This window comes from Balaenoptera acutorostrata, chromosome 13 (genome assembly GCF_949987535.1).
Source record: "Balaenoptera acutorostrata chromosome 13, mBalAcu1.1, whole genome shotgun sequence".
NCBI classification, from domain to species: Eukaryota; Metazoa; Chordata; class Mammalia; order Artiodactyla; family Balaenopteridae; genus Balaenoptera; species Balaenoptera acutorostrata.
The window spans coordinates 74,489,466-74,746,543 of NC_080076.1; the positions used below are offsets into that span (position 1 = coordinate 74,489,466).

At 46.3% G+C, this 257,078-nt stretch overlaps 4 protein-coding genes and 1 long non-coding RNA gene across 11 annotated transcripts; 2 read left to right on the forward strand and 3 right to left on the reverse strand.

The window, feature by feature from the left end:
- Positions 1-3,804: 3,804 nt before the first annotated feature.
- Positions 3,805-29,910, forward strand: USP30 (ubiquitin specific peptidase 30). Of its 6 annotated transcripts, none has more exons than XM_057526732.1 (13): positions 3,805-3,990; positions 7,081-7,190; positions 8,338-8,520; positions 14,115-14,218; positions 18,955-19,053; positions 19,798-19,843; positions 20,948-21,042; positions 25,547-25,606; positions 26,097-26,183; positions 26,970-27,050; positions 27,146-27,365; positions 28,552-28,672; positions 29,563-29,755. In XM_057526732.1, exons 1-13 carry the CDS (start codon positions 3,908-3,910, stop codon positions 29,612-29,614), a joined length of 1,341 nt encoding a protein of 446 aa, XP_057382715.1. In that variant the 5' UTR covers positions 3,805-3,907; the 3' UTR covers positions 29,615-29,755. The 6 variants fall into 6 exon arrangements, with proteins under 6 accessions (XP_057382715.1, XP_057382714.1, XP_057382712.1 ...); XM_057526729.1 differs by having other exon boundaries at positions 3,806-3,990; positions 19,801-19,843; positions 29,541-29,910; XM_057526728.1 differs by having other exon boundaries at positions 3,807-3,990; positions 29,541-29,909.
- Positions 29,911-31,148: 1,238 nt separating this feature from the next.
- ALKBH2 (alkB homolog 2, alpha-ketoglutarate dependent dioxygenase) lies at positions 31,149-36,598 on the reverse strand. Of its 2 annotated transcripts, XM_007180084.3 has the most exons (3): positions 35,616-36,598; positions 34,605-34,803; positions 31,149-32,592 (listed from the first exon to the last, which is right to left on the reverse strand). In XM_007180084.3, exons 1-3 carry the CDS (start codon positions 35,890-35,892, stop codon positions 32,286-32,288), a joined length of 783 nt encoding a protein of 260 aa, XP_007180146.2. In that variant the 5' UTR covers positions 35,893-36,598; the 3' UTR covers positions 31,149-32,285. The 2 variants fall into 2 exon arrangements, with proteins under 2 accessions (XP_007180146.2, XP_057382717.1); XM_057526734.1 differs by lacking the exon at positions 34,605-34,803.
- Positions 36,599-39,909: 3,311 nt separating this feature from the next.
- ACACB (acetyl-CoA carboxylase beta) lies at positions 39,910-185,506 on the forward strand. Its single transcript, XM_007180091.2, is given in 58 exon segments — positions 39,910-40,114; positions 40,774-40,980; positions 41,492-41,587; positions 46,299-46,477; positions 86,929-87,510; positions 106,958-107,022; positions 107,025-107,089; positions 109,101-109,239; positions 111,710-111,819; positions 112,034-112,115; positions 113,632-113,730; positions 115,042-115,151; positions 115,246-115,356; positions 118,296-118,505; positions 118,794-118,964; positions 121,509-121,670; positions 123,509-123,672; positions 126,351-126,501; positions 126,600-126,703; positions 127,758-127,839; positions 130,316-130,461; positions 131,615-131,765; positions 133,057-133,191; positions 135,308-135,454; positions 136,896-137,084; positions 138,613-138,713; positions 139,979-140,005; positions 140,302-140,390; positions 140,483-140,607; positions 144,623-144,736; positions 144,901-145,014; positions 145,594-145,683; positions 148,698-148,816; positions 150,924-151,061; positions 151,872-151,971; positions 152,060-152,167; positions 155,376-155,432; positions 155,669-155,710; positions 157,431-157,646; positions 159,093-159,248; positions 160,121-160,324; positions 161,681-161,836; positions 166,532-166,654; positions 166,973-167,242; positions 168,157-168,254; positions 169,310-169,430; positions 171,110-171,220; positions 172,087-172,230; positions 173,886-174,006; positions 175,829-175,925; positions 177,751-177,847; positions 179,231-179,366; positions 180,372-180,549; positions 182,160-182,272; positions 183,211-183,365; positions 184,074-184,244; positions 184,342-184,478; positions 185,201-185,506. Coding segments are annotated over 58 exon segments (7,941 nt in total). The 5' UTR covers positions 39,910-39,985; the 3' UTR covers positions 185,328-185,506.
- Positions 94,630-95,284, reverse strand: LOC130704577 (uncharacterized). Its single transcript, XR_009004966.1, has 3 exons — positions 95,114-95,284; positions 94,884-95,009; positions 94,630-94,784 (listed from the first exon to the last, which is right to left on the reverse strand). It is a non-coding gene; the product is annotated as an uncharacterized LOC130704577 (long non-coding RNA).
- Positions 185,507-192,108: 6,602 nt separating the features above from the next.
- FOXN4 (forkhead box N4) lies at positions 192,109-215,528 on the reverse strand. Its single transcript, XM_007180095.2, has 9 exons — positions 215,443-215,528; positions 201,839-201,984; positions 198,448-198,572; positions 198,240-198,353; positions 197,805-197,932; positions 197,082-197,178; positions 195,965-196,172; positions 193,406-193,798; positions 192,109-192,368 (listed from the first exon to the last, which is right to left on the reverse strand). Exons 1-9 carry the CDS (start codon positions 215,526-215,528, stop codon positions 192,109-192,111), a joined length of 1,557 nt encoding a protein of 518 aa, XP_007180157.2.
- Positions 215,529-257,078: the final 41,550 nt, after the last annotated feature.

The following is a 257,078-nucleotide window of genomic DNA, read 5'->3' on the forward strand; positions in this document are numbered from 1 at the left end:
GGTCAGTGGCTTCTCCCAAAGTAAGTTGTCCAAGAGAAAGCAAAGTTGACGTGAGAATGTCTTTTATGACCTGCCCTTGAAATTCACATACTGTCCTTACCACAATAATCTTTTGGTTACACATGTCAGCCTTATTTGATGTGAGATATGAATCCAGGATATAAGGGGGTCTTTGGGGCATATCTTGGAGGCTGGCTACTACACTCAGCTTCCCTTCCGTATTGTTCCCCATGTTTGAAACTCTCAGAAAAGACCGTAGAGAAAAAACACAAGAGTCTCTGCCAGGAAATGGGGTGACTAGTTTAATTGATGGCAGAAGTTAATTCTGTTATCAGTTAACTCTTCTGGGCCTCAGTTTCCTCACCAGTCAGATGAGCTGGCCTCCCATGGCCTCTTCAGTTAAGGCCCTTCCTGATTAGAAAAAGAAATAACTGTGAGTTTTAAGATGTTATGATCAGATGTTCTGGGAAGCAATGGGCTAAAGTCTTACAGGGCTCCTGTCTTAACAGGAGGAAGTGACTTTTAAGCTAATGCCATTCTTACTGGAAAATAAAAAAGGAATCCAGTCACTGTTTGGCAACATATAAAGTAACATCAAATAGGAGGAGACATGCAAAAAACCATACCCAAGTTCTTGGAAACTTGCATGGGCTTGCTGATTTAAGAAAATGAATATATGTGAAATATGAACTGATCAACCATATAAATTAGGTAATAATTCCCACAATTACTTATTGCAAATCAATTATTTTTATAAAGGATTTATATTGAAGAGCTCCCAAGAAGGCTTAAATGTGGGTTTATTGTGAGGATCTGAGAGGTAAAGCAAGCTTAAAAGCTGATTTTAGGATCTCTCTGGAGATTGGAGATCAACCAGAAAAGGAGGGTTTGAGTTACAAAGGCTGCAACAATTCAGAACTACTGCATAAAGAAAGATAGACTTATATAGTCATCTCTTAAAAATGTTTCTAATTATGAAAGAAATAAATGATCATGGTAGAAACTCAGATAATAAAGAAAAGCATTCAGAAGAAAACTTGCTACTAATCTACCACAAAGAGATAACCAGAGTTAACCATTTTGGGGGTATAGCTTTCCAGCCATTTTTTGATGCAGGGACACATACATAGACGTCTTCTTACAAATTTGGAATCATATTTATCCTATTAGGTGGCCTGCTTTTTCACTCTTCATGAGCTTCTAATGAGCATTTTTTACCAGAAGGAATATCAATTTTGATGCTGTATTTCCCCTGTGTTTTGATAATGCTTTTCAAGTTTAACATTTTAAATTATTTTTTGAATAATAATGCATGCACATGGCACAAAATTCTCGAAGGACAAAAGGTGGCCTCAGTCACACAGTTCCCTTACCAGAGGCCAGCAGTGTCCCCAGTTTCTTAATTATCTCTATATTTATAAACACTTAATCTTATTCTCACGCAAATAATAGCATTCTCTTCCATTGCCCTGCACCTTACTGTTTTCCCTTAACAACACATCTTAGAATCTCCCTTATTAGTACACAAGAGCTGGTGCATTATTTTCATAGCACACAGTACTCCATTATACGGGATTACTATAATTTTTCTAGGTATTTAGACGCTTCTAGTCTTTTATTATTAGCAACAATGCTGCAATAAATATCTTTATTCTTATGTGTGTGTGATAAATATGTAGGTCACAGACTATGCAGATTTGTCATTTTTGTAAATAGTCCAAATTGCCCAGGGTGAAGATGGCACCCATTTACTCTCCCACAGGGATGCCCAAGAGTGTCTGTTTCCCCATATACTTACCATCACTGTGTATTGTGTTTTTCATGCTTTGTCAATCTGATGGGTGGAAAAAAATGTTTTCTGATTGGAGTTTTAATTTGCATTTCTTTCATTTCCAAGTAAGGTGGAGCATCTTTTCAAAGGTGTAAGAACCAGTTATGCTTCCTTCCTAACTACCCCAGCTGGAATCAAGGCCATGTGCCCAAGTGGGTACTTGAAACCAACACAATGTGGGGTGTTGATCACAGTGTGGGGTAGTAATGGTCCCATCTTGATGGACTCAAGTCTGAGGCAGAAGTGTCCAGCCTAAGACACAGACCTTAGATCCACACAGATCTGCCTGACATCCTGTCTGGTCACAAACCAGTTGTGTGACCTTGGCCAAGTCATTTTACTTCTCTGGGCTTTCCTCTTCTGTGAAGTGGAGATTTTTCTTTAATACATTATGCTTTATGCACATGTAACACAACTTTCTAGCAAGTCATCTTTTTTTTAAAATTAATTGTTTTTATTTTTGGCTGTGTTGGGTCTTCGTTGCTGTGTGTGGGCTTTCTCTAGTTGTGGCGAGCGGGGGCTACTCTTTGTTGCAGTGCACAGGCCTCTCATTGCAGTGGCTTCTCTTGTTGCGGAGCACAGGGTCTAGGCGTGCAGGCTTCAGTAGTTGTGGCTCACGGGCCTAGTTGCTCCGCGGCATGTGGGATCTTCCCGGACCAGGGCTCGAACCTGTGTTCCCTGCATTGGCAGGCAGATTCTCAACCACTGCGCCACCAGGGAAGCCCCCCTGAAGTGGAGATTTTAATAGAACCTACTTGGTGGGGTTGTTGGGAGGATGAAATAGGACAGTGCACGTAGGTACTTAGCACAGGGATCTAGCCGCTAGCAAGTGTTTGGCAAGCGGTTTCAATTATTACGTTTACAGCAAGGAAAGTGTTAAACCCAGTGTATGAGTCAGGATTCTCCATATTTCTCAATTTTAATTTTTAATAGTATAAGTATAGTTAGGTATAATCCACTTAAACAAAACTCTCTATAATTTGTAAGTGTATAAAGGGGTCCTGAGACCAAAAACTCTGAGAACCACTGAGCTAGAACTTTGATTTCTTTACTAAAGCAGTTGCAACTACTTGCTCTGGAGTTGGGGGAAGTGATTAAAAGGGAGGGCAAATTCTCTCTGGCTCCAGTGCTGTAGCTGCTGGCCACTTGTGGCTATAGAGTACATGAAAAACGGCTGGTTCAAATTGAGAGGTACTTAGTACAAAAGAAGAATGTAAATTATCTCATTAATAATTTTTCTATATAAATGACAATATTTTGGACACATTGGGTCAAGTAAAAGATATTGATAAAATTAATTTTATTTGCTGTTTTTCACTTTAACGTGGCTACTAGAAAATTTAAAATGTTTACTTCCATATATTTCTATTGGACACTGCTATTCTGGAGACACACAGACTTGCCTGCCAATCTTGTTTCCACCACTTACAAGCTGTGTCAAAAGACTTTTTCTCTAAATTTCTTGTATTTCCTGGGATGTAAAAACTGTGAAGATTGAATATGAATAATGCATGTGACGTACTTAGCGATGCATTTAAGTGAACAATAAGTTTGGTGGCTGTTATTATTAAAGGTCTCGGTTTCTCTATAGGTGTCGTCAGAGAAGGGCCACATGCTCATTAAAGGCCCTTCCTCTGCGATCCATTTCCACTCCGACGACAATTATAACTAACGGTGGCCAAGTCGTGATCCCGTTTTCAGGCGGGGGTCGCCCTCTTCACACCGAAAAATAAAAATGACCCAGGGTCCCTTCTGCAAATGGGATATGTGTAACTATGAACAGGGCCCGAGCAAAACTTGAAAACCAAGCGGCCCCGGGCCGCACGGCCTCCCTTAGTAACCGACGCCGACGCCAGTGACTAAGGGGGAAAAGGAAAAACAACGCGGTGGTCCGTCGACTCCAGTCCTCCGGCGAGAACCACTTCCGTTTCTTCCGGGAGCCCGTCCTTCGGTCTACCCTCCCCGGAGGAGCTGGGACTTTGGCCGCGGGTTCCGCCGTCTCGGGAGCCCCGGGAGCCCTGGGTCCGGCCGCGGAGATCGCGGCGGGGGCGGCGGCAGGCCTCCCGCGCAGCCGCGATGCTGAGCTCCCGGGCTGAGGCGGCGATGACCGCGGCCGACAGGGCCCTCCAGCGCTTCCTGCGGACCGGGGCGGCCGTCAGGTGAGCTTTGGGGGGCGGGACGGCCGGGGAGGCCGTGACCAGAGGGACCAGGGTACCCAGGCTGGCCTATGGCGGCCCTTTCACGCCCTAGTAATGGTCCCCAGGGGCCGGAGTGAGCATTCCGGAGGTTTCTGCGTCCCGAAGTGTTGGAGGCCCAGGCCTTGGGGCGGGAAGGGCAACGGGCCTCCAGGGCCTCCAGGCAACGGCGATACTGTCGGCACTCCCCAGTTCTGCTGGCGCTCCCAGTTTCATCAGTGCCCCCTCCATCCCCTCCTCCGCCTGCCAGTGCCTCCTCTAATTCTGTCATTGTCCCCAGAACTTCCGTGGAGCCTCAGCCTTGTCAGTGGCCCCCTCGGAGCTCTCAGCGCCTCGCAGGCCTTACCGGACCCCTTCTTCCTTTCAAGATACCCCCAATCCTTCTGGGCTCCCTAGTCATGTCAGTTCCTGGCCTGCTAGGGTTCCCCAACCTGTCAAGCTCCCCAGTCCTGCCATGGTTCTCACAACCCTGTAAAGTGCCCCGGGCTTGCTAGCGCCCCCCACCCGCACTTTGTCAGTACCTCTCTTCCTGTCACACCCCCCCCCACTTTTGCCAGGGATCCCTTAGTCTGTATGGGTCCCTAATCTAATTAGTGGCTCTTTATCTTGCAAGGGCACCTAAACCAATCAGGACCCCTTAACCTGTTAAGGCTCCCAGTCCTGTTAAGATCCCACATTCCTGCTAGGACCCCCAATAGTATGGGTTCTCAACCCTGTCAGGGTCCCTATGTCCCTTCTCTTATCCACCCTCCCTCGGGCTCCGGGCTTCAGAGCTGAGCACTGTGACTCCGTCCCTCCCCACAAGCCCCCTTCCTGACCCCAAATGACTGAGACCCATTGCTCAGGTCAGCTTCCTCCCTCTGGAACTGGAGCAGTCTAAAGAGCTTATTATCCCAGGGTTGGAAGTCCTCAGTGGCGATCCTGCCCAGTGCCCCCACTCTGTAGTTGGGACACGGGCCTTGCAGTGGCCATGCCTGTGGTCCTACAGCTGAGCTGACAGCAGAGCTGCGGGGAGAAGCCAGATCTTTTCACTCCCAGGCCCCACTACTCTCCTCATGTTGTGGGGTTTCCAGAGTTACACTTGGCCCTGGGTTTTGTTTGTTTGTTTGTTTGTTTTAGAAATTCACGTTCTTTTATTTATTTATTTATTTATTTATGACTGTATTGAGTCTTCGTTTCTGTGCGAGGGCTTTCTCTAGTTGCGGCAAGTGGGGACCACTCTTCATCGCGGTGCGCGGGCCTCTCACCATCGCGGCCTCTTCCTTTGTGGAGCACAGGCTCCAGACGCGCAGGTTCAGTAACTGTGGCTCACGGGCCCAGTTGCTCCGTGGCATGTGGGATCTTCCCAGACCAGGGCTCGAACCCGTGTCCCCTGCATTGGCAGGCAGATTCTCAACCACTGCGCCACCAGGGAAGCCCCGGCCCTGGGTTTTTTATCCATGCCCTACTTAGGACCTAGGCAGGCCTTCTCTCCCATCCTTTTGACATTCTGTCCTTCAATTTCCCCATGAGCTTCCTGGTTTGAAGCACAGACTTGGCAGCCCAACAGACGTGAGTTCAGATCCACGTGGCCTCACGTGAATATACCTATTGTGTAAAAGTCAGCACAGTGTTGCATTAGGAAACTTCAAGAATAACTTTCATGAATGAAGCTGAGATTATAATTCTTGATAATTGCAGCAGCTAACATTTATTAAGCTCTTACTATGCACCCCATGCATTAGCACTTATTCAGTCTTTACAATAATTCTGTAAGGTAGGTCTCACAATTGTCCCCATTGTACAGATGAGGAAGCTGAGGCTTAGAAGGTACAATGACGCCGTAGGGAATAGCAGAACCAGAACTGAACCAGATTACGGAATTCCACTTTCTTAACCAAATTCTGTGCACATTCTACCAACACTGTCTTAGGAGAACAAAGATTTATTTGAAATTCAGTCATCAGTTGTGTATCACATCAGCCATGACATTGGAAAAATGTTGGTTGTTGTAGACAGAGTTACTGGTATCACCAGTGGCTCTTCCCTGAGTTAATGTTGACTGAGTTGAGATCAAAACAATACTCACATGATGCATATATTGGGATAAGAATATTTTAAACACACACACACACATATATGTAGCTAACACATATATACAGGTATATATTGCACAGATATATGTAGGTACATATATTGGTTGCCTTATTTAGTGGAAATACATAACTGTGTATGAAGACAGTGTTTTAAGTTACTGGTGAAATTTCTTTATTTGTAGTAAAAGAATAACTTCAGTATTCGAGTCAAGCCTCAAGTGAAGAAATCTGTAATTTAATAAATATTCAGAAGATCTTTTACACTATTGTATGCCTCTCCCCCACTCTGTTTAATAACCTAAAAGATAAATCCATTTCTATATTTCTCCAGGTCCCAATCATTCAATAAATATTATCAAGAACCTACTATGTGATCTAAATACTTGGAAACACTTGGGATATGTTAGTGTGTAAAACAAAGATCTCTGCCTGTGGGGACTTTGCATTTCAGTTGCGGGAGACCGAAAATAAACGTGGTGAATAAGTGAAAGTTAGGTTGGAAGGTGGTGAGCTCTGTGATAAAAAGAAAAAGTAGAACTGGGTAAAAGGGCCACGAGTGCAGGTTCTAGCAGTTTGTTAGAAGTGAAGGGATGGGGAGCGAGTGAGCCAAGCGGTGCGACCTGGGGGAATAGCATCTGAGGCAGAGAGAGCAGCAGTGCAGAGGCCCTGGGGTGGGAGCTTGGCTGTGGCCAGGGTGGCGGCCAGTATGGCAGCAGAATGAGAGGCAGAGCAGGAGGAAAGCCCTGGCCGGTGGGGCTCTGGGGAGGTTGTGCTCCAACTTAGGTTTTAAATCCTAGTGTCTAAATGTGCTGATTTTCAAGACATAATCCTATACTGTATATTAGTTTAATCTGAAAGCTAGGTATTTGGCAGGTCAGTGGGTTATTTTGATGAAATGTTATTTCTGTGTACCTGTACCTGTATATACACGTATTGCATTTGTGATGAGGAAAGACAGTAAACTTATTTTCTTTTTTAGATATAAAGTCATGAAGAACTGGGGTGTTATAGGTGGAATTGCCGCTGCGCTAGCAGCAGGAATATATGTTATTTGGGGTCCCATTACAGAAAGAAAGAAACGTAGAAAAGGTAAGAATGAAGGCTTTGGATCATGGTCTATAGACTGGACCCAAATTCTTATTGTTTAAAAACAGTACAAAAAGGGGAGGACATTTTTGGTTCTCTTGTATCTTCAATTTTGTCAATAGTACTTTCTTTTAAACAGAAGTTAATTTTAATGACTCATTATTTTATACCCCATAGTAAAAAGATTTATATTTCACCCCCACTAAGGTCATGAGTTTGAGACATGCTTCGTAATGAAAAATTTCAAGTGGCTTAATTGTCTAAGTGTTCTCATTGCTATGGCCATTGTGTTTTTCAGTTGTACAGCTGCCTAATTGTGTGACGCCTTTGTGCTTTCACTGAATAGCTGCTAGTCACTAGTAAATGTTTCAAGTTCGTTTCTTCACTAACACAAAAGTCTATTTCCTTATTTTTAAAAATGCCCCCCTTTGTCAATGTTGCTCTACTTATATTGATTAAAATTCAGCCAAAATAAATAAATACATAAAAGGGACAGGTGTAGCAGAATGTTGATCACTGTTAAATCTGGGGATGGTTGTAACTGGGGTTCATTAGATACCTGCTCTTCTTTTGTGCATGTTTGAGAACTCTCATAATAAAAAGTGTTTTTTTGTTTGTTTTTGTTTTTTAATTTCAGCGGAAGAGGGAAGTATGTCAGATTTTGTTGATCTCTTTGCAGAAGGACTGATCAGAATGGCAGTAGTGGTGTCTTTCCCACTGATTATAAGAACAAAATCATTGTCCTGGGGAACAAGAACAGAACAATTGTTTTCTTCTGTTGTGAGAAACATTGCTTTCTTAACAAAGAAGAGAGAGAGAGTGAGGGAGAGAAAGAGAGAGAGAGGTTACTCAGTGTTTCTGAACATTCAATGGAAGCCAGGCTGTGCCAGACACTCTGGTGCATTTCAGTAGTCACACGCGGCCCGGACTTGTCCTTCTGCGGCTTGCGGTCTCCTGAAGGAGCGGTAGTAGGACTGGGCCTCGGCTAGGACAGGATGCCTGGCCCCCTGCTCTCTGTGGATGAGGACTTTCTGAGGTAGGGGTTTTCAGTCCAAGGCCACGGTGCAGGAATTCTGGGTCCCAGATGGGAGAAGAAAAAGGAGATGGTCCAATGTGATGCTCTGTTCTCTTGTTCCCCCCACTTTTTTAGGGCTTGTGCCTGGCCTTGTCAACTTGGGGAACACCTGCTTCATGAACTCCCTGCTGCAAGGCCTGTCTGCCTGCCCCACCTTCATCAAGTGGCTGGAAGAGTTCACCACCCAGTACACCAGGGATCAGAAGGAGTGCCCCCAACACCAGTACTTGTCCTTGACACTGTTGCGCCTCTTGAAAGGTACCTACCTGGAAATGTAAAGAGCGTGCTGTGCACTTTCAAAGCAGCAGCCCAGATGGCAGGCAGAAGGTTAATAGCCTTTGTGTAGAAAAAGATCATAAGGGCCCAATAGATAGAGAGAGGTATTTTTTTTTTAAATCAAACCTGTAATCGTTTATTTTAAAAATTGTCAGTTTAGTAACAGCTTTTTAGGGAAGGAGAAAAATCCACTTCCATTTAAGCATTTTGACTGTAAGAAGTACTCTGGTTTCACAAACATCAAAATTTAAAAACAAGAAGGGTCTTAGCCTAGGAAATAAGGTAATTAACAAAAGAAATAATACAAATTGTATTTAGATAGATACAGAATGCATCTAACAAACAAAATAAACAATTTGGCCATCATCAAAGAAATGGAAATAACATAATAGTGAGGTACCATTTTTTGGCCTGTCAGCAAAGACTGGAAAATCCACAATCCTGACCAGCTGTTGGGTGACACCTTCATACATGCTGGTGGTGGTGTAACTTGGGGCAGCCTTTCTGGAAAACAGTGGAACCACACAGTAATAGCTTGCAAAATGTTCAGTACAATTTGACCAAGTAATTGGTGGACCGTGATTTACACTAGCCTGCAGTGGAGTTCTCAGGGCAAACAAGTGTGGGAATGGCCCAATACTGGCCCCGAGCTTGGAGAGTCACAGTGTACACGGGCTTGGTAAAGGTTTTAAGAAGCCACCAATCTAACTTCATTTTGAAACCACTTTTTTTGACTGTGGAACTGGGTTTCCTCCTATAGCATCTGGACAACCCCACACGCAGATACCAAAATCTGCAGATGCTCAAGTCCCTTATATGAAATGGTGTAGTGTTTGTGTATAACCTACCTACATCCTCCCATAAACTTTAAATCATCTCTATGTTACTTATAATACCTGATACAATGTAAATACTATGTAAATAGTTGCCGGTGCCTGGAATGCTATATAAATAGTTGCCGGTGCCTGGCAAATTCAAGTTTTGCTTTGGGGAACTTTCTGGTATTTGTTTTCCTGAATATTTTCTTTTATTTGGGCTGCACTGTGCAGCGGGATCTTAGTTCCCCTACTAGGGATTGAACCTGGGCCCCTGGTAGTGGAAGCGTGGAGTCTTAACCACTGGACTGCCAAGGAATTCCCTTCCTGAGTATTTTCAATCCTTGGTTGAATCTGAGGATGCGGAACCAGTGGGTATGGACGGCTGACTATATGTGCAAAGATCTCCAACACCTAGTGGTAATGGGGGGGAAAAGGAAAGAATATGGTTATCCAGCAGTAGAATGATTAAGCAATCAATGGAATGTTGCATAGCCATTAAGAATCATCTTTATGAATGTTTTTGTTTTGCTTTTAATTTGGGAGAGGGCATAGGCTATTCTATTAAGTTTGGAAGAGTGAGGTACTAAATATGGTATAATTTTACTTCAGCCAAAGCAAAAATTTCCACAGAAAAAAGCTGGACAGAAAAAGCCAAAATGTTAGCCATGGCTATTTTGGCATGGTGCAGGTGACAGTTTAAAAACATGAAAAAAAAAAAAAAAACTACTAAAACTTTCAATAATCGTGTATTACTCACATAGTCAGAAAAAAAAATTGGATTTTAAAAACACTCAGCTAAATATTGCTTCACTGAGGTATGACCTCAGCTTGACACAGAAACCTTTATGAAAAGTAAGTTCTGCTCTTCTGTATAAGAGGCAACTTGAAAATAATTTCTTTTACTGCCCTGTTTAAAAAAAAAAAAAAAACCATCCCAAAGACTGTGTGAAGAACTGACACGTCCACATAGGTGTCATAATGTAGGGTTAGGTGTTGTCCTCCCATTATATCCTTCCTTCTCTGCTTCTGATTCTCAGTGTCTTTTATTTTGGTTTTTAGAAATAGTTTTTAATTATATAAGTAATGCATGAGTAAATTCTTCTTGTTAAAAAATTAAAGCATTACAGATAAGGCTAAAATTCTCTTTATCACTACCCCGGTCCCGCTGCCCTCCTTCCTTCCCAAAAGTAAAAGATAAGTGTAACCTTCCAGACCGTTTTCTGTGCATTTAACTATGTTTCTAAGTACCCACAGAAATGATATATTGTTTTGTTTGTTTTTTCATGACCAAGTAACGTGATATGTATTAGAAAAATGGCCATTTCAGTACTTGTAGCTCTACCTCATTCACCGTTTTTTTTTTTTTCTTTTTGTGAGTTTACTGGTCTCATGTATTTTGTCTTCTGTGAACTGCCAACTCATATCCTTTGCCCATTTTTAAAAATTGAGGTAAAATATTCATAGTGTAAAATTTACCACCATAACCATTTTCAAGTAAACAGTTCTGTAGTATTAAGTATATTCACATTGTTGCGCAACCATGACCACTATTCATCTCCAGAAAGTTTGCATCTTCCTGTATTGCAACTCTGTATCCATTAAACAATAACTTCCATTTTCCACTACCCCCAGACCCTGGTAACTACTATTCTATTTTCTGTCTCTATGAGTTTGACTATGTACCATATTTAAGTGGAATCATACAATATTTGTCCTTTTATGTCTGGTTTGTTTCACTTAGCATAATGTCCTTGAGGTTCATCCACATTGTAGCATGTGTCAGAATTTCATTCCTTTTTAAGGCTGAATATGAGTAATATTCCACTGTGTGTGTATATGTATGTATATACACACTACATTTTGTTTATCCATTTATAGGTCAGTGGATGTTTGGGTTGTTTCCACCTTTTGGCCATTGTGAATAATGCTGCTATGGACACTGGTGTACAGATATCTGTTCAAGCCCGTGCTTTTAATTTTGGGGGGTATAGACCCAGAAGTGGAATTGCTGGATCAAATGGTAATTCTGTTTACTATTTTGAGGAATCACCATACGCTTTCCATAGCAGCTTTGGCATTTTACATTCCCACCAGCAGTGCCCAAATGTTCCAGTTCTCCACATCCTCACCAGCACTTGTTATTGTCTGTCTTTTTTTTTGTTGTTGTTGTTAAATGGTCTTATATTTGCGTTTTTATTTTTTTAATTTATTTATTTATTTTAAATGGAAGCTTTATTTATTTATTTATTTACTTACTTATTTATGGCTGTGTTGGGTCTTCGTTTCTGTGCGAGGGCTTTCTCTAGTTGCAGCAAGCGGGGGCCACTCTTCATCGCAGTGCGCAGGCCTCTCACTATCGTGGCCTCTCTTGTTGCGGAGCACAGGCTCCAGACGCGCAGGCTCAGCAATTGTGGCTCACGGGCCTAGTCGCTCCGTGGCATGTGGGATCTTCCCAGACCAGGGCTCGAACCCGTGTCCCCTGCATTGGCAGGCAGATTTTCAACCACTGCGCCACCAGGGAAGCCCTGTCTGTCTTTTTGATGGGTGTGAAAGTGATATCTCATTGTGGTCTTGATTTGCATTTCCCTAATCATAGGTTATGTTGAGCATCTTTTCATGTGTTTATTGGCCATTTCTAGGGTTTTTTTGGGTTTTTGTAATGAAATGTCTATTCAGATCTTTTGTCCATTTTTTAATTTGGTTTTCTGTATTTTTGTTGTTGTTGAGTTTTAGGAGTTCCTTATATATTTTGGCTCTCAAGCCCTTATCAAACATGTGATTTACAAACGTCACGCACCCTTACAGCTGCCTAGCATCCATAATCGCAAGATATCCCGGTTTACTTAGCCATTTGCTTCCGGTGCCTTGTCTACATAAACAGGCTGCAGTGAACGTCCTTGTACATGCCCATCGTGCACATAGGCACCTCTTTCCCTGGGGTAGATCCTGAGAAAGTCATACTGCTGGATTGTAGGGTATGAAAATTAGTAGACATTGCCACATTGCCACACAGCATTGTAGGCAAAATTGGGCTGAAGGGGACATTCAGATTTTCCTTGGGAGGGTAAAAGCTAACAGAAGGGCTGCCTGGGAATGTAGGAGGAAGAGGGAAGGAACAGTACCTCTCCTGATGGGTCTCCTTCATACTGGAGGGTAAAGGTCTGACCTCAGGGTTTATTTGCACTGATAACTGGCTACTGGCCGCCAACGCTGCTGCTTCTCCACCACAGGTCACCACCCACGGCACCAGCCATGTTCCGAGAGGGGTGGCGTTGGCAATGTTCAGACCCTCCAGAGTCAGAGCCTGAAGTATTCAGAGCCGTCTCTCAAGTTCACTGACTGCAAATCAAGGAGGAGAAACAGGCTGGCTTAGTTTATCTGGAGAATCGCTGAACTCCCAGAAACTGTGCTGAGAGGGCAGGCTCCTGTATTTTTATCTCCTCTGCACCAGCAGTACTGGCCCAGTGTGATATACTGGTCCATAATAATATGCTATGGGACGGGGGATGGTCAAGATCAGGAATCAACAAACTATGGCCCTTGGGCCAAATTTGGCCTACCGCCTGTTTTTTTTTTGTTTCTTTTTTTAAATGACTTTATTTATTTATTTATTTTTGGCTGCATTGGGTCTTTGTTGCTGCGTGTGGGCTTTCTATAGTTGCGGCGAGCGGGGGCTACTCTTCGTTGCGGTGCGCGGGCTTCTCATTGCGGTGGCTTCTCTTGTTGTGGAGCACAGGCTCTAGGCGCATGGACTTCGGTAGTTGTGGCACGTGGGCTCAGTAGTTGTGGCTCACGGGCTCTAGAGTGCAGGCACAGTAGTTGTGGCACACGGGCTTAGTTGCTCCGTGGCATGTGGGATCTTCCCGGACCAGGGCTCGAACCCGTGTCCCCTGCATTGGCAGGCGGATTCTTAACCACTGCACCACCAGGGAAGTCCCACCGCCTGTTTTTGTGAATAAAGTTTTATTGAAACACAGCCATGGCCATTTGTTTACCTATTATCTATGTAATATGTAATATTACATATTATTTATCTGTCATCTATGGCTGCTTTTTGTGCTACATTGGCAGAGATGAGTAGTTGCTACAGACACCTGCAAAGTCTAAAATGTTTACTAGATGACCCCTTACAGAAAAAGTTTGCCAACCCTGATCTAGATGTAATTGTAATATAAATTCATAAGCCCATCAGATTTTATTTTTGTCTATTAGGCTTGATTCTACCTTGATTGAAAAGTAAACCACTCAGAAGACCTTTTCAGGCTGCCTCATAGAGCTTGATGCTTTGTGGTGATAATCAGAAACTCAAATGCAAACAAATCCAAGAGAAGGCCTTATGGCCACAGGAGAGAGTCTTGTGAAGGGGGTTAGGGCAGTGAGTGTAGGGTTGGACCAGATGGTTGTTTAAAGGCCCTCCTGTCCCTCAGAGTTGTGAGTTAAGATCATTTTATTCACTACAAATCTTGCAACAGTAAATTTATATTGATGATAGTAATTCAGATATCTGAAAGTCAATTACTTCATTTAAATGCTGCAGCCTCATGAAAAATTACATTCATTCGACAAACACGAAGTGTCTACTAGTGTACTAAGCATTGGGTAAGGCTACAAGGAAGAATAATGAAAGAGATATAATTCCAAGGTGAATTTTACAATCCTTACATTTTTAATTAGCTCTGACACGTTGTGCTGTGCAGGTTTTCTGGTTAGTTGTTGTGCTGGTTCACTTAATAACTGTGCTTCCTTTTTTGTTCCCAGCTTTATCCTGCCAAGAAGTCACTGATGAAGAGGTCTTGGATGCAAGCTGCTTGTTGGACGTCTTAAGAATGTACAGATGGCAGATCTCTTCGTTTGAAGAGCAGGTGAACACAACATTCAAAGCAGGTTTCCTTGGAGAATCTTTCCCACTAATGAGGTGGGGCCTGAGCTCCAGAAACAGCTGCATTGCTGCAGCAGGAAGAATAAACGCCAGCATTGACCTTGCAGTTGTCTGCCCTGCGTGGACATTTCTGTGACATTTTAGACAGCCTTAGTGTCCCGAGACCAGATTGTGAACTTTATTCCTGCTCTCGCGATCAGGGGAGAGGGAAGGTTCACAGGATAGGGCATGAGCACACAGCTGCCAAAGAGGGAAAATCTTTTTAGTTCTTGAGTGACTTTGCATTTCAGTGGATGGTGGGGACATCTGGGGCCTATTAGAGAGGAGCAGGTGGCTTTACCTTAGAGGCTCAGAGGTTCAGGTGAGACTCTTTTTTAGACTATACCTTCATTAAAAAAAAAAAAAAAATCAGTCTTCGGAGGCTGGCTTAAAGTGGCTGCAAACCTTGAGCAGCTGTCGTATGCAGTCCCAGGGCCTTCCTCCAGCCACTCCTGCCCCCCTTTTCCACGACTACAGCTTCCTTGTCTTCTTTGGTACTGGCCACCCTCCTCCTCTTCCCCAGAGGACGAGGCTGAGGCTGAGAGAGTGAAGTTCTAGGGACCGAAAATTTCGCTTCCATTGTTGTACACTTCCGGCGGTCCATCCCCGCCGCCACATTTCCAGGCTGGCCCTGGCCAGCGCTGGGTTGGCTGCTTCTGCCTCCACTAGGTAGCCCCTGGACCAGAGCCCCTGGGCTCCCAGAACTGTGGGGCTGAAGCAGGAGGCATGTAAAAACGGAGAAGTGAGGCGGGAAGGCTTCCTCTCTCCCCTCTTCTTTAGAGATGATCTCTGTTTCCACTTTGATCTGAAGCCATGTCTGTGTTACTTCTTAAACACGACGTTGAGAGTATCCTATACTTCCTTACAGCGCTTCTCGATTAATCCATTCTATGTTGAAATAGTTTTCCATTTAGGGAATACTTTTGAAATCCTCCTCTGGTAACTGGAATTATTTAGCTACATCTTACATTTCTCTAAACTGAGAGAGTGACTGAGATTTAGTCCTTAAGAACATCAGATACCTGTCGGCTGAAAAAAAAATGCACAACCTAAAAGTTGAGAGTTAGGTTTTATTTGACTGACGTCCTGAGGACTTAAGCCCGGGAGGCAGCCTCTCAGATAGCTCTGAGGGACTGCTCCCAAGAGGTAAGGGAGGAGCAGGATATATCAAGTGTTTGCAAAAACAACAAAAACAAAACCAGGTAGTCAGAACATCAAAAGATTACTGTTAATTAAAGAAAAAACAGACATCTCAAGTTAATGAATTTAGCATTTTTCTGTGTAAGGGAAGATGCAAGGGTCTGAGTTCATTGAAATCATTCCTTCGAGATGCCCCTTAGCTGTCTAGGGCTGGTATCCTGCTTTTCTCCACCTTGAATCCCCTCAGAGGACACAGTAGGGGGCGGCTGCAGGAGCTGATGGCTTGGTGGCCAGCAACGTCCTTTGTCTACTGATATGACAGGTGACATTCTTTGCCCACATCCCTTTTCTAAGTCCTGCTCTTCTGTCAAGGACCCACTTAAGTCCCAGTTGCTCCTGGGGAGTATTTCCAGTGTCTGACACTGAGCCGCAGATTGCCGTAGTGTGCGTGGGAAGGAGAAAGCATGTCTCTCTCTGGTTCTGTTCCTCTTTGAAGGTATCCAGAGCGTCTAGCGTGGGGCCTTGTCCACACCTTCACTATTAATGATCTGGTCATCCAACCACTTTTCAGTGTCTAAAGCTAGAGCTGTCGGGCACTTTGGACCAGGTATGTGAATTATCTGATTGGATCCTCACCACAGCCCTGTAAGGAGTTACTGTTACTACCCCCATTTTACAGATGAGAACACTGAGGTTCAGAGCAGTCAGGTGACTTGCCCAAAGTCACACAGCTATTTGAGTGACAGAGCCAGGATTCAAGCCAGTCTGGCACTAAAGTGGCTGCTCTTCAGCTCTTCTCCGATACTGTTCCTTTTCTCAAGGCCAAGTAGTCACGTGGCTGACGGTGACAGAATAGGTTTTGGATCCGACTCCGTCTTGTCTTGGGACTTCTCTCTGTGGTGGACCCTTGCTCATGCTTCACGGGCTGGCCCAGATGGCTGGTCTGTCAGGGCTCCCCGAGCCTTGCAGGAAGAGATGATCCTCCCTCAGCTCCACGTCCAGGGCTCATTGGTCATAACAGGGCCAGAGCATTGCACTGCTAGATAGTAGCAAGGCTGCCGTGTCTGCCCCTGGGTTGTGAGTCCCTGAGGGCAAGAGCCTTGCTTTCCTTACCTTTGACTTTCCATCACTCCATCGCCAACTGCTGGTCATAGCCTCAGAGGGGATTCATTCATACGTGCAACAAATACTTACTGAATGCCGGCCTCGGGAAGGGCCTGCTGAGGGCGCCGGGTGGTAGCAGCAAGCGTGACTTGGAGGGGCCCTGTGCTCAAGGAGCTCGCGGTGTAGTGAGGGTGGGTCTGCTGACTGTTCACAGGTAACCTTAACGTGTGCTAAGAAGGTGATGTGAGAAAGTGTGGGACGACGGGCAGTGAGAGGAAAGCGGCAGGGGGACTCCTTTAGAGGGGGCGGCTTCTCTAGAGACCTGAGGTTTCAGCTGAGACCTGGAGTCTAAAGAGGAGCGAGGCCCGGGTGCTGTGGGCGCAGTGTGCCAGCCGGAGGAGCAAAGCCGGGGCGAAAGCCTCGAGCAGCTGCAAGGACACTGCGTTTGGAGAAGGGCAGGAAGGGCAGGGCAAGCAGTGGAGGAGAGGGGGCTGTGAGGAGTGCAGGGCCTGGGAGGCCGAGGGCCGGAGCTGGGCTTCTGCTCTGCGTGCAGGGGGAGCCACTCGGAGCTTTGACAGGGGACTGCTTAGGCCCGACCTAACATGTGAACAGGACCACGCCGGCCTCTGTGTACAGGAGGCGTGCAGCGGGGCAGGACGGGAGCAGAGAGGAAAGGTGGGAGGCCGTGCAGACACCCAGGCCGGAGAGGGTCCGGCTCAGACTGGGGCTGAGGCAGGGCAGATGGAGAGACCTCAGGGATTCAGCAGGTGTTCTGGAGGGAGAGCCTGCAGGGCCGCTGCTGAATGGCCTGGGGTGAGGTTAGGTCAGGGAGGGCTGGTGAGGGAGGGTTCCCTGAGGAGCCCTGAAGGATGAGAGAGAGGCGGCCGCGTGAAGACCCGGGCCTGAGGTCAGAGCCGGCTTGGCGCATTCAGGGAGCAAGAGGAGGCCAGGGGCTGGGGCACAGCGAGTGGGGGAGAGGGTTCTAGGGGCCGGGGCGTGTCAGGGCTGGTCAGCTAGCTAAGAAGGGAACCATTTACTGCAGCAGTGGAGGCCATCAGGAGGCTGAAAGCAGAAAAGTCATTTGCCTTTAAAAACAGATCGCTCTGGTGACTGTGGACGGAGCCAAAAGTTGCAGCCCAGTGAGGATCAGCCGCGTCAGAGTTCAGGGCGCACGGGCTGCCCATCCCAGGGGAGTCGGGGTGGCTTTGGCTTTGGGGAGAGGGGCGTTTGAGTTGATCCTTAAAAAGTAGTCCCCTGTGGGCTTCCCTGGTGGCACAGTGGTTGGGAGTCCGCCTGCCAATGCAGGGGACATGGGTTCGAGCCCTGGTCCGGGAAGATCCCACATGCCGCGGAGCAGCTGGGCCCGTGAGCCACAACTACTGAGCCTGCGCGTCTGGAGCCTGTGCTCCGCAACAAGAGAGCCCGCGACAGTGAGAGACCCGCGCACCGCGATGAAGAGTGGCCCCCGCTCGCTGCAACTAGAGAAAGCCCTTGCACAGAGGCGAGGACCCAACACAGCCAAAAATAAATAAATGGATAAATGAATTTATAAGAAAAAAAAAAAAAAAGTAGTCCCCTGCCACATGAGGCAGCAACTCTGCCTCTGGGTGTTCGCCCGGGAGAGCTGACAACAGGGACTCAGATATTCGTGTAGCCCTGTTCGCAGCAGCATCGTTCACGACAGCTGCAAGGCGGAAGCAGCTCACCCGCCCATCCATGGCTGATGGATAAACAAGATGTGATAGGTGTACATAGTGGAGTTATTACTCAGCCTTTGAAAGGAAGGAAATTCTGTGCTGCATCATAGATGAATCGGCATATTGTGCTAAGTGAAACAAGTCAGTCACAAAAGGACAGATACTGTATGATTCCACTTATCTGAGGATAAGTGGAATTCATAGACAACAGAGTAGAACAGTGGGTGCCGAGGGGTGGGGGCGGATTGGAGAGTTAGTGTTTAGTGGGCGTGGAGTTTCCATATGGGAAGATGAAAAAAGTTCTGAAGGTGGACGGTGGTGATGGTAACACAAGAACAATGTGAATGTGCTTAATGCCAATGAGCTGTACACGTAAAAAGCTTACATTGGATGAGTGCTTTACCACAATGAAAAAAAAACAGTAGTCAGGTAGAGCAGAGGTCAGAGCCATCTCAGTAAAGCTAAAACAGGCTCAGAGATGGCTAGGATCAGCGTGAAGCCTGCCCACCCAGCATTCTTTCCTTCTCTCTCCCCTTGGGCCTCTCAGTTGAGGGCCTTTACTCGTGAAAATGTCTAGGATGTAACCATTTCCATTTAACGCACTGGGCCTTGAGAAGGTGGAAAGCAAATTCTGCCCACCTTAGCCATAGGGGGTCTTCCTGGTGGTCCACACAGGGGTGGTTCGGACGTTGCCGCGGCCTCTTCGGGCCACTCTGAAGAATGCTTTGCCCTTTGACAGGACGCTCATGAGTTATTCCATGTCATTACCTCGTCTTTGGAGGATGAGCGGGACCACCAGCCCCGGGTCACACATCTGTTTGATGTGCATTCCCTAGAGGTAAACCATTAACACTCTCAATACAGTGAATGCGGTCTGTGCATATTGAACAGGTACAGGGAATGCAAATGTAATTTTCGTGTAACTTTAAACTCAAAAGTAAGATTTGATAAAAACCCAATAGTGGGAGTGAGGCTGGGGGAGGGTCTTAAACGTCACACTTGGCAGTTGGTGACTTTGGTTAGGGATGTCAAGCTCTTAAAAACGATTCCTTGCTGCAATTTGTGTTGGGCTTGAGATGAAAGAATGTATTTTTCCCCCTATTTAATACAGGAGAACGAGGAGCCACAGGAATGCTAAATGAATCTTATTTCTCTGGCACATTATAAATGTTAGGGAGTTGATAAAAGTTAATTAGTAAAAGGGGGGGAATATTCCGGAGAGGCAGTATGTTCAGTTGCATTTGGCGAAGGAACAGGTACAGTAACCAACCAGAGAGCATAATTAAGGCCCCTTTTAGGAAGCTTGGTTTAAAGTTGATTTTGAGGGACTTCCCTGGTGGTCCAGTGGTTAAGCCTCTGTGCTTCTAAGGCAGAGGGCTCGGGTTCGATCCCTGGTCGGGGAGCTAAGATCCCACGTGCCGAGCGGCGTGGCCAAAAAGTAAAAAAATATATAAATAAATAGAGTTGATTTTGAACTGTGCAGTCAGCACAGAAACTTGTGAGATTTAGGAGTGGGGTGAGGGTGGGTGATCAGAGAGATTGCAGTAGGGTTTTCAGCCTCTTCCTTTTTCTTGCCCTACAGCAGCAGTCAGAAGTGACTCCCAGACAGATCACCTGCCGCACCAGAGGTAGTCATTTTCCGTTGAACTATAACACGTGAGATGTGTACTTTTTAGATGTGACAATAATTTGCTTTATGTTTTCTAAAAATAATGTTTTTTCTGGTGACACGCATTCTGCCTTGGAGTGTGTGTACTTGAAAGGAACTTGTGTTGTGGAAACAGTTTTAAACTGTCCCCCTGGTGAACATCTTGAATTGTTCCATCACACCTGAGCCCTGCTCAGTTTCCTCTGAACGGACTTATTTCTCCCTCAAACTAGGGTTTTTCTTTACCTTCTTGAATTGGTCCTCCGGTGAACTTAATAAGCTGAAACTGCCGTGTCCTCAGCATTTACACTTTGGCCAACTATTCCTGCAAATGATCCCTTCCTCCTTAGAAGGAAATTATTGTTTTCTTAACACTTAAAAAAAAAAAATGACGTGTCAATTCCTTTGCACACTGGTAGTAATGAGAACAATTCTCTTTTGGGTCCATACCGTGTGCCAGGCACCGTAATATCTCATTTAAGCCTCCCAACAGCTCTATGAAGTTGGCAGTATGGAGGATAGTGGGGTCATATTATCCCCATTTCCGGCAAACTGAGGCTTACAGGGATGAAGTCTCTGGCTCTGGGTCACATGGCTAATAAGCAAAGCCAGGACCCGGCCCAGGCTGGCCTGACTTGGAGCCCGTGGTTCCAACTAGCACACCACGCTGCTGTGTTTATTCCGCTAGCCCCCGTCCTGTCCCCCCCAAAACTCGTGTTTTTCAGAACCTGCTTATTCTGATGATTTCAGAAGTTTATCTCACTTTATGGAATGTTCACCAGTGGTATCATTCTTGTGACATCTCAAACATTTGAAGCAAATGTTTGTAAAAAGACGTTATCAAACACAAATTTCTTTTTTAAATGTGGCTGTACCTAAGGACCTGTGTAAATTCTCCTGTGAAGGGAACTGGTTGTCTTTTTGATGGATTTCAATAAGGGAAGCTCTTTCAGTTTCCTTTTCAGGAACTTTTTTTTTTTTTCCTAAAGAAGGTGTGTCTACCACGTACTAAGAAGGGGGGTGAATTTTGAGGTTGGTGCCAGTGGGCTAGAAGTGGCCTTTCAAAAGGTGTTCTGTATTCCAGGGTCACCTCATCCCACATCTAACCACTGGAAGTCCCAGCATCCTTTTCATGGAAGACTTACTAGTAACATGGTCTGCAAACACTGTGAGCACCAGGTAAATACAGTACCAATACTTGATATTTTCTGGCAAGGTTTTATTTAAGTTAAGATTCATGAAGGATCCAGAGCATGGGGACTGACATTGGTGTCTGGCTTTTGTGATTTTTCTGGGGTCTGTAGGCTTGGTGGACCGACTGCCCACCCTTGGTCAGTGCTGACATATCAGTTGATTCTCAGATGGCATCTTCTGTACCAAGAGCAGCAGACCCATTGTGATTGGCAGGGTTTTGAGTCCTAAGGTTGGGTCTATACCCATGGTGAACACAACAGATTCTAGGGCTGGTTTTTTGGTGAGTGTGTGTGTGTGTTTTGCTTTTGAGATTTTAAATTTTTATTATGCAGAATTTTGAGCATGATGCAAAAATAGAGAATTGTACAACTGTCACCTCAGTCAATTTTAGAATATTTTTCATCACCCACCCCTCGCTCCCGCACACACAAAAAAAACCACCCCTGTACCCATTAGCAGTCATTTCTCATTTCTCCCCACACTCTGTCAGCCCTAGGAAACCACTAATCTACTTTCTGTCTCTATATAATTTGTCTATTCTGGATGTTTCATATAAATGGAATCATATAATATATGGTGCTTTGAGACTAGCTTCTTTCACTCAGCATAATGTTTTCAGGGTTCTTCCACATGTTGTAGCATGTATCAGTACTTCATTCCTGTTTATTACCAAATAATATTCTATTGTATGGATAGACCACATTTTGTTTATCCATTCGTCAGCTGATGGACATTTGGGTTGTTTTCACTTTTGCCTCATCTCAAATCTTAAGAAACAAATATTTGGTGTTTCATAATTAGGTATGATGTTTTCTTTGAGTTTTCATATTCTCCTTTTATCACACTGACAAAGTTCTTTTCTATTCCTAGTTTGCTGAGAGTTTTTATCATGACTAATAATTGGATTTTGTCTTGCTTTTTCTACATATATTGAGATGATCTTTTTTTTTTCTTTTATTCTGTTAATATGGTGAATTACAGTGATTGATTTTTCTAATGTTAAACTACCTTTGTGTTTCTGGGATAAATTTCATTTTATTGTGATGTCATTCTTTTTATATATTACTAGATTTGATTTGCTAACATTTTCTGAAGGCTATTCGTGTTTTATGTTTATGATTTTCTTGTAATGTCTTTCTCAGGTTATATTATAATGGTTATGCTAGCCTCATAAAATAAGCTGGGAAGTATTCCTGCCTCTGTTTCCTCAAGGTCTTTGGGTAATATTGGTATTGCTTTTTCCTTAAGTGTTTGCTGGAATTTGTTTCTTTTTCTTTCTTTAGTTCTATTTTTGCTGAATTTCTTTTGAGACTTTGCTATTAGGCACATACACATGAATTAATTATGATGAGTTGACTCTTATTGTCGTGATGAAATGTCCCTCTTTATCTCTAGTAAGACTCCTTGTCTGGAAGTCTATTTTGTCTGTTTCTATTGTATGTCTCTTTCTGTGCTCTTATTTTTGACCTATCTTTTGTCTTTGTATTTAAAGTGTGGCTTTTGTAGACAGCATATAATCGGGTCTTGCCTTTTTATCCAGCTTCCTATCTGCCTTTTAATCAGTGTGTTTAGTCCATTTACATTTAATGTAGGTATTTATAGGGTGGATTTAGGTCTGCTGTTTTACCGTTTGTTTTCTACTTGTCTCACATAGTTTTTGTTTCTCTGTTCCTCCATTCCTCCCTTCTTTTGGGTTAATTGAATACTTTTTAGTATTCCATTGTAATTCCTCTGTTAGCTTTGTAGCTACACTTTTTTTACATTTGTGTGTGTGTGATTACATCATGCAGCGTTAACTTATCACAGTTTATTTAGAGTTAATATCATATTCCTTTGTGTAAAATGTAGGAACATTATGAAAGTATAGTTCTCTTACCCCATCTTTTGTGCTTTGTCATATATATTCTTTACATCTACATACATTATAAACCCCACAACACTGTCATAAAAATTTTTGCTCTAAACAGTTATATGTGTTTAAAAGAAATTAAAAGAAAAAAATTTCACATTTACCATTTTCAGTATTCCTCAGTGCTTTCTGTAGATCCAGGTCCATTTGATGTTTTTTTCCCTTCAGTCTAAAAATATTCCTTTAACATTTCTTGCAGGTCTGTTGACAAATTCACTTAGATTTCATTCATATAAAAATGTTCTTGTTTTGCCCTTCTTCTTTTTGAAGACTGGTTTGGCTGCGTATAGAATTTTGGGTTGACAGTGTTGCTGTTGTTTTGGTTTGGTTACATTTATGTACATTTATGCTTTTCACCAACTTTGAACATTTTTTTGGCCATTATTTTTTTCAAAAAAATGTATGCCCCATTCTCGACTTGTTAGTCCATTTGATATTGTCCCTCAGGGTCACTCAGGGTCACTTAGGCTTGGTTCTTTTTTCTTCAGTCTTTCTCCTCCGTGTCCTTCAATTTAGATAATTTCTATTGACCTATCTTCAAATTTACTGACTGTCTTTTCCATCTTCAATCTCTGTTTGCTTGCCCAGTGAATTTTTCATTTGAGTTATTGTTCCTTTTAATTATATATTTCTTTTGGTTCTCTATAATTTCCATTTCTCTGCTGAGATTCTCTATTTGTCCTCTGCTAGATCTAAATAACTCTCTCTTCCTTTTTGTCCTTGAGCATATTTTTTTTTTAATTTATTTACTTATTTATTTATTTTTGGCTGTGTTGGGTCTTCGTTGCTGTGCGTGGGCTTTCTCTAGCTACAGTGAGTGGGGACTACTCTTCATTGCGGTGTGCAGGCTTCTCATTACAGTGGCTTCTCTTGTTGCAGAGCACGGGCTCTAGGCACGCGGGCTTCAGTAGTTGTGGCACATGGTCTCAGTAGCTCCGTGGCATGTGGGATCTTCCCGGACCAGGGCTCAAACCTGTGTCCCCTGCATTGGCAGGCAGATTCTTAACCACTGTGCCACCAGGGAAGTCCCCTTGAGCATATTTATACTTCTTTAGGGTCCTTGTGCTAATTTCACCATCCAGGTCATCACCTCCTCTTCCCTACACACCATGGGTCACACTTTCTTCTTTCTTTGTTCTGTATGTCTAGTAATTTTTAAATATTGACACTGTAGTAGAGACTCTGGATTCTGGTATGTCTCTCTGAGAAATAATGAATTCTGTTCTAGCAGGCGGTTGCCTTGGCTGAGCTCAAACTCCAAACCCCATCTCTCCCAACAATGGGCGGCAGAACCTCTGCTCAGTTTTCTCAGCCTCCAGCCGCAGCTTCTTGCTGAGTCCCTGGAGTCTCTTCCGTGTCTGTGTGCTTTAGGGATCAGCCATGGAATCAGGCAGGGTTTATACACAGATTTTAGGGCTTATCCTCTCTTGACTCTTCTCTTTCTGGGATTTCCTCCAGCCTCTGTACCAGCCCTGAACTCTGTCTTCTGATACCTTAATCCTGTAAGACTGCTGCTTTTTCCCACCCAACACTGAACTGCATGGATTAGGGGGTACCCTCAGGCAAAGAAGCCACACAATACAAATCTCACCCACGGAGGTCCTGTTTCTCCAAGAATTGACTTCTCCATTTCTTCCTGCTTTTGGTAGCCCTCCAGTTGTTCAAATTGTTTTGTTTTGGTCCAGATTTTACAACTGTTACGTCAAGGAGAGTTAGTCTAGCCAACCTACCATGCCATCATCGAAAGCAGGAACTCTTTTTTTTTTTTTTTTTTTAATATATTTATTTATTTATTTATGGCTGTGTTGGGTCCTCATTGCTGCATGCAGGCTTTCTCTAGTTGTGGCAAGTGGGGCTACTCTTCGTTGCGGTGCATGGGCTTCTCATTGCGGTGACTTCTCTTGTTGTGGAGCACGGGGTCTAGAGCACAGGCTTAGTAGATGTGGCGCATGGGCTTAGTCACTCCATGGCATGTGTGATCTTCCCGGACCAGGGCTCGAACCTGTGTCCCCTGCATTGGCAGGCAGATTCTTAACCACTGCGCCACCAGGGAAGTCCGAAAGTAGGAACTCTTAACCCTGTTTTATCATTTGTTGTTTTGGGGCTTTTTTTGCAGCTAATAATATAACATGCACATCTTTCCATATAATCATGTATAGTTCTACTACACTATTTTTAATATAGTATTCCATTCTATAATATATGGACATGATATAATTTATTTAATCATTCCCTAGAATTTTCACCAATTCACATTTTACTGTCATAAATGATGCTGTGATAACCACATCCTTGTACTTATGTTATCCATGGTTATTTCCTAAGGATAAAAATCCCCAAATTGCTGGGTCAGGTATGCTATTGTATAGTTTTTCCAAGATATCCTTTGGTATTATTGTAGTTCTTATGTTTACAAGGTTGTTCTTAATAGAATTTGCTTCTAGGTAAGTACATTATGTTTGACTATGTTACTGTTGGGCATGTAAATATTAAACTGTTTTATAGGCATATATCTTCCCATCTATAAAACTTTGAATTGAACCTAAGTCCTTTCTGGATTTTCTGCAATATGTGTTTCAGAGTCCCGTTCGATTTGATACCTTCGATAGCCTTTCACTAAGTATTCCAGCTGCCACATGGGTATGTACTGATCTGTGGTTTACTTGGGGTCTGTTTTGGAGACATTTACATCTGAAAGGGCTCTGAGACATTTCATGTAGCTCAGCTACTACACATGACTCAGACACATGGTTGGTTGAACCCGTCTTAGTTTTAATCTGTGGTACCATGGCCTGTCTTGGGGGGAGAAGGTGGGCATGTTCTCTCTGGCTGCAGAAATTTTGGCTTTTTTGAACACACACACACACACATTAATCTCAAATTCAAAGCTATCTACAAGAACATGGAAGCCCATAACTTTCTGCAGTGTTATGTCCTCATACCCTTGAATCCGTCCATAAGAGCAAATCCAGGATGCTCTGGGTGCCCCATTTGTTCAGGAAACACCCAGTTGTGTCTGTGAAGCTTCACTGCCCGCCTAAGCAGGATAAAGCTCTGGGCGTCACACTGTTAACAGTTTCAGTCTAGCTCTCCTTGCATTGTAATCATGAATGTTCTTCTTGTGCCGTAGGGTCATCCACTGACCCTGGACCACTGCCTTCACCACTTCATCTCGTCGGAATCCGTGCGGGATGTCGTATGTGACAACTGTACGAAGGTATGGCTTTAACCCCAAGTGCCATTTCCCAAGCCGGCTCACGTGTCCTGATACGGCGCTTCCCACGCCGTCGGCCCTGAGCTCTGCCGGCTACCCCCAGAGGCTCTCTGCAGCCACAGCCACGCCCATCGAAGTTGCTGAGGAAATTGGCAGCCCACGGACCAAATCTTTTTCCCAGATGAGTTTGGTTTCGTCCACAAAATGTTTAAAGAAAAAAATTTGAATGCCATGCTTTGAGGTGGCACAGGCCTGCTCCAATTCACTGCAGTTGCCTCCGTACCCTCCTGTTTCACATCTGCTTCAGCTGAGCGACCTGCCCGACTCCCCCGAGCAATTAAACATCACCCTCTGAATTAAGAGGAACTGTGGGGGCCAGAAATTTTGAAGACACAGAACGAAACAGATGACATGCTAGTGTCAGTTTCAGTGCGGCCTCTTTACTTCTTTTGCCTCCACGGTCACCATTAGTTAATGACTAAAAGAGTGAAGACAACTCACAGATAATTGGGCAGCTGAGTTCCTTCAGCAGGTGGACGTCAAGTGCCCAGTGAATGCACTTGTAACGCCAGCCTGATCCGCAGCTCTCCCTAGGGGTCCTGTTTCAAGAATTTCTGCAGAGGGCCTTCCCTGGCAGTCCAGTGGTTAGGACTCTGCGCTTTCATTGCCGAGGGCATGGGTTTGATCCCTGGTCGGGGAACTAAGATCCTGCAAGCTGCGCAACGCTGCCAAAAAAAAAAAAAAACCAAAAAAAAGAATTTCTGCAGAGAGATGTTTCCTTTATTTCAGATTGAAGCCAAAGGGACGCTGAATGGGGAGAAGGTGGAACACCAGAGGACCACGTTTGTCAAACAGTTAAAACTAGGGAAGGTGAGCCCATGCCGCATGCCTGGCCGGCTCTGCTCCCGAGGGCCCCCCGGGTCCCGCTCCCGACCCGCGGCTCTTTCCGTCTCTCCCACCCGCAGCTCCCCCAGTGTCTGTGCATCCACCTCCAGCGGCTGAGCTGGTCCAGCCACGGCACACCCCTGAAGCGGCACGAGCACGTGCAGTTCAACGAGTTCCTGATGATGGACATCTACAAGTATCGCCTCCTCGGACACAAGCCCGGTCACCGCAGCCCCGAGCTGCACGAGAAGGCGGGGCCTGCGCTGGAGCTGCAGGACGGGCCGGCAGCCCCCAAGCCAGGTGCCTGCCCGAGGGGCCAGCGCAGCTGGAATTTGCGGCACAGAGAGGGATCTTCTCGGTTCCTTGTGCCACAAGGGCCAGGCTTGCCCGACGACTGCTTAAATTCTTGAGAACAGCAGGATTGGGGGTGGGAGAGGGAAGGTTTTGTAAAAGAGGTTTAAATGATATAGTCATGAGATGTCTAGTTTTTAAAAACTCTCTGACAAATGAAAAACTACAGGCAGGAAAGCAAAAGGTTGCTTTCTGGTCTTCTGACTAAACAATAATTGGCTCACCTCATTCCAGTGATTTTCTTCCCCCCAATACAGTCACCTCGTTTAGACAGGAATTGTGGGGAGGCAGTGTCCTGGCTGAAGATCCCCGAACATCTTATTTGGGTTGATCCTTCTTTACTGAATTGCTTGTTGTCTGATCCCATTGCCATCCTCCCTTGAAGCTAATTATTGAATCAGGTCCCAGTGAAGCCAGGTAGCTATTATCACTCTGTCTCACTGAAGAGAAAACCGAGGCTCCCAGAGGCTGATTGGTCCAGGGGCAAACAGCAGATGGGGGATCTGGTACTGGAATGAAGTGTCGGGACAGTTTTGTAAAGGTGTTGTATGTAATATGTTCAGTTCTTTGTAAATGAGGAAAACTCACTGACTTTCAAGGCTCCAAGCCTGAACTCGCCAACCGTGTGCCAGGACTGTCTTCCCTGCACCCCACCTTTCCCCACCTAACACCCCTTACTACCATAATTCTTTCTTACATCCATTTGTGTGGCCTGGCAGGACATCATTCACAGGGAGACCGAGCTTTGTCCTTTCTCAGCAGATCAATAGTTTAACATTGGGAGCAGCTGGGGCGGGAAGAGGGCCCAGTTTTAAATCAAGGACCTCTTTGCCCTGGCTTCCTCTTCTCCCTGGCAGGGGTGCAGGTCTTTAGCAAACAGGGCTGGGAATCTCAAAGCTTCACAAAGCTGTCAAAGTGAGCAGGAGGCTAGGAGCTGGGTACGTTGTTTCCTATTTGGGGTTAAAGCAGGCGGAGACAAAAAGGAAGTTTTATGCATCAGCACAGTACGAAATCAAGTATCTGTTTTTCTTTTGTAGCCTTATTGCTGAGTTAAATTTCAAGCTAATCCAAACCATGTTTTGTTTACCCAAAGCTGCTGCTCACTTTCATTGCCTTTGGCCTTTTTCTCTTGCAGTTCGGAATCCCCCGGGGGGCACCAAAACACAGATTCTCATGAACGGCGCCTGCTCCCCGTCTTTCTTGCCCACGCTGCCAAGCCCGATGCCCTTCCCCCTCCCAGCTGTTCCTGACTACAGGTGAGCCACTTTTTAGACGCATACGCCTCATCCACTGATGGCTTTAAAGATAAGAATTATAATAAAGTCCATAAAATGTAAATGTTATGTGTGTGTATACATGTACATACGTATGAAAGTATGTACATAGAATATCAAGAAAGAAATTAAAAAAGTTTTTGGGACACCACCTAAAGATAGATTGCCAGTTAAATCTTTTTTTTTTAAATAAATTTACTTATTTTATTTATTTATTTTAGGCTGCATTGGGTCTTCATTGCTGGGCGCGGGTTTTCTCTAGTTGCAGACAGTGGGGGCTACTCTTCGTTGCGGTACGCGGGCTTCATCAGTCCGGTGGCTTCTCTTGTTGCAGAGCACGGGCTCTAGGTGTGGGCTTCAGTAGTTGTGGCTCACAGGCTCAGTAGTTGTGGCTCGCGGGATCTAGAGCGCAGGCTCAGTAGTTGTGGCGCACGGGATTAGTTGCTCCGCGGCATGTGGGATCTTCCTGGACCAGGGCTCGAACCCGTGTCCCCTGCATTGGCAGGCGGATTCTTAACCACTGTGCCACCAGGGAAGCCCTCACCAGTTAAATCTTTGTCTTCCACTCTGTAAAGTTATGTGTGTGTGTATGTGTATGTGTGTGTGTGTGTATTTGTGTGTGTGTGCATATACTACACAACATACATACACTCACAGAATGGACAGTTGACCAGGCCAGACCTGTATTTACAGGTCTCTATTTCAGTGGTTGCATAGTCTTCAGTTGTCTAGCTGTACCATTGTGTCAGTCCCCTATTGTTGAACATCTAGGGTTTTTTACTCTTCGCTTTTGCCTCTAAAGCTTCCGTGTTGTACTTGTAACCCACTGGCGTTTGTTCCTACCGTTCAGCGCCTCCGCGTACCTCTTCCAGCTGGTGGCAGTTGTCGTCCACCACGGAGACATGCACTCGGGACACTTCGTGACCTACCGACGGTCCCCGCCTTCGGCCAAGAACCCTCTCTCCACCAGCAACCAGTGGCTGTGGATTTCTGACGACACCGTCCGCAAGGCCAGCCTGCAGGAGGTGCTGTCCTCCAGCGCCTACCTGCTGTTTTACGAGCGTGTTCTTTCCAAGATGCAGCACCAGAGTCAGGAGCGCAAGTCTGAAGAATGACTCTGCCCCGGCCCCGAAGCTAGAGCTGATGGCTCCGTCCAAGGTGTGTGTGTGTGTGTGTGTGTGTGTGTGTGTGTGTGTGTGTGTGTGTGTGTGTGTGTGTGTGTGTGTGTGTGTGTGTGTGTGTGTGTGTGTGTGTGTGTGTGTGCGCGTGCGCGCGCGCGCGCACGTGCTGTGGTGTGTACGTGCAAGCAGCCCCACTAGAGTCCTGCAGCCTTCTGGCGTGTTCTAAGAGCAGGCTCCACACAGGAGCAGGTGGCCCCGATTCAAACGAGGTCAGGCTCCCCGCACAGCTCTGCCCGTGCGCACCAGGGCGGCGGTGTCAGGCTAGGAAAACAGTCATTGTGTCTAGAGCGTGTCTTGTCACTCACCTGATCCAGGTAATTAAAAGAAACCAGACTCCAGAAGCCACCTTTTTTAGATTCTGATACATAAGGTGTTCTCAGAGGGGAGTTAACTTTGTCTGATCCTCCAACGTGTCAGCATAGCTCTTTTATTTTTAATAAGCAGTCCCATAAAAATGGTTGAATTAGTGAAATTATTAAAGGCAACAACTTCGAAGAAAAAGTGCCTTTCACTCTCAATTGCTTTCGTAGCATGTCCCTTATGGAAAATACACCTCATCTGGGAATCATATAAACAATTTTTCCAAAGCTCTGTACCTTCTAAAGTTACCGAATGGAGAGCAACAGAACAGTTTAAAGACGCCTGATGCATACCTGCCTTCCCTTTTTATATGGCTTTTTCTAACCTTTCGATTCTTTATATGTGGTAAAAGCTCATCTGCCAAATCTGCCCCTCGGGGAAATTCTTTCTCTACTTTGTCAGTTACAAGTGACCAGCTTTCTCTTTGCTGTTATCTTTTGTATCCTGGACTCCGAGGTGTGATTATCGCATATTATAGAACTGTGTGAACAGCCAGAACTCGGTGGCCTGTGTGCCACACCTACGACTCCTCCGCTCTGTAGAAAACCCTTTCTCACACAAGGACCCCACGGTGGACAGCTATTCTCATCTATTTATTTATTGCCCATAAAGAGCTCCTGAGGTTTACGGGTGGAGCCGGGGGCTGTGTCGGAAAGACAATCCTGGCCTCCATTTGAGAGCTGGATTCTGAAAGAAGGGCACTGACCTTGGGGCTGCTGCCTCTCTGGACCTCAGTTTCCTCATCTGTAAAGTGAAGAGTTAGATTCCATGACCATCCACGTCCAGCCCTTCCCACAAAAAAGTTAAAAAAAACTTTTTGAACATACAATTATGGCTGATATCTAGTACCGTCATTCTGTTCTAGGTCCATATTCTAAATGTATTCGTTTCCAGTAGCCTCATACAAAAGGTCTCTCTTGGGCATCCTCCCCTCTCTTCAGGTAAGTCTAATGAAGGCAGCCCAGGGCCGAAGGAATTTCAATGACACAGGGGTATCTATGTTTTAGCTAGGCTCTTTTATTTAAAAAAAACAACAACAAATGCAGACTGACTCTTCAGAGGTAAGATTTGTAATCAGACGCGTCCAAAAGGTCACCTGAGGTCGGGCTGAGGACTGTGCTTCCCCTGGTGGGGACCAGCTGGCAGACGCTCCCAGACAAGGCCTTGGCGTCAGCTGAAAGCGCTAGAGGCCCAGGCGATCCCCATTCCCCCAGGCCCAGCGTGCATCCCGAGGACTTGGAACTCTCGTTATTGACAGAACGGACTGTGAAGTTCTCCAGGCCACACACCTCAGGGAGAAAGGAGCCGCACAAAGCTTCTGGTCTGTTCACAGCAGACGTCCCTTCCTGACTCCTTACAGACCCCGGCTTTGACGGTGAAAGGCACGTCCCCGTGGTACCCGCGTCTGGGGGAAACAAATGCTCAATCACGTGACCTTAACCTTTCTGGCAAAGTTGTAGCTTTGAGCAACCGCTGCTCTGCCACTGCTTACGCTTTGCAATCTGCCATTAAAGAGAGATGCCGGGCATGAACGGGGCTCATCCTTTTAGGGTTCAGTTGTAAGCAGATCTTTGGTCGGAGGGATTGAGCCGCGGTTGTAAATGTGAATGATCTCCGTGCAAAGCCTCTTCCCCTGACTTAAAGGCGACTTTCTCATTTTCTGTAAATCATTAGGTATTAAGTAGCAGCCAAATACTCTTATTTCTAGCTTTAAGTTATTTACAAAGTCGCTTCTTTCTGCAAAAACCTAAGTTAAACTCGTAGTTTATGCCATAATAACTGCTGATTTATGTTTTTGCTAAAAGTACCTTTTGTATCTGCTGTGTATTATAGCAATAAAAGAATCATTTTGTTAGGAAAAGAATCAACTGGTATTCTTTCGTAATCCACCGATTCGATACAAACATCCTGTTTCTGAGTTCAGCATTGTATGTAAGAAGCCCTGCGCTTGGGTTAAACCTTTTCCATGTTCCCTGTTGGTAAAGGAAATGCCAGCTCCCTCTTGGAGTAGAGAAGGAAAGAGCTAACAGAAGTACTAGCCGTTAAAAACGTTTTTACTTTGCAATAGGCAGGATTTTCCGAAATGTCAGGTTGACCCGGGGAGCCAGAATCTTCTTTCGGACGGGGAGACTGTGGTACCAGTGAGTGTTGGTGGGGTGGTTCATCATAAGTAAGCTTCCGTGGGCCAGCTGGAGCCTGACCACCCCCAGCCTCCGGGAGGGGTGCTTCCCCCGGGAATCCTTATGCCGGAAGAAGAAGTCTCTGCAAGCCCCAAAGGAGACAGAGGCGATGGGGCTCCCAGGAGCCAGTTCTCTCTCATCATCTCTGTGCTCACCAATGTGGTCATGGCCGTCTTTGTACCTGCAGTGAGAAAACAAGCAGAGTTCACAGAACAGCCCTCTGTGGAAACATGCCCACACCCAGAGCCCTCGTTTGCCTGCAGGGAAACAGTGCCACAAGCACAGGTTTCTGCAGGGGCTGGAGGGCTGTATCTAGTCCACAGATGAGGCAAGCCTTTCAGTTTGTTATCAGCCGTCTTTGATCACACGCTTTAAAACCAATAGGGAGGGGCTTCCCTGGTGGCGCAGTGGTTAAGAATCCGCCTGCCAATGCAGGGGACACGGGTTTGAGCCCTGGTCCGGGAAGATCCCACATGCCACGGAGCAACTAAGCCCATGCGCCACAACTATTGAGCCTGCGCTCTAGAGCCCGCGAGCCACAACTACTGAGCCCGCACGCCACAACAATTGAAGCCCACATGCCTAGAGCCCGTGCTCCACAACAAGAGAAGCCACTGCAATGAGAAGTCCGCGCACTACAACCAAGAGTAACCCCTGCTCCCCGCAACTAGAGAAAGCCCGTGCGCAGCAACAGATACAACACAGCCAAAAATAAAAACAAATTAAAAAACAAAACAAAACAAAACCAATAGGGAATTCCCTGGCGGTCCAATGGTTAGGACTCTGCGCTTCCACTGCAGGGGGCCCAGGTTTGATCCCTGGTCAGGAAACTAAGATCCCACAAGCCATGTGGCATGGCCAGGAAAAAACAAACAAAAAAACCTCACCAATAGAGGCCAAACACGAGTCTTAGAGTTCTCCTGTAGGGTTTGTATGTGTAAACCTTCATCGCGTAAGACGGTTTCTTCCTACACTTAGAAGAAAAGCCGTATTCCTCGCCCAGTCTGGCCCCTGCCGGCCTCTGAGCTCATCCCATACCCCTCTTTCCCTCATTCACTGCCTTCCAGCACCTCCAGCGGGATCTCCACTCGAGATACCCCAAGCTCCCTCTGCTCTCCCTCCAGGTGCCTGTGTGGCTCACGCTCTCTCTCGGTTTAGTCACCAGCGCAAACGTCACCCCTCCGTGAACCCTCCTCTAACCATCTCCCCTTAAACCCAGAGCTCTCAACCAGGGTGACTCTGCCCCCCAGCGGGCACTAGGCCATGTCTGCAGACATTCTGGTTGCTCTGACCAAAGGGACCCCTGAAAAAAATGCACAGTCTAAAAGCTGAGAATTATGTTTCATTCCGTGGACAAAACTGAGGACTTAAGCCCAGGAGGCAGCCTCTCAGCTAGCTCTGGGGGACTACTCCGAAGAGGTAAGGGAGGAACCGACAAAACACGGTCGTTAGAACATCAAAAGATTACTGATAATCAAAAGAAAACCAGACATCTCGAGCTAATGAATTTAGTGCTTTTCTGTGTATGGGACAGTCTGGGCTCACTGAAATCATTCCTTTGATACGCACCTCAGCTCTCTGGGGCCAGTATCCTGTTCTTTCCCATCCTGAGTCCCCTCAGGGGGCACCACTGGGGGTGGCTGCAGGGGCTGAGGGCTTGGCGATGGCTATGTCTCCATCCTGAGTTCCCTCAGGGCTACAGTGGCTTGATGGCCCAGCGTCCTTTGTTGGATGATCTGGCAGGCAACATTTTTCATTCACAGGGTGGCACTGGCATCTGGTGGGTGGGCTAGGGATGCCGCCCAACGTCCTGCAGTGCACAGGTCGGCCCCAGAAAGAGGATTATCTGGCCCAAAGCATCGAGTGCTGCTGCTGAGAAACCCAGTCTCCTTCCTCCCAGCCGTTCTTAGATCAGCCTGTTTAATGTTCTACGAGACACTTATCAACATCTGAAGTTACCCTGTTCACCCGTTCATCAGTTTGCAGCCTCTCACTCCCGCCATGGTGAGAGCTCCATAAAGACTAATTGCTTGTGTTCCACTACTACTCCCCTAACTACACTGAAGAATTATTTGTTGTACAAATGAGTAAAGTACGGTGGAATCCTAAACTCTTCTTTTTGGAAGAGACAGGAGATTTATAAAATTCAGTCCACTGTCCTCAAAAGCAAAAGGTAAAAAGTTAGGGTGTCACCTGTTGACAAGCACGAAGTTGAAGGTCTGTCCAGTCACTAAAGAAACGCGATCCCGGATGCGCTCTAGGACAGGGACCCAGGGCTTTGGAGACAGAGTAAGGCCTGAAAAGGTGTAGGTCAGCCCAGCGTCACCGTATGTCGCCTGCTTCCTTGGGACATTGTGCCACTTCCCAAACACCTGGATCCTGGCCAGCGCACCTGTGCAGGGGAAGCATGGCAGAGCCTCAGACCATCCACACTCACTCCCTGAGAATTCAGAAAAGGAAGTAAAACAGGAATAACATCTAAAGCCCCGACCGGGGACCCCCTCCTCAAAAATCATTGTGGCTCACCCAAAACGTTCATGTGAGGACAGTGATCCTTGTCCGACACTTGGAGAAACACAGCCCTAGTCCAAGTTTTTTATAAAAACACCCTAACTTAATTGCTCAGTAGAACCGTAATACAGAGGCTGAAATTGGAGCAAAATGAAGTTAGGTTACACGCTAGCACGGTGATTTTGCCAACTGTGGGGACAAAGGGCGTGGGCCTCGATGGAAGATGGTGCTAATGCAGCTCAGGATGGAGGCTGGGTCTCCCATGGGCATTTCCACGTCTCCCCGTCCCCGTGCTCTGCCACCTTGCAGCGGTTCTCAGTGTGTGGTCCCCGGGTCAGCAGCATCAGTAGCACCCGGAAACTCTAGACGCTAGACTGCAGGGTCAGGGCTAGCAATGGTGTTCTCACAAGCAATAAAGTCCTTCAGGTGATGCTGAGAACCTCGTGCGTAGGAATTACCTGGTAATTTACCATCTCTCCGCTCTCAGCGGACAGGAGATCCCTGTTACTAATTAAGTCTGTATCCCAAGCACCCAGCAAGTTGCTTGGCCCAGAGGTGCCCGGAATATGTGTTGAGTCAATTAACAAACTCATCCGTAATTAATGGCTCCTGGGTTCAGATTTCCCTGAACACGGACCACTAGTTTTATTATCCAACAAGCCTTCCACACACACCCCACCGTCCCCTGCTTACCTGTAAAATATTCCACTTCTTTCTCCAACTCTTGGAAAATCTCATCTGCTTCGGCTTTGCCAAACAGGACTGTGTAATCGCAGTCCAGGCCCTCGGCTCCAATGTGCCTCCAGCTGAGGCCTGCCGAGTGGACTCCACTCCCCGGGGCTGCTCTCCTGGGCTTTTTCCCGCTGGTCCCCTCCTCTTCGGCCAGCCCTGCTGGGCCTCCTCCGGTCTGCTCTTGCTCCCTCTTTCCCATAAGGCCCCTGACAGCCCCCTTCACCAGGAATCTGTCCATCTAGTCTCCACAAAGCAAACACCTGGTAGCCAGTGGCCAGGCCAAGAGAGAGAGAGATTGCCTAGGCTCTGTCCCAAATGCCAAAATCCACTCTGCAAAGTGGTCTCACAGTGGCATTCCTCCAGGTTTTAAGTTTCCATTTTAAAGTTTAATACTATGTCCTATAAAGGAAGTAAGAGGTTAAAGCTGGAAGGATCCCTCCCACACCTGAGTAGGTATTAGAATCAGCTGCCTAGCTTGCAAAACCCACGTGTGCCTGCCCTCCACCCGCAAACATCCGAATTTTTAAAGAAACACCCACCCCCCCCGGAATTCGCATGCCAATGGCAAACTTGGAAACTGCAACCCAAACCCTCACTTTACATATGGGGAAACTGACACACTGAGAGGGGGAGAGGTTTGCTCAAAGTCACCAAGAAAAGTATGTCTCTCTCTCCCTTCCACCCTGCAAAGGACAGGCTGGGGGGTGGGGGGTAGATAACTGGCCGGCCTCCCACGCAAGTATTAAAACAGGCAAGTATTGCGATCCTTACAAGGGCATGATTCTGACTCTAAATGTAACAACGGTTAAACGTGGTCATACACCAGCACGCCTAATTCTGATAGAAAATAAGAATTGTAACACGTGCGGGGGCTGGGCGGTGCCGAGGGTTCTCTTTAAATTCTCAGCTCCCGCGAAGCTCCGCTTCTCCCAGACACTCTAGAAAGGTCCTACGGGAAGGAGGAAACACTTACCCCTCCACAGAACTGCTTCCGGGTAGATTTCAGCCGCGAACTGGAGAAAATCCAGGCAAATCTGCAAAACAAAGCGGTGGGCGGCCTCCGGGCGCCACCTGTTGGCCCTCCGGGCGCGTTGCAAGCACCGCTGTATTTCTGGATAACGTTATTTGTTCCGCAGCGGTGCAGGGTCCCCGGTGGTTTGGGAGCTGTTGTTCGGTATCATCTCTCCCTGGGGATTAATTTCGTTTCCTGACAGGGAGTTGGGCCAACCAGCATATTGTCGCAGATAGGAGCACGAATTCTGCAATCAGACCCTGTAACTTCCATTTCTGTCTCCTCAACTGTAGCTGTGTGGCTCCTACAGGTCACTTAACCCCTCTGGGCTTGAACTGCCGTCTCTAAACAGTGGGGACTACAAAACCTATGCCATGAGAACACCATGAGGAGTAAATGAGAGGATGTGTGAGAGGGGCTTCTGTGCTTCAAACAAATGTCAGCTGTTATTATCACCAATTTTTATTTACTCTCTCTCGGCCAATGGAAGGAAAAGAGGTTGGGGGCTTTGTTTTGAATCTTCTTAGCATCCAGCTCTGCAAATTTTGACAAAGGTAAACAGTTGTGTGACCACACCACGATCAAGATCTAGAATTCCATCATCACGTAAAATTCCCCCAAGTCTCCTAGTTATCAACTCGCCCCTTACCCCGCCCCTGGCAACCACTGATGTGTTTTCTGTCCCTAGAGTTTTACCTTTCCCAGAATTTCTTGTAAATGAAATGATACAATATATAGGCTTTGTGTCTGGCTTCTTTCACTTAGCCTAACGCTTTTAAGATGTATCCATATTGTTCGTATCAGTTTATTCCTTTTTATTGCTGAGTAAGCTGCCCTTGTACTCATGCCCTACAATTTGTCCACCTACTTGCCACTTGAGGGGCATTTGGGTTGTTTCCAGTTTGGGGAAAATACAAATAAGGTCACTATATCTATTCATGTACAAGCTCTCATGTGAATATAGATTCCAATTTCACTTGGGTAAATACGTAGGAGTGGGATCGCAGGGGCACATGGTTAAGAGTATGTGTCACTTCATACAAAGCTGCCAAACTGTTTTTCAAAGTGGCTTTTATTTTCTTATTTTAAAAATAATTTTAAATTATGAGCATCTCTTCTTACACATCAAGCTCCTTGTCCTAGGCGCTGGAACACAGCAGTAACAAGGATCAAGTCCCTGCCCTCACCTAGGTTACATGTTGGAGATGGAGACAGAAATAAACAAGGAGAGAATAAATAAGATTATTTTATTTTATTTTGGCCACACCACAAGGCATGCGGGATCTTAGTTCCCCGACCAGGGATCAAACCCGCGTGCCCTGCAGTGGTAGCGCAGAGTCTTAACCACTGGACCTCCAGGGAAGTCCCAATAAGATCATCTTAGATAGTACAGAAGCTATAAATAGAGTGACCTGCTAGAAAGTGGGGCAGGAGGAGAAGGCCCTTCAGAGGAAGGGTCTCGAGCTGAGACCTGAGGTTTTCCAGGCAGGGGGACAGTGCGTGCAAGGTGTAAAGACCACACAAGGGACAGCCGGGTATGCCTGGTGACTGTGCTGAGAACCAGGTTCATCATGTCACAGCAGCTGGGCTTCCGTGAGAGGGCGAAGCAGCCTTCCCAACTGGTAAGAAGCAGGGATTTTTTTTTAAACCATTTTTAAAAGTTGAAGTATAGTTAATTTACAATGTTGTGTTAGTTTCAGGTGTACTGCAAAGTGATTCAGTTATACATATATACATATATTCTTTTTTCAGATTATTTTCCATCATAGGTTCCATTGAATATAGTTCCCTGTGCTATACAGTAGATCCTTGCTGTTTATCTATTTCATATATAGTACTGTGTATATGTTAATCCCAAACTCCTAATTTATCTCTGCCCCATCCTCTCTGGTAACCATAAATTTGTTTTCTATGTCTGTGAGTCTATTTCTGTTTTGTAACTACGTTTATTAGTATCATGTTTTTAGATTCCACATATAAGTGATATCATGATATTTGTCTTTCTCTGACTTACTTCACTCAGTATGATAATCTCTAGGTCCATCCATGTTGCTGCAAATGGCATTATTTTGTTCTTTGTTACGGCTAATATTCCATTGTGTGTATATACCACATCTTCTTTATCCATTTATCTGTCAATGGACGTTTAGGTTGCTTCCATGTCTTGGCTATTGTAAATAGCGCTGCTGTGAACATTGGGGTGCATATACCTTTACGAATTAGAGTTTTTTCCCTATATATGCCCAGGAGTGGGATTGTTGGATCATATGATAACTCTATTTTTAGTTTGTTTAGGGAACCTCCATACTGGTCTCCATAGTGGCTGCACCAATTTACATTCCCACCAACAGTGTAGGAGGGGTCCTTTTTCTCCACACCATCTCCAGCATTGACTACTTGTAGACACTTTAATGATGGCCATTCTGACTGGTGTGAGGTGATACCTCATTGTAGTTTTAATTTGCATTTCTCTAATAATTAGAGATGTTGAGCATCTTTTCATGTGCCTGTTGACCATCTGTATGTATGTAGAAGCAAGGATTTTATTCCAAACATATTTGGAAACTATAGGATTTTAACCTGGGGATTATTATGGTGTAATTTACATTTCAAAAAGATGATTAGGTAGGAAAAGAGAAGACCTGCTGGGATTGTAGTTAGTAGACAAGAGACTGAGAACAGCATTTGAATTTGGGCTTTATTATGGAGATTGACCCAAGAGGACCAGTCCAAGGTTTGGATGTCGGGAGGGAGGGAGAGGAGAAGAATCCACGTGTATGGGGATGTCTTTCAGAGGATGACTAGTTTGGAGTTTAACCTTTATGACCTCTGTTAAAGTCTCCCCCAAACCTTACAGGTTAGGCCTCTAGGCCTTAGTTTGTCGTCAGTAAAACAGCTTGTGAAAATTGGACAACTAAAAGCAAAACAATTACTATTTTAAAGCTAATTTCACTCCCACAAAAAACCCTACGGGGCGGGTACTTTTAAGTTCTTTCACCGGCTGAGAGGTGGAGGGACTTGCCCAAGGCAGAGGTATGATGGGTGAGAATAATGAATGAAAGAGTAAACATCTGAGTGAACCGACCTAAGGAACCCTGCTCTCTCTCAAGACCTTTCTGAGCCCCACTTCGCCCCAGGGACCTTGCCCAGCGGCCCCTCCCACACATGCGCACTAGGCCCTCCGCTGCCCCCTCGCCCACACCCCCCCCCCCGGTCGGAGCATGCGCGGGTTGCTTGGCGCCAATTACTGACCGCCGCAGCTGGCGCCAAAGTCGCGGGTCCCCGGGCAGCGCGCGTTCGCTCCCTCCTCGGCTCCAGGATGATTGGCCAGAAGACCCTCTACTCCTTCTTCACCCCGAGCCCCGCCAGGAAGCGACGTGCCTGCAGCTCCGAGCCGGCCGAGCAGTGGAACGGCGTGGCGGCGGTAGCTGAGAGCGGGGATGCAGCGGTAAGGCACGGCGGGGACCGCTCATGGGGCCGGGGGTCAGGGGGAAGGGAGGGTGAGGAGGGCGAAGAGGGCGAGGAGGGCGGCGGACCCCGCGCGACCGAGGGGTTGCAGGAACATGCGGCTGACTGGGTAAACTGGGGCCTCCACGTGTTCAAAACACCCGCCGTGGCGCCCCATCGGCGGCCATGCTGAGGGGTCAGCCAATGGAGGCGAACCTCGGGGCCCACGGCGCCAATCAGAGGCGAGGGGGCCAGCCCACCCTCCAATCAGAGGAGGGAGGGGTGGGTCCTGGAGGGGAGGGTTTTTGCCGCGAAAAGACCACGTGGGGACGCTAGTGGCGGGACCCGCGGGGCGGGGCCCTGGGTGCTGGGCCCCTTCTCCGCGAACCCCTAGCGAGACGCTGCGGGCCTTGCTCACAGACCTTTTGCCTGACCTGTTTTGGTACCAAACTCGAAATTTGGGGCAGCGGCCTGTTAGTGCCGGACTGGGATCAGCCCTGGGTTTCCAGAGTCCGGTTTTGTACGGACCTGCCGAGCGGGGCTGAAACCCCAAGAATGGGTGTCCTTTACCCTGGGCTGTTGGGTTGGGGACGGAAGCTGCGGGCTCCCGGGAGAGGCCCGCTGCAGCTCGTGACCCGTTTCTGCGGGGACCACTTGCAGGCCAGCTCCGCCAAGAAGATCCGGGCCGGGCAGGAGGAGCCCGGCACGCCGCCCTCGTCGCCACTGAGCCCCGAGCAGTTGGTCCGTATCGAGAGGAACAAGGCCGCCGCGCTGCTCAGACTCGCAGCGCGCAATGTGCCTGTAGGTTTTGGTGAGAGTTGGAAGAAGCACCTCAGCGGGGAGTTCGGGAAACCATATTTTATTAAGGTAAAGTTGGAGACTGCGGGCACTTGTAAATATAGCAGGCCAAGCCCACGTTTATAGGATATTGCTTTCGTGAGCTCCTACTTTTCCCTCCTTCAACATACAGCCATGATGTTTTGAATCTGCCCAGTTTAAGGTTTTTAAAAGACTATGAGGTGATATCATAGCTTCTTTTAACCCGTTTGTTTAGTCTGCTCTCTAGGAAAGAGTGGCCTGGTAAAACCACAAACCCGACTGAATGAAACCTGCCCTTTAAAAAAAAGAGGGAGGGGTTGGCACCCGCAGGAAGTCAAGGCTGCCAGGCCAATCAACTTTGACCCAGCCCAAAGAAAGGGGAAGGGAATTAAAATGTCGGGAGGGGAACTGTTTTGATTTTTACGCAGAATTTGGATATAAAACTTGGCAAAGAGCTAGCTAAGAGCTCTTCCAGTAGCTTGCATTAGAAGCTTTCTCATTGAATTCGTATGCTTTCCAGTGAGAATCTGATTGTAAATCTAGTTTATCTTTCCATCAGCTTATGGGATTTGTTGCAGAAGAAAGAAAACATTACACTGTTTACCCACCCCCGCAGCAAGTCTTCACATGGACCCAAATGTGTGACGTAAGAGATGTAAGTACAAGCTGTGGATGAATTTTACTAAAAGGGGAGTAGGACTCAAATGGTATTTTTAAATTAGGGACACTGGAGTTAAGCCACTGTCCATAATTCAGTAATAAATAAAATACTGAAACTGTGAGGTTTGGCGGGCTGTATTTTAGCCTATATGTACCCTGTTTAACTTTTACTGTGTGCCGTTCATATAGCAAAAGAAAAAAAGTATGTACGTAAACCGTGGGTCTGTATGCTCTCACTTGTATTTTATTTTATCCTTAAACCGACCCTATGCCCCTGAGAGGTAAAGTGTGGTGGTGAGGAAACTGAGGCACGAAGCAGTTAAGTCTTTTTCAAGTGGTTGTCGGTGGTCCCACCTTGACTTGCAGCTCAGTGTTCTTTCTGTCTGACCACACCATCTTTTACGGTTGATGCTTTCAAACTCTTGACTTCTGGCCTGAACACATCTCCTGTTAACACATTCCTTTGCTTTGGTTCAGTGTATACAATGGCTGCTCGCTGTCAGAAGCTTGTTTGTGGCTTCCCACGGTGCAAACTATGGAAGCTGAGGGTGAATACGGCCACCTCCTGCTTCCCAGCCTCACCTCCACCTTCCATTCTCCTCCTTTGGAGCTGGACAGGGCGGTGACCCTCTCCTCACTTCTGTCTTTTGAAAACCAACTAGGTGCATCTCTGGCACCTCCCGGAAGGAGGCCTGTCCCCCACTATATTTGTGATGTGGGTTTCCTTTGTGATGTGGGTTTTTAGTATCTGCTTGCATTGGAGGTGTTCCATTTTTTTGTTCTCCTTTTGCCTTACTGATTTTGTAAGCTGAGCGCAGGAATCCCGTGATTTAGTAAGTACCTGTTAAATCAAAGAGAAGTGAAATTGTTGAAGAAGGCATCGTGATAAGGCTGACACTCCTAATACTTAGCAGACTTCACAATTTTCATTTTAGAGCAAGCACTTCGAACGTACCTCCTTGTTTATAAAGTTAAAAAAAAACAAGTCCTATTAAATTCAGTACTAGTTTGCCCCCTGTTTGAAGTATGTCCTGTTTTGAGTACCAATGAGCAATATTGTAAAGAAAGACTAAGAAAAGTGCATGAAACTTCTGAAGATCAGTTGGCCTGGTGGGGCTTCTTTGCCGATGAGCATGTGGAGGGTCGGGGATGTTACCTGGCTCCTCTGAGGTCCTTATCCAGGACCAGAACCGGAAAGCTTCCCCTCTCGGACAGGTTGCTTCATGATGGGGAATATGCCAGGGGCAGTGTGAATACCAACTGGAGGAATGGAGTGGCCCATGAAAGCTGCCTGATTTTGGGAACGTCTGAAGCTGGATTTTGAAAAAGTGTATGTTGGCTACGGAAGGAGAGTCTTAAGAAGGAACACGGCAGAAGTGTGGGAATGAAGAGAGGTGGGTGGGCGGGCACCCGATCAAAAGGCCTAGTAGTATTTTAACACCACTGTGACAGTGACTTCATTCTCCTCTGGTTCCATCCCTTAAGAGGACACAGGCAGACCTTGTTTTACTGCGCTTTGCAGATCCTGCAATTTTTTCAAATTGAAGTTTTGTGGCAACCTTTCATTGTCAAATGATGGTTAGCATTTTTTAGCAATAAAGTACTTTCTAATTAAGATAATGTACTTTTTTTTGACATGCAATTGCACACTTAATAGATTACCATATCGTGTATGCACTAGGAAACCAAAAAATTGACGTCACTTTGTTTTATTGCGATGTTCGCTTAATGAGACAGTCTGGAGCTAAACCCACAGTATCTCCGCAGTGTACCGGTCCAGGGGAACAGGCTCCTTCATATGCTGCTGGTGGGACACTGGAGTTTCTTCAACTCGTGGAAAAGCAATTTGGCATATGTCGATGAAAATTTTAAATACACTTACACTGTGACCAACAACTCCACTCTTCTGAATCTATTCCATAGAAATGAAAGCAGCAGTATGTAAAGATACACGTAGTAGGATGTTTACTGCGTTATTTTTTTAAGGGAAAAAACTGGGAAACCATCTGACTGCCCATCAACAACTGAGCTCTGTTGACCTAAAGGAGGCCCACAGTGTATGATGTGAGAAACACAAAAATGTAGGGTGATGAGTACAATGACCCCAATTATATATCCATAGGTGATTATAAGTGGTTGAATCAGGACGGGGTAGGGATGACCCAGAGATCTTGATATGTTTGTGGATGGTCGTACTTGTGACAAGGGCGTATTTCCTTTTGTAATTTGAAAAATGAAGGGGATGAAAGCAAAGTTGACCCCCACCTTGTTTCAAACACGTGGGTCAGAGAAGGGAGGGGGCACTGCGGCAGGTGACTGAGGGAAGGATAACTCGGTAATGCAAAGTGATGGTGCCAAGTCACCTGCTCCCTTCTGGGGGCTCTTAGTTGGGCCGGGAGGGGGGCCTGCCCTTGTCCTCGTAGTGCCCCTTTGTATAAGTTATCAGCCAGCCAGGTGTCCGTTCAGACTGCCTGTACTATAGTGTTTGATCCTCGCCATCTGGTGTTCACAGGTGAAGGTTGTCATCCTGGGACAGGATCCATATCACGGACCCAATCAAGCTCATGGGCTCTGCTTTAGTGTTCAGAGGCCCGTGCCACCCCCACCCAGGTACGCAGGCTTTACAGGTGGCTCAGCTCCAATCGTGATTACTTTCAAATTACAGGTGCACCTGTTTGTGGGACCGTCACTAGCCTTTGGAGCAGGATTTCTCAGTTTCTGCACTACTGACATGTGGGGCTGGGTCTTCGTGGTCGGGGGGCTGCCGTGTGCGTGGTAGCATGTTTAGCAGCACCCCTGGCCTCGAGATGCCAGCAGCACGCCCCATCCCCATTTGTGACAATGAAAAATGTCTTCAGACATTTCCAGCAGTCCCTTGTGGGGCCCCATCACCCCTGGTTAAGAACCCCTGCTTTGGAGGATTTTACATATCATTTACAAATATAATGAACATTAAAGGTATAAACTAAATCCATCACTTGGGAGTGGGGTGGTAACTCCTGGGCTAATTTGCTTAGGTTTTCCAAAGTTCTCTTCCTTAAACCCAAGCACTGACCGAAGTAAAGGCGTTTGGCAGGTGTGCCTGTCTAAAGGAAGGGCAGTGTTTCCCATGAATCAGTGCAGTGCATCCTGTTGTCCGCCCTGAGGGCTGGCTTTGCAGACTGTAACTTGCGTGTGTGCTGGAGGGTCCTGAACTTTCCGAATTGTGCTTAAGATTCTGTTTTTTTTGTTTGTTTTTCTTCTGGCTTGCTTTCAGTTTGGAAAACATTTATAAAGAACTGTCTACAGACATAGATGGTTTTGTTCATCCTGGTCATGGAGATTTATCCGGATGGGCCAGGCAAGGTAAACCAGCCACTGCTAGATGTGTTTTGGATGGATTTCAACTGTCTTTTCTGTCTGGCTTGCTTATATTTTTAAAAGATACCCGTGAAGAACCAGAGAGCTCTAATAAAATGGCTAAGTTTATGTAAGTCAAAGAATGTATCTCACCACCCCCTGATATCCAGGGAGAGGAGATGGGCTGGAAGTTGAATCCATTGCCAATGGCCAGTGATTTAATCAATCATGCTTATGTAATGAAGCCTCCATAAAACCCCCAAAGGATGACATTTGGAGAGCTTCTGGGTGGGTGCACGCATGGAGATTGGAGAGAGAGGCAAGCTGAGAGAGGGCATGGAAGCCACGTGCCCTTTCCCTCTATCTTGCCCTTTGCAACTCTTCATCTGACTTGACTGCATCCTTTAATATCCTTTGTAATAAACCAGTAATCTAGTGAAAAAAAAAATGTATCTCGCCTTTATCCTGCAGCCAGTGTTTTTCATGTTTTAATCATAGCATGAAAGGGAAAAGTTGGTTCCTCGTCATTCATATTTTACGTTGAGCCACTCAACTTCGACCATTCAGAAGGTGGCCTCAAGTTTTGTCATTTCGACACACGGGTTATGTTGTGTGTGTTTAATACCTATCTGTGTGACTTCTTTCTCCTTTTTTAACAAACTACAATCAGGATAAGGAAAGAATATTTACTCTTTTCTTGCAGTGAGATTTTTGTTTCAGTGAAACATCTTGGCCTCCTTGTGTTACTTTCCAGGGTTATTTCATATCAGTTAGGGTATATTTTTTTAAACAATTCTTTCTGATGATGGATATAATGCACGGTCACTGTTGCAAACTCAGAAGTTCGGTCTTGAAAGTGCAGAGGTGAAAATGAATCTCGCACAGAGGCGCCAGCTGGTCATGTCCTAATGCTTTCTCCACCACCTGATTTCAGGTGGCTGCACCAGCTTCCATCTTGGGGTGTTTTCGTCATGCTTTGAGCCCATTATTGGGTGTTTAGGCCAACTCGTTTCAGCCTCCCCCTTATTTTTTTTTTTTTAATTTTATTGAAGTATAGTTGATTTACAATGTTAATTTCTGCTGTGCAGCAAAGTGATTCCGTTATACGTATACATATTCGTTTTCATTATGGTTTATCACAGGATATTGAAGGGTTCCCTGTGCTGTACATCCTGTATGTAATAGCCTGCATCTGTTAACCCCAAACTTCCAGTCCATCCCTCCCTCATCCCCCCCGTGACAAGCACAAGTCCGTTCTCTGTTATCTGTGAGTCTATTTCTGTTTCGTAGATACGTTCACTTGTGTTGAATTTTAGATTCCACGTTTCAGCCTCCCTTGAACCTGCTTCTTCGCTGTGTGCTCGCAGGTGTTCTCCTGCTCAACGCCGTCCTCACCGTCCGGGCGCATCAGGCCAATTCTCATAAAGAGAGAGGTTGGGAGCAGTTCACCGATGCTGTCGTGTCCTGGCTCAATCAGAACTCGAATGGCCTTGTCTTCCTGCTCTGGGGCTCTTATGCTCAGAAGAAAGGCAGTGCCATTGATAGGGTATGTTTTGGGGTTGGTTTTTTGTTTTTTGTTTTTTTTTTTTTTTAAAGGAAGGATTTATTTATTTATTTATTTATTTATGGCTGTGTTGGGTCTTCGTTTCTGCGCGAGGGCTTTCTCTAGTTGCGGCGAGCGGGGGCCACTCTTCATCGCGGTGCGCGGGCCTCTCACTGTCGCGGCCTCTCCTGTTGTGGAGCACGGGCTCCAGACGCGCAGGCTCAGTAGTTGTGGCTCACGGGCCCATTTGCTCCGCGGCATGTGGGATCTTCCCAGACCAGGGCTCGAACCCATGTCCGCTGCATTGGCAGGCAGATTCTCAACCACTGCGCCACCAGGGAAGCCCTGTTTTTTTTTTTTTAAACAGTTTTTTTTTAAACAGGTTAGAGAATTCTAGGAATCCCTTTATGTGGTCCTAGAAAATCCATGTCATAAAATGAAGCTTATTTTCCCTTAAAACTGTGATAATTAGGATTAGGTTTCCCATCGAAAATTGAACAGAATTCAGGGACTTCCCTGGCGGTCCAGGGGTTAAGACTCCGTGCTCCCAACACAGGGGCACAGGTTCCATCCCTGGTCAGGGAACTAAGATCCTGCATGCCACACAGCACAGCCAAAAAAAAAGGAAACAAAGAAAATTGAACAGAACTCAGACGAAATGATTAGTTGTGTATGAGGAGAACAGCTGGCCAGCTTCTGCTTAGATGCAGTTGGTAACACTGGCATAAACTTGCTGCATACACAGAAAGATACACAGGTCCCCAGGTTCCATTCATGTAACAACCGATGCAGTAAATGATGAGCGAGGTAAGTCTCTTGCTTTCAACAAGTTCGAGGGTATATGGAAAACATGAAGAGTTCCACTCAATCGCAAATTTAACCTCCCCCCATGAAAACACCATCAGCGATGATTATTAAACCTGGGCCCTGGTTGCTGGTCCCCGACACCAACCCAGCTCTTCAGTTTCTGCCCGCCCCACTGCATCCTTCCCCGACCCATCTATGTATACTTGGTTGCGGAGATTAAAAACCAGAAGTCATCCTTGAATGCCCTCCCTCATCCCCTTAAACCCAGTCCTAAAATCATCCTAATTCTGCCTCCCCTCTGTGCTGAGCACTGGCATTTCCCTTTGGGGTGCCTGGGACTGCACTGGAGGTGATGCTGGTATGAAGGAGACTGGCAAGGGGAGGAGGGGGCGTGGGGCTGGGAGGGAGGGAGGGGGACGGCAAGGAGGAGTACTTAGCTTGGGCCACTGGGAGGCACTGAATTGGGCGGTGAGGGTGGGGGGAGAAATCATAGCATACACACGTCATAAGTGAGGTAAAGGGATGAACCGAGGCGACATGGCAGTAGTTTATGGTGTATCAGAGATGTGTAAACAGGTGTCAGGAGCAAGTCCAGCACTTTTCCCACAGCATCTCTCCTGACCTCTGCAAAGGCTGTTGGGGGTGGGAGGGATATGCTGACCCCGCTTTGTACTGGGGCTCAGGGAGGCGAGGTCACTTGTCCACTTGCGGTGAATGGAGCTTCGGCGTCTGATCCGAGCAGCCCGCTCACCTGGGCGGGCCCGTGGGGAGGCCTGCCCAGCCCACGGGCGAGGGTGGCAGGGTTCCAAGCCGGCCATCAGCTCTAGAGACTTGACTCACATGTCAGTTATCTCCTCCATTTTCTCTCTAGTGGAGTTCTACCTTTATTTCGTAATTTAGGCCTTTTTTCCTTTTTTAAGGTAGTAGATTCATATGGTTAGAAAATAAAGGATATTAAGGTCTCCCCTCCTAGTCCCCATCCGTTCGATTCTTCTTGGCCTGGGGTAAGCACTGGGTTTTACCGTCTGACGTCTCCTTCCAGTGTCTTTATACACATGGCTGCAAACAGCAAGGGGGCGTGTAGGTCAGATGGAAGAGCTGCTTTCTCTATAAAGGTTCTGTGTGAATGAACAGGATGTTTTCAGGTGTTTTTCTTTTTGGGAAGGGAATAGTAGGAATAAAACCTGGCATGAATGAACTAACTGCTAAGATCTGATTATCTCGGTAGTGAAGTGTGTATGGGAGTGATTTCCAGTCTGTGTCTTAGGGCGGTTTGTGGTCAGAAGTGCCCTTACTCAGTATATCTGTAATCTTAATAATGGTTCAGTTTGAAAGTAAACAGTTGTTAAAGTAGCTTGACCATTAAAAACCAGACTTCCCTGGCGGTCCAGCGGTTGGGACTCCGCGCTTCCACTGCAGAGGGCCTGGGTTCGATCCCTGGTTGGGGAACTAGGATCCTGCATGCTGCGTGGCGCAGCCAAAAAAAAAAAAACTAGTAGATTGACCATTAAAAACCAACTTGCACATCTCTAACCCGGGGTGTCTCCTAAGCACTAGATCTATATATTCAGCTGCTTCCTTACTAGGGACCTGGAAGCACATCAAATGCAACATTTTCCAATTCTCCTTTCCTCGTCCATCCCTCACTAAACTTGGGCCTCTGGATGCCCAAGGATAAAAAGGACCGCTGTCTACCCAGTTGCCCAACAAGAAATCACATATCATTCTTGACCCCTCCCTTTCTTTCCCTCCTCCACCCTTTGTATCTATCCCCACCTCCTGCAACCAGTCATACACAGCCTTTCTTCTCTCAGCACCCACCCCCACCTGCCCAACTTAGCCTCAGGTCAGCCCCATCTCATCTTGCCCAGAGCAGAGGGTTCAGATGCCTTCTCCTTGGAAGGCCTTGACCTGGGCTTATGAGCTGGGGTCTGGGCACGGCCCCGGCCTGCCTCTCACCCTCTGTGAACTCCAGGCCTCCTGAACCACCTGGACTTCTCCCCGCCCCCACTCCCCTGCCTGCCTTTGAACATCCTGCTTCCTCCATCCAGCATGTAGAGGTCTTTCCTTCCCTGGAGGCTGGCTGACTGGTCCTTTATAATGCACACAGCTCACGTGTTCAGGGGCCTGCCCCACATGCTGCACCCTGTGCTGAGCACCCGGCCTGCATCCCTTCCCAGGATGCTCTGTGCGCACGACCCATCTTTTGTTCTTCACGGGATCTTCCTGAGCAGGCGCTGCTGTTAACTTCCAGTCCGCAGGTGAAAAGTGACCTGCGGCCTAGGGAGGGTCAGCGACTTTCCTGGGGCTGCGCCACTGCTGAGTGGCAGGGCCAGGACCTGAAGGAACCCAGGTTCCATGCCCTGACCCATACTGTGCTGCCCGGCTTCACTGATGGCCCCTCCTCAGCCCAGCTCCTTGAAGGCAGGGGTATCTTGGAAGATAATTATTTGTTGGGTGATTTTTTTTTTTTTAATTTTTATTTATTTTTGGCTGCATTGGGTCTTCATTGCTGCGCGCAGGTTTTCTCTAGTTGTGGCTTGCGGGCTCTAGAGCACAGGCTCAATAGTTGTGGCGCTCGGGCTTAGCTGCTCCATGGCATGTGGGATCTTCCCGGACCAGGGCTCGAACCTGTGTCCTTTGCATTGGCAGGTAGATTCTTAACCACTGCGCCACCAGGGAAGCCCTGTTGGGTGATTTTTATTTAAATACAGGAAAGAATGAAGAAAACAAAAATGGTCCAGAATCTTCCTGCTAAGTTAACTACAGTTGACATTTTAAAAAATTTTAAGTATTCTATTTTGGTGGTGAGATAATGCAAACAGCATAGAAAGGTACAATCTTTCACCTAAAGGAACTACTATAAATAATGTCTTGGGTCTTATCCCCCCACCAAAGAATTTTTTTTTTATTTAATGCATTTATCACTTTTTCTTGCTTTTTTTTTTCCACTTGACATATTTTAGAGGTCTCCCTGTGTCAGCATATGTAGCTTGATCTTGTTCTTCTAGTAGCTATGTGGTGTTGCGTTGCCAGAACTTTAGAAAAATATTTGTAATCTGTTGCATAACACTGGATTTATGGTAGGTTTTACCTGATAGGAGCCGTGCACCTCCTCATGCCTGCATCTTTATGGAGATGTGTGCATCGTGGCGTCCTTTACCAAATACAGTCTCAGCAGTGGGAGACCTAGCAGTCCCACTCAGCAGTGGGACTGCTGGGTCATAGGACAAGGGCACCTACGAGTCCTATCGAGAGTGCCCAGTGGAGGGCAGAGACGGGTGCTCTGCATCCTTAGAGCCTAGCCCAGGTAGTGGCTCTACCAACCAGTGGAGGATGAACGCATGGACCTGTGTGGACGCTGCAAGTAAACCAACACCATGAGGAAAGCAGGCGAATTTAGAGCGGTCACAGGGGAGCGCCAGAGCTGACAGAAAGCGCCACAGCCAGAGTGGTTCTTTTTAGAAGTCCTGAGAGTGTCCCCACAATCTCACTCCCCGTCTCCTCCTCTTTCAGAAGCGGCACCACGTGCTGCAGACCGCTCATCCCTCGCCGTTTTCGGTGTACAGGGGGTTCTTCGGATGCAGGCATTTCTCTAAAACCAACGAGCTGCTGCAGAAGTCTGGTAAAGAGCCCATCAACTGGAAGGATCTGTGACCTTGACCCTTGGGGGTCGGGGGTCTTTGAGTGGTTTTCTGGAAGCTGTGATTGAAGTATCTGTCATTTACGAAGTCAAAGTCAAAAAACAATTTCCCTCCTAATTCAGCACCCTGCACGAGGGCGCACATTTTCCGCGGAGCAGCAGTGAGCCAGGCAGCCTGGCAGCAGCTTTCCCTGGCCAGAAACCCCAAAATCACCCTGGGACCTCTGGCCTGGAATATGCTGTCTGTGGGTCAAGGTTCTTGGAAGGGAGATGAGGTCAAATAGTCTGGACTGTGTTCCCCTTTGTTATTTTTTTTTTTTTTTTCCACACACACACACTGTATTTTATTTTTACAAGAGATAAATAGACTGACACCAAGCATTGTACATGGATGACCACAACAAAAGCAACAATGATTGCAATTACTAAACATGAAACACACTCATACTATGTCATAATATTGACATTCAGTCCAGTAATCCTCCACTGACACAGCTCCTTTACTTTGCAGTGAAAATTGATTTGTATATTCTTTGCCTCTGAGTCCTTGTGGGTCCCCTTTGTTATTACTTTCATGGTCAAAGCAGGGAGATAAGCACCTTTTTGGTACAGCCAGCTGCTACTTGTTTTTACCTGGTAGGTTAGACTTTAGGTTTTGTGGTGTTGGGTGTTTTTATTTGGAAAGGCCCTCTTTCTTTACCCAGCCTGGCATTCCAGTCTTGGTCAGGTACACTGGCCCGTGATCTTTCATGGAGCCCTCAGGAAGCCTGAGGACGTTTTGCAAGTTCCCAGAAATTAGGGATCGAGTTCCTGACTGCAGTACTGGCGAAAATTGCTAAGGAACCATCCTTGGTGTGAACTTTCACGTCTGGAGGCTGGGGAAAGTGAACTGGGTATACTCTAATGCAATTAGTTATGTAATTCTTTGGGTGTTTCTAGGAATAAGCTGTGGAGGTTGAACAGGAAGGAGGAGAAAGGTTTTTGTTTTTTTTTTAAGAGGAAAGAAATGCTTTTTTCCTAGCTGCACCCCGCGTTGGGTTTGAGCCAGCATATACTGCCAATGTTGTTTTTTCGTGTGTGGGGGGGTAGGGGGTGGGGTTAGATTGAAATCACTTTGGGATTTTTTTTTTTACAACACTGGTGAATTTTGCTTTTTTTAAAAAGATACTTAACGCAGATGTGTATATATACATTTTTTAAAATTCTTTTTTTAAGAGGCAATCTTTATTAGGTGTGCACCTCCATTCCAGATCCCGTTAGAGCGCTGTTTTGCTGTTAGCTGGGTTAAAGGGTTAACCCTGCGAGAGTTTGGTAATAAAAGATTGTTGAAGTTTCGCTTGGTGCCTGGTCCTTCTGGGCCCTGGGCGGACGCCCTTTAGGCTACTCTTGGCTTGGGGCGGCCCGCGGTCGCCATGACAACCATTGTGGGCCGGAAGGGCCGCCTCCGTGCCGCCCTTCCTCCTTTCCCCCTCCCCCCCGCCGCTCCGATGGAGCCGCCCACCCCTGCGCCCGGCCTCGTAAGCCCTGGGCCGGGTTCACGGGAGGGGCGCGGGCAGGAGTCGGCGAGGGTGGGGCTGCGAGCTCGGCCCCAGCCGAGCCAGGCGCAGCACCCCGGGCGCTGTGGAGGGGGGATGGGGGCTGAACGGGGTCGGGGTCTGCTGGGACCCTAAAGGAGCCACTTCGGACTGGAAAAAGCATTTCTCCACGGATCTTGGCATGCTCACCATGGCTGCGTGTCCTGCCAAGCCCTGCGACAGTGCGAGGGCAGCTTCCCCTACCCCTCCCTCAGCTAGTTTTCCAGACTCTTCTCTGGGCTTGAGGTGTGAGGCCAAGGCACTGGGAAGACCCCCTGATGGTGGCCCACTGACCTGGCAGCACTTGGCTCCAGTAGCTGGGGCGGAACATCCAGAGAAAAGGTCGGCGTCCCCTGCTGTCTGATGAAGGGAGCAAAAAGGATAAAGAAGTCTTGGGAACGCGGGTGCTTGTGTTTAAGTGGGCGAGAAGGACTGCATCCAGTGAGAACATCCAGTCTAACGCGTTTCTTAGGAGGGCAGGGATTTGGAAACTTGCTTGAGAAGATTGCTTCCCCTCTGGGCCTGAGTTTTCTCACGTCTGAAAAGAAGGGTTTATGATCCCACATTGTGCAAAATCAGCACGAAGATGCATTTGCAGTTTTCCCTCTGGTAACTTTGGGGTCTTCCCCTAAGCGTTCCAACGGATTCCCTTTATCCAAAGAAGAAGTGAGAGCATAATGTTTATCAGTGAGGTTTTAACACCGATCTCCTAATGCAGTGCTGTGAGTAGGGAGGAAGCAGAAAGCTCTGAGGTACCACAAATAATTAAAAAGCAAACTAATTTTTTAAGAAATTATATTGAACCTTGGAAGTGTAGTGACACTTTAAACAGAACACAGAGCAGCATCTTAAATGGTCTATGACCACCCCTGCCCCCGAAAAAAATACAAATTCGGTCACTGATTTTTTAGAAACAAGGTTAATTTTGAGGAACTTTTAGCTGTGTAGTTGTAACTTTTTTTCACATGTTTTCAGATTTGCTATGATTATAGCACTGGGTCACTGGGTATGCAAAGATGTAAAAGGTGTTAAGTTCAGCTGAGTAAATGAAGATCTAATTGGCATCGTTACAAGATTCATGAGTCAAGCAGCATCTCATCTAGCAGAGGCATACTCTGAGGGGTTGTACAAAATGGAAGGCATTTGTAGAAAGGAGGGTGGGACAAGGAAATCATCGAAAAAAATGAAAGTTCATTGGAGGAAAGTCAGTTCAAGTGACAGTGGCTTCTCATTGGGGTTTGTGATTGACTCTTTGGGGTAATTGACCAGAGTCAGTTACCAGAGGGCATAAGAGCTCCCTCTCCAGGCCCTCCCAACTCCAGTTTTAGTTGAGGTTTCCTTTTACTAATTTTCAGTTACTGCCTTTTGATCAAGATCTTTCTCCAAAAGCATCGCTGATCCAGAGACAGGCTTTCCAAATTCAGCCTTCCCTCCTCGGTGCCAGGAAAGACCTTTTCTGGGTGTCATGTCCCACACTGGAGGGAAAGTGCACGGACCAGAAACTGCCTGAGGCCACATTTGAGTAACAAGAGACAGTAGTAGGGAGAACTCGCAGGCATTTCTTATCCCAAGTCTGTATTTTGTCAAGGTTGTAAGCATTGGAAATCATCTCAAAGCGCTGAGCTAGCATCACCTCATTAAGCACATCATTTTCACTAAGGTCCAACAAACAGGAGGTAGAAAACTTAACAAGTATGCAGAGCAGAATTTAAAACAACATAACAAAACCATCTTTACACAGAACCATAAAGATGGTTCTAAACCAAAACTTTCACATACAAAGATGTAGCCAGGAGGTGTGCATAAGGCTCCTGCATAAGTGACAGTATCTGTGGACCCGTTCATTGTTACAGAGGCATTAGCATCGTTCAACCAAGGCTCATATACTGTATTATTGTATATTGAAAGGCTGTCTAAATACATGGGTATGCCAGTAAGCTTACAAATGGCCTGATTACATTGGCTGCCCCACAGAGTTTCTTATATAGATACTCGAGAGACCTCATTTTCCCATCCCAGGGTTGGGTTAGATTGAAGCAAAGAACAAGGTTAGGTGGGCTTAGTACCCTCACTTTATAAAACAGGCCCTTGGAACACTTTAAACACACAGTGGCATTTGGGATTTCATTGAAATTACTTCTAGGGTGGAGCCAGGCCAAGTGGCAGTTGAATGAAGTCCAGCTGCAGGTGTTCAAGGGTCTCAGGGCTCCAGGAGCAAGAATAGTTTTTCCAGGATTATGGACCTGGCAGATTAGAATTGTTGGTAGTCTGTTTTTGCAGTTTTGTAGACGTCTCCCCACCAATGGTGATTCATAATTTGAGTCATCTTAAATGTACTATGGTGGATGAAGGAATGTAAACACAAAAAACAAAGGGATTTGCCAGGGTTCCAGGAAGAACCAGGCAGCCGTCTTGGGTTTCCAAGAGCCCTGACCATTCATTTAGTTTACAGCCATTGTTTACCCACCTTAATTTCTCTGATTCAGGAGCAGACTGTTGCCATGTTACAAGGACATCAGGATGGCAGAAGTCTGGCAGTGAGGGATGATTTTTTGCGGAAGCAGAACGGATTGCATCCACATGTGTTACGATCTTTATAGATTCCATCGCTGTTGCCTTCGCACAAGAGTCATCCAGGACATTTCCCTGATGCTCAGGTTCAGTCCTTTTAGTGTGAGTCAATTTTGATGACAGCAGTTTCAGAAAGTAAGAGAATAGCAGTAAGAAGATCGTTTACTTGTTGCCCATTTTCTTTTGGGGTCCCAGAGGATGTCATACAACATTTTAAGATAATAACTAGAATTACAAGTGATAATCACTGTACCAGGTCCTATCAGATTTCTAGGAATTTCACACAATTTCTGGAACACTTACATACCTGTACAAACACAACATAAAAAAAGCTTAGCGGGGACTTCCCTGGTGGTCCAGCAGGTAAGACTCTGCAGTCCCAATGCAGGGGGCACGGGTTTGATCCCTGGTCAGGGAACTAGATCCCGCATGCTGCACCTAAGAGCCTGCATGCCACAACTAAGAGCCTGCACGCCGCAACTAAAGATCCCGCACGCCACGACGAAGATCCCACACACGGCAATGAAGATCCCGAATGCCGCAACTAAGAACTGGCACAGCCAAATAAATAAATATTTTTTTAAAAAAAGGTTTAGTACTATTTCTTGTTTGACAATGCTTCTCATGTAATTTAACATATCAAATAAGCCTAATTAGTTTAACAAATATTTTGGTAAGTTCCAGGGGCCCTGTGGGAAAATCCCGAAGTTTCTTCCAGGTCAAAAAGACTTAATTTAGAATTTGATTTGGGGAAGCTTTTTAAAAATATGAAAAAAAAAAAAAAAGGTTTAAAAACACTGCCTAGATAGGATCACAGGTCACTGTGAAACATTACTTAGTTATCTATTTAACCAAAGTGACAAAAATAATTTTAACAGGCAAATATAGAAGGTTATACAGCTGTTAGCAAAACTTTAGCTCTTTTAATATGAAGAAGACTCAGTTTTCCTAAGTAACCAAGGACCTGATGACAAAGAGCACAGGAGATGACTGTGATAAAACACAAAATCTTTGCTTTCTAGTCTAGGCAGATTACTTTTAAAGAAATAGCTTTTACAATCTTTTATCAGGAGCAGATCAACAATCCCAGAAAACTTGTTGTCAGCAGATGAAAGAAAATTAAGCTTTAATTTTACATAATAAGCCTATTTCCAGAACCCTTCTGGTAGCAATCCAAATTTTAACCCACTTGACTACAGAAGGTAAATTTGTCCTTCATAAGCAGTTCTAGTTTAGACAAAATTACTCTCATTTCCCTTAACAAAAATGCATCTTCATTCTTCATGCCTTTTCTTACCCAAAACACATCCTTCTTTCCTTGCATACAGAGTTGTTTCCCTTATTATTTCTAATAGTTTCAATAACATGTTAGAATTTTTAGCCCTGAGAAATCTTTAATTTCTAGTGAAAACTAAGAAGCAAGTTATCATGAACTGTCTTTAATATTAGCATTCTGTGGCTTGGCAAATTTATAAATACTTTTAATAGTTTATAGAAACATGCTTTTTGGTGTGGCTTAAAACATGTTTACTAATAGATCAACTTCGTTTCTCTGCAGTGGGAATTCAAAAGCAGATAGACCTATGATCAGTAATTAATATTCAATATTTTATCTTACTAGGGAATGATCCATATATTCAATAAGTTTCTATCATTTAACTTAGCAAAATTCTAAAGTTTCAGGTTGCTGGAAAGATCTGGGAAACTTATTTGAAAAGTTCACCTAAAAAACCTTTTATCTTACATTTATTTAATTTACTTGCCCTTAGCAGTTATGTTTAGATTACTTATGAAAATTTCATCATACTGAGTTATTTTTCTTGTTGACAAATTTGTAAGCCTAAGTAGAATAAAAGTATTATATTTAATGCTGAAAACTCTAAAGACATGCCTGTTTTATTTAAGCCAACAAATTTAAACTAGCTTTTATTTACTGAAGATTATCCCAGATCACATGAGGCATTTGGGTTAGTTTCTATTTTTCTGAAAATTTAGAATGCCCAATGTTTAAAAGTGCCTGACCTTCAAACCAACTAAATAGAGCTCTTTTACAAAATAATTTTAGCAATACCATCCAGAAGTAGAAAAATATCTCACATTTAATATCTATATCTATCTACCTATTTATCTCTCTATATATCTATCTAGATACCTTTATATACATGTACACAAATATATAAACATGCAAACAGATTTTATAAGTTTTCCTTCTTTTGTGCAGGACAGTTCTATATCTAATGTCCTGATCTATTACAATAGGGGAGGTTTGGGGATTGGCAAAAAGGATTGACAGACCCCTCCACTTATTGTTGGACTGTTTCTTTCTCTCTGGGTACACAGTTCATTTTAACTTAGGGGAGGAGCCTAAAAAAATTACATCAAGCTCTGAATATCAGCTTCCAATTTTCTGATCATAAAGTTATTGAATCCTTTCAAACATCTTGTCAAATTTTAGCCAGGGCAAACAGTAAATACTACTGGCAGTGTGAACAACCCCATGAATTGTATTTGTAGTTTCCCCTTGGCTGTTAAAGGGAATAACACAGCAGTTTACCAGAAAATCCCTCAGCGTCCCGTCAACTTTGGGAGGGGCCCATATGGGGGCATTTAAGTTGATGTTGAAGAATTTGCATAAAGTTTTTTTTTTTAATTTTTACTTATTTTTTATTTATTTATTTTTGGCTGTGTTGGGTTTTCATTTCTGTGCGAGGGCTTTCTCTAGTTGTGGCAAGTGGGTGTCACTCTTCATTGCGGTGCGCAGGCCTCTCACTATTGCGGCCTCTCTTGTTGCGGAGCACAGGCTCCAGACGCGCAGGCTCAGTAGTTGTGGCTCATGGGCCCAGTTGCTCTGCGGCATGTGGGATCCTCCCAGACTAGGGCTCGAACCCGTGTCCCCTGCATTAGCAGGCAGGTTCTCAACCACTGCGCCACCAGGGAAGCCCTTGCATAAAGTTTTAAGGACAACCACTTTCCCACTGTCCCAGGTGATTACAATTGAGACATCAAGTTCTCTGCCAGTGTTTTTTTCTTTTTAATATTTATTTATTTATATATTTATTTATCTGGCTGCCTCGGATCTTAGTTGGGGTACTCGGGATCTTTGTTGCGGCATGTGGGATCTAGTTCCTGACCAGGGAAGTGAACCTGGGCCCCCTGCATTGGGAGCTCGGAGTCTTAACCACTGGACCACCAGGGAAGTCCCTGGGCCAGTGTTTTGATAATGAACTGCTAATAGGGTGAAAAGGGGGAGGCCTAGGTGTTGTTTTAGATACCTTTTGCATCTTTAATTTTTAAAATTATCCTTTTGCAATGAATCTTCCAATGAAACTATTTTGGAATCCTGAAGCATTTTGGTAGCTTACGCATACCATTTAAAATAGGTATCCCATCTGTTTGTTCAACTTGGGATCCCTTTCTCTCTAGCATATTTCTTTTCTTTTTTTTTTTTTTTCTTTATCTAGCGTATTTCTTAAATGAACAATCTTGTCTGACTGGAACATTCCCCAGGATGGCCATTGTAATTCTATGTAGTCTTTATTAAGACTTTGCCATTTTTGTAGATACCTACCGTGTCTGGGACCACAGTTCTTAGACAAAATAAGCAGGTGTGTGGGAAGGTGGTGAGCTCACCTCTTTGGATATAAAGGATCTGTTTCTTTTAGCTAAGTTTTTGGGTTTCTTGGAGCCTCACTAATAATCTGGGGAGTGGGGAAAGGGTTTAACCTCCAGGCCCCAAAGAATGAGGACTGTGGGTTGATTCCAAACAAATGAGCTGCAGCTGCTACCAGTAGTTCCCAAGGTGGAATCTGGGGGAGGATTCCAAATAAATGGGGAATTGTAGACTAAGCTGTTAGCAGTTCCCAAAGTGGAATCCAGAACGGAGTTTAAGGGCTGGGATTTTTCCATCTGGGAAATTGTAGTCTTAAAGGCTAGGGACTTAGCTTCAGGTAGAACTATCTGCCAGCTCAAGCTGACCTGCCCTGTAAAGGAAAGCCAGTTGGGTTGGGAGCTTGAACGCAAAGAGGGTGGAGCCCAAACAGAGGGGAACTTACCAATGGCCCTCGCAAACGGCAAGAAAGACTGAACTCAAACCATTTCTCATTGTCCCCGAATGTCATCAGGAGTTTGCTTTGGATCCCCTCACTGCCACCAATCTGTTAAAAAACAAATTTCAACTGAGTAAATTTGAAGATCTAATTGGCTTTATTAAATGATTCACAAATCGGGCAGCATCTCATCTAGCAAGCAGAGAGATACTTCAGTTGTACACAACGGCAGGTTTTTATAGAAAGGAGGGTGGGACAAGGAAATCAACAAGAGAAAAATGAAAGTTCATTGGAGGAAAGTAAGAGTTCAGGTGATAACAGCTTCTCATTGGCTGAGCTGTGGCCATTTCCATTGGCTGGGCTTGTTACTGGGCGGGAAGAAAATCTTCCTCCTGCTGGAGTAGTAAAGTAGTTGTATTTGGGAGTGCTAGGTGTGTCTCTTCTGGTTGGGATCTGTAATTGATGTCTTCCTGTTTGGATGATGAGGAATGGGAGGGTGTGAGAGCTCCCTTTACAGGCCTTCCAATTTCAGTTGAGGTTTCCTCTTACTAATTTTCACAAAGGCAGTCTTGGCTTTGTAGAGCAGGGATCAGCATACTTTTTCTATAAAGGGTCAGATAGTAAATATTTTAGGCTTTGCAGTCATCCCGTCTCTAGGAAATACTCAACTCTTCATTTACACGTACAAAATGTAAATGAACGGTGTGGCTGTGTTCCAATAAAACTTTATGGACACTGAAATTGGCATTTAATATGATTTGTGAGTGTCACAATCTTTTGATTTTTTTTAGAAAGCATTTAACAAATGTAAAAACCACTCTTAGCCCGGGAGCCATAGGAAAACAGGCAACACGGGCCCAGATTTTGGCTCCCTGTTCTCCTGCTTCCACTCAGATGGCAGCAGTGATGGGGCCCATCTGTTGCGTCCTCCCACTGCCTGGCCAGTTCCGCGTGGCTTGCTGTGGGAGCCCGTGAGAGCCCAGCCAACAAATGATTCCCTTCTCAGGCAAGGAGAGCAGTGTCTATCTGCTGAGGGCTTTTGGAAACACGAGACACTCAGTTATGCAAAATGTTGTTCCGGGAACCCCAAGTTATAAATTAATCATGTGAAAGCTACTATCTTGTTTGTGACTTAAGTCCAGTGGGGCAAGGTCAGAGAGTGTGAATTTTTTTTTTAAACTTTAGCATGTTGTGGGTATGCTTTCATTATTAGACAATACATTCTCTCCCTCTTAAAATTCCTCTTCGGCTTCAGTTTGCTCCTGGTATAAAAAGTCTTAAGAGTTTTGGATTGGAGAAACAAACTTTTTGGTGTCTGTGTGTGTGACAGTGGCTTTTCATCCTTGTCAAAGCTTCAAGGCATACAAGAAAGAACTGGTGGGGGCTCTGGGCTACTTGAAGGAGGGTCCTGGTAAATGACCTTGTTTGATCTCAGTGGGAACCAGTTTTTAAGTTTCTGAAGTATGTTTGGAAATGCAAATATTCGTGAGAGGGGCATCCCGAGAGATCAATACATTGCTCCTCAATTGTGTACTTCCTGTGTCCTTGTGTCCTGCTCAGTTAGTGGTATTTGGGGTGATGAAGGGGGGATCTGGCTTCTGGAAAATGCTATGCCATAAACAGAGTGTCCAGGGAGAACTGAGCCACAGAAAGAGTTCTTTATCTGTGTGTGTGGAGCAGGAGGGGGAAGTGTTTCTAGTCTTTTGAGAAAAAGAAATTTCATTAAAAAAAAATATTAAGTGCCTGTTATGAGCAAGCCACCATGCTAGAGGTTCAGTGCACACCATTTCATTTAATTTTCTCAACCATATGGTGAAGTAATTAGATGAAGAAACAGGCTTGGCCATTTGCCCAAAGCCACAGGTAACAGAGCAAGGATTCAAACTCAAGTCAACCTGATTTCAAAGCCCAATAGCCTTACCACTCCTGACACTCTGCCCAGATCACAATTATTTGGAGTCATCGAGGAGGGATTTTCAATGGAGTGTTACAAAATTTCCCTGAGTCACAGATGGCTCTCCCCGGAGACATAGGAGACCATGTTTATATTTTGAGAGATGCTTCTTCCAAAGGATTGTATGAGCTACTCTAGAGTGAAGTAGGCTTGATAAATAATCTAAGCACCGTCATCGGCTGAGTCCTCGAGCTGCATTATTTCATCCCCAGCTCCTATAAAACACATGAGCTACTCTCCCAGCCTCCTGCTGTGATACCCAGGCTCCAAGAGGACACGGCAGCAGGTGAGAAATATGCTTCCTGCTTACAAGTCCAATGAAGAAAATTCCAAGAAGTCCACTATTTGATAACTCTTCCGTCTTGGAAAACAAGCCCAGAAATGAACTTGCTCTGGCATGGTGAAGGCTGCGCCTGCACAGTCACCATTGAAATCATTTTTGCATCAGTTCAGGGCCCTTACGGATTTTTCCACTTGCGAAGCAACTGAACTGCGGTCCCCTTAGCTTTTCTTGGAGCACAATGCAATGCCACCCCCCCTTTTAAAAAAGTTTTTATTGGAGTATGGTTGCTTTACAATGTTGTAAAGCACAACCACTGCACAACAAAATGAATCAGCCATACACGTACAGATATCCCCTCCTTTTTGGGCTTCCCTCCCATTTAGGTTACCACAGTGCATTAGGTAGAGTTCCCTGTGCTATACAGTATGTTCCCATCGGTTGTTGCAATGCCCTTTTGTGTGGCCTCTGCGTTCCCCGCTCTGGCTTGGACCTGGACGTGACCTTTATCCTACATGCTTCTGGCTCTCCCCAAGCTGTAGAACACTCTGTCACTGTGGCATAGGCTGGATTTCTGTCTTCCCCGCCAGCCCAAGCGAGAGCCAGCTGACCCTGGCTGGGAACGGAGCTGTTTTGTTTCTGTCTTTTTCCCCCACAAGTCCGGAAAAATAGGAAGCATTTCATCGAGTGGCGTCTTCCTTGAGAGGGTTTTACAAAATCTCTTCCGGGGAGAGAAGCCAGAAGAGTTTTTGATAATGATCATCTTAACCCATTCGAGCCTTCTCTGTGGGCTTGTTCCAGAAGCCATTTCTCAAACACTCAACAACCTGCACGGGGTTAATTTTCAGCATGTCACAGGAGGGCCAGAATGACTTTGTATTGCTGACGACAGCTTGGACTTTAGCTGCGCCGTGGCTTAGGTATCTAGGGATTTTGAAATAAAGCAAGTGATGGGATTAAAAGGAGGGAGGCAGAACTGCTCCCACTTCACCTGGGTTATGCCTCCTCTTCAGAGTCTTGAAAGTTAAGCGCTCTGGGGATATTTTTAAATGGCAGGGGCCAGTTAATCTAAAAGTGACATTTACAGTCACGGCAGTGAGCAGCTAGCTGGCTGAGATTCAGGTCCTCGGCTAACAGGGAACCCGGAAAACCTCAGCCTGAACGCACAATTGAGAGGACATGGGGAAAGAAAAGGTGGAGAGATAGTGGTAAGTGAGTTCCCCCCGCCTCCCTGGGGTCACTGACCATACAGCCAGCATCCATGTGAATAGGAATTTAACACATAGTGAGGGCAGCCCCTGGACAGAGGCTTGCATGCGGGCACAGAGGCGCGGCTGTTTGCGGGAAGCTGATGTAAAGGGCTCGAAATGTAATGTAGATGAAGGACCTTTTCTTTGCTTCTATAAATGGTTATGTTGCTGGGGATCCCAGTGCAAACTTTCATCAGCTCCACACACCAAAATAGTTTAGGCTTTAGTTTTACCTACAAGGCAATTCTGGGAGATTTTGGCCCCCAAAGCTTCTGTCTTCAAGAAGAGAATTCTGTTTCTTATAGATGTCCAATCTCTCAGACTGTTGCTCATTTTTTTTAAAAAAAGCAGACTCTGAGAGTAAAGCATTTCTGGTGGTCCTCTGTTGCTAGAAAGACACAATTTTCTTCCATTTTTAAAAAGCGTAGTACGAAGTAAAAGTCTTGAAACAGCACAAAGTAAAATGAGGCGTCTTCTTGAACCGTCCTCTGTCTGTCCCTCCTCCTCCGGGGAGGCACTATCCCCTTACCTTTTACAAGGCACAGTTTGGTATAAAGCTTCCCAGAACTTGTTTCCTTCAGACCTTTTGTTCTGGGCATTCACTGTGTGCGTAATCATATCTCTCACGTCAATCATTACTGTTATTTTAACATAAACAGGCAGGACTGAGGGGGAGTTCCCAGGAAGCAGGTCTTTCAATTTAAAAGCTGAAAGGTATAGACATTGTTTTAAATAATTTTTCCTTCTAACAGTGTCTTGGGGGATCTTTACAAGATGTGATTTCTTTACTGACTTCTCCAGATTTTAAATGGAAAGAACCAGCCAATCCTAAGTCAGGTGATCAGAGGTGCAAACATCCCCAAATCGTGACGTTATTTGAAGAGCTCTTTTGAAGGCATTTTATATTAATGCAAAAGAGTTTTATTTGCTCCTGCTCTGGTGTCATGTAAACTCTCTCAGACTCTAATCACCTTCAGATCTGAGACAGAATTTAGAGTATGATGTTATATGAGATACTTGATCATTTTTTAAAAAATAAATAAATTTATTTATTTATTTATGGCTGTGTTGGGTCTTTGTTGCTACGCACAGGCCTTCTCTAGTTGCAGCAAGCGGGGGCTACTCTTCGTTGCGGTGCGCGGGCTTCTCATTGTGGTGGCTTCTCTTGTTGTGGAGCACGGGCTCTAGGCACACAGGCTTCAGTAGTTGTGGCACGTGGGCTCAGTAGTTGTGGCTCGCAGGGTCTAGAGCGCAGGCTCAGTAATTGTGGCACATGAGCTTCGTTGCTCCGCGGCATGTGGGATCTTCCCGGACCAGGGCTCGAACCCGTGTCCCCTGCATTGGCAGGCGGATCCTTAACCACTGCACCACCAAGGACTTCTGAGATACTTGATCTTTATGGGGAAATAAACATTTTAATCTTTTGAAATGGAGTTTCCTCAAAGTCTTATCCCCATAAAAACATTGGGATACCTTATTCTAAAGCTTCCTCCGCATTTTGACTCAGGGATCTTACTTCGGAGGAGTGTATCTGTTCCTTGGGGAAGCCTGGAAGCATGGTCAGAAATCTTGCATTTTATCTGAAAACTTCATGTACAGTTCACATTCTGTTCTAATAGATCTCTTTGTTATTATAACAGTAAGCTTATTACCATAGAGTAAGATCGTTCTCCAGGAAGATAGTCTATGTTCCATTATTCTAGGGATCCAGGGCTGCTGGGTACAGCAAGGAAACTGAGGTATGGATTACTGAGTGGTTGGCATGTGCCAGGAGTTTACCCACAAGGACACTCCTGGTAAGGAGATATTATTTACTCCTTTTCACAGAGCAGGAAACCAAGGTTTGGAGAATTTGGGTGACAGGCTCAGGTCAGTCAGATGACAAATGTCAGAGCCTCCACCCAGGTCACTCCCACATCAGAAGTCCCGCTGTTTGCCCCTCTGGGGCACCCAGCACACATTAGCCACCCCGACCTGTGCTGGGGCCCCAGGAAAACAAGCACACTCTTCGGGGGTTTTGTGCCAGTCCTGTTGGACTCACTAAAGCGCCACCTCTTCAAATCAAATTAAATCATGAGTGACAGTGATATTAGAGGGAAACCTTGAACACACCCTCCTTTCTATTTACAAGTAAATCAGTCACAGGCTCCAGTACTAACTAGAATAATCGGCTGTTGGAAACGCCTCTCTTAGCAGGCTTCCTCCACTCTGTTATAAGGAAAGCTGTGCTCTCTTATTTCCACACTCCCAATAAAGTGGGGCTTTCGGAGCCCTCCTGCTGTGGAATAACCGGTGCAACGTGGAAAAACTCCTCTGGTTCCAAGCAGTTCAGGAAACATTGAGATGCCTGTGGGGAATCCAGACCCTTTCCAGCAGGACTTGTCAGAGCCTTTCCTGTGCTCACCTGCAGTGGGACTCTCCAGGATGTGACTTTGGGATTTGGCAAGGATGGGGACTGTCTTTTGTACCGCACAGCCACCTCTTGAGAAGCATGGAACAATTTAATGCCTTCCTCCCTTCCTTTCAAGAATCCTGGGAGGCAGGATCGTGGAAGGATAAGATTCCAGGCTTGAACTCCTGAGCAGGGTTCAAAGGCTGTGTGTGTGTATGTGTGTGTGTGTGTGTGTGTGAGTATACGGAGCTCAGGCTCCCAGGGCTCTGGATGGATTGGAACAGGGAGATCTGCTAACAGACGATTGCACTAACTCAGCTTTGGGTGGAGCTGGGTATAGGAGAAGGGATGGAGAAAACACACGTGCGCGTGCACACACACACAGACACGCACACACAGCAGCTGGACAGCCCAACTCAGGTCCCCGACCTGCCACTTGACGATGTGACCTTGGGCAACAGACTGCCCCCCTGCACCTCATCTCCATTTGCGAGGCAGGAGTACATCCTTCATAGAGTTTTTGCAGACCTTTAAAGGGATGATAAATGTAAACTATGCAGCATAATGCCTGGTAGGTAGTAAGTGTGCAACAAATATTAGCCTTTATTATTATTCAGCAATTTCATTGGTTTCTTGAGGAACTGCTATGTTCTTCCCCCTGTGTCTACACCGGATCTACCGAAGAGCCCTATTTCCAGAGTCATTTTTTCACATGCCTGCTTGCTAGGAAAGGGGTGGGGAAAGATTAAATCTGGGTAGACTTGGGTTTCAGGCCCCGGCTACCCTCCCAGAATTGACTTTCAAGGCGGGGAGACAGGTATGCACGTTACAGTGACCTCACACACGACTACACGCTGTGATGAGTGCCAGGAGGGCGAGGACAGGGAGCCGTGAGGGCGCAGAGCAGATGCTGGGCATTCTGGGTGCTCTGTCTCCTGCAGTCCCTTATGTCACAGGGAGGGGGAGCAGGGTGCCCGTCCGGGTGGTTGCCCCGCGCCTCAACTTGACACTCACACCCTTGGGGCAGGAGGACTGTCCCGGGAGGCAGGAGGGCTGGGCCATCAGACACACTTGAGCCAGGTGCGGGCATCCATGCATCCAAGAGGTACTTACCGACCCTTCCGTGTGTGAGGCACTGCACTGGGGAGTGGAGAGCAAGACGAAGCCGGTCCTAGTCCTCAGGAAGCTTACATGCCACTGGGGCAGATGGATGAGAGTATGAGTGAAAGGATGGTGTAATTTCAGCAGGTGATAATTGACATAAGGGAAGGGATGTGTCATAGAGAATAAGACAGACCCATAGGGGGTCAGGGCAAGTCTAGGGGGGGACACTGGAGCCAAAGACAAAAAAAAGGAGCAAGAGATAGCCATGCCAGGAGGCGGAAGGAGGCAGGGAAGGGAAGAGCATTCCAGAACATGGGCCAATGCCTGCGGGACTGAAGGGGACCAGTGTGGCCAGATCACCAGGGCCACGTGGACCATGGGAAGCAGTGCAAATTCAGTTCAGCTGCTCACTGCCAGCATGACCTTGGGCGAGTTGTTTTTCTTTTTTGGCTTGGGTCTTCGTTGCTGTGCACAAGCTTTCTCTAGTTGCAGTGAGCGGGGGCTACTCTTCGTTGTGGTGTGCGGGCTTCTCATTGTGGTGGCTCCTCTTGTTGCAGAGCATGGGCTTCAGTAGTTGTGGTACACGGGCTCAGAAGTTGTGGCATGCAGGCTCAGTAGTTGTGGCGCACGGGCTTAGTTGCTCCACGGCATGTGGGATCTTCCTGGACCAGGGCTCGAACCTGTGGCTCCTGCATTGGCAGGCGGATTCTTAACCGCTGCGCTACTGAGGATGTCCCCTTGGGCGAGTTTAACTTCTCAAACCCTGGGTTTCTTCCTCAATAAAATCTGGCTTCTGGTGACACTGATCTCACAAGGCAGAGTGAGGTCATGATTAGAAAATGCTCAATACAAGGCATATATCCAGAAAAGATGAAAACTCTAATTCGAAAAGATCCGTGCACCCCAATGTTCAAAGCATCACTATTTACAATAGCTAAGACATGGAAGCAACCTAAATGTTCACTGACAAAGGAATGGATAAAGAAGATGTGGTACATTTAGGTTGGTTCCATGTCCTGGCTATTGTAAATAGTTAGCTAGTGGGAAGCAGCAGCATAGCACAGGGAGATCAGCTCCGTGCTTTGCGATGACCTAGAGGGATGGGATAGGGAGGATGGGAGGGAGACGCAAGAGGGAGGAGATATGGGGACATGTGTATGCATATGGCTGATTCACTTTGGTGTACAACAGAAACTAACACAGTATCGTGAAGCAGTTATACTCCAATAAAGATCTATTAAAAAAAGATGTGGTACATATAATAAAAAGAATGAAATAATGCCATTTGCAGCAACACGGATGGACCTAGAGATTTTAAAACTAAGTGAAGTAAGTCAGACAAAGACAAATATCATATGATATCACTTATATGTGGAATCTAAAAGAATGATACAAATGAACTTATTTACAAAACAAATAGGTTCACAGACACAGAAAACATGGTTACCAAAGGGGAAGGGTGGGGGAGGGATAAATTAAGAGTTTGGGATATGTACTATATAGAGAATAAATAAAGAACAAGGACCTACTGTATAGCACAGGGAAATATATTCAATATCTTGTAATAACCTTTAATAGAAAAGAATCTGAAAAAGAAAAAGAATATATATATAACTGATTATATAATTGACATCCTTATATAATTATATAATATATAATTGACATCCCTTCCCTTATGTCTGTATATATATATATAAACTGATTCACTTTGCTGTACACCGGAAACTAACACAACATTGTAAATCAACTACACTTCAATTAAAAAAAAGAAAAGAAAAAAAAAAAGAAAGAAAATGCTCCGTACAGAGTCTGACACATAGTTAGTATTAGTAAGTATTAACTACTGGTATTCAGGTTCTAACCAGCAGGCTGGGTGCCTTACATCTTGCTTTATGTGTTTTTAAACTTTTTAGTATAGAAAATTAACTTTTTTGAAAAACACATTCAGAGGTAGCGTGAATAGCACAACAAGCTGCTACATATTCACCACCCACCTTCAATAACTATCGACTTTCTGCTCTTCTAGTTTCTCCTACTCACACATTCACATTTTCCCCTGTTTTCCTCCCAACGTTTTATTATGAACATTTTCAGACATACAACAACGTTGAAAGAATTTTACAGCAAGCACCCATAAACCCACCACTTAGATTCTGCCATTAACAATTTACTCAGGACTTCCCTGGTGGCGCAGTGGCTAAGAATCCGCCTGCCAGTGCAGGGGACACGGGTTCGAGCCCTGGTCTGGGAAGATCCCACATGACGTGGAGCAACTAAGCCCGTGCGCCACAACTACTGAGCCTGCACTCTAGAGCCTGCGAGCCACAACTACTGAGCCCGCGAGCCACAACTACTGAAGCCCACGTGCCTAGAGCCCGTGCTCCGCAACAAGAGAAGCCACTGCAATGAGAAGCCCGAGCACTGCAATGAAGAGTAACCCCTGCTTGCGGCAACTAGAGAAAGCCCACGCACAGCAACGGAGATCCAACACAGCCAAAAATAAAATAAATTAATTTTAAAATAATTTTTAAAAAACCCAATTTACCCTATTTGCTTGGTCACATGTCTTTTTCCCTACATACACTTTTTACACATTTCTTTTTTTTTTCTTTTTGGCCGCACCACGCAGCCTGCGGGATCTTAGTTCCCCGACCAGGGATCGAACCTGTGCCCCCTGCAGTGGAAGTGTGGAGTCTTAACCACTGGACCACCAGGGGAGTCCCTTACACATTTCTTATAAATTGCAAACATCAGTACCTTTCCCCCTGAATACTCATATCAGTAGCTCGAGTTCTGATTTCTGGAGTATTTTCAAGCAAATCTCAGAGCCAGATAAATACTTTATTACATATCTCTAAAAGAGATGAGGAGTTTTAAAATTTATTTATTTATTTTTGGCTGCGTTGGGTCTTCGTTGCTGTGCGCGGGCTTTCTGTAGTTTCGGCGAGCGGGGACTACTCTTCGTTGTGGTGCGTGGGCTTCTCATTGCGGTGGCTTCTCTTGTTGCGGAGCTTGGGCTCTAGGCGTGCAGGCCTCAGTAGTTGTGGCACATGGGCTCCGTAGTCGTGGCTCATGGGCTCTAGAGCACAGGCTCAGTAGCTGTGGCGCACAGGCTTAGTTGCTCCATGGCGTGTGGGATCTTCCCGGACCAGGACTTGAACTCGTGTCCCCTGCATTGGCAGGCGGATTCTTAACCACCGTGCCACCAGGGAAGCCCTATGAGGACTTTTTTTAAAAAGCCATTGCCATGATTATCTACCTCCAGCACAATTATTTATTTATTTATTTAGGCTGCACTGGGTCTTAGCTGCAGCACACAGGATCTTTTTAGTTGTGGCATGAGGGATCTTTCAGTTGCAGCATGCGGACTTCTTAGTTAGGGCATATGGACTCTTAGTTGCAGCATGCAAGTGGGATCTAGTTCCCTGACCAGGGATCAAACCCAGGCCCCCTGCATTGGGAGCGCGGAGTCTTACCCACTGGACCAACAGGGAAGGCCCATACCTCCAGCACAGTTAATGCTATTTCCTTAACCTAGTACCCAGCTCATGCTCAGCATCCTCCAGTTGTCTCAAAGGTGTCTTTGAGGTTGTTCTGCTCAAATCGGGACCCACAAAACGTCCTGTTGTCTCTTTTAATCTATAATAATCACCACCATTATTAAATGCCAGTTACTTATTGAAGAAATGGAGTCATTTGTCCTGTAGAATTCTCCCCATCCTGGATTTGGCTGATTAAGCATCCTCCAAGTGTCTTTCAGCACGTTCCTCTGTGCCTCCTTTTTTTTTTTTTTGGCCGCACTGTGCGGCTTGCAGGATTTCAGTTCCCCGACCAGGGACTGAGCCCAGGCCATGGTAGTGAAAGCCCAGAATCCAACCACTAGGCCACCAGGGAACTCATCCTCTGTCCCTCTTAATAAGTATTAAGTCTAGAGGTTTGAATCAACTCAGGTCCAAATCCAGTGCATTGTGTCATCTCACATGACTAGAACAGAATGTCTAGTCATCCCACTTTTTTTTTTAATTTTTTATTTTATTTATATTTTTTATACAGCAGGTTCTTATTAGTTATCTATTTTATACATATTAGTGTATATATGTCAGTCTCAGTCTCCCAATTCATCCCCCCCCCCAGCTTTCCCCCCTTGGTGTCCATACGTTTGTTCTCTACATCTGCGTCTCTATTTCTGCCTTGCAAACCAGTTCATCTGTACCATTTTTCTAGATTCCACATATATGTGTTAATATACGATATTTGTTTTTCTCTTTCTGACTTACTTCACTGTATATGATAGTCCCTAGGTCCATCCATGTCTCTACAAATGACCCAATTTCGTTCCTTTTTATGACTGAGTAATATTCCATTGTATATATATACCACATCTTCTTTATCCATTCGTCTGTCAATGGGTTGCTTCCATGACCTGGCAATTGTAAATAGTGCTGCAATGAACATTGGGGTGCATGTGTCTTTTTGAATTATGGTTTTCTCTGGGTATATGCCCAGTAGTGGGATTGCTGGGTCATATGGTAATTCTATTTTTAGTTTTTTTTTTTAATTAATTAATTAATTTATTTATTAATTTATTTATTTATGGCTGTGTTGGGTCTTCGTTTCTGTGCGAGGGCTTTCTCTAGTTGCGGCGAGCGGGGGCCACTCTTCATTGCGGTGCGCGGGCCTCTCACTGTCGTGGCCTCTCGTTGCGGAGCACAGGCTCCAGACGCACAGGCTCAGTCGTTGTGGCTCACGGGCCTAGTTGCTCCGTGGCTTGTGGGATCTTCCCAGACCGGGGCTTGAACCCGTGTGCCCTGCATTGGCAGGCAGATTCTCAACCACTGCGCCACCAGGGAAGCCCCTATTTTTAGTTTTTAAGGAACCTCCATACTGTTCTCCATAGTAGCTGTATCAGTTTACATTCCCACCAACAGTGCAAGAGGGTTCCCTTTTCTCCACAGCCTCTCCATAGTCATCCCACTTTTAGTGATGTTGACTCATCAGAGAGTTTGGGGATGGCATCCTGAGCTCCATTGTGAAATTCCCCATCAACCTTTCACCAGATGGTTTTACAAGCCACTGATGGTCAGAGCCTAAAACATTTTATTTCATTGCTGATTGTGGATGGTGGTTTTCTACCTCTACCAATCCTTCTGCATTTATTAGCTATAACTTACAACTTTCACCCACCGTTTGGTAACCTTGAAATATACAGGGTCTTTTCCTATAGGAAAGGCAGGATAAATGCTTGATTACACCCCTTCTTTTGTAAGTCAATTTCCAAAGTAATAAGTGTGCTATGGCAACCTTCCAATGTGTCAATGAGGTGGTTTTTGTGTTTGTTTTGAGTAACATTATGACCTCATGATTCTCGAAAATATATTTGATGTATTTCAATCCACTGCAGTTGTCATCTTTTTTTGGCCCCAAATATCTTTTCTTTGGCAGGGAAGCCCATTCAGGTGGTGCCTTCTGTGTTTACATTTCTGCCCCAGCCCTGGAGTCAGCCATTTCTCCAAGGGGTCCTGGTTCCTTTTAGTAGGAAATATACTTAGAAATCATGATCTGGACACTGGGGAAGCCTGTGAACGTTTTACACGCTCCCTGTGGTTTCTCTGTGCACAGTGGACTGGAGGGGCAGCTGGACGGGTTAGGAGGCTGGTGCAATGGTCCACGTGAGAGGTAGCAGTGGCTTGAACTTGATCTTAGGTAAAGCACTTAGCACAAGGCTTGATACGTCATGGAAAGTGCAACCGATGTTAAATGCATAAATGAAACGTTCTTTCATGATTTGCCTTGTTTATGTATTAGTGAATTGAAACCTCACCAAAACTCTATGAGGAAGGCATTCTTACCATCCCCACTGAATCCGCAAGAAAACCAAGGCTCGGAGAGGTGAGGAAAGTTGCTCAAGGTCACACAGGAAGTAAAGAATCTAGCACCTCCAGATCCTGTACTCCAACCAATACACTGTGCTGCCCATAGGGGTCTTAGTTTCAAACTCAGAAATGACCTAGATTAATTGTTGGCACAAAACCTGATCCATCAGTGAGGCCGACCTGCTTACACTTCATGAGATTGTAAACAGATTCCGGGGTGGGGGGGGCGTCGCAAGGGCTGGGCCGTCCCTCAGACCCTCTCCCTGCCCCTTGACATTTCTGTGTCGCTGTACCTTAGCAGGAAGTGGCCCTCGAGACTGCTACTGCTACTACTCTCCACACACCCTACAAGCTCTTCCAAGCGTTCTCATTATTCAGTCTTTGCAGGAGCCCTGTGAGGTTGGCATGTTTCAAAACTGGGACGTTGAGGTCCCGAGAGTCAAATACAAACCATTAAAGATTTTCCTGGTGATGGCACCAGGGCTTGAACCCCCAGATTCTCTGATTCTCTATCTACAGCCATTTTTGCTTTTTGGTCTGGACAGAGGAGAGGTTGCTTCTTTTTAGGGAGCAAATCATCCTTGGGACTCAGTCGATTCTGCTCCAACATTTGCAACCAGATTTCCAAAGCTGGCAGGAAGCTCTGGGGCAGCCTTGGAGGGGAGCCGCTATCCCCAGGGTGGTGTATGGCTCAAATGGGGAGGAGGAGGTCTCCTCCTGAGTTACACCACTGCCTTTCAGGCTGGATGCTGCAATGGCCCTGCCCTGGACTAGCCCGGGTGGAGACCCTCAGCCAACAGAGCCAGGGCAACAGGTGGAAGAGGTGCCCATCACATAACAGCTCGACATCAGGGGAAAGTGTTGCATAAGATCCCTGGTCTCCAAGGCAGGGACCATCAGCACTGCTGCTACAGCAATCGCGGCAGCTCCTCCTGGTTGCCTGCTTCATTTATGCCAGCCTAAACAATCTACCTGTGTGAGTGCATTTAATCGCCCCGATGGGCTGCTTAGGCTGGGGAAACTAAGGCTCAGGTTAACCGCTCTGCTTGTAGGTGGCAGAGCCAAGATCCCACCCCAGGCGGCCAGACTGTAGCATGTGCTCTCAGCTCCCACGCTGTAGCTATCCCTCCATAGCTCCAAGAAGGAGCTTTGACTCCCTTAAGCATCTCATGGCCCTGCCTCAGTCTCCATCCCCGTCTGCTGCCCCACACCCACCTCACTGTTCTCTCAGCGCCAGGCCGACTGTGGGGTTCTTGGAGAGGTTCTGTCTCCTCCCGATTCCAGGCTTCTGTATCTCCTGCTCCATCTGTCTCCAACACTATTCCTCCTCCCTCCTGCCCTGGCACCTTCGCCTGGTGAAATCACACTCCCTCCTTCTCAGCAGAGATATTCCTGAGAAAGCTTTCCCTTGCAGACCCAGGCCAGGGCCTCTGTTACTGGCTCTTCAAGCGCTTCTCCTTTGTGGCGATTCTCCTGGTTGTGCCTTACATTCCTCCGTGATCTTACTTGCTTCCCCGTGAGACTGTAAACCCTGCATGGGCAGGACCATTTCTGCGCTGTTTGGCCCGTATCTATGGCAGCCAGCACCATGCCTGGCAGGTACCCAGGAATTACCCGCCGGTGAACGAGTGATGGTTGAAGAACGCAAATTCCCGGCACAGAAAGAATAGAGGGGAAGGAGGGTAGAATTCCATCTGCAAAGGTGGCAGGGGACCAGGACCTCAGGCGTGTGGGACAGTTGACTTCGGCAGTTTCTACAGGGATGACTCAAGTGAGACAGGCTCGGAACATATGAGCCCTATAGGCCTTTGAGACAGCAGAGTAAGTTTTCCATTGGAGGTGGGGGACCCACTCCTCTTACATTTCTTCAAGGCAGGGGCCAATCTGGAACCATTTGGGCTGGGTTTGACTGGGACCCCGCACAGGTCAACCCCATCAAAAGCTTGGCTTGGCTCGGCAGGTGCTAATCAAGCACCTGCAATGCGACAGGCACCGAGGAAATGCCCCTTTCTAGGTCAACAGTCCTAGAGCACCCTGGGACTTGTGGTATCTGAGCCTTTTCCGAACTGGGGGAGAACTGAAATTCACAGACTTTTCTCAAATGTGTTTTCCTACTGGAAGCTGTTCTCAAATCGGTGGCCCCTGAGGCTGCATGCCTGCTCGATTCTAGGATCAAGTGGTTGTAGATATTTTAGGCTTACTCTAAAGGCTTCTATTTTAGGCTTACTTTAGGCTTTTCAGTATTTGCTGAAATTTTCCAGAGACCTAGATGTTCTGACAGGTGATAAGTCTCAGAACTGCTGACCCTCCCTGGGTCTCTTCCAGGCTTCTGATTCCCCCCATCCAAGAGGGTAGCCAGTTAATCAATTGAATCAATAGTCTGCTCACCTCCACCTCTTAGGAATCTAGGCTTTGGAGTCAGGCAGAGCAGGGCTGGATTCTATCTACCTCCAAAGCTGTGTGACTTTGGGAAATTCACTTCCCCTCTCTGGGCATTGGATTCTCACGCCTGGTTGGATTCTCATGCCTGGTCTGTGAAACAGAATAAGAATAGTACTTCCCTTGTAGGGATGCTGTGAGGAGTAAATGAGATCCTGAATGCAAGGTGCTTGTTATGATGGGAGGTGTAGTTGTTGTTATTTATTAGTTAATGTTTGTAGTTAAAGAACAACAGAGAACAGAATCTATTCTTAGAGGTGAGGGTTGCAGTTCTCTTGCTGTCTCTGAGCATTGATTGGTTCCTCTGGGGTAAGGAAACATGACCTTGTACCAATGCCCTCAGCCATAATTGCAGGGGAAGGTGATGTTTTTAGATTACACAGGGTGTGTGACTTCTCAAGTCTCTCAGTTTGTACGGAGCTACACCTCCCTCTCCTGTCACCCGAAATGTTGTCACATTTCTTCTTCAGATGCCAAAATACTAAAGAAAACAAATGACTATCCTTCACAATAGAACCAATTTGCTAATCGCTGCTCCTGGTTTAGTAACTTTGGCCGAATCCCTATCTTTATTTTATTTATTTATTTATGGCTGTGTTGAGTCTTTGTTGCTGCGCGTGGGATTTCTCTAGTTGCGGCGAGCGTGGACCACTCTTCGTCGCAGTGTGCGGGCTTCCCACTGCAGTGGCTTCTCTTGTTGCGGAGCATGGGCTCTAGGCGCGCGGGCTTCAGTAGTTGCAGCACGTGGGCTCAGTAATTGCGGCTCGCGGGCTCTAGTAGCAGGCTCAGCAGTTGTGCCTCATGGGCTTAGTTGCTCTGCAGCATGTGGGATTTTCCCAGTCCATGGCTCGAACCTGTGTCCCCTGAATTGGCAGGCGGATTCTTTTTTTTTTTTTTTTTTTTTTATTATTTTTTAGAATTTATTTATTTATTTATTTATTTATTTTTTTCCACACACACACACTGTATTTTATTTTTACAAGAGATAGATAGACTGACACCAAGCATTGTACATGGATGACCACAACAAAAGCAACAATGATTGCAATTACCAAACATGAAACACACTTATACTATGTCATAATATTGACATTCAGTCCAGTAATCCTCCACTGTAACAGCTCCTTTACTTTGCAGTGAAAATTGATTTGTATATTCTTTTCCTCTGAGTCCTTGTGGGATTTTTTTTTTTTTTAATTCAGACAGAAAGTCACAAAAATTATACTCATCCTCATCAGTTCACTCAGTCCCATGTAATTAATTTCTTTTTTTTCATCTTGATCTTTTGTTAGCACTTTTATGAGTTCATCAGTTTTTCATTAGAGTTCTGAAAATGCTTATTCATTCAGTTCAGCAGTACAGTCAGTTACCAGAAACCTGTACTTGTCAGAGTCTTTTCCATGAATTTCTTGAAGATGAAACTCTTTTATAGGAACATATTTGCAAAATCATCAGAGTACACCCAGAACTGTCTGTAAATGACAAAAGACTTAAAAATGACCATGGTTAAAGATTTGATGAAAGTTCATAATAATGCAGTTGACAAGAAAATTAGTTATTTCTGAGATATACATTTTAAAGTAATAACTAGGATTATTACTTATAACATTATACCAGAACATATAAGATTTTTAGACGTTTCCTGTAATGTCTGAAACATTTATATTAACATATTTCCATACATATTTCCATACAAATACAAATATAAGATTTTTAGAAATTTCATGTAATGTCTGAAACATTTATATTAACATATTTCCATACATATTTCCATACAAATACAAATATAAGATTTTTAGAAATTTCATGTAATGTCTGAAACATTTATATTAACATATTTCCATACATATTTCCATACAAATACAAATATAAGATTTTTAGAAATTTCATGTAATGTCTGAAACATTTATATTAACATATTTCCATACAAATAACCCAATGAAAGTTTAGTATTAGTTGTTTTGTTTGTTTTTTTATACTGCAGGTTCTTATTAGGCATCAGTTTTATACACATCAGTGTATACATGTCAATCCCAATCGCCCAATTCAGCACATCACCATCCCCACCTCATCGCAGTTTTCCCCCCTTGGTGTCCATATGTCCATTCTCTACATCTGTGTCTCAACTTCTGCCCTGCAAACTGGCTCATCTGTACCATTTTTCTACGTTCCACATACATGCATTAACATACGATATTTGTTTTTCTCTTTCTGACTTACTTCACTCTGTATGACAGTCTCTAGATCCATCCACTTCTCAACAAATGACTCAATTTCGTTCCTTTTTATGGCTGAATAATATTCCATCGTATATATGTACCACAACTTCTTTATCCATTCGTCTGTTGATGGGCATTTAGGTTGCTTCCATGACCTGGCTATTGTAAATAGTGGGCAGGCGGATTCTTAACCACTGCGTGGTGGCTAACTCTTGATTTGAAAAGCTTTTTTTTTTTTTTCCTTTGGGTTGAACTCTCCTGTCTCCCCCAAAGCCTTTCCCAGGAGAAAAACCCCAAGGCTAGAGAAGTAGTTTTGTTACTTATTTCTTGGTTGCATTTTAGTTCCTTAGGGGAGTGGACTCAGAGATTTAAAAACAAACCCGTGGCTCTAAGAAACCAAGCAGTACCCCCTGACACACACTTCTCAGGTCCGCTGATTTAGGACCTTTCTCAGGGTTTATAGAAGGAAATTCTGCACAGAGAGCAGAGGGCATGAAGATCAGGAGCGTGGGCTATGAAGGGAGGCGACCTGGGTCCTAAAAGTGTGAACTTGGGGAGTGATGGAGGGGAGGAAGCAGCGGGACCTCTTGCAGGGGCTGCGGGGACTTGATGAGATCATGTGTGTGAAGCTCTTAGCAGCAGAAAATGCTGGTGGCAGAAAAACACTCCCTCTGATTTATTAGGGATAACCTACTTCCCCTACCACTCTCCTCTCCTTAACTTATCCTTTCTTCCCTTTTTTTTTTTTTTGCTAAACTCATTTATTAGTTTTATTTTTTCTTATAGATTCTATTCCTTTCTTCCTTTTTAAAAATTTTTTTAAATTTATTTATTTATTTGGCTGCATTGAGTCTTCGTTGCTGCATGTGGGCTTTCTCTAGTTGTGGTGCACAGGGGCTACTCTTTGATGCGGTGCGCGGGCTTCTCATTGCGGTGGCTTCTCTTGTCACGGAGCACGGGCTCTAGGCACGCGGGCTTCAGTAGTTGTGGCTTGCGGGCTCTAGAGCGCAGCCTTGGTAGTTGTGGTGCACGGGCTTAGTTGCTCCGCGGCATGCGGGATCTTCCCGGACCAGGGCTCGAACCCGTGTCCCCTGCGTTGGTAGGCGGATTCTTAACCACTGCACCACCAGGGAAGTCCCCTTTCTTCCATTTTTTAACCCCTGTATTGGCATTTAAGAATATCCTCTCTCTGAATAACATAAAAAGTCACACACACACACACACACACACACACACACACACACACACAGTTCTCGGGACCATCTCCACTGATCAGGGAACAGACAAAATTTAATTTACAGAATTTAATTCAGCCTGATGCAGGCTGCTGAAGCCCCAGAGATGCCTCCCCTTTGGGAAAGCACCTGCCCTGCAGGGCTGAAAAGCTGAAGGGAGTCCAGGGACTGTTTCTGATGTGAGTATCTGCCTGTCCCATCCAGGCACCTGACCAGTGTCGGACGGGTGCCCCCACCCACGTGAGTCCATTTCTGTCCCTTGGTGGAAGAGGATCCTTACTCACCATCACCAGCCGTGTTCTTTCCGTTTTAGCTCACCAAGAAGGGGAAGGCGGTGTTTAGCGACCAAACAGATCTTGGTTGATCCTGCCAATAATCCTATGAGGTGGGTGAGGCTGGGGATTTTCCCTCCTTTTCTAACATCTTACGGAAAAACCTGAACGCACTTTTTGGCCAACCCAGTAGATGGGGAAACTGAGGTTCAGAGAGGGGACATGATTTAGCCGAGGCAACACTGTGGGTAGCAGAGTGTCACCGTGCAGTGACTTATCCTGCCCGAGGCTCTCAGCTCAGATCGCTAACGATGATCGCTAAGATGAACTGCGCCTGGCCCTGCGCTCAGCGCCCTGCGTGGGTGACCACTTTGGACTGTCGAGAACTCCGTCTTGGAGCTGCGTCCTTATGCTGCTTTGCAGTTGAGCAAACTGAGGCTCCCTTGCCCAAGGCTCACCCCACATACAGGCAGCAGAGCCGAGATGAGAACCCAGATCAGTGTCCAGGGCACCCAACAAGGTACCCAAGGGCAGCGGCTCTTTACTGTGAATATCACCCCACACAGGCCTGGAGCGGGGGACCTTGCTGCTAGTCATGGCTGTGTCGTTAACTTCACATGTGACCTCTGGCCTCTGCTCACCTACAAAGCAAGAACAGTGGACATACCAAGTGTCCCCCTCTTAGGCTGCAGGTTGGAGGCTAAGTGGCTTTTTGGGAAACGCAGGGTGACCTGTGATGCCCCCCGCCCTGTGGGCTGGAGTGCAGGTTGAAGTATCCACCTGGCAGCTTTGACCACACTGGCGGCCCGGGATAGCTTCCTCTATCACTTTAATGATCTCTAAATTTGCAAAACGTTGCTGCACCATCGCCTGCCAGCCAGAGGGTCCTGGAACTTCGTCCTGATGCTTTTGCTTCTCTTTCCATCAGTATCACCTTAGCCAAACCCAGGTTCTGCTGGGACTCATGCTCCCCTTCTAGCAGGTGTCTTACAGATGAACACGTGGGAACAGGAGGCTGGCGTGATTATGGGAGTGTTTACAACTCTATGCATGGCACAGGGAGATCAGCTCAGTGCCTTGTGACCACGTAGAGGGGTGGGATAGGGAGGGTGGGAGGGAGACGCAAGAGGGAAGGGATATGGGGACATATGTATGCATATGGCTGATTCACTTTGTTATACAGTAGAGACTAACACAACACTGTAAAGCAATTACACTCCAATAAAGATGTTTAGAAACAAACAAACTCTAGAGGCTCAGAGTTGGGCAAGGGGATGGCTGACCACATGAGCAGCTAAGTAGGCTCTAAGTCCAGGAGTGTGGCAAGCCAGAGGGAGGTGGCCCTGTGGGCCAGAGAGTGTGCACAGCCTCTTAAGTACTTGAGCTTGAAGCTGGGGGAGGGGGAAGGGCAAGGACCTTGGCAAATGGCTTATATTTGTGGATGACAGATAAGGGCGCCTGACTTGGGGGAAAACTCACTCGTGTCCAGCATGAGCTGGTCCAAACTCCTCCCCATGAACTGATGCATGACACCAGCCTCCTGCTGAAAGGTGACACTCCACGGCCCCAGTTCCCTCAGGCACCCTGTGGGAGCCTGTCAGACCCACATGAGAATGGAGCCGGTGGCCGTGGCCACGGTGGCGGTAAGTGGCAGCGAGCGATCGGGAGTTCATCTTGGTGGGAGGAAACATCCGAGTGGGGAACAGGGTGGCTGGTTTAATGCTGACATTCTGCCCTCCTCTGTCCCTCAAAGGCCAGGCCAGGTATGGGTGGGCGTGTTGGAGGCGGGTGGCTGGAGAACAAACTCCCGTCCCCCTCCCTCTCCAGCCCTTGCTTGGCTGCCAGCCAGCACCTGTTGGAAGCGAGCAGTTTCCTGCATTCGTTATGGTCAGGGCCACGATTGCTCTGGTACCAGGCAGCTGTTGCTTGAGTTTGGTTTGCAACAAATAAAAATAGCTTCGGCCCTCGCTGGGTTTTCTGGTCGGCAAAGGGCAGCAGCTCGGCATGGCCTGTCCACGAGGGTTCACTGGAAGGACTTCTCTGGCCTTGACTGCCCGTGGATTTGAACCACAGGCACAGTGCTCCTTCTAGACCGCTGTGCACATCTGGCTCCACCCTCCAGGTACACAGCCAGGTATCTGATTTTAGGGTCATATCCAGGTGCTTGTGGGAACACCCTCCACTTGATGGAATTTATTTATATCCAGTTTCAATGGTGGAGCAGTGGGAAAGGTATGAGCATTGGGCCTGGATGTGAGCAAAGTCAAGGAACCGAACTTCTCTGAGCCACAGTTTACCGAACTGTAAAATGGGACTGTAATAAAGACCATAGCAATCGTTAAGATCCACCAAGTTGTTCTGAGGATTGGAAGCTTGAAGGCACTGTACATGCTTGGTGGCTTTTTGATGCTTCCGATAGCATTGACACAAATGCTATATAGGTTATTCGAAGAGCAACTGTGAGACAGGTAAAGGGGGCAAGACTCAGCATCCCCATTTTACAGACGAGGAAACTGAGGCTCAGAGGGTTTCTTTGGGAGCTTTCTCCCAAATGGGAGAGTTCCCCATTTGTCTCTATGTACTTACTTGGGAAAAGTTCTCATGTGGTGGCCTGTGGGTCCCCCATCATCACACTGCCAAGAAAAGGGACAGACCCTGAGGTTTTTTGTGCGGGTAACCTCTGCAAGGTAGGTTTGGGATGTTTGACCCACTGGCTCCTATCAGAATAACAGCAGATCATAAAGGATTTGCTGAGTGAGGGAGGGGGCTGAACTGGGGAGAATTGCTGGTCCCTCCATTCATTAGAACTTCCAATTTAGAGCTTGGCAACTTCACCCACCAACCCTCAATTGCTTACCATGCATGTGTCTCGCCATCTTGCCCATCTGGCCATCCACTCAGCCCCTCTCCACGCACCACCTATCCTTCCTTCCACCACAGTCCCCACCAGCCATCCAGTCATCCAGCCAGCAAGTTCCCAAAGTGCTTGTGTTATGCAAAACCGCATAGTGTGATTGGTTTTCCAATGGAAATCAATGTAAAGTATTCATTCTCAGGGTTCCTAAACTCCGAATCATTGTAGCATATTTTTGCTCTTTTATTTCCTCAGCAATAACTCAAGTATTTTTCTATTTGGGGTAGGGGGAAGCTCAGCATTTCAATGTAGTGCACTTACTATTTCTTATTTCTCAGAATTTCCAATGTGTACATTTAAAGTGTACCTAAAATTGGCCACATTTGTATGAGGTCTTCTGCTTGGCACTCTACTTCAGAACTGCCATGGAGACACCTAGCTTGTTCCCCTGGTGTTCTTGAATGCAGCTTCAAAAATGAGATGCTGAAACCAAAATTCCTGCCTGCCTCAAGCCATCTGTTGGTGTTCAGTGGGTGTGCATGGATTTATCATTCATTCGGTACATACTTTTTGAGCACCTACTATGCACCAAGCACTAGCCTGGGCACAAGGATCCAGAAGTGAGTGACAGTTGGTCTGTGTTTCCAAAGGTCTCTGAGTTGGCCAGGGAAGACCAGTGAACAGGCTGTTTCCATGGTGGAGATCTGTACCCACTGGCTGACTTGGAGGGGGTGGGCAGTGGAGCTGTGAAAACACTTGGCCCATGTGGCCAGCAGAGGGTGTGAGGGGGGAGTGGCCAGTTGGCACAGTCTTGAATGACCTTTATGCACTGCCATAACCCCCTGCTTGGGGAGGATGTAGGGCTTTAAGCTGTCGAGCCTCCAATAAAGCCAAGATAGCCTTTGCACCATTTTTGGCAATGCCATCTGCCAATTACCAGAGAACACGTGTGAGTCAGTAATTTCAGGACTCTGACCTTTCTTGCTGGTGCTTTTTAAACTTTTCTTGAGAACTTACTGTGTGCAAGAGATGAGTAAGAAATACACCTTTTCCCCAGAAGCTCCCGTCTCACAATCCAGAAGCAGGGTGGAAGGAGTGCATAGGTGTAGGAGTTAAGAACAGTGGTTCTCACGTGAGGGCAATTTTACCCCCCAGGGACATTTGTCAATGTCTGGAGATAGTTTTGGTTGTCACAACTGAGAGGGAGGAGGGTGCTACTGGCATCAAGTGGGTAGAGGCCAGGGATGCTGCTCGATATCCAACAGTGCACAGGACAGTCCCCACCACAAAGAGGTATCCAGCCCCAAATGTCAGTAGTGCACGGACTCAGAAACCCAGGAGTAGGAGCAAGGCTTGAGCCTCAGAAAGTTGGGGTGCTGCTGTGAACATGTGCGTTTATGTATTTGTTTGTCCTTGTTTTCAATTCTTTTGGGATATGCCTAGGAGTAAAATCCCCGGGTTGTATAGTAATTCTATGTTCAACTTTTTGAGGAACCACCAAACCATTTTCCATAGCAGTTGAATTATTTTACATTCCCACTAGTAACTTAAATTTCTCCACATCCTCACCAACACTTGATATTGTCTTTCCTCCTTTCTTTATCCCTTCTTCCCTCCTTCCCTCTTTCTTTTTCTTCCTTCCTTCCTTCCTTCCTTCCTTCCTCCCTCCCTCACTCCCTCCCTCCCTTCCTTCCTTCTTTCATCCTAGTGGGTGTGAAGTGGTACATTGTAGTTTTGATTTGCATTTCCATAATTACTAAGGATGCATGTTTTCATGAGCTCTTTGTATATCTTCTTTGGATAAATTTCGATTAAAGTTCTTTGCTCGTTTTAAAATCAGGTTGTCTGTCTTTTGTTTGCTGAATTGTAAGAGTTCTTTATGTGTTCTGGATACTAGGCCCTTACCAGATATATGGTTTGTAAAAATCTTCTCCCATTCTGTACATTGTTTTTTCATTTTCTTGATAATGCCCTTTGGTGCACAGAAGTTTTTAATTTTGATGAGTCTGATTTATCTATTTTTAAAAGCTCATGCTTTTGGTGTCATATCTAAGAATCCATTGCCAACTCCAAGGTCATGAAGATTTACCCCTATTTACCCTTAGTTTTCTTCTAAGAGTTTATGGTTTTAGCTCTTGTATTTAGGTCGTTGATCCATTTTGAGTTAATTTTGGTGTATGGTATGAGTTAGGAGTCCATCTTCATTTTTTTGTATGTGGAAATCAGTTGTCCCAGACCCATATGTTGAAGAGACTATTCTTTCTCCATTGAATGGTCTTAATACCTTTGTCAAAAATCAATTGGTCATAGATGTATGGGTTTACTTTTGGACTCTCAATTCTATTCCATTTGTCTATATGTCTGTCTTCATTCTAATACCACACTGACTATAGTTTTGTAGTAAATTTTGAAATTGGAAAGTGTGAGTCCTCTAATTTGTTTTGCTTTTTTAACATTGCTTTGGCTATTTGGGGCCCCTTGCAGTTCCATATGAATCTGTAGATTGCTTTGGGTAGCGTGGCCATCTTAACAATAGTAAGTCTTCCAATCCATGAGGATGGGATGTCTTGCCATTTATTTAGGTCTTCTTTAATTTCTTTCAGCAATGTTTCATAGTTTTCAGTCTATAGGTCTTTCACCTTCTTGATTAAATTTATTCCTAGAATTTTATTCTTCTGGATGTGATTGTAAATGGAGTTATTTTCTTAATTTCCTTTTCAGATTATTCATTGTTGGTGTATAGAAACACAACTGATTTTTGCATATTGATCTTGTAGCCACCAACTGCTTAATTTATTACCTCTATTAGTGTTTTGTGGTGGTCCGTTAGGATTTTCTATATATAGGATCATGTCACCTGTGAATAGAAATGATTTTATGTCTTCCTTTTCAATTTGGATGCGTTTTATTTCTTTTTCTTGTTTAATTGCTCTGGCTAGGACTTGCAGTATGATGTTGAATAGCAGTGGTGAAAGTGGGCATCCTTGTCTTGTTCCAGATCTTAGGGGAAAGCTTCCCATCTTTCAACATTGAGTATATATTTTCTGTGTTTTTTTTTCATTAATGTGCCTTATTCTGTTGAAGTTCTTTCCTATTCCTACTTTTCTGAATGTTGTTATTAATGGGTGTTGGATTTTTTTTTTTTTTTTGGCTGTGCCGTGCGGCTTGTGGGATCTTAGTTCCCCAACCAGGGATTGAACCCGGGACCTTGGCTGTGAAACTGCAGAGTCCTAACCACTGGTCCACCAGGGAATTCCCAAGGGTGTTGGATATTTGTCAAATGCTTTTTCTGTGTTCATTGAGATGATCATGTGTTTTTTCCCTTTGTCCTATTAATGTGGCTTGTTCATTGATATTGAACAACCCCTTGACTGACTTTTTTTTTAAAAGGAAACTTGATGATCTTAAAAGAAAAAAATCTCCTGACCCTTTGTTCTATTAATGTGGTTTGTTCATTGATATTGAACAACCCCTTGACTGACTTTTTTTTTAAAGGAAACTTGATGATCTTAAAAGAAAAAAATCTCCTGACCCTGTGTATTACCTAGAAAATACCCCTGACAACATTTCAGCAAATTCTGTTGCCCAAACTGTGCAAGAAGTACTTGGATCATTTAGTTCTGGGAAATCTTGAGAACTTTTCCACTTCCCTTAAGAGTGTTGTGTTGAAATTTAAAAAGAAAATGCAGGACTTCCCTGGTGGCACAGTGGTTAAGACTCTGTGTTCCCAATACAGGGGGCCTGCGTTCGATCCCTGGTCAGGGAACTAGATCCCACGTGCATGCCTCAACTAAGGGTTCACATGCTGGAACTAAGAGTTTGCATGCCACAACTAAGGAGCCCGCCTGCCGTAACTAAGACCCAGTGCAACTAAATAAATAAATAAAAAGAAAATGCCTTTTAGATACTAAAGTGATAAGCTTGAGTTTTGTGGTCCTCCTTTTTTTTTAATTTATTTAATTTATTTATTTTTGGCTGCATTGGGTCTTTGTTGCTGCACGCGGGCTTTCTCTAGTTGTGGTGAGTGGGGGCTACTCTTCGTTGCAGTGTGCAGGCTTCTCATTGCGGTGGCTTCTCTTGTTGTGGAGCATGGGCTCTGGAGCACACGGGCTTCAGTAGTTGTGGCACGTGGGCTCAGTAGTTGTGGCTCGTGGGCTCAGTAGTTGTGGCACATGGGCTTCAGTAGTTGTGGCACGCGGGCTCAGTAGTTGTGGCTTGTGGGCTCTAGAGCGCAGGCTCAGTAGTTGTGGCGCATGGGCTTAGTTGCTCCACGGCATGTGGGATCTTCCCGGACCAGGGCTCAAACCCGTGTCCCCTGCATTAGCAGGTGGATTCTTAACCACTGCGCCACCAGGGAAGCCCTGGTCCCGCTTTTTTCATGCTTCTGCTGGATAATTATGGCAAAATTGGGTCAGAAATCTCAATATGTTCAGGTTGCGTTTTTGTTTGTTTGCTTTTTAAACTATTTCCTGCAAATTATAATTATCTATTCATTAATAGGGTAGAGTTAGTGTGGTGGTCAGAGGCATGGGTTAGAAATCGGAATATCTGAATTCATGTATTCAACAAAATGAATTTTTGTCCATTGTTAAGCTCTCACTCTGTACCAGGCGCTGTTCTAGACCCTGGAACAGAACAGACCCTCCTTGGTCTTGCTGAACTTTCAATCTAGCTATGAGCATGCCTGCATCAGGTGTACTAGCGCTACAAAGAAAATACGACAAGATGCCCATTCCTCTTTCCAAGACCATGATGATGATTGTGATAGTAATACAGTGATGCTGATGATCCTGGTAGTGAGGAAGGTGATGATCATAGAAGCCAACAATCCTTTTCATCTACAAACTGGAATATAATGAAGTCTTTTTTTAAGATAAGCTTTATTGAGATATAACTCATATACTGTTTGACTCACGTAAAGCGCAAAATTCAATGGTTTTTATTCTATTCAGAGAGTTGTACAACCATCACCACCATCAGTTTTGGAACATTTTCATCACTCCAAACAGAAACCTTGTACCCTTTAGCCTTCACCCCCATCCCATTAGCCCCAGGCAACCACTGATCTTTCTATCTCGATGAATTTGCCTAATCTGGGCATATTATCTAAATACATGGAATCATACAATATGTGGTCTTTGGGGACTGGCTTCTTTCACTTAGCATGGTGTTTTCAAATTCATCCATGTTGTAGCCTGTACCAACGGTTCACTCCTTTTTGTGGCTGAGCAATATTCCACTGTACGGATAGACCCCATCTTGTCTATCCATTCATCAGTTATTGGGCATTTAGATTGTTTCTGCTCTGGGGATATTACGATTAATGATGCTGTAACAGAGTCTTTTAATGTACCTGATCTCATTTAGTTCTCTCTCACATGCATGTTTATGATTTGTGGTGAGTGTGTGTTAGTTTATCTAAATTAGAGGTGGGAAACTGAGATCCAGAGAGGTTAAGAAACATGTCCCAGGGACTTCCCTGGCAGTCCAGTGGTTAAGACTTTGCCTTCCAATGAAGGGGGCGCAGGTTTGATCCCTGGTCGGGGAGCTGAGGTCCCACATGCCTCGTGGCCATAAAACCAAAACATGAAACAGAAGCAATATAGTAACAAATTCAATAAAGACTTTGAAAATGGTCCACATCAAAAAAAAAAAAAAAATCTTAAGAAAAAAAAGAAACATGCCCCAGACCACAGAGCATGTAAGCCGGGAGGAGCTCCCCTTCTCTGCTCCCTGTCTAGCGCTTTTCCCCTCCAGCTCTCTCAGCCGAATACACAGAACCTTAACTGGCTCTCACCAGCACCTCCTTTAAGAGCTAGATAACACGATTACATAAATCCTAAAACGTCTCTCTTGTTCCCTTACAGATTTTCTGAATGATCCTTCTTCTTTTTCTATCTTTTCTGATTTTCTCCTGCCTGACCTTTCCCTGGCTAAAAAGCTGGGGGAAAATGACGGACTGCAAGCAAGTCGTCAAGAGTAGATTGCAGGTGAGCTTCACCACAAGTCAGGAGCCTCTTCCAGCCTCAGACAGCTCCAGGGAGCCACTGCAGGAAAATTGCAGCAGCAGCTCCCTGCCAGAGACCCCTGACCAGGCTGAGCCAGCCTCCCACAAAGGTCCCAAAGACACCTGCCAGCAAAGAACCTCCCAGCCACCCCTGCAGCAGAATCCCCAAGGAAACCCCCTTTCCTCCGATGACGCCTTCCCAGCACGCCGAGCCAACGGGACAGGGACCGAAGGCCTGGAGACCCCAAATACCAGTGGCCTGTCCGTGCTAGCCAGACCCCAGGGCCAGCGAGCCAGAACCCTCTCCAAAGAAGACAGGAAGCAGGCGCACATCAAGAGGCAACTGATGACCAACTTTATCCTGGGCTCTTTTGACGACAACTCTTCCGATGAGGACTCTGGCACTGGCTTGTTCAGAGAATCTTCCCGGAAGGGCAGCCGAGCCAGCCTGGGGACCCTGTCCCTGGAGGCTGCTCAGACCGCAGGCGAGACTGAGACCCCCGTCCCCACTATAAGGTAACGTACCCTCTGTCCTCGTAACCAGGAGGCGCAGAATTAGGGTGGGGTCCACACCCTTCCCTGCTCAGCCAAGCTACCCACTGATGCCAATGCTTTGAGGGTAGCTATGTGACAAGCAGAAGACATGAGCCTCCCTGCTTCCTTCCTTCCCTCCTATCAAAATCATTTATTGAGCATCTACTGCGTGTACAGGGCCCCAGGCCAGGAAACTGGCTTTCTAGAAGATCGCGGTCTGGTTGGGGAGGATGACCTTGTATGCAACAACTAGTTGTAATTTAAGCAGGATGAGCTCAGGTTGGCAAGAGCCAAAGCAATGATGGGAACCCAAAGGGAGGGATGGTTTCCCTGACTCCTGATGAGACATTCATTTACTTGTTCGTTCATTTGTTCATTCATCCAATAGGTAATTAACAACTGTAAAACATGCCTTCCCCCAGTGATGCCTTAAAAGCAGAAATTCAAGGGAATTCCCTGGCTATCCAGTGGTTAAGACTCTGCACTCTCACTGCCGAGGGCCTGGGTTCAATCCCTGGTCAAGGAACTAAGATCCCACAAGCCATGCGGCATGGCCAAAAAAAAAAAAAAAAAAGGGCAGAAATTCAAATACTATAACACATCCATCAAACTGATTGTTGGAAACAAATACCTACAGGTCCATCACAGGTGGGACTGTCCCGGGAGTGTCGTCAGTGGCTTCATTTCTGTTATTCTTGTTATCAGACTTTGCCACCCCCCACTCCCAAATTACAAATGGAATACGGTAATTCCAGGTAGAAAACGTGGAAAATATGGGAGAGCAGAGAGTACAAAAGAGCCACCAACCATGACTTTGCCAGCCCGAAAGAACCTCTGCTGTGTTCTAGTGTTTCTTCCCGCTTCCAGTCTGTTCTTCTGCCCTGGGAGTGGAATCTTGTTGGCTCTTCTTTTAAGCAGCTCTTGCACGCTCTCTGCTAAAATGAGGAAAACCTGGACGAGGAGATGGGCTCTTACGTAGGCACCATGTTCCCGGTGAGCATGGTTACTGGAACATTTGTTAACCCTGGTTACTGGCAATTGGAGATAGAGAAAAGACAAAAATGCAAATATTCCCTATACGGATGCTCTTTAGGGGAAGACTGTCTTGAGTTTCTGGAAGGGTTAAAGGGACAGTCAGACTTCAGAGGTGAGTTCCACCCTGGCTCTGCCGCCCCGCACTGTGTGACCTTGGGCGTGGCACTTTGCCTCTCCCGGCCCCGGTCCCTCATCTGTAACATTTTGAAGGATTAAATCGGATAATGTTTATAAAGTATGCACAGAGTTTGGTGTACAGTAGGTGCTCAATAAGCAGTAAATTCCTCCCCAGCTCCTTTCCCACCAGCACCCACTTCACCCAGCACTCGAATTCACCCAGAGCTTCCCCACTTCTACCTACCCCTCTTCTACCTACAGTTTATATAAATTACCCATTTATCCTTTATAACAATGGTACAAGGCTGGTGGTGGATCCCTATTTTACAGATGAGAAAACGGAGGCTCCGAGAGGTGAAATAAATACTACTCAGCTTTAAAAAATAATGAGATAATGCCATTTGCAGCAACATGGATGGACCTAGAGATTATCATATTAAGTGAAGTAAGTCAGACAGAAAAAGACAAATATCATATGATATCACTTACGTGTGGAATCTAAAAAAATGATACAAATGAACTTATTTACAAAAGAGGAACAGACTCACAGACATAGAAAACAAACTTATGGCTGCCAAAGGGGATAGCGGGGGGCGGGGGGGATATAAATTAGGAGTTTGAGATTAACATACACACACTACTATATATAAAACAGATAGACAGCAAGGACCTACTGTATAGCACAGGGAATGATACTCGGTATATTGTAATAACCTATAATGGAAAAGAATCTGAAAAATAATATATATATATGTGTGTGTATGTGTGTATATATATATACATATATATATGTATATATATATGTATATATATCTATATAACTGAATCACTTTGCTGTACACCTGAAACTAACACAATACTGTAAATCTACTGTACTTCAATTTTAAAAAATGGTTTAACAAAAAGAGGCAAAGTACCTCTTCCAAGATCATGCAGCTAGGAAGTGGCAGAGCCAAGTTTCAAGGCCAGATCTGTTGGACAGCAGGATTCATTTCACTGTGTCACAGTGTTGTTCTCCAGTAATCTCCAACATTCTCTCCCTTCCAGACCCCATTCTTTCCCTCATTATGACGGTTTCAGCAGGGATTAGGGAAAAACAGTGTATTAAACCAATTCACCCAAATGAAAAAGCATCAGAGATTATGTTAGACGTGGATGTCCAATGAGGCATCTAAGTGGCATCTAAGGAGGACGAATGGTGAGATACATTTACCACACTGGCTCCAGCAGGAAACAAGATGGAGAGTCCTAGCAGGGAGATAGGAAATGTACAAATAAACAGGTAAACTGATCAGATGATAGTTTCCAAGTATGTTCAATGCCAGGAAGGAAACAGGCTACAGAAGAAATACCTGTGGGGATCTGTTTTAGAAAGATGTGGTCAGGTCAAGGAAGAGCTCTTGGAAGAGGCAACTTTCAAGCCAGAACAGAGCAGTCCAACAGAACTTTCTGCCACATTGGGATGTTCCACAATGGAATGTTCTAGAACTCTGCTGTTCAATATGGCAGCCACTCGTCATATGCAACTATTGAGCACTTGAAATGTGACTAATGTGACTAAAGAGCTGAATTTTATTTATTTATTTATTTGTTTGTTTTTGGCTGCACTGCATAGCTTGTGGGATCTTAGTTCCCTGACCAGGGATCGAACCCGTGTCCTCAGCAATGAAAGTGCAGAGTCCTAACCACTGGACTGCCAGGGAATTCCCAGAACTGAATTTTAAATTTGTTTCAATTAATTTAAATTTAAATAGCCTCATGTGGCTGGTGGCTGTTGTCTTGGATGGCACAGACCCAGCCCTAATGGATAAAAAGGGAACAACTGTGTGAATTCTTCCTACTGGTGCTAATTAAGAACTTAGCAAGCAAATAGGCTTGCCAAAATAATAAATGATTATATTATTATTTTCTCCTGAGTCTTGGATTCCGAGAAAGTTCTGAAGATTAAATCAACTCATATTTCTAAGGTGCTTAGCAAGAGAATAAAGCACTTAATAAATGGTAGATTAAAATGGTAGGGCAGGGGGAAGACTCCCAAGTTTCTACTCCCTGTCTTCCACTACTATTTTGAGGGATCTTTGCTGGTTTGTTCTTAAAAAAACAGCTTTTCTGGACTGGCAAATTTATAAAGGTAAACGATACTTAACCGAGGGCTTATCTTTGCATGGCTGTGGGCCAAAACAGGAAGTGAATTTTCTGCCCTTATATCTTCATTGCATAAAACTTAGCATTGTAGGTGAATCATTTTTCCTGCCTTGTCCCAGCAAAGGACTGGGGGAGGGGTAGAAGGATCTTGGTTTTTATAAACCAGAGGCACCAAAACATAGAAATGAAGGTGCATTGTGGGGTGATGGGGCACAGGGAGGACCAATGTGCTGTGTGACCTTGGGTAGGCCTCTTCCCCTCTCTGAGCCTCCAATGCCTCATCTGCAGCATGAGAAGGCTGGACCAGACTCCTGAAAGCTCACAGGGCACACAGTTCTTTTGCCCCCAATACATGTGCTTTTCAAAGTTGAGAATTTTGAATTTTAGTACCAGGGGCAACTCAGGTAGTTCTGCTGGTGCTTCCCAAGATCCTGGTATTTCTGTTAGAACATTTCCAGCCCCAGCCAAGTCCCCGAATCAGGGGCCTCTGATGGAGGAGACCCGCACATGTTAATTGTTTCTAATGACCTGGCATGAGAATCCCATGTGGAAGTATCTTCAGGGAGTCAAGGCCCACCTTTACAGTATTCCCCACGTGCCCCTAGTTTCTTGATCGATCACCCTGATGTGTCGTGAAAACTTAATCACTCCTTGAGATCATGTCTTTAGTTTCTTTATTTGTTTACTTCGTTGTTACCTGTCTCCTGCATTGGACCACAAGCTCCATGAAAACAGGGCCATATTTTTGGGGTCTCCGCTTTTCCCCACTGCCTAGCCTAGTGTGGGTTCGTGGTAGACTTTGAAGAATTACTCACCAAATGCATGTATGAAACAAGCAACCCAAACCTGCCAAAGACAGAATTCTGAATTTCTGGGGCAAGCAAGACACTTTGTGAATGAGTCTGGGGATGAATGAATGAATGAATGAATAAATGGATGGATGGGTGGCTGGACGGATGGGTTGGTGGATGGATGGATGGATGAACAGACGACTAGGCGTTTTGTTGTCCCTCTTTAGCAGCAGTAGAATTTCTGTTTTCATAAAATCCTTTTTGCATAAATCTTGTGGTTTGTAGACTAGTTCTGAGGTTAAACTCCAATTTCAAATGTTTCTTCTGCCTTTAATACAGTTATGCAGCCTCACACTTCCCTTCCATTTTCCGACTGGACAAGGACTGGCTACGATTATAGATTGATTACAGATCCAGTGACTGTGCTATCTGCTCAGGGCTTCCCTCCTGTCTCTTTCCTTTTGGGTTCATCTCAAGCCAGGAGTTGGAACTTGGTCTTTTCTTGGACTTGGAAACAGTCCCCCAGGGTTGGAATTTCCATTCAACCCTTCAAAACAGAGCTGATGAGAACATTACATGATGTATAATAGCAAAATAGTTGCTCACATATTGTGAAATGAAGGTTACATGTGTTATCCCACATGTTTAACAGGCAGCAAAGTGGTTAGTACACGATGGACCTGGGCTAAGACACCAGGTTCAAAGCCGCCTCTTACTATCGTATAACCCTAATAATCCTACCCTATGGGGTGCATATGTGGATTGAGTGGGATGGGATACATTCAGGATCACGCAATTGCAGTCCTGAAATTTAAAGTTCTGAAACTTAAGTTTATAAGTTGGCAGTGAACTCACCAGCAAAACCTGCCTTGATGCAAAGTTATTTATAGTTTTGTCCCATTTTGTGTGAATATTTATGCCTTCTGCTGGTGAAATATTAACACCATAATGTGTCACATAAGGCTTTACCTTCCTAGAAAAATTTCCAAATTCTAAAATACATTGGGCCCTGGGAATTTCTGGTAAGGGATTGTGGGCACGTGTATGTAATGTGCTGAGAATATTCCCTGGTGCATAATAAGCACGAAAATATCCTTAATAAATGTGTGTGTGTGTGTGTGTGTGGCTGGAGAGACTGTAAGGAATGTCTCCAAATAGTTAGTAATCATTGTCTAACTATAGTAATAATTGTCTAATTATGTGGTATACTTATGAGTCATCTAAATTTTCTTCTGCATTTTCTAACTTTCTGCTGTAAATATCATTGTTATAAGAAGTTTTAACAATGTTTAATAATAAAACAATATAAAAATTACGGGGAGGAAAAAGTGAATCAGTCATCTCACTTCCTAGATAAGAAGCTGAAACCCAGAGAGGTGCAGGAGTCTGTCTGAGGCCTCCCAGCAAGATATCATAGGCCCTGAAGCCATTCAAACCCAGACCCTCAGCAGATACAGATCAGAAAGTGGTCTTCGAACTCCCAGTGTTGATGCTGCCGCCTAACCTGGGCCCCAGAAAAAGTACCTCCACCCTTCTCCTAACTTGTTCTTTCTATAAATGGGAAGGAAGCGTGAGGAGATGAGGCAATTTATCAGGCAGCCTTCAGCTGTGCATCCTTGGGGATGTCACCTACCCTCTCCATGGCTGGACTGGATGCTCTAAGTCCTTTGTGGCTCTCATAGTCTTTGCTTTTGTGTGGAGGGTTAGACAGGTCTGCGTTCGGATCTCAGACCAGTCCCATGCCCTCTCCGCTGCAATTTCCTCCTCTGTTGAAGGGGGATAACATCAGTGTCTACCTCAGAAGGGTGCAGAGATCATGAGAGCGGAAGTGCTGGGAGTGGACAGCCCAGAGGCTGCCTCGGTTGCCATCATTTGCTCTTTTTTTTAAATTGAAGTATACTTGATTTACAATGTTGTGTTAATTTCTGCTGTACAGCAAAGTGACTCATACATATATTTATACATTCTTTTTCATTACTGTTTATCTCAGGATATTGAACATAGTTTCCTGCGCTATACAGTAGGACCTAGTTGTTTATCCATTCAATGTATAATAGTTTGCATCTACTAATCCCGAACTCCCAGTCCATCCCTCAGTTGCCATCATTTGAATGGGCATCTCCCAAAGTTCTTATCTGTGGCCACGGCTATTTCCAAGTCCCACCGGGCATACACCTTTAAGGTATAGCAACCTGTGTCCACAGAGGAAGACGGACTGAAGAGGCAGGTGAAGCTCTCTGATAAAAGGATACAATGCAAAGCAGAGAAGTTGAAATATCCACACAGTGTCAGTGAGTATTGGGGTTTGTCAGTAGAGAATAAATATCTAGAAAAACGTGAGTAAACTGGAGATCCTAACTGACTTTGGGTAGGGTAGGGTGTTTTGAAATACCTTCATTTCCTGATTTTAATTGTTTTTCCTATTTTGAGGTGGTTACATGGAAGTGTGGGCCATTTGGGTCATGAGTACTTTTGGGTTTTTATTTGAAACTTAAAAAAAAAAAATCAGCCTACGGCAGGTTTCTTTTTTGGAAGGACTAAAGATAAAGCCATGAAGAAGCTTCCGGAAACTCTGAAGAACTGAGAATTTTGTTCACCTGTTTTATTTATGGAAAAAATTTTTTGTTGTTGTTGAAGTATAGTTGATTTACAATATTGTGTTAGTTTCAGGTGTACAGCAAAGTGATTCAGTTATACATATACATATATATATTCTTTTCCATATTTTTTCCATTATAGATTATTACAAGATATTGAATATATATATATTTTAAAATTATTGTTGAAATGTTGTTGAATGTATAGTTAGAGGACTAACCAGCTAACCAGTGCCCTCAGGCAAGGCTGCTTACACAACTCCAGGGAAAGGTCACTGTTCACTTTGCGGCCGCCTGGATGGCGCCCCCTGGAGGTGTGGCCCTAGCTGTACCTTTAGAAGAGAATTCCTTTGCATTTATTTTATTTCTAATTTTTTGGTTTGCTATCCACATAAGCTACATTTACTACTGTTGCAATGCTTGCTAGGCAGTGTGTCGGATCCTTTTTATTTATTATAACTACTTGGAGAAGCATTCATTCATTCATTCTAACTGGAATCAGATTGCCTGGGTTCAAGTCGCCAGCTCTGGCACCTTGGGCGATAGACATCTCTGCGTCTTCTTTCCTTATCTGTATTACAGAAATAAAACAGTAAGATTGCTGCGACGATTAAATGAGACAGAGGCACCAAAGAACACTCTGTAAATACCTTATCAGAAGGAAACTTACTTAGGGTCACAGGGCAGCTGCGTCTTTCCTGTCTTGGAGGCCCTCATTTTAGCTGGGGACCCAGGTGGTTCCAAGTGTGTGCTAGAAGCTCACTGGGGGGAGGGGAGGCATGGAGCAGACACGTCCCTGGAAGTATAGGTGAAAGAATAAGCAAAAACCGGAACTTGGAAGCCAAAAGTTGATTTGACTGCGGGGGCTTTTACCAGGCACCGTGGTGACATCTGACTCACATTTTAAATAACCCATATTTTCCACCACTTCCCTATTGTGTGCGTATTCCAGCACATGAATTGCTTGCAAGTTTTTCCCAGCTGCCAGTTCGTAGGGGGGGGATGCCATCCTGGAATTGTTCTACTCCAGTCCGGGGAGCTGGGGAGCCAAGAGGCTTTTTAAAGTCTCGGGCCACACTCTCCCGGCGCCCAAGGTCAGCGGTGGCTGCGCTACTGGCTGGTCCCGGGCGGGGTCGGGGGGAGGCGGGACCCGGTGTGGGAGATGGCAGGGTCTGTATCCTGTCCCGGGACAGGAGGCGGGGCCCGGTCAGGGGGCGGGACCTCCCGGGAGGCGGGGTCCGCTTGGTCGGGGCGGGCGCGTGTGCCCCGGACACAGGAGTGCAGGACGCATTTCGGGATGGAGGAAGTCCTGCGCCGAGTTGGGCTGCTGCAGGGTGGTGCGCCGCCTGGCCCGAGGCGCTCTAGGACCGCGCCTCCGCCTCCCTGTCGCTACCTGGCTGGTCCCCGGGACAGGGGTCTGCTTCACGGGGGTAGGGGGTGCATGCTGTGCATCCCAGCAGGAGCCTGGTGGGCGGCGGGAGGGTCAACATGAGTCCCGCCAAGTGCAAGGTCTGTTTCCCTGATCGCAAAGTAAAGTAAGTAAGGCTTCGACTTTAATGACCGTTATCTTTTTTTAAAAAAATTTATTGGGGTATAATTGACTTACAATGTTGTGTTAGTTTCAGGTCTACAGCAAGTTATCATTTTATAATCTCGTGCAGAGTCCCTCCCACCCCCCACTCCCCGCCCCCATCCCCTAGTAAAGACAGGCTGCGCCACCCCCTCCTTCCCTGCCCCAGCCGAAGAAAGGCCGGCTTCAGTTTGGCAGCTGGGGAGATGGAGCCTGCCTCGCGAACTCTAGCTGGTCTTGGCGGTTCAGGTGGATGCCAGATTTGGCAGTGATGTTGATTGAAGAAGGGCTCTCGGGAGCGCACAGGTGCCTCAAGGTTGGCTGGTTGGCGGGGCCCGCGCTTTCCCCCTCCTCCTCCCCTTAGCCTTGATAAAGGTGATGGTTGCCCGATGGCAGGTCGTTTTGAAGCCTGGTGATCGTGAAGCCCGGGGCGAACCCACGTACCCTTGGGCAGGCATCCCACTTAAGGTTATTTTCTGAGCAGGTTAACCTACACAGAAATGTAGGCATTTCTGTGCCTGAGCCCTTCTTAGCACCACCTGCTTCATTTCATTTCTTTTTTTTTATTTTTGTCTTCATTTTATTGCATTTTTTTAAGGTTACCAAAGTGATGCCGTGTTCGTTGTTGAAAATTCAAAAAATTATAGATAAGCAAAAAGGAAGAACAAACTCACCCATACTCCTCTCCATTTGACCTTTATTAACAGCTGCTGTATAGTCTTTCAGCCTTTTTAAATTTTTGGTGCAGGTATGCTTTAATTTATGAACTCGAATCATACAGAACATACTATATTGTAACTTGCTTTTTCACTGGGCATTAAGTAGTCTACCACGGGGCTCAGCACACTGTGGCCCACAGCCTGTTTTTGTGTGGCCTGCGAGCAAAGAATAGTTTTTAACTTATTTATTTATATGTTTTTTGGCTGCGCTGGGTCTTTGTTGCTTCGCGCAGGCTTTTCTCTCTAGTTGCAGCGAGCGGGGCTACTCTTCATTGTGGTGCGCAGGCTTCGCATTGTGGCGGCTTCTCTTTGTTCCGGAGCAAGGGCTCTAGGTGCGCAGGCTCAGTAGTTGTGGCTCGCGGGCTCTAGAACGCAGGCTAGGTAATTGGGCGCAGGGGTTTAGCTGCTCCACGGCATGGGGGATCTTCCCGGACTAGGGATTAAACCCGTGTCCGCTGCATTGGCAAGTGGATTCTTAACCACTGCGCCACCAGGGAAGTCCCAGTTTTTAACTTCTAAATGGTTGAAAAAAAATCAGGGAATTCCCTGGCAGTCCAGCTTTTAGGACTCTTGCACTGTGGCGGCCTGGGTTCAGTTCCTGGTCAGGGAACTAAGATCCTGCAAGCAGCGTGGCACGGCCAAAAAAAAAAGCAGTTGAAAAAAATCAAGAGGGCTACTATTTAGTGAGATGTGAAAATTACATGAAGTTCAGATTTCAATGTCTACAAATAAGGTTTTATTGAAACATAGCCACGTTATGTATCATCTATGGCTGCTTTTGTGCTTCAAGGGCCGTATTTAGTAGAGGAGTAGAGACTGAATGGACTCTAAAACCTAAATTATTTACTGTCCGGTCCTTTACAGAAAGCATTTGCCAACGCTTGTTCCGCATGGTGCATTCTAGGGGTCCATAGTGTTCCTTTAAATGGATACACTTTAAAATTTATAAACAATCTCCTACAGAGAGTGGTTATTTGGGCTCTTTCTCCCTTTTTGTTATTATAACTAACACAGTGAAGAACAGCTTTGAAGCTAAGTCTCTCTCTATCCTTTGTTCTTTTCCCAGGAGGTATCCATCTGGTCCATAAACATTACCTGACTATCTCCTGAGTGTAAGGCCTGCATCTGGAAGCAGGAAGGGACACAAAAATGTTTGGGAAACATGACCTCTGCCTTCTAGGAACTCTTTTTTTTTTTTTTTTTTTAATTTATTTATTTTGGCTGCGCTGGGTCTTTGTTGCAGCTCGTGAGCTCTTTTTTTGTGGCTTGTGGGCTCGTTTTGGCAGCGCACGGGCCTCTCTAGTTGTGGCATGTGGGATCTTAGTTCCCCAATCAGGGATCAAACCCGGGCCCCCTGCATTGGGAGCATGGAGTCTTAACCACTGGACCACCAGGAAAGTCCCTAGGAACTCTTGATCTAATGGGGGAAGCAGGTGTTTTCTTAGTAATTCAAATTCAAGGCCCACGGGAGCAACAGTAATTAACTGCTACCCTTTGTGGGGTGCTTTCAGGATGCCAGGCTGAACACTTTGTACGTGTGATCTCATGCCAGGTTTACAACAGCACCATGGGACACTCAGTGGGTGCTGTCATCTCCGTTTTACAGATGAGGAACCTGAGGCTGTCAGTGCTGGTGATAGCGTAACGGGGATTCCGCTCAGGCTGTTGCCCAAAGGGCTCTTCATGGGCAGCCAGGTTTTAATGCATAATGTGCTTGAATAGACTCTTTCAAAATATAAGCCCTTCCTGATGTTGGACTAATCAGAAGACTAAAGGACTCGACTGGTAACTAGTTACTGTGGCTGGTGAGCGTGCCAGGGAAGTGAAGACTCTTAGAGCCAGAAGGGCCTCAGTGGTTGTTTAGTTTCTCGGATGCAGGGTTCAGAGAGGGCAAGAGACCCAGATGTGTGGCCAGCCCACCAGGAGGGAGGCTGACTCTCCAGTTTTTTGGTCTTTCCGCAGAGGAAACTGACAGAGCCTTCAGGGGCACCCTCGTTGGAGTGCTCAGAGCATGTCTGAGCAAAGGGCCTGCAGAAGCATAGGGGCCCCAGATTTGAATCACAGTCATTCTTGTGCACTAGGTTTTTTGTGGGGCATGGTAGTCACATTCCTCCCACATTTGGAGCCCTGATCTAACCCATCTGGCTAAAACCCTCAAGTCTTACAGGAACGAAAACAGGCCACGTGGTCTACAAAGGATACATTTTTTTTCTGATCTATAAAACTATTAACACAAAAAGTTTAACCTATAACTCTTGAATCACATTTAATTGTACACTTTAATCCAAAAGAATAGCTTTCACAAACCACTTTATTTTTTATTTTTTTAAATTTATTTTTATTTATTTATTTTTGGCTGCATTGGGTCTTTGTTGTCACATGCGGGCATTTCTCTAGTTGCGGTGAGCGGGGGCTACTCTTAGTTGTGGTGCGCGGGCTTCTCATTGCGGTGGCTTCTCTTGTTGCAGAGCACAGTCTCTAGGTGCATGGGCTTCAGTAGTTGTGGAGCATGGGCTCAGTAGTTGTGGCACGCAGGCTCTAGAGCGCAGGCTCAGTAGTTGTGGCTCACGGGCTTAGTTGCTCTGCGGCATGTGGGGTCTTCCCGGGCCGGGCTTGAACTCATGTCCCCTGCATGGGTAGGCGGATTCTTAACTGCTGCGCCACCAGGGAAGCCCCAGCACAAACCACTGTAATCCAAAAGAATGAACTTGCACGAAATTGGAATTGTCCTGGCAAGTTCAGACCATGTGATCACTGTATATATAATAATATGAAGGGCTTCCCTGGTGGCACAGTGGTTGAGAATCTGCCTGCCAATGCAGGGGATGCGGGTTCGAGCCCTGGTCTGGGAGGATCCCACATGCCGCGGAGCAACTGGGCCCGTGAGCCACAACTACTGAGCCTGCACGTCTGGAGCCTGTGCTCCCAACAAGAGAGGCCGCGATAGTGAGAGGCCCGCGCACCACGATGAAGAGTGGCCCCCGCTTGCCGCAACTAGAGAAAGCCCTCGCACAGAAACGAAGACCCAACACAGCCAAAAATAAATTAATTAATTAATTAATTAAAAAAAAATATGAAGATGCTTTATTGGGTCACTGTATGGTTCCTCTCTTAGCTTAAAGTCGCTAAAAAGATGGAGATAGACAGCCACACTCTGCCGCTGAGCTCTGTAGCCTTGAAAGGTGCCATCAACCCTTTGAACCCCGGTTTCCTCATCTGTCAATGGGGCTGATCCTAACTGGCCTTTCTGGGTTCTTATGCCCAGCACTCAGGGCCGTGGGTGCTGTCCTGAGTCAGCACAAACATTTGCACAGCTCATAACAGTGATGACAGAATTCTGTTGCAAAAGAGGCCTATGCAGTCAAGAGGCATTTGGGATCCTGTCCTGAAGTCCTGGACCATCTACTAAGGAGCCAGAAATAATAGGAAGGCAAGGTCCCAAATGCCGGCCAGCATTCCTTGGTGTGCAAACAGGGCCAGAGTTCAGAGAACAGAGAAGTGAATGTAGGTCGGAGTGGTTGGAGGACATCTCAAGAAGAGATTTGAGTCTCTGTTGGGATGAAATAAAGTTGAGGACCGGAAGGCAGAAGAGTCTGGTCTTCAGTGAGCCCCACAGTATCCCGTTATGATGTCACTGCCGAGGGAATTCTGCTCAGGACCAAGGCCCGCTGCCCATGTTGAAATGTTGGTTGTTGATCTGTGGGTGGTCTCACTCCTATGTTGTGCACATTAGAATTTCCTGAGGGGCTTTTGAAAAACCAAAGTCTGCAAACTTTTCATAAAGGGCCAGATAATAAATATTTTCGTCATTGTGACAGTATGGTCTCTGTCACAGCTACTCAGCCCTGCCTTTTACTGCTCCAGCTCCCACAGACAATATGTAGTTGAATGGGCCTGAGTGTATTCCAGTCATGATTTACAGACACTGAAATTTGAATTTCATATAATTTGCACGTGTCACAAGGTACAATTCTTTTTCAACCATTCAAAAATGTAAAAACCTTTATTAGTTTGTGGGAGGTACAGAAACAGGTGGCAGACTGGATTTGGCCCTTGGGCCCTAGTTTGCTGACCCCTGGCCCAGCCAAAGTGGCCATCTCTTGGAGGCACTGAGGGGGCAGTTGGCCTGAGAAATTTCCAAGTGTCCACTTATCTGGGGGTCCAAAGATGAATTCAAAGCTATCGACCTTTCCTGGGCTATGCAATGTCCTTTCTTGCTTACTTGCTGGGTGATAATAGTAAGGCCTTTACTTCCATCAGGGCATCAGCTCAGAGCAGTGACCATCCCTGTTTTACGAAAGAAATGGTAGGGTAAGGGATTTAAGAGCTGGTTAATGCCAGGGCCCTAGCCTGATGGCCTCACACTGGAGCTTTTATACTGGCTCCCGTGCAGAGAGGCACCTCAGCTAAAGCACTTTCCTGCAGGCCAGGCCCAGTGGTGAACCCTGGACACATGCTCTAGGCGGCAGATCCTATTAATATTATAAATATTCACATCCTATCAGGGAGGCAAGGCACAGAATATTGAAGCAACTTTCCCAAGATTACACAGGTCATAAGTAGTAGATTTTGGATTCAAAGCCTGGGAGGATGGTTCTAGTCTACTGGGCTTTCTCACTTGTGGCACTGTTCACATTTGGGGCCCTGTAATTCTTTGTTGAGGGCTGTCCTGGGCTTTGCAGGATGTTGAGTGGCATCCAGGCTTTTTATCCACTAGATGCCAGGAGTACACTCCACGCTGTGATGACCAAAAATGTCTGCACAGTGCCGTGCGTCCCCAAGGGAGCAAAGTTGCACCCAGTTGAGGACCCCGGATTACCATATTGTCTCTCAAATGTAAGTGCTTGTTTTTGAAAGTCCAGACCATAGAGTTACTTCCATTTATCTCAGATAGCTTTGTGCCTCGAAATTCGATCCCGGGGGTCAGATAGAATTGGATTGGAAGCCCAGCTCTGCCACTTGCCAGCTGTGTGACTTGAGGTCAGTGGGCCTCTCTGAGCCTCGGTTTCTTCATCATGAGCAGGAGATGATGGTCTCCCCTGCATAAGGCTGTGGGGATTCAGGGAGGAGCCCCCTGTGCCCAATCTATGGTGACATTTGAGGATGTTTATTCCTTCCTTCCCAGTGCAGTCCTGCCTGGTCTCGTGCCTGGGCAGCTGATGGTGTTTGGTGTTTGGCTGACAGCTCTGTTGTGTAGTTGACTGCACCTGAAGCCACTTCCAAAGTCACCGTGGAATATTTCAGCCTCCACACTTACCTTGGAACGAATGACAGCCAAAGGTCAGTCCCCCAGAGCCAATGTTGATTGGCCTCCAACTTCATCAAAAACAGATAAAAATAGCCACTAGCCTCAGGCTGGCCCCACTGAAGCAAAGCCACACCAGCAGCATTGTGTGTTCACCCGTGTACTTTGCTGTGATGGGTTTGGGACCCTTCTGGTGGAGGGGCTGTGTCACCAGTTTTGAAGTCAAAATGGCTCCGTGAATGGTTTTTCCCAGGCCACAGAATGGTGTTTGTCTAATGGTTGAGTCTTTCTTTGTTGCTCTTTAGGTCAAATTGCTGAGTTTTAATGTTGTGTGTATAAAAATGGGATGTCTCAGACTTTCTGAAGCCACAGGATCAAGCCAGCCAGTTGGGGAAGACCATGGACAGAATGGGGAGGGTGGATGGTTGGGAAGGAGGCCATGGGCAGAGGAGTGGCCTGATGCCTTTCTTGGTTAGATTGGGAGATCAGTAGCCCCTGATCCTCTTGGCATCACTGCATTGAAATAATATAGAGTTTACCGTGTGCCAGATGCCATCTCTTTTAATTTTTTTAAAAATTTATTTATTTATTTATTTTTGGCTGTGTTGGGTCTTCGTTTCTGTGCGAGGGCTTTCTCTAGTTGTGGCGAGCGGGGGCCACTCTTCATCGCGGTGCGTGGGCCTCTCACTATCGCGGCCTCTCTTGTTGCGGAGCACAGGCTCCAGGCGCGCAGGCTCAGTAATTGTGGCTCACGGGCCTAGTTGCTCCGCGGCATGCGGGATCTTCCCAGACCAGGGCTCGAACCCGTGTCCCCTGCCTTGGCAGGCAGATTCTCAACCACTGCGCCACCAGGGAAGCCCTGCCAGATGCCATCTTTTACTTTCTGTGTATTGATATGAGCTTATTTAATCCTCACAATCCAATGAGGTACATGTTATTATCCTCATTTTACAGTGGAGTATACTGAGTGCCTTACCCAATGGATACCAAAATGACCATGGCTTTCAGCATCCCTATTACAAAGTTAATAGCTTTTTCTTCTTACTGAAAATAATATATCATGGCAGAAGATTTAACAAATATAGGCAAAGAGGAGAAAATAGAAACCACCCATAATTCAACCACTTTGAGAAAGCTGCTCTTAACATTTTGGTATGTATTTCCCTAGATCAGGGGTCCGCAAACGATGGCCCTCAGGCCGAATCTGCCTGTTTTCTAAAGAAATAAAGTTCTTAAAAACAAACTGAACTGCTTGTTGGTTAATGGAATGTAATTATGATGAAAGCACCGTTCATATTTGTAAGATGATATTGACCTTCAGAGTCCTTTTCTAAGTCCTGTTTCGTTTCAGCAGTTCAGTCCTAGGAGGTTTTAGAAGAAAAGCTGCTTGCAGTTTGTGGGAGGCAGGAAGGCCAGTTCAGGGGCTGGAAATCATTTGTTCATATGTTTGTTCTCTCGGACAACATGCATAAGCCTTGTTGAACGGAGATCGTCTTAACTGAAAATACAAGTCCTGTGGTGGCATAGCATCATTATGGGTTTCTGTCATTCATTTCTGGTTTTGTTTCCTGGCCAAGAAGTCCATTTTTTCATTTCTGATACAGAGCTTGGGTTGGGGCGGGGGTGAGGGGGACAGACTGCAGGTTTGTAGAAGGCTTTTCCCACGGGGAACTGTCCTGGATGCAGAGACTTTATACAACATAAAATGCCCACACCCAACATTTCCTGGTGTGATGGAAAGAGCCCCAGTCCCGCTGACTTGCTGGGTGATTCCCTCTACCTGACGGGACCTCAGTTTGCCCATCTGTAAACTGGGCTTTCTCTCCCCACAGTGGCTTATTGGCCTCCAGCTTTGCTCTCCCCAGTGACGTGCTGGCAGTGTTCCTTAAGGTCTATCAGTTCTTTTTTTTTTTTTTCAAATATTTATTTATTTATTTGGCTGCGCCGGGTCTTAGTTGCGGCACGTGGGATCTCCGTTGCCGCGTGTGGGATCTTTTGTTGCAGCATGAGAACTCCTAGTTGCAGCATGTGGGATCTAGTTCCCTGACCAGGGATCGAACCCGGGCCCCCTGCATTGGGAGCACGGAGTCTTAACCACTGGACCACCAGGGAAGTCCCGGGTATATCAGTTCTTCACCAAAACTTTTGGCCTCCCGAACCCACTCAGCCCCAGCCTCCCAAAATGCCTGGTGACGCAGTTGCTGGATGCACCTCTGGGTGGCGAACCTCTAACTTAATGCCTGGCAGGTGGCTATCTCCCTGCTTGAATAGCCCATTTCCAGGTTGAGAGTGGGCTGGATGCCTGATTCTGCACCTGTCAAAACCCCACCAAATGATAGCAGAGAGAGATTTTTCTTAAAGAGCTGGAAACCCATCAGGCCCTGGAAGAACAGGAGGGGAAGTTAGCAGCAACATTTTGGAAGCCAGAAAGCAGAAGAACAAGCAGTCACTGGCTGAGCAGAACCAAGAGGGCTGAGCCGTAAGGCAGCAGTGAGGGAAGCTGAGAACCTGTACCCCAAAAGGCGCAGGGATTAGCAACATTGGGTGCCTCTGCGTCTGGGAGCATCTACATGAGAAGGATTGGGTGAAAGAATCCCAGATCCCCTCATCTGCTCCAGGTGGCTGGGGGCTGCCCACTTCCACCCCAGTAGCAGGCAGGCGGTTTGATCTCTGGAGAGGGAAAAGCAGAGGGTCTTTGGACTGGAGACCGATGGGCACTGTGGAGCATGTGGAGCCTGTGTCCTGAACCGGAGGATGGGTGCTGTGTACGTGCTGAGTCCTGAAAGCTGCCCTGTCCCCCAGACCTGTCCCAACAGTTCTCCCACTTCCCCCTGGTCCCTAGGCTCCTGGCCAACCTTTATCCTACAGGCAGAAGACCCCAAAACTTGTCCTCACTGGGGGAATTGGACCAGCCAGGGAGGATGACTCTAAAAATACTTGGGGTTCCCCAATACACAGTCCTCCCGGATCACCCTGCATTGAGGTGAGGGTCCAGTGACCCCAGCACATGCTCAGTACTTCTCATCAGCCCTCTAGTTCCTGCTCTTGGTCATGAGGAAGCAACCATAGCTTATCAAACATTTGGGTGCAGTTTCTAAGATGGAAGGCAGGCCCCAAACATACAAACAAAGGGGACACAGGAAACGTGGGAGAAACAGAAACCAAATCAGGAGAAGAGAACTTGGAGAAGCTATCATAAATACCCTCATCGGGGGCAGGGAGGATATTATACACATAGGAACAGGATGTATAGAAAAGGGGATATTGACAGACCAAAACCAAGCTCTTAGATGTTAAAAACACGATATTAGAAGTCAAAAACTCCACTGAACAGTTAGGAGATAAGGCTGAGGGAATCGCCCAGAAGGTAGAAGAAAAGAGAGAGAATATAGGAGAGGGGAAAAATACATAAACTAGTGGGCAGTCCAGGAATTTCAACATCCAGGTAATAGGAGAGAATGGAGAAAAAAGAGGCAGGGAAGTCACCAAGGAAATATTTGAAGATAAATTCCCAGACCTCAGTTTCCAGATTGAAGGAGCCTGACAGCTTCCCAGCCTTACTGATGGAAGTAGGCACATACCTCAGCACATCACTAAAATCATTCCCTAAAATTGTAGAATACTGGGGCAAAGAGAAGATCCTATAAGCTTCTGGATATGAAAAAACAGGTCACCTACAAAAGGATCAAGGATCATCATAGCTCTGGTTCTAGCATTCTTGGAAGCCACAACAACAGTGACATAAGCCATAAGGAGAAGGTTTTCCCTCTTAGAATTCCATGCACAGCCAAATGATCGGGTCCAATGTGAGGGCAGAAGGAAGACAGTTTTAGAACATGCAAGGCCACAAAACGTTTACTCCCCTGAACACCTTTTCTTACAAAGCTACTGAAGGATGTCTTCCATTGAAACAAGAGAGTAAACCAAAGAGGAGCAAGACATGGAGGACAGAAAAAAGGGATCCGAGAGAACCAAAAGGAGTCTCCGAGGTGATAGTGGCAAGGGAACCCTATGCAGCCAGGATCAAGACAAGCATGTTGGGGCATTATTGTCATGTGTCCTGCCATTGTACCATCTTTTTAACTGGATGAAACTACAGGCGGATATGCCCCAGTAAAACACGGGAGTCCATCAAGAAAGAGGGAGCCATGTGGTCCCTCAAATTCAGGATCAAACCCCAAGGAAAGGCAAAGGGAATCCTAAGGATGCCAGTGAAGGGAAGTCCCAGTTGACGGTTGCATAGGGGTTTAGAGAACAGCGTCTGGATGAAAGGAGAGTCGAGGCCTTCAGGAATGATGTGGCCAATGGAAAATAATGGAACCGATCAATTATCTTACGTGTACTAAGAGGCTGAGGAGTGAGGTGAATTAGTGACAGATGCAAGGAAAACCAAGTCAATGAAAAAAAATCACTAACTCCAGGGGAAAAAAAAAAAGGAACATCTGGTATACCACAACCCCTCACCTGTGAATAATGATCCCAGACTCATAAAACACTGAATACTGAAGTTACCAAATTGCAGTATACCTGTATTGAGAGGTTGGGGAAAGGGGAGCAGATGGGATGGCTGCTTAAGAGCACTAATTCCACATCTGTCAAGAGAAGAAGTTCATAGATGGATGGTGTCTTAAATGGATGACTCACGAGATAATGTACACATGTTGTTCAGAACCATGGAGATGTGTAAATGCCAAAAAGAGTCAAACGTGATTTCCTCTGGGGTGGGGTTCTAGAGGGGGGATGGGGCAAGGACCCTCTATTTGTTATACATTTTTTTGTTTTCAGTTTTTTCAAAAAATTTGATATACACGTACAGAAAAGCACATGAAAGGTACGAACTGTTTAACAAGTGTAAAGTATTAGAATGTGGGAACTTCCCTGATCATAAACTTGCACCCCTGTTCTAAGCTTTTTTGTATTATTTGAGCTCCTAAATTATGGGCATATAAAGTAAGAATGACTCTAAGATGAAAAATCTGATCATACAGCTTGGGGCAGATCAGGGGGTTGCTGCTACTTCCTTTGTGATCTGACCTCTTGAGTCTCCTCGTATAGTGTTTCAAGTTCCCCAGAGAGGGACTGCAAAGCAGCAGGGGTCTGATGGGCTTTGGCTTCTCTGTGGATGTGCATTTCATAGCTGCCGGGTGGCCGACCCCCTCCCCGAGCGTCCCAGACCTGCTTGCTCACGGGTCTGTCCTGTTCCCTGGCAGGCCCAGCATGTCCGGGCTCCACCTGGCGAGAAGAGGCCGAGAACAGAAGAAGCTGGACCTGCACAGAGATTTACTGTGGCTTCCCCTGCCGAGTTCGTCGTGCGCTTTGGGGGGGATCGGGTCATCGAGAAGGTACAGATGGGGTCCCGGCACTCGGTGTGGGGTGAGGTGGGCCAACCAGCCTCAGGCTGCAGAGAAAAAGTCCTGCCCCTTTGTGAGCGCTTGCGAAGGGCTGGGCGCTGGGGTTCATCAGCTTTTCACCCTCACGACAGCCTAAGTGACAGGTGCGTGACCCCATGTCACAGAGGAGGAAACTGGGGCCTCTGAGAAGGGTGGGGAGGCAAAGACCCTTCGTGCAGGGGGCTGCTTTCTGGGTTTCTAGGAGGGGAAAACCCAGCCTAAAACCCAGCCTAAAACCCAGCCCTGCCCTCTCGAGGGGTATAGCTCCTTACAGGAGAGCAGACCCAGATACTAGAATGACAGTGACGGAAGGAAACAGCTAAAATTGGTGGTTTGTGAAGGCTTTTCACATTGTTTCCTGTTCCAGCCGGTAAAGGCCCTGACCTCGTGCCGTTTGATCATTCCCGTCGTATTCACGGAGAAGCTAGAACTCAGGGATTTGACATTGGTTGTCCAAAGTCACGTAGGTAGTAAGTGCTGAAGTCAGGATTTGAACCCAGGTCAGTTTGACTGAAAGGCCTTTTTCTTTTCCATTTTATTTGAGGGTGGTAATAATAATAATAACAGCAACAACAACAACAATGGCGGCAGCTACCATTTATTGAGGGTCTCCTCTGGGCCAGGCATCCTGTTAACTGCTTTACATTGTTGTGTCTCATTTAACCATCCCCACAGCATTGTCAGTGGGTATTATTTTACAGATGAGGAAACTGAGGCCCAGACAGGGGAAGTGGCTTGCCCGGGTCTCACAGCTAATCAGCGGCGGAGCTGGAATTTGAAACCAGAGCCCATGCCCTCACCCCAGCATCCTAAGTACAGCACTGAGCCACAGAGACTCATATAGGTTCCCCAACCCGGCTGCCACCAGTCTCCCTGGCTGAAAATGCACACGCCCACGCGCCCCCCCAAGCCTTGCTCTGATAATTAGGTTGAGGAAGCCATAGCCCAGCCGTTCTATCATCACTCATGGGAGGCATTTTTGAAAGGGGAGAAGGAACGCAGAAACTACGGTGGCCACTCGCGGGATGTGATATCTGGGCTCGCATTCCCTTCTGTAAAATAGAGGCGATCATGTCCCAAATCTCCAATGAGAGTTGTCCTTCAGGGCCATCATGAAGATTAGTCAGCGATGGAAGGACCTTAAAATTATGGACTTGGTACAGAAGTTGGAGCTTTGAACCTATACACCTAATTTTTTTTTTTTTTTAACAAGAAAACTAGAGCTTGGTTTTATAGAGACCAAACCAGGAGGTTTACCAATCTGAGCTCCTCATATGAAGATGAAGCACAGAGTGGGAAGGGACCTGCCTAATGCCACACAGCAAGTTCACAACACAGTGAGAACTGAAACTAGGACCCCTCTGTTGCTGGGGACAGCCAGCCTCGCTGCCTTTCTTCCTTCCCGAATCTGGGACCTTTAACCTTCTGGATACAGAAGCAGCCACCGGGGACAGTTCAGAGCATAGGTCATACTGTGGAGGGCTCACGAGTCCCAGCTCTGCCACTTACTAGCTGTTTGATCTTGGGCAAGTACCTTAACTCCTCTGGGTTTTAATGTCTTTAACCCCAAATAGTGATAAAAATACAACCTCTTTCAAAGGGCTGTTGTGAGGTTGAAATGAAATGGTGCTGGTAAAATACACTGTACTGTAGCTTGGTACATACTAAATGCTCAAAAAATGTTACATGATCATGATGACGCCAAACAGAGGAATCAGAAATCATTCATCCATCCATCTGATCATCCATCCTCCCATCATCCATTCAACCATCCATCCATTGGATCATCCATTCATGCATCCAGCAGACTTTAAGTACCTGCTCTGCGCTGGGCTGAGTGCCGTAGAGCTACAAAGAGGTGCCACGGGAGGCTCACAGAGGTGAGATGAGCCCTGGGGTAGCACTCAGCCTCCAGCACAGGTAGATGTGCAGCTCTGGCCCCTTCCTCATTTCCCCCGTCCAGGTGCTCATCGCCAACAATGGTATCGCCGCCGTGAAATGTATGCGCTCCATCCGCAGGTGGGCCTATGAGATGTTCCGAAATGAGCGGGCCATCCGGTTTGTAGTCTTGGTAACCCCCGAGGACCTCAAAGCCAACGCAGGTATTGACGCTTGGGCCCTGACTTTCTTCCCCTCTGCCACGTCCCCCCGTCCTTACCTGCCCTCACCTCCTTCACCCCACCTGGGCCAAGTCCATCCTGGACCCCAAACAGCATCGCAGGGTACCTCTCCTGAGCTTGTATTTATTTCCCCTTTCTTTATTTAATTAAAATTTCTGCTGACGACAAGAGTGACCCATATGTCTTATAAAAATGCAAATGGTTAACATGCAAAGCGGAAATCTCACCTTTGAGAAACGTTACAGTAGATTGGTGTTTCTTCCTCCGTATGTTTTCTTCTTGCACTTGTATGTACTGTTTTTCAATCATTCCTTCATTTTTCTATTTCTTTACCTTTCCATGTCTATTACCATTGATCATTCTGTTAATAACTATTGGACAATTTGCTTTTTTCCCTGAACAATTGTATCCCTTTACAGACCCTGCACACAGCAGCCAAACAGATCTTTTAAAAATACAGCTCAGGTCCCATCAGCCCCCTCCTGTGTCCAGCACCAGCTACCTCACCCCGCCGAGCCTCCCCAGAGTTCAGGCCCTCGGCTCTGCTCTGCACAGACGTGGCCTCCTTTTTGCTCACTACAGTGAGGACAGGTTTCCGTGTTAGCCCCATTTTACAGATGAGATAATCGAGGCATGAGGGTGTAACTCCCTTGCCCGGGGTCATGCAACCAGTATGTGATGCAGGCGGGATTGAAACCCGGGGCTGAGTCCACAGCCTTAGGCTGTCGAGTCTCCCATCGTGCTCAGGCTAAAATTCCAGAACCTCACTCAGGCCAATTAAGGCCTCACATGACTTGGCCCCTGCTGGCCTCCTGAACCCCCATCTCCCACCTCTAGACATCCATCCCTGGGCCCCAGTCACACTGGCCTCATCAGTTTTGGCCTCGCTCTTTCCTGTTGCAGAGGCTTGGAATGTTCTGGATGTTCTGCTGACAGTGTACAAGCAGGTCTCCACCCGTCCACGCACGACTTGGGTCTCATAGTCCTCCCGGGCATCCCTCTCAGAGAGCCCTGGCGCTGCTCACCATCTGTAGTTATCATGTTTGTCTCTTGTTTATCTTCTCCAACGTGATAGTAAAACTCAGCGAGGAGAGGGTCATGGTCTGACTTCTCGCTTTATAATCTCTGGGACCTCTCCAGTCACCAACACGTGTTGGGTAAACTATCAGAGGCAGGCGGGCCGGAAGGAAGCATGGCTCTCGAGTTTCTTTCCAAGTGTGCACATAAAGTTCGACATCATTCCTTTTCAGGGTCTTCGAGAATTTCATAGTACAGATGTACCAACTCCTGACTTTTGATTGAGTCTAGCTTTTCACAGTTCACAACACTGCCCCGTGAACACCCTCTTACATCAGTCTTTGGCCTCGTCGATGAGTGTTTTCTTAGAACATATTTCTGGAAGTGGGATTCTGGTTTTAAAGAACATGAATATTTTTAAATCAAAACATTGTATTGTATTCAGCTTTGAAAAGGAAGGGAATCCTGTCTCATGTTACAGCAGGGATGAACCTTGAGGACGTTATGCTCAGTGAAGTAAGCCAGTCAAATACTCTATGATTCCACTTATATGGGGCACCTAGAGTAGTCAAATTCATAGAGACGGAAAGTAGAATGATGGTTGCCAGGGACTTCGGGGAGGGGGATGGGGAGTTGTCATTTTATGGGTATGGAGTTTGAGATGCGTGAGATTAAAAAGTTCTGGAGATCTGTTTTGCAACAATGTGAATACTTGACAGTACTGAGCTGTACACTTCAAAAGTGATTAAGATGGTAAATTTTGTTATGCTTTTTTTTTTTAACCATGATTAAAAACAAACATTGTATTGTTTAATGGCTAAACAATATTAAGATAAACCTTAAATAAGAATTTTTAGGGAGTTCCCTGGTGGTCTAGTGGTTAGAATTCCAGGCTTTCACTGCCGTGGCCTGGGTTCAGTCCCTGGTCGGGGACCTGAGATCCTGCAAGCCGCGTGGCAAGGCCAAAAATTTAAAAAAAAAAAAAAAAAAGAATTTTTAAAACCCACCTCTAATCCGACTATCTTGATAGCTTGTTTCCTTCTTTTTCGTTGCCTGTCCAGACACCCATGTGTTTTCTTTTTTTTCTGATGTGGACCACTTTTGAAGTCTTTATTGTTTATGTTTTGGTTTTTTTGGCCATGAGGCATATGGGATCTTAGCTCCCTGACCAGGGATCGAACCCACACCCCCTGCATTGGAAGCACAGAGTCTTAACCACTGGACCACCAGGGAAGTCCCCAGATACACATATATTTTCACATGATTAAAGTCATACTCAGTTTTCATTGAACTATCATATACATTTGTCCATCGTTGCCCTAGAATCTTCATGGTTATCCTTTCAGTGGCGGTGCGTGATTGCATCCTGCAGATGTCCTGTCCTCGACTTCAGTCTCTCAGCCCTTCTTTTCTTTTCTCTCTTGTTTAATACCAGAGTATATCAAGATGGCAGATCAGTACGTCCCCGTCCCAGGAGGGCCCAACAACAACAATTATGCCAACGTGGAGCTGATTGTGGACATTGCCAAGAGGATCCCCGTGCAGGTAAGTCAGACAGGACACCCCAGTCTATCCACGGCGTGGGTGACACCCTGAGCGCTGGAGCAACCTGATTCCGCAGTTTGGAAGGGATGGAGGAGCTGGGTCCTAGGAGACTCTGAAATCCAGGGCTGATGTAACCCAGCAAAGAGCTTCTGGGGTGTGATGGGAGGCGGGTTCTTGAAGAAAGACCTTTGTTCATGCCTCTCTGTGTTTGCAGGCGGTGTGGGCTGGCTGGGGCCATGCTTCTGAAAACCCCAAACTTCCGGAGCTCCTGCACAAGCACGAGATTGCTTTCTTAGGTAGAGTGCGCCTCCATCGGATGTGTGGGAATTGGGGTGTTGATGGGATGCTTGGTGGGTCAGATTCTCTTTAATACAGCCCTGTAAGGAGGCGACCAGTTTGATATTCCCACATCACACTTTCATGGTCAGGAGCAAATGAATCCAGGGGTGGGAGGTCATGTGGATAGGTCCGCCAGCCCAGGGAAATAGGAGCCATTACCATGGTTACCACAGCAGAATAATGCCGGGCAAGCAGAACCCTCTGCTGGTGTTCCTGTTGGTACTGAGATACCAGTCATGTTCAGATTTCTAACTAGGATTGGAAACCTTTCTGATAAGGCCACACCTTTTCTTGGGCTGTTCTCAGACCTTTGGAATGCCCTCAGCCCCTGGGACCAGAGCCCCTCATCTCTACTATTTATTAGGTAAAATGATACTTATTGTCTATGGCATCTGTTTGTTTCAGGATTTGGATTTGAAATTTGTAAACTTTGCTCAGTTACACTCTCTGTTATGTGTGATGGGAATCATTTACCATCCCCAATAAATCCCTATTGCTGCTCCTTATCTCTGGGCCCACAACCCAGACTCGCATATAAAGCAGCTTGGTGCTAAGTCAATACCTGATATTCACCTAAGGGTCTGCCTGGTGACCTGTGCTCGCTGATGTGTTCTTTGTCCATGACCTCTGATTGGCTGTCACATGGGACTCTCATTATCTCTCATGTTTAATTCTGGAGATTGATGGTCCAGCCCCAGAGCCAGCCAACTGCAGCCCAGGCCAAATCTGGCCTGCTGCCTGCTTTTGTAAATAAAGTTTTGTTTTTTGTTTTTTTTAAATAAATTTATTTTATTTTATTTATCTATTTTTGGCTGCGTTGGGTCTTTGTTGCTGCACGCGGGCTTTCTATAGTTACGGCAAGAGGGGGCTACTCTTCGTTGCGGTGCACAGGCTTCTCATTGCGGTAGCTTCTCTTGTTGCGGAGCACGGGCTCTAGGTGCGTGGGCTTCAGTAGTTGTGGCTCGTGGGCTCCAGAGCGCACCTCAGTAGTTGTGGCACACGGGCTTAGTTGCTCCGTGGCATGTGGGATCTTCCCGGCCCAGGGCTCGAACCCGTGTCCCCTGCATTGGCAGGCGGATTCTTAACCACTGCACCACCAGGGAAATCCCGTAAATAAAGTTTTATTGAAACACGGCCCTGCCCATTCATTTATGTATTGCTTATGGCTCGTTATAGAAAAAGTTTGCATGGTCTAGTGTTTTGAGGTGCTGGCTTGCCCCCTTGGTCTAGCTTTTTGCTAGTGAACTTTGTATAGGCCACCGAGCTTTGGCTGTAAATCACGTTTACAATCCACATGTATTGAAAGTTGACTGGTAAAGTAGCAGACTAATAGATTTTTTTCTTCCCCAACTTGATGTTAAATCCTTGGAAGCTGGGACTTGGGGACTTTTCTTTGGGTACCTGGTTGGCACCCGGCTTCCAGGGCCTTGTGGCTGACTTGAGTCTGCCTTCCCCTTTGCCCCAATCCCTCAGGCCCTCCCAGCGAGGCCATGTGGGCACTGGGAGACAAGATCGCCTCCACCATCGTGGCCCAGACGCTGCAGATCCCAACGCTGCCCTGGAGCGGAAGCGGTAAGCGACCCTGAACCTCACTTCGGGGGAACTCCTGGGCCCAATCTTGCTAGTGTGAGCAGAGGGGGTGACAGGAGTATACTTTTTTAATTCTTTCATTAAAAATTTTTTCAATGGGCTTCCCTGGTGGCGCAGTGGTTGAGAATCCGCCTGCCAATGCAGGGGACACGGGTTCGAGCCCCGGTCTGGGAAGATCCCACATGCCGCGGAGCAACTGGGCCCGTGAGCCACAACTACTGAGCCTGCGTGTCTGGAGCCTGTGCTCCGCAACAAGAGAGGCCGCGATCGTGAGAGGCCCGCGCACCGCGATGAAGAGTGGCCCCCGCTTGCCACAATTGGAGAAAGCCCTCGCACAGAAACGAAGACCCAACACAGCCATAAATAAATAAATAAATAAAAATTAAAAAAAAAAAAAATTTTTTTCAATGATCATGAAAGTGGTCCTATTTCATTGTAGACAACTTAGAAAATAGGAGAAGTACAGAAAAAGAAATAGAAATCCTTTATAATCGACTGACCCGGTTTTTATCATTTGTTATGTTGTTCCAGCCTTTTTTCTAGGCACATCCTTTAAAAAACCAGAGCTCTAACATTTAATAGTTTGTGACTTGTTTTTTCTCACTAATCTTTCTATGTCAGTAAATACACTTTACAGCATTTAAAATGCCTGCAAAGGACTATGTTATACAGACATACCGTAATTGACTTAACAATCCTCTATAGTTATACATTTAGGTTGTTTCCGATGAATTTTTTTCTAAGTCTGAAAATATTGAAAGCTTTGATAGTCCTGTACCTAACTTTCTATGTCCATTTTAATCACTTCCTTAGGATAAATTCCTGAAAGTGGAATTTCTAGGATAAATTAAAAAAATAAACAGGAAAAACGTCTCAAGAGTTTCTTATTCAGTTTGAGTTTTTTCCTCCAAAGATTGAATTTTAAATTTAGAATGAAAAGTTTGTTTCTGTTTTTGTTTTTTTTTTTAAATCTTCACAGGGTTTTGGAAAGTAATGAGTCACATACGAATGACTCCATAAGGTAGAGTTGGAGTTGGGAATTTTTTGGATTCAGGTTAATATGGCTGTTCTTGGTAGACTCAAGTCTGAATTTTCTTAAGCTTGGTTTCCCATTCAGGGTTGAGTCAGTCCTTAAGGAAATTAAAATCCACTGCAGGAAGCTGAAGGGCTGTGTCTGAATTCTGCTGGTCCAGAGGCCAGGTCTAGAGTGGCTTTGGTGGGAAGAGGCCCTGTGTTTCTGTGTCATGTCTATGCTCTTTTGGGGAAGATTCAGTTTTCTTTGTGACCCTCCAGGTCTGACGGTGGAGTGGGCAGAAGATAGTCTGCAGCCGGGGCAAAGGATCAGTGTCCCAGAGTACATTTATAACGATGGTTGCGTGAAAGATGTCGATGAGGGCTTGGAGGTAAACGCTCCTGGGGGGTCAGGTGCCAGAACCTTCTCAACATCCTGGTAGCAGCGGAAACCTCTAAAGTGGTCTGTTTGTCCTTTGCCCCCAGGCAGCAGAAAAAATTGGTTTTCCCTTGATGATCAAAGCTTCTGAAGGCGGTGGAGGGAAAGGCATCCGGAAGGCAGAGACTGCTGAGGACTTCCCAATACTTTTCAGACAAGTGAGCAGTTCGCGCTGCATATTTTTCCATGTGTCTTTGGGAATTGTGTTTATTCAGTTGGTGGCCACCAGATTCTTTCCACTAACATTATTGTGTCACAATCAAGAGGACACTTGCAGGAGCTGCAATATTGCTGTGTTGTGTTGCAAAACAAATGCATACATTTTTACTCGCAGAAGTCCAAGGTTTTTGTTGATCTGTACACTATTTCCTTAAGATGTTTGATTCTATGAATCAGTGTGTCTCTAAAGGATTTCAGAGGTATCTGCTTGTGTCTATATTTGTCTATTGAGAGATGGGATATTTTGTACATTTTAGCAGTTTCAATATTTTTAACATTTCTAGACAATTGATTTTTATTGTCCGAACGAATTGTATATTTACTTATTTGTAGCTGGTTTTCCACTTTTAAAACATTATGCCCAGGGGGTAGGGGAAGGGATAAATTAGGAGCCTGTGATTAACATATACACACTACTACGTATAAAATAGATAACGAACAAGGGCCTACTGTATAGCATGGGAACTATACTTAATATTATGTAATAACCTATAAGGGAAAAGAATCTGAAAAAGAAAAAAATGTATATATAAAACTGAATTGGGCTTCTCTGGTGGCACAGTGGTTAAGAATCCACCTGCCAATGCAGGGGACACGGGTTCAAGCCCTGGTCCGGGAAGATCCCACATGCCACGGAGCAACTAAGCCTGTGCGCCACAACTACTGAACCTGCGCTCTAGAGCCCGTGCTCCGCAACAAGAGAAGCCACCACAATGAGAAGCCCACGCACCGCAACAACGAGTAACCCCCGCTCACCGCAGCTAGAGAAAGCCCGTATGCAGCAACGAAGACCCAACGCAGCCAAAAATAAAATAAAAAAAACAAAAAACACTGAATTGCTGTGCTGTACAGTTGAAACGTACATGATATAGTAAATCAACTATACTTCAATTAAAAAATTTTTTAAAACGTCACCCAGCTATAGATTAAAGAAAAACCCGTTATGCCCATTGTTGGCAATGTTTATAAAAATTCATACCGGTAATCTTCCTGTTCTTAACCCAACTATTTTAATATTTCTAGTTTTTCTTGTAGACCTTGCTCACATGTATATTTAATTTATTTTATTTTTTAAATTTTTATTTTTTTATTGAAGTATAGTGATTTACGATGTTTCAGGTGTACAGCGAAGTGATTCAGTTATACATATATACCTCTTCTTTTTCACATTCTTTCCTATTATAGGTTATTACAAAATATTTACATGTATATTTTAAGGAGTTGTATTTGGCCTACACAACATTTTGTTCTACGTTTAAAAAATTTCAAATTGTGGATCATAAACAGTTTTACCCTGTCCAGTCCTTACGGTTATTTTGATGATTGCACAGTATTCCCTATGTGGCCATTGTCTTATTTATCAAACCTTTGCTTTTTTGTGAAATGTTAAGCTTGCTTCCATTTTCATTATTATACACAGTGCCACTATAGTATAATATGGTATTTAATACTATAAATAATATTTAGCTTTTTTTTCCTCTTCTGAATTATTTTCTTGGGTAAAGACCGTGGGGGAAGAGGGATTTAGTTAAATAGCATGTACTTTACACGCACTGACAAATACATACCAGTAAATTGCGTTCTCAAAAGGTTTACCGATTATGCAGCTGTGGGCCATGTGTGAGTATTATATAAAGTAGTGGTTTCACTACCACATGCCCCTATTGGGATGTACTGGTTTGGGAGTATTTTGGGGGGAAGAATTTATATTTTTGGGAAAGTTGCAACAGCAGTACAGAGTCCCCATCTACCTTTCACCTCCTTTCCCCTATTGTTAACATCTTTTGTAACAATACCATGACTGTCACAACTAAGAGATTAATTTCATTAATCCATGTCTATTAAGTGAACTCCAGACTTGATCTGGATCACCCCACTTCTCCCCACTAATATCCCCTTTCTGTTTCAGGATCCAGTCCTGGATCCTACCTTGCATTTAGGGGTTGTACAGATTTTAAAGCTTTTTTCTTTCTTTTTTAAAAAACAGGCTTTACTCTTTAGGGTAGTTTTTAATTCACAGCAAAATTAAGTGGAAAGGACAGAGTTCCCATACACCCCCTGTTCCCCAACCACATGCAGAGCCTCCCCCAAGCTTGCTTTTTTTAGTTACACGAGTGCAATATGAAAATGTTCTCAGTGTCAACACTCAGGCAATTCAGTCATACGTTACGAATAAAAAAGGAAAGGTCCCTTTCGCAACAACACCTCTCAACCCCTCGCCCCTTCTCAGGTGTAACCCCTGTTAGCCACTGGGTTTCTTTCCAGTACTTTTACTGTAGTATAGACTTTTACATAGACCTTCATATAATTCTGTTTTATTATTTTTCACATAGGTGGGATCATCCCATGTGTTATTGCAACTTGCTTTTACAAAGAATTTGTCTTAGAAATAATTCCATGTGAACACTTATTTTTACTTCATTTTTAAGGGTCTCTGGACAACATGCCTGTGAGACAATGCCTTTTAGACATTAAAAGTATGGAGTAAGTCGGTCTGTAGGTTCCACTGAGGAGAGCTGGCTGAGAGAGTGAATTAAGTGGGAGGAAGAGAAGCCTACAGAGTAGTGTGTTTTGGTTCTATTTTTGTTTCAAGAAACATTTTCTCTGTACGCATAGAAGAAAACCAATTTGTACCCAACTCTTAACAGCATATTATCCTTAGGAGATGGTGTTGCAGGAGAATTTCAGTTTCTGCATTATGTATTTTCATCATATTTGACTTAAAAACCACGAGAATGTAATGTCTTTGAGAGAGGTAAAACTAAAAGATCGGCAAAACCAAGGGCATCCCTGCCATTGTTTCGCGCCCTCTTTGGAGAACTTCCTGCCCCAGCCCTGCTTCCCCAGGGAAGAGCCAGCCACCCTGCCGTCCCCCCAGGTGCAGAGCGAGATCCCCGGCTCCCCAGTCTTTCTCATGAAGCTGGCCCAGCACGCCCATCACCTGGAGGTCCAGCTCCTCGCTGACCAGTATGGGAACGCCGTGTCCCTGTTTGGGCGTGACTGTTCCATCCAGCGGAGGCATCAGAAGATCATAGAGGAGGCGCCGGCCACCATTGCCGCGCCGGCCGTGTTCGAGATCATGGAGCAGGTGGGCTCTGGGGAGTTCGGGGGGAGGTATCTCAGCTCAGAACCATCAAGAGCTCTCAATAGTCCAAGTTGCCAAAGTGGGGTGGGTGTCCAAGAAGAGACCAAGTGGCGGTGGGGGACCCATCGTGGAGACGATATCAGCCTCACGTGGGGTTACTGGAGTACAGTCTCGGAGGTCCCAAGGTAGCTTACACACAGCAGGTCCTCAGCCTGCCTTTGGTGAGGGAGCTAGTACGTTTTCCCCGAGACAACCACTGGAAGCCCCTCGCCCACCTCCGTCTCTCTGCAGTGTGCCGTGCGCCTGGCCAAGACCGTGGGCTACGTGAGCGCGGGGACCGTTGAATACCTCTACAGCCAGGATGGCAGCTTCCACTTCTTGGAGCTGAATCCCCGCCTGCAGGTGGAACATCCCTGCACGGAAATGATCGCCGATGTCAACCTGCCGGCCGCCCAGCTACAGGCAAGGAAACGGGCTCCGAGCCCTGGGGCTTCTTCTGCCCAGAGTGGGGGTCCCCTGTCCTGCTCAGATTAGACCTCCCTGCTCGTCTCTTGGCTGGTGTCCTGGGGAGTGACTGTTTTAATGTGTGGGTAGCACGGAGAGCCATGCAGTGGTTTGTCACCTTCGTCTGGCCATATAGCCCTTGGAGAAACTGGCAAAAGCCATGGACCTTCACCCTGGAAAAATCTATTTTATACAATTTGGGGGCATTTGTAGACCTCCCCAGTACCCGTTCATAGACCTTTTTTTCATTACAGCCTCCTCATGGAGCCCTTTTAGATATTTCCGCCCCTAATTTCTCCCCTATGAAATGTTAATATCACAGATATACTGTATATCGGTTTGGATACTGTAGTATAGCTGTGCGTTATATAGGCATACCTTGTTTTATTGCACTTTGCTTTATTGCATTTTTTGTTTGTTTTTTTGTTTTTTACAAATGGAAGGTTTGTGGCAACCCTGTGTCGAGCAAGTTTCAATGGTGCCATTTTTCCAACAGCATTTGCTTGTTTCGTGTCTGTGTCACACTTTGCTAATTCTTGCAATATTTCAAACCCTCCACCAGCAAAAAGATTAAGACTCTCTGAAGGCTCAGGTGATGATTAGCATTTTTTAGCAATAAAGTATTTTTTATTTAAGGTACGCACATTGTTCTTTCAGACATACTGCTATTGCACACTTAATAGACTACAGTATAGTGTAAATGGAACTTTTATATGTGCTGGGAATCCAAAAAATTTGTGTGACTTGCTTTATTGCAATATTCGCTTTATTGTGGTGGTCGGAATTGAACCCCCAATATCGCCAGGGTCTGCCTGTACATAGAAAGAGTAAGATTATTTTCACCCCCAAGAACAAATGTTTGCCCTCTTGGGCTCACCCCTGCTAAGAACATGTCACCCAGAGTTAGGAACTCTTGCATTAATAGAAACTCTTTAATTTTTTTATTAATATCTCCTTCCTTCCTCCCTTTCTTTCTTTCTTGAAAATTTCTTCTAAATTTTTAAAAATTTAAATTTTGATTAAATTTAATTAACTGAAAATTTAATTTAATTAGTTTTTTTTTTTTTTAAGAAATTCACGTTCTTTTATTTATTTATTTATTTATTTATGACTGTGTTGAGTCTTCGTTTCTGTGCGAGGGCTTTCTCTAGTTGCGGCAAGTGGGGACCACTCTTCATCGCGGTGCGCGGGCCTCTCACCATCGCGGCCTCTCTTGTTGCGGAGCACAGGCTCCAGACGCGCAGGCTCAGTAATTGTGGCTCACGGGCCCAGTTGCTCCGTGGCATGTGGGATCTTCCCAGACCAGGGCTCGAACCCGTGTCCCCTGCATTGGCAGGCAGATTCTCAACCACTGCGCCACCAGGGAAGCCCATTTAATTAGTTTTTACTTTGATTTAATTAGAACTTAACTTTAATGTCTTAAAAATCCTCCCAGAGTTTTTATTCCATTTTTTATTTTGCTTATTTTTTTCAGTTTGAAAAATTTCAGAAAAGTTGCAAAAATAATACAATTAACACCCCTACCCTGCACCTCGGTCCACCACTTGTTAGCATCTGACCACATTTGCTTCCTCTCTCTCTATTTGTGTTTTTGTATAATTTTTTGTTTTTTCTTGGCTCAACCTTTTGAGAGATGTTTTGGCTTGAACTTCATGCCACTTTGCTTCTAAATCTTTCGGATAAGAACCTCCCAGGAATAATACCGCGGTAGAATCGCCCCACTCCAGAAACAGAGCTTTGACACCCTCCACTTACCTATCTGTTACTTACTGTCCACAGGAAAGTTTTCCCTGTTGTCCCAATAATTTGTTGCTGTCCTTTGTTTTTCAAGTCCAGGATCCAGTCCAGGACCCATACATCCCTTTCCATTTTCGTGTCTCCTAATCTCTTTAATCTGGAACCGTTCCCCAGTCTTATTTTTTTGTCCTTGATGTTGACATTTGTGAAGTGTTCTGGCACAATGTCCCTCCATTTGGATTTGCCTGGTCATTTCTTCCTGCTGGAAGTCACTTAAACCCTTTGGCAGGATATTACACAGGTACCACTGGGTCCCTTTTAGTGTGTCACATCCAAAGACCCAGCAGATTCACTTTGATCTTTTGGTTCACCTGGTGTCCGTCACTGTCTGTTTTTCACTCGGTCCTCCAGCCCAGCTTTCCCTGTGTCCTTCACAAAACCTTCTTTGACTCTGCAGCTGGACACCATTCCCCCACCCCTTCCACAGCACTAAGGATCTGTAACTTTTATTTGATGCTCACGATGTTGTTCTGTGACTGTCGCTTCTTTTCCCAGCAACACAGTTCACTCCTTGGGGGCAGGGTCAAGCCATCTGTCTTTCTCTCTCCGTGCCTCTCCTGCCACTGTGTCGCCCGGTCTGGTGGGCACAGGAGGAGCTCAGTATATCCGAAATCATTCACCACCACCCTCAACCTCCATCGCCTCTAGCACTGGCCTCCGCGTTTGGGCACTGACCCTCTTTTGGGATGGATTTCTTGATTTCAGATCGCCATGGGCGTGCCTCTGCACCGGCTGAAGGATATCCGGCTTCTGTATGGAGAGTCCCCATGGGGGGTGACGCCCATTTCTTTTGAGGCCCCTTCCAACCCTCCCATCGCCCGAGGCCACGTCATTGCGGCCAGAATCACCAGTGAAAACCCAGACGAGGCAAGTCTGAGGGCCCTGAGTTTCCACCATCTCCGACCTCCCAGCGTGTGGCAGACCCCGAACCTTAGCCTGTTGAGACACCCAGGTTCACTGTTTACAGGCGAGGACGCTGGGATGCGGGAAAGGACATGTCACGGTTTATCCACATGTGATGTGTCCCAGGTACCGGGCAGATGCCTTCATATGTCAGTTACATGACAGCCCTGCCACTGGGCATTGTGACCCCACATTACAGCTCGAGAGGTTGGGGTGACCACCTTCATGCCCGGGACTTGCTGAGGCCATGGCCAAGCCCCACTGGTGGACTATACAGACCACGTCCATCTTTGGGACAGCCAGGTTTAGAGCACAGGTCCTTGGATTTGTGGCCCCATGAACTTTTTGCTGCAACATACAATCTGGTTCATTCTAAGGAGTCCCTATGTGACTTGTTCTTACTTGTGCCTTAAGATACCAACCAGCTGGCATCTATCAAGTTCACATGCTTACTGACAGTTGATTGTCACATAATCTCCATAATCTACCACAATTTTGTTTAATAACTACATTTAAGAAATTTGGGAGAAGAGAGGTTTGGGGTTTTTTTTACCTCTCACCTTTTTTTTTTTTTTAAATGAATTTATTTATTTATTTATTTATTTTTGGCTGCATTGGGTCTTCGTTGCTGTGCCCGGGCTTCCTCTAGTTGTGGAGAGCAGGGGCTACTCTTCATTGCGGTGCGCGGGCTTCTCATTGCGGTGGCTTCTCTTGTTGCAGAGCACGGGCTCTAGGCTCGCGGGCTTCAGTAGTTGTGGCACGTGGGCTCTAGAGCGCAGGCTCAGTAGTTGTGGTGCATGGGCTTAGTTGCTCTGCGGCATGTGGGATCTTCCCGGACTAGGGCTCGAACCCGTGTTCCCTGCATTGGCAGGCGGATTCTTAACCACTGCGCCACCAGGGAAGTCCTCCCACCCCACCCCCACCTTTTTAATGGAAGAATTTTAAACTATGGTGACTGTATTAGTTTGGGATCTTTGGCTACAGGCGAACAGTCAGTTCTGATGGTGGACAAGCAAAACGGGAAGTTTTCAGAGGGTTGATGCCTTGTTCACAGGTGCCTGGGAGGATGGAGGATCACGTGTAGAAATAGCCCAGGCACCTGGAACTTTCCATCTCTTGCCTCCAGGCATGTCTGCCAAAACGAATGCCTCCATCACAAGCTTCAAGAGTTCTAATCCCAGCAAGAGGATCCAACCCACCCCCCTTTACCACAATTATACTCAGAAGGGGTTGTGTCATCCCCGCAAAGGGAATTATGTGTGTGTTAGCATCAGCAAGGGCTAACACTGGATTTCCTTACCTGCTGAAATTTTCATAATCTGGAATTGGAAATCCAACTCCTCTTTTTTTTTTTTTGGCTGTGCTGCACAGCATGTGGGATCTTAGTTCCCTGACCAGGGATTGAACCCGTGGCCCCTGCAGTGGAAGCATGGAGTCTTAACCACTGGCCCACCAGGGAAATCCCGCCAACTCCTCTTTTATTTACACTTTTTATTGTCAACAATGGCAAACATTTAAAATCAATATGTACCTTCACTCAGCTCCATCAGTGATCACCGGTCCCAAACTTGGTGGTGGTTTTTTGACTTTTTTTTTTTTTTTTAAGTAAAAATGACACACATTGACGTGCTCACCTGGAAACACCTGCACCCCTAGTGAGAAGTATCAGTGTTTTATTCATCACGCTAAGCTCTTGGGTGTGTGGGGGTGGGGGCTCTTGGGTTTTCCTAGGATTTAATTCTGATGAACATATATCTGGAGTAACGATTTCTTCCATTTTGCTTTTTCTGTCTGGGCTCCAGGGGTTTAAGCCGAGCTCTGGAACGGTCCAGGAGTTGAATTTCCGCAGCAGCAAGAACGTGTGGGGTTATTTCAGCGTGGCTGCCACTGGAGGCTTACATGAATTTGCCGATTCCCAGTTTGGGCACTGCTTCTCCTGGGGAGAGAACCGGGAAGAGGCCATTTCGTCAGTATCTCCCTCCCTCCCTTCCTTCCCTCCCTCCCTTTGAGAAACTAAAAATTAGCCTGCTGCTTCAGATGCAGCAGCACTTTAGGAGACGAAGAGCAGACCCTATTTTAAATACCCTATGCTGAAGTCCGAGAACCCAGTCCGTCCTCTTCCCGTACTTGAGATCCATGACATACATGAAATCAGTTCACCAAGGTCATTGGTCTTGAGCTTATTACAGGTCGATCTTGAAGGAGATCCAAAGAATGTTCAAGGTGATTCTAAAAGTTTAAAAGGTGCTGAGTACTATAGCCTTTTTTAAAAAGGTGGTGCTGGTTGGGATGGGGCTGGGGATTCTTTTAAATTTAAACCTCATAAGTGGTCCCTGGAGGAACCTACATTGACAAAGAAGCTTACAAATTCCAAAACCTCCACATCTGTTTTTTAATTGTTGAAGTATAGTTGATTTATAATGTCGTGTTAATTACTGCGGTATAGCAAAGTGATTCAGTTATACCTATACATACATTCTTTTTTTTAACATTCTTTTCCATTATGGTTTATCATAGGACATTGAATATAGTTCTCTGTGCTATACACTAGGACCTCGGTGTGTATCCATTCTATATTTAAAAGCTTACATCTGCTAATCCCAACCTCCCACTCCATCCTCCCCCAACTCCCTCCCCCTTGGGAACCACCAGTTTGTTCTCTATGTCTGTGATCCTGTTTCTGTTTCATAGATAGGTTCATTTGTGTCATATTTTAGATTCCACATATAACTGATACCATATGGTATTTGTCTTTCTCTTTCTGATTTACTTCACTTAGTATGATAATCTCTAGTTACATGCATGTTGCTGCAGATGGCATTGTTTCATTCTTTTTTATGGCTGAGTACTGTTCCATTGTGTATATTTACCTCATCTTCTTTATCCATTCATCCGTCAATGGACATTTAGGTTGCTTTCATGTCTTGGCTACTGTGAATAGTGCTGCTATGAACATAGTGGTGCATGTATCTTTTTAAATTAGAGTTTTGTCCAGATATATGCCCGGGAGTGGGATTGCTAGATCATATGGTAATTTTATTTTTAGTTTTCTGAGGAACCTCCATACTGTTTTCCACAGTAGCTGCACCAACTTACATTCCCACCAACAGTGTAGGAGGGTTTCCCTTTTTTCCACACCCTCTCTAGCATTTGTTATTTGTAGACTTTTTAATGATGGCCATTCTGACCAGTGTGAGGTGGTACCTCACTGTAGTTTTGATTTGCATTTCCCTAAAAATTAGCAGTCAAAACCCCCGCATCTTAACATTTCTCCTGCCTTGACCTGGGAACAAAAAGGTAAACACCAGTTCAGTTTGTAAAATTAAACATTCTTGTGGAGGTGTCTTTTAGAGTGAAAAATCCCTAAGACATTTCATTTGAAAAGCATTTAAATCTGTCTGGCCTGGGGCGCTTAGCCATGAATTAAATGGAGTTTGGTGCTTTTGAGGGAGAGAGTTTCTTTGCCAGCTTTGAGTAATTCATCTTAATCAGTGAAAAATTGAGACGCTTGGAGCAAATAAGGATTAATAAAAGGTGGGATGGTGGTCAGCCAGCCCAGCTGTCTCCGAGTGAAGTGACCTGTGGCTTGTCCCACACTGTGAGTGGCCAGTAATCACTTCAGCAGAATAGGAAGGAAAAATTCCAGCTCTTATTGCTGTCAGTGTGCAAGAGGGGGATCAACTGTCCCTGTCTTCCCAGGACTGAGTGTTTCCTGGGATGTGGGATTTCTCAGTGCTAAAACTGAGAAAGTCCTGAGCCACACGGGACAAGTTGGTCACCTTTGAATCCAGTGGCTCAGCCTGTAGATGCAGGTTCAGGTCCCACACCCAACTTGCAGTAGCCTATTTGACACCCTCATTTAACCTCACTGCGTCTTCATTTTCTCACCCTCCCGCTGGGGTCTCGTGGCCCCTTTGTCACACCTGCTGACAGAACGCGGGAGCATCGTAACTGGTGTGAAAGCTCTCCTCTCCCACGAAGTGTTCTTATGCCCCTTCTTCCTCTGGTGCCTTTCCCCAAAACACTCTCCCTATGATTTCATGGAGAGTGGAGGTTTCTGCCCTTTGGACTGGACACCCTGTTTGGGGGGAGGCAGCCCCTCTGGGAAACGGGAGGTGGTTACAGCCAAGCACGTGTGGGCTGGTGACCGCCATGCCCAGAGGGGGGCACTGGTGTTGGCCACCTACTCGTGCACCCCAGGCACACCGGACAGCTGTGTGCACAGGTAAAGAGCGGCTCATTCTTGGGACACTGGGGGATTTTGATAGGTCCAGCGGGGGAGGGAGTCAGAGCAACTGGCATGGTTAATAACAATTATAATCACTGTAATAAATCATAGCAGCTAAGGTTTATTTTTCAGTGACCATGTGCTTTATACAGACTGTCTCATTTTAATCCCCAAGCATCTGTGTGAAGGCAAGGTTATTCCCCCATCTTCCAGATGAGGAAACTGAGGCCCAGGCAGTTAAGTCACTGGCCCAAGATTTGCTGTACCAGTCAATGCTGGAGCTGACATTGCCCCAAGCCGTCTGACTCAGGGCCCTCCCTAAACTTCTGTGCGGTTCTGACTCACTGGAAACCACTCCAGAACTTTGATGACGCATACGTTAATTGGGAAAACAATCCGTGTGCCTTCCCCTCAAGGAACATGGTGGTGGCTTTGAAGGAACTGTCCATCCGGGGCGACTTCAGGACCACTGTGGAATATCTCACCAACCTCCTGGAGACCGAGAGCTTCCAGAACAACGACATTGACACCAGCTGGTTGGATAATCTCATCGCCGAGAAAGTGCAGGTGGGGAGCTGCACGTGTCTCCCCTGGGGGTCCTGGAGCCCTCCTGGCTCCCCGTGGCTTTGGTCACTGTGGATACTGACATGCAGAGTCTCTCCCAGGCCGAGAAGCCGGATATCATGCTCGGGGTGGTGTGCGGAGCCTTGAACGTGGCCGACTCGATGTTCAGGACCTGCATGACGGATTTCTTACACTCGCTGGAAAGGTGGGGCCCACGCGTACTTCCTTTCCCCTCTTGGGATACGTGTTGGTGGCAAGTAAGGCAGAAACATGCTTTATTTGGGTGTAAATCCATCACCAAGCAATTAGTGAACCTCTCCTACGTGCTTGCCTCTGTAGAATTCCTTGGATAAACCTGGACTGCCCTAGAAGAGGCTGGGGTAGGGGGCGGGAGGGGAGGGATACTCAAGGCCAAGGCAGCCATCATCCTATAGACAGCAGTGCGCTTATTCGTGCTGACCTGTGCAAGGTACGTCGTAACACTCAGGAGTTCAGAGAGGAGGAGGTGGACTTGAGAAGCAAAGCGGGTTATAGGTCACCTCTACAAATGGTTCTTTCCCATACCCTCACCTGAATCAGGTGACCAGTGAAATGGACCCTGTGGAAGTGGCCAGGAGCTCCCTCTTAGGATAGACCAGGGTTTCCCAACCTCAGCACCGCTGACATTTTGGGCTGGGTCATCTTTTGTGGTGAGCGCTGTCCTGTGGGACAGGGTAGGAAGTTAGCGTCCCTGGTCCCATCCATTGCATCCCCTCTCCCCCTGGAAGTCAGGACCATCAAGTATGTCTCCAGATATCGCCAGATGTCCTCGGGGTAGAGGCAAACCCTACCCTCCCACCCCACATTGAAAACCACTGTGGTAGGCAAAGGAAACTACTGAAAGGGAACTAGAAGGGCGAAAGTTCTTAGTGCTTGGATAATACGCTTTTGAATGGTAATAGAATCACAATCCGTGCATTCGTTTCCTTCATAAGCAGGCGGCAGAATTCCCACGTAAGGAATTTTTTCAAGAAGAAGCAATATGGTTATTGCTTCTTAGAGAGCCTTTTTGAAATGTCACATCCCGTAGCAAGAGCAGTTTCCTTAAGTTCTAAGGGATGTCAGGTTCCTTGGGACTCTCCATTCCTTGCCTTTTATCAGTCAGGTGTGTTGATAGTTAGAAGAGGCAAAGAGTGGATGGGTTTTCATATCCAGGGGATGGATGGCTGCGGAGTTCTTGGTCACTCCCAAACTGACCACAGGTCTGTCTTCTCTCTCAGGGGCCAGGTCCTCCCCGCAGACTCTCTGCTGAACATTGTGGATGTAGAATTAATCTACGGAGGCATTAAGTACATCCTCAAGGTAAAGGTCTCTGTTAGATGTCTCCCACACTCTGGTGGCTCAAGGGAGTTTTATTTCTGCGATGGGCCATCCCTGCAGTGGATTTTCTCATGCTTGGTCCCAGGACTCCCCGTGCAGTCCCGTGACCTTGAAATCTAAGGTCTTTGGATTCCGGAACCCATAGGCTTGAGCCATGCACACAAGGCACGATAGAGCGTGTATTGGTTTCCCGTGTCTGCCGTAAGGAAGTCCCATAAACTGGTGTCACTTCAAACAACAGAAATTTATAGTCTCTCAGTTCTGGAGGCCAGAAGTTCAAAATCAAGGTGTTGGCTGGGCCATGGTCTCTTTGAAGGCTCCCAGGGAGCATGCATTCCTAGCTTCTGGTAGCTGTGGGCAGTCCGTGGTGTTCCTTAGCTTGTAGGTTGTCACTCCAGTCTCTACCAGTCTCTGGCTTTATACGGCCACCTTCTCTGAGTGTGTCTGTGTCTGTCTGTCTTCACATCCTCATCCTTCTGTGCCTGTCTCTCTGGGTCTCTTCTCTTACAAGAACACCAGTCAGACTGGGTTTAGGGTTCAGCCTAATCCAGCACAACCCCTCCTTAACTAACTACATCCACAAAGACCCTATTTCCATTAAGGTCACAAGCTGAGGTTCCAGGGAGGACATGAATTTGGGGGGACATAATTCAACTCCTTACAAAGTGTGAGCCGGACCATTGCTCAAGAGCAGAGCGTGTGGGTGCATTTCCCAGGGCTGTGAGACTGGCTTTGTCCAGCGTCTCTGCACCGAGAATGAATGTGTGGATTTCCGACTGCTTCCAGGTCTATCACCAGCATCCCTAGAGCTTGTCAGGGTTGCTTTCCTCTGTTGGAAGTATCTAGTTACCTGTCCTGAGCCATCCCAGGCCAATTCAGCAGAGTATCAAAGAATATTTGAGATGTGCGAGCACAGGATGAGCCCCCTGGGTCCAAGTCGGGGTGACCTTTGGGAGCGATGTGTCCCTGGGAAGCCAGGGCCTCCCCAGCACTTCCCAGCCTCACATTCCATGGAAAAGGCAACAGAATTTTTATTTTCTCTTACCTGATTTTTAACATTGCTGAGCACACATTGAACTTTCAACTTTGGAGATTTTCAGGCTTCGTTCAGCCAAACGGGTGTGTTATCCACGTAACGTGTGTAAAATCGCTTCCCTTTTGGCCCTGATGCTTCCTGGCTACCTTTGGGGGCCTGGGGTCCCCTTGGGGGCTAAGGGGTCACCTTGATTTTAAATATGACACATGCTCGTTGTAGAAAATTTCAAAACAGCAAACAAGCATGAAGCGTCAGAAAAACGGTCCACCATGGGGGAGTTCCCTGGTGGTCTAGTGGTTAGGATTCTGCGCTTTCACTGCTGTGGCCCGGGTTCAGACGTTTTAGCAGACCTCTTTTCAGTTATTTTTTTCCTTATGCATTGATTTTATAAAGTTAAGATCATAGTGCAAATGTTTTTACTGCTTTGATATTATCATGGCCTATAGTTTCCCCCTGTTATTAGCAAGTTTTCCTTAACATCAGTTTAGAGTCTGCAGCACGGTCCAACAGAACTTTCCGCAGGTATGGAAATGTTCTAAATCTGCTCTGTCCAGTATGGGCCACCTGGGGCTATGGAGCACTTGAAATGTGGCGAGTGTAACTGAGGAGCTGAATTTTACCTTTCATTTAATTTTAATTAACTTACATTTGAACGTCTGGCTAGGGGCTACCATATTTGACAGTGCAGGTCTAGAACATTCCATGGCAGCACCCACTGTTGGAGAGCTCGTTTGAGTCTAGGTTTTCCCGTTACCATAAATAATGTGGCAATAAATATTCCTCTATTTCTTGCCATCTTTTGTCATTATATATATATTTCAGAGGTTGAGGGCTCTTTAGGGTGTTAGTTTTCTGAGAGAGAGCACATACTTTGAACTGAGGGCCAGGTGGGGCTGGTATTTCAGATTGAAATGCAGAGCCAAGGCCAGGGCCTGGCCGTATATGTCTCCTTCCAGCGTCCCAGATCCACTGTGTGCCCCTGGGCAGGGCCAGGTCTAGCGGGCAGAGCCCTAGTCCATGTCCAGGCCACTGATGGAGGCCCCAGGTCTGCCTCACCCAGAGCAAGGCCCCCATCTCCCTGGCTCCCAGGGCAGCCCTGCTTGGAGACAGGACCGGAAGAAAGCCCCCAGCCCTCCAGGGCACACAGTGGACAGTGATGCCCGGCCTGGGTCTACACCTGCGGCCGGCAGCCTCTAGCCCACCCACGGGGCAGGTGTGGCTCGCTGACCCCGGGCTCCCTCCCCGTCGCTGCTCCCTTGGGGTGAGTGAGGGCTGGCCCTCGAGAGGTGAGGTGTCCACCCCAGCACTCCCGCCGTGGACACTAGCCTTTGCTTGTGGTCAGGGGGGCCAGGCGGTGCTCTGGGGGCACAGGGCCAAGCAGGCATCCTCATTTCAGGTGGGGACATTGAACTGTCCCCACAGGTGGCCCGGCAGTCTCCAACCACGTTCGTCCTCATCATGAACGGCAGTCACATCGAGATCGACGCCCACCGGCTGAACGACGGGGGGCTGCTGCTGTCCTACAGTGGCAGCAGCTACACCACGTACCTGAAGGAGGAGGTCGACAGGTGTGTGGTCGTGGAGGGCACACAGAGCCAGCTCTCCCCTGCGGGTCTGAGGGTCTTCGCTAAGGCACCTTCTCTGGAACATTCTGGGGCTCCTGGAGAGGTTAATCTCTCGGCTGGAATTCCATGCAGCTGGCAGGCATAGATGGGAGGCTCCCAGGAGGCCCCTTTCTAGTGTTGGGAGGATTCAGAGCCGAATGGGACGTGACTCCCAGCTCCACGGCCTGCGAGGTGTGTGCTGAGTGCCAGCGGCTCCGGGTCTGAGCTGCAGTGTCCACACCCATCAGATCAAGGCTTGGAGAAGATGAGGCCGTCCGATTAGGGAAGGGGCTATTTATTGAGCATCTGCTTACACCAGATGCCGGGCTAGGTGTTAGGATACAGCTGTGGTCATGACTCATGGAGTCTGTCGGGGAAGAGACACGTGGAACAAGCAGGTGGCGGCGGGAAAGCTTGCTCTGTGTCTGGCTGGGTGGAGGACGGGATGATCCGGAAGCACTTTGCACAGGCGCATCGCGTGTCCTCCTGCTCCAGCGCGTCTGACCACCCTGAGCTCACACGATGAAACACAGACCCGCCCACCCCCACGGACAGGCAGCAAAGACCCCCCCCCCCGACCAAGAGAATAAGATGGGGAGGAGTGGGGTTCCAGAGGCCCCGTGCCTGAAAAAGCTCCAGTTAGGTTCCCTTCCGAGTCCTCGATGGAAGAAGGTGGACTAGATTCATCCCACATCGGTGGTTTTTAACCTCTTTGTAACCCGTGTTCCATCTGCCAAGAATATTCAAGATGATTATAAGCTCCATCCATGGGGCATGCTCTTCCCAGTTCTAAGGCGAAGCCTTTCAGTGGGTCAGTATTTACTGAATAATAGTGATTGACTGCTTTCTGTATGCCAGGGCCTGTTGGAATTATGTCAGGAAAAGGAACTAGTTTTCAGCCAGTAAAGGGTCCCACCCAGCTCACTCCCAAAGTCTCTGCGGTAACTGTCAAATGCTACCATTTGGGAAAAATGGAGTCAGTCCCTCAAACCACACGCAGGGTGATGCTCACGGCTGCCTTTAGGAAGGGAAGATGCCGTCGAAACCCTGACGCGGGCACCTGGGTCGATGGTCCTCCCCAGTCTCCCCGCCACCTCCCCGCTCCTTCTCTCTCCAGTTACCGAATCACCATCGGCAACAAGACGTGTGTGTTTGAGAAGGAGAATGATCCCACGGTCCTGAGAGCCCCTTCGGCGGGGAAGCTGATACAGTACATGGTGGAGGACGGGGCCCACATCAAGGCTGGGGGCAGCTATGCTGAGATAGAGGTGACCGCAGAGCTGGCCCCCTGGGAGGGGGGTAGGGCTGCAGCCAGGTCTCCGTTACACCCCCTCCCCCAGGGAGGGCCATCTGCCAATGCTGCTTCATCTAAGCCAACAGACCTACCCTCTCACCTGGGCTGTCATCTGCAGATTCCTAAGAGAGCCATGTGTGTGGGGTTCAGCCCCAACTCCCTGCAATATCCAAAGGGAAAAAAAATCTCAAAAATGTATACCCCCCCAAGGAGTGAGTAAGGACGGATGAATCATGATGCGGACAATTAAAAAGTGGTAAGCCAACAGAAGCAAAGCACTTCCCACGTGGCAAGCACTATTCTAAGCATTTTATCTGTCTTTAATTACCTTCTTTAATCTTCCCAGCAATCATATAAGTTGGACACAAATGGGACCCCCACTTTGTACATGAAGACACGGGGCCCAGGCAGGCTAAGGAACTCACTCAAGGTCACACCAAGCCAGGATTCAAACCCGGCCTCCATTCTCTGCTGCCCAGGAAAATAGTGATTTTTGTAATGAAAATATAGCAACGGTAGTAGCTGACGCTTGTCGGCCTCCTACTATGTGCCATCCTGCTTCATCCTTATCAGCGCCCTGTGAGGCAAGACTGTCATTTCCTCCCATTTTACTGTTGGGGAAACTGAGGCTCAGAGAGGGGAAGACACGTGCTGGAGATCACAGAGTGATGGGTGGGAGCAGGGGTTCCATCCCAGGCCTGGCTGACTTGGGTGCCCAAGCTGTGAACTTCTGAGCAAAGGGTGGGACAGTCCTGTCGGTCTGCAGCCCACACGTGATAACAAAACTCATCACGTCCACACGGCCAGACTCTCAGACCAGTTCAAGGGGCTGATGACTGTACTGCAGTCATGTTCTTCATTCCCCAGAGGGTTTTCTCGCTGCCTTTAAAAAATGGAGCTGGTGACAAAATGCACCGCATTTTAGGAATGTGTGTGTCAGTCACCCTACATCATATGATTCATCTGTATTTCTAAGAGAGAGGCCTTCCTTTGGAAATAAAGATCAGTTTCCACGTCTGTAAAATGGGCACGATGAACACCTGCCTCCCTGGCTGGCTTTGCAGATGGAAAAAATTTATGCCCGGCGCTGTGCCTGGTACACAATAGATTGTGTAAATGCTGGTTCCCTCTCTACCCTCCGCTTGAACTCTGCCCACGGAGTCATTCAATGTAAATGACACGGTCCCTGCTCCAGAGGTACTAGTTTGGGGTGACACAGGCCAGTCCTAGTGGGCTCCATCTAATTTCTTCTTTCTGCAAAACAGGTGATGAAGATGATCACGACCCTGAATGTGCAGGAAAGTGGCCGGGTGAAGTATGTCAAGCGCCCAGGGGCTGTGTTGGAAGCAGGCTGTGTGGTGGCCAGGCTGGAGCTCGACGACCCTTCTAAAGTGCACCCGGTATGTGGCACCCGGCACGGCTACCCCGTGAGCCAGACAGGCTTGTGGCCCTGGCTCTCCTGCCACCACCCGCCCCCAGCAGCCAGCACGACGGGCGTAGGAGTGTGCCTGCCTGTGCCCACATCCTTCCCAGCAGCTTCCCATCCCACTTAGAATAAAAGCCATGTGTTTCCGATGATCTCCAAGTCCCCCCATGAGCTGTGCCCCGCTTTCTTCCCTGGCTTCATCTTCTCTCCCACTACCCCTCCCTTAATCGAATGCTCCAGACCCATCCCCCTGGGGCCAGCTCCCTCTGCCTGGAAGAACCTTCTCCCAGACGCCCACAGGGGAAGGGTTCCTTCTGTGAACTTTGACGCAGACGTCATCCCCCCAGTGCGTTATATAGAGCTGTCGTGTCTCCGTGACATGACATGACTCACCCTCCTAGAGTAAGCCAGGCCTGCGGGGAGGTGGCTTGCCGTTTATGCATGTAATTTTGTTTTCTCTACAATAATTAGTGTATATGCCCAGGAAAAAAGAAAAGCTAGAAAAGCATTTTTAAAAAAAATCAAATCGACTCTTTTCTTCGTACTATTCTATTAGTTTCATTTGTTTTCTTCTTCTTTTCATTATTCTTTTTAGAGGGTTCCCAAAGCTAGAAATAGACTGAGCTTTGTTAGATCACCAGGAAGGTCTGTGCCTGCGTTGTGATTCCTTTTAGCAAACGTTTCCCGGGCTAGGTTCTTGAGACAGCACCCAGCCACAGGTCAGGAGGCTCACAGATGCCCGTGAGAAAGACGGGCAGATAAGCCTTTGTAATTCAGCTCGCTGAGTGCAGTCAGAGGGACTGCCCTTGGCCACTGGCTGTGAGGGCCCAGGTGGAGAAGCCAGCAGCAGATTGTGGAGAAAGGAAACCCTCCGTTTAATCTTCAAGGGTGAGAGGAGCCTGCGGGGTAGGGAGCGGAGTTGAGGGCCGGGAAGCTGAGGGTTCTGGGCCAGCAGAATAGCATGCCCCAGCTCCTGGGTCCCAGTGCCTCACACAGTTGGTGTTGAGTGGATATTTGTAGAATAAATTAACAGACGAATAGATACATTAAGTCAGTGTTGCCCCTGTGGGGAGCTTTTTATTTGGGGATCCTTTAAGGCTAAATGTTTATGATTTACAAAAAGCACGTACACTTGCATGAGAGTTTCCTAAATTTTCACCCTTCTAGGCATTCGTCTTTAGGGTTTGAGTGAGACTGAAATAAATAGAAAAAAACAGGAAGATGATCTTGGTTAAAAAGCAAAGCAAAACAAAAACATCTGTTGACAAAAATAATAAACAGTCTTTAATAGGAATAGAGAAGAGTTTTATTTGAACCAAACTGAGGAGCATAGCCCAAAAGACAACCTTTCAGATAACTCTGAGGAACTGCTCCCAAGGAGCATTTTTTTCAGCACAGTTTTATGTCTTGTCAAAACAAAGAACATGAAACAAGTCAGGGATACATTCCTTCAAGGTTTCAAAACATACACACACATACACACACACACACACACACACAAATACAAACAGAACAGATCGGCACGTACACGGCGAGTCCATGTGGCCTTGGCAGCTGGGAAGGGAATCTTATCATCAAAGGAGAACCAGCATTGGCTTCCGAGGAAGGGAGGCATTTCATCTTTATTTTTAACATGGACATTCTTTACTTCTGGTCAGTGCGCCCTTTTCTTTAATAATTAAAGCAGATGTACAATGTATGTTTGATTGGCTACAAACTGGCTGCTCTAGTTAGCATGAAATTCAAGTTAACTCATGTAGAAGCCAGAATGACTTCCCCAGATCTCAACATGTGAACATTTTTTTTTTATCACATCTAACACCCTCCAAAATTATTTGGGGTACATAATTGACTCTGACATTTGTAAAGGGGAAGATTTGGAAACCTCACACAGGGGTGTAAATGTAGCAATTTTAACTTTCCAATACAACGTTTTCTTCTGTTCCCCCCTCCCCCACAGGCTTCATGATAACTACATTATGTGTATTGTGTATATTGTGTGTTGGTAGCTCTGCCTTGGCCCTTGGCTTGTATGTCTCATTCAGAGGCCCCAGTGGCCTTGACCTCTGACTCCTGTTGTGTCTCATCAGGCTGAGCCATTCACGGGAGAGCTCCCCTCCCAACCAACGCTGCCCATCCTCGGAGAGAAACTGCACCAGGTTTTTCACAGTGTCCTGGAAAATCTGACGAACATCATGAAGGGCTACTGTCTGCCAGAGCCTATTTTTAGCATCAAGGTGGGTCACGTGTGCAGGGTAGGTGTGTATCACACACACGTGCATAGGTCTGTATGAAGAGCCAGAAGATCCCAGAGATCTTTATTGAGGTAAGAAATGAGAAAATGATTCATCTTCTGTTGTTTCTATCAAGGACCCATTCTCAGGAAATTCCTCAGTTTCATTGTAAACATCAGTGTATGTTTCTGTCTGATTATAAACTGTTGTAAAGGTGACATTGCTTTTTGGGGTTGGGTTCAGCTCAACACTGAGAATGTTCACATAGTAAGTTAAGAAAGGAGTCGATGTGGGTCACCCTCTTAAAGAGACAGCGAGGAAGGGACTTTGTCCAGAAACACAACCCTGTTCATCATCCCAGGGTCCCGTTGTCTGTAGAGAAACAAGTCCTCAAATTTGCAGACCGCCATGAAAGACCCATGCTGCTAAGCTCAACGTCAGTAACTATAAAATTGTGCTACATCACATTCCATCCCAGAAAAGCCAGTCACGGTGACGGTGGTCATGGTGATAACTCAGCGCTTGTCCTCTACATGCTATGTGCCGTCTACTACTCTAAGTACTTAAACCTTATTAAGTCATTTCACCATCCCAACAACCTAGGAGGTAAGAACTGTTATTATTTCCATTTTACAGGTGAGGAAACTGAGGCGCAGAGAGGCTACAAAATTTGCCTGGTTTCACCCATGAAGAGGCAAAGAGGGGACTTGAACCCTGGCCCTCTAGCTTCAGAGTCCATGCACTTAGCCCCTAGGTTATGCTGCCTAATTGCTAGAATTACAACATTTTTTTTAGTCTTTACACTTGCCTGTGTGTGCATGGTTTCATTTTTAAACCTTACAACCACGTTATGGGGTTGACGCCATTATCCTCCCCATTGAAAGACCATCGACAGTTCTGCTTCCAGGTGAGCCGGAAGCAGTGCAATGCAGCTGTTAAGAGTCTCTGAGTCTGCCTGAGTTTGCATCCTGGCTTTGCTTCCTATTAGCTGGGTGACTTTGGGTAACTTAACTAACCTCTCTGTGTTTCAGTTTCCTCAACTGGAAAATGCGAGTAATGATTATTCCTACTTCGTAGGGTTGTCTCTGAGGATCAAATGAGAACATGCAAATCCAGGTCCTAGAACAGTGTCTGGCACAAAGCCAGTGTCCCACAAATGTTCACCTTTCCCAGGGCCTGGTGTTCTGTCCCCACACCAGGCTGGCTGTTTGGATGCATGGAGAGGGGAGTGGGGCCTTCCTGGGTCGGGAAACAGGGTGTTCATTCCCCCTGTGGTCAGGGGGCCATTCTACTCTGGACTGTTCCACAGGCCACTGGGTCTAGATCTTTGGCCACTCAAGTGCACGGGGCCTGGATGGGCTGAGTGTGTCAGCCGCCCCGTGGTGGGTGGCCATGCCCATGCCCCCAGCACAGCCTTGGGCCGACTCTGTGCTCCCCGCTGCAGCTGAAGGAATGGGTGCAGAAGCTCCTGATGACCCTCCGGCACCCAACGCTGCCACTGCTGGATCTGCAGGAGATCATGACCAGCGTGTCGGGCCGCATCCCCGCCCCCGTGGAGAAGGCTGTCCGCAGGGTGATGGCCCAGTACGCCAGCAACATCACCTCGGTGCTGTGCCAGTTCCCCAGCCAGCAGGTGGGTGCCCCCCACCCCCACTCCAGCCCCGCTGGGAACTCGTCTCCCCATCAGTGCGGACGTCCGGTCTCTGATCAAATCGGGCCTCACGAGACCCACTTACAGCCGAGATGCTGGGGACTGAGAGTTTTCTTTCACGCCTTCTCTGCAGAATTGCAGCATTTCCCCCAAAGCAACAGTTGTTTAGAGGAACATAAACAGTTATTAGGCCTCACTCTGTATAACTTGGCTTTGGAACAGGAGTAAGTAGTTGGTGCAAACAGAGTGAGCGTTTTCCAAATATACGCTGGCTGACACAGTAGAGGATATTGTGAGTTCTTCTTGCCAGGGTGTAGCACTGATTCTCCCCCTCTGCTTTGTGTAAGGTGATAATCTTGGGGCTATACGTGTATGTAATATTTTTTAAGAATGGAAACCATTCCCGGGTAGTATCAGAAATCTCTAATAATTCTACAATGGCCTCGTTTTGTTCTTTTTTGGGGGTGCTTTTATCAGGCATTTTAAAGGAAATCTGCATTTGGAAGAGGCACCTCTTTTTTACCTTCGTTCTCTCTGCCTGGTTATAAGGGCTGCCTCCCACCATCACCCCACCCACATGTCAGCAATTTGGGGTGCTCGAGGTCAGTGTAAGTCAGTTTATTCCCAGAGGTCAACCTCTAGGTTGGAGTATCATTCGGCCATAAAGAGGAATGAAATACTGATTCATGCTACCCCAGGGATGAACCTTGAAAACATGATTCTCAGTGAAAGAAGCCAATCGTTAAAGACCACATGTTGCCTGATTCCATTTATATGAAACATCCAGAACTGGCAAATCCATGGAGAAGAGGAAGTAGATTAGTGGTTGCCAGGGGCTGGGGGCAGGGGGGTTGGCGAGTAGCTGCTAAGGGTTATAGGATTTCTTTTGGGGGAGAAGAAAATGCTCTGAAATTAGATAGCGGTGATGGTTGCCCAATTCTGTGAATATACTACAAAGCACTGAATTAATTGTACACTTTAAAAGAAGGGGGGCGGAATATGATGGTATATGAATTCTATCTCAACTAAAAAATAATGAAAACAAACCTCTCAAGGACCCCAGTTGAGAAAAATACACGTTGGAACGTTCTAGGAATTTGTTATTGATGCAGGTTTTTTATTACATGTTTTTTTGTCGCCACAAACAATATGCCGATCGCATTAAATCTAACTGTAAAAATAGGACCCGCATACCCAACACCCTCATGCTCCCTGGGGTTGGAAATTCCTTTCTCCTCTTTCCCCAGAGCATTTGTATTTGTGGAGAGGGATGATACAGTGGTGCGTGTCTTTATGTGATTGTTGTCATTCTGAGCTCTTGAGTCCTCAAGCCACATGTTGAGTGGGGTGTGCAGAGCTGTTTCTGGGTGGCCAGAGGGCTTTGGGGCTGGAATTTTAATTTTTGAATGGGATCTCAATGGGAGCCTGTGGTGGGTCCTTCTGGTGACTTCTGCGTGGCAACCAGATTGTGTGGTTTGAGTGGCCAGACCTGTCCTGTTTTCCCATGCAGATAGCCACCATCCTGGACTGCCATGCGGCCACCCTGCAGCGGAAGGCCGATCGGGAGGTCTTCTTCATGAATACCCAGAGCATTGTGCAGCTGGTCCAGAAGTGAGTCCTGGGCCCTCCTTGGGGTGTGGTTATCACACTCAGTTATCCATGTATTGCCCCAGGGTGGTGCTATCTTAAGGGCAGGCTCAAATTGAGAGACAGTGCCTGGGGTCTGATACCCCAGTTACAGCCCCAGCACAGCCCTTCCTAACAGCAGAACAAAGCAACACCCTTTACTTCCGTGAATCTCAGTTTGCCAGTCTGTAAAATGGGGATAAAAACACTTCACACACCGTAAGTCATTTTGAGCTTTGAGCAGATTGATTTTTATAAAGTGCTGACACATAGTGAGTCCTTGTGGTAGCTTTGATTATGAGACAGTGGGATGAGATGGCTTTATAGGCTGTAAAGGATTATACAGATTATCCTTGCGGTTTTGGGGGATCCTTGCAAAGGAGGAGTTGGCGAAGAATTTGTATCTTATCTTAAGTAGTTCTTGAGCAGGGAGAACTATTCTGACGATAAAAAGAACTGCCCTTTTGCATGAAAACTCTACCCAGCAAGAAAGCTTTGCCTATAAGGACAGAATCCAAACATTCTCAGACTTCAGCGAATTAATTCAGCACATATTCGCCATGTGCCAGAAACTATCAGAGGTACAGAGGATATAGGACTATAGGAAAATGCCCTCCTTTTCAGGGTGCTCCCTGGCTCATGAGGACTCATACTAACAATATAGGATTGCAGCTGAGGAAGGAGATTTGAGTTCGGATTCCCCACAAAGTGAGAGTCACAGCTGAGGGCTAGGAGGGGAATCCCTTCCCCGGAACACTTTGACCGCTAACGCTAACCCATCCTTCAGCAATGGAAATGCCTAGAAGAAATGAACAAATGATAAACGAATCAAATTCCATAGCAGGTTTTTTGTGTGTTAAATATAAATCTCAAAGCTCTGTCTTGTGTTGTGTTCGTGTGTGTTTTTAAAATCACATCTGAATAAAAGAGTACTTTAGGTTCTTACGCTCTTTTGTTGCCATTTGGTGATGCTGGGGTGAAGCTGCTTTCAGCTTCCCTAAAACTCAGCATCACATTCTCTTAAAAACTCTATTCCCTGTGTTCTGAAATAGTTTAGAAGAGGAAATGGTTTAAGGAACATCCAGGTTACCATTTGGTTTTAAAAGGGAAGTGAAATTTACACAGGGATCTTTTGGTAAATGTCCTTCAGATTTGGTTTTGTTTTGTTTTCCAGTTGTTTTGTTTTCCAATCTGTCTTTATACATTGAGTGGTTAATTGAAAATTTTTGCTTTTCAACCATGCATGCAAGGCTGACCCCTTTCAGCATTCCAACTCTGTAAGTGTTTTTCCTTCTCTCTGGGGATGGGCAGGCATCATCCAAAGGCTCAGGCTTGGCCTCTCAGTTGGATGTGTGACCTTGGGCAAGTCATTGCTCTCTCTGGCCTGCGGAGTTATTAGCACAAATGAACTAACTCACACATCCCTCCCAGGCCTAAAGATTAGAGGGAGCAGCCTCCAGTTTCTTTATTAGTGTTTTCTCCTTTTTCAAATCATAAAAGTCCTGGCTGTGGATAACTCCGGCACCCCAGGAAGTAGAGTTGATCACTAAGGCAGCCTTCCCTTCCTCCCCAGATACCGCAGTGGGACCCGGGGCTACATGAAGGCGGTGGTGTTGGATCTCCTGCGAAGATATTTACTGGTTGAGCACCATTTCCAACAAGGCAAGAGTCGCCACCGCAGGCATTGGTGACAAGCCCACGGGGGCAGGAGGGGCCCCGAGCCTTACCCCACGTGGCCTTTTGTCTCCCTGCAGCCCACTACGACAAGTGTGTGATAAACCTCAGGGAGCAGCTGAAACCAGACATGTCCCAGGTGTTGGACTGCATCTTCTCCCATGCGCAGGTGGCCAAGAAGAACCAGCTGGTGATCATGTTGATCGTAAGCAAGAAAAGTCGCCCTTTACCCGGAGTGGGGGTAGCTCAGGGCTCCACCGACTTTTTCTGGAAAGGGCCAGAGAGTAAATATATTAGATTTAGCCCAGCATATGGTCTCTGTCCTGACCTCTCAATGCTACTGTGACACAGTGTAAGCAAATGGGCATGGCTGTGTCCCAATAAAACTTTGCTTATAAAACTAGGCAGTAGGTAGGATTTGTTGACCCCTGGGGAAGATCATGACTAACCCACAAAGCACCTACTGTGTGCCAGGCACTCCTGACATGCTTTACAAATACTAACTTGTTTAATTCCCACAGCAGCCCTAGGAGGTTGGTACCGTTCTCATCCTCCTTTGACAGAGCACAGAGAGGTGAAATCACTTTCCCAAGGGTACCCAGCTTATAAGTGCAGAGCTGGGATCTGAACCCACAGCATGGCTCCGGAGTCATGAACTATGATTAGTCAAGGGATATTGGATTCCGAGTCTTCTGGTAGGGCTTTCATTTTACCTTCTTGGTGAAGCATGGAATGTTTTTGTTCTTATTTCTCCTCCTACCGGGTAATAATTAGCAATCCTTTATAGCTAAAGATTTTTTTTCCTTGACGTGACTTGGAAAATGCAGGATCAGCAGATAGTAGCAGAGACTTGGGCTTGGCTTATAGCAGGAAGGGGTCGGCAGATTTTTTTTCTGTAAGGGGCCAGAGAGTAAATATTTCAGGCTTTGGCCATGCAGCCTATGTTGAAACTACTCAGCCCTGCCATTGTAGCGTGAAAGTGGCCATAGACAATATGTGAATAAATGAGTGTGGCTGTGTGCCAATAAAACTTTATTTACAAAACTGGGCAGTGGGCCAGATTTGGGCCTGGGCTTATAGGGCAGTTAACACCCTAACAAGATGGATTCATAAATATTGATATTTTTGTAAAGAATCATTTAAAAATCTCCTAGTGAAGCATGAGATTCTCTTAATCCTGGCTGTACTTGAGAACCACCTGGGGTGGGGGTGGGGGAGCTTTTAAAAAATACAGATGCCCAGGCCCCACCCTTGGTCCATTAACTCAGGGTTTCTGTGGGTGGGGCCCAGGCATTAGTACTTTCTGAAAGCTTCTCCAATGGGAAGTTTAAACGGGGACTGTATATTAGATAATAATATTGGTTTAGTGTTCAATTTTGGGGGTGTTTTAACACTTCTACAGTTAGCTGGGGAAAGATCTTTTTTCTCAAGGAGGTACATTCTGAAGTAGTAGGAAGGAGCATGGTGTCTGCAACTGAAAGACAGAAAGAGAAAAGAGTGAGAGAGTGTGTTTGTGGATACAGACATGCATGTATGCTTACTAGAAAAGCAGATGTGAAAGTTTAGCGATTGCTGAATCTGGATAATTTGCGATGTACTGATCTCCTGTAGTTTTGAAGTTCTTCAAAATTAAATTTGGGGGACTTCCCTGGTGGCGCAGGGTTTAAGAATCCTCCTGCCAATGCAGGGGACACAGGTTCATTCCCTGGTCCAGGAAGATCCCAACATGCCACGGAGCAACTAAGCCCATGCGCCACAACTACTGAAGCCTGCACGCCACGACTACTGAGTCTGCATGCCATAACTACTGAAGCCTGCGCGCCTAGAGCCCGTGCTCCACGACAAGAGAAGCCACCGCAGTGAGAAGCCCACGCACCGCAACAAAGAGTAGCCCCCACTCGCTGCAACTAGAGAAAGCCCGCGCGCAGCAATGAAGACCCAATGCAGCCAAAAATAAATAAAATTTTAAAAAAAAATTAAATTTGGGAGGAAGGCTCCCCAAGTGATTGCAACATGCAGCCAGGCTTGGGAACTTATGACCGAGGACATATGTAGTCTTGGGGGGAATTTCATTGCTAAAATAATATAACCCTTTTCTCAAAGTACCTCCTTTGGATGGAGTCTTTTTAAGTGTGAGCGTCTGTAAAACAAAGGATGCCTATAATTTATTACAGTCCACTCACCATTTGTTCATAGGCCAGGGCTTGGGTCTGTGGGTTATTCTGCTGTTTGCTCTTCTTTGTGTACATAATAACTCTCTTTTGGGCACGAAGTTCTTAAAAATAATGTTCACCAGAGGATGGCCTGGGGAAGAGGATGGCCTGGTGGAATGGCCCCCAGATCAGAGAACTAGGGCACTGCCAGGGGCTTCTTGGTGAAGGAGGCTAAAAATGTTGTAGCAGGTGTGGTTTGGGGGTTATATGTGAGATTCATTATTCTTCCGGCTCTCTTGTTTCCATTTGCTAGAAAATGGTGAGTTCTTTGCATTTGACGGTATTTGATGCTTTGGAGATTTTGAGCAAAGACTTGTTAATTGAGTGATTACTTGGAAATGAAATTTTTTGGAGTCTTTACAGGGAACCTCATTTCTGAATGTCAATTCAGTGGTCATAGGACTTTGCTAGTGACAAAACAAAAAAAACAAAACATGATGCTGTGAACTAAAATATACGCCATGGGACCCCTTCACAAAAGTTAACAAGAAAGAGAGAGAGTATTTTAGACTTTTGTGTGTAGAGTGTGGTGGCCAGATTTAAAAATTTTTCACATAGAACTTGTCTTGAGTCTTTCCTCTCTTATTTATTTTTTATTTCTACCTTTGGCCATGCCACACGGCTTGCAGGATCTTTCCCAACCAGGGATTGAACCCAGGCCATGGCAGTGAAAGCCCGGAATCCTAACCACTAGGCCACAGGGAACTGCTGAGCCTTTCCTCTCTTAGAAAACCACTAGCCTGGTTGTTGGACGGCGCCTGTGTTCTGTGCTGTCCTTGGAGCCACAGGCTGGTGGAATGATGGAGACTAATGCCACCGCCACTTGATAAAGCAAATCAGAATTTGGGAGGGAGAGAAAGTTTAGAATAATTTCCCACGAGATTTCTTCACCACTGACATGCTATGTGTCTGTGTACAAGTGTGAAATATTAATATGTTAAAAAAAATTTTTTTCTGATTGTGAAAACAGTGTGGGCTCATTCTAATTAGGAAAATGCAGAAGCAGATGCGGAAAAGAATGACCCCTGGCCCCACCATCTGGTGGCCACTTGGAGAACGGCCTGGTGCAAGGAAGGGGGGTGTGATGCCCAGGCATTCAGATTCCCAGCATTCATTGTTCTGTCTTTGTGGGTATTGAGGGAGTATAAGCTCTGAGCCGTTACCAAGCCCTTCTTGCATTTAGGGCGTAAGAGGAGTTGCAGAGACCAGTCGCATGCGGCCCTGGTCTCCAGCAGAAAGGTCCCTTGTTCAGAAGCAGAGAGGAGGGATGCACATAGGAACCCTCATCCCTCCCTCTTCTGCAAGTTCCACCTCTAGATCTTCTCTCTTGCAGGAAGCCTCCCTTGACCTCTCCAGGCCCTAGATGCTCCCCTCACACCAGGGCTCCTGGAGGGTAGCTTACACACCCTCACCAAAGCCTCCCATGTGGCCCTTACTCTTTGTTCATACCTGCCTCTATTTCCCCTCATCCCTCTTCTCTGAAACTGAGCTCCATAAGTCAGGCAACAATGTTTAGAGGAAAGAGGGAGAGGCCATAGGGACAGGAGAGCCCTGGGTTCAAATCTGGCTCTGCCTTGCATGTGCTTGGTAGCTTTGGGGCAAGGCACGTTGCCTCTCTGAGCCTCAGTTTCCTCATCTGTTAAATGGGAATCATATAGTAACTTGTCAGTGGGTTGGGGGCATTTGAGGAAATGAGTGGAAAGGGTCTAGCTGCTTGTCTGGCCATAGTAAGTACCTGATAAGTGCTGGCCATTAATAGTGATGCAGGCAGAGACTTTGTTGTCTTTTTCTTCATGCCAGGAATTTAGGGCATGTTTTGGGGTGGATGAATGGGAGAGTGAATGAATAGGGAGGTACTTGGTGGAGAGTGGCTAAGGGTATGTGTATCATGCTGTGCAGGTTTGCGGGGGCAGCCACACCCCTACCCCCCTGGCCAAGGGTGAGTGCTGGCCTGTTTCCTTCTGGTAGAACAGAGAGCCATTTGGATTTTGTTTCTCTCCCCCAAAGGATGAGCTCTGTGGCCCAGACCCTTCCCTGTCAGATGAGCTGACCTCCATCCTCAGCGAGCTCACTCAGCTGAGCAAAAGCAAGCACTGCAAGGTGGCCCTCAGAGCCAGGCAGGTAGGGTCGCCAGCCGTGGTCCCCACTGTGCATGAGGTCGTAGGGTGCCGTCCTTCCCCACACGCGGCCCCCACCGTGCATGTCCCCTCTGCTGCAGGACCCGCCCCTTGGCTCCTCCCCATGAGGATGGCTCACCCCAGCCCCTCTGTCCCCTCCCCCTGCAGGTCCTGATTGCCTCCCACCTCCCTTCCTATGAGCTGAGGCACAACCAGGTGGAGTCCATTTTCCTGTCTGCCATTGACATGTATGGCCACCAGTTCTGCCCGGAAAACCTCAAGGTGAGGCCATCTCCATCCATCCACTTGGCACAGAGCACACGCCGTGACCCAGGTGGGGCCTGGGGGTGGGCAAGTGGGCTCCCCCTTCCCTCGATGGGCTGGCACTCGGGTGCAGGGCACAGTTGCCAACTCCAGTGGTTTAGTCCAGTGTGGCCAGGGCTGCCCAGGGGAGGCTTGGGAGAGGTTGAGTCCTGCAGGATGGACAGAGCCTCAGGCAGCAAGGCTCTCCCAGGAGGTGTGATGTTAAAAATTCATGTGTGATGGAACTTATTGGAAGCTGGGAGCACTCACATGGTTGGGTCATGGCTTCATCTTCCCAGGGCTCCCCCACCCCCTAAACCTGCCTCATTCACAGGCTTCCAGGCACCCCCTCCACATCTGGAGCTGGGAGCCCTGGGAGCAGTCACCCCAGAGCTGCCTCCATGTTCGGATCTCGTGGGCCTGGGAAATGGGCAACGTTTCGTGATAACAACACGACCAGCCTCCTTCCCTGCCCCCATCCCTCCTGCTTACCTGACTGCTGGTTAGAACTTGTTAACATTCCCGTTTCCTTCTTTTTCCCCTTTCCATTTCCTGTAGAAATTAATACTCTCAGAAACGACCATATTTGACGTCCTGCCCACTTTCTTCTATCATGCTAACAAAGTCGTCTGCATGGCATCCTTGGAGGTAAGTAGGAGAGAGGCCCCCGTAACAGCACCAGTACTAACCATGCTGGTCCTAACATCCACTGCCCACCTGCCACACGCCTGACCCTGGGCCACGTGCCTGGCAAACGTGATCTTATCATTCTCTCTACAAGGTAGGTCCTGTTACTTACACCTGTCTCACGGAGAAGGGAACGGAGGCTCAGAGAGGTGAAGCAACCTGCTCAACGTCACACAGCTAGGAAGTAGCAAAACCAGGATTCACATTAGGTCTGTCTTAGTCCAGAGTCCTTGCTGGTAACCCCTGCTATCTTGTGTGCCATTCCAGCCTCCTCCGGACCAGGTACAGTTAAACATGAACCCCCAAGGGCCAAGTCTGAGGCACTTCATCCAAACTTTCCGACTCACCTGCCTTAGATGCCTTTGAAAGACTTTTCCACTTGGAACTGTGAGAGCCGGAAGGAGCCTAGGTGACAGCTTAAGGTGACCTCCCTGTGTGTCAGGCAGAGATGAACATGAGCAGTGGCGAAACCTGGATTAGAGCCAGGTTGTCTGTTCCCGCTCTGGTCGTCCTGAATTCAGGGGCTGAGAGGTGTTCGGTTAATTTCAGGACATCACGACGTTTCATCTGCTCTTTCAGAATCCTTTCAAGGAGTTATGAGATGATGGGTGTTTTCAACTTGACTGTCTTCCCCTGGTGATTTCTCCTCATTTCTTTACCCTCTGAACTTGAAGTCTCAGTCCCCTGTGGTCCCCACTCTTCTGCCATCTTTTAGACCCCATGGGTCACCCATCCTGATACCAGAAGGTTGACTGGGTCTCCATGGAGACCATTTTGGGCTTGTAAGCATGTTACAGCCACTGTCTCTGGGCCTGCAGTTTTTACCCCTCCCCTGGTTTCAACTCCAAGAACCCCTCCAGGCCCCACTCTTTGTTCGCAGCAGTGAGACCTAATACAACTCTTAAGTAGCTACCAAGTGTTTTCCCCCTGTCTTCAATTTTCACCAGTAATTATTGAGACCTACTGTATTCCAGTTGCTGGGGATACATTGGAGAATAACCATAGCCTCTGCCTTAGTGGAGCTTCTCTGGCTGGGGAGAGACACACACTCAGTATTTCTTTAATTATACATGTGATAGGGCCACAAAGTGAAAATGCAGGCCGTGATGAGAATTGCACAGCAGTACTTAACCTTACCAGGAGGTTTGACTCAGACTTTGATGAGAAAGTGACATGAAAGCGTCTGAAGAGCAAGTAGGAATTGGCGGGAGGGAGAAGCAGAGAGATTCCAGTCAGCGGCATATGCAGAGGTCCAAGCTGTGTGACCTCTGGCAAGTTGCTTTCCTTCTCTGGACTCTTAGATTCTTGCACTTTAGATAGGGATAATAATGCTGACCTCACAGGATGAGTAAGCATCAGATGTGAGTATTGATCACCATCGTCACCCATCATCCAAACACCTGTCCTATTTAGGGGGTCCTAAGTCTAGGGATCCTAAGTCAGATAGAAAGCAGCAGCCCACCTTCCCCACTTAATAAAGTGCTGAATCCCATTTATTTCTGTTAGTGATTTTTCTAGGATGCTTTCTTTACACGTTCCATCACTTTGTTGGGCAGTTTTATTGAATAGAATCCAACCTTTTCTTCGTGACTTGAGATGAGCATTGTAAACATAAGGTTTTCACTTGGCCTCTTGAGTTGTGTAGAGTTTTGTCCCTGCTTAAAATGTGTCTGGTGCTCCCAGACCACGCCCAGGGTCACTGATTCTCTAGGAAGACTCCCAGGACTCAGCATATAGATGTGCTCACATTTGTGATTTATTACAGCAAAAGGATACAAAGCACAGTCAGCAGAGGGCAAGGGCTCATGGGGTGAAGGCCAGAGGATACCACACGCAAGCTTCCAGTGGTCCTCCAGGGACTTTTAATTCCTTGACAAATTATGGCAACACATGTAAAAGTTGTCTACCACAGAAGCTCATTAGAGACTTAGCACCCACAGTTTTATTGGGGGCTGGTCACATAGGCACTCTCTGCCTGACACATACCAAAATTCTAAACTCCCAGGAAGAAAACACATGTTCAACATAAATCATACTGTTTGCATAGTTTAGGCAACATCAACCGTTCTTATCTGGGAATGGTGGGAATCCTCCCTAAATCTGAGTTCTTAGGTGCTAGCAAAAGGCCAGCCTTGCAAGCAGGCCTTTCAAAGGACAGCAATTAGGCCTGCTGTGTTAACTTTTGCTGCACAGTCCCTGGCTTCCCTATTCAATTAAAAAAATTCCCAATGCTTAGACTCTAGAACTGTGTGGTCCTATATGGCAGCCACTGGCCACGCATGGCTTTTGAGCACTTGCAGTGTGGCCAGTCTGATTGAGCTGTGCTTGAAGTGTAAGATACACACTGGCTTCCAGAGACTCAGTATGGAGAAAGAATTTAAAATATCTTAATTTTTTTAAATTGATTACATGTTGAAATGATAATGTTTTAGGTATTGGGGATGACATGAAATATATTATTAAAATTATATTTAACCTGTTGCCTTTTTTTAAGTATCAACTGGAAAATCTGAAATTGATTTAAAATTGCCTACGTGGCCTGTGTTATATTTCTGTTGGACAGTGTTACTCTAGAGCAGGAGTCAGCAAACTATAGTCCGTGGGCCACATCTGGCCCACTGCCTGGTTTTGTAAATAAAGTTTTATTGGAACACAGCCACGCCCACTCATTTACGTATTGTCAGTGGCACGAACGTGTGCCCCCTGTAGTGGAAGCATGGAGTCTTGACCACTGGACCACCAGGGACGTCCCTACAACAGCAGAATTGAGTAGCTGTGATAAAGATATATTCCACAAAAGCTTGAAATATTTACTATCTGGTCCTTTGCAGAGAAAGTAGCATCCTGAAGAGTGAGCAAATATGCTGTTAGCTACCACTTTAGGGATCATATTTCAAGATCGTTTCTGGGACCCTTCAGCCTGAGTTTTCTCAGGTGTTGAGGGCACTCCGTCAGCTGTGCTTCTGTTTCATTAGGTTTATGTGCGGAGGGGCTACATCGCCTATGAGTTAACCAGCCTGCAGCACCGGCAGCTCCCGGACAGCACCTGCGTGGTGGAATTCCAGTTCATGCTGCCCTCCTCGCACCCAAACCGGTACAGAGTGGTACCCACCTGGGGGGCCAGCTTATGCCTCTTTTCTCCCTGACCACTGTAGCCGTGTTTCTGGAGGGACCCAGCAAGGATGTCTGGGAACTGCTGGGAAGACGTCAGGCTCACCACTTCCCCACCCTGGCGTCTCCCCCCATCTTTGTTCTCTCGTCTGTAAAATGGAGATAGCCCAGTGCTAACCTCCGGTAGCCACTGCCCACCTGTGGGATATCGAAGTTAAAATGCATTAAAATTAAATTAAAAATTCAGTTCCTCGGTCATACCAGCTGCATTTAAAGTGTGCACTAGCCACAAGCTCACATGTGGCTTGTGGCTGCCATGTTGGACGTTGTGATGTTCTAGAACATTCTGTCACTGCAGAATGTTCTAGAACATTCCGGTACTGCAGAAAGTTCTGTTGGACAGAGTTGTCCAAGACCATGATGAAAAGTAAATGAAATAAGGCAAAGACAGCATTTAGGACTGTGCCTGGCATGCAGAAAGTTGATGAATATTAAGGGTCCCTTTGAAGATCATGACCGATACTGTTATTACTGTCCGATGGCATGACGTGTGTCAGGCCCTATGCTGAGTGCTTCCACACTCTATTTCATTCAGACTTATTCCCCCGCCACCAAAAAAAAAAAAATTGTGACATTTGCCTAATTGAGAGAAAAGGAGACTGACTCTTCGGGGGCCTGGAATCATTTTGGGGGTCTGTGGGAGGGGTGGTGTAAGAACTTTTGAACTTGTCTGCGCCTGAGGAGGAATTCTTTCCCTTTGGATTTCATTGTCACAGCAGTTCAACCCCGTTAGGAAAGGGGGGCCGCCCTCTGAAGGCCGGGGGTCACTCACGCCTTGTTTCTTGGAAGAACCTACACGGGTGTCCAGGTTATTGGTTGTGACCCTCAGTATAGACACAGGGTGTTATTATCAGCCAGGGAGACGTTGAGGACCCTAGAGGGCTTCCCTGACTGTCTCAGGCCCTTGCCATTGCTGTCGGCTGGGAGGGCCAGGAGCTTACTTGGGACCTGTGGCCTCAACTGCCAACACAGCTCTGCTCTTGCAGGCCTCTGGGAAGGTCATGAGGGGTGAGGTCTCACCGCCCAGCAAGGCCTGGCTGGACCCTCCACACCTGTGTCTGTAGAGCCAGGCACATTGTGAATTGGGTCGTGAGGCCAGAGGGGAGGTCAGGCGAGACGCCAGCAGGACTTAGGTCCAGGCCCAAGGGGCGCAGAGCATGGCCAGAGCGGGGGAACTCAAGAACACAGCCATGCCTGAGGGGCTGTTGTCCTAGTTCCAGAAAAGTAGCTGGTGTCCAGAAGGAAAACAGCATAAACCACACTGTACAAACAACGTGGGCACAGTGAGCTTCCCGCATCATTTAGGGAATGGGGGCAACCCCGAGTTCCTGGATGCCAGCCAAGGGCCAGCCTTGCAAGTAGGTCTCTTTTTCAGGAGAGCAACCTCAGGCCTGCTCTGTTGACTCTTTTCTGCCCCCATCTGATGAGCAGCCCCTCCTTTGCTTGATTCCAGGGCCCCATCCTAACTACCCGGGGGCCCATTTGGATTTGCTCCTGGTGTGCAGACAGTCCTGGGGGCAGTGGCCACCTAAACTCCAATGGGCTGCTGGCTTGGGGGTCAGTTTTGGTTTCTGGCCCTGTCCGTAGGGCGGGTTTGATGGAGGGGAGGGGTTAGGGGAGCAGAGGCCTGGAATGTCTTTCAGAACCAAGGCTGGCCCTTCACCAGCCGCCGGGGGCTGGGGCTCTCCAGGAGAAATCGGCGCTGAGTGCATTCTTACTCTGTGGCTGAGTTCACTACTATGGATTTATCAGGCGACCATGTTGGAACTGGACTTGCATGCATGCACGTACCATTCAGTCATTTATTCATTCACATGTGGAGCTCTTGCTCTATACCAGGTCCTGAGGAATCAGATGAGACTCCCCAACCCCTGTCGCTCTACCCCATCCCTTCCACCCCGATTCTAAGCCCCCCTCTTTCAGAAGGCTCTAATGTGGCGCTGGCTCACCGAAGCTTCCAGGGCAGGAACAGCTCTTGGGGCTAGATCCACGGGTGGCTGCCTCACCCCCTACTTCCCACCCCTCTGCAGGATGGCCGTGCCCATCAGCATCACCAACCCGGAACTGCTGAGGCACAGCAAGGAGCTCTTCATGGACAGTGGCTTCTCCCCCAAGTCCCAGCGGATGGGGGCCATGGTTGCCTTCCAGAGATTCGAGGATTTCACCAGGTACCCAGTGTGGCTCAGTATCCCCAGAACACCCCATGCACAGGGGTTGAGTGAGCTTCCCCTGACCCCCACCCATTCATTGCACACACAGGTGGGGGTGGCCCAGACACATGGCACAAGGAGCTAATAATAACAGAATAATAATATCATCAAAAGTGTGGGCTTTTGTGTCAGCACCTCCTGCTTTTGAATTCTGGCTCTGCACTGCTTTCTGACTATAAGACTCTGAACAAATGATTTCTCTCTGTACCTTCGTTTTCTCATCTGTATAATGGGCATAAGAGAAGGACTTACTTCGTAGGGTCACAAGGAAAATTAAATGAGATAATACATATAAAATATTGTATTTAAACTATAGTTAATATGTAAATAACATGCTCAAAAATGTCAGCATCGTTGCCCTTTTTTCAACTTGGTCCTGTATATTATGCATCATGCTTGGATTATCTTATATGTTCACAACAGCCTTGGGAGGTGTAGTGGTTACTTTTGTTATCCTCAGTTGACTCAGAGGGGTGAGATGAGGTTGCAAGGGTCTACCAGCCAGTGAAAGGGGGACCCCAGCCATGGCCCCCAAAAGTGTTGGGAATCATTTCTTTTATTCACCATCTCAAATCACATAGGTTCATTCTTCCCTTTTGGGAAAGACCCCATCGATGGTGCCTTGGACCTATCAGGAACCACAGGAATTCTGCACAGATTCGGATGTGCTTGCAGAGTGGTGGTTGGGAAAGAGTGAGGGTCGGCCCTGACCTATCACCTTGTGGGGCAGCGGCCCCTCAGCCCTCCCTCTCTGCCCCGTGCCCCCAGGAACTTTGATGAGGTCATTTCCTGCTTTGCCAACGTGCCCAAGGACATCCCTCTCTTCAGCAAGGCCCGTACTTCCCTGTACTCCGAGGATGACAGCAAGGTGAGTGTCTGAGCAGGGAGCAAGCCGAGGAGGGGGCGGGCTGGGGCCCTGGGCCCTTCTACTGCCTACCCTTGGTTTTCTCTCCCAGAGCCTCCGAGAAGAGCCGATCCACATCCTGAACGTGGCCATCCAGTGTGCAGACTACCCGGAGGATGAGCAGCTGGTGCCCATTTTCCGGACATTCGTTCAGTCCAAGGTACGCTGGGCAGCCTCTGCTTCTGGGTCCCTGGAGAAGGAGGGGGGGCTGTCTTGGTGAGGCGTCCATGTGCCCAAGTCACTTACATAAACAACCATGTATGCATATCACTGTGGGTTGGTTTTATAAACATGTGGTGGCCATTGCTGGCATGGATTCTTACCCAGCAGTAGGGACAGCTGTTACATATGCTTAATGACCCCAGCTGCAAACAGATGTGGAGCAGCTTGGCAAGTGTAGGTAGTAGAACTATGGGGCAGGTGCTGTGTGACCTCCAGCAGGTTACTTTATCTCTCTGATCCTTAAGTTTTCCCATCTGTAAGATGGGATACTTAAGCTCATAAATTAATCAAATCTGCCAGGCACACTATAGCTGTTAGCTCTTTACCCTCCTGACTTGGTCTCAACTTTAAGAACACTTGGAAATTTTTGGCTGTTGCTTTTTAGTGTATTTATCTGTATGTGTGTTGTATCCCCCATGTTATTCTGGTGGGAGGGACACCTCTTACCTCCTCTGACTTGGCGTCCCTCAGAGGACCTGGCCTGGTGCTTCCTAGGCAGGAGGTGTTGGGTGAATAACGCACGGATGATGCCATGAAAGCTTAGGGACATTATTGTTAGTGATGTACTTAGCCTTATGTGATTGATTAATCAACAGAGTAATGATGTACATTGTAGAAAATTTTTAAGGGGCAGACAGATCTGAAAAGCTTGCCCCACCATCCAGGGCAGTGACTGTGAGAATCCTGGTATATTTCCCTCTAGCCTGTTTCTTAACATAGCTGATGTCCTTACTGGACTTTGAGCTTGGCATCCATGGCTTAGATAAGGCAACGTTTGAGCTGTTGGCAGTTTGCCTGCCCCCTAACCAAATCAGACGATGCTCAAGATACTTGGTGGTTCTTCCCCCGAGGGGGCAGTGAAGGGGTGTCAGAATCACCTGGGAACAGCCGCGCTATGGGGGGCAACGTGGCTGTGTGTGGGAAGGAGACAGTTCTCTACATATCGACCCAGGAGGATATGCATGAGCTAGAAAAGATTAAACGTATGTGTCTCTGTACAAATAAGTGTTTATATATAGCATACCAAAGAGAGGAAAGTTAGCAGAATATACACCTACCAGGGGAGTGGGAGACATTTTAATGTTAGGTATTTCTATATTATTTAAAAATTTTTGCACTAAGCAGATAGATACGTGCACATTCGCAGACACATACACACACCTGTACGTTCAAGCACACCTTTAATTGAGAACAGTAATCAGGCTCCCAGTAGAATCCTCTTCATTTTCCAATTTATCCTTTTTTCTTTGCAACCTGCATTCTGTTAAGTGTTTTTTTGATTATGTCTCCTTGCCTCTTTCTGAAATGGGCTAAGACTATTCATTTCTCCTAATAATTTTCCTTATCACATGGAGAAATTTTAAAATATCCTTATTTTCTGGTCTTCTGGGTTTTTTTCCTTTCCCCAGAGAACTATACATAATAGTATTTATTTCGTTTAGGGAACAACTAAAAACAGTTTAGTACTTTTCTTGGGTAATTTTTGACTGAAGTCGAATGTACACAGAAGTGTACAAATCATTAATGTACAGCCTGATGAATTTTCACAGGGAATTCCCAAGTGTGACCAACATTCAGATCAAGAAATGAATGTTCTGGCCCCTTCTTGAGCCTCTTCCCATCACTACATCTCCCCCACCAGAGATAACCAACCAGTATCCTGACTTCTAATAGTAGAGATTAGTTTTGTCTATTTTAGAGTTTTGTATAAACTAAAGCATATGGTTTGTACTTTTTTGTGTCAGGCTTTTTTATTCAGCTTGTCGTCTTTTTTAAAAAAAAAATACAGCAGTGCCCCATCCCACCAATTTCATTAAAGAGTTCATGAAATGTTAAGATATATATATATGTAATATATATGTGTATATATATATATATATATATATATATATATAAATAGCTTTACTGAATATAATTCACTTAGCACACCATTCCCCCATTTAAAGTGTACAATTCAGTGCTTATTAGTACAGTAATCCCCTTTTCTGCAGTTTTGTTTTCTGCAATCTCAGTTTCCCACAGTCCACCGCAGTCTGAAAATATTAAATGGAAAATTCCAGAAATTTTTAAGTTTAAGCAATTTGTAAGTTTTAAGTTGTGTGCCATTCTGCGTAGTGTGATGAAATTTCATGCCATCCTGCTCTGTCCTGCCCGGATGTGAATCATCCCTCTGTCCAAGCGTAGCCGCCCGTTAGTCACTTAGTAGTCAGCTCGGTTATCCCATCAACTGTCATGGTATTGCAGTACTCATGTTAAGTCACCCTTATTTTACTTAATTATGCCCCCAAAGCACAAGTGATGCTGGCAACTCGGACAGGCCGAAGAGAAGCTGTCAAGTGCTCCCTTTAAGTGAAAAGGTGAAAATTCTTGACTTAATAAGGAAGGAAAAAAAACCGTATGCTGAGTTGCTAAGATCTATGGTGAAACCAAGTCTTCTATCCATGAAACTGTGAAGGAGGAAAAAAGAAATGCGTGCTAGTTTTGCTGTCACACCCTAAATTGCAGACATTACGGCCACAGTGAGTGATAAGTGCCTAGTTAAGATGGAAAAGGCATTAAATTTGTACAGGAAAATATCTTGAGAGCCCACAGTCACATAACTTTTATTACAGTATATGGCTATAATTGTTCTGTTTTGTTATAATTATTGTTAATCTCTTACTGTGCCTAATCTATAAATTAAACTTTATCATAAGTATGTATATATAGGAAAAAACATAGTATGTATAGGGTTTGGTACTATCCGTGGTTCCAGGCATCCACTGGGGATTTCGGAACGTATCACTCATGGATAAGGAGGGACTACTATGTATTCATAGAGTTGTGTAGCCATCATTATGATCATTATGTTTTAGAACATTTTCACCACTCCCACCAAAATACTCATTAGCAGTCACCCCATTTTCCCTCAACCCAAAACCCTTTCCCCTGCCCTAGGCAACCACTAATCTACTTTCTGTCTCTATGGATTGGCCTATTCTGGGTATTTCCTATAAATGGGATAAATGGAATTTCATACACTATGAGGTCTTTGGGGACTGGCCTCTTTGACTCGGCATGCTTTCAAGGTTGATCCGGGTGGTAACATATATCATTCCTTTTTGCGGCCAAATATGATCCCACTGTGTTTTTGGTTTTTAATACAGAAAAACATCCTTGTGGAGTATGGACTCCGAAGAATTACATTCCTGATTGCCCAAGAGGTCAGTCCGATTCTCAACACATCTGAGGTTTTCGCATTCTGCAAGACTTGGTGGCATTTATTTGATGCTTACTCTGTAGATTGGGGTGGAAAAAATCAGTCCCTAGAGAAGAGATGGCTTTCCAAATGATTCATTCTCGAAGTGGACTGGGTTAGGGTTAAAAATCACAAAACAGGTCTATAAATATTTAAATGAGTCTTGCTTGATTTGTCTTTCATATGGATTTCTTTTTGCAGAAAGAATTTCCCAAGTTTTTCACATTCAGAGCAAGAGACGAGGTATGGTGAAGAGCAATGAACTGGTTCTCGCTTCCCTGGGATATTTGATATTCAGCAAGAATATAGTCCTTAGTCCTTGTGGTATCCCCATGTTCTAGAACATGCAACTTTTGTGTAGATTCCAGCCTTCCTCTGGGCTGGTATTTCCAGTGAGAGCCCCGTGTTGCTGTGTGGAGCTCAGACCTCACGTTTCCCGCCCTTTCAGCCTTCATTACAGGTTTCTGTCTCACCTGGGCACTTTTTGTACTTACTGGTGTAGCTCTGTAAGACGGTTCTCCCAACCTCTTTTTCTTTTTTTTTTTTAAATATCTTTATTGGAGTATAATTGTTTACAATGTTGTGTTAGTTTCTGCTGTACAACAAAGTGAATCAGCCATATGTATACATATATCCCCATATGCCCTCCCTCTTGAGCCTCCCTCCCACCCTCCCTATCCCACCCCTCTAGGTGGTCACAAAGCACCGAGCTGATCTCCCTGTGCTATGCGGCTGCTTCCCACTAGCTATCTATTTTACATTTGGTAGTGTATATACGTCAGTGCTACTCTCTCACTTCGTCCCAGCTTACCCTTCCCCCTCCCCATGTCCTCAAGTCCATTCTCTATGTCTGCATCTTTATTCCTGCCCTGCCACTATGTTCACCAGTACCGTTTTTTTAGATTCCATATATATGCGTTAGCATATGGTATTTGTTTTTCTCTTTCTGACTTACTTCACTCTGTATGACAGACTCTAGGTCCATCCACCTCACTACAGATAACTCACTTTCGTTCCTTTTTATGGCTGAGTAATATTCCATTGTATATATGTGCCACACCTTCTTTATCCATTCATCTGTTGATGAACATTTGGCCAACCTCTTTTTCTTATGTTCTTCCAGAACAGTGGTTGGCAAACTATGGCTTGCAGGCCAGCCCCCTGTTTTTATAACCGAAGTTTGATTGGGACAGAGGCCACACCCGTTAATCACTTACTGTCTCCTGTGGCTTTCTCGCTCCAGCAGCTGAATCGAGTACAGTTGGCCCTCCGTGTTCACGGATTCCACATTCGTGGATTCACCCAACCATGGATGGAATCTCCGCAGTTGGTTGTGTCCGCGGATGCGGAACCTGCGGATTCGGAAGGTGGACTGTGGTTGGGACCGACCGTATACTCCGTCAGTCCTCTGGCCTTTTAAGAAAAAGTTTGCTCATCCTTATTCTAGAACAGGTGGGCTTGTTCCCAGCACAGATGCAGTCTCCACTAAACAGTATTTTAATTTATCCAAAGCCTTACTTTCCTAGTTAAGACGCATCCTTTCTTTAGCTTCTTCATTTTCTCTTCAGTGTCCAGCACCATCAGTCGCTTCCTTGTGGGAACCAATTTCCACAAGGAAACTAGGGCTTAGTGACTTCTTGAGAAATACTCTGTGTGGTGGCAGATAGAGAACAGCCTGGTGGTGCCAGCAGGTGCTGGGGACTAGCTAGGCTCCCCTGGGGCCAAGAGGCTTATGCCAGCACAAGAGTCCATGCTCGTGGCTCTCCTCTGGACCATCGCAAAATCCCAAATCTCTTGAGCTCACAGTTAGAGAATATCATGAATGCTTCATTCCTGAGTGCTAAACCCGCAAACACCAGGGATCTGCAGGACAGGGCGTGGATCAAGCAGGCACGCAGCCCCAGTGTCCAACTCCACCTGTGTCTGTGTGTCCATCTGTTTTCTCTCTCTGGTCGGCCCACAGTTTGCAGAAGATCGCATTTACCGTCACTTGGAGCCGGCCCTGGCCTTCCAGCTGGAGCTCAGCCGGTTGCGTAACTTTGACATAACTGCCATGCCCTGCGCCAACCACAAGATGCATCTGTACCTGGGCGCTGCCAAAGTGAAAGAGGGCACAGAGGTCACGGACCACAGGTTCTTCATCCGCGCCATCATCAGGCATTCGGACCTGATCACCAAGGTAGGATGTCACGGGGTGTTTCTTTCTCCCCCTGAACTTGTCACTCACGTGCTGGCCTTGCCTTCTTTGAGTTCCTGCTCTGGGTCAGGCCCTGGGCTGCCCTCTGGGGATGTCAGGGTGCACAGGGCACACACAGCCCTGCCCTTGTGACTGACACTCCAGTCTGGGGACAGAGTAGGAGGTGGATAATGAAGTGGTCTGTTTTCATGGGCTGGCATGTGGATTCTTTCTTCTGTCGCGGAGATCTCTCTGCATGAGGAGAGAAGTGGGAGGATAGAAAAGAAAGATCCTGGTTTGTTAAGGGGATTTTTTTTGTACTTGCTCTGTGCGTGAGTGATCATGTCCCATTGTTTCTTGCCTTCAGAAAAGTAATTCATGATTATATTGTGAAGATTGCAAAAAATACTGAAAATATTTTTAAAAATCAAGGAAAAGTACCAGAATCCTGCCACTCAGGGCTCAGCCCTGTTGGTGACCCTTTCTAGGCCTAATTCCATATATGTATTGGGATTGGGTTGTAGGTGTAATGTTACAGATAGGAGCTCAGGCTGGACAAGTCATTTAAAGACTTTTTTTTTTTTTTTTTTTTTTTTTTACTGTAGACCTCTTTCCATGTTAATGAAGATGATTTCCTTCATGCAATTCCCTTGCATGGATGTACATCTTGTGTGTGTAATGTTTTTTAACAAATCCCCTAGTGATGGATGTTAAGCTAATCTCAGTATTTTGCTGCCTCTGTCACCTAGATATTTTAATAACTTTCATGATTATCCAGGTATGGTAAGGCCAACAGATCAGGAGACAGTTGTGATCGAAAAGATGGTTTATTTGTTATCACAGATTCCCAGAGGAGGGGACATGCTGAGCTATGGGGGCCACATGGGGAAGCACCAGGGCTGCTCAGGAGGCAGAGGGAGGGGGGATACATGGACAGGAGCCTTTATTGTGGATTCCGCAGGAAGGAATGGGTGAGGCAGGGTGAGCAGGCTTGGGATTGGCTGGCTTGAGTAATTTCAGCAGGCTGTGAGCATAGGGACTGTCTCTACTTGTCTGATACCTGGCCCTGGGGTGATTAGGGCCAGTGGATCGTGGCCTGGAGGGTGAGAGCCTGACAAGGAAGTAGTTGGGGTGTGGGGTCTGGATTGGTTGGTTTGCCTGAAAAGCATGCTCATGGGTGAGTTGTTTACAGGCTCTAGGAATTGGCTAACCCTGGGAGGGGCAGTCCCTCCAGGGTCAGCAAGGCCCAGCTGTCAAAGCATCAGAATACAGAAAATTAAAGAGGTGCTGAGTACACGAGACAGCCTTGGACATCCCTTTACCTCTGGAGGCAGGGCTCTGCTGTCTGACCTGGCATGCCTTTTGGAGGAGAGGGATGTTCTCCTTTCCCTTCGACTCTCTGGGCCCTGCACCCCTGGCCTAGCGGCTGCCCCTCCCCCCCTTCGACAGGAAGCCTCCTTCGAGTACCTGCAGAACGAAGGCGAGCGGCTGCTCTTGGAGGCCATGGACGAGCTGGAGGTGGCGTTCAACAACACCAGCGTGCGCACCGACTGCAACCACATCTTCCTCAACTTCGTGCCCACCGTCATCATGGACCCCTTTAAGGTCTCACCTCTGGGGGCGGGGCTCTCACCAGGCTCTAGGTTCACCTTCACTGGGACCTTCCTGCTCCAGGGTGTTGTCTCCTGGTGCTCGAGACCTGAGTTCCAGGGTGCATATGTGCATGTCTGAGTCTCACTTGCTGCAGGTGGAGAACAAACCTTCCATCGATTAATTCTAGAGCCGTTTCTCAGCCACCACCCCTAGGACCGTCCCTAAGGATGTTCCCCGTCCGTGGGCACGCTTCACATTTCGGAAGACACAGATGCCCAAAACGTCTTTTGCAAAACAAAATTTTGTCCTCTCCCTAGTTCCAGGCTCTGTTGAGGGCTGCATGTGGGTGGGGGAAGGGAGGTGAGAACCTGAGGTCTGTGGCTCAGCCATTCTCCATTGGCTGGTTCTTCACGAGCAGGCAGAGTTTGTGGTGGTGATTCTGGATGAAAGACGTTCTAGTCCATCAGCTTGGCATGTGTGGGGTGCAGAGGCCCATGCTGATTGCCCAACTCCACCAGTTCACATGGTTCCTAGAAGAGAAAATGCATAGGCTTGGGATGCATGATGGAGAGAAAGACAGGGTAACATAGGGGTGCTAGCTCTTACCAGCCTCAGTTTCCTCATCTGTCAGTGGGGGACAAAAATGCCAGCCTCTCTGAGTAATTATGGGGACAGAGTGAGATAATGAGCTTAAATGCTTAGCAGGATACCTTTGATTATTATCAGCTTATAGTTAATGGATACATGCCACGTATTGCTCTGCTATATATGTGCAGTGCATTTTGCATTCAGTATATCTCATCTTTCTGTTATAATCAGAGCTAGAACTATTATGAGTGTGCGCGGAATGGGTCCTGAAATTGAATTGCTGTGGTTTGCGGCAGATTGAGGAGTCAGTGCGGTCCATGGTGATGCGCTACGGCAGCCGGTTGTGGAAACTCCGCGTGCTCCAGGCTGAGGTCAAGATCAACATCCGCCAGACCACCACCGACCACGCCGTTCCCATCCGCCTGTTCATCACCAACGAGTCAGGCTATTACCTGGACATCAGCCTCTACAAAGAAGTGACCGACCCCAGATCTGGAAACGTAAGGCCGGGCTGGGTCACAGAAGTCAAGTCGAAGTGGAGGCAGGCTGCCCGGAGAGCAAGACATAGATTAAAATGGCACTTGGAAACTTTGCTGTGTCAGATTGGGGCTGCTCCTCTGAGTTTTATGATAAACATGTTAGCTTCTGAATCCCAGTTGTTCATTCCTCTGGGAAGGAGAATGAATCCAAAGTTTAATCCAGTCTAGAACCATGTTTGGGATAAGATGTGGAGTATTATGGATGATTATAACACAATTCCCAAGTTAGTTCAGTTAGGGAAATGGTATTTTCCCCAACTGTGTTTTGGAATAGACTTTTGTAAAATGAATCAAGTTTCCTATTGACTACTATATATACAGGTAGTAGATTACATGTATATATATAATCGTTTTATTTTGAAACACTTAAAGACTCTCAAAAAGTTGCAAAAATAGCACAGAGGAGAAAATTTAGTACAGAGAATACTCATGTACCCTTCACCCAACTTTCCCCAATGATAGCATCTTTTTTAACCAGAGACCTTGTCAAGACAGGAAGTTGACACTGGTCCAGTCTATTAACTCAAATGCAGACCTTATTTGGCTTTCACCAATTTTTACATACACTCTGCTTTGTTTGCAGTGTGTGTGTGTGTGTGTGTGTGTGTGTGTGTGTTAGTAGTATGATAATTATGGTTTTGGAGCTGTGTCTCCACATCTGTTTCCCACAGTGGCAGAGAAGAGAAGATTATTCTCCCAGGCACTCACTTTGTTATGTGATACATGCTATGCTTCCCCTCATTGCATTTTTTATTGAAATATAGTTGATTTACAATGTTGTGTTAATTTCTGCTATACAGCAGAGTGATTCAGTTATACATATATATATACACATTATTTTTTTAATATTCTATTTCATTATGGTTTATCACAGAATACTGAATATAGTTCCCCGTGCTATACACTAGGACCTTGTTGTTTATCCATTCTATATATAATAGCTTGCATCTACTAACCCCAAACTCCCAGTCCATCCCTCTCCCACACACCCTCCCCCTTCACAACCACCAGTCTATTCTCTATGTCTGTGGGTCTGTTTCTGTTTCATAAAAGTTCCTTTGTGTCATATGTTAGATTCCACATATAAGTGATATCATATGGTATTTGTCTTTCTCTTTCTGACTTCCTTCGCTTAGCATGATAATCTCTGGGTCCATCCATGTTGCTGCAAATGGCATTATTTCATTCTTTGTTCTGGCTGAGTAGTATTCCTTCATTGCATTTTCACTGAGGACTGGGAAGAAATAAATTGGGCAGGAGTGTGGTTCTCTGAGACTTGCCCTCCTCACTCTCTGTTTTTCTTTCTTTCTGGTCCAGATCATGTTTCACTCCTTCGGCAACAAACAAGGGCCCCAACACGGGATGCTGATCAATACTCCCTATGTCACCAAGGATCTGCTTCAGGCTAAGCGATTCCAGGCCCAGTCCCTGGGTACCACCTATGTGTATGACTTCCCGGAAATGTTCAGGCAGGCAAGTCCTGAGGCTGAGACTCAGCACTGCCCAGGGTCCTCTTAGAGACTCTACTGGCATCGACATCCCCCCATCCTTAGTTACTCTTTTTTTTTTTTTTTTGGCCACACTGTGCAGCTTGTGGGATCTTAGTTCCCTGACCAGGGATTGAACCTGGGCCCACGGCAGTGAAAGCACCAAGTTTCAACCACTGGGCCAGCAGGGAATTCCCCTTAGTTCCTCTTCTGAAGACCCCACTCTAAAGAACACAGTATTCGTGAAGGAAAAGAAACTAATATTGAGAATGACTTCATAGTATATTTTTCTAAAACAAACCTAATTTCATCCCAGTGATAAAAAGGAATATAATATAGAAACTTTGGAAAGTAAAGGAGAGTGGAAAGAAGGAAAAAGTGACTCCTTGTTCCACGTACTAAAGACAAATTGCTTACCATTTCCTTCTGGTCTTTTTAATGCTTATATTAAGTGCTGGCTACATGCCAGGAACCATTCTAAGGGTAGATAGACCATGAGGAAGAGGATGGGGTCACTGCCTTTGAAGACTTTTTGGTCTACTTAAAAAAAATAATGTTTTATGTTTTTATGATTATTAAATATACACTGGATACAGAAAAATAGGAATAAGCAAATAAAATTTCACTCATAGGTAATCACTTGTCTACCATTGAGGACTGCAATAACATTTTAGTGTATTTCCTTCAAGTATGCTTTCTATGCCTTTATTTTTTTTACGTAGAAGGGCCTTTCAAGGAGACTGAGCACACTGGCATTGGTGATGTGGGTGCCTGTGTACATCTTCTCCATTGCCTTGTGAATGACGTTCATGAAACTGAGGTCGTGGACTTCTACTGTCTGCAGGAAAGCATCAGTGTACTTTAGGCATAGGAGATGCAGGATAGTAGGAAAAGCTGCCATTTAGGGTCAGTAAGGCCTGGGCCTGAGTTCCAAATCTGTCCTTTGCTTCCTGTGTGTCCCTGGGCAAGTTCCTTCACCTCTCTGGGCCTCACTTTCCTCCTCTGTAAAATGAGGCTAATAATATTACCTACTTCCCCAGGTTGTGGTAAGAAATATATGTAAAGTATTCAGTAGATGCTTAATAAATGGAAACTTTTATAATTAAGAATGTCATTGTCTGTATCCTTTTGCCTCAGAAGTCACAGGCCATAAGAATAAGAAACAGACAAATCAGCAATAAATCCATCCACTTTCTTTTAGATAAAGAAACAGAGTATGGTGGACAACCCATAAATTTGAAAACAGATGAAAATTTCTAAGAAAAATATATCTTATCAAAACTGACTCAAGAAGAAGTAGAAAATATAGATTATAAGCATTAATGAAATTGAATTAATAGTTCAAAAACATCCATCTACTAAAATTGGGCCCAGACAGGGACTTCCCTGGCAGCACAGTGGTTAAGAATCCGCCTGCCAATGCAGGGGGCATGGGTTCGAGTCCTGGTCCGGGAAGATCCCACATGCCGTGGAGCAACTAAACCCGTGCGCCGCAACTACTGAGCCTGCGCTCCAGAGCCCGCAAGCCACAACTACTGAAGCCCGCGTGCCTAGAGCCCATGCTCCGCAATGAGAGAAGCCACAACAATGAGAAGCCTGTGCACAGCAACAAAGAGTAGCCCCCGCTCGCTGCAACTAGAGAAAGCCCACGCGCAATGAAGACCCAAAGCAGCCATAAATAAATAAATAAATAATTTGAAAAAAAAGCATTAATGAAATTGAATTCATAGGTCAAAAACACCCATCTACTAAAATTGGTCCTAGACAATTTTACAACAATTGTTGTCAAACCTTCAAGGGACAGATAATTCCCTTTGTATACAAACTGTTTAGAGAATAGAAAAAACAAAGGGAATGCTTAACTCATTTCATCAGGTTATTATTACTTTAATATTAATCCAATATAAGAACATTAGGAGAAAGGAAATTTATTATCTCATTTATGAACATGGACACAAAAATCATAATTAAAATATTAGCAAATGAAATCCAGTAATGATTTTTTTAAAAAAATTTACACTAAATAGTATTTATCTTGTGACAGCTTGTATGGTATTAGGAAGTCTGTAGTTTACCATGTTAATAGATTAAGAAAGAACTTAAGTTTCTCAATAGGTGCAAAAAATGTGTTTGAAAAGATAGTATCTATTTATAATAAAAGCTCTTAATAAACTAGGACTAGAAGGGAATTTTTTTTTTTAATTTATTTCTGGCTGCATTGGGTCTTCGTTGCTGCGAGCGGGCTTTCTCTAGTTGCGGTGAGCAGGGGCTACTCTTTGTTGTGGTGCACAGGCTTCTCCTTGCGGTGGCTTCTCTTGTTGCGGAGCATGGGCTGTAGGCACACGGGCTTCAGTAGTTGTGGCACGTGGGCTCAGTAGTTGTGGCTCATGGGCTCTAGAGCACACCCTCAGTAGTTATGACGCACAGGCTTAGTTGCTCCGTGGCATGTGGGATCTTCCCGGACCAGGGCTCGAACCCGTGTTCCCTGCATTGGCAGGGGGATTCTTAACCACTGTGCCACCAGGGAAGCCCCGAATTTGTTTATTTTGATAAAAGACATCCACCTAAAATTAATAGCACCTAATGGTGAAATGTTAGAAGTATTCGCTTCAAAGATAGGTACAGATAGAAATATCCATTAACACCCCTTCTATTCAACTTTTTTTACTTGAGTTCTTGGCCAATGCAGAAAGAAGAGAAAAAGAAATAAAAGGTGTAAAGAGTAGAAAGAAGGAAGCAAAGTTATGTTTTTCAGAAATGATATAAATGCCTATACAAGAAATCCAAGAGAATTTATGGAACCAATTAGATAATACAGCAAGGTTGCTAGATACAAGAGCAATATACAAAAATTAATTGTACTCTCATAGACCAGCAATTATTGTAAAATCTAATTGGAAAAAATGCCATTTACAATATTAAGATCAGCTCCAAGTTTAGGGATAAATCAAACAAAAAACATACAAGACATTTATGGAGGAAAGTTTGAAACTTTACAGAAATACTTTAAGCCTAAATAGAGAGATATATCATGCTTATGTATGATGGGAAGCTTCAATATTATAAAGATAATAATTCCCCCCAAATTAATACATTCAGTATAATTCTGGAGTTTTGGTGCAACTGAAGAATTCATAGGGATAGCAAAAGTGCGTGAATAGCAAAAACACTTTTGAAAAAGAACAAAATCAGGAGGACTTGTCTTAGCCATCCTTTAAAATAAGTCATTATTTACTTTCAAGCAGCAGTACATACTACAATGTGTAATATTATTCTAACAGAGCTAAACAAATAGGCCAATGGAACAGAATAGAGTCTAGAGTCAAACCCACTTACAACAGAACCTTGATTGAATGCAGAGGTGGGACTCTGAATCAAGGGAATAAATTTCACTAAAGGGTACAAAGAAATTTCTTATCTAATTGGGAAAAACAATTTTCGATTTCTACCTCATCTGGTGTACAAAAATAAATTTCAAGAGGATTAAAACCACTTGGAGTGAGTTGAAAGCATAAGCATAGGAAAACTCCATAAATTTGACTATGTTAAAATTTAAAAGTTATTTACGTAAAAGAGAAAAGACAAACCCCAGATTGGGAGAATATGTTTAAATATCTGTTTCCAGCAAGGGATTAGAGCAATATTATCTACAGAGCATTTATAAATCAATTGGGAAAAAAAGAACAAGCAAAACTATAAAAAATATGGGCAAGAGTTATACTTAGGACATTGACAAAAAAAAGGAGAAACTTACAAGATCAATCAATATATCCTAAGGTGCTCACCTCACTGATAATCAGTGAAGTACCGATCAATATCACAGTACAAAAAAAAAAATCACAGTACAGTTTCACACCCAGCAGATGGGTAAACATTAAAATATTTGACCAAGCCAAGTGTGGCCAAGTATATGGAGCAAAGGAGCTCTCACACCTTCTTACTAGAACTGTGAAACAATCTGATAATATCCAGTAAATCTGAATTTTCACATACCCTATGACCCAGCAATTTCATTCCTAGGTATACACCCATTGAAACACTCATCCGTGTTTATTTTAAAAAAAAAGACCGTAAAAATGTTGATTACAGCATTGTTGGTGTAGAATTGGAAAACTAAATGTTCCTCAAAAGGGTTATGAATAAATAAATTGTGATAAATTTATATCATGGAAAACTGAACAGCAGGGAAAATGAATAAACCAGAGCTAAATTTATCAATATGGATAAATCTCTCAAATATATTGGAGAGTTGGAAAAATAAGTTGTGGAAGGACGTGTCCAGTGCAATACCATTATTTAAAGTATAAGTCATGCAAAATAATGCTATGTTTTAAATGTCTGCACATATGATGAAATAAAAATGTAAAAGCATACAGAGGACTGATGGACAGTAATTCAGGATAATAGTTACCTGAGGGGAGCAGGGAGGAGGAGGGATGAGAATGGGATGGGGAGGGGTACACCAGGGACTTTAACTGCATTTTTCTTATTTCTTTAAAAAAAAATCTTAAGCTACTATGGAAAAATTATGATTTGACAAAGCCATGAGATAGGTGCTTGGGTATTTATTTTTCTGCATGTATGCTTTAAATAGTTCATGATTGAAAAAGAGAGAAAGCAGTAGAAAATGTACTTCCTTACTGATGACTTCAGGTTTTTCTCTTTCCTGTGCTCTCTGTAGGCTCTTTTTAAAATGTGGGGCTCCCCGGACAAGTACCCCAAAGACATCCTGACATACACCGAACTAGTGCTGGACCCGCAGGGCCAGCTGGTGGAGATGAACCGACTTCCTGGAGGAAATGAGGTAAAGAACTGAGTCGCTTTGCTGTACAGAAGAAATGAACACAACATTGTAAATCAACTATACTTCAATAAAATAAAAAAAAAAAAACTCACAGAGCCCAGCCCCTGGCCGGAATCACCCTTTAAAAAAATTTCCTCCTGGGGGACTTCCCTGGCGGTCCAGTGGTTAAGACCCTGCACTTCCACTGCAGGGGGCGTGGGTTCAATCCCTGGCCGGGGTACTAAGGTCCTGCATGCTGTGCAGTGTGGCCAAAAATAAATAAATAAATTCCTCCTGAAGAAACAAGCCCGTTTTCTTGTGCATTCATGTCCTCGCCAGGTGGGCATGGTGGCCTTCAAAATGAGGTTTAAGACCCTTGAGTACCCAGACGGGCGTGACGTTATCCTCATCAGCAATGACATCACCTTCCGGATAGGATCCTTTGGCCTTGGAGAAGACCTACTGTACCTGCGGGCATCCGAGATGGCCCGGGCAGAGGGCATCCCCAAAATCTACCTCGCTGCCAACAGTGGGGCCCGTATCGGCCTTGCGGAGGAGATCAAACACATGTTCCAGGTGGCTTGGGTGGACCGGGAAGACCCCCACAAGGTACGTGATAAAGCTGGGGTGGCAGTGTGACTGCACTAAGCTCCTGTTGTATTTTCTGTGGGGGTGACAGCACCTCCAAGGGGGCGGAAAAAAATCTTGCTCTTTGTGTAGACAGCATAGATATCCATAAAGTACATAAACAGGCATTAAAATTTCATGGGAGGGGGTGACGATTAGGAAAAAAGGTGTAAATAGGATCCTTAGGGGGACAATAATGAAAAAAAAGTTATTTTTTATGTAAACACAGAGTTAATACATACTGAGCATCTCTTGAACGCAGTGCACACCAAGGATGCAAATGTGAATGATAACATAATCCCTGGCCTCAGGAAGTTCTTAAAAATCATCCAGGAGACCTAGAGACACCAGCTACCATAAAAGGCAAAATGAATAGAGAAAAGCATACATCTTGTAATGTGAAAATGCAGGGGACAGAGTCATTCTTTGCAACCAGAGCATGAGTTCTCAAGGGGGTGGTATTGCCCCCCCTAAGGGGGCAAAAATTATTCTTTTCATGTAAAAAGCATACACGTATATATATATGTACACATACACACATTACATAAACAATATATCTATAATAAAATTTTATTGGGGGGGGTTGGCATTAAGGAAAAAAAAGCTCCATAGGGGAAAGAGAATGAAAAGATGATTAAAAAACATTAAATCAGAGAACCCAGGAAGAAAGTGAGGTTGTGTTGTAAGGACGAGTAGAAAGCACAGAGCAGACCTTCAGTTTATTGCTGTTATTAACACAGTATTAACATCAGACAGGTGACTGTGTTATTAACATGGTGTTATTAACACCCCCGCGCGCCCCCCCATCACAGTGTTGACATTAAAACAAAACAAAACAGTGGCTGTTGAGTGCATGAAGCTGGACTCATAGCCTTACTGAAGTATGTATTTTTAAGGGAATTAAGTACCTGTACCTGACTCCCCAAGACTACACCACAGTCAGCTCCCTGAACTCCGTCCATTGTAAACACATCGAGGAAGAAGGAGAATCCAGGTAAATAACCTACCAGGCAGCTCCTTCATTTTGCCTGTGGTTAATTTCAGCTACTCCCAGGGAATCTGCCTCTTCGCCTCTGGGCTTCTGACAGTATATCAAGCAGGTGGTAGTGTTTGTACAATGGGACCCCCGAGCTCCACTGGGGGCACTGATAGCTCAGACACCTGGGGCATCCTTTAGGGTGAGCCCATCCTTGTCATCCCAAAATGAGGCACGCCCTTCACAAAAATAACACATCGTGCAAGGAGAATTAGGTTGGATTCCCACAGTGTCCCCAGAGCTGCAGGTTCACATTTTGTGACCAAATTAGCCAAACTGACTCAGCAGTGATTTGGTGAGCTGGGAAGATGCCGGGAGGGCCTGCTCCATGAGAACGTCAAGGGCAATACCGACTGTCTTTTCCAGGGAAGGTTGTGGGTTTTTTATATCAGATTCTGATTTAAATCAGAATTTCCCAGGCTGAGTTTCCTGGAATGTTAGTTGGTGATTTGGGAGGATGCGAGGGAGGGAAAATTTTCCATAGTCAAGTAAGTTTGGGAAACACTGGGTTAAATGAGATCCAACAAGCATCTTTATTGCAGGCTTTCTCAGAATATTTAATGCACTGAAATGCCTTGTGAATCCCTAATGGGTTAGGCTGTACAGTGTACTTATGTGGCCATGGAATCTTGATTGATTGATTGATTGATTGATGATGAACCAAGTGGCTTCTCCTTGTGTACCCCCATGTCTCTGTAGACCAAAGGCTATTCTAGATTGCTTCTGGAGGAATGCAGGGTGGGGTGACATTTCATTAGGACAGCCTCTGAATAGGCAAACTTTATCTTTGGTTGGAAGGATGATGATTATTGATGCTGTACTTGCCCTTCTAGAAACTTTAGGGCCAATCATCAGGGGCCTAGACCCCTGCCTTCATCTCACCTCTGGCTGCTTTATCACTTTCCAATCCTTCACCTTGCTTAGCCTTCCTTCCTCGGGTCCTTGGGAAACGCATCAGCCTTGGATTTTTCTGGGCTAGAGCTCAGTGTTTAACTCGCATTTGGTTCTTGAAGGTATGTCATCACGGATATCATTGGGAAGGAGGATGGCCTGGGCGTAGAGAATCTGAGGGGCTCAGGCATGATTGCTGGGGAGACCTCCCTGGATTATGATGAGATTGTCACCATCAGCTTGGTGAGTCCCCTCCTATTTTCTTTTCCGTCTCAACTTTTTATTATAGAAACTTTAAAATAGTCAAGAAAGTAAAGAGAATTGCTAATGAGCCCTATGTACTCATCACCAGCTCCAACAATTATCAGTGTGTAACCATTCCTATGTCCCCAGTCCCTCTGCCCCCCTGTTCTGGAATATTTTAAAGCAAACTCCACTTATATCTTTCCATCTGTAAGTACCCCAATGTGGATCTTTACTAGATTAATGCTCCCCCCCTCATTTTTTTAAAACATAACCACAGTACTGTTACACCCAACAGTATCAATGGCAGTTCTTTAATATCATCAGAACACAGTTTGGGTTCAGTTTGAATAGTTATCTCAAAAATATCTTGTTACAGTTGGTTGGTTTGAATCAGGGGCCAATCACCTCTTATTTAAAAGGTACTGAGTATTTAGAAGAACTTCTGTCCGATTTTAACTAGTACTAATGACTCTCTTCCCGCTCCCCAGTTTGGCCTTTTCAAAAATATTTTCTGTTTCTGGTAGAGTCGTAGTAATAGTACTTTTCAATGGTAAACTGTCACTCAAGATATGATTTTTACCTTCAGTGTTGTATCTTCAGTTTCCAAGGTGGAAGATGTTGGCCATGAGTGTCTTCCTTAGGCTTGTTTTCTAGATGTCATTTAAATATGTTTCATATATATTTCAAAATAAAAAGATTTATGCATATATTTACATATTCCAAAATATTTTTATTTTGAAGGATATAAAAAGATATGTATATTTTTATATATTCCAAAAATATATAAATATATATGTATCTTTTATTTATATATATACAGACAGGCACACCTCAGAGATGTTGCAGGTTTGGTTCCAGACCTCTACCATAAAGCAAATGTTGCAATAAAGTGGATATTGCAATAAACGTCACACGGATTTTTTGGTTTCTCAGTCCATGTAAAAATTATGTTTACACTATACTGTAGTCTATTAAGTGTGCAATAGCATTAATGTCTTTTTAAAATGTACACACCTTAATTAAAAAATCCTTTATTGCTAGAAAATGCTAACCATCATCTGACACGCAGGGTTGCCAGAAACCTTAAGTTTGTTATAAAAAAAAAAAAAAAGCAATATCCATGAAGTGCAATAAAACGAGATCTGCCTGTATGTCTTTTTATTTTGAAATAGTTTAGGACACACCAGATACGAGATAGTATAGGCAGGTCCTATGTACCCATCACCCAGCTTCCCCCAAGACAGTATAACCATCAGACGTGATCAGAACTGGGACATTGACGTTGACACAATACTGTTAACTCGGTACAGACCTCGCTCGGATTTTTCCAGTTTCACACGCCCTCCTAGGCCTCCTTTGGTTGTGTGAACGGCTGCAATGACTCAGGAGTGACCAAGCTCAGAAGAGCCACAGACATGCCTCTTGAAGCAAGAACCAGAACATTCCACTTCTGCTGTCTTTACAACACCCTTCTTTGCTAACCCCATTCTTTCTGGTTAGGAGGCTGAGGTCAGGCACCCTGAAGGAAGGCTTGTGTCACGCTGTTTGGCCTCCAATCAGGTTGCCAGTGGCCAAGCTTAGCTTCCGTTGGTGCCCAGCGGGTCCCTGGGCTGTCCTCACTGTGGTAGGTGGGGCACGTGGCCCTGGGGAATGCAGGAGGGATCCTGTCTCCACAGGTGACCTGCCGAGCCCTTGGGATCGGGGCCTATCTGGTGAGGCTGGGCCAGCGAGTGATCCAGGTGGAGAATTCCCACATCATCCTGACAGGGGCAATGGCTCTCAACAAGGTGACCTTGAAGGGGCCACTGGGGAGTGGACATGTAGGGGCGGGGCGGGGGAGGGGTCATTTTAACTTTCCCAGTGTCCCCGATGGGGGATTTTTCTCAACATGAAACCAGTTTCATCCCTACTGATGTCAGAGCTGTTTTTCCATTTTGCAGTTATATGGGCCTCTTATGAGCCCCCAAAAATATGTATATATATTAGGCTCTTCTGGTGGAACTAACTCTGTATTACTGTAATTTAAATTTTTAAATATTATTGAAATTTTAAAAATTATTAAAATGGCATTACACATTGCAGAAAATTGGAAAAAGACCCCCCAAAAAGTAATTTTGCTCCTACTACAATTTTGGTGTATTTTCCTCTAGTCTTGTATCTTAACATGGTTAGACTCCTAGTGAGTGCAGTTTCATTCGACTTTTTTCACTGTATTAAAATGCTTTCCACATTGCTGTAAAGCCTCCATAACATAATATCTGCTAAAATCCCACTGAGGGTCTCAAAGTCCGGCCCCTGAACTGGCAGCATCACCTGGGGTCACATAAAAATGCAAATTCTCAGGCCACACTGCAGACCTGCTGCATCAGAAATGTTAGGTAGGGTTTTGCTTTGGAGTTGACTATAGTAATCAGCTGGATCACTGGTTCTCAAATTGGGCTACATATTGGAATTTTCTGGAAGTTCAAAAAGAAAATACGAAAGATTCTGATGTAATCAGTCTGGGTACAGCCAGGGCATCGGGACTTTTGAAAGCTCCCAGATGATTCTACCATGCAGCCAGGGTTGAGGACCACTGAGGGGGATGACTTCCGAACAGGTGGAGGGGCCCCGGGCCAGGCAGAACCTTGCTAACCCTGCCATGTCAAAGCAGGTCCTGGGCAGAGAGGTTTACACGTCCAACAACCAGCTGGGCGGCGTGCAGATCATGCATTACAATGGCGTCTCCCATGTCACCGTGCCGGATGACTTCGAGGGTGTTTGTACCATCCTGGAGTGGCTGTCCTATATGCCAAAGGTGCAGTATCCCACCCCCCTGCAGCTTAGAGCCTGGAAGACTCTGCTGTCAAGTTCATTTGCCAGGTGGTGTGGGGAACAGGGAGCACTGAAGATGTGGCTGCGTTTAATTTTTCTTCACTCCTCCCTCCTTCCCTCTCTGGTACCAAGCCCTGTACTTGCTGTTCTTTGCTTTCTTTTTTTTTTTTTTTTTTATAATTTTTTTTTCCCCTACTTTATTTATTTATTTATTTATTTTTGGCTGTGTTGGGTCTTCGGTTCGTGCGAGGGCTTTCTCCAGTTGCGGCAAGCGGGGGCCACTCTTCATTGCGGTGCGGGGACCGCTCTTCATCGCGGTGCGCGGGCCTCTCACTATCGCGGCCCCTCCCGCTGCGGGGCACAGGCTCCAGACGCGCAGGCTCAGCAGCCGTGGCTCACGGGCCCAGCCGCTCCGTGGCATGTGGGATCTTCCCAGACCAGGGCTCGAACCCGTGTCCCCTGCATTAGCAGGCAGATTCTCAACCACTGCGCCACCAGGGAAGCCCTCTTTTTTTTTTTTTTTTTTTTTTTTTTTTAATGCCATTGTAAGGATGCTCTCTGTCAATCCTTTAGAAAGAGGTGGCAGTTTCAACGTGGATGGACATGTGTTAAATATGGAATGATGTATTTAATGAAATGTTTAAAAACAAAATAGAGTTCTTACAACTCCTACACCAAGGCCAAGATTTAAGAGTCATCACTAATATTTACTGAGCACTTACTAAAGTCATTATGTGAAGCCCTTTATCTTCATAATGTTGTTAAATCCTCACAACAGCCCTATCGGAGAGCTGCTATTATTATTACCACTTTACAGATAAGGAAATTGAGATTTAAAGAAATGCAGTACCTTGTCCAAGGTAATATGGCCAGTAAGTGAGTGGAAACAAGCCTCTAAAATGCACATGCCATCCTGTATGACAATTACTAGCAAACTAATTACCCTGAGATAATACAGCTAGAATTTTACACACAAGGTGCTTTGAATTTTAATGTCAAACATCAGCAACTTTAATGTTTATTTTTAAATCTTTGTTTATTAATCCCACAGCTCAGAAAGTTAATTGCTAAATATCCTCTTTATACCCAGGGAAATAGTTTATACTTAATTTACCAAAAAAATCACCTCTGTACTATTTCTGTGTCATTGTAAATTCTCTAAGGGAATAGTGGATGGTTGGTGCCTGAACAAACAGAATAAAAGGCTGTTCTCTAACAACAACAACAAAAAGGTGGCATTTCCTCTCATCAAAAGAGGTAACATTGGACAACAGAGAATCCTCAAGCTTTGCAGTCAGGCTCGATTTGATTCTTGGCTTCCTCCTCAGTAGTAATGAGACCTCAGGACCATCTCTTAATCTTTCTGAGCCTCGGTTTCCTCATCTGTGAAATGGGAATAACAATAGCACCCACCCCAGGGTGTTATCATGATGGTTAAGTGACATGATGCGTAGAGCCCAGCGCTTACTAGGCCCTCACCAAATGCTACTCATAGATGTGACGATGAGCTACTTGGGGTTGGGTTCTGTCACGTGACCAGGCATCACCACCAGAGGAGGAGAGGAGGGCAAAGAGCAGACTGCAGATGTTATTGACAAGCACAGAGGACTGAGCTGGAGACCTGGCTTTCTTTTCTAGGATAATCGCAGTCCAGTCCCAATCATCACATCCACTGACCCCATTGACAGAGAGATTGAATTCCAACCGTCCCGCTCACCCTATGACCCCCGGTGGTTGCTTGCAGGAAGGCCTCACCCAAGTAAGTCCTAAAAGACTTTGCCTGAGACCTGGGTCTTGGGGTTTCTTTTCTGCGCCTGGGATAAAGGAACGTGTCGGTAGAAGCACTGTTACTTGGTCAGATGTCCCAGAGGGATACACCTGAGATCGAATGCAAAGGGGGTGGAGGAATGGAGATTTTTCTCTAAGCTTTTCCTGAGCTATTGACCAAGAAGGGGTGGAAACAGCCTCCGGTTTCTGGAGCTGATGGATGGAGGTGAAGGGTAGCAGAGGTCATGGCCTCCCTCCCCAAATTTCCCCAAATGCGGTTACATAGGTGGAAACTCTGGTGCTGTAACATCAGGGTTTCAAAGAGAAGAATGCTTCTCTCTCTCCCTCTCTCTCTCTGTTTCTTTTTCTATTTGGCTAAACCTAATAAGGTAACTCTCCATGAGTTTACTCAGGACGAGCAACTTAGCCTCTTCTATACCCACGTTTGCAGATTCACATGGATAGATGTGCACACACATGTTCAAACACACCCGTGTGCACCCACATGCTTTCACACACACAATTCTCTCTCTCTCTCTCGCTCTGAAAGGGACAGGTAGGCCTCCTGGAAGTATTTGATTACATTCGGAGCAACCAGAACAGGAAAGCTGAGCCGCCCCGTTACCACAATCCCGAGTCTAGAATTTCACACGCTGTCCCCTTTAGAACTTGGCCTCCCCATCCAGCTGTGTGGGGCAGGGGACGTGCTGCCAGGAGCGTGCCAGGCCCTGCCAGCAAAAGAAGCCCCATGCCCTACTTCTCCCTCTGCCATTTCTCTTGGGCTTTCTCGCCTGTGAGCACTGGCTTCATCTTGATTTTAAAAACGCCTGAGGGGCTTCCCTGGTGGCGCAGTGGTTGAGAATCTGCCTGCCAATGCAGGGGACGCGGGTTCAAGCCCTCGTCTGGGAAGATCCCACATGCTGCGGAGCGGCTGGGCCCGTGAGCCACAATTGCTGAGCCTGCACGTCTGGAGCCTGTGCTCCGCAACAAGAGAGGCCGCGATAGTGAGAGGCCCGCGCACCGCGATGAAGAGCGGCCCCCGCTTGCCGCAACAGCCATGAATAGATTAAAAACAAAAAACAAAAAAAAAACGCCTGATATATTACTGACAGTTTTCTCCAGCTAGTCGGGCCAGCCCCCAGGCAGACACTGAGGTTGGGCTGCTTTGTTCCCAGAAGCCCAACCTCCCACTCCTGCAACTTGAGATCTCTCATCCTACCTGGCACCTCGTGTCCAAACTGCTGTCATTTACACCGTGGTGTAGATTCCTGGCAGCACATCCTCTCCAGGGATGGCTGCAATTGACATCATCATATTCATTCTCTCTCTCTCTCTCTCTCTCTCTCTCTCTCTCTCTCTCTCTCTCTCTCTAAAATTGAACACTTTCTTCCCAGTTAAATGGTTTTGAAGCTGCAGCCACCAGGTTAGGGATGAGTTTTTTGGGGCAGGTGGTCCCTTCTTGAAATCCTACCTTCGGAAGACATCCATCAGCTCTCTGCCTCTTGGGAAGAAAAGGCAGAGATTGTGATTAGGGTCTCCTTGTGTTTGGCCTTGACAGGAGTTGATGTATATAGTTGGATGTTCTATATGGACTGAATTCCTGACTTGCTGTATTTTTTGCAGCCCTGGTTTTGTGTGTTGGGGTGTGGGGGAAGGGTCGGTATCTGTGTAGTTTTCCAGGAAAAAAGGTATTTGGGCTGTCAAGGTCAGGCTGTCCTTAGGGAGACGGGAGAGCAGTCTGCCCCTCCAGGCGGACGCTGGGGGGCCCTTATCAACCCAGCCCCTGGCCTGGGCTTCTGCCCTTCTGCCCACAGCCCTGAAGGGATCCTGGCAGAGTGGATTCTTCGACCAGGGCAGTTTCAAGGAAATCATGGTGCCCTGGGCCCAGACTGTGGTGACGGGACGAGCAAGGTAACCCTGAGGATGGGGCAGGCAGCACACACCTGGCCTCCCCAGGTATTGGGACTCCCAGGTACAAAGCCAGGGATTCTTTCCTCCTAGGTGGCCCCTAGGGACACTTTCTTCCTGGCCCCAGGATTTTCTGAAAGGAAAAGCAGTGGGGGGCAGGGGGGATGGTTTTCTGGATGATGAACTTCTTCATAAAGCCTGGATTTGTCTGTGGCTTTAGAAGGCATCTCAGCCAACCTCTTGCTGGGGCCCAGCACCCTTGCCCCTCGTGTCTGCCCCTGGGGCAGGGCTCCCTAGCCAGGGGGGCCATGGACCCCTTTGGGAATCAGAAGGTGGCCCTGGTACTCCCCCCGGAAACTGCACAGACGGTCAGAACTGTGAATTCCCATTTCAGGAGGGCCACAGGCAGGAACCCCTGTTGTAGACCATAGCTGGCAGAAGGCTTAAATGCTTGAATGCTTTGAAAGCTGAGCCTCTCATTCCTCAGTGGTGTAGCCCTTATCTTTTTGGATCACTCCAGCTGCCCAAAAGTTCCTCTTCATATGGAGCCCAAAGCAGCATCCTCATAATTTACCACTCAGATTCCTGACACGATGTAGTTGCTTCAAGTCCAGGTTCTGGAGTTGGACCTGAGCTCTGTCATTCACCCTCTCTGGGCCTTTACATCCTCATCTGTAAAATGGGGGTAATAATTCGACACCTCCCCCACCACAAAGTTGTGATGATTAGAAGAGACAACATATGTTAGGCACTTAAAATATAAACAGGGAGTTCCCTGGCAGTCGAGTGGTTAAGACTCCACGCTTCCACTGCAGGGGGCGCAGGTTTGCTCCCTGGTCAGGGAACTAAGATCCCGCATGCCACACAACGCGGCCAAAAAATTAAAAAATAAATAAAAAGCTTTAAAAAAAATCATAACCGCTCCACAGGTGGTAGCAGCTACCACCACTGTCATTATTGTTGTTATTATTTACCTCCCTGCAATAACTACGAAAATACTAAGCCTAGTATTGGAACTTAGCTGCTTCTCCGTAAGTGTTTTATTTTTTTTTAATATGTTTTTTAAACATGAGATGAAATCTACTCCTCCCTCCATAAGGAAGCTCTTTATTTGAAGACTGCTGTCCCCAAACCTGCCTCATACAACTGTTGGGAGTGTAAATGAGAGTAATTAAGTGCCGCATGTGGCTGGGGGCAGCCAGTGGTCAGAGGTGATAGATACCGACGCCACGGACTCCCCATGACTGGAGCTCCTTCAGGCTCAGCATCCCTCAGCCCTTTTCCAGATGTGACGTGGTGTCTGGACCCACGCTGTCCACCGTGGTAGCTGCTGGCCACACGTGACAGTTCAAATTCAGATGAGTTACAGTGAAAGAACATGACACATATTCAGTTCCTCCGCTGTCCCTGCCGCATTCCAAATGCTCAGTGGTCACGTGCAGCTCGCGGCTGCCACACTGGTCAGGCAGATAGAGAACGTGGCCATCATCATGGAAAGTTCTAGTGGACGGTGCTGCTCCCGTCCTTGCACTGGCCTGACCCTCCCCCCAACCATGGCCGCTGTTGCCCCAACAAGGGCACCCAAAGGACCTTGCCAGCCTGCTAGTTTGTGAGGCTTTTCATTGCTTTGGGGCTGCTGCTTTGCCTTCCGGTAGAATAGCCTGCCAGACTGAAAACAGCACTCTGCTCTGTATGCCCTCATCCCGGCCACCCAGGACCCAGCCCATGTGCCTGTAGAATATCAGCTCGGGCTGGCTGGACTCGCCGGTCCCCGAATCTGCCTGGGACGCTGCCCAGCGCCCCAGTTCCCTTGTGCTCCACCTTGCAGGCTGGGGGGGATCCCCGTCGGAGTGATCGCTGCAGAGACACGGACAGTGGAGTTGGCTGTGCCCGCAGACCCTGCCAACCTGGATTCCGAGGCCAAGGTTAGGGGCCAGGGAGCTGGGGCTGCTATTATCGTGTTTTGTTTTTTTTTTTTAATTGAAGTGTAGTTTACTTACATTATCATATTCATTTCAGGTGTACAGCACAGTGATTCAGCATTTTTACAGATTTTGCTCCATTAAAAGTTATTACAAGATAATGGCTATAGTTCCCTGTGCTATACAATAGATCCTTGTTGCTTATCTATTTTATACATTGCAGTTTGTATCTCTTAATCCCATCCCCCTAATATGCCCCTCCCGCCTTCCCTTTCACCTTTGGTAACCACTAGTTTGTTTTCTATCTGTGAGCCAGTTTCTGTTTTGCGTATATGTTCATCTGTATTATTTTTTACATTCTACATATAAGTGATATCATCCTGTGTTTGTCTTTCTCTCTCTGACTTATTTCACTAAGTATAATATTCTCTAGGTCCATCCACATTGCTGCAAATGTCAGAATTTCATTCTTTTTAATGGTTGAGTAGTATTCCATTGTATCTATATACCACATCTTCTTTACCCATTCATCTGTTGATGGGCATTTGGGTTCCTTCCATGTCTTGGCTATTGTAAATAGTGCTGCAATGAACATTGGGGTGTGTATATCTTTTCAAATTAGTGTTTTTGTTTTCTTTGGATATATACCCAGGAGTAGAAGTGCCAGATTGTATGGTAGTTCTATTTTTAGCTTTTTGAGAAACCTCCTTACTGTTTTCCAGAGTAGCTGCACCAATTAACATTCCCACCAGCATTGTACGAGGGTTCCCTTTCGTCCACATCCTCACCAACACTTGTTATTGTAGACTTCTTGATAGGCATTCTGACAGGGGCAAGGTGCCACCTCATGGTACTTTTGCTGGGGCTGCTGTCTTGGCTGCCTCAGCTGACAGGAGTGGGTCCTAGGTGGTCACACGTCTGTCTTTCCAGCTCAGAGACTCAGAGGAGTCCTTGGCCCTGGGGGGGCTTCAGCACTCTCTGTGGGATGCCTAGTGCCCTGCACTGTCTTCCTCAGAGGATGACGGGTCCCTAGGAATCCCTCCCACCTCCAGCCCCCATCGCTGTTGCTGTTTCTAGGGTGGGCCACACCGCATACTGGGAGGAGTTCAGAAGTCAGAGGGCGGGTCCTCGGGCGCCACTCAGAGTGGCCTCTACTAGCTTGGCGCCCGTCGGTGGGCAACGGGGACCTCCCTGGGCTGCAGCGTGAGGGTCACGTGTCTGAGGGTTACAGACGAGCTTTGGGCCTTCCCCATGAGCCCTGGCTCCGGCCTTGGTGCCAACTCGGATCAGACTGCCTGTCCTCCAGGGTGAAGTGTGGGCGGCCGTCCCGTGTTCTGGGGCTGCCCTTGCACAGAGGAATCGGACCCAGGCCACTCTGTGTTCCAGATAATCCAGCAGGCAGGCCAGGTGTGGTTCCCAGACTCAGCCTACAAGACAGCCCAGGCCATCCAGGATTTCAACCGGGAGAAGTTGCCCCTCATGATCTTTGCCAACTGGAGGGGGTTCTCCGGTGGCATGAAAGGTAAAGTGGCCTTTTTGTGGGTGCCCTGAAGCCTCGGGGTCAGCACTCAGGACAGCCCCCCTCGGGGTCCCATCATCATTTTAGCTCAGCTCCCCCCAACCCTGAGCCATTCAGGTAACGCCGCCCGTTTTACAGTTGAGGAACTGAGGGTGCCTGGTGCGACTTGCTGGAGGTCACGGTCACACCAGGAGTGGCAGGGGAGGCAGGGGTGGCCCCGGGAAGCTGCCCAGTGACCTGGGCTGTCACCTCCCCACTTGGTAAGATGGGGAGAAGACGCCTGCCCTCCTCAGGGGGCTGCTGTGAGCATCAGTGACCTGACAGTCACGCAAGTGCTTTTTAAGCCACCAAGCGCATTTCAAGATACAGTGACTGTCAGTGGGCTGTTGAGGAAAGTGCCGGACGGGGGCCGGCGGACCTGGTCTGAATCCTCGCCGGGTGGGTGACTGCTCCGAGCCGAGGTTTCCCTCCTCTACGAGGGGAGTAAGAATAGGACCAACTCAAGGGCCAAGGTGAGGACTCGCTGAGCCCATCACTGGCACGTGGTGTTTACTCTCAGTGTGATTATGGTGGATTTTGTTATGGTGCTGTTGTTACCATGTAGGGTGCCTGGTACTGGATGGATGCCTCTTGGTAGAAAATAAGGACCATCTGCCTGTGGACAGGAGGGGAGGGCCTGTGTTACTGTTGGGGAGGGTTCTGTTCTGGGAATAGTGGGACAGGCCGGGTGCATCTCAGAGTCAGAGCTGGAAGGAATCTTAGAAATCGTTCTGTGCCTCCTTTTCCAGGTGCGGACACTGAGGCCCAGGAAGGGAGGGGGACCTGTCCAAGGTCCCGTGGGCACTTAGGGAGCAATCTGTGTCTGGGCCGGTTCCTGCCTCTCGGCCCAGTGAGAGCCTTTCCGTAGCGCTGTACAGCCTCCCAGTTGACCACGCTCTCCCAGACCCCCCAGGACAGCGAAGACTGGGACCTGCAGTCACCTCACCGGGTGGCTGCCTTGCTTTTCAGACATGTACGACCAGGTGCTGAAGTTTGGAGCCTACATCGTGGATGGCCTCCGGAAGTACAAACAACCTGTCCTGATCTACATCCCGCCGTGCGCAGAGCTCCGGGGAGGCTCCTGGGCGGTCATGGACACCTCCATCAACCCACTGTGCATAGAAATATACGCGGACAAAGAGAGCAGGTGGACGCGCCACCCCCAACCCACCTTAGCCTTTTCTTGTTCTCACTCCCAGTCCTCAGGCCCCATCACCTTCGAGCCACTGGCTTGAGGATCGCAGGGGTGTTCTGAGTTTCTGAAGGGACAGAGAGCCTCCAGTTTTACCAATCTGAAACTAGCATCCAGTGTGCGACTGGATTTTCTCAGTAGAATTAGTGGCTGGAGCCCAGAAGTGATGGAGGAATTGTTGTCTCTTCTTTCATCACTTATACTCACCTGCTTCCCAAGGAGGTTTGCAATCAAATTAAGAAAGACCCAAAGCATGTGAGCTTCCTGGCAGCCAGGATGAAAAGGGAAATATGACCAGTCATCTAGTTCTTACTAGACTCTGAGTCTCTCCCAAAGCTCTCCTGTAGAGACTGGGTTTTTTTCAGTTTTAAAACCCAGGGCCCAGTACAGTGCCTGACTCCTAGTGGGTGCTTGGGAAATAGTAGCCAAACAAATGACTGAATGAATACTTGCATGAGAGGATACCAGTTCTTCAGGGGAGAGAAACCTTCTTGGCACTTTTTTTTTTTTTTAAATCAGGAATTCATCCCAGGAACTCTTACAGAAAGGATAATGACAATAATACTTGCAACTCAGTGTTTGAGTGCCTTCAAAATGAAGACTATGCCAAATGCTGTGTAGACTGTAAAGGCTTCAAGAGTAGTTCTGCCCAAAATATAGATAGGCACCTTCTTCCTGTGTCTATTCCCTTCTTCATTCCTTAATCCAATGAATATTTATTGGGTACCTCCTATGTCTCAGGTGGTGGGTTAGGCATTGTGATATGGTGCAAATGAGCCAAACCTGCCCTGCCTTCAGTGGCCCTAGACCTTCATGGAAGGCTGCTGAGGTCACCCTCCAAGAAGACTCAGGACGAGAACAGCCTTGAATGGGGTCATCATTAACTTTTCACTCTGGCCACCAGGAAGCTCAGAGCTACATATAGTATTGCTCAGGGTTTCCAAGCTATCAAAAGAAAAGGGGGCAGGGGGAGACTGAGGGGTGAGTGAGAGAGTTGGGAATGAGAGGGTCACTCATACCTTGGATCCCTCAGTGTGCCTTTGTGGGCTTTAAGGAGATCAGAAACAGTACCCTGGCCCTAGGAGAGCAGAGATTAGGAAGGCCAGAAAGGACTGTGGCTGAAGAGCTCGAGACTTATGTTGTTCTGGAGAAAGTCATACACTCTTGGAGCTGAAAGGGCCTTCCAGAGTTCAGAATAGTCCGTTCCATTCCATCCCATTTTTTACTTTTTGGCCTCACCATGAGGCATGTGAGATCTTAGTTCCCCGACCAGGAATCAAACCCGTGCCCCCTGCAGTGGAAGCACGGAGTGTGAACCGCTGGACCGCCAGGGAAGTCCCAGAACACTTTATTTTAAAAGCTGCTTTAGTTCTTCATTCTATGGATATAGAAGCAGATGACCAGAGAGGGGAAGTGACTTGCCCAAGGTCACACAGTGAGTCAATGAAAGAGCAGAGGACTGACACCAGATTTCCTGGCTGTCTTGCCTCCCCCTGCCGTGTCCTCTGGCTGTCGCTTGCTGGGGGACACCTCATACACCACCCCCCTGCTGCTGTTTTTTTCAGAGCGAGTGTTCTGGAGCCAGAGGGAACAGTGGAGATTAAGTACCGGAAGAAAGATCTGGTAAAGACCATGAGAAGAATCGACCCAATTTACAAGAAGCTCGTGGAACAGCTAGGTGAGTGGGTCTGAAATGAACCACTTCTCAGAGGTCAAGAGAGGCTCAGCCCGCTCATTGCTGGAGGTTCCTGGTATGTTAAAAATAGTGAAGACATACCAAAACACAGCAACAAAAATTATGAGATATTTTAAATGTTCACATACGGTGTATCAACTCCTTTAACATTAAAAAATATACACTATGCCTTAGTGAGTGTATTTCTCGGCACACACAAGATATAATAATTGAAGTATTTCGCGCCAATAAGAAACATTAGAATTTTGGTAGCAAAATTACCCTTTAGAATTTTTCCATCAGACATATTTTTGTTTGAGTGATAGCCTTGTTTCACTTGTAACTTTAGGTGTATTTCTCTTTAAAAGTCCATGTTAGGTGTCAGTGTCTTTATAACTGATCTGTGTCATCATAAATTCACAAGATTTATGATGATGGTGATGATGAGTGTATAATTTCTTTGATTTGGTATCAGGGTAATGCTGATATCACAGGGCGAGTTGAGATGTGTTTCCTCCTATTTTCTGAGTTTGAATTGGCACTATGTCTTTAAATCTTTGATAGCAGGTTTCTAACTACAAATTCAACTTCTTTATTATATATAGGAATGTTCAGTTTAATCTGTTTCCTCTTAGGTGAGCTTTCATAGTTTGTATATTTCAAGGAATTTGTCTATTTCATCTAAATTATCGAATTGGCATAGACTTGTTTATAATATTCCCTTATTAGATTTTATCATATATATTAAAAATGGTACCTGATAGTGTCCTGTAAGCACAGTGGGCCTGATAAAAGGGGATAAATTTGAAGTTGCGTGTTGAATGCTGTCTTGCAACTCTGGGTGCATTTTTGAGACTGCACAAGCGACTTGACTTCTGGGCATCATCAGAGTTAAAGCTGAGGCCTGTCTTGCACACCCTGGTTCTTGCACTTACCTGCAGGAATGCCTGAGCTCTCCAACAAGGACCGCAAGGAGCTGGAGGGCCAGCTGAAGGCCCGGGAGGACCTGCTGCTGCCCATCTACCACCAGGTGGCGGTGCAGTTCGCCGACCTCCACGACAAGGCCAGCAGGATGTTGGAGAAGGGTGCCGTCTCTGTAAGAGCCTGCAGCTCTAGGGACGGCGTGCATGGCCCGTCCTAAGGTCACCTGGTTTCCAACACACAGAGGATATTTGGGCTCAGGGCTTTGGGATGAGTCAAATGCCACACGTTAGAATCCCCTAGGGAGCTTAAAAAAAAAAAAAGATCCTAGTGCCTAGGTGGCTCTCCAGACCAATTAAATCAGAATATGGGTGGTGGGAGTGGGGAGATGCCAGGCGTCAGTATTTTTTTTTTCAGATCCCCAAGAGATTCCAATAGGTGGCCAAGTTTGGGAACCACCAGTCTAACCTCTGTGTGTGTTTAGAACTGCTGGTCCAGGTTTGGGAACCATTGTTCCCAGCCTGCATTCACCCACCACTGACCGTCACAACCCTGCCCTATTGCCCTGTCCGCACGAGGACATCCCCAGTCCTGCTACCCCTGCGTCCCGTGTTCCTTCCTACCTCGCCTAAGCCCTCCGTACCTCTGGTGAGCCCGTGTTCTGTGTCTGGAGGTGGAGGTGGGCGCCAGGTTTGTTCCCCAGGAGAGGCAGCCTAGAGGCCTGGCAGCGTCCTGCCTCTGCCACCTCCCCAAGCCTCAGTTTCCCGGCCTGTAAAATGGGAATGGTCCCAGAGCCTTCCCCAGCACAGGGCCGGGCCCCGGCAGCCTCCCGAGTCCCCCGCCCCACTGTTTCTGGGGGCTCAGGCCTGGGGCTTGTCCGCAGGACATCCTGGATTGGAAGACCGCCCGCAGCTTCCTGTACTGGCGCCTGCGCCGCCTGCTGCTGGAGGACCAGGTCAAGCAGGAGGTGCTGCAGGCCTGCAGCGAGCTCAGCCACGTGCACGTCCAGTCCATGCTGCGCCGCTGGTTCGTGGAGACGGAGGGGGCCGTCAAGGTGGGCCTGGGGCGGAGATAGGTGGGCTGGCGGGTGCGGGGGGGCGCCCCGCCCGGCAGGGTGTCCCGCCCTGACGCAGCCTCTGCCGCCTCCCCAGGCCTACCTATGGGACGACAACCGGACGGCGGTGCGGTGGCTGGAGCAGCACTGGCAGGCGGGGGAGGGGCCGCGCCCCACTGTCCGCGAGAACATCGCGTACTTGAAGCGAGACTCTGTCCTCAAGACCATCCGAGGGTGAGTGGCCGCCCCGCCTGCCCACCCACCTCTTGCACTTGTCAGCGAGCGCCGGAGCGGGGACTCGTGTGCAGCCGCCTGCCCACAGAGGGGCCGCTCGCATCCACCGCATCTCACGGTCCCCGGTCTCAGCCTTGGTGTCGGGGTCCACGGCCCAGCTCCCCCGGCAAAGAGGCCGCCACTCCCCCAAGCCAGATCTCCCAGCACAGAGTCCTAGGGATGCGATCAGGAGGTTGTGCGATGATCTCAGTTCATGGTCCTTGCTGGAACATACAGGGGGCCTGGCCCAAGGTCACAGCCAGAGCGTGTTTGGTTAGAGAACCCACATTCCGAACTCCTAGGCCTCAGGCTGCTGGCTCCCACTCTGTAGCAGCCTTTCTGGGGGATTGGCTCCCTGCATCCCCATGGGGTAGGTGGCAGAGCGCATGGGACCCCATTTGGGGGATGAAGCCGAGGTTCAGGGGGAGTGTTGTGTCTTGGGTCACGCAGCTTATGACCAGGAGATTCCACTGTTGTTCCTTGAGGTGGTTCTGCTTCCCTCCTGCCCCGAAGGACCGTCACCCTGACAGTGCCCACAGCAGGAAGAGTGTTGGGAGCTCTGGGTGGTTGGTTGCCCCCCCCCAGGAATGGGACGGGGCCCTGCACAGGGATCTGGGGCTGCCGTAGGGCCCGTTGAACTCAGTGGCAGGAGTGACCTCGCCCTTCTCTCTCCTCCCATGCAGCCTGGTTCAAGAAAACCCCGAGGTGGCCGTGGACTCCCTGGTGTACATATGCCAGCACATCAGCCCGGCCGAGCGGGCCCAGATCATTCACCTCCTGTCCACCATGGACAGCCCGGCCTCCACCTGACCCCGGTCCTCCCGGTCACTTGCAGGTCCACGGGCAGGAGAAACCACACTGATCTGCTGACTGCAGGCCCTCGCCTGCACCTTGGGACTGCTTTTTAAAACTGCTGCAAGGCTGCTGACCCCCAAGTCACTCCTGTTTCAATAAAAGGCTCAGAAGTGCCCCCTTCCAAGCAGAAATCACCTCCTCTCCATTGTTGGGAAGTCTGTTTTTTGTCTCTTAAGACATTTTGCTGCGTCACTGAATTGAATTGAACCCAAACACCCCAGTTTCCAGCCACTTTGCTTGCTTTGTGGGATCCAGGTGTTCTTTTTAGGCTCTATCAGAGCATGGAATCTTATTATTTTTACTCTGAGACTAGCTCATGATGTAAGCATCTCATAGCAGCATAATAAAGAAAGAAAAATAGAGACAAGACAAGAGAAAACCTATTTTTGTAATGATGCTTACTCGGATCCGGTTGAGTCACCCAGGAAAGGGTATGAATGATTTTTTATTTAGAGTGTGAAATGGTATTTTGTTCCCCACGTGGCCCCTAGTAGTGAATCACTAGCAACGTCCCATTACCAGGCTTAGTTCTCTCATTAGCAGAGAATTGCATAGCCGTAGGTTCAAGGGCATTGGGAGGCTTCTTTCATGTGGTTCACAGCCCTCTGCCTGCCCCTTCCCTCCGAGGAGGAGAGGACGAGCCCTCCCATGTCCTGGAGGGTGCACGAAGAGGCACGCATCCTCCAGCCCAGGTTGGGAGGACAAAGAAGAGAAGGAAAGCCTTCTCCAAACTCGAAGCCCAGCTTCCTCCCAGGTGTCACCTCTGTGATTGCCATCACCTGCCTTGGAGGGCCCTTCGGGTCACCTTCACTCTTTCGCCTCTTGCCTCAATGTCCATTGGTGGGATCTGGCCCTGACAGACAGAGCTGTTGATTCCCGAGGACTGGACCACAAGGACCACACTGATTCACTCAGGGAGGGCTTCGCAATGCATCCGCCAGTACCCAGCTCTGAAGGCCGCACAGCGTCAGGACCTGCGATCCTTCTGGCCCCGTCCATCTGTCCCTGGGTGCCAGTGATGGGAGGGAGTTGGCCACCCTCCACTGCTGTGATGGGCAGTTTGAGGACACCAAACGTTACACCTGTCCAACTTGGAGGCCAGCGAGGTTGCCCGGGGAAGCCCCTACAAGCTGCAATGCTGGAGGATGTCTGAGGCCATCGGCCAGTGACAGCTCTGGCCGATGAAGGTGGTGTGGGTGCAGTGAGGGGTGGGAGAAAGATAAATTGGCCATTGTCGCATCCTGAGACTGGAGGGGGCAGGGAAGAGTCCATACGGCTTTGGGAGCTGAATGCTTTCTGTGGGGGGGAGGCCCTGCTGGTTTGGGAGGGATGGTAAGTCGATGACTAGCTGCTACCCAGAAACAGTGGGCGGAGGAACCTGCCAGGAAATGTGTGGAATGAATAATTTTTTGAAGGAAGCACTTTGGCCTTGGCTTATTTGGACCAGAGAAAGCAGGCCGCCTCACTGGGGAATCGCTCTCCATCCTCCGACAACCACTGAGATCTTGTGCAAGCCCCCATCTCAGGAGGACAAAGCTCTGATTTGACTTCCCCTCCCGAAGGCCACTGGGGAGCGGAGGACCACTTCATCCTTGCAGCTCAGTTTCAAACATGGACACAAGCTGCTGTCTGCCGGCAGCTGAACAGACTTTCCCTGATGGGGTCGACTTTCTTCCCTCGAGAGACTTAGCACAGGCGCCTCCAGGGAAGGGAGAAAGGATCAGATCACTGAGTGTGGACAGAGGCCTGGGTGGGCAGCCCAGGTCTAAACTGAATACTCAGGGTGACGGCCACTGGCACCTGGCCTCGTCCCGTGCAATCCCATGAGCTTTTGAGGTGGATGCCACAATCCTGTCTACTTTCTGTCTCTCTGAACTTAGCTATTCTAGGTACCTCATATAAGTAGAATCATACAGTATTTGTCTTTTTGTGACCAGCTTATTTCATTTAGTATAGTGTACTCAAGGTTCATTTATGCTGTAGCAGGTGTCAGAATTTCCTTCCTTTTTGAGGTTGAATAATAACTCCATCATATATATAGATCACATTTTGTTTATCCATCATCCATCGATGGACACTTGGGCTGCTGTGAATAGTGTTGCTATGAACATGGATGGCAAATATCTGTTCGAGTCTCTACTTTCACTTCTTTTCTTTTGGGTAAGAAGAGGGGAATTGCTGGGTCATATGGCAAATATGTATTTAAGTGTTTGAGGAACAGTCACCGTTTTCCTTGGGGCTACACCATTTTACATTCCCACCATCACTGCGCGAGGGTTCTGATGTGTTCACATCCTCATTAACACGTGTTGTTTTCTGTTTGTTGTTTTTTTATGGTAGCCATCCTATTGGGTGGAGCCTAGAAGTCATTTTAACTCAGAAGACATTGAACCTTTTTCCTTGCATCCCTCAAACATCATGGGCGGGATGTACAGACCCCACCAGCGAGCCTTTAAATTCCCAATTCCTCTGCCTTCCGCTTCCGCCGCCCACTCAGCTGCTCCTCCCCTGGTTGCCCTGCCTCCCTTCCTTCCGCCAATGAAGTTTCCCATGTTTCAGCTGCCAATTTGGTCTTTGTCCTGCTACCCCTGGACTCAGGGGGCTGTGACTCTGGAGATGGAAGGTTCAGCATCTGTACCCAGAGGAAGAACGGCGTCGGTACAACCAGCATTGTCCAGAGGCACCACCTCATCTCCTACTTCTGACCTTTTATCCTTCCCCTAACCTCCACCAGCTGCCCTTCAGGAGCAAACACTACACCAGGCAGTACGGTGCCGTGGAAGGGGCCAGGAGATCTGCAGACCCAGGGTTAAATCCCAGCAGCGTAACCTCACAGTTTTGGCTCCTTTTTAAACCAGCAAGTAGACAGTGTCCACTGAGCCCTCTGAGACTGACGATTGACTGTGGGGAAGCAGAGTGTCATCGGAATCCCATCTCTACCCCTTGCTAATCACAGGTAAGCTACTCGGCCTCTCTGAGCCTCCGTTTCCTCTTCTGTAAAATGGGGGTGTGTTTGTTTTCTACGGTTGCTGTAACAATTAGCACAAACTCAGTGGCTTAAAAACAACACAAATTTATTCTCTTACAGTTCTGGAGGTCAGGAGTCCGAAATAGGTCTCGCTGGGTTAAAATCGGGGTGCTGGCAAGCCTGCAGTCCTTCTAGAAGCTCTAAGGGAGAATCTGTTTTCTTGCCTTTTGAAGCTTCTAGACGCCTCGTTCCATCTTCAGAGCTTGACATTGACTTCCCTCTTCTACTTTGAGCCTGTGATTACATTGGGCCCACCTGGATAATCCAGGATGCTCTCCCAGCTTAAGGGTAGCTGATGAGCAACATTAATTCCATCTGCTACCTTAATTCCCTTTGCCACGTAGCATAAAGTCACAGGTGCTGGGGATTAGGATGTGGCTGCCTTTGGGGGCCATTATTCTGCCCACCACAGGGGATGACAGCTTTACACCATGGGGAGTAGGAGGGGAAAATAAGATACACTGTGTCATAGTGCACATTGTAGCATGGAGTAAGCCCCCTCTGCTCGTAAGCCGGTGTTATTTGTCTTTTTGTTGTTAGACTGTGGGTGATTTCTTGTGGAGGAGGAAGAAAAGCTGCATGATCATGATCTGAGACTCAGTTTTCTCATCTGGGAAATGGGACCATCCCACTGGCTGGGTGTCTGGTTGTGCTGTTTCAGGGAGATGCTGCCGGAGCAGCGTTTAACTCCACGATGCACACGGCAGGCCCTCAAAGGGTGGCAATGAGTATGTTTCTCCCGTTAGTTGGCCAACTGCAGAGAAACCCTCAACTAAGCCTCATTCCTCCGTCTCTCCTCTATGCTTTCTTCTGGTGTCAGTGTGGTCCCTGCACAGGTGGGGTTCTGGCTGTGACTGGGGCTCTTGCCCAGAGCCCGTGACCCTGTGGCCTTGGCATTTTTGCCCTGACTCTGTACATACCTGGCCCCACTTGCCTGTGGTAAGGAATGGATGTGACTCAAGAAAGTGCTCCCCAGCCCTCTCCACATGGTGATCCAGCCACTCAGGCTCCATCCTCCCAGCTTAGCACCCCAGGAGGAGGGCACCCCTGTGTCTCAGAGCTTCCACAAAACCCCCAGGTGATGCTTATTGGCTGTGACCAATATGGCCTGAGTCACTTGCCCCCCAGTCAGTCACCGGGGATGCCCGGGGGTTGTGATGCTCTTACTGGTCAGGCCTGAGTCACAGGGCCACCCTGGAGCCAAGCTGAGGAAGAGGGGTGCTGGGGAGAGAAAGGCAGCCCAGGGCTGCTGCAGGCACCCCCTCCCTGCCGCCTGCCTGTTCTCCACTGAGGTGGGGCCCCATTCAGCACTTCCCGATACCACCCACAGCCCCATCATCCCCTACCTTCCCTACTTGCTAATCGTTGCATGGGTGTGAATCTGGTCTCCCCAGTGAGGCTGCAAGCCCCTTCCTGGGTGGGCTTAAGAGTTCAACCAACTCCTAATTAATATGCCCTTTTGCTGTTATCTTGGGTGGCAAGTCACCTCCGTTAGTCCTCTGAGCCTCAGTTTCTCCGTCTGCAAAATGGGTGTAATAACTAGTAAGACACGCCTCTTAGGGTCGTAGCGAGGATGGAATGAGCTAATTTACAGCAGTGACTGGCGCAGGGCCTGGTGCTGAAAAGGGTGCCCCCTCCTCCCACCTTGCTGCCTTCTCTGACCCCAGGCGGGCACCAAGGCCCAGCTCCGGGGAGTGCTGCTGAGCTCGGGCTCTGGACCCGGCACACACGGACTCAGTCCTGCCTCTTCCCTGGACCCCGAGTCCTACCCAACTTCTCTGAACCTCGCCTTCTGAACAGTAAGTGGGGTTCACATCACTGCCTGAGCGAATGCCCATCCAGAGCCTGGCACCGTGGGATGGTGACCGGGGGCCAGGCTAATTTTACCGATAATGACAAAGTCCTCCCAGTGTCTGGCACAATGGGAACCTGGCATCAGAAGACCTGGGTTCAGTGTTCCCTCTCTGGGCCTCGGTTTTCCCATCTGTAAGGGGGATGTCTCCGCTGTGAGGGGCGAGGGGCGCTGTTGTCCTTTACCCCTTCCTCCCCCGTCAACCCCACCCACCCACCCACCCAAGCCACAGAGCTGCGTTCAGCCTTTATTGACAGAAGACGGTTCTCCACCACTATGGTACACAGTCCTGGCATCACCCGAACACGCGTCTTCCTTAATGACTCAGATATCTTATCGGCGGGGGACGGGTCACGTCACACAAAGTAGCTGAGCAGTGCCAGTCAGACGGGCAGCACTGAGCTGTGTGTAACGATGGTGATGCTTGGTGGAAAGTTCCAGAATTAGGAAGAAGTTAGAGATGGTCCTTTGAGACAGGCCTGAACACCAAGCCTTCCAGGTGGCTGTGGATTAATCAGAAAATTCTGGCTCTAGGGTTCAGGAACTCCCAGATGTAGGAACCCAACATCCAGTTGGTCAGAAGAGGACAGTGGTATAAGCTGCTGCCGTAGGCCGATCCCTGGTTACCTCCTCTTGTCTCAGCCCACTCACCTGGGTCCCCTCTAACCCGACTGTCTGCAGAACCTGCCACTTGGAAAGTCAGTAACTGGCAACAAGAGGGGGAAAAAAACATAAAAAAGGTCACGGGGCAGTGAGACAGGCCAAAAAGTGCCCATAAATACTCTGCATTGCGGCTTCGACAGCCCCACTCGCTACAGCCCCACTCGCTATTACCTGGTTCACAGTTTACTTTCTTTCCATCAGGGGTGTCTTCAATTCCGGTACAAAAAGCCCCCTGCCATGCGTCCCATCCCCATCCTGACTTGAAGCCCCCAGAGCTCAAAACTAGGGTGTCTCTCTTTTTAGGTACACATGGCAAGAGATTCGAATCATGACTGAACAGTTAGAAAAATATCTGGTCTCTAATTTTAAAAAATAGGATGTTTCACAGTATCAAAAGTGCTTGCTTGTTCTAAAAAGCAGCCCAAGGCTGCAAAGAGCTTAAGAGCCGGTTGGAGGCGTGATGCGCGGATAATTTAGGCGTTAGGATCGCTGGGCTGCAGGGAGGGACCACAGAGTCTCGTTCCAGGGGCCACGGGTTGGGTTTGAAGAAGTGGTGTGGACGTGCTCCAATAAATATAAATAAATGTACGTAGGGTCACAGTGCCCGGCATGGCCCAGGGATTCGGTCTGTGAAACCCTAACGGACTAAGGGAGAAGGGGGCCCGGAGGCCAGCGGGGTAGGCGCCTGGTTCAGAGTTCAAGTTGCTCCGGTCCAAGGGAAGTTGTACGGTCTGCCAGCCCCGCTCCCAGCCTCAGGGCCTGTCCGCCGGAGGCTAAGGCAGGTGTTTCATCCTAGGAGAATAATAAATTAAAGGCCTTCCCCCTGGGGTGTTTCCATGGTACACCAATGCGTCCCAAAATGGGCTGCAGGTTGTTTGGGAGCCAGACTGGGGAAGCAGTCTAGAGAGACCTTGTTCTCAGCTCGGCTAGGCCGCGCACCTCAAGCCTCGGACGAGCATCTAGAGTGGGGGAGGCGGGGATGCTTGTCCGCTCTCCTCTGTCCCCCTGACTTGGGGAGGCCCCAGAAACTTCCCGTGGAGGTCAGGGAGGAGAGCAACTACTGCCCTGTCGGCCAGCAGCCCCAGCGATGGTTCAGAGGCCTGTGGGAGGGTGAGGGGCCTTTCTTGCAGGAACACCCGGCTCGGTGAGCATCCTTCCTGGGCCCAGGTTCTGGGGCAGGCGAGGCCGTGCGCTCAGAGCAGGGCTATAGGCTTGTTCCCCGGGGCACCCAGGTACTGAGAGGAGGAGCTGGCGGCTGACGTAGCCGCACTGTCCGGGGTCGAGTAGGTGGTGTAGAGGCCGGTCACCTGCAGGTCCGGGAAGGACTGGTCACTGCCGCCAGAGACGGGGGTCAGGCCCGAGGCCCCCAGCTCACAGCCCAGTGGGGAGTCTCCGAAGGCGCCCAGTGTGTCCAGGCTGAAGCCTTCATCCTTAATCTCCTCCCAGAGGTTCCCTTTCAAAGACAAGAGCGTTCATGTCAAACGGACCCGAGTTCGAAGGCCGTCTTAGGGCTGAGGCAAAGACCACGTGTGGTGTTTAAAGTCACGCGTCGCAGGACAGCATGGAGGAGTCAGCGATCCCGGCCCTTCCCTCTCCACTGGGCGTCCTTGGGAACGTCACTACCATCTCGGAGCCTTGGGCTCCTCGGGAGGAAATGAGATGATCAGAGAACCCACCGCCTAGGATTGAGAGGCTGAAATAGGGGATGAGCGGGAAATGCTCGGCCCTCGTTAAGTGGTACCATCATGGTCAAAGCCAGGGGACAAAACCATGATTTTCCCAGCACGTCTCCAGGCGGAGAAGCAGGGCAGTTCACACATACCCATTTCACAGCTATAACTGACTAACCTGCTAACTAACCTGATACCTTGTCCATTTCCCTCACTAGACACGCAACTCCTTGAGGGCAGAGGATTTCTTGGCCGTTGGCTGGCACACAGTAGGCGCACCAGTGTTAGTGAATGGATGACTTATGAGCCTCCACTGAAGCCTGAACTCCCCTGGCTCATTCATTCATTCATTCATTCGTTCCCCGTGACCACGTGGGTCAGAGTGTGACCTGGCACGAGGTTGGCACATGCAGGTTGAAGCAGTTACTGGTGGAAAGTTTGGGGTCGGAGAGGCCCGGGTTGAAATCCCAGCTCTGCCACTTACTAGCCGGACGACCTCAGGCCAGTGGCTTCACTTCTCTTGGCCTCAGTTTCCTCATCGGCAGAATGGGTATATGAAAGGGCAGTGGCCTCCCAGGACTGTCGCAGGACGATGCCTCTGAAGTGCTTGGCACGAGGCCTGGTATACCGTAAGTGCTAACTAAATGCTTGCTGTAATTAGCTAGGATTAGGTGGCTGGGAAGTGTTTTTTGAAGGGACGAGCTGCGGGGTAAATGCAGACCGCCCTCCTTTCCCTTGCCCTCCCTGACCTTCCGGGCTGCTCCTCCCCCAGCCTGCCCCTCCCCCCTCTGTTCCCCTCACCCCCTTCCTCCAGCCTCACCCTGCAGAGCGAAGTCCATGATGCTGGGGTCCAGGGCGTCCACCTCGGTGTTCATGTCAGCGCTGATGTTGATGAAGTCCACAGGTGCCCTTCCCATGGTGGGCTGGGGGAGGGGGCTGGGGCTCAGGTCCGGCAGGGCATGCAGGGGTGGGGTCTGGGCCGGGGCAGGAGAGTCTGGGGTGAGATGTGCCTGGGGCTGGACCTGGTGGTGCAGGGGAACCGACTGCAGGGACAGGGTCATCAGCGGCTGGGGTGGGAGCTGGGAGACGGCCAGGCAGCTGTGGGCCATGGCCACCGTGGTGGCATGGGTCAGCACGGGGGCCTCGGGCTCCCCTGGCTTGCGGGGGCGTCGGCAGCTTTCTGGCCTGTCCGAGATCAGCTTGTCCAGCTCCTCTGCAGGCAAGTGGGAGAGGTCACTCATCAGAAGCCACCCTACAGTTTCTGGGCCCCAGCCCAGGCCTGGATTCAAATCCCAGTGATTTTAGCAAGCCTCTTGGACTCTGACCTCAGTCTCTTCATCTATGAGATGGCATCACACACTCTGCACAGGGTTGTGGAAATGGAATGAAATCAGATTACATAGGGACTTTGAGGAATGAGGGGCGTCTCAGATAGCAGAGCTCCTCCCATGGGGACAGTGTTTTATGGGACAATCCTGTAACTCTAGGACTTCACTTAAACCTCATAACAGCCCTACGAGAGGGAGGTAAGGCAGAGATTACAAATCCCACGAGATTGGGACAACATGTATTAACATACAAGGGGTCCTAGCCACTCCCTGCTGATAAAGAGACACGAAGCGTTGCTGTGGATTGAAAATTGGATCCTCCTTAATGCTCTTGGATAGAAACAAGATGCAAATTACTCTTGAATTATTTTTGGTGGTTGGCTTGTATCTCATTGACTGCAACACAGTTCCGAGACTGGTCACTAGGGTCCCAGGATCTATTTGGGTTGCACCCATTTTAGAAACGAGGACACTTTGAATTTAGAAGGTGAAATGGCCTGCCCTAGCTCACACCAAATATGTGTCCGGACGGGCCCTGGATCTCGAACCAGACCCCGGAGCTCTCAGCTGAGGGCCTACTGGACCCTGCTCTGGTCTTTCTCCCCATCTTATTGAATTGTTCATCTCTGAGCTAGACGCCCATCCCCCTTGATACTCAGACCTCAAACACGATGACATTCACGGGGCCAGGCCAGATATTCCTAAGGCTGGGTGGCATTAGCCTCCCATGTCACTCTTTCCATTCATATGTCACTTGTATGTTCCCAGCTTCCATCTCTTAAGTAAAAAAAAAAAGCGGGTACAATATTTTTTTCTAATCTAAAAGTAATTCATGAACAGGGTAGAAGATTTAGAAAATAGAGAAACGTGAAGAATATAAAAATTATCAGTGGTCTCTCCATTCACAGTAAAGATTTTGGTATATTTCTTCCAGTCCGTGTGTGTGCGTGTGTGTGTGTATACATGTATGTCTATAGATATATACATATGTGTGAGTGTATGTGTGTGTATGTATATATATATGTATACACACACACACACATATATATACACAAATGGGTGTGGATATATACGCATTTTAGAATGTGACCATGCTGTGTATATTGATTCATAACCTGCCTCTTTTCACTTATTGTATTGGGAGCATTTCTTTATATTCCCAAAATATTTTTATCTCTAATACTTGCACGGTATAACATTATATCTATTTAAATAATCCCCTATTGCAGGTTGTCTAGATTGCTTTCAGTTTTTTACTATCAGAAATCACTTCATGATGGATAACTTTGTTCATAAACCTTTTGGTCAAATCTTTGATTTCTTCAGCATAAACTGCCAGAGTAGAATAAGTGGACCAAATTGGAGGACCAAGTTTGCAGGTTTTCGCTACATTACTTTGCCCCGGAAAAGTTTCACAGCTTACGTTCCCACCAATTGTACATGATGCTGCTGATTTCTCCACATCCTAGCCCACACTGGGTGTTATTGTTTTATTACTTTGGGCATCTGTACTGATGTGGTAAGAAAGGTAAGGAAGCCATGCTTTCCCATGGTTGTTTCGTTCGACATGTCTGTGGGAGAAACTGGGGTTGTTAGCGAGATTCTACAGCTTTTTATGTTTCTGACCAGACCCTTCAATGGACCAGCCACCACGTAGGGATGGAGAGGAGAGGTGTATTCAGGGGAGAGGAGGGGGGACAGTCACCAGGTGCCCATGTCCCCGCCATGGTGACTGGGCTCGTTGTGGGATGGGCAGGATGCCGGGTGTGTGTGTGTGTGTGTGTGTGTGTGTGTGTGTGTGTGTGTGTGTGTGTGTGTGTGTGTGTGTGTGTGGCGGGGCACCCGGGCCTCACCGGGGTTGGCCATGCAGGATGCCGGGTGTGTGTGTGTGTGTGTGTGTGAGTGTGAGTGTGTGTGAGTGTGTGAGGCGGGACACTTGGGCCTCACCGGGGTTGGCCATGCTCCGGGGTGTGTGTCTGTGTGTGTGTGCGTGTGTGCGTGCAGGGGTGTGTGTGTGTGTGTGTGTGTGAGGCGGGGCACCCGGGCCTCACCGGGGTTGGCCATGCTCCGGTGGATGGCGGCCAGGTCCTTCCTCTTCCACTTGTGCATCTCCTCCTCCATCTTGTCGATGCGGGCCAGGTTCAGGGCCCACAGGCAGCCCTTCCGCGAGGAGCCGCTCATCTTATTCTCCACCTTCTCAAAGCACTTGTTCAGGGACAGGTTGTGTCGCACTGAGTTCTTCCAGCCGTCGGGAGCCGTCTGTGGGGAGAAATGGGCCCGTGGGAGACCCCTGCAGGGACGCCCCTCTGAACCCTCTCTCTCCTTGGGGATCTCAGACTCAGGGCTAGAGGGGCAGGGGGACGATGTCAGTGTCCAATGCTCAACCTCGAGTCGGGAAGACAAGAGAGAACAGCGGGGCAAACTGTGGCAAACGGGAGGGTCCATGCCCTGATTAAAGGGGCAGCTGCACTTTAGCTCTGGGCAGTGGTTAAGACATGAGGACAAGGCCCAGGGCCGCCAGATCTCCCGCTCTTTCTCTCCCACTCAGGAAGCAAGAAAGATGATGCTAGTATGTGGATAACTGGTCGAGTGCATTAAATGCCGATCATTTTTATAAATGCTCATACTTTATTGTTAGGTAACCAGATATTGCAATGCACCTCATACCCTATTCATTTTATTCTCTCTCTGTCTCTCTGTCTCTCTCTTACTAATGGTCAACCAGGTTCCAGGAGCTGCCAGTGCCTTTACATGCAGATCCTTACTAACCTTGCCAGCTGGGTATCATTCTCCCCATCTTATAGAGGGGGAAACTGAGGCACAGAGGGTGAAACTGAGGCTCAGAGAGGCAAAGGTTCTCACCAAGTCTGTTTAGCATCATTATGTTTTACTGAGTCTGTGCTGAATAACTAGGTTGGACCTCTACCCTTTGCCCCCTGGGATGCCTGGTGAAGTCCTCTTCATCCGTCAGAGCCCAGCTCAAATGCCCCCTTCTCTCTCGGGATTTCTTGGCCCATGTCTGTGTGAGTGCACATTATAGGTGTCTATGGACATAACTAGGGGACTAAAAGGGCGGTCCCGTTTGGCCCGGGGCCAATCCTGGGTTCTGGCAGTGCCAGGGAGAGGCCAGAGCTACTCCAACATCCCTACCCTGGCTGGGCCCCTCACCTTGAAGTAGGGGAAGTGCTCCTTCATGAAGCTGTAGATCTCGCTCACGGGCAGGCTGCCTGTCTTGCTGTTCTTCAGGGCCATGGCGATCAGACAGCTGGAGGCAAAATGTGGGGCAGGCCAGGCATGAAGTCGTCTCAGGCTGACAGCCCAAGCCTCCTCTGCCAGGGAGCTGTCCCTGCTTAACCCTACTGGTACCAGCCCCTACACATAGTGTTAGCTCTTGATACCTTTTCCTGGCCCTGTCTTTCCCACCCCCTGACCTTGATCCTGAGCTCAGCCATTGGTACCGATTTGAGAAACCTTGTCTTTTCCTCCTTTCTATCCGTTTCCCATAACTAATGGGCCTTTAGACTTTCGCTAGGCTGCTTACCCCCCTCCCCAAAATCTTGTGAGGTACATAATACTATTATTTGATGACTTTTTACATCAGAGGGAACTGAAGCTCAGAGAGGCCAAGCCACTTCCCCAAGACCACACAGCTTGTGAGTGACAGAGTGGAGTGCTGGGCTCTGTGTCTGGGGTGGGTTCTCAACCCTGGGGGTTGGCTGACCACATGACAGTACTTCCTAAGAACGGGTCCCACCTGGGGGTTCCCCACTCCCCGAAGCCTCCCCCTTGGAAGCCTGGGCCACCACACCCAGCTGTCTGAGGTGCCCTCAAGGCAGCCCTCACCCCTCTCCTCCCTGAGGTCCCCACAGTCCCAGCCCCCCTGGACCTCACCTGTATGAATAGATGGGCTTGGGGTAGTGTTTGGGGTGCAGTTCCTGAGATGAATGCACAGCCATGCGGGGCTGGGGGTAGGGAGGCCGTGCCCCAAACGGGGAACCATACAGGCCCACAGGAGCGCACTTCCCACGGGTGGGGACGGGGAAGAGTGGCAGAGAGAGAGAAGGTGAGAGAGAGCATCAGTCACTCACGATGACCCCACTCCACCCCATCTCAAAGAGCCAGATGCAGGGTTTACAACCGCAGCAGACCGTCTTGTCTCCGCCCACCGCAGGGTTTTCGGGGGAGCCAAATGAACAACCCCATGACATGGTGAAGAATGTTATTCCCATGTTCCAGGTAGGTAAACTGAGGCTCAGAACAGTCCCTAGCCAGTCCAAGTCAGGAGTGTCTGCCTCTGAGTCCAGGGCCCCTCCAAGCCCCCGGTACCTGCTGGACACCCGGGGGTAGCGGGAACTGTGGTTGGGAGTTGGGAGAGTACAGCTGTGGTGGGTCCTGCAGGCTGGATGTGGGCTGGCCCCCCACAGGGAACTGGTTCATTTGCTGGGGCCGGGAGAGAAGGAGACAGAGGATCAAGGGGGGACTCCAGCCCTGTCGGACACCCCCCTCCCTCCATGACCCCTGCGGTGGCACTTACGCTGGCTCCATGGTTGGTCAGGTGACCCAGACCCAGCATGCATTGGGGGGCCATGCCAGCTGGGCCGTGGAGCAGGGGACCTGGGGCGGCTCCCACATGCAGGTCAGCTGCCCTGGCCAAGGCACCTGGATAAAGGAAGCACAGAGATGCCCAGGCTGGGGGAATGGTGGCTGCGGGCAGGGACAGCCCAGTCCCTGGGCACCTCCAGAGAATGCAGCCATGCCCCACCCTTGGGGCCCGGCATATAATAGGTACTTGACAAATTACTTCTCTGGGTATAGTGGTGGAGAGTGGGTTCCTATCAGCTGTGGACCCCTATCTGCTCTTCTGCCAAGCATTAGCTCAGGGATAGCAGATGTACCCCCCTTCTCCTGTGCTGGGCCTGTGACAGACATTGCTAATCTATCACAGATTCTCACTGCACCAGCCTGATTTTAGGTAGCCACCTCCAATCAAGCAAAGCTGATGTACAAGATGATCCTGCTTTGGGGCCTTCAGCTCTCCTCTGAGTTCTGGCTGCCACCTGGGCTCATCCTTTGTGCTTTGGTCTGTCTGCCTTGTCCTTCTGTCTGACCAGATCCTTAGCTCCCTGAGAGCCAGGACCATATTTTATGTGACTCAGGGCTCCAAACACCTGGCATAGTGACAGGCACGCAGGAGGTGTGCAGTGATGGAAGGGGCTTTCTTATTTCACAGTTTACGTCTACGGAACACCTACTGTGTGCAAGGTACTTTCTGCATCGAGTCCTCACAACACCCCATGAGGGCAGTTTTATTATCTTTTCGTTGCAGATGAGGAAGGAGGTTCAGAGGGGAAGGCACCCGCCCAAGGTCACACAGCTGTCCCCTTGGGCTTCTAGATCAGGGATTGACAAACTATTGGCCACTAGGCCAGATTGGCCCACAGGATTTTTTTTTAATTAATTAATTTATTTCTGGCAGTGTTGGGTCTTCGTTGCTGCGCATGGGCTTTCTCTAGCTGTGGCGAGCGGGGGCTACCCTTCATTGTGGTGCACGGGCTTCTCATTGTGGTGGCTTCTCTTGTTGTGGAGCACGGGCTCTAGGCACACGGACTTCAGTAGTTGTGGCACGCAGGCTCAGTAGTTGTGGCGCGTGGGCTTAGTTGCTCCGTGGCATGTGGGATCTTCCTGGACCAGGGCTCGAACCAGTGTCCCTTGCATTGGCAGGCGGCTTCTTAACCACTGCACCACCAGGGAAGCCCCACAGCATGTTTTTTTAAATAAAGTTTTATTGGCACACTACACCCATTCACTTACATATTGTGTATGGCTGGTTTTGCACATCAGTGACAAAGTTGGAAAGTTTCAACAGAGACCATCTGGGTTACAGGGTCTAAAATATTTACTGGCCCTTTACAGAAAGTTTGCTGACCCCTGCTACTTGGCCAAGAACAATTTGTCCAATGAAAGACATACTACTGGGGACTTCCCTGGCAGTCCAGCGGTTAGGACTGTGCCTCCACTGCAGGGGGAGTGGGTTCGATCCCTGGTCGGGGAACTAAGATTCCCACATGCCACACGCAGCACAGAGAAAGGAAGGAAGGAAGGAAAGGAAGAAAGAAAGAAAGACTAACTCCTAGGCATTAATTTTTCAACTACGGGTACTTTTAATGTACTGTGGTGATTTTTTTTTTTTTTTTTAATTTATTTATTTTACTTATGGCTGTGTTGGGTCTTCGTTTCTGTGCGAGGGCTTTCTCTAGTTGCGGCAAGTGGGGGCCACTCTTCATCGCGGTGCGTGGGCCTCTCACTATATCGCGGCCTCTCTTGTTGCGGAGCACAGGCTCCAGACGCGCAGGCTCAGCAATTGTGGCTCACGGGCCTAGTCGCTCCGTGGCATGTGGGATCTTCCCAGACCAGGGCTCGAACCCGTGTCCTCTGCATTAGCAGGCAGATTCTCAACCACTGCGCCACCAGGGAAGCCCGATTTTTTTTTTCTAGCTTAAAATTACCACAGCATATTTATTTTTAAATACCAAAAGCCTCGCTCTGGTCCATTTTTTGAGTTTCTTTTGATCACTGACAGGCATTCAATTCAGATTTAACAACTTGGTCTGCTGGAGAGAAAATTACACTTATCTAAAAATCTGATTCCATTAATTTTAGCACAGAAATACAGAAGTCTGTGAGAACAATATATTCCTGCTTGTAGCATCTGTATTTTATTTTAAGAATATAGCTTTATAAAATATAGGAACTTGAGAACCACTCATAAGAGGACAGAAGCAAACCCAGTGTTTGTGTAGTTAATCCTCCGTCTTGGGGAAGGAAGGCTGCCTAGTGCATGTACTGCAGTGATTGTTTTTGTTGACTGTTTTTCTTTGACACTTTTGTGTCCCTAAACATTTAATCCTCTTGCTTTGACTGCAACTAGCTGCCACTTACTGAGCACCTACTGTGCCAGGTCCTGAGCTCAGCACTTTCTTTGAAGAAGTCAAAGTACTTTAAAAAAAAATTTTTTATAATCATTTTTTAAAATTGCAGCGTAGGGACTTCCCTGGTGGCACAGTGGATAAGACTCTGCGCTCCCAATGCAGGGGGCCCATGTTCGATCCCTGGTCAGGGAACTAGATCCCACATGCATGTCGCAACTAAGAGCTCACGTGCCACAACTAAGGAGCCCGCCTGCCACCACTAAGACCCGGTGCCACCAAAAAAGAAAAAATTGCAGCGTAGTTAATTTACAATGTTGTGTCAGTTTCAGGTGTACAGCAAAGCGATTCATATATATATGTCCTTTTTCATATTCTTTTCCCTTATAGGTTATACAAAATATTGAGTATAGTTCCCTGTGCTATACAGTAGGTCCTTGTTGTTTATTTTATATATATCAATAGTAGTGTGTATATGTTAATCCCAAACTCCTAATTTATCTCTCCTCCCCTCCTCCCCCTCAAAGTACTTCTTTACTTTTTAGAGGTAAATGAAATAAACTTCTGTAAAGGGTCAGACAGCAAATATTTTAGGTTTTGCCAGCCATGTGATCTGTCTTCTTTGTTTTTTAATAACCCTTGAAAAATGTAAAAGCATTCTTAACACAAAGGCCACAGGCCACAGGCTGCATTTGGTTCCGGAGACCGTCGTTTGCTGACTGCTCTAGGTGTTCAAGATGTACAGGGGTAAGGGAAGGTCTGTCTTTATTTGCTGCTGAAAACTTAGCTCACACAGAGCCTGGCACACAGTGATGCGCATATGAACAAACCACATCCCTCTGGGGAAGGTAGAGTTAGTCCCATTTTACAGAGGCAGAAACAGAGGCCCAGAGAGAGAGAAGGTGACCTGGCCACGTCACACAGTGGTGGATGGCAGTGCTGGGCGTCGCCCCTCCCCCGCACCACCCTCACGCCACCTCACTTCGCCCCCGCGCCTACCTGGGTGCGCGTGCGGTGCACTGGGGCCACCCAGGTCCACATGGCCACTCGCCCTCTGCTGCAGCCTCGGCACGTCCACGGCCGTGAGCCACGACAGTGATTGCAGGTCCCCGGGAAGGTCATCATCGCCGGTGGTGGCCAGGAGCCTGCGGGGAGGGGCAGGAGCTCGGGCAGGGGCGGGGAGCTCAGGCCAGCTCTTGGGGGGCTCGCCTACCTCTGGAATCACCCCCTTTAGCCTCTCACCTCCCCCAAGCCACCCTAATCCTCCAATCTGCCCACCCCCAGATATCCCCCTTTGGCAGCCAGATCGCACACCCTCAAATCTTCCCTTCCTTTATTCACTTAACACGTCTTACTTAGCCCCTACCCCCAAATAATAAACATTAATGTCTGTTGAGCACTTACTAAGTGCCAGGTACTGAATCAAGTCCTTCACAGGTATTAACCCACAGAACACCCGTCACCTGATGAGGCAGGTGTTATTATTATTCTCATTTCACAGATGGGGAGACTGAGGCTCAGGGCACTGAGTCACCTGCCCAAGGCCACACGGAACAGGAAGGGGTGGGGCTGGGAGCCCAGCCTGAACTCTTCACCGTGGCCCCAGGCAGCCCCTGGAGGTTCCAGTTAGGACCCACACCCACCAACCCTCAACTGATTCACAAGCAAAAGCATCGCTTTCTGTGGAAAGAAAAAGTCTGCCCATCGAGGACAGCAGGCAGGTACCCCAGTTTGGGGTAACCATGGCTCCCCGGTGGCCTTGAAGTCACGCTCGCCCCACAGCTCCAGGGCCCCGGGCCTCACAGCATCCTGCCCGTGTTATAATGTGACTGCAAACCAGCCAGGAGCCCACGCCTCACCCAGCACACCTGCGGCCCTGCAGGCCAGGCGCTTTCTGGTCTGTTGCCCAGAGGCCCACCGTCCAAATTCTAAACTCCAGGTTTCAAAACTAGGTGTCCTGGGGCCTCAGAGAGAGAGAGCGCGCGAGAGCTGCAGCCTGTGGTTTTCTCACGCACGTGACCGTGGACCCAGCTGGGGCATCAGCCTCCGCCCCCTCCTGCCATCCGCATGGCTGCCTCAGGCCTGTGTTCTCCCTCCTTCCCTCACTCTGTCTCTCTTCCCCCCTCCTTCCCATCTCTCCTGCTCTCTCTTTCCTTGTGTTTTAGGGCCACAATTAGCGTTGCCATGGCACCCGCTGCTCGGTTGTAGCCGGGCCTGGGCCCTCAGCCCACCAAGCTGGCATCAGGTGACCACCCGGCTGCCCCAGTGATTGGCTGCCTCGTAGGAAAACAGGGCCTGGAAACGATTTGAAAACTCGACTGGTCCGTGTCCGTAGCAGCAGTTGGCCCGGCTGCTGTCCCCTGGCGGCCCATTGTGTGACAAACGACTGTTGCCCCCATGGCACGTGGCTCCCATTGTACTGGGGTCTCCCTGCAATTGTTTTTACAGCCCCCGCGGCTGCCGCCCATTTGACCCACTCATAACTCATCTGGACAAGTGACAGCCACAGGCCAGGCCTGGGCGATGCCATCTGTCCCGTCGGGCCCGTGGAGACCAGGGGGTGAGGCTGAGGGGCAGGGCTTGATGTGCCGCCCGCTGTCGGGAGAGCCTGGCCAGCCCCGACCCAGGCCCCTCCTCGCCCCACGGCCAGCCGACCTCCCAGCGTCTGGGGGTATGAGCTCCACTCCTGCTCAGTGACCTGCTCTGGCTCCCCAGTGCCCTTGCTGCTCTACCTGGCGCTGGGGCCTCAGGGAGGAGTGGAAATGAGGCCCTGGTGGCAGGTTTCTCAAGAGGGGGGCCCATCAGAGCCCCCTGAATGGTGGTGGGGGACTTGTAAACACACCAGGTTCCTGGGCATCAGCATGGAGCAGGATCTCTGGTGGCAGGGCGAATCTGTTAGATTATGTGTTGGTTAAGAGCTTGGACTCTAGGTTCTAATCCTGATCTTCACTTACCAGTGGCCCTTGGGGCCACTGACTTAACCTCTCTGAGCCTCAGTTTTTGATCTGTAAAGTGGGGCTAAATAATAGTTCCTATCACATAGGGTATGCTGAGGATTAAACATATTGTTGCATGAAAAGACTTGGAACCATGCCTGACTTTGCCTTCATTAATGTCAATATTAATGTTAATGATAATATCAGCCAAGTCCTCAGGGGACTGGAAATACATCAGAGCTTTGGGCTCTGGGGTCACACAGACCTGCCCGTGCTGCAGCTACCACTAGCGGCTTCCATTTACTGAGCACTTCTTGTATGCCAGATGCTGGGCTCCATACATGCCCATTTTACAGATGGAGAAACTGAGGCCCCGAGCTCTCAAATGCTCTGAGCTTATTTCCCCCAGAGTGAGAATCACATAATGTAACTGCTTAGCACACAGCTGCACATGTGGTAGGGGCTGAGTTAATGGTGCTCTTCTGATCGTTCTTTTCTTTTTTTCCTGCTGTTTGTAAGCCCTGTTGGGCCTCCCCTTCCCTCATAGCAGCAGCCCCAGCGTCTGTCCTGCCCCTGGCACCCCATGGCCCCACCTCCATGCTAGGAAAGCCCTTTTGGTTCTTCCTCCCCCACCCAAACTGTGCTCATCCCTGGAGGCTCACTTCAAACTCTGTCTTCTGGCCTCTTAATGCCAAAGTCTCCACAGACATCACCTGACCCCACCCCTCATTTTACCCATGGGGAAACTGAGGCCGAGAGAAAGGAAGCAGTTTGCTTCCAATGTCATACTCCAGGAAAGGAACAGGGCAGGGGCTCCTGGCTCCCCATGTGGCCCCTCCCAGCCCAGGAGTACCTTCTCCTCCAGGAAGTCTTTGCCACCCAGACCCCAAGCTCAGGGACCCCCTCTGCATCCTGACTGCTCCCCGGGCCGGTGAGTCCTGCCTCGCCATCCCTCTGCCCACATCCTGGCTCTCGGCTCGCTGAGGGCTGGCCCTGAGCCCCCCATCACCCTGTGGCCCAGCACACAGTGGTACTATTTAAATGCCTGCTTGGCCGGTTAAAAAAGGCTGACCCCAGGCCAGCAACCCAGAGAACTGCTTGACAGTGACTGTCACATCCAGCACTTTTAGCCGTCCTCTGCCCCCTTGAGTCCTTGAGACAGCCTCAGGACAGGGACAGGGAAGAGATAGCCTCAGGACAGGGACAGGGAACAGACATCCCCACTTTACAGATGGGGAAACTGAGGCCAGACTGGTGAAAGCAAAATTGCAGCCAGGACTCGAATTTGGGTCTGTCTGCTGCCATCTTGGGCTGTACCTGCGGCACCACAGGCAGAGAACCGGATGTCCTCTCAGGCAGATGCCCCACCCTGAGTCCTGGGCTCTCAGCTAGGGCTGTGTGAACGACCATCACCCAGGGGCTGGTTCAAATGCAGAGTCTAAGGTCCAGCCCAGACCCTGGAATCGCACCCTGGGGCTTTGGGGCCTGGGAAGCTGTGTTTTAGTGCCTCCCTAAGCTCTGGGGGGAGGGCAGCCCTGAGGGGGTGTGGCAGGGGCTTTGGCGCAGCTCAGGCTTTGGTTGATGGATCTGGGTTCAAGTCCTTATGACCCCCCCATCTGTGAGACCTTGAACAAGTTACTTCCGGTCCCTGAGCCTCCATTTTCTCATCTGGAAAATGGGAGAGGAACAGACCACATCTCCCTGGGTTGTTGCAGGGATCAGATGAGCCAGTGTGTTGAACTTTTGTCACAGGCCTGGCCCCCGTTCTCCCTTCTTGGGGGTTTGCTTGCTCATTCTGGGGGTGGGCAGCCAGGTCCTGTTCCCCTGCTGCCTCAGGGATCCCAGGGTGGTCTGGTCCCCCCTCCAGTTCAGGCCAGAATGCCTGCTTCCATGTGCCTGGCACATGGCCCGGCTGGCCCCGCTGGTCTCCTGAGATGGCTGTGGATGTCCCGGAGCTCTGTGATGGAGTCTGCGGGCCCCGAAGCCTGGCTCATGTCCCGCTGCCCCCTAGGCTCACCTGGCATCCAGGCACCTCTCCACTGTGTGTCACAGGAACCAGGAGGTGATGCTCTAGGGCCTAAATGGGAGTGTCCCATCCCCACTGCCTGGCCCGGGGCCTTGACCATCTCTGTCCCCTTCTCTCCCACCCTCCCCTGCCCCTGCAAAGAGGCATACAGCCCCCTCTCCATGGTGGCATGTAAAGGTCCCCCAAACCTCTCCCTTACCAGTGCCTAGAATTCCCTCATTCAAGGTGTCCCCATGTGCCCCATTCCTGCTCTCTCCTAGCACTTCATTTTAAGTGGCATAAACCATGGGATCCTTGGCAGTTGTGACAAGAGAAAGACTTCTTGGTTCAGGAGCCACCATGGCTTCTGAGCTATAGCCCTTGGAAAGGCACTTAATCCCTAGCCTCAGTTTTCCCACCTATAAAATGGGCACAAATGATAATAAGAGCTGTAATATCTTATACCCTGCCTGGGACTGGCTTGCTGGTGTGGAGGCGAAGTGCCTTGTGAACCATCCTGCCATCTGCGAGGGTTTGGGATTATTCCCTGGAGTGTGTGTGTGTGTGTGTGTATGTGAGAGAGAGAGAGAGAGACACACACCCTGTGTCAGTCTCCTGAGTGGGTTCCTTGTCTGCTGGAAAATGATGGGATATTTGCAATGCAAAGGAAGAGGCAAACCCAGCCCCATCGCCCTGGGATCTCCCAAGACCTGTCCTACTCACTCTCTGCATCTCTGGGTGAGGAGGAGAGCCAGCCCCAGGTCACCATATCGCTAATGCCTCCCCACCCAGGGTCACCTCCAGAGGAAGCTACAAGGAGAACGAAACTATGAAACTTCAGAGACACAGCTCCTTCCTTCCATCTGCTCCCTCCACTCTCCCCACCACGCCCCACCTCCTATCTCACCCCTGTCCCTCTGTTCTGACTCTCTCCCACTCTTTCCTTGCTGGTATCTCTGTGTTTGTCTCTGTGTATGTCTCTCTGTCTCTGTCCTTGTGTCAGTGTGATGAAGTCCTGGCTCCACTTGTCCTGCCTGATGACATCAGATGTGCTTGCAAACCTTCCTGAGCCTCAGTTTCCTCCCCTGCAGAGTGGGATAACAATGACAGAGGCAAAGCGCTCACAAGAGGCTCTTAGTAAATGTCCATCCTCTTCTCCTGTCCCATCTCTCTCTGATGCGGCATCCAGGGCCCCCAGATCTCTCGCAGACCTGTCTCCGTCCCACACATTCACTCACCCATCATTCCTGTGTCCCCAGTGCCAGCACTATTTAAAGACACTGAGCCAGGCTTTCAGGGGATGAAAGCAGTTAAACCATGCGCCCGCGCCCAGGTAATTCCCACACGCCCAGTGCTGGGGCGCCATGGCCCCCGCCACACCCTTCTGCCAGCTCAGGTGACCCCGTGGCTCTGACACGGATGTAGTGTGTGACGGGCCCTGGGCCCCAGGGTACCAAATGTTCCCACCTCCTCCAGCACCTTCCATTGCGCCTGTGTATCTTCTCTTCTTTCACAAAGGATGCCTTCCCTTCTCCGTCTCTGGACCTGTCATCATCCCCCCACTTGAGCCCCTGTTTCTCTGAGCTCCAGGGAGCCCCTTAGTGGGCCACAAGCCTCCACCTTCTGAACCTGGCTGATGTCCCCAGGGAGGGCAGGGGCTGCACTCCCAGATCTCGGGGGGCCCCAGGTCTGGCAGGGAGGAGGCCAGGACAGGGGCTGAGTTCGCTGCTGGGTGCTGATGCTAAAGCAGGACCCTTGCACCCTGGGAGGAGCCATATACCCAGAGCCCATCACAGGGCCGGGCATACAGTGGGTGCTTAATAATTACTCAGAGATTGGACAAGTGAGCAAACAGATCCAGCCGTCTAGATGCCCCACCCCCACTGCCCCGGGGCCCAGGCAGGGGTGAAAGGCTCAGTGTAATTTTATTTAATTTTATAGTTAAATAAAATGGAATCTTATTACAGCCTGTGGACACAGGTTGGGGTGAGTGAGCCCCTGGGGTGCACCTTGTCCCTAATGGAAGTGGGTTACACAGCTGATCTCGCGTCATCCTCACAAGAGCCTGATCAGGGAGGTATGTTAACATTACTACCTTCCCATTTGCCAGGTAGGGACACTGAGGCCCAGGAGAAACAGGCCTGTTTAGGGTCCCCCAGCCAGAGCCTGGGTTGACTACAGCCCCACTGTCCTCTCTCCCTGCCCTACAAGGAACAGTTGAAGAAATGTGCTCTGTGAGTTCTAGAAAATCCAGGCACTGTGCTGCCCGATAGGAAGCCACAGGTGGCTATTTAAATTTAAACTCACTAAAATTAAATAAAATGATAGATTCAGTTTCTTCGTCACGCCAGTCACATTTTGAGTGCTTGGTGCCCACACGTGGCCAATGGCTGCCATAGTGGACCATGCAGATGTGGAACATTCCCATTATCGCAAAGCATCCTACTAGGCGGCAGCCTTCTGGAACATTCTTCAATCTTGATGGAACAATGTGTGGTGTTTCTACCTTGCCTTAAGACAACTGGGCATTTGATTTGGATTTGGACATTTAAGGAGCTGATTTCATGGAAGTTTGAGTTTTATTAGATTTGGGTGTAAAAGAGTTCTCCACCCCACCCTCCCACCAGTGAGGAAGTTATGGGGAAGGGCTCTGTAAAAATTGGAGCTGCACATAAGGCAACTCATGAAGTAGTGAGCTCTCCATCCTGGGAGCATGCAAGTAGGAGCCAAGGGATGACCTGTCAGGCCCCTGTTGGATGAAAGATGAGGCTTAAGCAACCTCCAAGGTTCCTTTTGATGCAGAGACCCTGTAACTCAGGGGAGCAGTCTGCAGGTAAATCCCTGGTTGCATTTCCAAAGTTCTAACATCTTGGGCAAGCCCCTTTCCCTCTCCAGGCCTCAGTTTCCCCATCTATAAAGCATTACTGGCAGAGTAGAAGTTCCCTCAGGGTCCCACTGGCCCTAGGGCTCTAGGAAGGCAGAGTAGCACCCCAAGGTTAGGAGCAGGTGTGAACCCCAAGACAGGCGGGCCCGGGCCTGACCTCTTCCTGGCTGTATGACCATCACCTGCCCTGGGCCTCAGTTTCCCTACATATAAAATGGGAAGAATAATAATAATAGCACCTACCCTAAGGGGGCTGTTGAGAACACATTAACAGTTCATTTAAGCATCATATCAGATGAAGCATCTGGTTTCAGTTTAACCTGAAAAAGCAGGTTAAACGATTACCTCAAGGGTTCCAAAGGAGACCCCTGGCAATACATCCTTCTCAAACCAAGTGGGGGATTTGTCACCAGCAGGGGATCCTCATTAGTGAATAGAAAGCTTTGGGGGCAAAAAGAAAAGAAAAAGACCTAGGTAGCACTCCAGAGCCCCTTTCTGAATAAAAGGGTTCACTCGCGGCTCCCCGCCCATGCAGGAGGCACTGCTTTTCAAAGCTCAGCCACATCCATCTTCTTCTTATTAAAATGCGCGTGCGCGCGTGCACACACACACACACCCCCTTAAGGGGCATCATCATCCCCTTTCAGAGAGGAAAGGTGAGGCCAAGCCAGGTGAACTCACCTCAGCAGACTCTTGGCAGTGGCCCCAGGTACTGGCCCCAGCACCTCCAGCCTGACCCTCCCCAGGCCTCAGTTTCCCCATCTGGAACACAAGGGGGTTGAGCCCCTTCCATCTCCATGGGGCGGCCACTGGGACACACCACCTGCAGGGCCACCTTGGGTGGAGAACTGTAGAGGTGGGCAGCCCACCTCTGCAAGGGAGAGGGATGCTGAAGGATACAGTCCCATTCTGAGGGGGTTGCAGCATGGAGTGTCTGAGAGGTGGCAGACCCTGGTTAGGAGCCAGGTGGTACCCTGGGAAAATCGACATCAGAGTAATAACCCTTTCTTGTCAGTGCAATAATGGGGCTGCCATTTCTCAAGTGCTTCCTCCATGCTTATCACTTTACCTGTGTTTCCTGTAATGAGTTTTGCTCTGAAGGTTCTGGGTTTATCAGAAGGCCCAGGCCCGCCCTCCGTAATGCTACATTCTGAGCCCATCTCAGCTAGAAAGCCTGGGTCCTGGCTCCCGTGTTTCTCTTTTTGCAGCATTTCAGTGTACTTGGTTACAAGTGTAGGCTCTGGGGTCCACCAGGCCTGGCTTTGAATCCCACTCAGTCACTTAGTAGTTGTTAGATTTGTGTGCAGTCATCTGCCTCTCTGAGCCTCAGTTTGCTCATCTGTAAAATGGGAGTGCTAACGCCTGTACGCATCTCATAGGGGGCTGTAAGGACTGAATGAGATAGTTCAGGTAGGGCGCCCAGCACATCAATGTGTATTGCATGCCAGTGGTTCAGATTAGTGTCAACATCCTCCAAAGAGTATGGATTCAGCGTGAAGTGGGCTCCATGGGGAGGGCAACCTGCAGAGTACCCGACACTCAGGAAGCACCAGCTTCATTCCACAAATTTTTCCTGAACTCCTACCTGCCAGGCCCTGTTCTGGCAGGCAGACAAAGTTCCCTCTGTCCAAGGAGAGAACTTTCTAATTGACCTAGGGATTCAAAGAAGGGGAAGTCTGCCCCATGGCATGCCCACCTTCCTGCCAGCCCTCTTAGGTCTGCATCTCCCTCGTCTCCTGACGGCCTGTGGGATGGCTATTTATCATACCCATTTCACAGATTGGATGGCTGAGGCCCAGAAAGAGGAAGGTATACCCCTCAGCCACACAGCATGTCAGCAAAGGAGCTGGGATTTAAACCACCCACCCTGGAGCCTCTTCACTTGGATGATCTGCCAGTATGGCGGAAATAAATCAAGTTGTAAGCAGGAAGGGCAAACGATTATCACGTCATTTTTAGAAGGATCAGGCCGCAAGGTGCCTCCATGGTGATGGGGCCACTGGTTAGGGGACTCTGTGGTAGCCCTGGGCAAAGTGAGATACAACTGGAGTCCATGGCTGCCATTCTGCACTGGCCAGGGGACCAAGCTGATAACATGAATTAACAATATCCTTAATTGATCAGCCATGTTAATTAATCCCATGGAGGGATGGAAGATGAGCCAGGAGAGTAGGGCACTGGATGGGGTGAGCCCAGGGGTACCTGGATTCCAGTCCTGGCTCCACTCCTAATGGGGGTCCTTGTGCAAGTGACTCAATGCCTTTGAACCTCAGTTTTCTCACGTGTAGAATAGAGGTGAGAAAAGGGCCTGGCCTGCTTCCTGGTTCAGGGTAGGTAAATCACTGCAGGGCGTGGTACAGTACGTGGCTCGAGTGCTAGGCAAGTGTTTGTGGAATGGATGGATTTCATACCCAGAATTCAGAGCAACCTTTCAAAAGGGACATCAGAACTTGTCACTGTCCTTAAAATCCATCAGGGTAGTAAGAGTCGAGCTCCTTGCCATGATCTGGCCCTTGGCCATTTCCTTCCTTCTTTTTGCTCTAGCAAACCTGTCCATCTTTCAGTTCCCCAAACATTCTATGTTCTCTTTGCACATGCTGTTCCCTCTGCCTGGAATGCTGTTCCATGCACTCATTCACAGCTGGCTCTTTCTCATGTTTCTGGACACAGCCTAAAATTTCCCTCCTCTGAGAGGTCCTCCCTGGTCACCCCCACCCCTGGTGGTCCTTCCTGTGTTGTGTCTGCAGAACATTTAGCATTTTGCCGTGAGGTAGATTCACTTATACATGTTTCCAGTCTTTCCACTCTAGGAGGGCAAGGGTGGAGAGGCCCTCTATTTTGTTCAGCACCCACCAAAGGGCCAGGCACCCTGTGGGCATTTATTCCATACGTGCTGGAGTAGGAAAGGGAAGAGGGATCCCCCCAAGTCCAGCCCAGTTCAGCTCCAACACATCTTGCGTTCCCCAATCTCTATCCATTTCCTGCCCAGCTTAGACACCACCTCCCCCAGGAAGCCCTCCCAGACCAGTCCAACATCTCCCAGTCTTTCCATCCCCGGGAATGACTAGTGCCATTAGTATCTACCCATGGCATAGATTCCTGAGATCACTCATTAATTTTAACTCTCTTGTCTACTCCTGCCTTCTCAGTGCAGAGCCCACATTTAACCCTTTATTTCCTATCTTGGGAGTTCTCAGAGTTGAGACAGCAATTGCACAGTAGAAGGAACATCTGTTTGGGGTTCGAATCCTATCTCAACGCCTTTGTAGTTGTGTGACCTTGGGCAAGTCACTTCACATCTCTGTGCCTCAGTTTTCCCATCTGTAAAATGGAATAAGAATTCCCACCACAGAGGGAAATTGTGAGGATAAGATCAGATAACCTGTAAGAAAGGGCACCAGGCAGGTACTCAAACCACATTTCTTTCTTTTCTCCTCTGGCCTTTCATGGCTACTAGGAGGGGTTTGCCAAGAAAATATTGTCTCTGCGGGGAGTGGGGTGTCAGATCAGCATCCCTGCAGTACAGAGAGACACGTCCGCTATGATCATAACCAGGAGGTTTTACCTGCCTTCTGGAGATATGGTTAGTAAGAAATTGTTACATCGTTACCAACTGTTCTTGTTTACGATCCAACCTTTACACAAAAGGGATTAAACATTTCATGGAGCTGTTTATTTAGCGAACATATCATTTGTAATATTGTTCCTAACCGTTTACAGGAAAAAGAAAATCTAATGCCATTTTAGCAAGCTTAGAAATTCCCAGCTGGGCCAAGAGTGAGCGTAATGTGAAATGATTTGACTAGGAATTTGGAAAAGAGACTCTCCTTTTTAGAACTTGGCTCAGGACTTGGTGTGCGTGGGCATGCTGTGTGCATGTTTCTAGGGGTGGAAACACAAGACCCCAAAGGAGGACTGCACCCCGGGAAGGCTAGCTCTCTTTCTTTGTCCGAGGGTAGGCTGAGGAGCTGTTCTGGCCACCTGAACACCCTGAAGGGTGCAGGGTTGTAAAGATGCTCAGTTGGTCACTGCCGCTGCCATATGGAGCCCTCAGCCAAGGAGATGACAACCGATGGGAGGAGCCACTCTGGAATGGGGGTAAACCATCCGCCACACTCAATGCAGTGGGAGGCTTAAGAGGAAAGGCAGGTGGTGTCCGCCTGCCCTGGTCCACAGGACAGGATTTTGTCATCACTTGAGAGTGAAACTTCCCTGAGTTTCCGTGAATGTGCTATTTCTCATGTGATATTTATCCATCCATCTCTCCATCCGATGCATATTTATTAAGTATCTACTGTGTGCCTGGCACTGTGGTTCACTGATGAGAAAACCACTGTCCAGAGAGGGAAAGGGTTTTGCCCAAAGTCACCTCCTTTATTAGAGGAGGGACTGAGGGTTTGGGGAATAAACACCCGGCACAAGGCTCTGTAATGATAAGCACTGAGCCACATGGCCCTGGGAGAAGCTGAAGTTCCAAGGAGCTAGCAGCCTGCCTCCTTTTGCAGCTCTGGGCCTCAGTTTTCCAATCTGTAAAAGGAGGTTGTTGGATCTGACCTCTAAAATAAGGAGTTAGCCCACAGTAAGTGCTTAATAGCTCTCATTATTTCCTAGTACCCCTAAGAGTGGATTCCCTCCTAGTTTTGAGCCAAGGGGAAAGCAGCTAACCCACGCTGAGCACGAGCTGTTGTTAGCCGTTGCTCAGGAGATCCTCAGCCCCAGGCAGGCCGGGATGCTCCTGCCCGTTTGCTGTCTAGGCCTGGCCACTGACTCTCGACAGCTCCCTGGGGACAGGGCAGCCGCCTCCAGCTGCTACGCCCCCCCCAGCCCCCAGCCTCCCTGCACACAGCCATTGAGACTTAACGGCCAAACTCAGCCCCTGGGGATGGAGGGGCAGGCAGCTGCATGGAGGGCTGCAAGGGGGCTGGAACCAGGCTGCACTAGCAGCCTGAGTGGTCCTCAGAGTCATTCTCCGGAGATGTGGGAGCAGCAATGAGAAGCCCATAAACTTCTCCTGGGCTATTATTCAGGGAGAAAAATGGGAGTGGTTGGAAGGGGTGGGGGAGTCTCTGTATAATCATAAAATCTCCCCTCCATGAGAAAGCACTCTACCCCAGGCCTGGCTGAACACCATTTCTAGATGGAAGCACAGGATCCTCCCAATGACCCACAAATTGGGCTCTTTCATTGCTCCATTTCCCAGATGAAGAAACTGAGGCACAGAGAGGGGCAGTGACTTGTCCAGGGTCACACAGCTGTAAGGTGGTGGAGAAACTTGCTCTGTTCCAACCCCATGCGCTCTTCACCAGTGGGGCATGGGGGTGGTGGCCATGGTACCCTCTGGGTGGGACAGCCTAGGGTTCGAGTCCCCACTGTTCCCATAACTACCTGCATCATCTTGTAAGGTCACTTAATCTGGCTGTGCCTTGGTTTCCTCATCTGCCAAATGGGCACAAGAGTGCTACTCTCATAGGGTGGTTGTGGCACAGGGCAGGCAGGTACTAAAGGGTTAAGAAACCACCAGCTATTATTATTGTTGTTGTTGTTATTTTGTTATTCTGCCTTCTGTTTATGCTGTTTAACATAAGAAAACAGCCCTGAATCCATGTGAAAAGGAACGGCAGGACCCCCAGGATTTTCCCAAGATCATATAGTTGGCAAGTGATAGAGTTAAAATTGTTATTTAATCTTTCTAACAACTCTATGCAGTGGGTACTATTTCTGTCCCCATTTCATGGATGAGGAAAACGAGGCTCAGAGGTCCACACAACCAGAGAAGCTGAGTTTCTAACTGACTCCAGAGCCAAGCTCCTAACCCTTAGGCTGTCCCCAGCCCACTTCCCATAATTTAAACCCTTTCAGCTCAGAAAGGAAGCCCATAGGTCTTTGGTTGTGCGATCTTGGGAAAACCATTTCACTTTTCTGAGCCTCGGTTTCCTCACCTGTACAATGGGGGCTCATCTGAGCAGCCTCCCAAGCTGGGCATACAGTAGGTGCCCACACACTGCTGTGTGCCTGGCCCACATCTGGAGTCCCAGCCCCACCCACAGCAGTCTCTCAGCAAATACTTGTTTGAATGTGTGGCCTCATTCGGGTCTCAGAAGGCAGCCTTCAGGCCCACAGCTCTTGGGAAGCAGCCGCCCTCTAATTGGGGGCTTCGGTCTTCCCCAAAGGCACCGCTGGTGAGTTGCAGTGGCCCCGGGAGGTCAGACAGCCCCTGGGTAAACAGGGCTGATCTGACGTGACAGCCTGCTCTTCCCAGGCCAGCCCCTGTCCTGTCTCCACTCCACAATCTGGGCTGTGCCCCCTCTACCCATGGACACGGGTACTTGCCTTGTGGGTGGGGCACTGGGAACCAGGGCAGCCCTTCAGTGGCTCAAGGGAGAGAGGCTGGGATACTTCCTTTTTCTCCTCCTCGCTCCCTTTGCTGGTGACCTTGGACAAGCCCTTTCTCCTTTCTTGGGGGGCATTTCCTGGATCACTGTTAAGACCACTGGAGGAGAAGCAATAACTGCTATTGTCATCTTAACATCTACCCAGTTGCCCAGTCTCTCACCCAGGAGGGGACAAAAAACTGCAGGCTTTCAGTGGTCCCATTGCCCCACGCCTCAAGTCACACACCCTCAGAGACCACCTTCAAAACCAAAATCTTCTCGCTCTCCTGCAAAATCACAGAATTTAATGTAACCATAGTTCTTGGTCAATTTCAGAAAACATAACCAGCACATAAACACTTTAAACAATTCAAAAAGATATCATTTGTTATTGTTGAAGCCCTCACCTGTATTCCTGTGGAGAGGGGTGGTGATTTTGCCCTGAGTTTCGAATAATTCCTGACATCATGGATGAGATGTCACTTTCTATCATCTCCTTGGGGAAAAGACAAGCAGAAAACAAAGCTCCCATCAGCAACGATGTGGACAGGGCAGAAAACTCATAGTTTTCCCACAATTCAGAAGGATGGAGCTCAAACAACTAACAGAACACTTTAAAAAAAAATTGTAAAGCAATTGTACTCCAATAAAGATAAACAAAAAAAAAGTACTAGAGGATTCCTGGGTGTCACAGGTCACTTTCCCAGGGCAATTCTACGGGGTTTTAGAAGCAAATGAAGAGAATGGAATGAAATTCCAGGTTCTTTCAAATTAATGGGGGAAGGGCAGAGGAAGACTCTAGAATCCAAATGTCAAGTCTTGGATAATGTGGACTTGCAAAATAGGAATCAGAAAAACATGATTCCCTTCCAAGCCTAGTATTTTCAACCACAGCTCGATTTGACCACTTTGGAAAAAATAAACAAAAAAGGACAGCTTGACGTGTCATGTATGTTTCTCTGGGGGAGCCAAATTCCCACTTGCAAAGGGAATAATCTCCGCAGGGCTCCCGCCCTGGAAATGCCTTCAAAAATGCCACATGCCCTTGCTGGAAACCCAATCCAACTCCCCACTCTACCTCCTAACCCCCCGCTGCACACAAACTTAACCTTTAAAAGAAATCTTCCCTAAGTTTCTCAAACTCTGAGGCTGAAACGAACACAGAAACCCACTAGACTCTCAGATCCGCCCCCAAAGTCATCAAGGACCCCTGGAAAGGAGAAAAGGGGAGCAAAGAGAAGCAGCCCCCCGCAGCCCCTGCCCCGGGTCTCCCCCCCAGGAAACGCAATGCAGGGCACTGCCCGGGAGGAGGGAGCAAAGCCGACCCTGCAAGGCGGTACCTGGAGCCGATCCTCGCTGGGCCGCCGCCGCAGGCGCTCCTGGGGCGGGATGGGGTTTCTGAGGGGGACTCCCTCGCGCTCGCCCCTCGCGTTCTGCAATTTGGCCGCCGTCGCAGCTCGAACCGTTTTTAAATTTCCCTCTCTGGAGCTGTCCAGCTCAGAGCATGCGCAGTAGCTGTGCGGGGGGGCTTTTCCCCAAGGGTCAGTTACAGGGCAGGGTCAAGGGGATTGCAACGGGCGTTTCCCAGCAGCAGCGAGCCTTGCACGCCCCGTGGCTCCGGGTGGCGTGTGGCGCAGGGGTAGGGACACCCCTCTTCAAACTTTGCCAGCAGTGGCCCCAGCTGCACGCCTGCGAGCATGCGTTGAGGAGCAGTGGGAGGGTGATTTAGGCCAAAAGAATTAAGTTGCAAAAGGATGCTGGGTGCATTAAAATTTGCAATCCGTCACTGCCCAGGGGAAAAGGAGGTGGGTGGTGTGGAGATCTGTTGCAGCTCCCTCTCTTCCCCAAAGGGGGGACGGGCCAGGAGGCCGAGTCAGGGCGCCAGGTAGACGCGGATTCCGGCCACCTGTCTCTTTAAGAAAGTTGCGCCCGCGCGGATGGGCGCGGCGCGTGGCCGGAGGGAGCCCGCGGAGCCGGGAGCGCTCGCGCCGGGTGCCTCCACCTGCCCGGACCGCTGGGGGTTGGTGGGGGCCGGGCCGGGCGCGGGGCGTCCCGGGTCTGCGCGCCGCGCCCCCCTGTCCCGCGTGGAGAGTGAGTCGGCCCGGAGCGAGCGCGGCTGGGCCAGCGGTGGTGGTGGAGGCTGCGATGCTCGGGGTCCCGCGCGGCCAGCGGAGCGCAGCCGAGCCGTTGGGAGCCGCGGCCCGCCGGTGCGCCCGCGCTCCCGCCTTCCCCGCCGCCCGGCCCGCGCCGCCGGCTGCCCCGCCCCGCGCCCGCCGCGGGGAAGGTGGCGCGGACCGCGGGCGGCGGCGGGGTCGAGCGCGGACAAAGGTCTCCCCAGACGCCTTAGAAGTGGGGCTTGAGTTAGTTTGATCCTCCGAGAAAGTTTGCGTTTTCGACTCCCTCCCTCTTGAGCCTATATTGGAATAGTTTGAAATGATAACAACAGCAATAATAGTCACAGTCATCCTTTATTTGCTTAGTTCTGCCGCCTCGTTTATCCTTCACACCAGCCCCTTAGGGGAGAGGATGCTCCGCTTTTGGCACAGAGGGAAACTGAAGCTCTGGGCGGTAATGCGTGGACAAGGGCGCACGGGCAGAGTGGGGATTCAAACTAGGCCACGGCGGCTCCACAGCCTCTGCCCCTGCATGTGGACATTCGGCTCAAATCTGCGCCTCTGGCCGAGTCAGGCGGGGCATCCAGTGCTTCATGGGTTTCTCCAGGCTGTCCTCACGTTTATTTATCCCGTAGCGGGCAGGGGAACCGCATCTCCGCACCTGTGGTTGGGAAGCCTTTCCGACCCACTGTTTACTTTCAAGAAGGAGCCGGGACTGCCTAGGCTGGGTGTACAGTACCTGGATTTCATTTTTCATTCAGGTGGGCTGTGACCTTGGCGCTGCTCCATGTCCCGAATGGTTTTCTTGTAGCACCTGGGCGCCCTTGCTCCTTTCTTCTCTTCCAGAAGTAAATAGATCAGCTTGCATTCTCTAGGGGGGAAAATGTTATTTACAGATGTTAGTTAAGGTCATGGTCATGAACTGTCTCAGTTTTCATCTCTCTGAGACCTGCATATATTGAAAATGTGTATTTTGACCGGTTCTAGTTTACATTGTAGTAATGTAGTTTACTACGTTACTAATGTAGCAATGTAGTTTACATTGCTTTGAATGTCCCCGAATGACCTCCAATTAATTCAGAGGTTACGTTGTAAGCATTGAAAGCATTTGGGTTTATTTCTGTTAATCCTTAATGGAGTTGTCAGTAAATAGTGTGGGAGGGGTGGGGGGTTGATGTGACAACCTCCTTTTGAAGTAACAGTCCTTTTCCTCCAGGTATAATTTTATATCTTTAGAGTGGTTTGGAAAGTCTCCCTTCTGAAACCTGGTGGAGTCAGTAAAGCTTTTAAAATAAAAGGTAGACAATCTGAGTTCTGTAGACTCATGCACTATGGAGAAAAAAGAGCAAAAGACCTTTCACTAAAATAAAACATTTTTTAAAAATAGAGGTTCAGTTTGTCCTGGGCAGTCCTCAAAACCCCCCTTTTTTCCTTAGGAACTTGGCCTCTCTGCAGGGATTTTTGGTTAGCAACTGTATCATTTCCCTAAAGAGTTGAGCTTTTGAGTTCTTTGCTTCAGGCTTGGTTGGTGACAATATTGCCACTCAAACGCCTACTGTTAGAGTTATTCAGAAAACCCAGGTAACTTAGCAGAAATCCTTCTTTTGTTAGGTTAATGTATTTTCCCTTTTATAAATGTATGGTATTTCTCAAGCCTGCTGAATTATAAGAGTCACCTGGGGTGAAATTAGAACCATAAAAGGGACGAGCTGGGGAATTCTTGTTTTGTAACAAGAGTCTCAGGTGATTCTCTGATTGAATAAATATGGGTACCTGTACCAGGTGATCTTACTGAATTACATATAGATGGCCAATACTACCCTTTTTTCTTTTTTAAATGAAAGAATGTGAAATTCACCTGTTTCCATGGCTATATAGCACCTTATCATTTGCTTCTGGCTACGGAGAGCCTCAGATCGATTCTGATTTTGCAAATGGATCTGCTTCCCTGCTAGCAAGCTTTCCAAAAGGCTCAACAGTTCATCAGTCCTCTGATTATAAAGGAAAGGCAGAAGGAAGCAAAAACAATAGGTATATGGCTTTTCTGCTTACTCTCTGGTTTGACGTAACAGAGAATGTTCCAACTTGGGCTGGTATTTCTGAAGTTTTGGGAGTTAAGCAGTAGATTATTTGCCCGGTCTGTTCAGGGCTAGGGTGCCCAAGGCTACGTAAGAAATGTTTGTTTGAGATGTTGTTGATGAGCTTAAAACCAACTCAGTCATAACTGGGAAGACCAGTTCCTCATAGGCAGTGTGTAGGAACAGTGCTGCTATTGAAGGATTAAAAACTACTCACTCACTTAGCAAGTTTAAAGCAGGCTTTGTTTGACCAAAAAGCAGTTTGATATTATTACAGGCTATGACTATTTCTTCTTTTTCCTAAGTTCTTGACTTTTGCTTTGCTTATTGTTCTGATTTTCCGGTAGTGAGGGGGCAAAGGGCGTATGGTCAGGAATATATGATTTGTAGCAATAAATAATCACTTCTCTTTCTCCCACCCTGATTCACTGGCTGGTGTAGTGAACCACAGGGCATATCTTTGAAGCAGAAATGTCAAGGTGCTTTTTCACGAATGATTATACTAGAACAACCCGTCTAGGCCACAGCACCCTGGACTGTGGCTGGGAAGCAGGAGACTTACAGGCTTAAAAAAAATTTTTTTTCTTGCTTTGTCAATTGCAAAATCTAGTCAGGTGGCGTTTTCTCATAAGAAAGTTCTCAACAGAAAGGTTACCCAGTATTCACTCCCCAAGGTTGATGCCGCCTCTAAAAGTAACTTCTGATTCTGATTTCCTAAGATGTCGGTTCCACGGCGCTGTGAAGCCCCTGTTTGATGTCTAAGCACAGCTTCTGCAGATGGGAGGACAGAATGGGTTTTTTCTGTGGGAGATCATGAAAGTACGCTGGCCGTTGATCTCTTTTGCTCTTGTTAGCATGACTGATATGTGTATTATGGTTCTTTGGGAGTGCGCTTGCAGAGGATAATGCCACTTATAATTGTTGGCATACGTCTTATTTAATAAAAGGATGCTAAACCCTTGGAGGTTTCCAGGAAGGGAGTACTCTAAGGTTTTTATATCTTGACGGTACCCTATTGCTTCCGCCAGTTCAATCACTGCCCTGTCCTACTCCTCAGAAAGGTGCTTGGTAGCTAATAAATTCAGCCTTTTATTGAGTGGGACCCTTGAATGTGCTCCAAGCAGGTTGTTGGAGCTTTCCTCCTCCCCTTTATAACAACCTAACTTAGTTGTTGTTTTGGCAATGTCTAGGCATTCCTTTTATGAATTTTTTTTCTTTTGAGAATTTGAGTGTTGAAAGAATAAAACCCAGAGGCTTTTTTTGTCTGTGACTTCCCCAAAGCCAAGTTGAGATCACTGGGTTGTAGGTTCCAGGGCTTATTTTAACCGGGATAAGGAAAAACTTGCTAGCACTAAGAGCAGTCCCAGGCTGGCCTGTCTCCTCTGATGGTAGAAAGTGCCCTTGACCCAGCTGCTGATGCAGAGGTTAAGAAGAGGTGAAGGGGGATTCACAAACCAGAGGCAAGTCGGATTAGAGCTCTGAGGCTCACCCAGTGCCGAAATTCCATGGAGTTCTACACCTCATCTTAGGTTGTCAGTGCCAAGTCCATGTACACAAGTAGCAATTTTTCTGTTGAACATGGACAAGCAAGTTTCTGTTGTTTTAACAAGCTTAATTACAGCTAATCGTGATAATTCAGAGTACAAAAATAAAATAAATGCTAAAAAAAAAACAACTTAAAATCCGGTATCAATTTCAATGTATGTATCTTGGCAGTGACCACATTGAAACTATTGGCCAGTTGTCTTTCTATTTGGCTTCAGTTTAAAAACACAAAGACTTTAAAGACTAAAACGGGCTCGAGAATACAAATATTTTAAAAAGCTGGGTTATCTCTTGGCTGGTATGGCTATCTACATTATCATAATGCTCATTGATGTAATGCTCATTTATCCGGCCCTGAAAAACTCTGAGATACTTTCTGAATAAAAAAAGACATAACTAATTGTTTGGCATAATCTTGACCTTAAGCATATTTTATTTTTGGAAAGTAAATAATCACAGGCATTTTAACATAGCAATTCCATATGAATTAGAATATTTAGAATCACCCATTCCCTGCAGACTCTAAATGTGATGACAGCACTCTAGGAGGGGGACTTTGTAATGACTCAGCTGTGAGGCCAGCCAGGGTTCAAGTCTCAGTGCTGCCCCTCCCTTTGGAGTAGTTTTGGGGTGAGTTATTCCCGTAATTTTGTTTCCCTATTTCGAAAAAACAAACAACGCCCATCTGTCAGGGCTGTGTGAGGCTTGGAAATAGCACCTAATGTATAGAAGATGCTCAACCAACGACGGACTGTATTTCCAGGTGAGTTTGTGTTCCTAAAGGTTCTTAATTGTTCTGTAGCTAGATTCTGCTGAAGCAAATAAGGAATCAACTGAGTAACTCTGGGAAGCTCTCTCAACCATCAGTAGTCTGGATTTACTACAGTTCTCTCGTAATCTGAAAGGTTGGACAGCCTTTTTCTGGCATCCAGGGAGAAATTAGTTTAGGCTCCCTCAAGATAATGCTGTTTTAGGTACGAAAAAAATATCCAAGATCGTTATCTTCTGCCCCAATCCATACTTTTACCCAATCTAAGCCCTTTGTTTCATTTATCCACCAGGAAATCCCATTCAGCAATCACCATGTGGGGAAAGCTCTGGCCCCTGAATTCTATAATTGATCTAATCTGGCCACTTTGCATACTTTCTCGTGTGTGTATATGTATATTCTCACTGTACAGGGTATATTGCTGCAGCCTCTAGATCTATATTATGGGTGCAATTAATGTACCATTCCACATCTGAGTCTGCATTATTAGACAGAACTGTGACGATCACTCTATTCTATATTCTGTTTTCTTTGTATGTCTTTTTCTATTGGTTTCTAGCAGGCATCCCTAACCAGGGGTCTGCCGGCCACACGCAGCCACAGACAGGCTTTGTTTGGCTCATGGGCTTTCTTTTTAAAAACTTGAATTAGAAGCCAGCATTTCAAAATCCTTCAAGCTGTGATTTCCAGCTTTTCTTGAAAAATCTGAAAAGTTGGCCGTGCTAGGCCCACAATCCCAGGAGGGAGCCCTCAGCTCGGACTGAATGCTGCTGCCCACCCCCCACCCCCGTTAGAGGGAGGATCACGTGCTTTCCAGTTTGCCACAGGCTCCACCACTCCTTATCGCCCAACCCCAAGGCCAAGGTCTTTGCCATTGGTCTCTGACCATGTTTTTCTTGGCTCTTTGTTTTCTTATAATAATGAAGACAAAAGTAAAATGGTTTTTGTGCCCGTGATGCTGTCAGAACCTCAGAAAGATTGTCAGTAGCTAATAAAAAATAATAAGGTATCCTTTTTGGAAAACTTATTCTGCTGGATGATGTGCTAAGTGCTTTGTACATCTTTCTTGGTCTTTACAATGGTGCGGGGAGGGGGGCGGTGTGATTGCACCCATATGAGACAGGAGGAAATAACGCTGATTTGGCTCACTTTAGCTATTGTACCTGACGGTGTCAGGGGATGGGGAAGAAGTGGTAGCAGGACCCCACCCTCCTACACTTCTGCACTGAGTGGTTTCTAATAGGCAGGCCCTTTTAGGCATCTTTTTAAATGATGCATGGCTTGGGACAAGGCACATCCCACTGAGAAGAATGTAGCTACATCCCAGGGAATTGCTGGTCGCCACACAGGTCCCATAGGTGTCATACATTTAGTTTATGGGGTAGATTATATTAAAAATGAAGTTGAGCAAACTTTGTAACTGGAACTGGTTCCAACATCTCTACCATCTGATCCATAAAAGGGAACATTTGAACCCACCCTAAAAAGTTCGGGAAAATAAAATTGCTGTATGTGTTTCAATCTAGTGGAAAGGCTTCATTCTTAGTAAAGTAGGCAAAAATGTCTCAATATTTGGTATCCTGGCTGTGGTTAGACTTTATTTCAAATAATATGCTCTTTTGGACAATATATTTTGAAATTCGTAGAGTTAAAACTTTTGATTGGAGTAACACCTTTTGTGTAACAAACCAAGACGTGAAAAAGAATATTCTCTGCACACTTCAAGCCAGCTCTTTTTAATATCACAGACTGATTTTGGAGGCTCCTCATTTGTCTACAAAAAGCTTTTAACAGTTCTTTGCTCAATAGAGGATCCAAACTTGGATTTTTTACTGTAAGTTTCTTTTTGCTGCAAACACCAGACAACCCTGAGTGGTTTTTAAAGACTGCTCAGAGAACTCTCTTACTTTTATCACTACTGCACGTTCAGATCCTGTTCACCAGGAATAAAAAAGCAGTGTGTTCCCTTACTTAAAACCCCTTCCCAAGATTCTGGGCTGGGTTTGTTTTTTTTTTGTTTTTTTGTTTTTTTTTTCCATACCTCTATTTGTGTCTAAAGAGAAGTGAATGTAAAACAGTAGCACACAAACTTTTTGCTTTTTATTGCAAGGTAACAATCCTGGCTGTTTGTTTTCGAAATGGTAATGTTGTATCATTGTAACAAATTATACTTAAAAATCATTTAGTGTGAAATTTGAGATTAATCCCATAGGGACAGGATATTAACAATCACCCAGCCCTTTGGAACATACAGATGGTGAATCTGGGATTTACAATAGGAACAATCGCTGATTACATGCATGGGTGTAACGGACAAAAAGACCTCCACAACTTCAGCCTGGAGAAATGCGGTGGAGGTCCTAGCGCCTGACTTGTTTGAGATGCTCAGTCCCTAAGGGTGCCTGCGTCTCATCACCTAGCCTGTGCCATGATCTGCAGTGCCTTCTGTGTAATCTGAGACCTACCAAGTGCCTATGCAGAAGCATCCTCTCAGTGTGCTTAGCTTTAACTCTTGTAAATTCCACTAGAATTCCTGTAAAGAGCAACTTCACAGTGGGACATGCAGTGGGAATTTGGCAGATGTGCCCAGCCCAGAGAGCTGGTTATCAAAACCAATACCTGCTATTCACTAATTGCCGGGAAGAAAGTCATCCTGTGCTGCGTGGACTGGGGGGTAGGGAGGGTTCTCTGCTTCAGAAATTAATCTGCACCAGAAATGAAAAGGACTCCTAAAGATCGATACAATGCCCCTGATTTTGAAACTGTCAGTCCGCAGAGCCACAGACTGAAAACCCCTTGACATACTTAATGTTGAGAGTGAAAACGGCACCCTCGTACACACAGTCTTGAATCCAGACCACGTTACAGTAAGTGACCAGCCAGTGTGTCCTTGGGACTCTGAACTAGGTAAGTAAGCCTGTTTTCTTTTCAAACTATTTGTATTCTTAAAATAACTGTTTGCAAAATTTTAAAATCAGAGCGTAGCCATTTCAGTGGTAATTAAGATTCATAGGCAACGTCTATATACAACCACATAAGTTCTCCCTCCAAATCTCTGGTTTGATTTCAGAGGTAAAGGTGAGAAATAACTTTCCAATCAGGAGAATACGTTGTCTCAGAAGAAAACCCGAAAGCCTGAATGCCTAAAAGAGTTTAAGGCAATTCTCTTGGCTGTTTAGGATTTGTTTCTCAAAAACAAAGCAAAACCTTATATCCAAATGAACTGTTTATCCTAAGTATTGTTTCCAAACGCCGTTTTGTTACAGAGCTCAAAACAAAAGTACGAGTGAACACTGTGTATGTCTGACTCCAGAAACTGTCTTGCTTTTAGGCACGTGCACCCCACACGGGTTTTATTGCTTTTCCTGAACCCAGGGATTTGTGACAGAGATGGGCCAGCTGAGTGATAACGACCATGTCCTCTATTGGACCAATTAATTACCCTCCCAGAAGGCTTTGGCAACCCCATCTTGAGGGGATGCTTGTAAGCTTCTCAGGATTATTCTAGAGGTGCTTGGCAACTGGCTCTTAGTTCAGCTCTGTTTCTCAGGCGCTGGGGTGGATAGGAGCTTGTTCAGAATGATCAATGTGGCCTTTATTGTCATAGATATCCATGATATTAGTAACACTGAGGTAGGACTCATTCCTTGGAAAAAGCCTATCAGGTTTGAAACATGTTAAAGTATCAAGTGCAAGATACATAGTTGTTGATATACTGTTTAGAAAAGCAAGGGATGGCCAAAACAAACAAAAAAATTGGAGTCTAACCTAAAGTGTAAAATAAATATCCATGAGTATGTACCGACATAAATGATTGAAAAAAAAAAAGATAAATGGGGGAGAAACGAGAAATATTCTTAACGGAAGATCCCAAATAATGTATTTACATACTCTCTCCCCCAGGAGGTGGATATTAGTTCTCTCCCCTTTCCTCCCCCTTCCCCACTGGGCTGGTCTTAACAACTCACCTCGGAATAACAGTGTATAGAGAGGGAAAAATAGTAACATTACAGGGGAGCAGCCTGGCGCATACAACCTTAACCACGTGAAGGTTAATGTCAGTGATGTCATGTGGATCCCATGTGTCCCTGATGGAATGGGATAGGATGCGATGAGATGCACTTCACCTCTATGGTATTCTTTCTAAATCTCTAACTTTGCTCTACTGATGAGAAGAACAGACAAACACAAATTGAGGCACAGTCTACAAAATACCTGACCCGTGCCCTTTAAAACCGTCATGGTCATGAAAAACAACGAGAAACTGTCCCAGCCCAGAGGGGACTGGGTAGGGATGACGACTAAAGGCAGTGTGGTGTCCTGGGTTGGATCCTGGAAGAAGAAGAGGGCATTAGTGGAAAAAAACTGGTAAAATCTGAATTAAGTCTGGGGTGCAGTTAATAGAAATGTCCCACCTTTGGTTTCTTAGTTGTGACAATGTACCATGGTAATATGAAATAATAATGGAGGAAACTAGGTGAGGGACAGATGAGAGCTCTCTGTATAATCTTTGCAACTTTTCTGTAAGTTTAAAATCATTCCCAGTTTATTTTAAATCAAGTAAATGACACATCCATGTTCACAGCGTTATGGAAAAGAGTCAAGAGGTGGAAGCAACCCACGTGTCCACCAGTGGATGAATGGATAAACAGAACTTAATAGTATTCAGCCTTAAAAAGGAAGGAAATTCTGACGCATGCTACAACATGGATGAACCTTGAAGACATTATACTAAGTGAAATAAACCATCACAAAAAGACAAACAGTGCATCTTTCCACTTATATGAGGTGCCTAGAAACAGTCCAATTCACAGAGACAGAGAGTAGAATGGTAGTTGCCATTTTATGTGTTTTACCCCCACACATTTTATGTGTTTTACCATAATTTAATACATTTTTTGAAAAATCAAGAAAATGAATATAACAGTTGTACAAATTATGAAAAGCTTTGCTTACCATAAAGAAGGCTAGAGAAGGATTCTCAGCCTTGATGTTGTTAACATTTGGGCTTGTTGATTCTCTGTTTGGGGGTGTGGAGCTGTCCTGTGCTTTGTAGGATGTTTAGCAGCACCCCTGGTATCTACCCACTGGATGCCAGTGACACCCCACTCCCCATGATGAAACCAAAAAGACCTCCAATGATAAATGACTCCTGGGTTTCAGGGGCAAAGTTGCCCCTGGCTGAGAACCATTGGACTATTGTAAGACTGCGGAGGAAAGGAACAGATTTAAAAAACAAAACCTTCACTGTCTCATATAGTAGTCAATAGCCACATGGGGCTATTTAAAATGAATTAAAATTTAAATTTGTTGCTTGTTCATTAGCCACATCTCAAGTGCTTGATGGCTACCATATTGCACAATGCAGATCCAAATCATTACCATCATTACAGGAAGTTCTATTGGTGGCACTGATCTAGATGTTGAGCTTATTCACTGTGTTGATTTTCATCTATTTGGTGTGTGTAACTTTTAAGTCCTTTACAGGCTCTCCATGTGTACGATGTTGATGGTGAACGAGAGAGCAGATTCACCATTAGCCACGCTGATGACTGTTAACCAAGATGCCCCTCATGACCTGCTCACAACTGTCCTAGTCAGGAGAAAGCTAAGGGGGACAGAAAGCAAAATAACTTGAGTTGAGCTTACCCACCTGTCAATGATCATAGGACACATCATGGTCTAAGAGCTCCTCATTGCCTCTCAAATTAGAACAGAGCCCCCCATCAGCTGAAAACAATCCTAGTTAGCAGTCCCTCCCAATTCTGGCCATCTTGGTATCTTTCCCACCCAGCTGGGTCTAAGGAGCAGACAAGCAGATGGAAGCCAAGGTCTGTTGGTCCCAAGGGCAGAGGGTAGAAGGAATGTGCATGTAGTTGGATGTTGCTGATTACATCCTGTAAGCACATAGAAAGCATTCCTGGATTATCTACTGTATGTCTACTCTCCTCTCTTAGACAAATAAAAACTAGCTGTTACTATTCAAACACACCTTTAGGTCTCAGAATGGGGAAATGCAGACTTCCTCCTTTTTTCCAAGACCTTCAGACAGGGTCTTCTGGTGAAAGGGTAGCTCCCTAGGATCTGACACTTGGCAAGATCCTGGGTACAAGAGCAGTCCAGTTAGTTGCCTGTTTTTCTTTCCAAATAATCTGCCTTCCGGTTGTCCAGGGTGGTGTGAAGCCATTTTTTTATGCTTTTATCTCATTCTTTGTTGGTGTTTTAAAATTCAGTTGTTAAATCACCAATACCTTGTTTATCCACCTGATTTCCTCTGGTCTGGAAAATAACAAGAAAGAATTGGGCTCCTTGTGGGAGAGGGGCCTGGAAAGGTGTAGGATGGGGTAAGGTGTCTGTAGAACACTGTGCCAGTAAAATACACTTAACAACACTGTGTTACACAGTTAAAAATTTAAGAGGGTAAAACTCATGTTAAATGTTCTTACCTCAATCAGTCAATCAACACATGTTATATGCCACTAAAAAGAATGAAATGAATCCAAAACTTTTTTTAGCTTTATTGAGGTATAATTGACAATTGGAAGATTTAAAGTATACAATGTGATGATTTGATAAACATAGACATTGTGAAAGGATTCCCCCCCCCATCAAGTTAATTAACAAATCACCTCACATACTTACCTTTTTTGTGTGGGAAAACATTTAAGATCTACTTTCAGCAAATTTTAATTATAGAAGACAGTGTTATCAACTATAGTCACCATGTTTTTCATTAGATCTTCAGACTATTCATTTTGTAGCTGAAAATGTGTACCCTTTACCAACCTCGCCCTATTAACCCCAGTCCCCAACCCCTGGCAACCACTTTTCACTCTGTTTCTTTGAGTTTGTCTTTTTATTTTATTTTTTAAGATTTCACATGTAAGTGATACTATGCAGTATTTGCCTTTCTCTGTCTGGCATACTTCACTTCACATAATGTCCTCTAGCTTTATCCATGATGTTGAAAATGGCAGGATTTCCTTCTGAGGCTGAATAATATTCCATTGTGTATATATAGCACACTGAGTTTATCCATTCATCTGTCAACAGACATTTGGGTTGTTTCTATACCTTGGCTATTGTGAATAATGCTTCAATAAACAAGGGGGTGCAGATATCTCAACAAGAAGTGATTTCGTTTCCTTCAGATATATAACCAGAAGTGGGATTGCTGGGTCATACAGTTCTATTTTTAATTTCTTGAGGAATCTCCATACTGTTTTCTCTAGTGACTGTATCAGTTTACATTCCCACAAACAGTGCACAAGGGTTCCCTTTTCCACACATTCTTGCTAGCATTTGTTATCTTTTGTCTTTTTGATGAGAGCTATTCTAACAAGTGTGAGATGATACCTCATCGTGGTTTTGATTTGCATTTCTCTGATGATTAATGATGTTGAGCATCTTTTCATGTACCTGTTGGCCATCTGTACGTCTTTCTTGGAAAAATGTCTATTCGGGTCTTTTGCCCACTTTTTAATTGGGTTTTTTTGTTTTTTGCTATGAGTTGTATGAGTTCCTTGTATATTTTGGATATTAAACCCTTATCAGATAGGAGGTTTGCAAATATTTTCTCCCATTCTGTAAGTTGCCTTTTCATTTTCTTGCTAGTTTTCTTTGCTGTGCAGAAGATTTTCAGTTTGTTTTACTCCCACTTTATTTATTTTTGCTTTTGCTGCTTTGCTTTTGGTATCAAATCTAAAACATCATTGCCAAGACCAGTGTCAAGGAGTTTATCCCCTATGTTTTCTTTGAAGAGTTTTACAGTTTTAGGTCTTATGTTTAAATTAATCCATACTGAGTTGATTTTTTTTTTTTTTTTTGGTACGGTGTAAGATAGGAGTCCAGTTTCATTCTTTTGCACATGGCTGTCCAGTTTTCCCAGCACCATTTATTGAATAGATTGTCATTTCCCCACTGTATATTCCTGGTGCCTTTGTTATAAATTAATTGACCATATATGTATGGGTTTATTTGTGGGCTTTCTATTTGTTCCATTGATCTATGTGTCTGTTTTAATGCTGATACCACACGTTTTGACTACTGTGGTTTTGTAACATAGTTTGAAATCAGGAAGCATAATGCTTCCAGTTTTGCTTGTCTTTCTCAATATTATTTTGGCTATGAGGGTCTTTTGTGGTTCTGTACAAATTTCAGGATTTTTTTTCTCTCTCTGTAAAAAAAAGAAAAAAGAAAACATGCCGTTGGAATTTTGATAGGAATTTTGCATTGCATCTGTAGTTTGCTTTGAGTAGTACAGACATTTTAACAATATTAATTCTTCCAGTCCATGAACATGAAATATCTTTCCATTTATTTGTGTGTGTAATTTATTTCAATGTGTTGTAGTTTTCAATGTACAGATCTTTCACCTACTTGGTTACATTTATTCCTAAGCATTTTATTATTTTTGATGCTATTGTAAATGGGATCATTTTCCTAATTTCTCTATCTGATAGTTCATTGTTGCAAAACACTTTAATGGAGAATAGTTTTAAAACTTTGAAAGATCTAGAAACAAGATGAGAATAAATGGAGAGAGAAACAATTTTTCATGCATGAGATAATTTATTTATGGTGGTAAAATAAATAAAATTTACCATCTTAACCATTTTTAAGTGTACAGTTCTGTAGCATTAAGTACATTTACATTGTTGTATAACTATCACCACCATTCATCTCCAGAATTCTTTTCCTCTTCCCCAACTGAAACTCTGTACCCATCAGACACTAACTGCCTCCAGTCTCTGGCAACAAGCATTCTACTCTCTCTCTCTATGAATCTGACTATTCTGTACCTCATTTGTGCTTTTGAATCTGGCTTATTTCACTTAGTGTAATGTCTTTAAGTTTTAGCCATGTTGCAGCATGTGTCAGCATTTTCTTCCTTTTTAAGGCTGAGTAATTATCCTGTGTGTGTGTGTGTATGTGTGTAGACACACCACATTTTTGTTTATCCATTCATTCATCAATGAACATTTAGATAGCTTCCACCTGTTGGCTGTTTTGAGTAATGCTGCTAGGATCATGGGTGTGCAAATATCTATTTGAGTCCCTGCTTTGAATTCTTTGGGATATATACCCAGAATTGGAACTGCTGGATTGTATGCTAATTCTATTTTTAATATTTTGTGGAACTTCCATACCGTTTGCCATAGCAGTTGTACCATTTTACAGTCCTACCAGCAGTGTACAAGGGTTCCAATTTCTCCACATCTTCACCAACACTTGTTATTTTGTGTGGTTTTTTTAAAAAAATAATAACCATCCTAATGGGTGTGAAGTGATATCTCATTGTATTTTGATTTGTATTTCCCTAATGATTTGGAGGTGATAATTTAGCATTGTAAATATGTCAGTTCTCCTTAATTAAACCATTTGATAAAATTCCAATCAATTATTAATCCACACTCTTAAGGCATAATGAAAGCACACATGAACAGTGAAGAAGAATAGAGACCCAGAAATGCACTCATGCATGTGAGAAAATTTCTCTGACTGGCTAATAAAGGTGAAACTGACTAGCTAATAAAAATTTGTGGTTAATCATTCTCTCTAACTTCACAAATAATCAGTAATACAAAGTAAACTGCAATGGAATACCACTTTATACCCATGAGACTGGCAAAGATTGTAAAGCCTGAAGTACCAAGGAAAGGCAATGATACAGAGAAACAAGAGCCGTAATGCATTATTGAAGGAAGGACAAACTGACTTCTACGATCATTCTAGAAAAGGGTTTTGCAGAATGCAATGAAATTATGTTCTTATGTGCCTTATGACCCAGTAGTCTCACTCCTGGGCATACACTCCTGAGAGGACTTGAGTGTATGTTCAAAAGAGAACACATCTGAGATGTTCATCATGCTGGTGTTTGAGGGAGTGGTGAGCTGGAAATGACCTAAGTATCTATCATTAGGGAAATGGATGGGTTGAACAAGGTGGATCTATACGTGGAATACTGTACAGCCATTAAAAGCAGAGAACCGGATATGTTTTAAAAATGTTTAGTGATGCGTTGAAAGACCTATACATAAATTGGATCTTCCTTCTTTAAAAGATTTCCTGAAAGCCTCTCCCAGGCACTCCCATGTGTAGCTCTTTGGCTAAATATGGGCCGTGTTGCCTCCCCTAGCTGCAAGGGAGCCTGGAAAACCCAGCATTTTACATTTCCATCCTGTCAGATAGGAGGCAACGGAGGAAGGAGCTCTGATTGGTCTTTGGTGCACAGTGTCTGCCATGCATTCTGAAATACTCAAACAGAATCCTGAGTATTTTATTTTAACCAGGGGATCTTATCAAAAGGCAGGTTCTGATTCAGTAAGTCTGGGATGGGGCCTGAGGTGGTACAGTTCTAAGCCCTCCCAGATGGTGTTGAGGCTGCTGGTTCCTGGACCTTATGTAACAAGGTTCTAGAAGGTCTTCTGCTGTTTCTGAGAGTTCAGCAGGCCTGGGTGTCATCAAGGTGTCAACAGGAGATGGAAAGCAATGGCTAGTCTTGGGATTTGGACCATGGAGGTCAGTCAAGAGAGTATATGCCTCATTGTTTTGGTTACTACTGGGGAATAAAAAAACCACCCCAAATTTTGTGGCACAAACAACCATGCTTTCATTATGCTCACTAATTCCGTGGGTGATGAATTCCAGTAGGGAACAGTGGGATGGGCTTGTCTTTGCTCCTTGATATCCGGGTCCTCATCTGGGAAGACTGGGAAGGCTGGGATGGGAGTGATTTGATAGCTGGGCTCAAGCTATCTGAAAGCTTGCTCACTCATGTCTGGCACCTGGCTGGGGAGACTGGAGGACGAGAGGTGCCAACCAGAAGGGCTGCAGGCGGCCTCTCCACATAACTGGGCTTCCACACAGCATGGCAGCCTCAGGGCAGCCGGGCCGCTCTGATGGCGGCTGTGTCTTTGAAGCCACACAGTGCCCTTTCTGCCACATTCTGTTGTTTACAAGTGAGTCACAAGCCCACCTAGATTCAAGGGAGGAATGAAACTCTACATTTTGATGGAGGAATGGAAAGATCTAGAAGAGCAGGTGGAATGGGAGATACTATTGTGACCATCTTTGGAAAAAATCCCATCTGCCAAACTTATTTTTAAAACTTTTTTTTTCCTCTTTATGATTAAGATATTTTTGCAAAACACAACACCTTTTCAATATGTCTCTTACATAGGTGTTAACATTGTCATTTTGTTAGAGTTTAAAATCTTGCTCAGGGAACCAGGGGTGAAGACGATGGATTCACACTGAATCTTTCCAAATACACCATCCTGAGAGTGCCTTAGTTCTCTCTTCTTTAAGGCTTACACAAGACATTTGCATCCTTGATGGCTATTTTTTGTTACAGGGTAAACACTCTGTCTAGAAAACATTTCTGTGCTGAGGTCCTGTCAGCTTGCAGCAACCTTTGCCGGAAGAGGGTAATCAGATACCTTGGGCACAACCTGCTTGCCTGTCTGTACCTGTGCAGGTGATCTCTTTCACCTGGTGAGTGGTGACATTATTGTCCCGGTTGCCCAGGGCCCCAGCAGTTTGTATGTTTCTGCATTACTTCCTGCTGCATCCCTGTCCCCCTACTTCAATCCCATCACACCATCTTGGTCTCTCTTCTCCCAGTCCCAGACTAATAAGTGTAGTTGACAGAAATGGTAATTTCATTTCTTAGTTGTGATAAACATGCCAGGTTATATAAGATGTTAACATTAAGGGAGACTAGGCGAAGGTTATATAAGAACTCCCTGTACTGTCTCTGCAACTTTTCTACAAGTCTACAATTATTCCAAATAAAAAGTGCAAATGTGTGTGCACATATACACGCATGCATAAACATACACACATACGTGAAGTCAGCCACACTTCCGTTCCAGTATTTTTTTAAACAATCATTTAAATGTTACGGTCATTATTTTAAAGTTTTTAATATCAATAGTCACCCTGTTTGGCTAACAATGTAGATCTGAATGTGGTGGGGTGTAAGTGGCTGATGAATGAACGATTTGTGGTGTTATTCCTACTTCCTTATCTAATAACTGGATTCGTAAGGGCTTCTTAAGCCTGAGTGACCCATGTTTTGTTGCCAGGCCTATCCCAATGACCCCGACCAAGACCCCTGTCCCAATTCGTCTATCAGAGAAAAATGAATCTTTCAGGAACTATCACTCCTTATTATCTCTAATTGGGTCTGGCGGCTGGAGACAAGCCTCATTATTTTTAATTGGGACCCATCGTTCTAGAACAAAACGCCACCCAGTTGCATGCAGATCATGCCTGGATATTTGCTTGCAAGTTCAAAGTGAAATTGCATCGTGGGATTTCCAGGAAATCACACTATTTTTATCCCTTTGTTTCACCTAGCTTTATAGTTGTAGTCTTGGGTTGTTAAACCAAAAATAATCATTGGATTGGGACTGTCTCTGTTTATGTCAGAGCGTTGGTTTTTTGTTTGTTGGTTTTGTTGTTGTTGTTTTTGAATGTGGGTAGCAGTAGAAGTTTTTCTTTCAAAATTAATGAATATTATAATACTGGACATAATTTGACAGACTGCTCACTTAAGTATCATTTAAATGCTGCTTTGGGGCATGGCATTATGCCATAGGATAAATTTTCCTGGTTGAAAGGGATTCATTTTTTGTTAATTATTCTAATTTACTGTAAAATAATCCTTCACGTATCATACACTTTAGTGTTTCTTCATTATTATCCTGTTACTAAACTGTCCGTCAGTGTCTGAAGTAGGAAATCCATTTTAGAAAGTTTGCAGGAGTATGTCTCCAGTTGATTTTTAGAGCTTTTGGTTGTCCCACCTTTCATATTTTAACAATCCAAGATGGCAAATAATTCCTTCTTGAGCTCAATTGACTTCAGAAGGCCTTTTGAGGAATGGTTTCCACAGGAGGTAGAAGTTCTGAGATCCAGCCTGGGTCATCTCTCTTGAGAGAGCTCATGCCCACACAGGGTGGGGGGTCTCTGAAGTCCCCAGATGCCTGGCCAAACATTCAGACACAAAGTCTGGGCCCTCCTCAGAGCCAAGAGCTTCTTGGGAAGAAGGCAGACCACCCTGGAAGGAAAATTGTTAGGAGCAGCTTTTATGTGCTTTGCCTCCTCAGGAGAACTTTTTAGACCTTTCAGAAAAAAGGGTCGGGACAGGTCTTCCATGTGATGGGAAATGATGGATATGGCAGGGGTCAATTCCTTCAGTCCCCCTGCAATGATTTGTCCCTCCCGCTCTCAGTTGTATAGTGTAACTCCTTTTTCAGAGCTGGAGATTTGTTGCTTTTGTTTAATAGTGTAGTTCTGTAGCAGACACACAACCTAACCTGATAAGGATTTTCTGCCACCCTCTCGTGTTTGAGATTCCTTCTGAAATCTCTTTTTGTCTCCAGTAGACACGTCAGAATTGGTGCTGTGTCTTTTGATGGCAGATTCACCATATAAAGTAGAGGGATTTGTCACAGATCTTCCTGTTTTTGTTCTGTGGACACTCAGTGAATATTTACTGATGAAGAAGAAAATGAAGAAACAGCAGATTGGCAGTCGTTAACTTCTACAAGCATAGGCACTGTTTTCCCCCAATGCACGTAGAACACGTTCATGGATCTGAAAATTAGCACCACATGCCTCTTGACTGGGGAAATTTGCCCCCTTGCAGAAAGGCAAAATATAACCCTGTGGTCTCTAATTTATGGGAAAACACTTTGCTCAAATTGTGATAAAACTGTTCATTGAGAACATTGTCTAGACCTTACATCTGCTGGGTTCGTTCCCAACACCTCTCAATTCACTCTTTAGAAGATTGGGTGTGAGGTGTTTGGCCATATTTCTCCCTGAGACGGGGACCCGTTCACCAATTCCCCAAAAAGCTCGGTGGGAGGGATGCCAGGCTCGCCACCCCCATATGAGAGCCCCAGGGTCTAATTCCCTGACAAGGCTCACTCCCCAGGCTAGTGTGTGTTTTACATCTTTTCAACTTCATTTTCATAGCACATTTGAAAAACCAGTTACAATAATTGCGTGGCTCTTAAAAGATCATTTCAAGCTATTACTAACCCAAGTTGCTATGACATTTTGGTTTTACCACACTTCATAAAGCAAACATTTTGAAGGTACAATAGAGAAAATGTGGAATATAGAAGAACCAGGTACTATAGCTGACTTTCTGGCTTTGTGACTTTGGGTAAGTTATTTATCTCCTCTGTGCTTTGTTTCCTCAACTTGAGAACAGGAACAATAACAGGATCTATCTTGTAGGTTATTGTAGGGAGTAAATGATTAAAAATGTATAAAACACTTAGAACAATACTGGCCACAGAATAAGTACTGTGTTAGGATTTGCTACTATTACCAAAGAGCTGCAAGATTTTCATGGACCTTAGTCCTTTTTAAGTCAACTCCCAAGTTTAGGTGGTACCTAAATGCCTTAGCTACTCTACGTTTATCCTGCCATCTCTAATGACCCACTTGCCCATTTGCTTATCCATCACCTTCTCTTTCTTATTTATTCATTTCCTAGTTTTCTCTCCCTCTCTGTAGGCAGCAGTCTCCTCTGATGTTCTTTCTCTTATAACCTTTGCCTATTCAGTCTAGTCACTGCTGACTTATTCTTTTTCTTTTTTTTTTTTTTTTTTTTTTTTTTAAATTAATTATTTATTTATTTTTGGCTGTGTTGGGTCTTCGTTTCTGTGCGAGGGCTTTCTCCAGTTGTGGCAAGTGGGGGCCACTCTTCATCGCGGTGCGCGGACCTCTCACTATCGCGGTCTCTCTTGTTGCGGAGCACAGGCTCCAGACACGCAGGCTCAGTAGTTCTGGCTCACGGGCGTAGTTGCTCCGCGGCATGTGGGATCTTCCCAGACCAGGGCTTGAACCCGTGTCCTCTGCATTAGCAGGCAGATTCTCAACCACTGCGCCACCAGGGAAGCCCTTATTCTTTTTCTTGAGATGAACTGAGACAGCAACCAGAAGCACACAGATACACATGATTGTGGCTGACGTGAGCTGCAATCCTACTGTGTGTGAAGGCCACCCTCATACCAACCCTGGGAAGTAGATATCATTATCCACATTTTCACAGATGAGAAAATAAGGCTCAGGAAAATTAAGCAGTTAAGAAAGCTAAGATTAGATCTGCTGAAAATGCCAGCTGAAGCTACTACATTTTTTACCACCTCAAGCTGCCTCCTGCTTTTTAGCAGGATATTTTCTTGGCCATGTATCTAGAAGCCTCTGTTTCATTTTATAGACATCTCCCCCCTCTTCTTATATTTAGCATTCTTATTCTGTGGTTAATTTTTCTTCCCTGTTTGTTGTTGTTGTTTTAATAACATCTTTATTGTCATTTGAAAACCATAAAATTTACCTGTTTAAAGCATACGGTTCAGTGAGTTTTAGTATATTCACAAAGTTGTGCAATCATCACCACGATTTCAGAACATTTTTGTCACCTCACAAAGAAACTCCATACCCATTAGTAGTTGCTCCTCTTTTCCTTCTCTCCTTAGTCCCTAGCAAACACGAATCTACTTTCTGTCTATGGATTTGCCTATTCTGGATACTTCATATAAATAGAATCATACAATATATGGCCTTTTGTGTCTGACGTATTTCATTTAGCAATGTGTCGAAAATTTATCCATCTTACAGTATGTGTCAGAACTTGATTCTTTTTATTTTTTTTTGGCCATGCAGCACGGCTTGTGGAATCTTAGTTCCTGGACCAGGGATTGAACCCAGGCCACGGCAGTGAAAGTGCCAAGTCGTAGAGTCCTAACCACTGGACTGCCAGGGAACTCCCTCATTCTTCTTTAAAGCTGAATAATATGACATTGTATGGATATACCACATTTGTTTATCCATTTATCGGTCAATGGACATTTTGTTATTTTTTTTCATGCTATATAACTTAGTCCACAATTTCTTTTGAAGAAAGAAAAGAAATGGTCTTTTTGAGGTTGACTGGATTAGTAGACTTTGTGGCAAATGAAAGTATTTCTTATAGAATTATGTATACATTTCATCCCCTTTTCAACAGTGTTGTACAGAATTGCTCTTTTCATAGTGTAAAGGGAATCAAAGAGAAATAAACCTAACAGATACATAATCTCACCAGTATTCTGCAATATTTTTTTCTGTTCACTTCTGATTTTTTTTTTTTTTAAATCAATGAACTTTGAATCTCAGCAGGTCTGGAACTAGGATGAGGCAAGGGTGTGTAAAATTTAAATGGTTGCCAAAAAAACTCAATAGTCAAGATAAACAATGTTTTTAAAAAATCAAAATTAATGTAAAAAAATCCATGATGAATAAAATATCAAAAATGTAGATGAAGACAGGATCAGTATCTCTGACATACCATACTTCTCACACAGTACGACTAGGTTCTTTTTGGTAATATCCTACTTCCAGATATTAATCATACCTTAGATTTAGAGAATTTTGAGTCTATAAAGCACTATCTTGAGACTACTTCTGTGCCTGGTACCGCACGGGTTACTGTGAAGGCCAGGATACAAGCATGAACATTTGGATAAGAAGTAAGTTTCAGATATAATTTTGCATGTTGGGATTGGGTGGGAAGGAGGAGGAGTTTTTTGGCTTTTTTGTTTTGTTTTTTGTTTTGCCAACAAAGAAAAGTACAAAGAAAGTTAAATAGTTAAAATAATTTGGATGTGATGTTGTGATTTATAAGAAATATATATTTGGTCTCTGTCCACAGTTGCTGGCTCACAGCTCCCCAAACACTTGGAACTTTCTAAGTGTTACAAGTGATAAAAAGCGTCTTTTGTTATGTTAACGAGGTGGCTTTTGGGATGCACCGGAGGATGGGGGCTGGTTGCCAGGAGACCAGGGCTCGCCCCCCCACCCCAAAACCACTTCCCTCTCTGGGGAGGGAAGAGGGGCTGGAAGTTGAATCAGTCTCCAATGGCCAATGATTTAATCAATTGTTGACTTGGGGGAAAAAAAGCACTACGTAAAAGCTGTGGGTTGAGTTTATTCAGTATCTTACTGAGGACTATAGCCTAGGAGAGAGCCTCTCAGCTCTGAGAAAATGTTCCAAAGAGGTAAGGGGGGAGGACAGTATATGTGTGATTTTGGTGAAAGGTACTGAAACCAAGCCCACATCTCGGTAGAAGTTTTCTGCTGATCAAAAGGAATTGATATTAATGGTATTAATTGCTTTTCTAAGTATGGGAAGATATAAGAATCCAGGATGATAAAAATTTCTCCTGAAAATATCTAACTATCTGAAGGTCTATTTTGCCATTTTTCCCAGTGCACAGAGTGCCTCATTCCTGATCTCTGCCCTGAATTCCTTTCAGGCTGTGTTGAAGGCCATTGACTACAGGGGCTCGTGACTTAATTCTTGTAGAACTGGGAGGCAAGCAACCTTCCTTAGCTGGCACAACCATGCCAGTGTAATGAAGCCTCCATAGAAACCCCAAAAGGACAGGAGTCAGAGATCTTCCGGGTTGGTGAGCACGTGGAGATTCTGGGAGAGTGGTGAGCATAGGACATGGGGATTCCATGCCTCTTCCCACATACCTTGCCCCATGCATCACTTCCGTCAGGCTGTCCCTGAGTTACATTCTTTTATAATAAACGAGTGATCTAGTAAGTAATAGGTTCTCTGAGTTCTGTGAGCCACTCTAGCAAGTTAACTGAACCTCAGGAGGGGGTTATGGGAACCTCTGGTTTATAGCCAGTTGGCCAGAAGTACAGGTAACAACCTGGACTTGGGGTTGGCATCAGGAGTGGGGTGGGGGTGGGGGGGATGAACCCTTAACCTGTGGAATTTGGGTATAGTGTCAGCATCAACGAATTGTAGGACACACGGGGTGTCCTGAGAATTGCTTGTCGTACAGTATGTATGGGGAACCTCACCCCCCAAAATTGGAATTCAGTAACCAGGACACTAAAAGGGTCTTGAGGAATTTCTTTAGGAATATGACCAATATAATCAGCCTTGTAATTATCAGAAACATACTGAAACTGGGACTTCCGTGGTGGTCCAGTGGTTAAGACTCCAAGCTTCCACTGCAGGGGGCATGAGTTCAATCCCTGGTCGGGAAGATCCCACATGCTGCCTGTGAGCTGTGCAGCCAAAAAAAAAAGAAAAGAAATATATTGAAACCAAACCTGGAGTCAAAAGGAAGATTGGTTTTATATATTTTTTCTTAATGTTTAAGTTTACATACAAGAATGAGAATAGTGCCAAGAAGACCCATATACCCTTTACCCAGATTCCCCTATTGTGAGCAATTTATCCCATTTGCTTTATCATTCATGCTCCCTTTGCCCTGAAATCATCTTCTTGATAGCATCTTTTCTCCTCCAGTTCAGGATTTCATCAAGGATCAGGTTTTGTGTTTAGTTGTCACAACTCTTTAGCCTCTTTAACCTGGAAATTTTTCACAGCCTTCCCTCGTCTTTTTTTGTTGTTGTTGTTTGTTTGTTTGTTTATATTGCAGGTTCTTATTAGTCATCAATTTTATACACATCAGTGTATACATGTCAATCCCAATCGCCCAATTCACCACACCACCATCCCCACCCCACCACGGTTTTCCCCACTTGGTGTCCATACGTATGTTCTCTACATCTGTGTCTCAACTTCTGCCCTGCAAACTGGTTCATCTGTACCATTTTTCTAGGTTTCAAATATATGTGTTAATATATGATATTTGTTTTTCTCTTCCTGACTTACTTCACTCTGTATGATAGTCTCTAGATCCATCCATGTCTCAACAAATGACTCAATTTTGCTCTTTTTTATGGCTGAGTAATATTCCATTGTACATATGTACCACAACTTCTTTATCCAGTCGTCTGTTGACGGGCATTTAGGTTGCTTCCATGACCTGGCTATTGTAAATAGTGCTGCAATGAACATTGGAGTGCATGTGTCTTTTTGAATTATGGTTTTCTCTGGATATATGCCCAGTAGTGGGATTGCTAGATCATATGGTAATTCTATTTTTAGTTTTTTAAGGAACCTCCATACTGTTCTCCATAGTGGCTGTATCAATTTACATTCCCACCAACAGTGCAAGAGGGTTCCCTTTTCTCCACACCCTCTCCAGCATTTGTTGTTTGTAGATTTTCTAATGATGCCCATTCTAACTGGTGTGAGGTGATACCTCATTGTAGTTTTGATTTGCATTTCTCTAATAATTAGTGATTTTGAGCATCTTTTCATGTGCTTCTTGGCCATCTGTATGTCTTCTTTGGAGAAATGTCTATTTAGGTCTTCTGCCCATTTTTGGATTGGGTTGTTTGTTTCTTTAATATTGAGCTGAATGAGCTGTTTATATATTTTGGAGATTAATCCTTTGTCCGTTGATTCATTTGCAAATATTTTCTCCCATTCTGATGGTTGTCTTTTCATCTTGTTTGTGGTTTACTTTGCTGTGCAAAAGCTTTGAAGTTTCATGAGGTCCCATTTGTTTATTTTTGTTTTTATTTCCATTACTCTAGGAGGTGGATCAAAAAAGATCTTGCTGTGATTTATGTCAAAGAGAGTTCTTCCTATGTTTTCCTCTAAGAGTTTTATAGTGTCCGGTCTTACATTTAGGTCTCAAATCCATTTTGAGTTTATTTTTATGTATGGTGTTAGGGAGTGTTCTAATTTCATTCTTTTACATGTAGCTGTCCAGTTTTCCCAGCACCACTTATTGAAGAGACTGTCTTTTCTCCATTGTATATCTTTGCCTCCTTTGTCATAGATTAGTTGACCATAGGTGCGTGGGTTTATCTCTGGGCTTTCTATCTTGTTCCATTGATCTATGTTTCTGTTTGTGTGCCAGTACCATATTGTCTTGATTACTGTAGCTTTGTAGTATAGTCTGAAGTCAGGGAGTCTGATTCCTCCAGCTCTGTTTTTTTCCCTCAAGACTGCTTTGGTTATTCGGGGTCTTTTGTGTCTCCATACAAATTTTAAGATGATTTGTTCTAGTTCTGTAAAAAATGCCATTGGTAGGGATTGCGTTGAATCTCTAGATTGCTTTGGGTAGTATAATCATTTTCACAATATTGATTCTTCCAATCCAAGAACATGGTATATCTCTCCATCTGTTGGTATCATCTTTAATTTCTTTCATCAGTGTCTTATAGTTTTCTGCATACAGGTCTTTTGTCTCCCTAGGTAGGTTTATTCCTAGGTGTTTTATTCTTTTTGTTGCAATGGTAAATGGGAGTGTTTCCATAATTTCTCTTTCAGATTTTTCATCATTAGTGTATAGGAATGCAAGAGATTTCTGTGCATTAATTTTGTATCCTGCAACTTTACCAAATTCATTAATTAGCTCTAGCAGTTTTCTGGTGGCATTTTTAGGATTCTCTATGTATAGTATCATGTCATCTGCAAACAGTGACAGTTTCACTTCTTCTTTTCCAATTTTTATTCCTTTTATTTCTTTTTCTTCTCTGATTGCCATGGCTAGCACTTCCAAAACTATGTTGAATAATAGTGGTGAGAGTGGACATCCTTGTCTTGTTCCTGATCTTAGAGGAAATGCTTTCAGTTTTTCACCATTGAGAATGATGTTTGCTGTGGGTTTGTTATATATGGCCTTTATTATGTTGAGGTAGGTTCCCTCTACGCCCACTTTCTGGAGAGTTTTTATCATAAATGGGTGTTGAATTTTGTCAAAAGCTTTTTCTGCATCTATTGAGATGATCATATGGTTTTTATTCTTCCATTTGTTAATATGGTGTATCACATTGATTGATTTGCGTATATTGAAGAATCCTTGCATCCCTGGGGTAAATCCCACTTGATCATAGTGTATGATCCTTTTAATCTGTTGTTGGATTCTGTTTGCTAGTATTTTGTTGAGGATTTTTGCATCTATAATCATCAGTGATATTGATCTGTAATTTTCTTCTTTTGTAGTATCTTTGTCTGGTTTTGGTATCAGGGTGATGGTGGCCTCATAGAATGAGTTTGGGAGTGTTCCTTCCTCTGCAATTTTTTGGAAGAGTTTGAGAAGAATGGGTGTCAGCTCTTCTCTAAATGTTTGATAGAATTCACCTGTGAAGCCATCTGGTCCTGGACTTCTGTTTGTTGGAAGATTTTTAATCGCATTTTCAATTTCATTACTTGTGATTGGTCTGTTCATATTTTCTGTTTCTTCCTGGTTCAGTCTTGGAAGGTTATACCTTTCTAAGAATTTGTCCATTTCTTCCAGGTTGTCCATTTTATTGGCACAGAGTTGCTTGTAGTAGTCTCTTAGGATGCTTTGTATTTCTGTGGTGTCTGTTGTAACTTCTCCTTTTTCATTTCTGATTTTATTGATTTGAGTCCTCTCCCTCTTTTTCTTGATGAATGTGGCTAATGGTTTATCAATTTTTTTTACCTTCTCAAAGAACCAGCTTTTAGTTTTATTGATCTTTGCTATTGTTTTCTTTGTTTCTATTTCATTTATTTCTGCTCTGATCTTTATGATTTCTTTCCTTCTGCCAACTTTGGGTTTTGTTCGTTCTTCTTTCTCTAGTTCCTTTAGGTGTAAGGTTAGATTGTTTACTTGAGATTTTTCTTGTTTCTTGAGTTAGGCTTGTTTAGCTATAAACTTCCCTCTTAGAACTGCTTTTGATGCATCCCATAGGTTTTGGATCATTGTGTTTTCATTGTCATTTGTCTCTAAGTATTTTTTGATTTCCTCTTTGATTTCTTCAGTGATCTCTTGGTTATTTAGTAACGTATTGTTTAGCCTCCATGTGTTTGTGTTTTTTATGTTTTTTCCCCTGTAATTCATTTCTAATCTCATAGCATTGTGGTCAGAAAAGATGCTTGATATGATTTCAATTTACTGAGGCTTGGTTTGTGACCTAAGATGTGATCTATCCTGGAGAATGTTCCGTGTGCACTTGAGAAGAAAGTGTAATCTGCTGTTTTTGGATGGAATGTCCTATAAATATCAATTAAATCTGTCTGGTCTATAGTGTCATTTAAAGCTTCTGTTTCCTTATTTTTTTTCATTTTGGATGATCTGTCCATTGGTGTAAGTGAGGTGTTAAGGTCCCCCACTATTATTTTGTTGCTGTCGATTTCCTTTTTTATAGCTGTTAGCAGTTGCCTTATGTATTGAGGTGCTCCTATGTTGGGTGCATATATATATTTATAATTGTTATATCTTCTTCTTGAATTGATCTCTTGATCATTATGTAGTGTCCTTCCTTGTCTCTTGTAACATTCTTTATTTTAAAGTCTATTTTATCTGATATGAGTATTGCTACTCCAGCTTTCTGTTGATTTCCATTTGCATGGAATATGTTTTTCCATCCCCTCACTTTCAGTCTGTATGTGTCCCTAGGTCTGAAGTGTGTCTCTTGTAGACAGCATATAGATGGGTCTTGTTTTTGTATCCATTCAGCAAGCCTGTGTCGTTTGGTTGGAGCATTTAATCCATTCACGTTTATGGTAATTATCAATACGTATGTTCCTATGACCATTTTCTTAATTGTTTTGGGTTTGTTTTTGTAGATCCTTCTCTTGTGTTTCCTACTTAGAGAAGTTCCTTTAGCATTTGTTGTAGAGCTGGTTTGGTGGTGCTGAATTCTCTTAGCTTTTGCTTGTCTGTAAAGCTTTTGATTTCTCCATTGAATCTGAATGAGAGCCTTGCCAGGTAGAGTAATCTTGGTTGTAGGTTCTTCCCTTTCATCACTTTAAGTATATCATGCCACTCCCTTCTGGCTTGTAGAGTTTCTGCTGAGAAAGCAGCTGTTAACCTTATGGGAGTTCCCTTGTATGTTATTTGTCGTTTTTCCCTTGCTGCTTTCAATAATTTTCCTTTGTCCTTAATTTTTACCAATTTGATTACTATGTGTCTCAACGTGTTTCTCCTTGGGTTTATCCTGTATGGGACTCACTGCGCTTCCTGGACTTGGGTGGCTATTTCCTTTCCCATGTTAGGGAAATTTTCGACTATAATCTCTTCAAATATTTTCTCTGGTCCTTTCTCTCTCTTTTCTCCTTCTGGGACCCCTATAATGCGAATGTTGTTGCGTTTAATGTTGTCCCAGAGGTCTCTTAGGCTGTCTTCATTTCTTTTCATTCTTTTTTCTTTATTCTGTTCTGCAGCAGTGAATTCCACCATTTTGTCTTCCAGGTCACTTATCCGTTCTTCTGCCTCAGTTATTCTGCCATTGATTCCTTCTAGTGTAGTTTTCATTTCAGTTATTGTATTGGTCATCTCTGTTTGTTTGTTCTTTAATTCTTCTAGGTCTTTGTTAAACATTTCTTGCATCTTCTCGATCTTTGCCTCTATTGTTTTTCCAAGGTCCTGGATCATCTTCACTATCATTATTCTGAATTCTTTTTCTGGAAGGTTGCCTATCTCCACTTCATTTAGTTGTTTTTCTGGGGTTTTATCTTGTTCCTTCATCTGGTACATAGCCCTCTGCCTTTTCATCTTGTCTATCTTTCTGTGAATGTGGTTTTTGTTCCACAGGCTGCAGGATTGTAGTTCTTCTTGCTTCTGCTCTCTGCCCTCTGGTGGCTGAGGCTATCTAAGAGGCTTGATGGGAGGGACTGGTGGTAGGTAGAGCTGACTGTTGCTGTGGTGATCAGAGCTCAGTAAAACTTTAATCCACTTGACTGTTGATGGGTGGGGCTGGGTTCCCTCCCTGTTGGTTGTTTTGCCTGAGGCATCCCAACGCTGGAGCCTACCTGGGCTCTTTGGTGGGGCTAATGACAGACTCTGGGAGGGCTCACACCGAGCGAGGAGTACTTCCCAGAACTTCTGCTGTCAGTGTCCTTGTCCCCACGGTGAGCCACAGCCCCCACACCCCACCCCTGCCCCTGCAGGAGACCCTCCAACACTAGCAGGTAGGTCTGGTTCAGTCGACCCTGGGGTCACTGTCCCTTCCCCTGGGTCCCGATGCGCACACTACTTTGTGTGTGCCCTCCAAGAGTGGAGTCTCTGTTTCCCCCAGTCCTGTCGAAGTCCTGCAATCAATTCCCACTAGGCTTCAAAGTCTGATTCTCTAGGAATTCCTCCTCCCGTTGCCAGACCCCCAGGTTGGGAAGCCTGACGTGGGGCTCAGAACCTTCGCTCCAGTGGGTGGACTTCGGTGGTATAAGTGTTCTCCAGTCTGTGAGTCACTCACCCAGCAGCTAAGGGATTTGATTTTACTGTGATTGCGCTCCTCCTACCGTCTCATTGTGGCTTCTCCTTTGTCTTTGGATGTGGGATATCTTTTTTGGTGAGTGCCAGTGCTTCCTGTTGATGATTGTCCAGCAGCTAGTTGTGATTCTGGTGTTCTCACATGAGGGAGTGAGAGTATGTCCTTCTACTCCGCCATCTTGGTTCCTCTCCCTGGTCTTTATAACAATGACGTTTGGGAAGAACACAGTCCCTCTCACCCCATTTGATTAATAGAACTTGTTCATCTTGTGTTTGTCTGATGTTTCCTGGCAATTCAATTCCAGTTATGCATTCTTGTCACAATACTGCAGAGGTGATGTTGCTTCCTTCTCAAGGAATCAAATCTGGAGTCTCACCGAGTCTGTTTGCCCCTCATTGGTGATGCTGACTTTCACCACCCAGTGGAGGTGTTTGTCTGATTTCTCCACTGTAGAATTACTGTTTTCCTCCTTTCTGTTAATGTGCAGTCTGCTGGAAGATATTCTGTACCTTATCAAAATGTCCCCCTGGGTTTAGTATCCATTGAGAATTCTAGCCTGATTCAGTGTTTACTAAGATGATTGTAAAATGCTGGTTTAACCTCTTAAATGTAGCCCAAAGACAACAGAATAGAAAAGAAAAAAATATGAGAGGTTTTTGTTCTGATTATACCAGAACCTGATAAATGAGAACTGGGTACATTTTCCCAGCATCTGGCACAGTGGTTAAGAATACTGGCTTGCATGTCTACCTGATATCACCAGTTACTAGCTGTGTGACCTTGACCTTGGGCAAGTTACTTGGTTTCTCAAATCTATATCTTGCTCCTCTGCAAAATGAGGTTATTCGTATTTGACTCAAAAGATTTTTTTTTAACATCTTTATTGGAGTACAATTGCTTTACAATGGTGTGTTAGTTTCTGCTTTATATCAAAGTGAATCAGCTATACATATACATATATCCCCATATCTCCTCCTTCTTGCGTCTCCCTCCCACCCTCCCTATCCCACCCCTCTAGGTGGTCACAAAGCACCGAGCTGATCTCCCTGTGCTATGTGGCTGCTTCCCACTAGCTATCTATTTTACGTTTGGTAGTGTATGTATGTCCATGCCACTCTCTCACTTTGACTCAGAAGATTCTTATAAGGCATGATGGTTAATTTTATGTGTCAACTTGACAGGGCTAAGGGATGCCCAGGTAGCTGGTAAATGTCATTTCTGGGTATGTCTGTAAGGATGTTTCCAGAAGAGATTAGTATTTGAATTGGTAGACTGAGTAAAGATCACCCTCATTAATGTGAGTGGGCATCATTCAATTGTTTGAGGATCTGAATAGAATAAAAATATGGAGGATGGGGATACATGTATACGTATAGCTGATTCACTTTGTTATACAGCAGAAACTAACACACCATTGCAAAGCAATTATACTCCAATAAAGATGTTTAAAAAAAAAACAAAAAACAAAGGTGGAGGAAGGATGAGTTTGAATTTCTGTTGTTTAAGCCACAAGGTCTCTGGTATTTTTCTATGACAGCCCAGGATAAGATAATTACTGAGTTTTTGTTTTTGTTTTTTTAATGAATTTATTTGGATTCCCAGCATCTTATTTTTTTTTTAATATTTATTTATTTATTATTTATTTATTTATTTATTTTTGGCTGTGTTGGGTCTTCAATGCTGTGTGCGGACTTTCTGTAGTTGCGGCAAGCGGGGGCTACTCTTTGTTGCAGTGCACGGGCTTCTCATTGCGGTGGCTTCTCTTGTTGCAGAGCACGGGCTCTAGGCACGCGGGCTTCAGTAGTTGTGGCACGTGGGCTCGGTAGTTGTGGCTCACGGGCTCTAGAGCGCAGGCTCAGTAGTTGTGGCGCATGGGCTTAGTTGCTCCGTGGCATGTGGGATCTTCCTGGACCAGAGATTGAACCTGTATCCCCTGCATTGGCAGGCAGATTCTTATCCACTGCACCACCAGGGAAGCCCAATTACTGAGTTTTTTGACACCCTCTTAAATTTTGCACCCGTGAGACACTTACCTCACCCTAGTCCTGGCCCTGCTGCACTGTGAGCATCCTGAGGTCATATCTCATCTGTCTTGTTCACTGCTGAATTCCTAGTATGTGGCACCCAGTAGGCCCTCACAAGTATTTGTTGAAGGGTACATGAATGATTGCATTTGGGCATCCCACCTGGGCTCTCTGGCCTTGCTGACCTCATGGTGATTATTTATACCATTCACACAAGAAAGGACATGCAGCCTGCCTTGCCCTGGAGTAGGATTCATTGTCAGCCATCAGCCTCTTGTTAGTTGCAGTCAGCATCCAATTCACATACCACACAACTCACCACTTTAAATCGCACAATTCAATGATTTTTAAAATATATTCAGAATTATACAACCATATGTGTTCAGAGTCATAGAGCCACGTACATACACATATTATAGAACTATTATAGCTCTACAGTGTTTTACTATCTCAGCAGGACAAACACCCCTAAATTGCAATCCTTTTTCTTAGCTATTATCGTCTGTTTATTCTTTTTCAAAACACTGACAATATTTTGTCAGTTTTCAAACATGGATTGATCTGTAGATTGGAATTGCATTCAATCTATATAAATATTAATGGAGGATAACTGACATCTTTAAGTGTTGTCTTTCTAGCAGGAATATTCAAGCCATCTTTAGCTCTTAGTAAACTTAAAACTTTTTCTTTAGGAGGCTCCTGTGCATGTCTTTTTAATGTTAGCGCTAGAGATCTTATGCCCCTGTAGATGAGGTTTTCTTCCCATTGTATTTTTTGTTAGAAAATCAATAGGCAGGGAATTGCCTGGCATCCAGTGGTTGGGACTCTGTGCTTTCACTTCTGAGGGCGCAGGTTCTATCCCTGGTCGAGGAACTAAGATCCCACAAGCCATGTGGTGTCGCCAAAAGAAAGAAAAGAAAATCAATAGGCAAGTGTTGTGTCTTGTTTTTATCCTGTATTCAGCCACTTTACTGAGTGCCCTTTTTAACTCTAGGGGTTTTTATATTATTTCTCCTAAGTTTTCTAGGTATGTCATCATTTCACTTGCATTCCTCTTAATTTTTGAAATCTCTACATGAAACAGCACTCTAGTTAATGTTTCCCTGATTCCGCTTATGCACATCCATTTGGTTCTTCCTTGATGCTGCCTGTTAGGTCTCCTACTTCTACTTCTCTTTTTCCTTCCTAAGCCCCAAAGGACCCTCATCCAGTGACCTAGACCCTTCCCAATTTAGCGCATTCCTTTGCCCTCAGTTCCCAATCCATCTTGCCAACTTCCCTCCCTCCCAACTCCTCTTACTACATCCTTCAGAACTACATCTGTATTCATTAAGACTGTCAGTTTCAAGTGGCAAAAATCCAACTCAGACTGGATTGAGTATTGGATCACACTTCTGAAAAACTTGACTGGATCCAAGGGTTTTATGCTGATATCAAGACTTGCTCTCCAGCTCTATTTTCTTCCAAGATGAGTTAATCCTCAGACAGATTTTCTTCTTGAGATCACTTCTAGGTACTACAGGCTAACTTCCTACAGTTTATCAATGACAGTGGAATAAGAGGGCTTTTCTCTCCCAAGGATTCTTTTAAATTCCAGAACGAACTGTTGTCAGACTGGCTTGGGTAAAACGTACAGCATCTGTGCTAATAATAACCTGCTCCCTTTTCTTAGTGTTCCTGCCATAGTACTTATGTTTATAGGAGGCTTTCAAAATCTTGTATATTTTTCTGTAAAAGAGTGGTTTGTTCATATATAAACTTTTAGGGGGAAAGAAGTGCTTCCCATTAATAAGTTAACATTTCCACCTGGAGCCATTGCTGTCCCTTTGAAGACTAGAGGGCTTAGAGTGGCAAAGGCCTTGATGAGCAAAATCCCAACCTAGAAACCATTAAGGAAATTACTTCCAATCAAATTTAACTATATGCCAATTGAAAACAAAGTTTGAAAACTCCTAAGAAATGTCAAAAGGCAAGAAAGAAACTGAGATGATTATTTGCAACATGCAACAAAGGGCCAATTTCCTTAAGTTATAAAGAGCTCTTACAAATCAGTAAGAAAAAGATCCACAATCCAGAAAAGGGGAGGGGGGAGAGAGACAAGGATTAAAGGTGAAGAAATTCAAGTGGCTTTTAAGCATAAGAAAAAAAAAGTCTCAACCTTCTTTACAACTAAAAGAAAATTGCAGCAATCAAGACTTTTGATAATACGCAGTGGTGACTGGCAGGCCATATTGTGATGGAACTAATAAGCATCTTTGGGCCCTGCTGGGAATGTAAATTTGTGCATCTTTGATGAAGGACAGCGTGGCAATGTTGAGCAAATTATAAAATGCACATAAACCTTGACTTAGCAATTCCACTTAGGAATTTAGTATCCCACAGTTCTTCATATATGTGTGCCTCAAAGTCAAGTGTACGGCATTACTTATAGTAGCAAAAAACTTGAAACAACCTAAACACTAATCTCTGGGGTCTGGTTCAATATTTTACGGTGAATTCACACAACGGGAACCTACACGGCCGTGAAAAAGACCATTAGCCAATACAGTTGTGTACCTGGAGCGTCTGCCACCTGCCGAGGTCATTTTGAACACCTCTCTCTTCTATACAGTAAAACTATTTTCAGTAATAATCATGAAATTAGGCAACAACAATAGTCAGAAAAAAAGTGGAGAGAGTGAAATTTGTCTTATTTCACTTTTTATTGGTTTGGCCAAAAAGTTCGTTCGGTTTTAAAAGTAAAAGACGTTTTTCGTTTTCACCAAGAATTTTATTGAACAACATATTCACTAAACGAATGAACTTTTTGGCCAACCCAATATATGTAAAATCATGCCAGTAAAAAAAAAAAAATTCAAAATTAAAATATTTCAGTACAAAATAGGAAAAGAAGTAATGGATCGGTACTTTTTAATTACATTAATGTGTTTTGTGACAAAAGGGGGAAAAAGTTATGCCTACATATTTTCTGTCACAGTGATGAACAGTAACATTACATTTTGGGTTTTCAAACCTTAACTTCTGCAAATTTTGCCAACGTCTTCATAGCTACCGATCTTTTTTGCATATGCGTGTTCAATAGATGTGAAGAAACAGGCCACGCAAACGGTTAGAAAAAGTCTTAAACATAAGGATAAACTTGGTAGATACTCATAAAAATTCGTTTTCACAATACATTCCAGAAAAATGCAATATCGTCCATGTCTATTTCTTCAGCTCAATTCTTGCAACTTTCCAGTGTCTCCAGAGATGAAAGTTTCCAGCACAACAATTTTATTAGAGAATTCACTATATTCATTGAAAATTTCTGAAGTTTTTCTTCTGCAAAAATCAGGGAAAATGGCTGAATGACAGCAACTGTGGAAATAAATGAAGACCAACCGAATGAGAACAAACAAAGGCTATTTATTCAGAGCTTGGGACAACAAGGGAGTCAGCCACCATCATTTGTGTTTGGGCAGGGAATCAAAGGCCGGGAGAGGAGTGAGAAAACCTGCGTAGTGGAGAAAAAGGGAAGGCATCAGGGATGCCTCAACTGGATGTTGTTGGCACAGGGAACTGGATGTGGGCTAACTAGAAGCGGGGCATCCTCTGTGATTATCTAAGGTTACATATTTGGCTTTCTCTAATTGGTCCTAAGTTGGAAGTGGGGACAAAAACTAGGGAAGCTGGCAGTTTTTAATCAAGTCCTGGCCATTTTGAGCCAACAGTTACGGAGTTATTGTTTGGCTTTCCTGGATTATTACTGGAGACGGATGGCAGGTTGGCTTCCTGGGCTGTGTGTTATAGGTACGGTGTTGGTTTCCTGAGCAGGTAACTACAGGTTATGGGTCAGAGTTCTGATTTTATACGTGGTCTGGCCGTTGTCCATTTATATATTCTGTCTCTTGTGTACACTGATGTTATTTCATTCTTTGCTTTAGAACAAGCTTCCAATCATGGGTGGAAATAAAATGTCAGGGTTTAAATACCTTGATTAATTTTTTTTTTCCAGTAAAACCATTCTCTTTTGTCTTTTCTCCTGTCACTCTTCTTTGAAATTTGGAGTTTGTCTGATGTTTTCTCATGATTATTTCAGGGTTATGGGTTATTGGGAAGAAGACCACAGAGGTAGAGTGTCATTTTCATCACATCACATTGAGGGTATGTCCTATAAACATAATTTATGACCGGGACTTCCCTGGTGGTCTAGTGGTTAAGAATCCACCTTCCAATGCAGGGGATGCAGGTTCGATCCCTGGTCGGGGAACTAAGATCACACATGCAGTGGGGCAAGTAAGCCCGCACACCACAACTACTGAGCCAGCACACCACAACTAGAGAGAAGCCCACATGCGCAAAAAAGAGCCTGTGCACCGCAGCGTGCCACAACTAAGACCCAACGCAGCCCAAAATAGAATAAATATTAAAAAATAAACCGAAAAAACCACATAATTTATGACTGTTGATGTTGACCTTGACCTGATCTCTCTTTAAATTAAAAAAATATGTATTATGACACCAAAAGAACTGTTACACCTGATGAGTTCAACAAATTTTCAAGATACAAGATCAATATACAAAAAAATCAATTGTATTTCTGTATATTAGCAATGAAGAGTCCAAAAATGAAATTAAGAAAATAATTCCATTTTCAAAAAGTATCAAAAAGAATAAAATAATTAGGAATTTTGTTAAATAGTAATTATTATTAAATAATTATTAAATAATTAGGAATTTTGTTAAAATTTTGTTAAATTTAACAAAAGTGTAAGACTTGTACACTGAAAACTATAAAATACCATTGAAAGAAACTGAAGAAGACCCAAATAAATGGAAAGACATGTTCATGGAAAGAACAATTTAATATTGTTAAGATGGCAATACCCCTAAACTGGTCTACAGATTCAATGCAATCCCTATCAAAATCCCATCTGGCTTTTTGCAGAAATTGACAGGTTGATCCTAACTCAGAATAGCCAAAATAATCTTGAAAAAGAAGAATGAAGTTGTATTACTTAAATTTCCCGATTTCAAAACTTACTACAAAGCTACTGTAATTAAGGCTGTGTAGGGACTTCCCCGGTGGTGCAGTGGTTAAGAATCTGCCTGTCAGTGCAGGGGACACGGGTTCGAGCCCTGGTCCAGGAAGATCTCACATGCCGCGAAGTAACTAAGGCTGTGCGCCACAACTACTGAGCCTGCGCTGTGGAGCCCGCGAGCCACAACTACTGAAGCCCGCGTGCCTAGAGCCCGTGCTCCACAAGAGAAGCCACCACAATGAGAAGCCTGCACACCTCAACGAAGAGTAGCCCCCGCTCGCCGCAACTAGAGAAAGCCAGCGCTCAGCAACAAAGACCCAACACAGCCAATAAATAAATAAATATTAAAAAACAGACAAACAACAACAACAAAAAGACTGTGTAGGACTGGTATAAGGATAGGCATGTAGATTAGAGGAATAGAATTGAAAGTCCAGAAATAAACCCATACATGTATGGTCAACTGTTTTTCTACAAGGTTGCCAAGACAATTCAATGGGGGAAAGAAGAGCTTTTCAACAAATGGTGCTGGGACAACTGGATATCACATGCAAAATAATGAAGTTAGACCCTCATATTGTATTTAAAAATTAACTCAAAATAGGCCAACTATAAAATTCTTAGAAGAAACATAGGTGTAAATCTTTGTGACCTTGGGTTAGGCACTGGTTTCTTAGACAGGGCACCTAAAACACATGTAACCAAAGAACAAACAGATGAATTTGGCTTCACTGAAATTAAAAACTTCTGTGCTTCAAAGGACACTATCAAGAAAATAAGACAGGGACTTCCCTGGTGGTCCAGTGGCTAAGACTCTGCACTCCCAGTGCAGGGGGCCCAAGTTTGATCCCTGGTCAGGGAACTAGAGCCCGTGCACTGCAGCTGAAGATCCTGCATGCCACAACTGAAGATCCTGCGTGCTTCAATGAATATCCTGCATGCTGCAATTAAGACTCAGCACAGCCGAATAAATAAATATTAAAAATAAAATGAGAAGACAACCTACAGAAAAGGAAGAAAATATTTGCAAATTATTTATCTATTAAGAGTCTAGTATCCAGAATATGCAAAGAACTTTTACAACACAACAATAAAAAGATGGATAGCCCAATTTAAAAATGAGCAAAGGATTTGAATAGACATTTCTCCAAAGAACATATACAAATGGCCAAAAACACATGAAAAGATGCTCAACATCATTAGGCATTAGGGAAATGCAAACCCAAACCACAGTGGGATACTGCTTCACACACACTAGGATGGCTATAATCAAAAAGAAGAACAATAACAAGTGTTGGCCAGGGTACGGAGAAATTGGAAGTCTTGTACATTTCTGATGGGAATATAATATGGTGCAGACACTTTGGAAAATTTGGCAGTTTCTCAAAAAGTTAAACATAGAGTTACACATAACTTACCAGCAATTCCACTCCTAAATATTTGCCCAGGAGAAATGAAAACATATGTACACAAAAACTTTTACATGAATGTTCATAAAGTCATTGTTCACAATAGCCAGAAAGTGGAAACAACCCAAATGTCCATCAGTAGTGACTTAAGATTTTTTTTTAATTAATTTACTTTATTTTATTTATTTTTGGCTGTGTTGGGCTTTCGTTGCTGTGCGAGGGTTTTCTCTAGTTGTGGTGAGCGGGGGCTACTCTTCATTGCGGTGCGCAGGCTTCTCTTTGCGGTGTCTTCTCTTGTTGCAGAGCATGGGCTCTAGGCATGCAGGCTCAGTAGTTGTGGCATGCGGGCTCTAGAGCGCAGGCTCAGTAGTTGTGGTGCACGGACTTAGTTGCTCCACGGCCTCTGGGATCTTCCCGGACCAGGGCTCTAACCCGTGTCCCTTGCATTGGCAGGCGGATTCTTAACCACTGCACCACCTGGGAAGCCGCAAGTTAAGATTTTTTTTTATAATTTTTATTTTTATTTATTTATGGCTGTGTTGGGTCTTCGTTTCTGTGCGAGGGCTTTCTCTAGTTGTGGCAAGCGGGGGCCACTCTTCATCGCGGTGCGCGGGCCTCTCACTATCGCGGCCTCTCATGTTGCGGAGCACAGGCTCCAGACGCGCAGGCTCAGTAATTGCGGCTCACGGGCCCAGTTGCTCTGCGGTATGTGGGATCTTCCCAGACCAGGGCACGAACCCGTGTCTCCTGCATTGGCAGGCAGATTCTCAACCACTGCGCCACCAGGGAAGCCCTAAGATTTTAAGCATGATCTAGTGAAAGCCTGCTGGGCACTGAAATGCCAAGAACTCCAAGCTGAATCATTGAGTAAAAATATCAAATTGCAGAACTTTATATACCATATGATACACTCGCATAAATGTGCACATGTGATCATACCCCTACACACACATCAACACCGTACTTGTTATGCGTACATATATAGGCACGTACATGCATAGAAAAAAGTCTGGAAGGAAACACAGCAAGAAAATAATGGTGGACCTCTGTGGGGAGGGGCCTGCAGAGGAGGTGGGCTTAAGGATGCCAATCTTAGCTATAATATTAGTACTAGCATTTAATGATGCCACTGGTGCCAGGCACCTTTCCAAATGCTTTACAGGTATTACAATCCTCGTAACAGCCTGGGGAGGTGGTACCATAATCCTCCCAAGTTTTATACAGCAGGAAACTGAGGTCCAAGAGGGGAGCCACTTACCCATGGTCCTCCTACATCCTACAGGGATCATGGTGGGGGTAACAAGCCAGATACCTGCTCCACAGAAGTCTCTTAAATAGAATACAACTTGACAAACATAAAATTAGTTCCAGCGCTTCCCTGGTGACTCAGTGGTTAAGAATCCTCCTGTCAATGCAGGGGACACGGGTTCAAGCCCTGGTCTGGGAAGATTCCACATGCCGCGGAGCAACTAAGCCCACAACCAACTAATGCGCCACAACTACTGAAGCCCGCGTACCTAGAGCCTGTGCTCCACAACAAGAGAAGCCACCGCAATGAGAAGCCCGCACACCGCAAGGAAGAGTAGCCCCCGCTCGCTGCAACTAGAGAAAGCCCGTGCGCAACGAAGACCCAATGCAGCCAAAAATAAAAATAAATAAAGTTATTAAAAAAAAAATTAGTTCCAAGCCTGGAAGGGACCAGCTCTGAGTTTCACAACAAAGCCACCTGCAGTTCCACTGCCTCCAAAAACCTGAACGTTGTAATTCTTTTTAATTTCGCAAAATTTTCTTTTTAAAAAAATTTTATTGAAGCATAGTTGATTTATAATGTATTAATTTCTGCCGTACAGCAAAGTGATTCAGTTATACACCTATATATCCTTTTTCATATTCTTTTCCGTGGTGGTTTATCACAGGATGTTGAATCTAGTCCCAATCCTTGCATCCCCCACACACCCTCCCCCTTGGCAAACACCAGTCTGTCCTCTCTGTCTCTGAGTCTGTTTCTGTTTTGTAGATATCTGAACATTGTAATTTTTTTAATGAGGCACACATGCATGATATTTGCTTCTGAAAATGAATAAAATGAAAATAAGAAATCTCTGGGGAGAGCCAGAGTCTCCATATTCTGGATCTTGAAGTTGCCCTGTCAACTTGCTTCCTTGAAGTTGGAGGATGTAAAGTTTTCCAAACAGAATCAAGAGAGGGTTCCAAGAGGTTTTCTGCTAAGCTGGATCTAGGCTGGGAGGTCGGGAGAATTTTTACTCTTTTAGCATAGCTCACTGAAGGACCTGATGGCGACCTGTCAGGAACGTAAGTGACTAATCAAAGATCAGCAGTAGCTGTAACATAATCTCGAGGGAGGTCCAGTTTCCAGTTCTTATCACTCTCCAGCAGCCCCGTGTGCACACAGGGGGGTGGCCATAGGACGCAGTCACTGCCTCCCGTGATAAATTATGAATACTGCTCCGCCCAGCAAGGTAGAGTCACCTCATACTTTGCTACTGAGCGTCAGGCGTCGCAGGAGCATAAGCCAGTGGGAAGCAAGCTTTGAATGGCTTAAGCGGAATCATTGCTAACAACCCGGTCTCTTCTGTGCAGGATGGCATCCAAGGTAACGGGACTCAAAGGTGGCCTCGCTGTGACACTCTCTCTTCTACTTGGAGCCACCTAGACACAGTAATACCTGGGCTTCCAGTAGGCATGGGGAGAGAACAGGACTCATGGATAAGATTCTGAAATTGGTGAAAATTTTATTTAAGGCAGTCTTTGGATGCCTCCCTTTTGTTGCTTGAGGGAGGTGTGATCACTGAGAACTGAAATGTGGTGTGTTACAGATTCATTTCAAATTGGTCTAGAGGAGAGCCTTCAATCAAACATTCTGTGGTGATGGAAGTGGTCTGTATTCTTGATGTCCACTGTAGTAGCCCCGGGCCATGTGTGACCTTTGAGTGCTT

What these genes read in the sequence shown, in the direction of transcription:
- FOXN4 (XM_007180095.2), bottom strand. Translation starts at nt 215,528, where the DNA reads ATGATAGAAAGTGACATCTCATCCATGATGTCAGGAATTATTCGAAAC. An exon ending in CCCTCTCCACAGGAATACAG is followed by an intron (nt 201,985 to 215,442) that starts GTGAGGGCTTCA and finishes CCCTCCCCGCAG; the next exon opens with GCTCCTGGCCACCACCGGCG. An exon ending in TGACCAACCATGGAGCCAGC is followed by an intron (nt 198,354 to 198,447) that starts GTAAGTGCCACC and finishes TCCCGGCCCCAG; the next exon opens with CAAATGAACCAGTTCCCTGT.
- USP30 (XM_057526728.1), top strand. Translation starts at nt 3,908, where the DNA reads ATGCTGAGCTCCCGGGCTGAGGCGGCGATGACCGCGGCCGACAGGGCC. An exon ending in TTGATGTGCATTCCCTAGAG is followed by an intron (nt 19,054 to 19,797) that starts GTAAACCATTAA and finishes CTTGCCCTACAG; the next exon opens with CAGCAGTCAGAAGTGACTCC. An exon ending in AACAGTTAAAACTAGGGAAG is followed by an intron (nt 27,051 to 27,145) that starts GTGAGCCCATGC and finishes TCCCACCCGCAG; the next exon opens with CTCCCCCAGTGTCTGTGCAT.
- ALKBH2 (XM_007180084.3), bottom strand. Translation starts at nt 35,892, where the DNA reads ATGGACAGATTCCTGGTGAAGGGGGCTGTCAGGGGCCTTATGGGAAAG. An exon ending in AGAAGTGGAATATTTTACAG is followed by an intron (nt 34,804 to 35,615) that starts GTAAGCAGGGGA and finishes TCCCCTGCACAG; the next exon opens with GTGCGCTGGCCAGGATCCAG. An exon ending in AACTTCGTGCTTGTCAACAG is followed by an intron (nt 32,593 to 34,604) that starts GTGACACCCTAA and finishes TTCTCACTGCAG; the next exon opens with GTACAAAGACGGCCATGACC.